At 35.2% G+C, this 228,490-nt stretch overlaps 2 protein-coding genes across 5 annotated transcripts; one reads left to right on the top strand and one right to left on the bottom strand.

Annotated features, from left to right (window-relative positions):
* The first annotated feature begins 2,776 nt into the window (after positions 1-2,776).
* Positions 2,777-104,216, top strand: LOC149787382 (DNA repair-scaffolding protein-like). 2 transcript variants are annotated; one of them, XM_089977971.1, is made up of 20 exons: positions 2,777-3,116; positions 8,149-8,398; positions 13,821-14,104; positions 15,691-15,765; positions 24,466-24,659; positions 27,798-27,892; positions 28,610-28,808; positions 30,949-31,133; positions 36,195-36,262; positions 44,486-44,703; positions 48,448-48,597; positions 50,872-50,986; positions 59,811-59,972; positions 71,886-71,954; positions 79,246-79,441; positions 82,190-82,348; positions 85,619-85,718; positions 96,165-96,276; positions 97,287-97,337; positions 102,496-104,216. In XM_089977971.1, the coding sequence occupies exons 1-20, from the start codon at positions 3,087-3,089 to the stop codon at positions 102,619-102,621; spliced, it is 2,838 nt and encodes a 945-aa protein (XP_089834097.1). In that variant the 5' UTR covers positions 2,777-3,086; the 3' UTR covers positions 102,622-104,216. The 2 variants fall into 2 exon arrangements, with proteins under 2 accessions (XP_089834097.1, XP_089834096.1); XM_089977970.1 differs by having other exon boundaries at positions 97,287-97,379.
* Positions 104,217-106,191: 1,975 nt separating this feature from the next.
* On the bottom strand, positions 106,192-209,954 carry LOC149787381 (serine/threonine-protein phosphatase 4 regulatory subunit 1-like). 3 transcript variants are annotated; one of them, XM_089977967.1, is made up of 21 exons: positions 209,938-209,954; positions 209,809-209,853; positions 196,039-196,147; positions 194,693-194,799; positions 191,109-191,251; positions 189,802-189,862; positions 188,255-188,340; positions 181,250-181,354; positions 179,138-179,203; positions 170,308-170,466; positions 167,571-167,695; positions 161,602-162,911; positions 155,178-155,347; positions 154,413-154,598; positions 142,501-142,662; positions 138,602-138,702; positions 125,165-125,285; positions 122,761-122,876; positions 121,596-121,756; positions 119,832-119,968; positions 106,192-115,313 (listed from the first exon to the last, which is right to left on the bottom strand). In XM_089977967.1, exons 1-21 carry the CDS (start codon positions 209,942-209,944, stop codon positions 115,302-115,304), a joined length of 3,489 nt encoding a protein of 1,162 aa, XP_089834093.1. In that variant the 5' UTR covers positions 209,945-209,954; the 3' UTR covers positions 106,192-115,301. The 3 variants fall into 3 exon arrangements, with proteins under 3 accessions (XP_089834093.1, XP_089834095.1, XP_089834094.1); XM_089977969.1 differs by having other exon boundaries at positions 155,178-155,290; XM_089977968.1 differs by having other exon boundaries at positions 161,611-162,911.
* Positions 209,955-228,490: the final 18,536 nt, after the last annotated feature.

Genomic DNA, 228,490 nt, shown 5'->3' with positions numbered 1-228,490 from the left:
ACACTGTTACGGTGATGCGTTAATTAAGTAATGACGACTTTATTAATGATGGATAAATATTTTCATTTGCAAAGACTATTGACTCTTTTCATGTTTCAATATCGTTAATACATGTGTATGTGTATTTTATTTTTGTTGATTATAATTTAGGCTTTAAATAGACATTTACTCTATTCTGTGTTTTGTATGCACCGTTAATGTATTGTGGCTGCAATGAAGGTAAAGTCAGAATTGGAAGAGAATTAAAGTTTTTTATGATTTTCGGCTATGGTTGAGTCGGCTTTAATCATTTCAGTCTTTATGCTTACGAACACAATTAAATGCATTTATTAGGGGAAATGTATTGATTGCTCTATTGTAAATCATGTAAAAATGGGATACCATATAGTCAAGCAAAAAGATATAGAAGAATTATTTTGGATGACACTACTTTTAAACCATCTTTGACAGAATTGGGTCAGCATTTTTTAAATAAAAATTACCTATTGACATCATTAGTACTGCTTCCCAGAAAGTATCTTCTCTTACATAGCTTGAATCTTTACAATGTAAAATAAAAAAATAGAAATGAAGATCTCATTCCATTTGTTATTGAATATAATCCAAGTCTGCCTAATATAGGTATGATTATCAATAAATATTGGGATTTATTAAAATTATCATGTAAAGCAAGTGTTAAATCGCTATTTGAAAGCAAACCCACACACGCTTATAAAAGGACTTAAAATCTTAAAGATTTCCTTATTCTAAATTAGAAAAAAATTATATAAAAAAGGATCATCAACTAAATGTAATAGACCCAGATGTTCGCACTGTTCTTTTATTAATGAAAATACTTTTTTCGATAGTAATAATATAAAAGGAACATTTAATATGCATTGTGATACTAACTGTGCAACATCATATGTTATTTATTTGATAACATGCAAAAAATATGGCATCCAATATATTGGACAAACCAGTCAAAAAATATCTAAACATATGAACCAACCTAGATCAGACATAAAAAATTATATAGATCAATCATTTGCATCTCATTTTGCCACACATTTTAACAAGAGTTCCCATACTTTGCAAGCTTTCTCCTTTGCAAGCTTTCTCCTTTGAACCTATTGTTATAGCTGATTCTGAGGTGGAGCATCTGCTAAAGGAAACCTATTGGATTCACCATCTTAATACAGTATATCCAAAAGGTCTAAATTCCAAAACTCTATATGACATTTTTAATCAAACTTTTTCAATTATGTCCCCTGTTTAGAATTAGTTAAGAATATTGTTATATTTTTCTAATTTACAGAATAACTTACTAGTGAAAGTATAAACTAATCTCATAAAAATAAGTTTACTAATTCCTTAGAAATGAAAGGTCGTTTTAAAATTAATTCTCAATATATTATGATTAATTATTGATAAAATAATTATTTATTTTATGAAAATAAGTATTATGCACACCATAATTTTTTATTATATAACTTGACTTCTGACAAAATATTAAACATTCGTCAATAATATATCAATGCATAATATAATTTTGTTAAAAATGTGCATTATACATTATAAAAATATTAATAAAACTGTTTATCTCTATTTATTCATACACAGTAACTTTAAATATGTATAATTATCCATGTAGATGTTATTGAAAATATAAGAAAACAGAAAATAAGGAAAGTTCATTAACTTATATATAAAATGAAAAAAGTATAAATGATGATGGATAAAACTTTATGAGTGAAAGGAAGAAAGAGGCACAAGTATCAGTGTCTTAGTAATCGTTACAAGAACTGTTAAAATCGTACGACACATCAAGCTCTGTTGAGACTGGTGGCACGGGAAAGAGTTGTGATTGCAGAGACTTGTATTTGAATCTCATTTGGGATTATGTTTCGTAACATATTAAATAGTTCTGAGATAGAAAACAGGTAAAGGAAGTGTGATCGCTGATTCTTTCATGATGCTGGTAAAGTAGTCAGTATAATCTGCAAATGTCTAATGTTTACTAGGCCGATAAATCAGCACTTCACATGTTATTTTTGTCCCTCAGTATTGACACAGATTTGTGGGGTTGATTTATAGGACTAGATTTTACCATCAGTAGTTTACTAGAATCTCTGTGTTAATCCTCACTGACCAGTGCTTCATTTTTTGCAGCTTAATGTTTTATCAATATATGTAAATAATGCCATTGCCTAAGAAGTGAATAGATATGGGTATAGTTGAAAAACTGTCATAACAGGAAAAGTGCGTGTACTTCTTATTTAACAAATTTTTGAACGGTTCTTTTTAGCCCGGTCCTTTCTGACCTGTTACCAGCCTTTCTAGACCAGCACTTTTTAAACCGGGCCTTGTTCGTACCAGTCCTTCCTGACATGACACCCTGTCGAATTAGTTAATGGGACTCTGGTACTTTATAGGGTACATATTTGCATGGTACCCTGGACTATCATGTACTCTGCACAGCACATCATGGGAGGCTGGTTTACCAGGTTAAGAATTTATTTTTTTATTATTGATTATTATAACCAATTTAAATGAAATAAGAAAAAGACAAATGACAGTAAAAACAAAAATTTATTTACTAATTATACCACATTTAGAACATGGTGCAGTCGTCTCTAAAGATGCGCCACACACCAACCCAGATTACAATGGAAGTCATGGGACCAAGCTAATTTAGCTGGACAAGGTACCAGTCAACAATCTCAAAACACTCCCGCCCCCCCCCCCCCCCAACACCCCCGTGTTTTTGTGTAGCTTGACAGAAAAGGCCAAGGTCGATCCGATTAAAAGAACCCACCTTGCACTGCAAGACACTGTTGTACCTATAATACATTCACCGTCAGATCTGTTGTATCCAAAATGTTTACATGAGAATATGCATTAATGAGACGCTAACACAGTCTGATCCTGCTTTTTTTATGTTTTTTGATCGTCAAAAAATCTGTTTGACGTGAAATCCTCCACCCCCACTAAGATACTGGCGGCAATTTTAAAGCGAGCAGAACTTGACATTTTCATTTACTATGTTGTAGTCGTTGGTTCCAGTAAACACTTAAAGTGTAAATTAGATAGTGACACTACAGGGTATGTCACGGAAACAATATAAGAAAAGAAAAGTAAGTCATTGTAATTTACACGGCAGACGGGTACGGGTATCCAAATTAAAGTTGTGACACCAGAGGCTCATATCGTTGCTTAAAATTTACTGACAAATCATACGTTTACTGTATAATCCCAGGATTTAATTTATTTTCTTCATCTCTTAATCTTTTATTTTACATGATGCACTGGCAGCAACTGCCCATCTGGAAAACTTTTGTTTAGTCTGACTTACTTGGACATGACAAGGCGAATATTTACTGTTGAAGCAAATTTTTACAAATAGGTACTTGATAATTTCACATTGACGCCATCACTGGCATTTAACAAATCAAACACCGCTATCTGACTCATTCGAGTAGGTGATTGACTCAGTGTCTTTTATCCATTTAGATCTTTGTATTTGATAGTGAAAACAAAATACTTCTAGTATTACAACTCTTAAACTAAGCATTGAAAAGAGTGAAAACCAACACATTTAGTAAAATTCAACAAATAATTTATTTACCAAGAATAGAAATTTAAAATTTAAAAAGAACTTTCAGTAATGCAAATTAAATCCCAAATAGTCCAATAACTTGTATCACTGGTCACAATAAATAAAAATTTGAATTCCAGTGGTATTCCAAATAAATTTCAACGCTGAAGTCTAATGTGCCAATGTAACAATGTCCTGAATTGTAATGATGTTCCAAGTCTTTTGTCGAATCATTGTAATATAATCCAAGATTTCCTTGTTTGAATTCACCATAATATGAAGTTAATATTTTTTTCCAAGAATGTTGTAAAGCACTTTGTATTTCCAGATAAGAATAATTTGAATTTAATAATTTCACACAAATCAAATAGTGAACACAACAATGATTTTTGCCCAGATGCTATTGCAGGAATAAATTTTTTTTCCAGTAAACATTATATAAAAAAACTGAGAAGCAAAAGTAGTACCCAGATGAGGGCCAAAAGTTAATTTCTAGAAATATCTTAGATTTTAATTAGAAGGCCTATTACTAAAATTATACTAAAGAACATGAACATAATGTCCTTGGCTCAAAGATAATGATTCTAATATTTAACCAACACTGAAATATATAACTGTATTGTTTACAGAAATTTTAAACAAATTCTGATTCCACTCAGGTAGACAGTGAACTTGATTTGGACAGGGTCAACTACAAAATATGATTTTACATAACCCATTGCATATAATGAATGAAAAAAACAGTAGAAATAAATATACATAACACCAGCCTGCTATTTTTGTTTTCAGACTAAATATTTATAACCAAATGCATGTTGAAATGTTTTTCCAAGATTTTTCCAAGATTCATTTTGAGAAATTGTGTTGACAAAATTAGACACATATAAGGCATGATGAAGGATGAGACCATAGTAAACCAAATGTTTTCATCTACTGGAACCAAGTGTCAAGCCTGTTGTAGCCCTTATGTAGAAATGATAAGTTCTGTCATCCATCTAGGAAACCAGGAATTTTACCACTTTTCTAAATGACTTTGAAAATCCATAAGATATCATCATTGTTTTATTATCATGTTGAAAGATGTTGAAAGATCTCACTTAATCAGTTGGAATCTGGTGCATCGAAACTCCAGAATGTATTGTAAACACAAATGCACTTCATATTTACCATAGTGTATCATTGGTTATGCATGAGTAATTCATAATTTTGATAATTTAATATTATATAATAGAGCTACTGATAACATAATTTAATAAATAATCAAATCATAATTTATAGTACACTACTTCTAGTGTAATTGGGTATAATGACTATGTTTAATTAATCCATTCATTTACAAAATTAAACAGATCCTCTCTCTTCTGACATCAACAGCAAATTTTTTTTAATTACAGTATATTAAAAGTGCAATTATTCTTTCATGTTTTTGGCAAGATAATTTGTTTTTTTAATTATTTAAAAACATCATTGTACAAACTGATTATTATAATTATACAAATGTCTTTATTTCCCTCCTCCCTCAATTAGATGAGTCATTAAAGATTGGTACCTTATGAAGTGCTGATATTGTTTTTCATACCACATTTTAATTACCTTTACCTCGCTGTCTTGTATGATGCTTCTTTACAAATCAATTGATGTAGCTTCATAAAATAATGCTTAAAACTGCACATCTTTGTTCTTCAGTGAATCAGCATAGATGCTTGAATTTTTTGTGGCATGTGTAAATCGGAATGTCAACATTCAGTGTTTAGACTGTGTATTGATATGTCTCAAACAAGAATGTAAATCGTGGTCTTTGAAATTACTGAATTTCTTATGCAAATCCTGAAAGACAGTAAATACACAACAGCAACAGATGGTCAGTCAGAAACTGCATCACCAAAGAGAGACACACAAAAAAACCAGGACAAAGAAAATGAAAAATAAATGAATTGACACTGACAAATGAAAAGACTATGACAAACAAAAAAATAAAAGTTTTAGAAATGGTATATTGCAATGAACACATTTCTTGTGGCATGATTATTTTTATGATGGAGTGTATAAACCTCTATATACTAATCCCAGGCTAATCCTTCAGTAGCATATTAGTCGTCAATTTCACTGCACACAAAGTTTTAAAAAATTTGTTAATGAAAGACTGTCAGTATGCTTGACAGCCATCATACATCTGCCATCCAGCAATGTACTGTTAACTGGTATATTTGTAATATACAAGTGACAGAAATCAATATGGAAAATATAACTACTTGGAATTATGCACAAATAATTTTTGTTGTCATGTAAATACCAAAATAAATGCGCAAATGATTGGACACACCAATCTTGCATGTATCTTTGCATTTAGACCATTAAAATAATTGTCCACACATAATTCTTGATAGGAACGCTTTCACTATAGAGCTGTTTTACTGCTGGTTTGTGTAGATCTCACACATCCCGGAACCTAAAATAATAGGAAAGAAAATTGTTGTTAATAATTATAATATAAACATTAATGTATACATTGCTGGTTTTGGTCAAATCTCACACATCCCAGAACCTTAATTAATAAGAAGAATTTTAAAAAATTAATAATCATAATATGTGTAGAAGCATTAAACCAACATTTACATTGCAAGTGTGCACAAATCTCGCACATCCTGGAACCTAAAAAAAAAGCATTTTTTAAATACTTATTAAAAATCATAAATATACTAATACACTTAATAAATCATTATTAATATTTATTTATTATTAATAGCTTAAACAATAAACTAATATTTACATTGTAATCCATGGTTAATACTAAAATTATTTATCTATGAAACTTGCCAAAATGCAAAATTTTCAGCTTCTGATTAATTTGTTCTCCAGTTCTTCCCAGTATAATTTACAATTGCATCACTTGTTGCCAGCAATGAAAACATGTGACTCTGCTATAAAATCAATATTAAATTATCAAAGCTATGAATTATACATAAGCAACCATTGCTAGAATATGGTATATATTATAAAATTGAAGTGCGTTTTTGTTGTTTTCAGTGCATTCCAGTGCTATTCTAGTTTTTCTGTGCATTTCCCTATTCAGTGGAATCCACACAATTTATTGGCTTATTTGATATCAGTTATCTTTCAGATCCTTTTATTTAGTAGCCATTGTCAAAATGTTCTTTTGACCTTCCATTTTCCATACTGTATCTTTATTAGAAATTAAATTTCCTGCATGCATCACTTTGCACTTTTCATTAACACATTTGTTTTAAGTAAACAAATTGACAAAATGGTAGTCATCACTTACTCTTCTGTAACGCTTACCAAAATTGTATGTTTCAGTTTGGGGTCTACAGCTGACAGTAGACCTTATTTTCAGAACCTCGTCATAGAAAGTATCTACCATTTTTTGTCTGTAACCTGTTTTTTTAAAATAAATAAAGATACCAAACTGTACAAACAGAGTTGATTTCACTTGTCAGAATTACTTTAAACAGAGCTAAAAGGAAAATGTGTATGATAATGACTCTAACACCAAATTACAGGCTTTTATATTTTATTAAAGCCAACTTGCCCAAAGGCAAGCTGACGGGAAAATTGAACTTGCCCTTACTTCCTTCAAAATATACAAGTATAGGATTTTTAAAAGGAAATCAATTTGTATTTATTTTGCAAATATAGAACTTTTTAGTTTTGTTTGCACCATAAAACAATATATTATAGTTATTACAAAGATTATATGAATAGTGTATGTTGCTAGACATGTTGATAAGAAAAAAAGCGGGGCTAGACTACAGAGATAGTTAAAACAGCAAAGACAGACATGTACAGGTATAAAATTAGATGAAATGGCTAGATAGATAAGGGTTAATGGAAATGCAGATTTTTAAGAGAGTGATGTTTAGATGAAAGACTTTAAATTGAATATTAAACAGCCAAGAACAATATTATACTATGGTAACTTAATTTGTATAATTTTTAATATATAACATTTTTCCTTATTTACATTTTCATTAAGTTCAATTGATTCAGATCCAGTAACAAAACTGAGTCTTTTACCAAAACATTCCAGTGTCAAAGAATTTGTTTATTGCTTTTTTAATGGAACAATTGTTAGATATATATACATCCATGTAACACTTGTTAGATATACATCCATGTAACATTTGTTAGGTATATATACATCCATGTAACATTTGTTAGATATATATACATCCATGTAACAATTGTTAAATATATATACATCCATGTAACACTTGTTAGACATACATCCATATAACATTTGTTAGGTACATATACATCCATGTAACATTTGTTAGGTATACATACATCCATGTAACACTTGTTAGGTACATATACATCCATGTAACATTTGTTAGATATACATACATCCATGTAACACTTGTTAGATATACATCCATGTAACACTTGTTAGGTATACATCCATGTAACATTTGTTAGGTATATATACATCCATGTAACATTTGTTAGATATATATCACTCTTTCTCTCTTCCACATGTTTATGTGTCTTTGTGTCACATGTTCCAGTAAGATGAAGGGAAAAAATTTGATCTCAGTTTGTAATTTTTGCAGTTGCATGCTGACATTGAGAGCACAGGACCTGGCCCTCTTGTGTCCCCATACAGAGAAACAGGTTCTTCGTCTGTTAACCAAGGAGACAAATCTTCTGAATGGACAAGATGTCAAGAGGGGTTCACAGATCTTTATACCAAGACCCATTATTCAGCAAGCCAAGTCAAAGGATATGTTCAGACATGGAAATCTTTCCCTCATCATGAGGAAGTCGATTTTTCAGAAGATGAAGGATCAGAAAGTGAAATTGGTACAACAAAATTTTAGTTTGCACTATTTATTTGGTTATGCACTTTGTCAATCTGTTTTTTTCTTCAAGATCTCAAAAACTACAGCGTCAGGCAGCCAGCTTAGATATCTACATACCTGTAATGGACTCAAAGACCTTATTAGTTTTCGCAGCTGATCTTATTTTTCAAATTTATGCAAATTTGTTACACATTTTGGAATGTTTTGACTTAAAAACCATGTAAGCATGGTTATGCAAAACGTACATGAGAAACCTTTTAGGTGTATTTGTATTAATATGTAAATACACAGTCAGCTGTTTTATCAATTATTTAATGTTTTTAAACCATAGGAACACTTTCCTGACAAAACCCATTTTTCCCTTTTAAGAAAAACAATGATGACACTTAACCTTATAAGCATGATATTTAAACAAATGACTGAGTTAAATAAAATTGGATATATAGATACCTTGACCTGATTAGGTTCTGATTGCAAATTAGTTTTAAGTATTTTTAACCTTTTTCAGCTTGTACTTAGAGTTGTTTGTCAAAAGCACAATTAAACACCCCCTAAGGAAAGGAAATTTAATTTTGCAGGCACATTTGTATTGATATGTGAATGATCAGATTGGATTTTCATGCCACTCTTTTTTGCTTTTCAAAGTTTGACAGATTTTTGGACTTTTTCAACTTGTATTTAGAACAAGATCTTTGTATTGTTTAGCAAAAATGACATGAGGTAGGAAGATTAAATTTGGTAGGTCATTACTCTCACTACCAGTTCCATATTACAAATAAGTTAACCCCTCAGGGAGACATTGTAGTCAGTTGACCCCTCAGGGAGCCATTGTAATCAGTTGACCCCTCAGGGAGCCATTGTAATCAGTTGACCCCTCAGGGAGCCACTGTAGATTAACTAGTATAGCTTTAGACTCGTAGTTCAAGGGTCTTATGTTTGATGCCCACCTAGGCCAGCCATGGTTGACTGCCTCAGTATGTCCTTGGAACTTAGGAGTAATTTGCCTAGCAAGGAGATATAGCCAGTAATGTGTTAGTAAGTGTGGTTAAAACCAACAAACCCAGTCAGTTGACCTGTAAGTTGTCAAATCCAGTAGTCCCATTCAAGTATTCAGATTCATTGCTGATGGATTATGTTAACTGTATTAAAGTAATATAGTACCTTATTTTCTTGGGTAGTGGCAAGTTTTCTTTCATGAACATTAGATAATACTTTGTTCAGGCTGTCCAATTTTTAAACTCTAGCTGCTTTTGGTAGTCCTGAACCCATTCAGATCCCTTTCAATTAAAATTTTTGCTAGGGATGATCAAGATAGACTTCTGTTTCCAGTCAGGGGCTTGCATTTCTGATCTTAAACAAAGGTAAAGAATGGTAGGGAATGTCCATAAATGCCAACCATTACACTTTTGGTGTACTCATTACACTTTTTTCACTAAATTACGCCTTACATGTAAATGTATTCGGATTATGCATTTTCGGTATATCCCCCTCCCCAGAATATTAATACTTTGTTTTCTCAGTTTTGTTAACATCAAATTAGTCCCACAGACCATATTCTAGAAAAGATGACTTCTATGTAACTACGAAATAAGTATGCTTGTCTGCATCCTAACAGTATTATGTTCTATTTATAGCAGCTGCCCTATTTCCAAGAAACATGCTGGTTCTACTTTCAAACTTTTGACCTCAGTTTCCATCTATAGCAGCTGTATGGCTTAGGAGAGAACAGACTGATTTTCTAACTTGTATTCTTTGCACCCAGATTCTTTGTTCTAATTCATATCTGGTACAGAATCAGTCTGTAGGTATTTGGCGCTAAAAATCAAGTCAGATTTTTTCTAGTTGATGCATGTGTTAGAGCAAATATGTTTTTCAAATAATTTCACAGATGGATTAGGAAAAGATGAAAAGTCGATTCAGAGATGAATACATGAATTACACAATACAGCGTTCCATTCTAGGGCAGCTTCACACCCCTTGCAGGCTGTGTGGAAAGGATTTTAATATTGGTTATAGTGGTAAAACAAAGAATCTTTGAATTAGCTCGTTTTACTAACTCCAGTACTAAGGTAACTTCTTTTTTACAGCAGAACTAAATTGTGGACACGAATTTTATAAATGCAGAGGCGTTATTTACTGACTTCTTAATAGAACATGGACTACCCCATGCGATAGAAGACTACATTGGTCCTTTGTTCAAACTGATGTTTCCTGATTCCAGAATTGCAGAAAATATGTATGTGCAACAACAAAATCATCTAATAATGTTAGGTGTTTAGCAGAAGATACTTCACTTAAAATTGCAGAAAGTATGAAAATTGGGCCATTTCTTATTGCAACAGACAGGAGTAGTGATTATGATGACAAAAAGTTGTACCCAGTCTGTGTAAGAGACTTTGACAATGAAAAGGGCAAAGTCAAGAGTGCTCTTCTTTTATTACCAGAATCTACAGTAGATTCCACTGGAGAAAACATTTTTTTTATTTGCTTGATAATGCTTTGTATAAACATAAGTTGGCAGAACTGTATGGGGTTTTCAGCTGATACTGCATCAGTGATGACTGGAATTCATGAAGGAGTTGCATTCTTTATTTTGAAAAATGTCTCCATCATTGTTCATCCCAGATTGTCTCTGTCATATAATGCAAGATGCTGCAGGAAAGGCTGCTGATAAATTAGAAGAACTCCTGAAGTATTAAGTTGGCACTCTACCTGACAATGTATTTCATGCGGACAGATTTGGTTTTTTTTCATCTTACTTCCCAGCTAAAAGACCCAGTAAGTGTAAGATATAAATATCCTCTTCTTTGTCAGGTTATGAAAGGAATATTGATTCTTTACCATTCTAATGCTGACTTTGAGAGATTGTTCAGCATTGTTAACAAAAGTAAAACTGAATTCAGATCCAGACTCTGTAACCCAGCACTTAGTGCTCTACCAGTGTGCAAAGCATTTATAGTCTCAGCTGGTACAAAGTGTTTTGAAATGCAATATGAGTCTGTTGATTTTTAAAACTCAGAGTGTTATATACACGAAAACTTGATGCAGTGATTGATGTTAATAGTCCAGAGGGATAAATAAATCATTTTGTACATATGCTTATTGAATTTTTATCATGTTATATGTGGATTACTCTTTTTCTGCTCAGATTACTCTTTTTGTTCACTTGGATTGCACTTTTTTCTCACCAGGGATTGGCATGTATGAATGTCTCTTGATCCCTTGCATGCATGCTTCTGATATCTCAGTAGCCACCATCTCAAGGCATTCTGTCTGTCTCACTGTGAGAGAGGTTTTCTTTAGGAGAATCAAATCAGTGAGGATCCGGCTACTACTTCATCATGGACCTTTCTTAATTATTCCACTTTGGTTTATATGGAAGTTGCCTTTTGTTCTACTTTCTCCTTATTCTACCTCAGTTCAAAAACACACCAGAGTCTCAGCTGGTAGAAAGTGTTTTGAAATGCATGTGTGCATTTAACCCATTTGTGTTCTCTCAACAAATTTTCAACTAGTCCCCTTCTAGTATGCAGTAGCATGAATCTGGGAAGTGGTGGTAAGTGTTTCTTGACACTGTTTGGCAGTACCTTCAGACACTGGGGCAAGAGGCTAAAACTAATTTTAAATGTGCAGTACTTTCCTGCTGTGGTTATTACTGGATACCCTCCCCACACTTATTACCCTTACACATGATCCAAGTCCAAGAAAGGCAGTATTCCAAATGAATGGTGGAATAAACAAAAAATTTAAAAGGCTTACAAATCCTACATGCTTAAGAACCAGCGGTTCTGGCTGTATGTCGGGTAACTCATTTGAGTTGATCAATCTAACACCGTTATAAATATTATTGTGTACATATTCAATGAAACTACCTTAAATTACCCGACTTTATCATAACAGTGATTAAAGGTGGCAAGGCAAGCGGGCAAAATGAGTACTTCACAACTTAAAGTTCTGTTCTCAAGGATGATAAGACATTTCACTGTTACTTGCAATGAAATCACAGCATCAGTATTTCACTAATTGAACAATTCATAACTTGAGTTTCGACACAGATGATTGTCTCACGAATTTTTTTAACTAAATTTGTATAAAAGGAATCTTGTTTGGTAGTGTATCAACAGTTAGTCTGGTTTCCTTCTTCGTAGATTCCTTGTTTTGGATAAACTATTACACACCACACCAGGAACCAAACTAATCAACAGATACAAAAAGACGTGACGTAATATACGAATGTTTTCGCGTACTGTTTTGGTTGTTGAAACCAACTGGAATCATGTTATGAATCTTTTAGATGTTGGACATTTTGAAAATAAATGTGATTTATGCACAATAACAAGCAACTTCATCAGAAAAAGCACATTTTGGACAAATATTCTTGGCGCGGTTATAAAACGAGTATTCCGTCATTAAACAGCCCAGTTCCCCCAACCCCACAGTTCTCTGAATGTCTTTTGTATAGCAGATTTTTGGGAGGTCCCTTGGTAACTTGTGCCCTCGCTTTTAGTGCAGTCTGTGTTTTACAACCCTTATGTGTGCGAGTTATTGAGGGAAAGGTGTATTGCACATTAGGGGTGGCATGGCAATTGTTGCTTTTAAAAAGTTTTATTGTTCCCTTCTGGAATATATCGGGTTTCATCAAAGTTTACAGAGAAAGAAAATGCTGATAAATACAGGATTAGAGGTTGAATATTTCTGGAGCTGCAGGTGAAATGGTAGTCACTGCATTTTAGTTTTAAAGTTTTACCCATCGTAAACAAAGTTTCATATCAGTAAAGCCACCAAACCCTGGCCAAAACATGTATGTTTTATCACATTCGAGTTGAGACATTGTGTCTGAAGATAAATTTTTGTTTAAGTCACTCTTTTTATGTCAACCTATGTATTTATTTTAAATTTAAGGCTTATGGAGGGATCTTTCATATGTCCCTCATTTGTAATGACTGTACATGTGTACATGCAAAATGCCAAAATGTTTGAAACCTCTTATTTCAGAGCCAGAATAACAGTTCACTTCTAGAATTGGACCTCATGCCTAGATTTTACACTTCCTCTTGTACGATCTAAATCTGCTTGGTCAGATTAAACTTTGGACTAGTTTAGGATCAATTTAGGACATGTTTTTCAGAAGTAGGGTCCAGGAGACTGAAATCTTGGACCCCTCCTTTTCCATCTCCCGACCCATGATAAAAAAAATCATTCACACCAAACTTCTTTGGATTTTGATTAGAGAAATGAAGGATTGTTTTTCTCTACTTCCATCTCTGGTGAGAACTCTGAATTTCTCTTGCAGCACATTGCTTATATGTGCTAACATTTGTAGCATAATCTCAATGGTTGTACGTCATGCATCATAATCTCTGTGATTGTACATCCTTAACTCCTGCCTGATTAAACTTGATCAAGTTCTTTTTTTTCTTCAGATAAGAGTATTGCTTGGAGTGAAAGTGATAGCAATGACAGTGCAGAAGAACCATGTGAGCCAACTGTGCTATCAAAAAGAAGAAAAATCTCAAAAGAAAGAGTTTATCAAGTGAGAGGCAGGCAAAAGTTATCAATAGTTTCCCAGCAAAGTGATTGCAACATTGATCACATTAACTCAGACTCAGATGCAGCTGAGGAAAAGGAGGAAAAGGAAGAGGAGGAAAAGAGATTAAATCCTGACCAAGAACAGATCACTTCTGCACTGAAATCAAATATCTATCAGGTTCCTGAATTGTATATCACTGTGACACTGACAGACCTGCCAATATCATTTTGACACTGACGGACCTGCCAACCTTTATAACTTGACTGGAAGTAGTATTAAAGTGATCGTTAAATTATGTACTTACGGAATAATAGTCAAAACATAAAAATATTATCATTGCAGTCAGATCCAGATATTTGCTTGACTGGATTTTAGTCCTGATCAGGGTTTCTTTATTACGTGGAGTTGGTCAGAGAACCAGACTAACATTACAGTGGGACATCAGATGATTTAATTTGCCCATGTTTTTCATAAAGTCTGTGTCTAGGGTACTAGTGAAATATTTCACACAAGGATAAAGTGTATATATTTTTTCAAGAAAGGTTGCCAACTGTATTATCTGGGGCAGGAGACAGAATATGTCCAGAGTTTCTGATTGGTAAAGTAGTAAACCTGTTAATCAAAGGCGTCCTGCTCTGGCAGACTTTCTCTTCCTGTTTGAAGACAGAGAAATGTTCAGCTTTTACTACTAAGAACTATAGGGCAGCCCTGTCTAACACACTTAAGCTCTTTATGGGTCTGGCCCAGTCTAACACACTTAAGTTCTCTATGGGTCTGGCCCTGTCTAACACACTTAAGTTCTCTATGGGTCTGGCCCTGTCTAACACACTTAAGTTCTCTATGGGTCTGGCCCTGTCTAACACACTTAAGTTCTCTATGGGTCTGGCCCTGTCTAACACACTTAAGTTCTCTATGGGTCTGGCCATTAGTTTAGACACTCATCTTTCTGATCTTTCAAAAAATTTGAGCTGCAGAGACTGTGTTATGGGTTTTGCCAAAAAAACCTTAAGAACTGCTAGATGAAACTTTCTTTGAGAATCTTGCCTTAAAACTGTTTTTCTTCTCTTCTGTGTTAGTTCAATGGGACCATTTATTTGTTCATAAAAATTTAAGCACATAAAGTTAGGGCCTTTTGCTACTTCATGGATCTATTTTAATCATTTGTAATTGGAGGATGTTATGAGGGCCGCATTTTGACAGTCACACAACTACTTACTCCTTTGACAGTAACACAACTACTTACTCCTTTGACAGTCACACAACTACTTACTCCTTTGACAGTCACACAACTACTTACTCCTTTGACAGTAACAACTACTTACTCCTTTGACAGTAACACAACTACTTACTCCTTTGACAGTCACACAACTACTTACTCCTTTGACAGTCACACAACTAATTACTCCTTTAACAGTCACACAACTAATTACTCCTCTGACGTTTGGTCTTTGCCTTACCAGAGTGAAATTATTTTTTCTGGACAGCAATAGTTATGGACATAAAATGTCCAGCGTAATTCAGTCCAGTATATTTTTGAACCTATGATTACTTGGATAACCATCTGGTCTAGACATACATTTATTACCTTAATGTTACTTGATAAAGCACATTTAAGAGCACCCCAGTCAGCAAAGTTTATTAAAGTTTGAATTAATCTCTGAGTTGGTTTTGTTCATTGTGTTATAGTTTGTAGATCATTAAAAGATAATGACACCTAGAAAATGTGACTACTGATTTGAATTATATTTACTCTTCATTTTCAGTGTCAAGAAATAGCTGCTATTCATAGCTATGATTCAGGCGATGAAATGGTTACACAGGATTTGGAATCACAAAAGGCAAGTTAAGTAAAGACAGATTGTGGCAGAATTACATACAGGGTTCCCATGTTCCTGGAAAATTAGGAAAAAGTTGGAAGAAATGATAATTTTTTTCCCGACCGTGAAAAGTTCTTGAATTTTGCAAATATTTATGAAAATCAGAGAGAAAAAACCTGGAATTTTCTTCCACAACGTTACTCCCGAAACAATTACATAATTGAGTTGTAATTGAACTGATTGTGATTTAAATTTATCGAGTTCTAACCAGACTATTAGGAGGTTGCAGTATGGATCATTTGGGTGTTTGTCATAAGTATATTTGTTGAGACAATCCAAACGCTCAGTGGATTAGATTTATCTAGTAGACTTTTTGTTTCACAGACAGCTCGATATCTGTATTTTATTTTCATGGAAGGTATGTAAACCAGTCTAGCATCACAAGAGGCCAACATGGTGGCGTTAAAGCATTGCCACTTTGCGGATGGGCTAGCAAACTGAAGCGTTGTTAAATCAAGTCATTTTCTCAGAAATTGCAAGAGTATTAAAATCGGTATGTCTTTAACCTGCTGTAAGACAATGAAACTAATGCATTGATGAAATTTGAGCTGGTACTAGCAATTTCGATAGCATATTGCATGAGCACACATAATCTCAACCGTCATTTTCAAATATTGTAGAAAAAATATTAAATGAAAGTCGTATACTGGTTGTAATAAAAATACAAAAACAAAAGAGATCAAAATTCTCTATATTTATTCTGAGACCAACTTCGGAGTTTTGTTGTATCACATGACTATTACGTTGACATGTGCTCTCTTATGTAGGGAGCATACAGAGCAGGGAAGCAGACTTCTCTGCTTGATGAATCAGACTGGCCAAGTTTTTTGTAGTTGTTCTCGAAATTGTCGTCCCTTTTATTATATCTTAAGAAACGATAAGAGCCCATGTATCAATACAGGTTTGGGGACTGGTTTATTGAACTATAAGAAGACAAGTTGATTTTACAGGAATTTCAGTCCTTGTTTTTACAACAGTATATAATTTTGAAGGTCTTTTGTCAAAATTTAAATCAGCCCTTTTTTAAATGTCTTTAAATGTATATATTTTTAACCAAATCATCTTAAGGAGTTTAGGTTGGTTGAAAAATCTTTTTTGATTTTTTATTGGCACACATAATTTCAGAGTTAAACTTTTTCGTAACAAGATTGTAAAACTTTCCATTTATTGGGGTTTTTTCATAAATAAGATAGGAAATCATTACTTTGTATTATATGCACACATATTGCTCTAGAATTCTTTGGAATTAAAGGTTTGAAAGGAAACAAAATAATTTATGTTGTTTCCATGTAGCAACATAATGCAGGTCAGCAAAGTAAGTTAGAAAATATATTCTGTTCATTTATATGGCTTTAAATGCCAATTTATGGGAATATAGTCAAATTTGTTTCGTGTGACTCATTTTGTGGTTTTGTACATGATCATCTTTTCTGACATATATGTTTTGGAGAGTCTTGAAAGAGAAACATCTTCAGATTTGGAAAATGCATGTTTTATAATCCAAAATGTTCTTTAATTCCATTCAGTAATGGTCATATGTTAACCTTGACAAAATTAATTTCATCCTGGAAAAGACCTGGAAATTTATATTTAGAAAAGTGTGGGAACCATGTACATACATTTATGGTCTGTCCACACAAAAAAATTGCAATCAAGTTTGATTGTTTTTATAAAATACTCACGTTTTCTGCCATTTTTATTTTCTTTTAGCAGAACTTATCCACTTTTAATGAAAATATATGCTTTCTTCCCTTTGTTTTGTCTGCTTTCATAATTGGTCGTGGTTTGCTGATTTCATGAAAATGTGTGCTTTCTTCCTTTGTTTTGCCTGCTTTCTTAATTGGTCTTGGTTTGCTGATTTCATACATTATGTGCCCTCCTTTTATTTATCATCATTCAAATTGCTAGGCTCTACAACATCATTTTCTGTAATTGCACTTTTTCCTGAAAGTGTTATTTTAGTTTCTGTCCAGTGGGAAAAAACTTCATTTAGCGTATGACTTAATGCTAAAAGAAATATTTTCAAACTGTTTGTAGTTCCATTTAGGTTTCAGTATCAGCCTGTTTCAGGTTTTTCCTGGATGCTGAAATCTGCATAAAAATGCTCCTATTTTAAAATTTGGAAGCATGAAAATTACAGCACTTAAGTCCTTGGTATGCACATCTTTTTTCTTTTTACTGAAAGCTCTTTTGTTTGATTTGTTCTTACAGAGTGCTTGTTTAGTGTTTTGGTTATCAAATAGAGTCCATGTGAACATAAAGGGATTAGAACTTTCATCTGATTTTATTAGATAAGAAGATTAAGACACTGATTAATCGATTTCCGGTGCCTTATCATTACTTTGATCAAAACATAAATTCATTCAGCATTCTTTAATCTATAGCACTTTAAATCCTTCCACAATATTTGGAACACCTACATTTTATTGTATACCATATTTAGAAATATAGTGCCTAGATTTTAGGACTTCGTATTTTTCCCTACAGTAATAAGAATTTAATCAATACCATCAAGCAGCTGTATGCCAAGGCTACCAGTACAGTAATTGCCCAAGGTGCTGTGGGGGATTGGTTCCAGACAACAGTGGGAGTGCGTCAAGGCTGTCTCCTGTCACCCACGCTTTTCAACATCTACTTAGAGCGCATCATGAGCGAAGCCCTGGAAAACCACTGTGGGACAGTCAGCACTGGAGGGCGTAACATCACCAACCTCCGCTTTGCAGATGACATTGATGGACTGGCAGGCAGTGAAGATGAGCTAGCCACCTTAGTGAAGAACCTGGATGAAACATCTTCCAGATTGGACATGGAGATAAGCACTGAGAAGACAAAGCTGATGACAAATAGTGGCAAACAAATCTCAGTCAAGATTAAAGTCAGAGGACATGAATTGGAAACAGTAAGCCAGTTCAAATATCTTGGTTCCATAATCACTGAAGAGGGATCAAGAGCAGAAATTTTGTCAAGAGCAGCACAAACAATGGCAGCTATGTCAAAGCTAAGACCCATCTGGAGAGACAAGAATATCTGTCTGAAAACTAAAATCAGACTATTGCAAGCTCTAGTCATCTCAGTCTTTTTGTACTCATGTGAGGCATGGATCCTGACAGCAGAATTACAACGAAGAATCCAGTCACTTGAAATGAGATGCTACAGAACCATCCTTGGCATCTCCTACATGGACCACATCACAAATGAAGAAGTGCGTAACACCATCAGGCGCGAAGTGGGCCAATATGAGGACCTCCTCACCACCGTCAAAAAGAGAAAGCTGAAATGGTATGGCCATGTCACTAGAGCCAACAGTCTATCCACAATAGTCCTGCAGGGCAGCGTCCAGGGTGGCAGAAGGAGAGGTAGACAGAGAAAAAAGTGGACTGACAACATCACAGAATGGACCAGGAAAAGTTTTGCGGAGACACAGGTATTGGCACATGATCGAGACAAGTGGAGGGAACTGGTCAGATGTTCAGCAGCACAGTGCCTCAACGACCACACTAGGTCATGAGATTGATGATGATGATGATGATGATGAATAAGAATTTATTTTGTTTGTCAAAGAAATAAGAAATCCCATCTTAATCATCATAAAATCAATTGCTTTTGCATCATATGTAGAGATATACCTTTGTTTTCGAGCGATCATATGTGCTTTCTGATGAGACCTTTATGCATACTTTTTTTGGTGCCAAAAGCTCGGCTGATACTTAATAGACTGGCCGACTGAAACTAGGTAATATACATATTTCTAGATAATATACATAATTCTAGATAATATACATTATTATAGCTAATATACATTATTATAGATAATATACATAATTATTGATAATATACATAATTATAGATAATATTCATAATTATAGATAATATACATAATTCTAGATAATATACATATTTATAGATAATATACATAATTATAGCTAATATATATAATTCTAGATAATATACATAATTCTGATAAAGAAAACTGAATGACCAATATACTGGAAGATACGTAGAATGAACAGTTAAAAGAGTTAGGTAAAAGTGACAGATTGGAGGATGATTTCTTCCAGTTCAGGGTTGTAGTACAATCATTTGTTAATATGAATCCAGATGAGGTATTCAGACTTTGTTTCCAGACTTTGCTGGTTTCACCTAAATGTATTGGGCTTGTGAACATGTTTCATGTCACATAGTTGTATCAAGGAGAATTAGCTATAAATGTTTAAAACAGGAAACTGTAACAAAATTGATGAGAGTCATGGAGGAAGGTCCAGAGCTTAAGGATTTTGATTATGGGCCTACAGTGGAGAGGTTTGTTAAAGTTTGTTTAATATCATGAAGATAAAAGTGAGTACATTATGTTGTTTTGATTAAAAACGAAATAACAGACTTTGAATACAGTGTGGTCATTTTTTGCATCTGTCAGTGTTTTGGCAAATTTATTAATCTGAAATGGAATTCAGCTTATCAAAAAGATTAATATAGAATAGAAACTTTAATCTCCTCCTTGATTCGTTATAGCTGCACACAAAATTAAAGAGTGGCAAGGTAAATCCACTGAGGATTTTTATAGTTGTAACATCGCAGTAATCGAAGTTTTTGTTTGCCTCAGATTTTCATTTTTTTTAATAATGCTAAATATTTTACAATGAATGAGCATTAGCACTCTGATGACATTTATATTTGTGACACAAAGTATACATACATAATGTCCTGAAGCATTAGCACTCTGATGACATTTATATTGGTGACACACAGTATACATACATAATGTCCTGAAACATTAGCACTCTGATGACATTTATATTGGTGACACACAGTATACATAATGTCCTGAAGCATTAGCACTCTGATGACATTTATATTGGTGACACACAGTATACATACATAATGTCCTGAAGCATTAGCACTCTGATGACATTTATATTGGTGACACACAGTATACATACATAATGTCCTGAAGCATTAGCACTCTGATGACATTTATATTCGTGACACACAGTATACTTACATAATGTCCTGAAGCATTAGCACTCTGATGACATTTATATTGGTGACACAAAGTATGGGGGCCCCGAGTGGCTGAGTGGTCTAAAGCGCTCTCCGTAAAGGATCACTGCCATCTCACCTCTGTCTGCGTGGGTTCGAGTCCAAGGCTCGGCTAACGTTGGTACGTGGGAAAGCCTGCCGGTAGCTTCTCGTGGGTCGATGGTTCTTCCCTGGGTTTTCCAGGGTTCTTCCTCCACCAGTTATACTGGCCGCCATTTATAGCCTATCTTGTGCTGAAAAATGGCGTTAAACCCTAGAACAACAACAACAACAACAACAATACAAAGTATACATACATAATGTCCTGAAGCATTAGCACTCTGATGACATTTATACTGGTGACACACAGTATACATACATAATGTCCTGAAGCATTAGCACTCTGATGACATTTATATTGGTGACACACAGTATACTTACATAATGTCCTGAAGCATTAGCACTCTGATGACATTTATATTGGTGACACACAGTATACATACATAATGTCCTGAAGCTTTAGCACTCTGATGACATTTATATTGGTGACACAAAGTATACATACATAATGTCCTGAAGCTTCAGCACTCTGATGACATTTATATTCCTGACACAAAGTATACATATATAATGTCCTGAAGCATTAGCACTCTGATGACATTTATATTGGTGACACAAAGTATACATACATAATGTCCTGAAGCATTAGCACTCTGATGACATTTATATTGGTGACACACAGTATAGATACATAATGTCCTGAAGCATTAGCACTCTGATGACATTTATATTGGTGACACACAGTATACATACATAATGTCCTGAAGCTTTAGCACTCTGATGACATTTATATTGGTGACACAAAGTATACATACATAATGTCCTGAAGCATTAGCACTCTGATGACATTTATATTGGTGACACACAGTATAGATACATAATGTCCTGAAGCATTAGCACTCTGATGACATTTATATTGGTGACACACAGTATACATACATAATGTCCTGAAGCATTAGCACTCTGATGACATTTATATTGGTGACACACAGTATACTTACATAATGTCCTGAAGCATTAGCACTCTGATGACATTTATATTGGTGACACACAGTATACATACATAATGTCCTGAAGCTTTAGCACTCTGATGACATTTATATTGGTGACACAAAGTATACATACATAATGTCCTGAAGCTTTAGCACTCTGATGACATTTATATTCCTGACACAAAGTATACATACATAATGTCCTGAAGCATTAGCACTCTGATGACATTTATATTGGTGACACACAGTATACTTACATAATGTCCTGAAGCATTAGCACTCTGATGACATTTATATTGGTGACACACAGTATACATACATAATGTCCTGAAGCTTTAGCACTCTGATGACATTTATATTGGTGACACAAAGTATACATACATAATGTCCTGAAGCTTTAGCACTCTGATGACATTTATATTCCTGACACAAAGTATACATACATAATGTCCTGAAGCATTAGCACTCTGATGACATTTATATTGGTGACACACAGTATACATACATAATGTCCTGAAGCATTAGCACTCTGATGACATTTATATTGGTGACACACAGTATACTTACATAATGTCCTGAAGCATTAGCACTCTGATGACATTTATATTGGTGACACACAGTATACATACATAATGTCCTGAAGCTTTAGCACTCTGATGACATTTATATTGGTGACACAAAGTATACATACATAATGTCCTGAAGCTTTAGCACTCTGATGACATTTATATTCCTGACACAAAGTATACATACATAATGTCCTGAAGCATTAGCACTCTGATGACATTTATATTGGTGACACACAGTATAGATACATAATGTCCTGAAACATTAGCACTCTGATGACATTTATATTGGTGACACACAGTATACATACATAATGTCCAGAAGCATTAGCACTCTGATGACATTTATATTCCTGACACAAAGTATACATACATAATGCCCTGAAGCATTAGCACTCTGATGACATTTATGTTGGTGACACAAAGCATACATACATAATGTCCTGAAACATTAGCACTCTGATGACATTTATATTCCTGACACAAAGTATACATACATAATGTCCTGAAGCATTAGCACTCTGATGACATTTATATTGGTGACACACAGTATACATACATAATGTCCTGAAGCTTTAGCACTCTGATGACATTTATATTGGTGACACAAAGCATACATACATAATGTCCTGAAACATTAGCACTCTGATGACATTTATATTCCTGACACAAAGTATACATACATAATGTCCTGAAGCATTAGCACTCTGATGACATTTATATTGGTGACACACAGTATACATACATAATGTCTTGAAGCATTAGCACTCTGATGACATTTATATTGGTGGCACACAGTATACATGCATAATGTCCTGAAGCATTAGCACTCTGATGACATTTATATTGGTGACACAAAGTATACATAGATAATGTCCTAAAGCATTAGCACTCTGATGACATTTATATTGGTGACACAAAGCATACATACATAATGTCCTGAAACATTAGCACTCTGATGACATTTATATTCCTGACACAAAGTATACATACATAATGTCCTGAAGCATTAGCACTCTGATGACATTTATATTGGTGACACACAGTATACATACATAATGTCTTGAAGCATTAGCACTCTGATGACATTTATATTGGTGGCACACAGTATACATGCATAATGTCCTGAAGCATTAGCACTCTGATGACATTTATATTGGTGACACAAAGTATACATAGATAATGTCCTAAAGCATTAGCACTCTGATGACATTTATATTGGTGACACAAAGTATACATACATAATGTCCTGAAGCTTTAGCACTCTGATGACATTTATATTGGTGACACACAGAATACATACATAATGTCCTGAAGCATTAGCACTCTGATGACATTTATATTGGTGACACACAGTATACATACATAATGTCCTGAAGCATTAGCACTCTGATGACATTTATATTGGTAACATACAGTATACATACATAATGTCCTGAATTACTGCAAGTATGAAAAGGTTTCTTTATAGGATTTCAATTTTTTCATGGAAGGAGTCCTGGACTCCTACTTTGGAAAAGAAAATATGGAGAATCCTCACCTTGCTTGCATGGAGATTTTGCCTTTTGGTATTAAAATGGCTGTTAAAATGTTATTGATGCAGTTAACTAGCTCAAGTATTCCATTTTAGCCATGCAGTAGAATATTCAACACTTGGCAGTATTTCACCTTGGTTGAGTTTTTTCAGAGAGATACCTCCGCCCCACTATAATGATCAAGATATGGGGATTGGTTAAATTTGAAGAAAATGTGGGGAGTTTGTGGTGGAGAATGTTGCCTGGGCTCTGACTCATTTGATTCAAACAAACCATGAACAACGCCTTTTTTGAGTTTTTTCTTGTTCAGTTCATATGAAGGCAAAATATTGTAATTGTTTGATAATGAAATAGTTAAAATACTTTTTACATAAAAAGTCTTTTTATCATGGTTTATGTCCTTGTCTTTCATATTTCTGTGTTTGTTCACTATCTCAAGTCACATCTATGTACCAGTACTTGATTTAAAAAAAATTATTTCCTCAATTTCAGATAAATAGCTGTGCTTCTTCAATTGAAGGGTCAGCTTCATCAACCACACCTCCTTCCCAGTTTGGGTCACGGTCAGTGGTCAAGGCCAGTGACTGGGTGAAAACCTTGAACTTGATAAGTCCAGTCAAAACTGAGTCTGATCCAGAACAAATTGCTGGTGGGAACTCTGAAAAGAAAAAGAATAAATTTAAAAAGTAAATACTTCTTTACTCGATGGTTTTATTGCCCAGTTAGATAGGTATTTCTTCTCCAGTGGTGATGTCAGTTGATGTCATTTTCATTCTCACTACTTTTTTAAAAAGCATAATGCATTCAGGTCAACAGTAAGTCTGTTCTTGTGTCATAATAGAGGTTTCAGGTTAACTGGCTAATTATGGTTACCGATCCCTGAACCCCTTCTGTATTCTCCATGACATTTCTGCACTGCTGATTTTTGAATGCTTCCATCCATGATTGTAACTCAGTGGAGCCCACAAGTGAAGTTCCCATGAGTTATCATCGAAGAGGTTTATATATGTTCATCAGAAACATTTTATGAAGAATATTTTATATCTTGATTTTGTTTCAGTTTTCAACTTTGGCCCATTAAATGCTTATTATCAGTGTGTAATTGGTGTGAGTGAAAAAAGATCTTAAAAAGTCACAAGACAATAGCATGGAATAGTCTGTACATTTCTTATGCAAATATGAATTGTAGGTTGTGAACAGGGCAAAATGTGGATATAGTCTGTGGTAGTTGTAGTGGAACAACTGATAGTCTGTGTGGTGGTTGTAATGGAACAACTGATAGTCTGTGTGGTGGTTGTAATGGAACAACTTATAGTCTGTGTGGTGGTTGTAATGGAACAACTGATAGTCTGTGTGGTGGTTGTAATGGAACAACTGATTGTGTGGTGGTTGTAATGGAACAACTGATAGTCTGTGTGGTGGTTATAATGGAACAACTGATTGTGTAGTGGTTATAATGGAACAACTGATAGTCTGTGTAGTGGTTATAATGGAACAACTGATAGTCTGTGTAGTGGTTGTAATGGAACAACTGATTTTCATTAAGATTTGATTGTGATAACAGTTGAAAACACATGTTTAATCCTTAAGCTAATAATTTTAATCCAGGGATTGACAGTGGACCAATATAATAGTCACTAACCATTTTAAGATATTCCATTGGTTCAAATTGTTCAAGTAACACTATGCCAAATGTTGGTGGAACACTAAAGTGAGGATGAAAAGTTGTGCACATCTTTTTGCATTTACATACTTGGATGATTGTTTCCTGTATGCACATTTATTTGCAAGTACATGCTTGGATGATTGTTTCCTGTATGCACATCTATTTGCAAGTACATGCTGGGATGAGTGTTTCCTGTATACACATCTATTTGCAAGAACATGCTGGGATGGTTGTTTCCTTTATGCATATATATTGGCAAGTGAATACTGAGATTGGTGGTTCCTATTTGCTCATTATAGTTGTGATCACATGCTGGGATAAGTGTTTCCTGTATGCACATTTGTTTGCAAGTACATGAAGAAATAAGTGTTTCCTGTATGTGCATCTTGAAAGATATCATATGTCTTTGAGCAATTGTGACCTGTTAGTCTGTGGAGTGATGCTTTCTATGGGTTTCTTACTTAAGAGAAGGCAATTTCCATTACCAATATACAAGGGTGAGCTGTTAGTCATTGGGTTGATACTTATATATTTGGCGTAGGTCTGTTATTTTGGTGAGGCTGTTATTGGATAAAACCTCCATTTTTACAGCAGAAATTACAGCTAGACTAAAATCTTTGAACTTTTTGGAAACCTCCTAACAAACACATTTTATCTTCCTTTACCATGCTGAAAGCATCACAGCACGTTGAATCTGACAACCCATTAATAGCCCAGAAACCTGGTTTGCTCATAGTCTGAAAAATTATTATGGACTGTTTGATAATAAGGGTAATGGAATGGTAGATAAAGCAGCCAAATCTGTCACCAGTTTCTGAGTGGAATATTTCATATACTTGCTTCATATATTATATTATATACATGTTCTTTATACTTGGAAAATTATGTGGAATAAAACTCCACAGACTTGCTTCATATTATCACTGAGCATTTTGTGTAATTGCCACAAATTAGTTTGAAATTGGTATAGTTGCCATCGAAGGAATAAGTTAATGAAGCAAGTGCTATAAGTCATCTGATATTTCCAGTTGAAAAGGAAACAGAGCAAGTTGACTAAGTGAAATGAGAGAAAGAGAAAGTCCCATTATTATTGCTGAGAAATTTGACATGAAAAATACTCAAAATAAAGATTGTGAATTATGTATTCTTCACCAGTGGGTAAATGGAACAGTTTGGAGAATAATAGTCACAGCCAGATCATATTTTTAGCATGCATGTGATTTCTAAATGAAGATATTTCAAAATTAGTTGCATGTGATTTCTAAATGAAGATATTTCAAAATTAGTTGCATGTGATTTCTAAATGAAGATATTTCAAAATTAGTTACATGTGATTTCTAAATGAAGATATTTCAAAATTAATTACACCTTATTTTATGAAAAGTTATTATTCCAAACATCTCTGTGATTCACCTCAAGAAAATTGTATAAATGTCATTCAAGTTGACTTCAATATTTTTTTGTTTTTTATATATATTTCTTTCATTATGCATGAAGCAGTATTAATTTTGAAATTCGCAAAATGTAACACTTTAAATGATTGCTGGTGCAAACAATTGATACAAATTGATAATTTTGACATGATATCATTCCTGGCATTCAAACGATCAAATACTGCTATCTTACTCATTTGAGTAGGTGATTGACTCGGTTTTTATCCTTTGTCTTTGATAGCGAAAAAGTTAGTATAGCCTGCTCTTTTTGTCCAAAAAGTAAAAATTTATAACCAGTAACATGTTGAAATGTATTCCCAAGATTTTCCAAGAATCATTTGTAGAAATTTGATGACAAAATTAGATACTTGCGTAAGGCAAGATGGAGGATAAGACCTGAGTAAACTAAATCTTTTCCTCTACTGGAACCAGGCATCAAGCCTGTTGTAGTGCATACAGAATATTAATGATAGCTTTCACTTCCATAGGCTATGTGGATTTTTTTGTATCCCTTTCAACCTCTTGCAAACTCCACTGGCACTTTTTGTTTATAAAAGCCAGGGGACCATTGAGGTTTTGTTCTTCTTTTAAACAGACGTTTGATGGATAGTGGAGTCTTTGAAAAAGTGCCTTTCAAACCCCACTCCCACCACAGTCTCACTTCCATTTATTTCTGGAACAATCTGATTTTGTTATTAAGGTGGTACACTTCCATTTTTATTTAGAGATGGTATGGCAGAACAGTTGTCACGACTTCATGGTAGAGAAAAATCAGCCAGAAGGATTTGGAGCCATCAGCTGATGTCAGGAAGTATGCAAGGTGAATAGTTTATACTGTGAATCACTATTATGCATGGGGTTTTCATAGTTGCCTCAAACCATGAATTTAAAAATGCAGAGAGCAGTTTTTCATCTGAAGAAACAGTTGGTACCCTTCGCATTTCATTAATTTAAGTACTAATTAAAATGTAATTTTTAGCAAAATCTCAACTGTTCAGTACACAGTGAAGCACTCTTGTTGTATCAGACACATTAATTTGGAATTATGGTGAATTCAGATCAGAATACTTTTAGATTATTGTGATACAAGAAAAGAATCTTCGCACGTCACCAGAATCCAGGCTATTCGCACAATAACATATTCAAAATACAGGCAGATTAACACATTCAGTACTGGAACATATTTGAAATGCCACTGGAATTCATTTGGAACTTTATACTTTTGGACTTGTGATAAAACTTTTAGGAATATTTGGGGTTTAATTCACAATACTGTTAATTCTTTAGAAATTTTCACTTTATATTCTTAGGAAATAAGTTATTTGTTGAATTTTACAAAACTAGTTGGTGTTTACTCTTTTCTGTTTCTTAGTTCAAGACCATGGTCAAAACAGGTAGAATCTTGTTTCTAAAACAAAAATAATAAGTTATAGTATTTGAAATTCTGTCCTTCCTTTTCTTTTTTCTCTTTTTCTTTATATTTATAGCATCCTTATTATATGAAGAATTCCAATGCACATGTTATTTTAATTTCCAGACAGCAAAAGTCCCTTCATTCTAGTGTCCATTGTCGATGTTGGAGTTTTGTTTTCTTTACCACTGGCCGTGTGTAAAATATTGAGCTCTACTGCTGAAAATGGAGACTATGAGATGAACTCCGATCAGCTTGTCCTGTTTTCTTCTGTCCAGAATTTAAATCTTCAGACTGGTTCCCAGATCAAGATAATATCACCATGGTAATTTATTAATTGAAAAATGAGATTAATGAGGATATCGTATGTATTAAATATTTACAAATCATTCTGACAGCTATGTTTTGACTGTGAAGGGATTTTCTGAGGTTGAATTTCTGCCTAAATCCTAGTCACAAAATATATAAATTTTCCCAGTTTGGCCTGCACATTCCCATTTGAGAAGAGCTAGGTTGGAGATTCATTTCTTCCATTAGTGCATTTTGTAAGGAAAAATAAACATATAAATGAAAAATCTGTATTCTTTGTGGTTATTTTATGGAAAAGTAGCAAAATTTGACTACACTGGATTGTAAAACATTACAACTGTTTCAGCAAGGACAGGACATTGCATGATTGGCAGTACAGTATCTTGAATTGCAGCTCCCATAATGTGATGCTCATTATAATATTAAAAATCAAATTATTTTCCATTATTAAAGCATAGATTATCAATTATTTATTCAAAAAGTATATACACTTACTTCATAAGTGAATCTACAAGCCTGTACAGTCACTTCTACTCATATGAAATAACATATCCACAGGACTGTAGAGAAACTCCTACTCATATGAAATGAACATATCCACAGGACTGTACAGTCACTGCTACTCATATGAAATGAACATATCCACAGGACTGTACAGTCACTTCTACTCATATGAAATGAACATATCCACAGGACTGTAGAGAAACTCCTACTCATATGAAATGAACATATCCACAGGACTGTACAGTCACTTCTACTCATATGAAATGAACATATCCACAGGACTGTACAGTCACTGCTACTCATATGAAATAACATATTCACAGGACTGTACAGTCACTGCTACTCATATGAAATCAACATATTCACAGGACTGTACAGTCACTGCTACTCATATGAAATCAACATATTCACAGGACTGTACAGTCACTTCTACTCATATGAAATGAACATATCCACAGGACTGTAGAGAAACTCCTACTCATATGAAATGAACATATCCAGAGGACTGTACAATCACTTCTACTCATATGAAATGAACATATCCACAGGACTGTACAGTCACTTCTACTCATATGAAATGAACATATCCACAGGACTGTACAGTCACTTCTACTCATATGAAATGAACATATTCACAGGACTGTACAGTCACTTCTACTCATATGAAATGAACATATTCACAGGACTGTACAGTCACTGCTACTCATATGAAATCAACATATTCACAGGACTGTACAGTCACTGCTACTCATATGAAATCAACATATTCACAGGACTGTACAGTCACTGCTACTCATATGAAATCAACATATTCACAGGACTGTAGAGAAACTCCTACTCAAGGAAATAAATGAATCAGATTCTACAGGTCTGTAGAATCAGTCCTACTCAAGGAAATGAATGAATCTACAGGTCTGAACATTTAATCATGTTTGCAGAAAATGATTGAATATACAGGTTTGTACAGTTGCTCCTATTCATAGAACATGAGTTCATCTTCACATATGACAAAGTAATGAAATATTCACAAATTTAGACAAAATTGTAATGGATCCTTTTTACAAAAATTATATTAAAGGCATAATTAAAAATTGTTATGCTTGTCATAAAAGAGGTTGTTGTTGTTGTTGGGTTTAACACCATTTTTAATGGTGGAGGAAGAACCTGGGAAAACCCCGGAAAGAACCACCGACCATAAAAGAGGTAGTATTAGTAAGTGAAATATCATTCAGAGGAGACCATTTTCATTTTTTAAAAATTCTAATTTAGCATTTGTTTGACGCTTAAATTATTTCGAAGTCTTATTTCTGTTTAATAAAAAAAATGCATTCACATTGGGTGTCTTTTTAAAAAATACTTTCAGCTATATATGATATGTAATATTTTGCAATAATTATCATCTGATTTATAGGAGCTTTGTCATTAAACCCTACAACAACATAGGAGCCTTGTACTTTCTCGTACTGATGCAGACATTTTCCATTGTGAGGTTTAATTTAAAAGGACCAAAATGTTATGATCAGTGCAGGTATAATGTGTACATTTCAAGTATTCCCATTTGGTATGAACCTAGATAGAAATTATTCAACATTTGTCCTAAACTTAGCATAAAAGAAGTATTTTTTTTTATAGAATTATGTATACCTCTTTAGGCAGGAGCTGGACTTGAAGAGTATTGGACAAAGGGTATTATTGTGTAACCACTACTATGCAGTGGCAGAGGAATTAGAAGTCAAAATGTTCGGTCAGCTGCAAGAGGGTGGCCATCATGAACAGTATCATAATGAGATGAGGAAGTTAACTGTAACAGCTTCATGGAGATGCCCCTGTATTCAAGGTATTTTGGACTTACATATCTGCAGATAGGTTAATCTATCAATATGGAAATATAGCTCCATTGCTTGCAGGGATGTCATGATTTGGGTCTGTCTCTCCTTTTGCCTCAGGAAGATAATTAGCATGATTGCACAGAGACATAAACCATAAATTAAATTTTGTAGGCATGTAAGAATTTTCTTTTACAATTTAATATTCTTACATCACTTTGAGAGATACCATTGTAAAAACTCCTGCAGTCACAAACTGTTCTTCATTTGAATACATTCCCCAATCATATTACGTTTGGAATATTAGCTTTCTACCTCACAAATCCAGCATTACTAAAAGATAAAAATCGTCATTTCTTTTCCATCTCATATAGATGAAAGGTAATAACTATTTGTCCATTATCTCCCTAGAGCCACCGCCAGGTGTTGCTAGTTTTTAGTTTTGCTACTGTACTGGTAACATCATATAGTTTATCCTCCAACAATCCAAGCCATTTGTGTCTTCTAAGCGGCTCATCCAACATTCCTTTTGTGTAAATTAATAATTCTGCCACATTTTGTATACATTCTTTTTTTACAATTTCTGCTCATTTGAGTGATTTTTTTCAACTTTAGGGACTGAGTCCTTTTAAGACCATGTCACCCACATATTATTGACCTTTGCAAGGTTACTATGAGTTAGGACTACTGACTTCTTTTGCATGCTCTATTTTTAACTCAGATGGTTTTAGCGAGTTATTTACTTGATGCATTGCTAGTTTATGCTTTGTTTTTCCCTTCTATGTGTTGTTTCTGAAGAAAGGTCAACTAAATACATGAACGGATAAGCTCTAAGCATAGTCTGTAAATTTCTAATGTGACACTGACTTTTCAATTACTCCGTTAGAATTTGGGAATTATGTTCTCAAGCAACATTGATCACGGGTGTTCCATTCCTGCCCGGACCATCCTTGTCTCCACGATTGTCTGTTATCAGGACAACCTTATGATACAGACAATTTAAACCTGTGGAGAGAATCTTGAGGCACTCCACTCTAAATGCTTATGAGGGAAAGTGGAGTGTTTTTAGGGACTGGTGCCATGCCATGTTCCTGTGAGTATCTCCATCCTTAAACTGTCTCTTTGAGGAGAAACAGTTGGCCCCAATCACTGTCAAAGGCTACCACTCCATGATATTGACGCATTTCACCATCATGGCAAACATGATCTTGGCAAAAAAAACTATTGGATCTTTTAGGCCTTCTTGGTCTCAATTAACCAAAATCCTTCAGTCTGTTTCCAAAGGAAACTATCCAAGGTTCTAGCCCACACTTCACTAAAGCTACTATATACAAGACATGTTTCCTGATAGCCCTAGTTTCTGCATGCAGGGTAAGCAAGTTGCATTTCCTTTTTGTCAACCCAAACTCTCTTCTGTTCAGATCGGTGGATGTGGTGACAAATCAGTTACCATCCCTTGAACACCAAGAGTTGTCACTCTCTCTCTCTTCCATAGTCAGGATAAGAACAGCAGCCATGCAAGAACCTTTTTGCGCTCTCAAGCACTACTTAAAACACATAGACAAGTCATGGCATGCATATATGTGTCCGGTGAGAGTTAGGACACTGGATATCACCCCTCAAGCCCTTGCTTTGTGGCTTAGGTGGTTTGTATGCTTAGCTTCAAGCCATCTCTGTGAGCCTTACGTTCGAAAGTAAAGGTTTGATCCATGATATAATAGAAGCTGTTGGCTGGCATACAGAGTCAACCTTCCTGAATTTTTATCTCAAAGATTTAGCGTCGCAGAGGAAAACCTTACATCTGGCTGGTCTGGTGTTGGCAGCACAGATGGCCACCAGACCTATTTAGATCAATAACACAGCCTGTTAGCTTTGCCGGATTTGCTGGTCTGATGGTGACAGCACAGATGGCCACCAGACCTGTTTAGATCAATAACACAGCCTGTTAGCTTTGCTGGATTTGCTGGTCTGTTGGTGACAGCACAGATGGCCACCAGACCTATTTAGATCAATAACACAGCCTGTTAGCTTTGCTGGATTTGCTGGTGAAATGTACGTAAGAAGATTTCAAAATAATCTTAACCATACGTAAGGGTCAAAGGTCAAGTGATTCCAGGCTGTGCTGTTTATGTAATTGGGAGAACAGGTTATCATTCATATGGGGGAGCCAACTGTCATTCCCTAAAAAGATATGTGTGGTAGAGGTCTGCTTCTCAGTATCATGTGCTCCTATTGCTTAATCTCCTAACCTAATGTGATTGGGGAACATGTTCAAAGAAGGAAGTAAATTTTTAAGTAAATTATGTTTCTCTGAGGAAACTTACCCAATCACATTACTTAAAAACCCTCCCAACCACCCCACCATGCGAGCATCCTCATTAGTATATTGCTGAGCTAAAAACTAGCACCACTTGGCAGTTGTTGTGGGAGGATTTGGGCAAGACTAAATGCCCTTTGTCTATTTGAGATAGACAAGAAAAGATGATTTTCGTCTTTTAGTAGGGCTGGATTTGTGAGATAGGAGTCTAATATTTCTAATTTAATGTGATTGGGCAGGTATTCTCAGAGAAACATAATTTACTTAAAATTTGCTTTCTGTTGAACAGCAAAAGATAAAATGAAAAATTATAATAAAATGGGTGTTATTAGAGATGATAACTGTTTTTAAAGTTACATATGCATTAAACCTTAAAGCTTAGGAGAATGTTGGGTGGGAGCTATAAATGGAAACATCAGTTGCAAACTCTCAGTTCCAAATATTGATCATTTCTTTTTTGGAACAGAGTTGTTTATAGTCCATTAGAAAGATTCTTAATTCATTTTGGATAGATGTTTTTGTTCTTCCTCTCAGAATTATTTAAATTAATTCAGGTGAATTCCCTTGAATACATTTTGCATTTTGCAAACATCTGTATGGTTTAATCCTAGAATTTAAATGAAGGTAAGAGTCTTTTTAAAGAAAATATGGTTTCACAAATGTAGCCTAAATCAACCCCAAAACCTGTACTAATACTTATTGACAGTTTGTGTCTGCTCACACCATTTCATTAAATCATGCAGTTGTGCAGACAAATTTATGTTGCTGTTCAGCCATATGGAATAACGCAATTCCTTCTCCTGTCACCATTTCAAATTTCATGAATACATCCAGCTCCTCATCAGATCCTGCAAGCAGTCAGATTAAACTTTCATTCGTTCACTCATTATAAAGTTTCGGTTGCTTTGATCATGTGACTCAAGTCAAACATCCATGGATTTGTCACATGACTCACGTAGGATCAAACATCTATATATAACAGGTAAAAATTATTCAAATAAACTGTTATATTAGATTTATTAGTTAATTAAATGTGTGATTAGATAAACAGAACAAAAAAAAATGGCAGATAATATTAACAAACATTTCCTTTTTATTCCAATTATCTCTCTCTCTCTCTCTCTCTCTCTTTTATTAGCTTTCCTTTCAACTTACTGTGACACAAATCAGTTGTCTCAAACTGCTTACATTTCTTGTCTTATTGAAAAGTAGTTGAAATGCTGTTCCAATAGTTAATATATTACATTTATGTGTTGCCTACCTTTCTATAGGCATGTACATTTTTATGGCATTGCAGCAGTTTTCCTAGTCTTATGTATTCCATGAATGTGCAAAAGGCATGTAGTTTTACATAGGTAATCTGTGTCCGTCTGTCTGCCTCATCTTGAGTTAGTTTAGGTCAGTTTTTGAAGTATCATTTGCCCCAGGGGCATGTAAGTTTGTGTGTAAGTTGGTTTATATGGGAGCGATGCCATTATACCAAAAGTAGGTCATTGGTACCTATGTTGTTAAGTTTTGCATTTAAGTCAGATTCCCAGAGTCATTAAACTTGTTATTTAGATGTTTCTATGTGAATTGAATTATATCTTACCAAAAGTAGGTCACTATGACCAGTATTTCATGTTTCAGTGACTTCATTTAAGTTTGCTTTTAGATTTTGTCAGCCATTGTTAGCTACCCAGCTATAATTAGATTAGTGTGACCTACTTTTCATGCTTCAGGGGATTTGTAGAATTTTCATTTTTAATAGTTTGGTTTATCAAAAGTATGTCGCTGCTGTTTAATAATAGTAATTCAGACCTCAACCAGGAATTTATTCCCCCGAACAACACATTAAGCTTACAGCTGACATCTATTTATATGTAAGCTACTGACAATGTACATGCCATACCTTGCTCAGCTTGCAATTGCTTAATTTACTGAACATCATATCATGAAAGGATTCTGTTTGTAAGATAAGTTTTTGTTGAATATATCTGACTGTTTAGGTAAAACATCCTTATGTTCGTCATCATACTGTTAATATATATATATACATAATGAACATACAAGTTCATGATGAAAAATGTGATAATGCAAGCAGATGCTGTTTGGACATGTGCACAGGATGCTTGTATAGAATCTTCAGTAACATGGAAACTGCAGCAACTTTCAAACTTTATATAGTGTTTCCATAAAAAAGACATTGCTTACTGAAGGTTCTTTTAATGAGCATGTTTTTTGAAGGTAAATAATGTCTTTTTTTTTAGTCATCATTAAATCAATCTGCTGTATAATGTTGTTGTGTACCATACAATATGACCAGTTATCATCCTTGGCTCTTTCATATTGATGCCACTTTCGATGTGAAAATCTTCTATAATTTAAGAAAAGAATTAACAGAAAAATGCTACAAAACAGTCCTCTTAAGCAGACAGTTTCATTGGAATTGTTTGTTTCAGGATCACTAATATGTACAAGTTTTTTCATGGTTATTGATTTTATAAAAGTTTACAGGCAGTAAACTAAACTTAGCATTTACATGTGTAAACATTGCAGCCTAAACTTTGACCTTTATTTCACACTTAAGTGACTTTACGTTTTGTATTTTGGTCAGTTTCTCATGGACATTTGACAAAAGAATTGTACAAAAAGGGTGGGTGGTGGTGCATTCTTGTTCTTCGAACACATTTCTAGTTTCATGATAACCTTGTTGGCACCATTTTGAAGTATGTTTTACCCAAGGAAAATTATATTTATGCATCTTGTATTTCAGGCTTGACCAACCCAACAGTATGCCCTGCTCACAAATTTCCTGGTGTTCCAGGTCTTTTACTAACAAAGGTGACTCCTCTTTCTTTATGTTTGTCTGTCTGTCTGTCTCTTTTGCTGTTTCACTGTGATAGTTTAAATTGTCCTTGTCTCGTTGCATAAATTCATGTCTACAGATTACAGAGGAGCCGTTGTCCAATCTCCACCATTTGCATTGCACATTTAATATCATGTACATTTGAACAGTCTCACTGCATCTCAACTGTTGTTTCTTTAAGGTTTTCTGCACCAGTTTGAGGTATACTTCATAGCACCTACACATTCTTTGTTAAGTATTTGCATTTATCTCCAGTTCGGACACTGGAATCACTGAACTTGGTACTATGCCATTATCACAAAGTCATGACTTTGGCCCAGATTTTACATTGCAGTGTCTTCAGTTTAATTTCATGTTTTAAGTTTATTTCTAAAGCATTGTTCATGTTAGAATCATAGAACTTGATGATTGTTTGCATCTGTGCTACTGCCAAACTCTTATAAGATAGTCACTGTGACCTACATTTTGCATTTTACTGACTTAGGTTACATTTTTGTATCAGCTTATAACTGTTTTTTGCATCTTATATACATACTATTGCACCTAAAATCACAAAAGTGCATGGATACTGCATCTGCATCACAAAAGTAGGTCACTGCAACACATATTTCACATTTTACTGACTTGTTTTGTATTTTAACTGTTTACACTTGATTTATTTATGTTAGATCAGTGGTTCCCAGCCTTTTCAAATATGAGGACCCTTTATTAACTTCAAAAATCTCGCAGACCTTCACATGCTAATAGTTGTACTTTTTTACTCTGAAGCTGTGTTAATTTGTGGACCCCAGAGTTGTCTTCCCTTATGCTGTTGCTGTAACTATTACAGCTTTCAAGGGTAATTTATACCATTATAATTTTCCTTCTTTCCCTTAAGAATTTCAGTAAAAATTGTTAATTCCATTCCAGGGTTGTTTTTTTTTTTTAATTTGGTATTTGTGTAACTAAATATGGCAATTATTACAATAAAACATGCTGATGAAACTGATTGCAATGATGAGCCACCAAGAAAGATTAAATGAAAACAATGGGCACAGAAGTTCAAACCAGAATATGTGCAACTTTTCCCTGTCATCCAGAGGTCTGCAAAAGGTGTATCCTCTGACTTTTGCAATATGTATAATCAGCATTTCAGCATTGCATATGGAGGGGAGGATGACAGTAAAACATGTTTCCATGAAGAAACACAAGGATTTATCTTCCTTGCAAAGTTCATCAAAGAAGATTGAATCATTCCTTGGGCCTAAATAGGAATTCTCCATTTTAGATGTTGCCATTACAACTGCAGAAACTCTCTTTAGTTAATTCATTGTGGTGCTTAATTTATGTGACTGCGAGGAGAAGTTAAGTTTTGACAGTGGAATTCAAAGTTATTGTATAGCCAGACAAAATGAAAGAATGCAGCATTGATGAAAGAGTGGGCATCTTTTCCATAACAAAGTTACAATAATTAAGGTCTGTCTTTATTTTGTAGTATTTTAGTCACCTTACTATTTTACTATATATCTTGCCCTACCTTACTATTTTTCATTGGAAGGGGTAGGCAACTCTGGACCCCTTGGAATAACCCAAGGATCCACAGCCCACAGGTTGGGAATCACCATGTTACAATGATATTGTACATCTCTGTTAATAAAAAAAGACAGGACTTTACAAATGCACTTGCCCAACTCCAAGGACAAGCTCAAATATGGATTGGGCAAGCTTATGTTTGCAAGGTATTTGCCTGTGGGCAAGTCTGAAGTATTTCGAGAGAGAGAGAGGTCATGCTCAGTTCATAATGCTTTTTGTTCTGCAAGTTTTATACTGTTAGTTTAACCACACAATATACTGACAGGCTGACATTTTCTTGTAGCCAGTGTCAAAGTCAATCTCACATTTTCTTGTCAGACATAATAATGTGAATGTACTACTTAAAGCAAATCTTTTCAAATAAGAAAGAAATGTTTATATTTTAACTTCTCAGTTGTATTTTAATCACAATAATTTATACGGGATTTGCAGACTCAAGTCTTTAAATTTAGCTCATAATCACATACATGTTTTGCATGTTGTGTGCATACTGTCCTACCTAGAATCATGAAAATTGGATGCATCTTAATGAACATTACTCTTTCATTACAGAAGTAGATCATCGTGCTCCATATTTTAAACTTCATAGACCTTGGATAAATGTTGTTTTTGATGTTTATTTCATTTGCACTGTTCATGTGTGAATCATGAAATTGGCATAGATATGCATCTTGATTAATACCACAACCTTACAACATAAGAAGCTCAATATATTCATTTTTTCTGGCTTTCGTTAAGTTTTTTTCTTTTAGCTCATGACTGTGTGAGTGCATCAGAGTTAGTACTATACCATTATAAGTATTAAAAAAAAGGTAGATGTGACCTACATTTTGTATTTTACTTGCGTAGGTTAAATATATGCGTTTAGCTCATGGCCACATTTTTTCCCATGCAGATTAATAGCTCTTTATGACCAGTGCATTTGGATGTGGGACTAATTATGTTTATTCATAACTTTCCATAATATTGACTGGACATTGTATATTGTGATACGCTACCCTCTAGGGGTTAACTTTGTATTGTACATGTGAATGAGTATAGGAAATAGGTGAATGGACTGCATACATTTCATGCGCAGCATCACCTACAATGACTAATCAAGCTAGTTACTGATGCATGAACTATGCTTCTAACATACTGGCCATCACATAAAGGTAACTCAAAGTTTGTGACTTGAAAATTTGGCTTCTAGGAAGGACAATGATAATGGCATTTGAAGCAGATTTTATGAGTAGTTACAAAAATAATAAATGATCGTTGATTTTAATCAACTCATTGTAGTACCTCTGCTTTGATATCATGGAAAAGTATGTTATTTGGTTTGTTTTGTTTTTTATGCCCTGTTACAAGGGTCAACATTTCATTATCAGTGATTTTTTTGGGGGTTTTTGGGAAGGAAGGATAGATAATTTATTGTTTACAGTGACTACTTGAAACTTGAAAAGCATGTTAGAGGTGAGCTTTGTAATCATTGATTACCATATATACTCGTGTATAAGCCTGTTCGCGTATAAGCCTGTTCACGTATAAACTGACCCCCCAAACTGAACAGGTATAAACACTAAAAAGTGCATGACCGGCGTATAAGCCACCTACAACTCTGAGACATCTCAAGATGCACAAGGTAAGTTCTAAATGCATTTACTTAGACAAAGTTATATTTTAAACTTATATACTTATCTTGAGGTTAGTGTGCATGATTATTAAAAAGAAATGGTATAAACTTGTTTGAAAAGTAATTTATTTAACTTTCAGTTTTCTTATTGTTTCTGCCTAATTTAGATTTGTGTATAATTTGATCGAACGATGACAAGAATTTAGGAATCGCGAGTTGCTGTAACACTACCTCTCACTTTTGACTTGATTATTGTTTGTTTATGCATTATTGCATTGGAAATTATATATCAGTGCACCGGTAATTACATTTTTACTTTGCTTTGAAATTGTAAATACCTAACTCATTAAAATGTAATCCCAATATGACAGCACAATGAACAAAAACAATATGGTTCAATGCTAATACCATAAAAGCTGAGTTTTAGTTTGCTTTGATGTAAGCGACCATACAACATACCTGTCAACTTTCATGCTGGAGGGAAAAAAAACTCCAGATTTTTGGGGTTGCTCCACGCCTACCTCCTGATTACATAATATCTTCAGAGTTTTGCTGAGAACTCCCGATTATTACATCATGTCTTCGATTTTCATTTCTTCTAAACCAAAAAGTCCCACATGTTCTCTGTATCATCAGTGAATTATTGTTGTGACGAAATAATTACTTTTCTATAAAGAATTCGCTTCTTCACTAAATAGAATGTTAAAGGAGACCAGAAACCAATGGAAATATAGCATAATAATAAAAGTACTATAGCAGAAAACCTTATTCTGAAGTATCATCTGCGACCATAATGCCAATATTAAAATATTGGCCTATCTTCTAGGAGCTGAATTTCCGTGACCTCATATGCAAAATTTCCGCGCCTATTCGGTTACTTTCGGGATGTGACGTCATAGTAGTGACTCCAGCAGCCCAAGTGGGAGTTGCCAGAGTAAAAGACAATACCTTTTTGCGTTGCTTACTGGTGTAATAGAACATTAAGAAAAGCCTGTGGACAACATTTTTTTCTTTTTCGAAAGATAAAGACATAATGAAAGAATGGATAACATTATTACAAACGAGTCGATTTCAAAGCAACACCATACAGCACTCTGTGCTCGTTACATTTCTCAAAGGACTGTTATGAGAGGGATTCTGAGAAAATGGCAGCTCAAAGATACGCAAATGCTAGGCCTAGACTAAAAGTTGGCACTGTTCCAGACATAACGTTGAATATTTTAAATACTGGGAAAAGTGTTAAACGTGCGAGTTATGAAAATAGACAGAAGGCCGAGTAAGTGACCACAAAATACAACAATCAATTCACAGATCTTTTATCTACACCAGCAGTGCTAAAAATAAATCTGATAGCCCGTAGCCCGACACCCTGGGCCCCTCTGGTTTTAGTTCCGACCCATCCTTTATTCAAAGTGAGGTGCCCATCAGGCTTGTCGAAACAAAAATTGTTTGCCTGAGGAAACTTTTGAAATGAGTAAATGTATTTTCAAGATGTTGACATACATGCCTTAACACGGCACAATCTAAATCAAATCACTACTGTCCAAGGTGAAATTTAGATTTGATTTTGATCAAATGGAGGCTTTGCCAAAAATAAGATTCTATACTTGTCGTGTTTCGAGAAAACACAATTTTCAGTAATCTTATAAAAATTACAAATTTTAAATATACATGTAGTATGTATAAACGGTAATCTGTAATGATTGGAACTGATATAAAACTATTCCTTGGGCAGTTTAAAAAGCAGCGATTAAAAGAAAAGAGGTCAAAGTTTCACATTAAATGGCTGACAATAGAAACTGGGGGGGGGAGACTATTGACCAAACCCCCAACCCCTTGCCCCAATGTGTGAGCGCCCATGGGACATACCTTTTCTCCATGTGATACACCATATTATTCCCCCAGGACAAGCCCATTTTGCATATTCTGGTCAGCTCTGGCTAAATTGCAAAATAGCTAAAGTTTTGATTTAAGTACGCAAACAATAAAGCCGGTGTGACTAATGAACAAACTCCTTATCCTTGCACTGATCTTGTGAAAAGGACTGCCCTTCTAACATACTTCAAAGAAACCATGTTCAAGAGTGTGTGTATGTGTAAGCACCAGCAATTGCTTGCCAAATAAACGATGCCTATTTTGTTGTTACTTACGATGCCATGGACTTCAGGTTTAAGTCTTAATGCATGTAACACTGTTTGCTGAACAAAATATTTATTCAGAATTAGTTCTTTAGGGCCACATATACTGCATGGTATATTTTGTTTTATTCCTTGTAATTTAATCATGGTAATTAAACTTTACATATACGGTAGAGGAATGTCAGGTGTCAACTGGCCGAGTTTCTTTGGCGGAAATGGAGATGCGATTTTGTTTGCAAAGAAAATTTCACAGTGATCATTCATTTAAGCTAATTGGTGACAATTTTATTCTTTTAATTTTTGTATGCTATAGTACTGTTGTAGTTGTTTAAAAACATCTGAAATTTACTTGAATAATGTTTAATTTTCACATTCTATTTACTGAAGAAGAAAAAAAAGAAAAAAAAACTGTTGTGTGATATTAATTATTTCGTCCAGTGCCGGATTTAGACATGTGTGCGTGTGATTTGAATTTTTAACGTAGCTTTAACAATTTTTCAGTCATATCACTACGATGTCTGCAGTGTGGCAGTTTAGACTGTGGATTGCATATGTTATATCTATTTATAAATGTTTTGGGGTTGGGGTTTTTTCTTCTGACAAATGAAAATTGACAGACATAATGTAATAATCGGGACTTCGCTGCGAAAAATTTAGAGATATTACGAGATGGGGATGTAGATGAGGAAATACCCTCAAAATTGGGAGGTTTTTCTCCCACTTGAGAGTTGACAGGTATGAACTGTCCGGGCTTGTGGAATTTTAGTCAGGGCTTGAGTTTATTTAAGTCACCAGCCCGGGGCCTGTGCCTAAAACATTTCTTTTAGCACTGACCAGTACAGTACATAAACTATTATATCAGACTGCAAAATCAAGTTTTCAATGTGCAACCCAAATGTGGTCTCCTTCCATCTGCCTCGCTCACCAATGTTTATGTTTGTATTCGAGGACTGGCTAGTATTGCGTCACGGTACCACGTGATCTGTTGTCTCATCAAAACTCGGAAAAACTCGGCAATTTACGGAATCGTGGTATCTTCCATGCAATAAAATCACTACCCGCTTACGATATTTAATTTACAAACATGACAGTCAAATTAAAATCTGTAGAGAATCACATACGTAAAAGGAAAATTTTGATTTCTAGTCTCCTTTAAGTTTAAACATTATTCACGTAAATTAATGATTTTATATTACCTCTACAATAATACAAAAATTTAAAAAAATAAACCAGAACAAAAAAGTAAACCACAACAATAAAATCGTCCACAATTAATTTCATTCCCAAGAATGATCGCTATGAATGCTGTAACTTAATATCCTATAGCACCATTCCCACGAAAGAAACTTAAACGAGTGAACACCTGGCATTTTTATACCGTATATGCCAATGATAATTACCATTGTTAAAATTATAAAAGAAGGAATGGAAATACATACCACGTAGCAAATGTGTCTTCAAAAAACTAATTCAGAATGCATGTTTTATAACAATCATTTATAACAATCATTACTAAATGCTTTACAAGTTTACAATAAGGGAATATGGTTGGATATACAAAGAAGGGAAAATAGTTGCCACACGTACGGTACCATTAGGCTGGCTATTTTGGTTTGCCTTTTACAAAACTATGGTAATTATGTTAATATTAAGGAAAAAAAGGTAACTACACATCAATGTACTTGTATAGTTACCGGTCAAAATTCCCTGTTTTCACAAGCCAGTTTCAGGGTTTTAATGATTAACTGGCCTGAATTTCTGACACAAAACTTAAGAAATTTGCTGACTATCAACATAGGAGACACCGAAACATCAAGCTTTCCATTGTGTGGAAAGTTATGATGTTTGTTCAGCTAAAACACAAAACTGAAATTGATTGATGATGATCTTAGTTGAACTATATGAGAATTTTAGCTGTTATTATTACCACTCTTCGCAAACATGTAAATTATGATGGTTATGTGCCTTGTACAATTAAATGTATGTACCTTTTTAACAATATTACCTCAATTTTTACGATTGCTTATTTCATTGAAAATGAGTAACTCGTGAGCACATAATTCAACGTAAATGAAACAGCTATTAAGGACTAGCTAAAATGTTAGCTGGAAGAATGCAATTTGGTCGAAACAATGAATAAAGCAAAATCTGCATTTAATATGTTTGGGAATACGTAAGGATTTAAGTGACGCTATGAACGCTTTGAACTGTGTAAGTACTGTTCATTATATAGTTCATTATATATAGTTATTGCGTCACGGTACCACGTGATCTGTTGTCTCATCAAAACTCGGAAAAACTCGGCAATTTACGGAATCGTGGTATCTTCCATGCAATAAAATCACTACCCGCTTACGATATTTAATTTACAAACATGACAGTCAAATTAATGGTCTCCCTGGTAAACTCAACCGGCCCGCGAATTATGAAGTCTGTATTTGTCTTTAATTAACTTCGTGTTGGAGAAATCGGAAAATATGCACATGCAAAATAATAACAAAATTGATCATATTACTGTGTAACAGTTTAATAATTGTCGGGTCACTGAAAGTTAATGTTTTTTTACATGCCCATGTCTTAGGACACAGACAAAATTATTGCTTTGTGTCCCAAGATTTACAGCCATTACAGTAGTCAACAAAAAACCTAAAAATTGTCAAGTTTAAACATTGGCCCGCAGATGAGTCGACCCCCACTTCTTCCAGGCCTTTATTTTTTCCTAAATTATTCGGCTTATACACAAGTATATACGGTACACTGGTTTTTATTCCATGTCTCTTTTGCTATCTGTCTGTTACTCAGTAACACACAAGCACACAAGTGAATTATTAATGCAAATTTTCATTGTTTAATTTTAAAGTATTCACTTTTAGGATAGAGGGAGCTCAGCCAATAAATCATTTATAAAGGGAGATGACTCCAGCAGCTTGTCATCACTTCACACCATCAGTGAGGCATGTAAAGTGCAGTCCACTTGTGACTCCATATTAGAGGGCTTGGAAAGAGCTGGATCAGGTTATAATGGGAATCTCTCATTCATTGGTGTTCTACAGAAGTTAACCATTTGGAGACTGTCTGTGGATGTAAAATGGTAATTTTTTAGTTATTCCAGGTATGAGGGGTATTTTATTATAACCTATCAAAAAATTAATGCTGCTTGATAGATAAAATAATAAAATGATCTGCATGTACAGCACACTGGACATCTACATGTACAACATACTAAACAACTGCATGTGCAACACACTGGACATCTACCTGTGCAGCACACTGGACATCTGCATGTACAACACACTGGACATCTGCATGTACGACACATTAGACTTCTGCATGTACGACACACTGGACATCTGCCTGTGCGACACACTGGACATCTTCATGTCCAACACACTGAACATCTGTATGTACAACACACTGGACATCTGCATGTAAAACACATTAGACTTCTGCATGTACAACACACTGGACATCTGCCTGTGCAACACACTGGACATCTGCATGTGCAACACACTAGACATCTGCATGTACAACACACTGGACATCTACATGTACAGCACACTGGACATCTGCATGTACAACACACTCACACTGGACATCTGCCTGTGCAACACACTGGATGTCTGCATGTACAACACACTGGACATCTGCATGTACAGCACACTGAACATCTGCATGTACAGCACACTGGACATCTGCTTGTACAACACACTGGACATCTGCATGTACAACACACTGGACATTTGCAGGTACATGCATGTCAAATAACGTAGGTAAATGACATCAACAAAAATGTCAGAGAAGGAAAAACAATCCTGCTGCTGGGCATAGAGCATAAAGTCATATCCAGTATAGTACCTCAGATTGACATAAAGACTGACTGGGATAAAGTCAGATCCAGTATAGTACCTCAGACTGACATAAAGGCTGACTGTGATAAAGTTTATTCTCTGTAACTGGGCATTTTTGTATCTCCAAAGTGTTGTCAGAGGTTGTGGATCACCTATGAACAACCCATCTGCACACTGGTACCATCTACTCCAAGGACTGTGCATCAGCACAGTAAGTCTGGCACTGTGACAGACTTCCTGAAGGAGCATAGCATCCAAATATTGCCACATCTTCTGTGCAGCCCCGATTTATGTAGTTTTTGTTATCAAAGAATTACTAAGGGGCAGGCAGTCTCAAAACCACCATGTGGATGGAAGTACAGAATTCCATTGTAAGAACAGCATACCAAAATTTGATTACAAATTTTCATTTAGTAATTGGATAATCAGACTGAGAAAGTGTGTGGAGGTGCATGGAGAGTACAATTGGCTAATAAAGAATGTTCTTGTACTGCACAATATTATTCAGAATATTTTAAATACCCCTAAGATAGTTCTAATGGCCACAGGGATTGATCTTTGATATCTGAAGTGATTATAGTAAAAGTCACACAGGTCATGTAGGTATTCAACACCAACTATTTCAATAATATGTATCACTTCATTTGGATTCTTATACATGTATTCAGCACTGACTATTTCAGTAATTGGTGTCACTTCATTTGGATTCTTATACATGTACATTCCTTTGGAAGTTCATTATTTAAATGCCCTAAGAAGTGCATACAGCAAAATCAGTGTTGAAGTATGTAGACATTTTTTGAAAAAATGAACCTAAAGGTGTGATCCAGTACAATCAGGATTGAATGTCGTGCACTGTGATGCCAGAATTAAAGCTTTGCCTATTGATAAACACATTTGTATTACTCCATATTTTCAAAATTCCACTTGATATGATGTTTTCTTGACCCAAGTCTAGTACATGGCCACCATTGTAAAAGACCATAGAGATTGATACTTTTTGTCAGAAAGTTTCTTGATGACAGTTAAGGTGCAGAGCATTCAATAATCAGGATTGAATAGACTTTGCTTACAGAAAATTGGTGTTAAATTTTAAAAGAACAATTTATATTTAATTTAAAATGAGTAAATGTGCATATAGGACCCATGTGTCTTTTATAATAAAGACTGATGAGATGTGCAGAGAATAGTTTAACTTCATACTGAAACAGGATTTTATACATTTCGAATCATCCAAATTTGTTTACTTCAAATTATTGTGGGCTTTTGGTTTTCCATCTTGGTCCAAAGTCCAAACTCAGAACTTGCCATGATTTTACTAAGTGAGTCTCGAGTGACTTCAATTCAGATTTTGTTTGCATATGATCATGGTGAGCATTAGGGGTATGAACTATCAAAAATAAATACTTATTACCATGTTTCAGGTTCTGATGTAATGCCAGACTGATTAAAATCAAGATGTCCAACATAACAGAGATCCAACAGGCACTGTTTGAGGTCACGTTTTGTTAGTCTTTCATCAAATTACAAGCTTTCACAGAGTTGGTAGTAGAGTCACTTTTCCATCTTTGGGAGAGAACCTTGGCGGACTTGTTCACTACAAGACTGAGCAAAAAGCTCAGTTTATGTGTCTCTCTGGTTCCAGATCAAAGGGCCTAGTTGGTGGACACTTTCAGTCAAAAGCGGGATCATCTGTATCTGTACACCTTTCAAAATAATCCTACAGATGCTTCACCAAGTCAGTATCTGCACTGCTTAGATCATCCTAGCAGTCCCCTGTGGTCCAAATGGTTATGGTCAGACTACCTTCTCGACCTGTTGGTAGATGATCCCCGGAGATTAGCACAGAGGAGAGGACCTGCTGTTGCAGCACAGTGGGTGTCTCCTCCACAATAGCCCATAGATTTTTCACCATCACAATTGACTCATCTCAAGTGACCAGTCTTCCAATACCGGTTGTTGAAGCATGTTTGACAACTGCATTGTCCAGGCTAGGACATAATCTTCTTCCAGGGTTTACAATGCAAAGTGGAGAATCTTCTGTGATTGTTGCAGCAGGAAATGTATTGATCTAGATGCTCCCTTTTGAGTAAAATTTAATATAGTGACAGCAACGACATGTGGCCCAACTTTTTACCAGCTGACGATAGTTGTTGTTGTTGTTGTTAGGGTTTAACGGAAGAACCCAGGAAAGAACCACTGACCCACAAGAAGCTACTGGCAAGCTTTCTCGTTGGCTGAATCCAAGACTCGAACCCACACAGACAGAGGTGAGATGGCAGTGATCCGTAACTGAGAGCGCTTTAGACCACTCGGCCACTTGGGGCCCCACTTACAATAGTGAGCACTATCATAAAGGTTAATACAGTTAATTTTTTTATACCAGATTTGCTGAGAACATCAACCTTCCTTCTAAATTGTAAATTCAGCAATGCGGTAGTAGCAGGTAATGTATTACTGCTATTGAAAGCTATGGTGGGGGGCAAACTAATTTTAGTTATGTAATACTTATCTACTACTGTTCCATAGATTCCCTGTTCCCACCCCACTCTGATATTCTGTACTATAGTTCCAAGTCAAAATAGGATGGCATTTCTGTTGGCCTTTACTAAGGCATCAAACTGGGATTATGTTATTCTCAATTCTGGCCTTCCAATACTAATTGGAGTAGGGAATAATTTGCTTGGACTAGAGTTCTGCAAAAGAAAAGCAATGTAATAGTTGAAAATAAAATTTAAATTAATTGATCAATCCTCAAAAAAGATGTATCCCATGTACATTATTCTACAGGAATTTATATTTCCAAATAGTGCTTAAGATTATTGTTTTCAAAAGTCTTCTCTACAGTTTTAGAATATGCTTCATCTTCCTCACAACAATAGAATTTTAAATCAATTAATTTCAAATTAACTGAATGTTTCTTTTACAACACTATAGCTGGTGATTTTAATGTAGTGTTAACTGGATGTTAAAATTTTTATCTGCAGCTGGAGACTTTTGGTTGAAGATAGACATGGAACCATGTGTCAGATTCTCCTTGCCAAGGAAAAGTCCTTCTCCAAAATTAGCTCCTACAAAGAGGGAACAACTCTTGCATTCCATGGACTCAGAATTCAGACCAGACTCATTCGAGACAGGTACAAATAAAAAAAAGATTCCAACTGAAGTGTTATTTACAAAGATTTTTCAAGATTTAAGTTTGTCTGTCATATGTATTATAAATTTCATCCCCCCCCCCATTAGTAAATTAAAAGACAAAAAGAGTATTTAATAATATTCAGTCACATTATACTATGGTGTGTTCCAACAAGGTTATATCCTGATAGTACATTAAGAGACACAAAAAGAGTGTTTAATAATGGGGAGTCTTATTGTGCTGAGGAATGTTCCAAAAAGGTAATGTTCTAATAGTACATTGAAAGACACAACAAGAGTGTTTAATAATGGACAGATCACATTATAATGGGTTCTTATGAGCCATGACCTAACATACTGTGAAATAAATTTAAGTGACAATTACAAAATGTTTTTGGGCCAATTAAATGGAATCCATGACCACATATGTACATATAGAAAAGTTATTACAGGGGCATATTAACCTGAACAACAGAGTAGTCGGGGGCCCTGAGTGACCGAGTGGTCTAAAGCGTTCTCTGTTACGGATCACTGCCATCTCACCTCTGTCTGCATGGGTTCGAGTCTCAGATTCGGCTAATGTGGGTATGTGAGAAAGCTTGCCAGTAGCTTCTCGTGGGTTGGTGGTTCTTTCAGGGTTTTCCCGGGTTCTTCCTCCACCATTAATACTGGCCGCCATGTATAGCCTATCGTGTGCTGAAAAATGGCATTAAACCCTATAACAACAACAACAACAGAGTAGTCATGCAATAAAGCTGTGGAATATCTTCTGGACTTTAAGAAAAGCTGCCTGAAGGAAAGTGAAAGCATTCCCTCCCATCAGATAGCGTTGTTCAGTCACCTGTGGTCTCTGACCATTTCCATTATCCTTGTAACAACTCATCAGAGGGAAAGTTCAATTTGATGCATTGGTTCAGCTGATCATGTTTCATCCATGCAAGGTTTATATCCTCTCTAGGAGCCATTGCAACTCCTGGTCCATGTGACACATGCACAGCCAGATATAGGCAAAGATATAAAAAAAAACAATGGTTTGCAGTTAGTACACTCAGTTCATATTATATTATTATTTAATGAAACTAGGATTTGAATGTCATTAGTGATGAAAAAAACACAAAATATTGGGGTTGGGGTGGCAAAAAATAAGTGACTAAACAACTCTCTCTATTTATGGAATAATAAAGAATTAATATTGTGTGGACAGTATGCAAGTGTTGACCCAGTGATTGCTGGTGTATATCGTAAATTCCACATATAGCACAATGATAGACCAGTTTTAGGTGGTGTAAACTAACTTGTATGATGCTGTTCTGTTGTAAAGAGCAATGTCAAAGTAAATGGCATGTGTCCTGCAAAGTGAGGTTGATCATAGGAGTAGTATGGCTTTTCCAAAAGAGTTAAAAATTCCAGCAAAAGACAATGGGACTTTGACATTGGAGGAAGACAGTTAACAAAATAAATATAATGCCTGAACTCCCATTTAAATATCTTACCACTTACTCCCCTTGTTACAATGATGCCATGAAAATTTCATCCATATGTGTCTTGTTTTGAAGATAGTTGGCTGCCAGCAACAGTGCAGCTTACAAAGCAAAATAGATAATTGAAATTGTTTGTCTTACCCAGAATTTTGGTATTAACATTGAGCATAAAATATGGAATATTGTTGGATACACCATTAACACCATGTACAGTTCAGATCAGGATTTAAATGCAAGTCTATTTAGAGTTTGGATGTGAGACAGCTCCCATGACTGATATGCCCCCATAGCAAAGAAAGTGGAAAATTGGTAGAATTTCCTATAGAACACAAGCCCTTTATAAGTCAAGGACAGAAATAAACACAATTGGCACAGAAATGATCAGAAGAGTACTACCTCTAAATTATAACTTTATGAAGGGGTACAAAGATGCATTAACCATGTTATGTAGGCCCAATATTTCTACCTATCAAGTTGAGTCCCACTGCAAACAACAAAGATTCTGATCTGACACAGCAAAATGTGCCTGCAGATCAGGGTCTTTGCTGTTTGATTTACTGATCACTCCTAACAAACTGCACAGGCCTAGATCTGCCATTGCATAATGCGCCGGCAGATCTGGTTCTGTGCAGTTTGCAGTTGGACTTGTCTTAAAAGCAAATATATATGGCATATATTTAGGTTTTGAACCAACCTTCTAGATTGTAATGTTTATTATGCCAGTTTCCTGGATAGATCTCCAGAGCTAAATTTTTTGTTACTTCCATGGTATTTATTAATGATCCTTCTGCGCAGGGATCCAGCCCTGTTCAGCATGCTGGATTGTGTCTGGTCTGGTACTGCAGCTAAAACAAATAGCCAGGACAGTAGTCAAGACAGTGGGAAGGACAGTCAACTTGGAGTCAATAAAGTAAGACATTAGACAGTTAATCTCACCTGCTTTACCATTTTTAGACTTTATTATTTTATTCTGTATTCTGATACATATGTATAACTCATGTTGATTTGATCTTATCCCTCTGTAAATACATATGTATAATTCATGTTGATTTGATCCTATCCATCTATAAATACATATGTATAATTCATGTTGATTTGATCCTATCCTTCTGTAAATACATGTGTATAATTCATGTTGGTTTGATCCTATCCATCTGTAAATACATGTGTATAATTCATGTTGGTTTGATCCTATCCATCTGTAAATACATATGTATAATTCATGTTGGTTCGATCCTGTCCATCTGTAAATACATATGTATAATTCATGTTGATTTGATCTTATCCTTCTGTAAATACATATGTATAATTCATGTTGGTTTGATCCTATCCATCTGTAAATACATATGTATAATTCATGTTGGTTTGATCTTATCCTTCTGTAAATACATATGTATAATTCATGTTGGTTTGATCTTATCCTTCTGTAAATACATATGAATAATTCATGTTGGTTTGATCTTATCCTTCTGTAAATACATATGAATAATTCATGTTGGTTTGATCCTATCCATCTGTAAATACATATGTATAATTCATGTTGGTTTGATCTTATCCTTCTGTAAATACATATGAATAATTCATGTTGGTTTGATCCTGTCCATCTGTAAATACATATGAATAATTCATGTTGATTTGATCCTATCCATCTGTAAATACATATGTATAATTCATGTTGGTTTGATCTTATCCTTCTGTAAATACATATGAATAATTCATGTTGATTTGATCCTATCCATCTGTAAATACATGTGTATAATTCATCTTGATTTGATCCCATCCATCTGTAAATACAGATGTATAATTCATGTTGATTTGATCTTATCCATCTGTAAATACATATGAATAATTCATGTTGGTTTGATCCTATCCATCTGTAAATACATATGTATAATTCATGTTGGTTTGATCTTATCCTTCTGTAAATACATATGAATAATTCATGTTGGTTTGATCCTATCCATCTGTAAATACATATGTATAATTCATGTTGATTTGATCTTATCCATCTGTAAATACAAATGTATAATTCATGTTGGTTTGATCCTATCCGTCTGTAAATACATATGTGTAATTCATGCTGATTTGATCTTATCCATCTGTAAATACAAATGTATAATTCATGTTGGTTTGATCCTATCCATCTGTAAATACATATGTGTAATTCATGTTGATTTGATCTTATCCATCTGTAAATACAAATGTGTAATTCATGTTGATTTGATCCTCTCCTTCTGTAAATACAAATGTGTAATTCATGTTGATTTGATCTTATCCATCTGTAAATACATATGTATAATTCATGTTGGTTTGATCCTATCCATCTGTAAATACATATGTATAATTCATGTTGATTTGATCTTATCCCTCGGTAAATACATATGTATAATTCATGTTGATTTGATCTTATCCATCTGTAAATACATGTGTATAATTCATGTTGATTTGATCTTATCCATCTGTAAATACATATGTATAATTCATGTTGATTTGATCCTATCCTTCTGTAAATACATATGTATAATTCATGTTGATTTGATCCTATCCATTTATAAATACATATGTATAATTCATGTTGATTTGATCCTATCCTTCTGTAAATACATATGTATAATTCATGTTGATTTGATCCTATCCTTCTGTAAATACATATGTATAATTCATGTTGGTTTGATCTTATCCTTCTGTAAATACATATGTATAATTCATGTTGATTTGATCCTATCCATCTGTAAATACATGTGTATAATTCATGTTGATTTGATCTTATCCTTCTGTAAATACATGTGTATAATTCATGTTGATTTGATCTTATCCATCTATAAATACATATGTATAATTCATGTTGATTTGATCCTATCCATCTGTAGATACATGTGTATAATTCATGTTGATTTGATCCTATCCATCTGTAAATACATATGTATAATTCATGTTGATTTGATCCTATCCATCTGTAAATACATATGTATAATTCATGCTGATTTGATCCTATCCATCTGTAAATACATATGTATAATTCATGTTGATTTGATCTTATCCCTCTGTAAATACATATGTATAATTCATGTTGATTTGATCTTATCCCTCTGTAAATACATGTGTATAATTCATGTTGATTTGATCCTATCCATCTGTAAATACATATGTATAATTCATGTTGATTTGATCCTATCCTTCTGTAAATACATATGTATAATTCATGTTGATTTGATCCTATCCATCTGTAAATACATATGTATAATTCATGTTGATTTGATCCTATCCATCTGTAAATACATATGTATAATTCATGTTGGTTTGATCCTATCCATCTGTAAATACATATGTATAATTCATGTTGATTTGATCTTATCCCTCTGTAAATACAGAGGTCTTGCTAGGATTTTAAAAATAGGAGTCCAGGACATGAATACCCCATCACTGTGCCTGTTGATGACCTAAATGTACAACTTAACCAAGCTGTGATAGAGGGTCAGTATGCCGTATCACTGTCATAGTGGGATGTACAATTTATATGAATGGACTGTTATATAGATAAACCACATTTTCAAACCGTATCATGTAAGGAAATTTAATTGTTGGAATGTTTATATTTGGAGAAATTAGCTTCTTTGAGCATTAGCCTAGAAACTTCTCTTGCCCTGTGATCATGTCACTCTATGTTTGGAATCACTATCTGAACAAAACTATAAATTTAGAGATGTTTAAACTTTCTGTAATAAGGGCTGTACCAGTAAAACATATACCCCCCAGGGGGAAGGCATGTTCAAATTCAACCAACCCACAACAGAAGCAGTTAAAAAAAATTATGATCCACCGTCAGATATATATTAATCAAAAAACACTGCCCCCTACAGAAGCATATTTTTTTAACATAATTTCTGGTTATGGGTTAGTGGGCAGTAGAAGCGATTTTAATATTGGGTTGGTGACAGATGCGATTTAAATGACAGCTGGCTGGAGGTAATCTACTGAATTCATATACATCATATAATCTGCTGCATATTTGTATTCATTCATTATAATCAGTCTTTTGTCTTTTCATTTGTTTGTCTGTCAGCCATGTATGTCTCTGATACTGTGAAATTTCAAATTTTCATGGTGGCTTATTATTTGTATATGTCACTGATCAGTCCCTTAATACTTACTAATTTAACGTCAATGAATACAGATTTTATGATAGGGATTTATATTCTAATACAGAAATCATGTATTTGTATCCTTACTAAACTGTGTTTACTAAAGTGATCACTATGTTTAGCTATTTTTCTTTGTTCTCAGGCATGCTGCTTTTGATTAGAATAATAGTTAAATCTTGTATTACTTTTAGTGTGTGGTCAGATTCCTTGTTATCATTTTTTTTGCAATAAATGTTTTGGTAAACTTATAATACATGATTTGTCAGAAGAAGAAAAAAACATTAGTGTCTGTGGAAGTGATGTTACATTATTTCTGTCTTTTTTTTTTACACTATACCATTTCTTGTAAGAACATATTTCAGTTACTGATGTCTTACTTTTATGCTTGTTGCAAGACTAATATAAAATTTTAAAAAAAACAAAAGAAATATAGCAAGTCAAACATTTTATATCATTAATAAGATTTGTAAAAATGGATGAAAGTCAAGGAATCATATTTCCCAGAGTACTTGTAAAATCAATGTCATTGCAGTTAACTGTATGGTCTAGCCGTAATATTCTGCACTTCCAATCCAGTTGTCACAGGTTCTTTCTCCCACTTCTAGTCTTTCATATGAGACTTATACCTATGGCCTGAGGGGCTTTCATGGAAGAGTGGTATAAGATGCTTGTCTTGTGATACAGATCTGAGGTGCTTCCATGGCCGAGTGGTACAAGATGCTTGTCATGTGATTACTTGCCTCCAATGTGTAAATGAGAATGTTGTCAGTACTCGTGGAAGGTCATTGGTTCTACATAAGTGGTGTTTGGTGTCTCAGAATTACTTGAATTTTCTTCAGCAGTAAAACTGATTGCCATATATAGATTCTCTTCATCTGAAAATGGTGTAAAGGCCATAATGATCTACCGAAACCCAGGATCTCATGTCTAAATGACTTCGGCTGTTGGAGATAAACATCACATCAACAGAGGCTCCATGTGCCCAAGTGTACTAAGGTGCTTGCTTTTGCATCACTTGCACATCTCACAGAGTGAGTTTTTGTCACAGATCAACCAATTTGGGTTGGTGGTCTTTTAGGGTTCTTCCTCCACCTAATATATTGTTACCCCCCTCAAAAAAAAAAATCCAAACCAAACTAAATCAACCAACTAATCAACTGTGGCAACAACAGCAAAGGTACTAGTCCATCATTTTTGCCACAGCTGTATGGGTTTATCAATTTTGACTCTAGTAATTTTTGTATACCTTTGAATATCGTCAATTATGCCTTTCTGACAGTTACTAAAAAGTCATCATCAATTTATACAAATGGATTTTTCATGGTGAGCTTATGAGATGGAGAAGTCTTAAGCAATCCTGTATCACACGCTGCCGAAAAGTTTACATTTTAGCTCACTTAAAGTTTCTCTAACAATGTCCATTGTTCCAACTAGAACTGTTTTAACTTATTCAAGCTATATAATATTCACCGATATCTGGAGATATGCATCTGTAATAAATATTTGTAACAAAGTATGAGAATTCATCAGTGTTTTTCAATGATGCATTTGAATTGAGCAACAACCAGAATCAACATACCAAGAAATAAAATTATTCACATCTCTCAGGCAGAAGTACAATGTATACTGATAATCATAATCTGCAAAATATGCCAAATTATTTTCCAACCATGCTGATAAAGTGAACATAATCACCAGAATGGACAGAAACAGACCAGAACAGATATGACCAGAAGGTTAAAATTGGTTTTATACATTTTTTAAGTAGCTAAATTCACATTGGTTTAGTTAACTGTACACCCGTTGTCTTCCCTTTGTTACAATTTCTTACTGAAGCTGAGAAAATAATGTTGCACACATAAAAAGAGACACACATCTACTTATTATTGTTTTTATTATACTTCTCCATTCCAGCCTGTTCCTATGATCTTGTCCTCCCACATACTGTTTGTCTTATTTATGATATGCTTCTAAATTTGTCACTTTTCCTACTACTATACTAATTGTCTGTGAATATGCATATCAATGTGAAATGCAACGGGGAGACTAAATCCAAGATTAAAAACCTCTACATTTATGGATTTATACTGCTTGGATTCCATGTTTCTGCACAAAACTCAAGAAATCAGGACTCACTGTACTAATTCAGTTCCCACTGTAAACCTGTGCAAACACCATGATATTAAAATTCAATAACTTAAATTTTCGAGTGCTTATGATCAAATTTGTATCAGTATAGGCACATCTATGATGACAGCTTTTGTGAAAAGAAAACTATAACAGCTGCACCATTTTCTGGGCCAACACAAATTTGAAATGTGTGCTTTCAATACTGTACTGAAGAGTCAGCTGCTGATTTCAGTAACGAGTGTTCCAAACTCAGGTCTGTAAAGGGATGGAAATTATGTTAATAAAACAATGTCCCTCACTTTTTTCAGTCAAATGTAGGACAAGCTCTCAAAAGATTCTTTTTGCTAAAATCTTACTTTCATTATCAACCAATCAGGGACAGTCAAACCCATATATATTCTATTTTATCTTCACTGATTTATAGTATGGTTCTCTTTCTTTCGTATCTGTAGTAATGCGAGTCCTTGAACAACTCTCAATGGTTGTCAACCTTTTTTGACCATGCTGACTGGACACACTGGAAGATAATGTTCAAGTAACAGAAATACCATGGAATAACCAGAGACCAATAAAATCAAATAAAATAGTTTAGTTATCTCCCCTGCAGGGATGCTGCCAGGATTTCAGGATTTACTCTAAGTTTTGTGTGTGTGATCTCCAATGAGGAAGTGGTAGCAGGAGGAATAGCCATTGTTAAATATCTCCCTAACACTTAAATATCTGTCACTCTTTCTTACTGTTCCACTCTGTTATGGCTCTACTGAAATCAAAATACTTAAAGAGATGTCATCTCTACTTGTATAGTGATTATTACTGTGACATCATTGGGCATGGTCACGTGGTTGTGGTGGGGTCTTGGTTGGGATGGCAGAAAGACCATAGGCTTACTCCCTATTTGACAGGTAATTGCGATGTTGTCAAAAGAATTAAAACATTTCTAACAATTCAGTTGGACTCGTTTTATATACTTGATTCATAGTCAGTGAACAAGTTCTAAAATTGATGTTTATATTGGAGCCATGTTTCTCCATCACATTCAAGATTTGAATATACCAAAGGTGACATTAGTACAGTTGCATCCAAAATTACTATCATGGCTACTTCAAATGTTATTTAATGTGAGACTTTAATGCCAGAACTCATAGCTTCAGTAATTTTGGGGTTTGAAAAATGAATTTCTTCTCAAACAACTCAATTTGGTGCAGATTACATTGTTTTTTAATGATACTGGGAGAATTCATGACGTGTAAAAATTGTACAAGAAATGAACAACATGTATGGGGATTCTCTGATATCCCCTATGAGCATTAATCTGTTAATTGTTTCTGAATTTAGTATGATCTGCCTCCTTGTATGAATATTATTCTGTGCTGTCTGAAACGCATATGCATAACTAGCTTGAACAAGTTGCTGTTCTTTATGGTTGTGCAATTTTCAACATCTCACAGGTATTGCCCATGAGTATTCTCTCTTGGATTTCTCTGTTCCAAAAAGAAAAGTTTTCCAGAGGTCTCACATACGGTTTTAAAACTAGGAGTCCAGGACTCCCATTCTGATAAGAATAGGAGTCCCACCAGCAAAAGTTGCAGTCCCCTCCCAAAAAACTATGCAAATTATAAGCCATTGAGTTTGATTTCTACATTCTTTATAACACTGACATAGCTCTTGTTTGTCCATCAGAATGAGTCTGAATTTTGTCAATCCAAGGAAGGTCTTATTCAAAGCACTAAGCTAGGCATCACACACTTTCTTACACTTGGCTACTGTCCCATCTGAACTATCATTTCCCTCTCCTGAATCTCATTACAATCTTCATCAGTTTGCTGTTGAACCCCCAAATACCCATTCAAGTCTAAGTCTCAACGTGTCATTCCGAGGTCATGTGCATGGCTTATTCCGCTACACTCGAAAATGAACACAATAATGAAAGCTAAGTTGTTTATTTTGATGTACTGTTATAAATGACCACATATACATCTCTGGGTCTTTCTGCCTCTGAATTCAAGCACTGTAAATATCAGTAGATTTTCCCACCCAGCTACCATTTAAAGCCTTTGATCTTGCCGCCCAGCTATTGCAGCATGTTCTTTTGATGTATTCTTATAATGGTGACCTGTATGGGGGGAGGGGGGCTTTCTGCCACTAACTTCTGTCATTGTAAGTATCAGCACAGCTAATTGATCGACACATTTTCCCACTAAGCAGGTGACTGAAACATGACTGGCAAGTCTTTGAATTTTGCCGCACACATATTACATGTGTACGGAGGACTCTCGCCTAAGTGATTTTCTGCGTCCCCAATACAAAATTGGCATCCAAATACACGTGATTAAGCATTTCTGAGACCTCTGAGTTTTCACTAATATGAACTCTGTCAAAAATTCACTTCCTTGAATCAGTGCTTTGTTGCCTCTTATGCCAGATTTTTTCTCTTCCATAATGCTGTATTAGGGTTTTTAGTCCCACATTCCCATAGTCTGCTTGTTCAGACATGGCTGTCTTGAATAAATATAATCGGCATATTGTCCATCCAACATGTACGTCAATTTTGGGCTCAAAATCACACACTGGTATTTCTAGTGACATTTTCCCAATGTCCAACAGACCGATATACATGAAATTCATTGTCATCATAGCTATCACCAGCCAGTATTTGCCAACTGAAAACATCATCTGAAGACAAACCCTGTTGTGATTCAGCCATTTTGGTTTCCTGTGTGGCCCTTATTTGAAACATGCATTTGTAAAACTTTCATGATGAAAATAAGGTTAAATCTACCATAAAATGCTTGTTCCATGGCCCTATGAACCAACCAGATTTAATTCAGCAGCCATTCATGTCAAACTGAAGTATATAGTGTCTGGATGTCGCATAAGCGCTGCAAGACCGCTACTGGCAGTGCGAATTACGTTGCAAAATGCACTTTTAAAGTTAAAAGTTTAATAAAAATTGCATACAGTGCAAAGCACATTTTATATCTACGACATTGACGTAATTTGCAGAACGCATATCACTGCTTTAAGAGTATGTGAATTTGTACAAATTACGTGCACTCACGTGTACTGGCATCATTTTGTGACCCAATGTTTTATTCATGTTAGACCACTAGGAGGGGGTTAGATGCGACTTTAAATATTTATTCATTTTATTTTCTGACAATCCCATCATTGATTTCTCATTTTGTGAACAGAACCCGCAATAGAAGTGATTTTCCTAACCAGCTTTCCACTGTCAGAATCAAAATAGTTTGAAACACAACCTCCTACAGAAGTTTTTTTTTGAAGTGCCATCCCCGGGGGGGATATATGTTTTACTGGAACAACCCTAAGTATGTGTTAGTATTGTTAGTTGTGTACAATATTGTAAATTTGAATTTTTTAAAGCTAATAAGTAAAGTTATTCAAGTTTACATCAGTACTTCTCCTAGACAAAACTAATTTTAGTACTATTTTATTTTTTAGCCATCAGCATCTACAAGAACAAATTGTCTGGGGTTTTGTTACATCATGGTCCCAGAGGGTGTGGCAGAAGAAGGTTTCCATGTAGAGCAAAGCCTCAAGAATCCAATTACTATTCATGCCCCACAAATCAAACAGCTTAGTGATCTGCATAATACTGTCAGGGCAAGTATACATCACAATCATGCAAAACAAATATCCAACACAATCATGCAGGGCAAGTATCCATCACAATCATGCAGAACAAATATCCAACACAATCATGCAGGACAAGTATCCATCACAATCATGCAAAACAAATATCCAACACAGTCATGCAGAACAAATATCCAACACAATCATGCAGAATAGTTGAAATTTCAGAAGTTGATTTTTTTTTAGTTTCTGGCCATCCCCATTTTCATATGTTTTTCATATCTTTCTTGATGTATGAAATTTCCCAGCCCTAATGTTTTAACTAGAAGAAAAGAAACTGCATTATTTATTTCCAATTTAAATAATATTTTTGACTTTCATTCATGGTTTCTACTTCCAGTAAATTTTAGTTCTGTTTGTAGGAGCACATCTCCATTGAGTTGTCTTTCACGATGCAATATTTTAGGTATTTACATACTTGCGCCAGGTACAAACTTAGCATTATGGGGAACATGTTCCATTTGAGTTTTCCTTTATCATGCAACATTTACATATATGCTTCAGGTACAAACAGGTACATACCCCCGAGTTGTCCTGCACCAGGTATTTATACATTGATACAAAACTTGGAATGAAAAAAGGATATGTTAAGTAAGATTGGTAGGCACACCAGAAGAATCCATCAGGTAGTCATATCTTTGGAACATACACCTTTAAATAATCACAGAAATTATTGTAATTTCAATATGGTATAGATTGTTGTCCAGTTCTAATTCTTTTTCTTTTCTTTCTGAGTAACCATTCAGAATAAATCCTAAATCAAACATTTATACCAAGTTTGGCTGGCAAAAACAAATATGATACAACATTTCTTGTCATGTTTTACATCAAATCAAAGATATATTTCCACTGTAGCTTATAGGATTCCCTTGGTGCAACCCTTCCTGCATGTGTGCCAATCTTTCGTGCATGTGTGCATCGATCCTCCCTGTTCAGGTTATAATTCCTTTTGCTACTTAAGATAATGACATCAAACTTACACTGTGAGTGTAATGAATGGCATGAATAAGTATTGTACATCTAAATTAGGCTGATATTACTTACGTTCTCAGATGCATTGAAAATTGCTTGGAAATTGTGTTAAGGCTCCATTCCAGTGCCTTTCCACCTCTTACAAGTAAATCTAATGTGATGTTGCATCATGGGATGGATGTGGGTCACCGAGTTAGCAGCAGGAAGGATGAACCATACAAGGTTTAGAAGGGTCCATTTGCGAAAATAAAGCTTACTACAAAAAATGAAATAATACAAGGTCATTAATGCCAAACCAAAGCCTCTAACCGACTGAGATTTTCTCTAATTGGGTTAGCTCATTTTGTTATTTTATTTTTGACATTTGTGTTTTCAGATTTTTATGCACATTTGTTTACCCACCCGGACACTCAGTTTTTGTCATCACCCTCCCAGCTGCTGTCTCTTAACCAAAAATTGTATCAAGACCTACACAATATCGTGACCAAGGATCATGTAAATTTATTGTGATAAATCCATGTGCTTGCACATGTGAAAAGAAGTTTTTGAACTTAATCATATCCATATCTTCTGAACACCAAGTCTGATGAATGTTTCACAGAGTATGTGTATCGACTCCATTAAACACAGCTAAAATATTGCAGTTATCTCTGATCACTTTAGGTATTTCCGTGTATCGCTGAGTAACATGAATCACCTGTGTTTTTGTGCCTGCCTCAAGAAAATATTCTTGCTGGATTTGCTTGTTTGTCCAGCATCACATTATCGTATACCACGAGATTATTAATAAATCCATCGAGGTCATCTACAGATGGGGCTTCATCAATATCGGTGATAAAATCAAAAATATCATTACCATCCTTGTCCAACAATTTTGCATTTTCATTAAAATCTTTAAGCACATTGTAAGCATCACTGATGATCTACAGATGGTACCACTAAATATAACTTATCCCACTTGAACCATCTTATTATCAGATTAAGCACAGTTGCATCTTACCAGACCCAAATAGACCTATGATAATTACTCTGATAGAGTTTGGTAGCGCTGGATGATGCTTGACTGGCTTTTGCTTTCATGTCACTGAGAAATCAATGATATCCATGTTGTACATATATAGTAAATAATATGGATTTATATTGTGTTCGATGCAGAGCCCCCACCCCCACAAGTGGATTAACAACAATAATATATAAAAAATAAAAAGTGTGCACTTACAGGCAAGCGTGTGAAATGTGGTTAAAAAAATACAAATTTATTTTGTCTGATATGAAGACAGGTGTTGATATCGCTGCTTCAATGGGAAAATTACCAGGAGCTCCATGGGCTAAATACCCAGGAAAAAAACAACTTCCTGGATGTAATTATTGTGGTCTTGGAATCCGACTTGATATCCGACTTGACAAACGAGACCAACCAAGACCTGGAGAGTATCCAGTAAATGTGATTGATCATGTATGCCATATTCATGATGTAGAGTATAAAAATAAGGATTTACAACAACTACATAGTTGATTTACTCATTAAATTCCATAAAAAAATAAATCTTTGGAGAATCACTAGCTAATTTTTTGGTAAGATCTGCAATGAAAGGTAAACTAGTGCTAGGGGCTGGTAATTAGTTGGCTAATTATTATGATAATAATGGAATCGATTTATTATAGCCCAAGAGGATATTGGAGGGGTAGAGCAGCAATTAGTTCACTTGCTGATGCAGCAAATGTCACATGTTCTGTTGCTGCAAATTGGTTAGCACAACAGCAATATGGCAAATTTACCACCACTCCCAATGAAGTTCATCCAGCAGATATTTTGTTTTTACCACACAATACCATTCAAACTGGTAGACGTCAATCATGCACACATAAATATGCATTGACATTCACATTGCAAGTAGATATAAAGAAGCAGAACCATTATCAACAAAAACAGCAACTGAAGTTGCATCTGCATTTGAAAAATTTTTTCACTGCGGCAGTCTGTGATGGCCACAGTTGCTACAGGTTGATCCTGGCAAGGAATTTCTTGGTGCAGTATCATCTGTGATGAAAAAACATAACGTCAGTATCAGACAAGGACATACCAAAATTCATCACGATCAGGCAATTGTTGAATGATTTAATCGAACACTTGCTGAGCTATTATTTGAATATCAATATGTGCAGGAAATATCCCTGAACAAAGTTCAGAAAGACAGAGATCTCATGAATAGGTTGCAAGACTACCAAGTGTGATAGCTGCTTTAAATAATGAAATTACTTGTGCAAATTCTATGAAACCTACCAATTCAGTCACAGTAAAACATATACCAGTACAACGACATGATTTTTTCTCAAAACAACCAGTAATAGGTAATGTCACTGAAAGATATTTATATTAACCTGGTGAACTTGAAGGGGTAAAAAAAAAGAGCAACTGATCCTATTTGGAGTGTAACCACACATAAAATGGTAAGATCCACATGTAGATCTGCAATCTACAGTCTAGATTCAGCTGCTCCTCAGCGTGAATTTGTACGTGAACAATTACAAACAATTTCTGAAGAACAATTACCACCAAGTTCACTTTTGTGAAAGCAGTGCACCAGTGCCTCAACGTTGATTCCATTCAAGACAGGTTAAAATCACATTTTCAGGTGTGTGACCAAAACTATTATTAATTCTATCCATGGTGAATTATTTTGGATTTTTTGATTTGCCTCGTGGTAAATCTTAATCATTTTTGTGAATTCCTGATCTGATATTATTCCATCGCTAAGACTTGATGATATCAATGAAGATAATCTGGTGTATGCTAGCATCACTGTATGCAACTTTATTGTGTACTCGTGTAATTTATCAACCATGCACGTGGATATTTTTTTTGCGATGATATTGAGAATACCAGCAATGCCAGTTATAATGATTACACCAATTCCATTGCTGATCCTATCAGGTATGATGCTGACAATGCACTGATAACCATTACTGTTCCAGCAGTAACCGCAGATGCCAAATATACAATTATATCAGTAACAATGACACATCTGCAGTATATTTTTTTATTTTACTGTTTACTCGTTGATGATATTTTTCAGTTTTTATACCACGTATCTGAAAGTTTGAACATCAGTTGGGGAATTCAATTATATTTTAAATAGTACAACATGGAGGTGCCTTTTTTTTATGGTTCCACTACAGATATTACTTTGTCGTTTTGATTTAATAATACCAACAATACAGAAGGTCCAGATTGTTAAAGATGGTGTAAAATGTGGTAAATGCCGTAAATTTTGTATCTCCGATTACTGAGAACTTGTATATGCTGGTAACCTCAGAGCTATGTTTGATTGAGTGGTGACCATAATGCTGATCCAGACACTACTGTATATACTACACTATCAGTGATCTTTCTGTTTTGGAGAATTTAATACCGATAACTGTTGACTTTCCAAAGAAATCATCAATGATTCCATTTATTTTTGTTGCAAAAATTTACAAACACGGTTACATGATAAGCATATTCAGATCTGAACGTGGTCATTAACGATGTCATCATCGGGATGCTGCTATTGTTGACATATTTCTTTGTTGCAGCATCATTGTTTGATTCTGATTCTCCAAGACGTAATCATATTATTAGCCATTTTGAGAGAACCAGTCATTGTATCACCAGTGGTTAATAAACGATCATTGATCTCAGTTCTGATTGTGTTGTTGTTGCTGTCTACATATCTTTTTGTTGCCACATCGTCATCTGATTTTGGTTCTATTCCATTAATAATTGTATTTTTACCCATGTTGAGATCACCATACATAATATCCCCAATTCTTCTGATGCATCCAGTAATCTCTCCCATGAGTGTTAAAATTAATTCCTTAGAGTTTTTAATTTTACAGTTTTGAGTAAATATGGCTAAGCTATCTTCAGTCTCATCTGAAACCTGCAGAATAATAATGGGATGTTGCTCGTCTTTAATTGTCCTTGTTTATCTTGAAAAACAACGACTTCAGTTTGGTCCACATTTGCAAGACTCAAAAGATCAGCGAGTTCATTTTTTGCCTCGTTAAGAGTTGCATATTTGGATATTTCACCTTGGAGCTTGCCATGAGTCTTACTCAGAGTAGATCTTCAGTAAATATCTACCATTATACTTTAAGATCCATTTAAAATGTTGGACACCGTGGTATACTTGTGTTTGACTTTATGATGGACACAGCATTGAATACAGCAATTACTTCATGTCCACATATTGCTGGATCTGTTATTGTGTGTTGGTAATGCTGAATAACAGATTGCAGGAATATTTATTATTCCAGTGCTCACATATTTAAAAATTCTTTTGATGATACCAATCCATAGGAATCAATCACGTATGCAACCCAGTGAGTACCTGGACCAGAACTTTGATTGAGATTAATGATACCAGTTTCAATATTGTTTGGTTGATTTGGTAATTGATCACGCATAAAGACATCTCTTTAATTTTTTATTTTTATTGGCACATCAAGTAAATCAAAATTGGACATAGGAAGAATCAACAAAGTGTTCCAGGAAGTCTTAAACCCTTTCTTAGACCCTTTCCCTTTTCCGTGACCTGTTGCTTTCTTTAATTCCATCCCAGCAGCAGTTCCAACAGCACCAAGTGTAGATGCTTTTGCAGCAGCTGACTGTCTAAACAAATGTAAATGTTCCAGCGAGAAGTAGTAGGATACAATGTTGAGAAATCCTGCTGAAATATTTGCAAACCAGAATCCACATTCTGATCACGCCCTATGAATGTCATCAAATGATGATATGCACGTGCTACATGATTATTTTCAAAATCCAGCAACACTTTTTCAGACGCTTCTTGATGTCCATTTATCCTTAACTCATTCGGCCCCGATCCCATCTGTAGGCGTGATCCGGTTTCTGCATTCATTGGCCAATCCCGCCTGTAGTCGTGAATTGTTTACTGCATTCAATGGCCGATCCCGTCTCCAGGCGTGATGAATGTGTTAGATACAACGTCTCTGATTGGTTAGAAATGGTTTATTCCAAGAACTCAACAACTATTAAACCAATCAGAAACGATTTTACTTTCATTTGTGGAAATTTGAATTGTTCAGAAGCAAAAGGCTAAAGTTTGAGAGCGGTTTAACTACACGTGTTCTGTTCATGAAAAATCGTAAACGATGGCGGAAGGAAGAGTGATTTTTGATGAGAGCAAAAATGTGGAGTTTCTCGGGTTTGATCTTGAAATTATTGAGCAAGCTGAGGAAAGATATGTTCAGCAGTTGAATATTTTGTGAGATTTAGATTTGGACATAGAAGTTTTTCTGAGATTGAATCGTCCGAAGATGATGATGTTGACAGCGATGATGACGGAGTTCTTGTGGATAAATGTTGCACATAAGTTTGTAAATACTGTATAAATAAGTTGTGAAAGACTTCGACAAATATGGAAAAAATTACATCAATGTGTTGACAAATTCATTTGAAATAAATGGTGAAAATTTTGTGGATTTTGTTTGGATATAAGAAGAGAAATTAAGGTAAGAGTGAATGCATGTGCACGATGTTTTCAAACAGGTAAAAACTATGGGGCACAAGCAGCTAGACACAGCTTTGTACTTATGAGGCATATCAGCAGAGATACTGAAAACAGTGCTGGGGCCGAATGAGTTAAAGAAACTTCATTAACCCCAAGTGGGTCAAATACCATATTGTAATAAATATGAAGTATGCGCATTTGGTTATAGCACCCCGTTTTAAGGAATTCTTTGTGATTACTTGTCTGATTATTGGAGTTCAGTGCAATGGAAATATTCCTTAGCCCGAAATAATTAGCCAATTATTAGGAGCAAACATCATGAAGCGAAGTGTTAGTGAGTTTCCATGATGCCATAGTTCCCTAGTATTAAATTTGGGTTAAACTTATGACTTCTAGCAGGATTTGCGCCAGGGTTTGTTACCGCTCAGTCAAGCATTGACCTCTGGCTTATAACAAAGTGATTATGTATTTGAGAATTCCATCGTTGGATATCTTGAAAAGCTATAAATGTATGTCGTGGTGCTGAAACTCCCTGTTGTGATGTGATCTGCTATGCAAATGTACCAACATTTGTACTTGAGATCAAGTCTGTAGTCATTGTCAACCATGATATCGTTTCATTTTCTGCCACTGTCCATAAAAGAGAGCAGCCATTGTTCTTCAGCAAGTGATGGTGACATTATTGGCATCCACAACAAAAATTTCGTCAGTGTCACATTTCCATGAAGTACCACAGTTGCAGCTTGATTAACTTCTTCAGCATGCTAGATAGCATCATCATCTGTGGATTTTCGAATGAGAACAACTGTATGATTTGCCCTGAAGATAACTTTTCTGACATTTCTGCAGAAACCAAAGATATATGACAGTGGTATTGCACAGCTAAATCTTCCCTGAGCATCAATTTGATTTATACGTGCTGCAAATCCCAGATTAAAGTTTGCGTTTGCAAAATGTAAGCTTTCAGCATTGGTGGTGTCAGCTGCAGCAGTAACTTTTTTTGGTCTTCGATGAGTATAAGGTCAGCAATCAGCACGATCAATAGTATCTTTTGCAAACATTGACAGACAAGCAGACCGTGAATAATCATCGCTGTATTGGGATAACCCCAATATCATCGTAGCAACATCAAGATCATTATGACAAACCTCAATTTCCCAGCCATCAATAATATATATGATGCACTGTTAAATAATGCCATAATTCCATTATTAACAAACCCACCCTGCACATCACCATAAGGATTACCATCGGATTTACAAGCCTACTCTGAACTTCAGTGAATGCCTCAGGGGGTAAGAAATTTCTGCTTGTATCCTGAACTTGTAGTTCAATTTGACTATGTTGGTTTGGTTCTCATGCTTCATAATAATAATATTGATAATCACGCACAGACTCATCCTTGAGTACTGGTGCGTTGATGTCAAACGCTGGATCAGATACATGTTTAAACATTATTTATATTTGCTACTATCTAAAATGATGTACCATCACGATCGCTTAATGGTTGCGAAGATATAACCCACTACCAAATTTGCAGTTGTATTTCGAGCTTCTTCACCAGCTAATTCCTTCAACCATTCATTTGCAGCTTGATTTATTATTTTACTAACATTTGCACGCATGACTTCAGTACTGGGTAATTTTACTGAGGTTTTTGTCAGATTAATCGTGTTAGTCTATCCTTGATTGCTGAGAATGCTTTACTAGCAACATCACCAACAACACCAATACCTTTATCATGAACGTCAATAGCTTTCATTCCCAGCTGCTTTGCAATCGGTATTGCTTTTGGGGCTATCCTTCTAAATAGACCCTGAACAACATCACCAAGTCCATCTCTGTAGATTGCTTTATAAGTTGGTAATCACGAATGTATCACCCTGACCATTACAGGTCCAAGCTAAGCATTATGTATGATCATCTTATTTCAGTCACTGTTTCTAATTGCATACCGTAACCACTATGGTAATCATCAACGATTTCATCAATGAGGGACCAGTAAACATTAATGTCCATGATACCGCCTGTAAATAATCTCCGGGGAATGATTGCCAGCTCGTTTTCCAGTGATGAGGATTTCTAGCCTGTCGACGTATGCAAGGAAGTTATTGGGGCATGAGATAATAAGGCCACCACCAGGGGCAGAGCTTGCATCTTCCTCACTTGTTGTTTGGGCTGGTTGTTGATGTTTTTTTGTTGTCATTGTAAAAAAATTTGTTGTTGTTGTAATTGTTGTTGTTGTTGTAATTGTCGCTTTTGTAACTGTAAGATATTTATCTATTCCATGGAAAAATGCAATATATTTTGTATCATTATTTCAGGCCTGATCAACTCCATATTGTAAGCAAAATATCCAATTGTACCAGTTATCACGACTTACAGTATCATTAATGTGCTCGGGTTTCAAAATTCTTTGATAAAAACTGTATGGCATATGCAGACAATGTTTCCACACTGTCAGTTTTTTAATGAAGGCAATACTCTTCGGAAATTTATCATTTATATCAATTTTGGCTCTTGCTTGTTCTGGTTCTGGTATGTGATCCTTTATATCATCTATTTCAGTGTGAGCTTGGTCAATACCTTTAAGTATTTCTTTCATTGGTTGAGCAGCAGCTATTTCACTTGGAAGTTCTCTTAGAATCTTTTTTTTTTTTTTTAGTTCTTTCTGCTATTTTTCCAGTTGCTGCTGCAGTTTGCTCTAACGTTGGAAGAAGGCCTTTGGTAACCTTTGTAACATGTCCAAATAACTGTTCTGCACCCTCTATAAATTCCACCTTAGACTCCTGATGCTCTTGTAGTTACTGCTTGGCAGAATCACGGACGGGGAGATATTTCTCAATCACCTCTAGTTGCTGTTGAGCTAGTTTAGCTGTGTGAGATTCCATGGTTAGTGTTATTATTTATATAATAATTTAATTACACCATACAGCAGGGTGATGGCAAAAATTGAGTGTCCAGGTGGGTAAACGAACATGCATGAAATTTTGAAAATACAATTGTCAAAAATAAAATAACAAAATGAGCTCACCTAATTAGAGAAAATCTCCATCAGTTAGAGGCTTTGGGTTGGCATTATTGACCTTGTGTTATTTCATTTTTCATTGGAAGCTTTATTATCGCAAATCGACCCTTCTAAACCTTGTAGGGTTCACCCTCCCTGCTACTGAGTTACTTAACTTCAATAACTCTATATATCAAACACTTAAATACCACCTGTCTTGCAAAGTTACATGTTAGTCCAGATTTTAAAAATACATATCTGCAGTATAGGGCATCTTTTCAACCTTAGAACAGTAAATAGCTGCTTGGCAATGATAATGTCTCCAGTAATTGTAATTTCTTTTGGATTTCCCTACATCCAGACCCTTCACAAAGTCAAACTTCAAAATCCAGATAATTGGCTTGAGTTTGAGTTTCATATGGGTTTCTTATTACATTTAATGAACTTTTTTGGCCAGATTACCAGACTGACTTTAAAGTAGTACCTCAGACACTTTAAACTGCACATATTATATCATTCATGGGGCCTGCATTATCAAACTGTTGATTACGGAATTTTTCAAAAAAAATGACATCCAGCTACCAATACATGTTAAAGACGAAAAGTAAAAGTAAGTTTCTTAAACAGTTTTAATAATCAATACAGTACAGTAATATTCACATTAGTCTGAACGAAAGCAGGAAGGGACACAATTATCGATTTGAGTATGTTACATGGCAGGAGATACAATTATCATTGTCATGTGCACTGAAGAAAAATTCCAAGTATAATATCCAGTTGAGAGATAGTAACAAGCCATTGAGTCGCATAGGGTTTGGAACTGAAGTTTGTGCACCTGTACTAGCAGTAAATATGGTCTACAAGTACTTTACAAACTTTTCAGATGAACATAATGTGTCATCAATGCATCAGTATCAAATACCGAACTTTTAAAATGCATGTTTTCCAACTTTAGCAATACATGATATTTTGTTACACCTTACTGAAAACTGGTCAGACTTACAGAAAAAAATAAACTTCCTTACTGTGATGATCTTCTTAGCAACCCTGAACAAGTTCTTAAAGTTTACCAAGAGTTGCAACACTCCGCTACGGAATGGATGTTTGGCTTGTGAGCTACTAAGTAAAGTATATTTGTCTTCAGATTTTACTGTGGCAAATTTTATGGCCGTCAGAGTTCCTGTGAACAACAAGCGTGTAATGTGAGATCCTGATAACCGCTAACAAATGACCCTGGTACGAATTTGCTAAACTTGTCACAATCCAGAATATTTTGATATACTTGGAATGTGAGAGTTCTATAAATGTTCTTGCATAACCTACTGTACATGTGAATAATAGCATACATTACCCATGGAAATTTGGCCTCCCAATATCTTTGAAGAGCTCTTTTATACTTATTTGTGCCATATTCTCTTTCATTTTCCTTTCTCTCCTTATCAGTTTTTCTATTTCATGGGATCATGTGGGTTTATTAGATAACTTAATTTAGATTCCTCTTAAATCTACAAACTTGAAGTCTGAGCAACCACCGCAAACTGCATTATTCAATGCCCAATCAGTATCACTACTGGAAAGGCGCACATAAATAGTTAATTTTATCAACGGTCAGGATGTCAACAACTTTTTCCTAAGAGAATCATGGCTAATGAAATCAGGTGATAAGCCAAAGTACAATCAGCCATGAACCACAGACCTGTCAAATGAAGAAGGACATCTTTATTTCCATCATTGCACCTATATGATTAGCTTGAAGTGAAAAGTACATATATTTTATGTACATAAATACTGTTATTGTACATTTTATGTACACAAAAATACTGTCATGTTCTTTTGGATTGGGATTTCCTGTATCAATATAAACCTTTCCCCACTCCTGCCGCATACAAAGGATGCACATGTATGAGATTTCATGTTAAACATCAGTTGGCATGCCAGCTAATGATTTATAACGAGTAAGAGATGTTGTACCATACAATTATGTTGTTTATATTAAGTTCATGGAACATAGATTTGTTTCCAGAGGGAAATTAAAGTTTATGTGATTTCATTTCCATCTTGTTAATCTCAGTCAGGGCCGGCACTACCATATAGGCAAACTAGGCAGCTGCCTAGGGCGCTGATTTCAGGGGGGTGCATTTTTAATTTTTTTTTATTGTTTATAAATTTGGAAATTGATATTTTCCGGTTGGGGGGGGGGGACACCAGAATCTAACCTTGCCTAGGGCGCTAGATAGTCTTGCCGGGTCTGGCGCCGGCCCTGATCTCAGTATCTTATATTTCACACAGATCTGACATGACAGAACATTCAGTTAAAAATATTATCATTGTCACATTATTTTCAGCAGTATAATGTCTAATATGAAGTAATATTCCCTTTGTTTGCAGGATGATGGCAGTGGTTGTAGCAGAAAGACTTTCATTTCAAAGATACTTTATATAGATAGACTTAGTGTGGTAAGTTTTACTTAATAAATTTTTTTTCTTGCATGACAATTTAAAATCTTCTGATAATATATCATAATATGTCACTCAAACTCTAGCAGATACTGACACCTGATATCTGATACTGAGGCTGGCAATTTGATACTGAGGCTGGCAATCTGATACTGAGGCTGGCAATTTGATACTGAGGCTGGCAATCTGATACTGAGGCTGGCAATTTGATACTGAGGCTGGCAATCTTATACTGAGGCTGGCAATCTGATACTCAGGCTGGCAATTTGATACTGAGGCTGGCAATCTGATACAGAGGCTGGCAAAGCTGTGAGCATTGAGTGATTTACAGGCTCTAATTTGTGTCATCTAACAGACTGCCACTCACACACAAATTAAAATACCTGTAACTTCAACTTTTTTCAACTGTGTTTTGTGAATTTTCAGTGTGCACTAAAAATATACATGTACTCATGTTGGGTAAGGGTCAACATAAAATACTTTGATTTATATAATGTGCGATGCTCATGAGTAGAGTGTGCTGATGTCTGCTCTGGTGATAGGTCAGTTAGTGATAGAACAAGTCTTTGATTATTACCAATAGAGCAAATCTTCTGATTATTAGTAATTGAGTAAATCTTCTGTTAATTACAGAGTAAATCTGATGATAATTACTAATAAAGTAAATCTGATGACAGTTTCTTAGTGTAAATCTTATGACATTTTGCAATAGAGTAAATCTGATGATAATAAGTAAGAGTAAATCTTCTGATAATTAGTAATATAGTAAATCATTTGATAATTAATCATAGAATACATTTTCTGACAAGAACTAATAGAGTAAATCTTCTGATAATTAGTAATAGAATAAATCTTCTGTTTGTTTGTAACAGAGTAAATTTTCTCCTGATTAATAATAGAGTAATTCTTCTGATAATTAGTCTTATAGCAAGTCTTCTGACAATTAATCATAGAGTAAATCTAGCAATTACTACTAGGGTTATCTTACCAACAGCTACCTTGCTAGGTGCTCAGCATTAAGAGGTTAGTGTTAGGACTGGTCAGCCTGGCTTCAGAATAATGTGACTGGGTGGGACATCATGCTTCATGTCTGTGGCATGATGTCCCAGTGTAAGACATCACTATAAACTGCCACACTGCAACATCATAGCGATATGACTGAAAATTGTTAAAGCTATGTTAAAAATCCAAATCACACACACACACACACTTACATGGGTTAATCTTGTGATAATTAGTAATAGAGTAAATCTGCTGATGATTAGTAACAGTGAATCTTAAGGCAATTACTTGCAGAGTAAATCTTCTGATAATTAATGATAGAGTAAATCTTCTGATAATTAATGATAGAGTAAATCTGATAATTAATGATAGAGTAAATCTTCTGATAATTAATGATAGAGTAAATCTTCTGATAATTAAAGACAGAGTAAATCTTCTGATAATTAATGATAGAGTAAATCTTCTGAAAGTTAATAGGGTAAATATGCTGATAATTAGAAATAGAGTAAATCTTCTAATAATTAGTAATAGAGTAAATCTTATGACAATTTCTAAAAGAGCAAATCTTTCTGAATGATAGAGTTAATTATAATTATTAACAGAGTAAATCTTCTAATCATTATTGGTTTGAGCAAATCTTTTGTGACCCTGATAGAGTAAATCTTCTGAGGACTGTTCCATTTAAACATACTTGGTGCCAAGGGAAGGCATTTTTTTAAAATATATACAAGGGTACTCAGATTAGAGAGTTTTGATATAAAAACAATACAAAATTCTAAATTGCATCTATAGATGACTACTTCACATTAAAAAGCCTTCCCTGGATCCCAAGAATATTTTACTGGAATGGCCTGGAAAGTTTCAGGGTATATTTTCTGTCAGTGAGTGAAAGAGTATTACATATACTGTTAACTGACTTTTACGTGTGGAGTACCATATTGTGTAGATACTGGTGGTTACTAAAGACCACCAATTGAAATACCCAACATAAAACACTTTACCTAATGAAAAGATGATATCACTGAAAATAAATGAATGCACAGTATAGGATATTGTGATTTTAGGTATTATTGCTCTGTATTGCTTCCAGCACTGTATATATTGTTTCCAACACTGTTGTATTCACATTATATAATATTGTAAATCAGTTTATGACTGCTGTCTGTTGCTTCCCACACTGTTGTATTCACAGGATATGATATTGTGAGTGGTTTTATTACTGCTGTCAGTTGCTTCCCACACTGTTGTATTCACAGTATGTGATCTTGTGAGTTGGTTTATTACTTCTGTCTATTGCTTCCCACACTGTTGTATTCACAGTATATGATATTGTTAATTGGTTTATTACTGCTGTCTGTTGCTTCCCACACTGTTGTATTCACAGTATATGATATTGTTAATTGGTTTATTACTGCTGTCTGTTGCTTTCCATACTGTTGTATTCACAGTATATGATATTGTTAATTGGTTTATTAATGCAGTCTATTGCTTCCCACACTGTTGTATTCACAGTATATGATATTGTTAATTGGTTTATTACTGCTGTCTGTTGCTTCCCACACTGTTGTATTCACAGTAGATATTATTGTGAGTTGGTTTATTACTTCTGTCTATTGCTTCCCACACTGTTGTATTCACAGTAGATAATATTTGAGTTGGTTTATTACTGCTGTCTGTTGCTTCCCACACTGTTGTATTCACAGAAGATAATATTGTGAGTTGGTTTATTACTTCTGTCTATTGCTTCCCACACTGTTGTATTCACAGGATATATTATTGTGAATTGGGGTATTACTGCAGTCTATTGCTTCCCACACTGTTGTATTCACAGGATATGATATGTGAGTGGTTTTATTACTGCTGTCAATTGCTTCCCACACTGTTGTATTCACAGTATATGATATTGTTAATTGGGGTATTAATGCAGTCTATTGCTTCCCACACTGTTGTATTCACAGGATATATTATTGTGAATTGGTTTATTAATGCAGCCTATTGCTTCCACACTGCTGTTTTCTTAACTGCTGTCTATTGCTTCATAGACTGTTGTTTTCACAGTATATGATATTGCGAATTGTGTTATTACGGCAGTCTACTGCTTCCCACACTGTTTTCACAGTAACGGTATATGATATTGTGAATTGGGGTACTACTGCTGTCTGTTGCTTCCCTCACTGTTTTCACAGTATTTGATATTGTGAATTGGTGTATTCCTTCAGTCTATTGCTTCCCACTAAAGCTGTTCCGATCAATTGACCCTACTCATAATCGAGCCAATTATTGGAACAATCGGTATAATCGGTATTGGCAAAAATAATCGGTGCCAATGTAAACAAATTTCCAAAATATAAATTCATTCATAACAGTCACCTTGTCATGGCTTGAATTTTAAATCAGAATTAAATAGTGGAAATTAAGGAATAAAAATTTGATTTGGATCTTAATTTAAAGACAGTATATTCTTAAAAGTAAATACTTTTTAACATACTTGCTGTAAACTACTGCTGATTGTCTGCTCACAACAAATTATCAATGCCATGCATGCACTCATCCCAATCACAGCAGCCAACGAGGCCTCGTGTGCCTGTTGAACTTCCAGCATACACATGACAGGGATGGTCCTGACTTTTAAAAAGTTGTCGCCAAAAAAAAATCACCAATCTCAATATTTTGTTGCCAGTTTTCAAACAGTGTCACCAGAATAAGTAGTGAATATTTTTCCAAGACTATTAATGTAATAGGCAATGAAAATTGAAAAAGATGGGATAGTTATTACTTTATTGACAACAAGCAATACAGCCATAATATTACAAAATAAATCATTACATGATTGTTTTGCACTACTTCCATGGTCTTTGCATTGCGCACCACCGTTAGTGCATAGGTTTAACTGTTGTCACCTGAAATAAATGCATTATCAAATGTAAAATATTTTCTCTCCTACAGTCTCTCTTTTTTCAATAGAAACATCAGGTATTAAGGAAATCTATATTATGTATATTATTTTCCAAATAATAGTTTTTTTAAGGAACTTTAGTTAATGACATTTTAATATTAAAACCCTATGATGATACTTTGCAATGTAAGATAAGTGATGTATAATGCGACCGTCGATTTAATGCATTCAGGAATTAAATCCCCCCCCCCCCATTTTTTTATGGCTTGCTACACAAAGTACATCTCCATCAACCAGGAGTTCAGAAATTTATTTTTGCCGTGCTTTACATGCTTTGCTTGTTATTGAATTGCTTCCTAAATCCCAAGGATGATCACTGAATGCTGTAGATTTTTTCTTGACAAGCAAATTATGATCTCCATTCCCACCAATGAAACTTGCGCGAGTCAACTTGACCTGGCATTACTGTATCGTATATATAAGTATTGACTACCATCATTAAATTAAAAGAAGGAACGTAGAAACATATCACAGAGCATATGTGCCCCCAAAAAACTAATTTGGAATAAATATGTTATTTAGCAAAGAGTTTTATTTGCATATATGAGTTTACAATAAGAAATAAGGTGGGATATAAAATGTGGGAAATAGTTATCACATGTATGGCATTTCAGGTGGTTTACTTGTCAATCAAATGCTAGTGCTTTCACTAACTATAGAACAAGTGGTTTCTTGAAATAATCGGTCTCATAATTGGTATCAGCATTTTTAATAATCGGCTATATGCGGTATCAGCATAATCAGCAAAAAGTGACATCGATACAGCTTTACTTCCCACCCTGTTTTCACAGTATATGATATTGTGAATTGATTTATTACTGCTGTCTGTTGCTTCCCACACTGTTTTCACAGTATATGATATTGTGAATTGGTTTATTACTGCTGTTTGTTACTTCACACACTTTTGTTTTCACATTATATGATATTGTGAATTGATTTATTACTGCTGTCTGTTGCTTCCCACACTGTTTTCACAGTATATGATATTGTGAATTGGTTTATTACTGCTGTCTGTTGCTTCACACATTCTTGTTTTCACATTATATGATATTGTGAATTGGTTTATTACTGCTGTCTGTTGCTTCACACACTTTTGTTTTCACATTATATGATATTGTGAATTGGTTTATTACTGCTGTCTGTTGCTTCACACACTTTTGTTTTCACATTATATGATATTGTGAATTGGTTTATTACTGCTGTCTGTTGCTTTGCACACTTTTGTTTTCACAGTATATGATATTGTGAATTGGTTTATTACTGCTGTCTGTTGCTTCACACACTTTTGTTTTCACAGTATATGATATTGTGAATTGGTTTATTACTGCTGTCTGTTGCTTTGCACACTTTTGTTTTCACAGTATATGATATTGTGAATTGGTTTATTACTACTGTCTGTTGCTTTGCACACTTTTGTTTTCACAGTATATGATATTGTGAATTGGTTTATTACTGCTGTCTGTTGCTTCACACACTTTTGTTTTCACATTATATGATATTGTGAATTGGTTTATTACTGCTGTCTGTTGCTTTGCACACTTTTGTTTTCACATTATATGATATTGTGAATTGGTTTATTACTGCTGTCTGTTGCTTCACACACTTTTGTTTTCACAGTATATGATATTGTGAATTGGTTTATTACTGCTGTCTGTTGCTTTGCACACTTTTGTTTTCACAGTATATGATATTGTGAATTGGTTTATTACTGCTGTCTGTTGCTTCACACACTTTTGTTTTCACATTATATGATATTGTGAATTGGTTTATTACTGCTGTCTGTTGCTTCACACACTTTTGTTTTCACAGTATATGATATTGTGAATTGGTTTATTACTGCTGTCTGTTGCTTTGCACACTTTTGTTTTCACAGTATATGATATTGTGAATTGGTTTATTACTGCTGTCTGTTGCTTCACACACTCTTGTTTTCACAGTATATGATATTGTGAATTGGTTTATTACTGCTGTCTGTTGCTTTGCACACTTTTGTTTTCACAGTATATGATATTGTGAATTGGTTTATTACTGCTGTCTGTTGCTTCACACACTTCTGTTTTCACATTATATGATATTGTGAATTGGTTTATTACTGCTGTCTGTTGCTTCACACACTTTTGTTTTCACAGTATATGATATTGTGAATTGTCACCTGTTCACTTGCATCCTTTAATAAGATTAACAGATCAAAGTGTCACTTACAGAGGCCAAGGTCAGTTTCCACATAAGCACTGGCAGATGACAGTGAGGAATCTGAATCAGATTGATTTTTAAGATGAGTAGATGACAATGGAGGATTTCAAAAGTCTGTTTGCTTGTTCAGACAATGAGGAAGAATTCTTGGGCTTTGCACCAGACAACATTAGACGGTGACATTTATGTGGACTTTCATTGTTTATGTGTAGGACTTGTGGAATTAACATTTTAATGGATATTGTGAATTGGATGTTTCAGGGCTACTATTTTTATGCTGGTATGTGATCTCTAATAGAATTCATGGATTTGTTATATTTAAAATTTCACGTGTTATGGATTTCTGTTGATTTTATGACATGATGATTGACAAAATTTAAGTTGTCATCTATCTACCTGTCTACATATGTATGTACCTGCCTATCTAGTTTGACTTACTTATTTATCCAAAGTGCAACTTTGACTCACTGAGGAGTCACCCCAAAGTAACTTTTACTACAATTTTATTTAAATTAGAATTAAAGAATAAAAGATAACAAGCCTGATCAAAAGGTGGAGGAAATTTTAGTAGATTTAGATTTTAGTATTCACTGTTTTATAAATACCATATGACACTAACTAGTATGATGTCAATATTAACAATGGACCTATAGGAGTTGTTTAAAATGAAATGTCAGTTCACTGTTTTTCATTGGATGTAAGGTTTTTTTCATGGCTGCCACAAACCAGGTACTAAATGGACACACTAAACAGTGATCCTTCTATGAAAATAATAGACACTTCCACATTCCATGAATTTTGCAAAACCTCTAAACTTTATACCCACAACAAAAAATGAATTCATTGTAATATGTTATTTTGTTGTGGGGGCGGGGGCATATTCTGTCATTAGCAATGTAGTTAATAACTTTACTTGTATTAAAATAATATAATCACATTTTATTTCACCTTAGTTTAGATGTTGCTTTTGTTTAGTTTTGTATGAGAAACATGGTATTCTCATAAAGTGAGTGATATTAAAAGGGAATAAATAAATAAATTCCTATCGGGGCCTGGCTTGTCATATTCCTTCAGGTTACATCTCTTTGTCCTGCCAACTTGCATTTAGCTGTTTCTATAAATCCATTGTCTGTCTTGCAGGACTCTGATTCTGGGACAGCAGTTCCTAATACAGGTTCCGACAGTTGCAGGACAAGATTGTATCTAACAGACTTCACTCTGGCTATTCACAATAAGAAGTATGCCGTAATAAATATTAGAGATTCCTGCACTTTGGATGCCAGCATAAATGCAGACAACTGTGTCCTTCTGTTTCAGGATATTTTTGTTGATCAAGGTAAGATTTTTTCCCCTGTTTTAGCAAGTAAGTAGACAATGTTATCACTATTCTGACAACATCAGTCATGTGGTGACTGGCACCCCTCCCCACATGGGTATTGATCTAACCTCAGATGTTGTTACAGTAGCAGCCATCTTGAAAATTTTGTAATTAATCCTCCTAATGGAACGTCTTCTTATGGAGTCTAGTTAGTCTTGAATAAAAATGATGCCAAACTGATGCTCACTTTCACACCTTTTTCCTACTCATTGGTGGGGTTTAACCCTAGTTTACAGTGCTCAGTGGGCTTTAGCCCCTCCACATGACCAGGCATGGTCTTTGGGCCTGCAAGTCCAGATTTGTGTGGTTTGTATGGATCCATTTCACATTACAGCCTTATCATGTCCAGTGTGAGGATGCTTGTTTAGTGAGGATGCTTGGATGGCTGGGAGGGTTTTTAACCCTTTACCTCATAGAGCAAAGTTACCCAGTGCAGCGCGCTATAAATAGAACACCTGTTACCTATTCGACTCCATATGCATAGGCCTGCCTGTTAGCTGTTAAGCGATGTAGTGTATGTTACGTTTAACAGCAATTTTAGCCATTTTACATTTTTGGTACACATCTATTATGTGTGGAAAAATTGAAGAGTAAAGTCTGATTGTTATAGCTGTGTAATTATTTTTCATGGAAGAATTTTTTATGTGCTTTAAAATCTTGAGTGAACTCGTTCACAGTCAAGTCAGTGAGACCACGTGACCAGCCATAGCTGCCACTTCTCACACTCGAAATTTAGAAGATTTTTGTCAGCGTCTACATCATTAAGTAATCTGAATTTGATAATTTATAATAACTAATTGCTGCCTACATCAATATCAGAGCCATTACCTAAGTTTTTGAATCTTTCATAGTTGTGATTCTAATTGTGAAAACTTTGTAAGTACTGAATGAAATCCGCAACCTCCATTTTGGAGAGTGGAGATTATGAACCAGTTACTTTAAATAGCAGATATAAACCAGAGCATAAACAGTGACCACCTGATCTAACGTAATTGTCATTCGCAGAAATGAATGTAGCTTTTAATAGGGGTTTTTCCCTGAAGGTGGCGCTATGAAAACCGGCTTAAAATGGCTGATGTTTACAGCAGACTTCAAAAGGCGCTTTCATGTGAATGGAGTAGAAACATCAAAAGGCGCTTTCATGTGAATGGAGTAGAGGCGTCCAAAGGCGCTTGCATGAAAATGGACTGCTCTGGTGGCCTTGTGGTTACAGCGTCTGCCTTGGATGCGATAGATCATGGGTTCAATCCCCGGCCAAGTCATAGACTTACAAAAATGATTCCAACAGCTGCCTCGCTTGGCGCTCAGCATTAAGAGGTTAGCGTTAGGACTGGTCTGTCTGGTGTCAGGAAAATGTGACTGGGTGGTGCATCATGCTACATGTCTGCGGCATGATACCCCAGTGCTAGACATCACTATAAACTGTCACACTGCAGACATAATAGTGATATGACTGAAAAATTGTTAAAGCTATGTTAAAAATCCAGATCACACACACACACACTAAATGAAAATGGTGCCAATCAGACCTCTGAATTGATTGCAGTGGTGACCATCTTGAAAATTTTGTTGTCGCTACCTCTTCTGAATGGGTGGTTGTATTGACATTGAGTTTCCACTAACAGACTTTTTATGACGCATTGCTATCCAAGGGGCCTTTTATCAGCTAAGTCGCAGTATGCTTTTATTTCAACCCATGATGCTTCAGAACCTGCCAATTTGCTGTTATTTCAACCCATGATGCTTCAGAACCTGCCAATTTGCTTTACTATTTCCTGCTATCCTTTAATAATTAATATGTTAAATAAACTTCTTATTTCAGAGCACTTTACACTGTTCTTACCTCATGATGAGGTAATCAATGATAATTACTCACTCGTTCTTAATGCATATTCTGAAAAATGGACCCCCCCCCAAAAAAAAAAAAAAAAAAATGTAATATGACCCATTGCCTAGCTAGTCCCATGTTGGATTGGATAGGAAGGTCTGAGTTTGGTGTCACCAACAGTGATTTCAATTCAGATGGTGGTATTTTCCCAAAGAAGAAACAAAGGACAAGTTTCAGCACTGAATAGATGACTTCATTTCATTGGGTTTAAAATCAGGAATAGGTAATATATTTTCCATACTACTAAAGTTTGGTTCACAGACAGTATGTTAGAGAATCCCAATACTCCAAGTGTCTGTACTTCGTGGGGGGTGATTCAAGCATTACCTTAAAGATTGTCATTTTATCTAAATAGGCCCATAAGGTGTATTTTGATAGAGGTCTGAGACAAGTTCCATTACCTTGTATTGATTATGTCAGGTTCAAGATCAAAGGACATGGCAAAGAGTTTTTTCCTGCACTTACTGGTATCTTGTGAACATGTTGACTTGGACGTGTAAGAAAATATTTTTGTTACCAAATTTGCTATGTTGGAGTTTCTCAGGAATAACAGTGATGGTTTTAAGAATCATCAATTAAAAGGAATAGATGAAACAGACATATAATAGATTCATGGAGATTGTTTTTGGCAATTAGAGCATCAGTCCATTGGAGGTACTCTTGTTTACTTGCCTAGTATGGACACACTTCAGTAGTTTGATTTTTGTAAAAAAATATGCATGCAGTAGGGATTATATAGCACAAATAATTTATGCAGCATCTCTGATTGTTGTTTATACATGGTTATGAAACCCTCAGCATTTCCTTTATTTTTACAGGTGGACTGTATGCTGATGGTTTTAGTACCATCAGAACCCCTTACTCCAGCGATAAAATGACATTTGGAGATTTTGACATTGCAGAATTAAAGAGACTTGCCATAAGTCTTCCGGTTTTGGAACCTAAACCAGAAGTTGGTTCACTGTACTTAGTGAATGGTAAAACTTTTCACTCTAATAATTCTAAGGCTTTTGGTTAGACTAAAGGTGGATCAACATTATCAAATATATTCACTTTGCAGTGTATTTAGACATTACCGTATTTGCTCACTTAGAAGTTGAGTTTAACTGCAAATAACATTGACCCTGATCTGCCACTAAAATAATGCAACAGCAAATCATGGTCTGTATTGTTTGTTTGTTCTACTGATTACTCTTTACAAGCTGCGTAAAACCATGTCTGCTGGATATTCATTGGCAGATTTGGTTTTGATCTGTTTGAAGGTGGACTATAAGCAAGTATAGATGGTATTATTATCTTATTGTGTCACAGTTTTGAGGTCATCACATATTACGATGACAGAATTTTTCTGTTAAATAACAAGAAGAGTACACAGAACGAAAATCGAAATAAGATACAGTCTATTTCGCTCAGCCAGTTCCTTTTGCAACTCATTCACTGACGGCAGTTTACTTAAACATGTCAAGACCAATTAGAATAAAGTTAAATGTGCATATTATAATACAGGTGTTCTAAGATTTGTACAATTGCTATGGTGGGCATATTATAATACAGGTGTTTTAAGATTTGTACAATTGCTATGGTGGGCATATTATAATACAGATGTTTTAAGATTTTGTATAATTGTTATGCTGTGTATATTATAATACAGATGTTTTAAGATTTTGTATAATTGTTATGCTGTGTATATTATAATACAGATGTTTTAAGATTTTTATAATTGTTATGCTGTGCATATTAAAATACAGATGTATTTGGGTTATGTTATCAGTGTCAGAGTAAATTTGAAGGATCTTAGAAAGGACAACCTTTTATTTCAGAACAAACATAAATATTTTGTTCAATAATTTTAATGGTCATATGATGAATATGGCATGAAAGTCCAGTGTTTGGGTTTGGCAGGGACATTTCATACATATGATGGATTTGGCAGGGACGTCCAGTGTTTGGCTTTGTCCATACATATGACGAAGATTATGGAGACAGCCCGTGTTGATTTCTCCATGTGTTGATTTCTCCATACATATAATGAATATGAATTATAGGGACATCCATTGTTTGGATTTGTCCATACATTTCATACATATGATGGATATGGCAGGGGCATCCATTGTTTGGATTTGTCCATACATTTCATACATATGATGGATTTGGCAGGGACATCCAGTGTTTGGATTTGTCCATACATTTCATACATATGATGGATTTGGCAGGGACATCCAGTGTTTGGATTTGTCCATACATTTCATACATATGGTGGATTTGGCAGGGACATGCAGTGTTTGGATTTGTCCATACATATGATGAAGATTATGGAGACAGCCCATGTTGATTTCTCCATACATATAATGAGTATGAATGATAGGGACAGCCAGTGTTTGGATTTGTCAATACATATCACCCCAATACAAAGGTAACTACAAGTATTTCCATACCTTTTTCTTGAACTGTGTTGAAACTTAATAGATATGTGTAACATTCCCCACTTTTAAAGAGGGGTGGTTAATTGGGGTTTGGCTGCGTTATCCAGAGGATGACCTCCCTCGATATTATAGCCCGGCAGGAGTGAAGAAGAATGGAATTTCAGCAGAGAACTGAGCGAGAATGCTGGTAAGAAATAAACAATACGAGCCCCCTTTGACAAGAAAATAACAAATTTAATCAGAACCAATTAAAACGGTAATTCAAATTCAAGTTAGATTATATAAGTAGAATTTAACAGATGTGTCCAATTTGGATTTATTGCATCATTATAACGAGAGGTCAAAGAGCGCAATATCCACGATTGATTGCATTACCTTCATTCACTTTGACTGTATATCAGCGTTTCCTAGTTCATCCTTCCAAACACTAGGTTCTGCCCCTTCATGGAGTTCATGGTTCCTTTACTCTGACCTCGTCCTTCTTTCTCTCTGTTCCCCGTACTCCTGTCTTCAGACTGTCTTGTCCTTCTCTCCGAAAGCTGTTCCTCGTCACTGTATTTTCAGGACTTGCACATCCTAGCACTAAACATGCCTTTCCTTTTACACAACAACCCACTGATCCCTTTCTTGTTTGATGAGGAAAGCACTAATCTTAGGCTTCCATGGAGGCGAGACAAAGTTTCCTCTTCTAGGAAGTTTCAGACTAAAGAATTTACACTGGGGTCATCACTTTAAAGTCAGATTGCTTTAAAATGTACGCTCTAATTTATTCTACCCAATCGTAGGCAAGGGTCCCTAATCTTTCCCAAAGAAATAATTTCTTTTATCAGATTTAGACAGCTCAGAATCTGTGTACGACAGTGCGTGACAATTTTCCCTTTGAAAATATGATAAGTGGACATAGGTTCCTACCAAGCGGTTAGGATTGGTAGCTCAAATGTTTGCTTCTAAGGACCATTTTAAGATACCCCGGTCAGTTTCACTGGGTCAGAAATGTTGTTCCTTTGAAATTTACGCTGACATGGGTGGAGATGAACGATGAAAGTTCAGAGTGACCATTCACAAAGAATTTCATGGCTTAACTGCGATAACTTTAATTGCTAAATGCATTCAACTTTAAATTTTCTGTACTTCAAAATTTGACACTTCACAATATGATTAAAATGAGATTAATAATCATATTGTTTATTCATCAAAGAAAGCCTCAGTTACACATCAGACTCATAATCTAAGAGTGATAGGATCAATGCCTGCCCAGGTTAATCCGGGTCAGCATTTAGCTCCATTTTGTTTGCATAATATAGCTACTAATGTGTTAAAACTGCTGTTAAAACCAACAAAACAAAATGTGAAGTCTTTTGTCACTCATGTTTTTCTAGAGCTATGCACCTTTGGGTAATAAATATATATAAAATATTTGATAACTCTTGTGCATGGAACTTGTCCAACAGCTTCAGATGAATTGCAAAGAAACTTGTCAGCCATTATTGAAATGAGATCAACAGGTACAAATTATGCCCCTTTTTTACCTTTTTTAAATGCTTTTTCTAAATGTTCACACATATAGACATACCTTCTGCCAAATTCATTGCTGTTTGCTACTTGGACCATTCATTGAAACCGGAAGGGGGCAGGGACATCTATGTTTTTGATACATTTCTAGTTTAAATTTGTCCATACATAGCTGCAAACATTTGTTTTTAATACCTCTGAGTGAATATCATTCTCTCTCTCTCTCTGCACAATCAACACACAAACACACACACACACACAGATATATATATATATATATATATATAAAATCTTGTATGACACTACTTGTAGGTATTGTAGTGGTAGTAGATGAAAGTTCCGCTTATTCCTGGGATGTGTGTGAGCATTGTGGCAGAGATATGATTTTGGACCAAACGGGCACTAATCACAGGTAAATGTAGACATTGATACTTATATATTATTGTCACATATTATTCATAACCTGTAAATTTTGTAAGCAGCGTTTCAGAAGTAGTTAAAAGATAATTTCATTAGTTCATAAGTTTACATGTAACTTTTACAGACTTAAATTCAATCAACTTTGTGGCATGCAAGACCTTTAAGAACCGCTTTATATTCTGTGTTCATAAATCAGCTATTGTCTGAAATTTAATTTGAAATGTTCAGTAACAGGATGGGCAGTCCCAGCATTAACATACCTGTTCATTTCACCTTTAAACCCTTACATCTGATGTACACATCTGGTACCACTGCCTGATTTCCTTAGATACACATCTGGTAGCGCTGCCTGATTTCCTTAGATACACATCTGGTGTCACTGCCTGATTTACTTCAGTACACATCTGGTGTCAGTGCTCCAATACACATATGGCATAACTGCTTGATTTACTCCAGTACACATCTGGTGTCACTGCATGATTTACTCCAATACACATCTGGTGTCACTGTCTGATTTACTCCATTGCACATCTGGTGTTACTGCCTGATTTACTCCAATTCACAGCTGTTGTCACTGCTTGATTTACTCCAATACAAATCTGGTGTCACTGCCTGATTTACTCCAATACACAACTGGTATCTGCCTGATTTACTCCAATACACATCTGGTGTCACAGCTTGATTTACTCCAATACACATCTGGTGTCGCTGCCTGATTTACTCCAATACACATCTGGTGTCACGGCCTGATTTACTCCAGTACACATCTGGTGTCACTACCTAATTTACTCAGATACACATCTGGTATCACTGCTTGATTTACTCCAATACACATCTGGTGTCACTGCCTGATTTACTCCAATACATATCTGGTGTCACTGCCTGATTTACTCCAAAACACAGCTGGTGTCACTACCTAATTTACTCAGATACACATCTGGTATCACTGCTTGATTTACTCCAATACACATCTGGTGTCACTGCCTGATTTACTCCAATACTCATCTGGTATCACTTCCTGATTTACTCCAATACACATCTGGTGTCACTGCTTGATTTACTCGAGTACACATCTAGAGTCACTGCCTGATTTACTCCAATACACATCTGGTATCACTGCTTTATTTACTCCAATACACATATGGTGTCACTACCTGATTTACTCAGATACACATCTGGTATCACTGCTTGATTTTCTCCAATACACATCTGGTGTCTCTACCTGATTTACTTAGATGCATATCTGTTATAAAAAAAAATTATCACCAAAGGTATAAGTTGGAATTTTTAGAAATAAAAATCCGTATAATTTACCCAAACTGAAGACAAAGAAAGACTGCGTGTTAGTCTAAGTAATAGTCAAATTAAAACAAAATCTGGTACCCAGTTTTTAACTTCCTTTATCAATTAAAACTCATTGTTATCCAAATGTAATTTAAAATAGCAGTCTCCATAGTTACATGTGTATTTATAACTCACATGAAAACGATGCAATTGACACATTTATTCTCATTGAGGTCTGGTGACTTTAAAAAAAAAATGTGTTTATTCAGAATAATTAAATATACAAATGACACGGCAACTCCTCTTATAGGAGCTGAAAATGCTGCCAACATCTAGGTCTTGGAATAACCCAGAAAAAGGTGCAGAGACTTTGGTGTCCCTTGTCTATTTTTAGAATCTATGAAGAAGTTCATGTCACATGCTGAATTTCAACATGAACAATTTATGATGATTTTGGCCCAAAACTTAAATTTAAAATCCAGGAACATTCATCAATACTCAGTTTGATCGCTAGAATTAACTAGCATTTCATGTTCCTTTGTATTTATATCTTATTCTGTTACAATTGTAATCAGGTCATATGGTGTGCATAAATGGCCACCTGCATAGTTTCCATATATCAAATATTTTCCTTTTTCTGACAGCTTTCCTCAACGTAATTGTTACTTTGTTATCATAACAGTCTTCTATACTGATTTTATATCTTTCTCCCAAGTTTGTTATCATAGCAGTCTACTGATTTATATCTTTCTCCCAAGTTTGTTATCATAACAGTCTTCTATACTGATTTATATCTTTCTCCCAAGTTTGTTATCATAACAGTCTTCTATACTGATTTATATCTTTCTCCCTAGTTTGTGATCATACCAGTCTTCTATACTGATTTATATCTTTCTCCCAAGTTTGTTATCATAACAGTCTTCTATACTGATTTATATCTTTCTCCCTAGTTTGTGATCATACCAGTCTTCTATACTGATTTATATCTTTCTCCCAAGTTTGTTATCATAACAGTCTTCTATACTGATTTATATCTTTCTCCCAAGTTTGTTATCATAACAGTCTTCCATACTGATTTATATCTTTCTCCAAGTTTGTTATCATAGCAGTCTTCTATACTGATTTATATCTTTCTCCCAAGTTTGTTATCATAACAGTCTTCTATACTGATTTATATCTTTCTCCCTAGTTTGTGATCATACCAGTCTTCTATACTGATTTATATCTTTCTCCCAAGTTTGTTATCATAACAGTCTTCTATACTGATTTATATCTTTCTCCCAAGTTTGTGATCATACCAGTCTTCTATACTGATTTATATCTTTCTCCCAAGTTTGTTATCATAACAGTCTTCCATACTGATTTATATCTTTCTCCAAGTTTGTTATCATAACAGTCTTCTATACTGATTTATATCTTTCTCCCAAGTTTGTGATCATACCAGTCTTCTATACTGATTCATATCTTTCTCCCAAGTTTGTTATCATAACAGTCTTCCATACTGATTTATATCTTTCTCCAAGTTTGTTATCATAACAGTCTTCTATACTGATTTATATCTTTCTCCCAAGTTTGTTATCATAACAGTCTTCTATACTGATTTATATCTTTCTCCCTAGTTTGTGATCATACCAGTCTTCTATACTGATTTATATCTTTCTCCCAAGTTTGTTATCATAACAGTCTTCCATACTGATTTATATCTTTCTCCCAAGTTTGTTATCATAACAGTCTTCTATACTGATTTATATCTTTCTCCCAAGTTTGTTATCATAACAGTCTTCTATACTGATTTATATCTTTCTCCCTAGTTTGTGATCATACCAGTCTTCTATACTGATTTATATCTTTCTCCCAAGTTTGTTATCATAACAGTCTTCTATACTGATTTATATCTTTCTCCCAAGTTTGTTATCATAACAGTCTTCCATACTGATTTATATCTTTCTCCAAGTTTGTTATCATAGCAGTCTTCTATACTGATTTATATCTTTCTCCCAAGTTTGTTATCATAACAGTCTTCTATACTGATTTATATCTTTCTCCCTAGTTTGTGATCATACCAGTCTTCTATACTGATTTATATCTTTCTCCCAAGTTTGTTATCATAACAGTCTTCTATACTGATTTATATCTTTCTCCCAAGTTTGTGATCATACCAGTCTTCTATACTGATTTATATCTTTCTCCCAAGTTTGTTATCATAACAGTCTTCCATACTGATTTATATCTTTCTCCAAGTTTGTTATCATAACAGTCTTCTATACTGATTTATATCTTTCTCCCAAGTTTGTGATCATACCAGTCTTCTATACTGATTCATATCTTTCTCCCAAGTTTGTTATCATAACAGTCTTCCATACTGATTTATATCTTTCTCCAAGTTTGTTATCATAACAGTCTTCTATACTGATTTATATCTTTCTCCCAAGTTTGTTATCATAACAGTCTTCTATACTGATTTATATCTTTCTCCCTAGTTTGTGATCATACCAGTCTTCTATACTGATTTATATCTTTCTCCCAAGTTTGTTATCATAACAGTCTTCCATACTGATTTATATCTTTCTCCCAAGTTTGTTATCATAACAGTCTTCTATACTGATTTCTCCCAAGTTTCAGTTAAATTTCAACTGTACGTGCAGCTGTCATGTAATTAAACAGTAAACGAGTTCAATCATTCACATAGATCCATGTCACATCAAAGCATTTTTAAAAAAATTCTAAGTCTATATGCTATATTATCTCAAACATTTGGAATGCAGAATTTAATTGATGTAATAATGGCATATCACAAGGAGGCAGATCTGTGCACTGACAGATGGGATTTGCGGAATTTGTAAATAATAGCATATCACAAGGAGGCAGATCTGTGCACTGACAGATGGGATTTGCGGAATTTGATTGTAAATAATAGCATATCACAAGGAGGCAGATCTGTGCACTGACAGATGGGATTTGCAGAATTTGATTGTAAATAATAGCATATCACAAGGAGGCAGATCTGTGCACTGACAGATGGGATTTGCAGAATTTGATTGTAAATAATAGCATATCACAAGGTGGCAGATCTGTGCACTGACAGATGGGATTTGCGGAATTTGATTGTAAATAATAGTATATCACAAGGTGGCAGATCTGTGCACTGACAGATGGGATTTGCAGAATTTGATTGTAAATAATAGCATATCACAAGGAGGCAGATCTGTGCACTGACAGATGGGATTTGCAGAATTTGATTGTAAATAATAGCATATCACAAGGAGGCAGATCTGTGCACTGACAGATGGGGTTTGCAGAATTTGATTGTAAATAATAGCATATCACATGGAAGCAGATCTGTATGCCGACAGATGGGACTACCATCACCATTTTCATGTCTTGTAACCATCAGTCAGTTGACTGTGCCATTGGATTACTCTACTCTTAATTTACTTTTGGTATAGAATCCACGTTTAAACACCATCTGATGTTGTCAGCAGCTCTGTATGTATCAGATACAGAAGTCAGTTTAGTAGATGATTGCAGATAAACACATGATCTGCTGCTATTGCATTGCTTTTCGTTTCTGGGACTTATTAGACTTGGAGGGCCAAAAATGAAAAGAACATGATTCCAGTCTGACTCCATAGTTACAGCCAACACACAGGATACTATCCTCTTTTTCCATGTGTACTATACTGCTTATCAAAATTTAACTTCATCATTTGGTGTTTAACTTATTTCTGGCATTTCACCTACCTTATTTTTATTCATTGTTTGTTCCCTAAGTCACTGCTTTATCTTAGTTTTGTTTTTTCTCTTTTGTTGTAAATGTTTTAGAGATTTTATTGTAAAAAAAAGTGCTTATTAAATTTTATCCCCCACTATTGTTCTGGGGCTAGGCATAGTACCCTAATATTTTTTGGGGTTTCAGATTATAAGTTTCATAAATGTCTGTCTTCCAAAGTTCATAATGTCACAGGGTTGGCATGCACATACAGAGGGTTGTGAAACTAACTAACCAGACATTCGGGGGAGGATTTCCTCCTCATCTTCAATGGATGACCCCCATCCATTCCCAGGAGGGGACTAGATCTCTTCCCTTGATGGTGAAGACTACTGCCTCTTTGGATTATGATCATTCTGCGACCTTCGTGGTTCTTCCAAGCTTCTCTGGCCAGGTGGTGGAGGAGGAAGTTTGGACGTTCAGTATGGCAGTAAACCATGTTTACTACCTCCTTCTCCAGACTTGTGTCCTAAGACTTTTTACAGAAAGATTCTCTCCAGTCTGGAGGGAAAGCATTTAGTCCAGACCCTCTATTGCTCCCTCACTCTGCAATGGTTTGGAGGCTTGCACAGAAATCTCTTCGCTCTTTTGTGCTTCAGCCACTGGTTTCTACATCCAGCTATTGAGTCCATTTCCTGAGGAGGCTCCATAAGCTACCAAATCTGTTTTCTGTGACTTCCTTCAGTCTTTAAAAGGAGGAATTATTGTCTCCAGTGGCATTTTTGTGTTAGCAAAAGCTTCATGTCATGTGCTTTCCATGTTGATGGTACTATTTGCATATCTTCCTGGCAGCAGCTCTAAGCCCTTGAAAACTGGCCAAGAAGTTTGCCTACTCTGATTGCCCTTTGGGATCATCTCACATGTTCTTCAAGCAGACACCGCCTCAGCAGACTCACAAATAGCCTCAATTCGAAGCTTCCATCATTTGATAGATGAGATGGTTGGAAAGGCCAAGGGAGAAAGCCTTCATAGTATTCCACATACCTTAAGCAAGGAGGGGGTTGACTCTACAAAGTAGCACCCTCTCCTGCAGTGTCTTTCTTCTCTCAGCATTCTGGTAGAGCTTGTCAAGCATTTTTTTAAGGGGTTTGATTGAGGGCCTAATGGATACATTCCAGCGTAAACACTGGTTAAAGACTTTGTTGCAGGAACATTCTCAATATCATGAACCCCCCATCTTTCTTCACCAGTTGAAACTGGCTCAGTTAAGGTTTAGGTATATACCCTTCAGCAGAAAGGCAAATTCAAGATGAGGGAAATGTCGGTTTTATATTCTCGGATTATTTCTGGTATGAAAAAGGTGTAAAGTTAGTCTCATAATCACCCTTTTCACCTAAAACCGATTTCTTCTGGAGACTGCCACCTCAGTCAGGAATGCCATAAGGCCCATCTCCATTAGACTTTACAACTTCCTTCCACACAGAAAATACCACTGGTTTTATCTCAGTCAGAAGGTATTTCAAATTTTAGCTCTTGCATCTTGCCTCACCTCCACCCTTAAAGCTTTTACCAGGATGTTTGTGATTTATTCAGCCTACTTGAAGTTGCTATTAATCACCATCCTCCAGTACTTTGATGACTGGTTGATTCACAATAACCTCTTAACTTCTCTTACGAAGGATCTCTCTGTCTGTTAATCCACGCTGACCCATCTCTGTCTTATCCTATGCCTAGAGAAATCAGATTTCTTCTCTTCTTAGGACTTCATATATATGATTTCCTCACCAATCTAATGAGGGTTCATGTTCCTCCTGACACGATTTACAAATTCCTGTCCCTCATAATGACTCTTCTAACCAACACCTCATTGGCAGATGGCTTTTACCATTCTCTTGTTGACTTGAACTTAGCTGTGGACTTGTTTCCCCTAGGAAAATTTTACTTGTACCCTCTCCATTTCCTACTTCTTGTAAACTGGATTCTGCACAACTCCACTCAGACCCCACCACCATAACCAATTTTTACCACCACCTGTGTTGGTAGATAAATCAGGACACATATTTGACAGTATTCCCAATTCATACACATGAACCACACTATTCTCACCTCACTGACATCAGATTAGGGAAGGGTTGCTTACCTGTTGCCAGAAGCTGTAGTTCTTCAGCAATTTTGGTTGGGGGGGGGGAGCAATCATTCATATAAACAACTTGGAAATGTGAGCAGTGTTCCTAGCCTTACAAGGGTCATGTGCCAGCCTCATAGGGCATCATTGCAATATGATTGCCTCAGACATGTCACTAGTAGTGTATTTCAAGTATCAGGGAGGTACATATGACTCATAGGGCATCATTGCATTATGATTGCCTCAGACATGTCACTAGTAGTGTATCTCAAGTATCAGGGAGGTACATATGACTCATAGGGCATCATTGCATTATGATTGCCTCAGACATGTCACTAGTACAGTAGTAGTGTATCTCAAGTATCAGGAAAATATATATGCCTCATAGGGCATCATTGCATTATGGTTGCCTCGGACAACATGTCACTAGTAGTGTATCTCAAATATCAGGGAGGTACATATGACTCATAGGGCATCATTGCATTATGATTGCCTCAGACAACATGTCACTAGTAGTGTATCTCAAATATCAGGGAGGTACATATGACTCATAGGGCATCATTGCATTATGATTGCCTCAGACATGTCACTAGTAGTGTATCTCAAGTATCAGGAAAATATATATGCCTCATAGGGCATCATTGCATTATGATTGCCTCAGACATGTCACTAGTAGTGTATCTCAAGTATCAGGAAAATATATATGCCTCATAGGGCATCATTGCATTATGGTTGCCTCGGACAACATGTCACTAGTTGTGTATCTCAAGTAGCAGGGAGGTACATATGCTCCTTCTTTTTTGTGTGGAAGTATGGACCCTCCTTTGTTCAGTAGCCTCAAAGGAGATACCTCAACAATTCTGCCATATTCCATGCAAGAAGAATATCCTAGCAGACAGTCTGTAGGAGAGACCTTTGGTGGATATCTTCACCATGAGACTGAACAACAAGCTTCCATTTTCTGTCATGAGAAGTAAAGCCCATGAAATTAAGGCTTTTGCTATATCTTTGGCCTGTTTGAATCACTCCTCTTTGGATGATGTTACAAGAGCTGCTTCCAGGCAGTCTCTCATTATCTTTTCCTTTTACCTTCTCTCTTTGACTCATCCTAGTAAAGTAATCTTTTCATTATATTGATAGCACAACATCTTGCCCAACTTTCTACCAGTTTACAGTAGTAACACTTCGACCATAAGATTAAGTACATTAATTTTCTACAACAGATTTGTTGAGGCCTTCAGCCTCCCCCTTAACTGGTAAATTCAGAAAATCAATAGTATTAGGTAATGTAATACAGCTATTAAAGTGTAGTGGGAAGAGCATAAATTCTAATTATGTACAATGGCAAAGAATTTTTCCTCCCACCCTGTTCTGATGTTCTGTAGTTTGCATCCAAGTATGTCAAAAGTGAATGATATTTCATATGTTGGCTGCAACTAAGGAATTAGAAAAGAATCATGTTCTTTTCATTTCTGGCCCTCCAGTACTAAATGGAGGAGGGAATAATTAACAGGATAAACTTGGAGTCCAGGGAAAGGAAAACAATGCGGTAGTAGAGGGTATTATATCAGGGATTTACAGAATTTTAAGAGATCTGCTTGCCGAGGGCAACTTGACTGGAAAATTGAACTTGCTTTTGGTGGGGATTTGAGCTTGCCCCAAAATAATACAGTATTGGATATTTGAAAGAAATTGTATTTTATTTGAACAGAGAACTTACACTTTCTTGTTATTTTTGTTTTGCACCTTAAAACAAGATGCTAATAATTAAGTTATCAAAAGAGAATATATAAATAGTACATGTAGATAGAGAAAGAAAGGAAGAGTTGGAATGCAGATATAGTTAGAATAGCAAAGACTAACATATACAGGTATAAAAGTAGACAGTAGAATGGGTAGATGAGGTTTTTGGAAGAGTGTGTGTGATTTGGATTTTGAATGTAGCTTTAACAATTTTTCAGTCATATCGTTATGATTCTGCAGTGTGACATTTTATAGTGATGACTATCACTGGGGCGTCATGTCGTAGACATGTAGCATGATGTCCCACCCAATCACATTATCCTGACACCAGGCCGACCAGTCCTAACACCGTCTTTGGTATAACTTGGCCGGGATTCAAACCCATGCCCTCCTGCATTTAAGATGAATGCTTAAACCACTAGGCCACCAAATCAGTGGTATTTGGAATAGAATAGATTTTTAAAAGAGAGTGGTGTTAGGTAAAAGACAAAAACTGAAAACATCCAAGAATGTAACTGTTAACTTAATTTTTATTATGTTGTAATACATCATAAAGTTTTCTTTATCTGCTTTATCACTTAAAACTCAACTGGTTATACAGATTTTAGTATCAAATCTGTAAGAAAAGAAGGTAAAACAGAGTCCCTCTGTGAAAAAATATATTGCATTGTCATTTAATTCACTCTTTGCTTTTATTGGGAGTGTTGTGTCCACTCACATATCTACTTAAGCTTACACCAGTTTTCACCTTGAGATCAGCAACACGCATCTATATAATCTTTGACAAGCTAACTTTTGAGAATGATTTGATAATACTTATTCATATTCATTTGATTTTTTCCAAACAGTTTGTATTGATCTCCTATAATAACTATGTAAACAACATATGAAAAAAAGAGATTGCACAAGCTAGACTATAAGGTGACTAAACGTTTGAGGTGAGTACCTTTTATTGCCAAACATACCTGTCAGACATCTAACAGATTATATTATTAATCATTATCGCCTAATCACCTTTCAAATCGGTGTTATTGGTCCAAGCTATCTTTGACACCGATTGTTCAGAGTTGGCAATCTGGCCCATTTAGAGCTCATATTCACAAACTGCCCGTAACTAGGTTAGGGCTTCAAAGTTGACAGATCCTGTACATGAACAGATATTATGATTAAAAATATAGGTTAAAATATAAATATAAAAAATAAATATTTATTTCCTGTTTGTTAAAACATGCTTTAAACAGTACATTCACATTAAGTCTGCATGTGAAAATGCAAGACTGACCTTGACATAAACTATAATCAGTTTGTGCACGAGTTTCTGGCATTGGTAATATTGTGCATATTCAAATACACCCACCCCCAGTCCTTTCAAAATTCTTCCTCAAGTCGTCAGATGATGACTTATGTAACAATAAAACACAGAATATATTTTATGGCTTTCTTTAAGGTTTCAAGCTAACCATGAGAAAATATACAAAATGTTTCAGAACCCATTTTTTGAATTAGTTCAATATAAGCTCACCTGTATTATGTTTTGGATATAAATAAACTGATTTTGTGTATGTTTTTTTTTTCAGTGGTCAAGTGTGTGATAAATGTGGTCAGTTGATTAAGAAACCAACCACCAGGATGAAAATGGAGGTATATGTTCAGTGTGAACACCTACATAACTGTCAAGTTAGAGTGGATGTAAGTACACTGTATTAAGGGATCGATCTTAGTTCACAAATTTCAAACTTTTTCTGGAACAAAATGAAAGATGAACATGGCAGAATTATTTCATGAGGGTTTTGATAAATATTCGAACTCATATATACTAAATCACTTTATATTTCAACTTGACAAGAAAATACACACACACAGAACACAATAATTTAATTCAATTTAGTATTCATGCGGTTGATTTTTTAAAAATTACAAATGCACCAAATTAAACTATGCATAGTCAGGTATGAGAGTAAAAGTTTTCTTAACTCCAGCTTTACCTTTAGTTTTCAACTGTTCACTTAGGAGGGTTTTAATGTAACCTTTCAAAAACCACTATTTTCAAGTAGCATGTTTTTTATTTATAATTTCAACCATCTCCTGGCATAACACTGCAATTTATATTCTTTAATTATGAAGAAATAGTGATTTTTCAAGCACATGGAAAGCTTAATTTTGGTTGAAACTATTAAAACAACTCCTAGAATTCTTAGTGTGTCAAGAACATTTACGAGTCATGTGCCAATCAAGAAAACAATATTTGCAGGTTACTGTTCAGTTTTACCTCACATCAGATGACTGTGAACAAGTTTACAACCGCATTTATGTTTCATTAAAAGTATATCTTTACAGTTCACAACAAGCTAGAGAAAGACAATTTTAAAGAAAATGATCTGCAAGTCATTCTCTACATGTAAAAAATATATTAGAACCATAAATATGTTCAGGCCCCTCTGTCCGAAAATTTGTCTCGACTCCAAATCTTGCTTTAAAAATATTATGATCAAATGAAAAAGCTGCATTTATCTTTCTTGAGTAAGATCTCCCAATCTGAAGCAACATTTCACCGTTGAATGAAGTTGTATGACTGGATACAGGTAGATCAGATAAAAGATATGTAATTTATACAAGTTCTGCCAGAATGTTTATATTTAGGTACCTGAGATATGGATGGTATAAATATTCTTCTGAAGACAAATTTTTTTTACTTCCAGCTGTTACAGGAGACTATCATCAGCTTGCTACCTGCAGAAACTGACGAAGAAGTGAGCTTAATCTTTCTTGTGTATTACTTTACAATCACAACAGTAAGCTCTTAATTTATAGACGTCTTGGAACCTGACCTAAACCATTACCATGTCTTCTAATATATGCAGAATCAGTAATCCAAACCATTCTCATTTTCATTGATGAATCATACTGTAGTAACCTCGTCAATCATCCATCATATCTTGATATTTTGTCAGTTCATTCATTGGATAGGATAGTAGTTTTCATGAATTGCTGATCTGGTTTTTTGGCTGCTCTGATACACCATCTTATAGAGATTAAATTTTTTTATTGGAGAAAACGGCATTGATGCATCCTTAAAGACCAGTATAGTGCTGTTTCCCACCATTTGCAGTAGGGGAATAATGATTTTGTCTTGTCCATCTGTGTGTACATCTACCCATCTGTCCATTCCAACAAGCTTGCTAGCATTATTGCACAAAAATCATTTGGTATAGTCAAGTGAAAGTTTGCTGGTATGTATATATAGAGGACCAGATCAGATTTCAACCATTATAGCAATTTTCAATTTTTTTTAATCCATATTAAAACATTTTGAGTTTCAACCTTCTCTGTAAAAAGCTTGTTTGCTTAACTAAACCAAATGGTAAATGCATGAAATTTGATAGGCAGATCTGCATTCATATGTTGATGACCTGGTAAGATTTTCAGCCCATTTACAGCAATATTTTTTTTACATATTTTATAACTTTTTGATGAAAACCTTGTAAGCATAGTTAAGCAGACCACATAGGGTTAATAAATGAAATTCGGTATGTGTGTTTCTATGTACAGTAGTCCCCCTCTTGAACGGCCCCCCTGACCAGCGGCCACCCGCTCCTTACGGCCAGAATCCGTTGGCACCGACGAGTTTGTGTTCAAAAGTACCCCTCGCGAAAGGCCACCCGGCTAATGCGACCAGCGGCCAGTATATTAGTGCAAAATCATAAAATTTACCCCTCACAAGCGGCCGCATTTTATTTGAATATGTATCCAGAATCAGTATTGTATTCATAACGTGTGTTAAGTAATCCGATTTCTGTTTCCCGATGTCAGGTTTTCGTTACTGAAAGAAGTGTTGAGTAAAGTACATTTACCACTAAGGTTAATATTATATCATTTACGCCTCACGAGAAGCCAAATTTATTCCATAAAAACCGAGAAAGACTCAAATTTTAATCCATACAAAAGGGTACGTACATGTAATCCAATTAGCCTTACTGCTGTGTTATCATAAGATGTCCGGTTTAGTCACCCTGATAATTGTTAAGAATACAATTATCGAACAGTAGTACCAGCTGAGAAGTGGCAGTATCGATGTACAATACCCAAGTCAGCAGGAAAATGGTTTAATAGCCTTTGTGGCTTCCCTTAGTAAGATGTTGAGCTTGTTCACTTTGGTAATCAGTGGCTATTACTACTGACAATAATTGTCAAAATTACGAATCCTAGCGGCCGCGAGGTCAAATCTGCGTGATGTTAATGGTACCTATCGAAGCCGTTTTGGCTTCTCTCACCTAGTTTCAAGAAATGTATAAAAACAATAGGGTACCAGACTGCGACTAACGAATCACGTGACAAGATCACTTCCTTTAAAAACACGGCAATTTGTTTAGATGCATACAAAATTGTTTTATCAGTATTGTAGTTGGCAACATGAATAACTTACTGCAAAAAGATCAATATGTCATCGAGGAAAATAAAAATTCTCAGTTTAGAGGAGAACGTGAAAGTAATTCAACTGACGGCGGGGGGTGGGGATGGGTGTCGTCGAGGATTCTTGCAGAAAACTAACGTCGGGAAGACTCAGATAAACAATATCGTGAAAGATAATGAAACAATTCTGCAGAAGTGGAAAGGTGAAATGGACGGAGAAAGGAAGATTGTTTGAGCCAGGAGACGTTTGTATCCTGATTTGAAAGACAAAAAGAAGCAAAAATTTTGTCAGTTGAACTGGGATATGACGACTTAACCGCAAGTAACGGATGGTTGCACATATTTCAAGTACGACACAATTTCAAGTGTTCTGTCATTAGCGGCGAATCAGCTGATGTTAATAATGAAGTTGTCGAAGATTGGAACAAAAGACTAAACGATATATGCAGGGGATATGACAGCAAGGATATTTTTAATGTGATGAGACTGGTTTGTTTTTTAGACTGTTACCAACAAAGTGACGTGATGTGAACTGTAACATACTTATAAAGACAGTTTTAAAACTGTATCAATGGTTATTCATAGCATTCTTTTGCAAATGATGACAAAGTTTGTTTTACATTTATTTCACATCATGCATGTGATTTTTTAATTAAAATATTAAATATTTAAAATTAAATGTTCTTGTGACTTTTTTCATATGTATTTACTATTCGTATTTGTCATCCCCCTCTAGAAAGGCCACTCGCATTATAAGGCCACTTCCCTGCTGCATTAGGGGTGGCCTTATAAGAGGGGGACTACTGTATATGCAAATGACCTGAGGAGATTTTTATATTTTAACAGTTTTCCATTTTAAAAATAGAATTGTTAATTTTATGGACTTAAGAGGTTTTAGTCTGCAGTCTTTCAGGTCTTTATAATATGACGCATCAGAACATTATAATAATCTTTCCAACTGCAGTGACTTAAATGTGACATTATTTTTATTTTGTATTATAATTTCTAAAATTTGGAGTGAAATGATTCACCAATACATCAGTGAATCAATAATTTTGCCATTTTGATGCACATAGTGATACTAAAGTTGGAGAATCGATACAAAGTGATACTAAAGTTGGAGAATCGATACAAAGTAATACTAAAGTTGGAGAATCGATACAAAGTGATACTAAAGTTGGAGAATCGATACAAAGTGATACTAAAGTTGGAGAATCGATACAAAGTTATACCTGCCTTATAAAATTACTTTTAACCATCAACAGCCATGATTATTAATCTTTGGTCTTTTTTTTTGATCGATGTGTATCGTATTAAAGGTTGTGTATTGCACTGTGTATCAAAATATGTCTGGCTGAAATACAGAACAGAATAACTTAATAAATATACTGTTCCTGCAAATATGATTTTTGTTTTACAGTTTAAATGACTATTTTATATCGCATGCACACTGCATGCCAAGATTTACTTTATGCTTTTCTATGTTTATCACAACCTTTTTAATACATGCAAATAAGATTATCTGGGACCTCTTCCCACACCATCCCACTTCCGAGTCATTTTCATGTATACAATCTTGTATCCTGAGCAATAATGTTTTGTCTTCTGAGAGGTATCAGTGAAGTTCCCGAAGAAAATGTCTGCCATAATCATTACTTCATTCAAAACTGCTTTCAACAATATTTTATCTAGTATTTCTTGCGTGTTAAAACCAGAGGGCCAGCCTGAAAAATTTTCTGACATTGGGGGTTGGGGTCAGTTTATCATGAGATAAAGCTTTACTTCAACAGAAATTTTGCTAAAATGATGCAACAGAGATGGACTCATCATCAAATATGGACTTGTCATCTAACTTGGGCTTTATATCATAAAAACATGGACTTGTCAAACGTGGGCTTAATCAGATATGGGCTTATCAACAAACATGCATTTTATCATCAAATATGGACTTGACATCAACATCAGCTAATCATCAAACATGCATTTTATCATCAAATATGGACTTGACATCAACATCAGCTAATCAACAAACATGGATTTTATCATCAAATATGGACTTGACATCAACATCAGCTAATCAACAAACATGCATTTTATCATCAAATATGGACTTGACATCAACATCAGCTAATCAACAAACATGCATTTTATCATCAAATATGGACTTGACATCAACATCAGCTAATCAACAAACATGCATTTTATCATCAAATATGGACTTAACATCAACATCAGCTAATCATCAAACATGCATTTTATCATCAAATATGGACTTGACATCAACATCAGCTAATCAACAAACATGCATTTTATCATCAAATATGGACTTGACATCAACATCAGCTAATCAACAAACATGGATTTTATCATCAAATATGGACTTGACATCAACATCAGCTAATCAACAAACATGCATTTTATCATCAAATATGGACTTGACATCAACATCAGCTAATCATCAAACATGGATTTTATCATCAAATATGGACTTGACATCAACATCAGCTAATCAACAAACATGGATTTTATCATCAAATATGGACTTGACATCAACATCAGCTAATCATCAAACATGCATTTTATCATCAAATATGGACTTGACATCAACATCAGCTAATCAACAAACATGGATTTTATCATCAAATATGGACTTGACATCAACATCAGCTAATCATCAAACATGGATTTTATCATCAAATATGGACTTGACATCAACATCAGCTAATCAACAAACATGGATTTTATCATCAAATATGGACTTGACATCAACATCAGCTAATCATCAAACATGGATTTTATCATCAAATATGGACTTGACATCAACATCAGCTAATCAACAAACATGCATTTTATCATCAAATATGGACTTGACATCAACATCAGCTAATCAACAAACATGCATTTTATCATCAAATATGGACTTAACATCAACATCAGCTAATCATCAAACATGCATTTTATCATCAAATATGGACTTGACATCAACATCAGCTAATCAACAAACATGCATTTTATCATCAAATATGGACTTGACATCAACATCAGCTAATCAACAAACATGGATTTTATCATCAAATATGGACTTGACATCAACATCAGCTAATCAACAAACATGGATTTTATCATCAAATATGGACTTGACATCAACATCAGCTAATCATCAAACATGGATTTTATCATCAAATATGGACTTGACATCAACATCAGCTAATCAACAAACATGCATTTTATCATCAAATATGGACTTGACATCAACATCAGCTAATCATCAAGCATGGACTAATTGTAAAATACTTGTGATACAATGATGGCGGCATATCAGTGATTACAATGCACATCATATTGTTCTTACAGGTCTCTAATACATCATCTGTCATAGCAAAATTTGGACATAATATAATTATTGGGTCCATTGTTTTATGTGAAGTTAACTCTGTTTGTTAATAAATAATTGATGTAAAATAAATAGCCATTTCAAGTACTTTTTTCCTTTTCCAGGGCTACGAGTTGGTGACTGTATTGGGAAGACATGTAGGCCCACTTACTTGCAAGTTTCTTCAAATTGGACGAGATAAGGAGCAAAAAAGACCAGAGTTCTATCTTAAGGAAATTAAGTTGGTTTAAATTTCTATGCACAAATTTCTCAGACAGTTTTTATGCACCAGTGGCAGTGTATAGGAATCCATTTGTATGTCCTTCACCTGTTACACAATCTTGTAGTTTTTGATTGATTGCCTTGAAATTTAGTAAATTATGGCCATCACCTGAAGATGCATACATCAGCAAATCACATTGCACCTGTAATTTTTATAAGAGTTATTGCCCTTCCCGACTTGCAGGTGAAAGCAACACATGACAAAATCTTAATGGAAGCAACTAGTCTCAGTTTTCATTGAATTGCCATGAATCTTGGTAAATGTAGAGATGCACATTATCACAATTTTTTTTTATAGAGTTACTACCCTTTTTGACTTTATCTTAATGCAGTGTGCGATAGAATCTTGTGATGCAAGTAATGTTATGATCCACTTTTGAAGAAGAGTATTTTGGCTGCACGTTGTGCAACAGAATATTTCGAATGCAGATGTCGTTGGTGAGACTGGTTCATCTGGTTTCACAATTCTCGTCTTGGTTTTTCATCTAATGTAATTTTAAAGTCATATGGTTTTGATTATTATATGCATTAATTTGTATACCTGCTACTGAAGCTGTAATGTACCAAAGATGTACAATGTATTTTTAAATCTATGTATTTTTAATTTCAAAATATTCCAGTAAATTTTAGTTTTCGTGTATGGTATTTTCATGTATTGTTTTATCATGTTGAAGAATAAGTTGTACACTGTTATCTCATTGGTTTAAGTTTCCCTTTATGGAAGTATGTATTTTCTAGTGTATTTCTCAACATGCAGTTCACCTCAATGCTATTAATATAATTTATTATGAATTAAATAATATTTTCACACGTGTATATATGTCACTTTTTACATCGTACTCAAATTACTTGACTATAGAAGTAAATCCATAGGAACACTAAAATTATACACCAATATAAAATGGTCCACCCTAATTTTGGGGCACATGTTGCTATAATCCATTCTTTTGTGACTTCATTGAACATATTTGCCACATTTTGTGTATGTGTTGCATTGTAACATATATTATTCTCGCACATCACTAATCGCTATGTTTGAGCATGTAAATAAAGGTGTAGCAAAAAGCCACATACATGTGGAGTACTGTCACATCCTGTATTCTAGGTCAAAAGTAGTTGAGATGTGTCAATAAAGGCCTAGTAAAAAGCCACATACATGTGGAGTACTGTAACATCCTGTATTCTAGGTCAGAAGTAGTTGATGTGTGTCAATAAAGGCCTAGTAAAAAGCCACATACATGTGGAGTACTGTAACATCCTGTATTCTAGGTCACAAGTAGTTGAGATGTGTGTCAATAAAGGCCTAGTAAAAAGCCACATACATGTGGAGTACTGTAACATCCTGTATTCTAGGTCACAAGTAGTTGAGATGTGTCAATAAAGGCCTAGTAAAAAGCCACATACATGTGGAGTACTGTAACATCCTGTATTCTAGGTCACAAGTAGTTGAGATGTGTCAATAAAGGCCTAGTAAAAAGCCACATACATGTGGAGTACTGTAACATCCTGTATTCTAGGTCACAAGTAGTTGAGATGTGCGTCAATAAAAACCTAGTAAAACAAAGCTATGTATCTGTGCTTAGTATTGTACCATATCCTGTCAAAACTAGTTGAGATATACGAGTATGTAAATAACAGTCTGTTAAAAAGTCCTTTATATGTGTAGTATTGTATTGTAACGTGTACTTCAGGTCACTAGTCAAGATGTGTTCGCATGTAAATAAAGGCCTGGTAAAATTTGTTTACAAAATGTTTTTGAGGCAAATCTAAACAGACTCTTGACTTTTCTGATACACCAGCAGAACATCAGGACCAATTGGCACCGAGGTAGCCCATTTGGCTGACAACAGAACATGAGGACCAATTGGCACTGAGGTAGCCCATTTGGCTGACAATGAGGACCAAGTGGCACTGGGGTAGTCCATTTGGCTGACCATGAGGACCAATTGGCACCGAGGTAGCCCATTTGGCTGACCTTGAGGACCAATTGGTACTGAGGTAGCCCATTTGGCTGACCATGAGGACCAATTGGCACTGAGGTAGCACTGAGACACAGCCAAATGTAAGAATCTGCAACAATACAATGCTTTCTGTACAGTTGTTTGCAAGGCTTTTAATGGAATATATTAGGAAAAAGATCATTTCAAGGTTTCTTTAGTATTTGTATCTTGTCCATATCTGATGGCACATCAGTATCATTGCTCCAATAATGAAAGGCCTCTCTGTTGGGATGCTTTCTGTAAAAGTTGGTGAATTTCTGTTTTGCAGTTTTTAGCTCACAATGCTGCAAGGCCAAGAAAGTTTATGGTATGCTTCTTGTGACATCAACAGTTGCAGTTGCCACACTGGGGTAATATTTCAATCCAGTTTTGAAAATGGATTTCCATCATCAAATTTTCAGATGGGATTAATAATGAGATTCACTTGTATTATCAAGGTGATCCTGCATCTGATTGACCTTATAAGCTCACTCAAGAGCATATTTCTGAATTTATTTTTATCCAACTTGGAATATATGTCAATCAGTAATAAGATGCATACAAATGAGGTGATTTTGCATGATCTGAATTATTACCAATCTTGAAACCAGATTTTGATCAAGCTTGAAATATGGGCTTATACTTTCATGGGTTTGATAAAGAAGGAAATCCACACATATTAATCTTACTTACTTAATTTGGGAGGCCAAAAATTTCCTGTCCAATATTGATCCAGCTTGCAATATATGCTTATATGATTGAGTTTTTGGACAAGTTTAATCGTGAGCAAGATTCATTCATTTGCCTGGCTTGTTACCACTCTCTGCAAGTGTCATTTCTGATCCCATATTGATGACTTCAAAATATGGACTTGTATTGTGTTCAATAATGCACAAGATCCACACGTTAACGAGATAATTTTGCATCAGGCTTGCTAATCTTCTTACAACCGCTTCATACCAGGATGCTTTGGTCAAATTCAGAACCTCTTGAGAAGTCAGTAATACCCTTTTTGCCAGGTTTTCAAATAAAATCTGGCTAAATTTTGCTGAGCAGTTTAAGATCATTCTACAGAGTATTTTTAGGGTCATTTTGTTAAATAAACGATTGCAGTATGCAGTGGCAGATGGCCAGTAATTATTCAAAACTGAAAGCCCTTTATGTCAGGATAATATAAAATTGGAGCTAGTGTTGTTTTTTTGGTTGGTTGTTTTTTTTAAAGTCATTTTAAATTTTTCTCTTTTAAAATGGCAGCTTGGTGGATAAGTGTCATTTGCATGAATTTGAAAGTCTCTTTAGGACAGACACATTCTTTCATATGTGGTCAACTTTTTTTTGGCAAGAGAATTTTAAAAGTTTTTCTATTGTTTAAAACAGCAGCCATATAGATGAATCAGAAACAACTTGTACAAACTTGAAAGCCTTCATGATAGAAAAGTCTGGTTGAAATTAGTATAGAAGATGAAAAACGCAAATGCTGACGAATGATGCATGCTTCACACAGGTCTATCCTCCAAGTTCGCTTGGACTTGACGACAAAAAAATTGACAAAGCCATGAGAATATTGTATTTTTTAATTAGCTGACACTCATTTCATAAATAATCCAAATTGATATAAATGGATCAATCATTCTGTCAACACTATTATTACTGTATATCTTTGCTTAGAAGTCGAGTCCAAATGCAAATTGCACGTTTTGCATAATGTGACATCAGATCTGGGTCTGTGCAGTTTGTTAAGAGTGATCAGTTGAACAAGCAACATAGACCCTGATCCACAGGCACATTATACTACAGCAGCTCGAGAGATTTGTTTAGACTTGACTTATAAGTGAGTATATACAGTATTATATACTGTAACGAATCAATATCAATGAAGTGAAAGAACATTTCCTTTAATTTTAGCAAACATAAATATTGTATATACCATTATTATACATGAAAGACTTTCCTATAGGAGGTTTTCATTATCCTTTCGGTAAAGAGTCAGTAATATCACTTATAAAGATCTATTCAACTGAGAAGTTAATCCTACCATATCTGGTTGTGTAGAATGCACATCAAACTAAACAAATGTACCAGCAGATCAAAGTCTTTCCATTATGTGATCTAATCTCTACGTGTCAAATCTCAAGTACCCGGTTCACAAGTTTGTGGAGTATTTTTTAGTTTGAACCTTCTCCATACACTGCACTTGTTAAATGCCAGTGATGCCGTTTATCTACTGAACTTTACATGATTTTTTTTTTTTAAAAATTGCAATCTGTAAAAAAAAAGATGATTCTTAACAGAAAATGAAACATTTAAGTTGTAAATAAAATCCTAGGACTTTTTCAGGATAAAACAATTTTCAAATTCAAGGACATATTGAACTTATATGAACCATGTAAGTACGCCATCGTGTGAATGGATAATATGCGATGGAGAAAGGCCTACACTGTTTGCATGAAATCTCAAGATTGAGGACACTTGTATTATGCAAAAGATCAATATCTACTCTTCTTGCATGGAGTTTCAAGCAGAATGGACACTGCTAACTCTAATCTGTCAGGGCATTCACAAAAGATCTGGCTCAATGGTGTTCACACTTGTGTGCATGTTACACTCTTCCAAATACAGTAGTTATATAAGCATGTCCTTGGGAATGGTCCTTCAAGGCAAAGAACAAGTGTCACATGCTTATATGTGCATAGATAAGGCATAACACTTCTCAACATTCTTCTAAAAGAAAATATGTGCGCTTAATTTATTTCCAATGTTAAAAAAATATCACCTGAGACAAAATCACCACACAACTAAATTTTATTTTTAAACAAAAGAATCATTTACCCATCACCCACCAAGACCAAGATATTTTACTGTTTCTAGAATACTGAATCCACTAATCTTTTTCTGACTTTTCTGGTCTTGCCCCTAGTAGCCTATTAACAAAAAGTCATGGTTAACCACACAGGTAACTATTTTTCCGATTTTATACACACGGAGCTAGGATTTTATACACAAATTGCCATTCCAAAAGTAAAAAACTTAATTTATAAATTTGCCCTTAATTATTCTCAATTCACTGTTCTTCTCGACAAAAAGATACACATGAAGAACAAAAGCAATGCAGTTCCTATTAAAACATTCTGAGTGTATGAGTTTGAGACATGGAACAACAAAAAAAACTTGAAATAAAACAGTTGCACAAGGTTGACGAAAAAGTTAAAGTATAGTAAAATTACTGTTATAACCCCGTTTTCTTTTTTCTTCTTTTTGGGTACAAGTATTGGACTAATTATATTAAAACTTTGCTACAGGTAGATTTTTTTACACAACTACAGAAACCATTTGAATTTTTTCATACACTATTTTTCTATTCTCTGTTGCCTATAACTTAATTGGCAAAAGAAAGTTTTACCTTGTACAAATATTTTCACATGGTACTGTGTGAAGTCTACAAAAACTGATCAAGTTTTACAAACTGTACATTGGTTGCATCAAAAACAAGATTCAGCACAAAAAAATGTTTGCTCCTTGCCTACTATGGCAAGATCACCAAAGTAAACAATGATGAACACTGGCTGTGACCCTTGTGATCAAGCTTTGGAGTTGTTAGGCTTCAAGTTTCTACCTTAAATGACATTATAGTGCAAAACAGGATAAAAATTTTAATGAACTGAACCTTAACGCTTTCATGATGTAAAGTTGAAAAAAGAATCCATCTTTGGCTTTGGTTTATGGGGTTTATTGCCTTTTTTCATTACATGTTGGCAAGTATATTTGGCAGAACCACAGACCCATGGAAAGTAACTTGTAAGTTTTTTCACATACCCAAATTGTTCAAGCCGAAACCTGAGCTCAAACAAAGGCGAGACGTGCAAGTGATATGCAAAAGTGAGCATCTTAGACCACTCAACAATCAATGACCCCTATGATGATGATGATGATGTGATATATATATATATATATATATATATATATATATATATATATATATATATATATATATATATATATCTGTGACCTTGAAGGCAACAGATCTTTTAGTAACAGTATAAAATTGTACCAAATTTCATGCATTTATTTTCAACGACTCCAAAGTTCTGATGGACAACGGTTACTGAAACATAAAATACTTAACCTGTGACAATGACCTTGACAGAATCCCCCATGTGTGGCACATGACAAATTTTTTAAGTTTCATTCCTTAATCTCAAATGGCTTCAATGCACAAAATGGAAAGGAAAGCATGAAGTGAAACAAAATGACCATGATGTTAAAGATGGGATCCCTCATCGTGTTCATGACAAACTTTCAAATGATGATACATAAATATACCAAGTTTCATCCCTTAATCTCAATTGGGCCTGAATGTCTAGAGCCAAATGAAAGTGCAAGGAAAAACATAAAATACTGTCATGACCTTAAAGATATTTTACCCCCAAAGTGGTATGAATCAATGTTATGGTTTAAAGATACGTGAGAAGTTTGACAGAATCCATAAAATATTGTCAAGTGGCCAAGACCTTGAACATGGGACCACCAATGTGGTACACAACACTAATTATATGCAAGTTTACCAAGTTTTATTCCTCAGACTTCAAATGACCTGAAAAGTCATACAGCCAAGTAAAGTGTTGCAGAAAGTTTGAAATATTAAGCAGTGATCTTGACCCTAAAGACAAAAACCCAATGAACCAAGTGACACACATTCAAATGATGTACACTTGTACAAAGTTTCATCCCTTGATCTCAGACACCTTTCAAGTTGCAGAGTGGAAATGAAGGATAGATAGTCAGAACTGTGGAAACCTTGTTCCCATGCTTTTCACAAAAAAGGATGAGGTCAAAAAGAGTATACCAAAAATTTAAGCTTGTTCAATATATTTTCTTCCCATTTATTATCATCCCCAATATATACACAAGTATAGGTTAATGTACAAGCATATTAAAAATTGCATTTCACCACAAGATTTAAAAAAATGTCAATTTCATCTTTTTAAAATATTAATATCATATAAACCCATTTTATACTTGCAAAAAAGGGATAATTTTCTTGAAATAGGAGGAAACTGATGAAACAATTAAAACTAGAATTTGGAAATGTGATGGGAGATTTTCATGCATTTGGGTGATGGGGTGGGTAATTTTGAGAAATCAGAACATACCTTGTATACTTTGATTAACCCTTTAAAGTTTTAGGATGGCCTCTTCAATAAATACCATACTCACCCAAAGAGCACAAACTGTTAAGGTAAAATATGCACCACAAATTAAACACTTCAAAAACAAATAATGAAAAGAAACTACCCCAAAAAATCTTAATTTTTTTATGTCAGTTACATATCCCAACATGCCAAACTAATAAGTTTGAAGGGGGGTTTGCTTAAACCATGGGATTTTGATCAAACTAGACAAAAATCAGAATTTTCAAGGGAATAGAAAGGAATGCCATGTTGATGTGTACAGAGTTGGTTAACAATTTTTTTTTCTTAATAAAAATTTACTAAAATGTACATCAGAGAAAACTTGCAAGTCATAAGGCCCTACATTTTTTAAAAACATTTTTCATTATAAATTTTGCAATATAATATTTTTGGCATAAATCCCCATTATATATCAATGAAAATTTACAAGTTATACCAATATTAAAATCTTGAAATTTCTATGATTCTGATACCATTTGATTTATATCTGTTGGGAAAAAAAAAAAATTCATTTTTGAGTAAAAATTTCTGGCTTATGGCGGTTAATAACCAGATGCTGCTGCCATTCAAAACTCGCCAGCTATTTTGCTTGTGAAAAAAAAAAAACTTCGCAACTTTTCCACAAAATATTCAGTAGACAGCTCTTGTTTTTGATGCTGCATTACCTACCATTGGTACTTTATACAAAATAATTATTGCATTGTGTACTTGTAAATATATTCATAATATAAAAAAGCATAGCTAACTAGTCTGAAGAAATTAGCTGACAGTTTATTTTTTCAAGTACCAACAACAGATATTTAACTTGTATTTACATCCAACATATTTTACAAATAATCTGAATAAAAGTTCTTGTACGAATTAAAAGCACATATATAGAGAGATATATTAATATATGAAAATACAAAATAAAATAATGATACACCGTGTAAATGGAGCAATATTTCATGAATCAAATGAAAGACTTTTGTAGCCCATGTGTAATTCATAAATCAGTTTAAAGCAATTACAGATGATCGTCAACTATTTGTATCCAAAATAAAATGACAAACAATTCCTCATAATCAAATTATTACAAATTACTACATTAAAATATTCCATTTCTATGAACTAGTACCAGCACATGCAAAAAAATTTTAATCATGCATACTATATATTCTGTGATGATGCTACATCTTGTACAATTCACTTCCATCTTCGTTTCAGACAGATATAAAATGGGAATGCATGCCTAGCAATTCAACAGGAATTCACAGTGAAATAGTATGCTCCCATAAAGTTACTCTCAAACTGGCCCTGAAATACTATGCATAATTTTTTTTTAAAAAAATAAATAAATAAAAGACAGGAATCCTACTTGCCAGATTAAGTATATTTGAGGTAACGATTACATGGGTTTTGATGATATACAAGAGTACCGTAAAAGGCATATTATGCATTCACCCCACATTTAATGGTCCTCTATGCTTATTAATTAGGACATGGTTGACTCTGGAGATTAATTATCGGCAAGCCTTGATGACCTGAATTTTTGGTCAAGACATGCCATCTTGTGGCAAACATCCTGAGCAAAAACAATTTCTGCCACAATACCTTGACTTTAAACCCCCAAATCAACAGGCCTCTTTCACACATCAAGTTCTCCACAAACCCTGCTCAAGGTGTGAGGTCTACAACTAGACTACATTTTTAAAAAATTTCAGTCATCAATATTGACCCTGACCGTTTGATAAATAATTAGTAGGGCTGTTCCTTACTTCAAGTCCAAGCACTCAAAAAAAAACAACTGTTCAAGCTTTATTGTCTAAAACAAAAGTTGTGCAGAAACCACATTTCTTCATTCATCCAGTGACCCTGAACTGTTGACAAGTGAAAGTAATCCACCAAGTTTGGCAACTATAGATGGAGAACATATCTATTGTGCAGAAACCCATTTTTCTTCTTTTAGTTAGCGACCTTGACCTTAGACTCCAAAATCGATAGGCTTCTTTACCACATGTGCAAGCCATCCACAAAATTTGCCAACTGTATATGCTGCAAATCTAGATTTATTCTGTGCAGACACCACATCCCCCACCCCCATTTCAGTCAGCTATAACAGACCGTTTGACCTGAAATCGATAGGATTCTTTCCGAGTACAAGCGATCTATAAAGGTTGGTGGAGCTAAATGCTCGTTAAACTGGAAATATCTTCTGGAATAGGAGAAGTTAAACTGATGTACAGGTATGTTCAAAACACAAAAGGCTCTGACAAAATGACAGACACATAAAAACTATGGTAACATCAAATTTTATGGACAGGTTCTCATTATTCGTCAAATTACAAGATCAAAGATAACATTTGCGCGATTTAGCTGTAACATTTAATTAATCTACTCAAATAAGCAAATTCACAGAATTATGCCAAAATAAGTACAAAGAATATATAGCAGACAAAAATATAAACTGCTTTAAGTTTACCAAGACAAAGTATCTGTATTTTTTCATAAAATAAGAAAATTTGCTGATTTATTGAACGATAAACTTCTTAAGGATGCCAAAGTTAACTAATTCTCACCATCTTACACTCCCATGAAGTGTGACAAATCTAAACGAACCATTCATACACTTGTGACACTACCTCAAGATATGGAATAGTCTCATGGAATAAATATTTCTTTGAATACAACCAGAAATTTATCATTCAGTAGACAATACTTCTAAACAGGAAGAGAAATATAAATGATACGTATATATGCATAATGATATTACATACGGAGTTTCCTATGCTTGATTATCACACACACCCATCACATAATGTACTTGAAAGTTACAGTTTTCTGCCATCATTCCACACCCAATTTCAAGAGAACAACACAGATCTAGATGTGCAACTGCATTATGTTATGACAGATTTACGTCTTTGATCTTAACTGCATGCTCAAATACAGCTATTACAGAATTCTGTTCAAGAGCTTCGTAACAAATCCATCATTTGAGTGGCAATCCTTGCATAAAACAAATTGCATAGATACAGTGATACTGTGTTGTTCATGTACAGGACCTGACACATTCATGCTCAATTAATGGTGTACCTTGACCAGCTTCATGCATACTTTGCAAGTGTCCATTAATAGATGAATATTTGTCATGTGTGTTGACCTCCATCCTGCGAAAGTGATGTTATCTAATGTGACTTTAATTAAAAAAACTTTCTCATGATGGAAAACTGGAGAATATCTTGGAATTTTTAAAACAACATTTTCCCCATTACTTCAAGGATTTTATTCATTTTTTTTTACTCTTGTCTTTTATCTTGCAAGACTACATATTTATGTTTATTTGGAAGGAATTATCCTGAAGTTCTGCAACTTTACCTTGATATACTTCAACTTTACTTTTAACTGGCACTATACAGCCACGACTGTGCTGGGATGCCATTACACTACATATATACATACACACTACGGTGATGGTTACTCTTTCCTTTTCTTGTTGCCAATTCCTTATCATATTCTTAGAACAATACTTTTAAATGGCTCTATACAGCCATTATCAAACAAATTTGCATCAAGTCTGTGCATACATACAGAGTGAAGGTGAATTTTCTAGGTACATATTGAGAGTAGTACTGGCCACCTGTACATCCCGAACACATAGATGAACACATGGAAAAATAAAAAGGAAGAACTTTCCAGGCCCTATAAACACCATCTGATCCTAAAATAAACATAAGCATGAGTATATATTGTATCTACTGCTTGGTATGTAGTATATCTAGTATGACATGCAGACAAGTTTGATATTTGTTGGTTCCTTTATTTTATGTACTACAATACAAATCTTGACCAAAGTTGCACCTTTCATATCAATGAGTCTGAATTACAATTTGTTAAGCTTAAAGTACTGCATATATTGCAAGTCTGTAACATACAGACACAGCATCAATGAAAAATGAAGTTTGAGCCTCAAGCATATTGCAACTTTTGTGGAGGGGTGTAATAAGTAGGTACATCATGAAAAATATACAAATTTTGAAACCTCGTGTACAATGGATATGCAACATACAGGTATAGCATCAATGATGACCAATGTTGAAACTATGAGCATATTGCATGTAGTGTGGGTGTGTAACATACGGTGCAGTAGCAACAATAACCATATTTAAAACCTCAAGTATTACAAGTACTGTGTGCACTGTAAATATACGTACAGCATCAATATCAATTATATTACATGTATTGTAAGATTAAATGTAATGACTTGACCCAACTCTACAACACAATATTCCACCAACTCGGAGCTTCAACTTGAATAATACTGTATGATCCAATGACTTTTCCAACCTAACTGTACGTATTTGGATTTCAGGAAACTGGAGGGTTACTAATCTATAATTTTTAACTTATATTTCTGTCAGATTCTGGTTCAATTCCCTGTAATATTACACAAGTCCTTGTTCTTCTTCAAATTCCAAGTAACCTCAATGCGTTTCTACCTACACTTTAACTGAAAGGCTGACATAACTTAAATTTATGCATAAAAGAATTAGATCGAAGTGGAAGCAAATTTAGGAATGAGCTTAACCAGCTTTTGTCAAATAAACTGTTGATGGTGCAGTCTTTTGGCTTTTTTTCTTATGTTCAAAGATTTGTATAAATCAAATGCCTATACACTTTGAGGGTGGGTGGGGCCTTTGTTTAAATGTAAGATACTGAATATCTCAAGAGTAGGACTACTTTTTCCAACTTCTCCAGCTGTTGCTCTAAATGATTTCCAAGTACAACGCAAACTAAGAAATTGACTCCAGGAGCAAAAATGTTCCTTATAATGAATATTAATGTCAATAATATAGCCAGTTTAAAGGATTCATGTAAGTTGTTGTAGGGTTTAACGCCATTTTTCAGCACATGATAGGCTATGCATGGCGACCAGTATTAATGGTGGAGGTAGAACCCGGGAAAACCCCTGGAAGAACCACCGACCCACAAGAAGCTACTGGCATGCTTTCTCACATATGGACTTGAACCCACGCAGACAGAGGTGAGATGGCAGTGATCCGTAATGGAGAGCACTTTAGACCACTCGGCCACTCTGGGCCCCCTTCATGTAAGTTATAGTAGACAAAAATATACCCCGTTTAAAGGACTGATGTAAGTTATAGTAGACAAAAAATATTGCCAGTTTAAAGGATTCATGTAAGTTATAGTAGACAAAAAAAATCATCACAAGGAATCATTTCTTCCATTTTGGCAACTTTATAATGACAATGAAATTAACAACATTTCATTAAAATGTCAATTTTGTATCAAACCAAAAACAGATCACAGATTTTATCTTGCCCTCTTTATCACAATGACAAAATTCTAAAAGCTAGAGTTTGATTTTTCATTATTTACTATTATTAGAAAAGCAAGTATCAATGAAGCAAAGCAGCGAATCTCAGTCATCAGCCAGCCTGGTCCCATATCTTGTCCAGTTCATAACATCTGATCTCTTGCCTATACCCCAAGCTGCAAAGGTAAAAACATAGTATACTGGACACAGATTATAGCATTGTAAATCATTCTATGTTAGTAGTATATCATGCTGTTTATAGTTGTAACTAGAACATTGGTTTATAGCACCATGGTATTACATGTCAATAGTACATCTGACAAATTATCAACTTCTCCCTTGACAACTTGAACACAACAGGGTCCATAAACACTGCACTATAACAAGGGCATGAGTTAATGAAGGAGGGGGGGAGGGGGAGGGGGAGTGAGTAATGTTCAAGTAATCAGATGACATGACTGGGGCTGCTAGCTCTTATGTATTTAAGATTTGAGTGCTTTAACTTTTCTTTAGTTCACCACGTTATTTCATACAAAAGACATAATTAACATGATAATGCAAATGAGGTCAGCTTTTAATTCAGTGCAACAGTACAACAAACACTGCTACCAGCCAGATATCAAAACATTGCCAGCACTTAATTAGGCTCTCGCAGAAATGTTCACGGACATAAATGTTATCACAGATTGGCATATTTCATGTTTGAATACATATGGGCACATTACATTGCATTTATGATAAAACTTTAACCAAAATTAAATTAGATGCTAAAAACACGAATTTTACTCGATAAAATTTATTGAATTGGTATTTATTTATTAAAATGACTATTTCTGTCCATTTCCACAAATATGGGCTTGATAAAAACTATCTCACCCTAATCTATAGGAATGAAGACACAGAATCGCAATGTTAGAAATTAAAATGTCCACTGAACACTACTGTAATCACACATTCTGTTCCAATCAAACCTACAGCTTCAATACAATTCATTCTCTGTCTAGATTCATTTTGTGCCATTAATAAACTTTAGAAAAAAGGGTCACACAAAATGTATGTTTCCAACTGCACTGGTTTTAAAATTAGGGAGGGCAGCTTGATTTTTGTTTGGTTTTTCTTTTTAAATAATATATTATATAAGAGGTGATTTATTTATTACCATGGGGGAAAAAGTTACAAGGTCAGCAATGAGAAACAGGGATGGTTGGCCAACTGGAAACAAGCCTTTCTTTTTCTGCCTTGTATCTAACATTTAACACTTACTATATCAAATCATTTAGACTTTATCAAAAATATTAGCTTTTCATCTTGTTTACCTGCAAAAGTTTCTTTAAGCAAATGGATATATATGTATAATGTAGACATAATTTTGGTCTTCCATAAAAACAAAAGGGCTGAAAAAAATGTCATGGGGGGTCTGGGAGTCCTCCCCCAACAGGGTCTCAAGGGGCAGTGCCCCGAATCTGGCAGTTCAGGAGGCTGAAGGCCCCCGGCCAAAAACACATTTTACACTCATAAAAACTCTCCTGGTACAACTTATGATCATAAAATAAACCAAAATAATCATTTAAAAAACTAATAAACTCACCAAAAATGTTCAACTTGACTTCAATAATTTCACAATATTTATAGTCACATGAATTTGTTCTCCAATACTATTGATGCTGAAGTTGTTTCATGTGCATGTCAATTTTCACATCGTAATTAAGTCACAATAATTTCTCAATTTATGCAGCAAATACATTATACTTCTTTTTTTTTTTTAAATCTGTTAAATAAATACCCACGTACATCAGCTATATACAAATATTCCCATGCATTCACTAGTCTTTTCCTCCAAGGGACACAACCTGTTGATATGCCAGTCAAGCTCTTTTTTCGGCTTTGGGAAGGATTTCTTTAGCCTTCCTTTTTGTCACCAATGACTTTTATGACTCAATGTGCAATCATTTCTGTGAGAGCCTTTTCCTTTCAAGCTGGTGCTTGTCTTAGCGACATGCAATGCGCATATTTAGACAGAGGGCTACATCTGTTGTCTCGTGCAAGAAATCTCTCTTCTTATAACAATTAATTGCACTTTTTCCAGATGCCATCTGAGCTTAAATTTTTCTGTATGCAGCTTCTTTTGTAGGTTCTGTTCCAAACTCTTACAACCGTGATAACCGTAATTCAGATATTTATTGCAGAAGTAAAAAATGACAGTCCTCTAGCGTTCAGTTTTTTAAAAAACTGACCAACTAAATTTCCGTCAACTTTTCGCTTCAGCCACAAACATGCCAACCCCTGGCGAGGTAAAAGTGTAATCCAAGTGGACAAAAAGAGTAATCCAAGCAGAAAAAGTAATCCACATATAACATGATAAAAATTCAATGAGCACATGTACAAAATGATTTATTTATTCCTCTAGACTTTTAACATCAATTACTGCTGCAAGTTTTTGTATATAATGCTTTGAGGTTCAAAAAGCAAGACTCTCATATTGCATTTCAAATCACTTTGTACCAGCTGAGACTATGAATGTTTTGCACACCAGTAGAGCACTAAGTGCTGGGTTATTACAGAGCCTGGGTCTAAATTAAGTTTTACTTTTGTTAACAATACAGAACCATCTCTCAAAGTCAGCATTAGAATGGTAAAGAACCAATATTCCTTTCATAACCTGACAAAGAAGAGGAAATTTATATCTGTCAGTTATTGGGTCTTTTAGCTGGGAAATAAGATGAAAAAAATCAACTCTGTCCACATCAAATACATTGTCAGGTAGAGTGCCAACTTGATACTTCAGGAGTTCTCCTTCTAATGTATCAGCAGCCTTTCCTGTAGCATGGTGCATCATATGACAGAGACAACCTGATATGTACAATGATGTTACAAAATACAGAATGCGACTCCTTTGTGAATTCCAGTCATCACTGATGCAGTGTCAGCTGAAAACCCCATAGTTCTGCCAACTTAGTTTATTCAAAGCATTCTCAAGCAAATAAAAAAAAAATGTTTTCTCCAGTGGAATCTACTGTTGATTCTGGTAATGAAAGAAGAGAACTCTGACTCTGCCCTTTTTGTTGTCTCTTACACAGACTGTGTACAACTTTTTGTCATCATAATCACTACTCCTGTCTGTTGCAATACTAAATGGCCCAATTTTCATGCCTTCTGCAATTTTAAGTGAAGGATCTTCTGCTAAACACCTAACAATATTAGATGATTTTGTTCTTTGCACATGCATATTTTCTGCACTTTTGGAATCAGGTAACATCCATTTGAAGAAAGGACCAATGTAGTCTTCTACTGCTTTTGGTAGTCCATGTTCTATTAAGAACTCAGTACATAATGCCTCTGCATTTATAAAATTCGTGTCCACAATTAAGTTCTGATGTAAAAGAGAAGTTACCTTAGTACTGGAGTTAGTAAAACGAGTTAATTCAAGGTGTTTTTGTTTTACCACCATGACCAGTATTGGTAGCCTGCAAGGGGTGTGAAGCTGCCCTAGAATGGAATGCAGTATTGTGTAATTCATGTATTCATCTCTGAATCGGTTTTTGGTCTTTTCCAAATCCATCTGTGAAATTATTTGAAAAACATTTTTGCTCTAACACATGCATGGACTAGAAAAAATCTTACTTGACTTTTAGCGCCAAATACCTACAGACTGATTCTGTACCAGATATGAATTAGAACAAAGAATCTGTGAGCAAAGATTACAAGTTAAAATACCAGTCTGTTCTATCCCAAGCCATACAACTGCTATGAACAGGAACCGAGGTTAAAAGTATAAACCAGTATATTTCTTGGAAATAGGGCAACTGCTATAAACAGAACATAATACTGTTAGGAACGTGCATGCAAGTCTTCGGACAAGCGTACTCTTATGTCATAATTACACAGAATACGGTCTGTGGGATTATTGGAATGTTAATAAAAATGATAAAACAAATTAATTTTTTTTGGAGTGGGATATACCGAAAATGCGTAATCTGAATACAGTTACGCATAAGGCGTAATTCAGTGGAAAAAAGCGTAATCATTACACCAAAAGCATAATGGTTGGCATGTATGCAGTCAATCTCATTTCCATATGTTTTTAAAAACTTTTATCTAAACTTTTCGTGTCATGGTATCTCAGCAACTCGGGATGCCATGTTTTGCAAGCAAGCTTCTTTCCATTGCCATTAGTTTCCATTACAAAGATTCATTGGAATTCTCTTTACAAGAATCGTGTACTAACTAATATATGGAACGAATAATTTACAAGGGTCGTTGCAGAATGGGGACAGACCATTTTTTAGAAACCGGATCATAAATTATATAGAAAAATGAACTATATCAAGAAAAATCTGATTCAGGTCAGTAAAAAAGCGGAACTCTGCTTTTAAAACAGAGTAAATCATATCTGAAAAAAGACAGTTTGGAGAGAGAGACCATCCTGTCTACTTGCTGAATTTTTACCATCTGAATGAACTGAAACAATCTTTGAATTATGTTCCTAATTTTCTTTTTCTTTTTCTAAATCTCTTGAGAATTATTGACTTAAATTATATCACAGGTTAAATTCAGAGGTCTGGACACTTTAGAAATGAGGGTTTTTTTTATAATTTCCTTTCTTATTGTTCAACATTTTTCATCTTGTTAAAGAATTTCTGTAAATGGTTAATCTAAATACACATCTCTATAAATAAAAGGATTTGTTCACTTACCAATTCTTCTGTAGGTGTTTGGGTTTCTACATGACTTGAGCAAAAGAAGCGAACATCCCTGTCAGAATCAGATTGAAGTGATTGCAAGGTTTTCAACAGCTCTTCGTGAAAAGGGTTCTTTGAGGAAGTAAAATAATCTGGAAGAAAACAAACTTATCATCACTATCATTATTATCCTGTTAACAAATATTCATCACAAACACTCATTCGTATCCACAGATTATCAGCACTGTCCAATAAAGTTATTTTGATCAGAATACTCACAGAACCACAAAATGAACACTGTGTGTTGCATCTGACATCCAGAAATTTACTCCACCTCAGCTCCAGGAGTATGATGACTTACCTGGAGTAAGAGATGGGGCAACAGCCTCATTTGTATCAAGTACCAACATTACTGGGAGGACATTTATCTCTACTCCCTGCTGTCAGTACTTGGCTGAAACAAGTTCAGTTGTCCACTTCATTTAATTAGTCATAAAACGTGATTAGTGTCAGTTACAGCATGTTCTTGTTGTATGCTAACAATTTTAATACCCCTTTACACACAATTACAAATGCATTTGCACTGGCTAATTTTCAGAAAATTCCAGTTCTAAATATAAACTACGGTGAATTGTTCTGATAACATGAACCGATTTCAAAGGTCACAAGTTAATAGTCTGTGCAAATCTGTGGAAGTTCAATTGGGTGCAACATATGGAAACCAATTGTGGCACTTGTCGTTCAATTCAGGTTACAGTGTCATGGGAAATAACACACTAGTTACCTCAAAACACTATAAAAGGGACATAAGTAACCATTTAAATGTATCCTATATGGACAGATATGTTTATATTGAGGTTTAAACAATGAAATCAAGCAGTATATCAACCTGTAACCTTAAATTCACAATGAAAAAGCAAGAATTTTGGAACCATGCCAAAGACAGCAGCACATCAAATTTCGTTCAGTCTGACCACACCATACTGAAGGTACTGCTTGTAAGATAATGTCCATTATTAAACAAAGTCACATTTGACCATCAAAATTAGGTCAGAGTTACCACCACCTGTTCAGGTCTTGAAACTGTGCCAAGTCATGTAAATATTCAAATATGAAATATGCCTGGTGTGGTTCAATATGGTTTTGTCACATGCACACACACACACACACATTTCACTTACACAGCTAGTGTTAGCAGTCACATTCCTTGACAAATATGAAGCTACTTTATGAGCTTCAAAAGTTTTATCAAAGTCACCAGAAGGTCAATAGGTCATAAATACATATCTGCATATCAAATTTTGTTCAGTCAGATAATACTGGACATCTTGTTTACAGTCAGATAATACTGGACATCTTGTTAACCATCAGATAATACTGGACATCTTGTTTACAGTCAGATAATACTGGACATCTTGTTTACAGTCAGATAATACTGGACATCTTGTTTACAAGCTAATGACCTTCACTTACAACAATGTATTGCCATATGATTCTGAAAATAATGTCCTTTACTAGAACCTAATCAGGACATGGGCCCTATTCAAGGTAATCTCAGTATCCAACTGGGTCCTGACTGACTTTTGAAATGTCTTGTTTACATAAAAACAAGTGTGATGGAGGGATAGTTGAAACCAATAACTTCCTTTCTTCGGGAAGTGGAAGACAAAACATAGGTCTTCCACAATTCATGAACTGTATTTCTCCAAGAAATTTATATCACATTAAATAATGATAATGCAATTAGTGACATATTACACTGTCTTGTGAATTGTTTACCTCGGTTCACTATGTAAAAGGACATGCACCTGGCTACAGTTATTCGGACATTGGGCACAGGATCTTGTCCTAGTTTCAGCAAACTTGGCATCAACTCTTTGGCAAACTGTTCACAGCTCAAGGATTCTTCCTTTAATATGGCCTCGCAGAGTTGAACAAAGCTGAAACACACAAGACAAACGAACTTGTTTTTAAATATATAATGTAAATGAAGGTCATTTTCTAACAGGAGTCATCATGATGCAAGTTTTGATTTGGCTAAATCAGGTTTTATTTTTTTTTTTATCCTACTGCATTGTAACATTCCACTACAATGAAACAAATGTAAAAAGAAACAAATGTAAAAAAAAAGGCAGGTATGTAAGTATTGTATGTTTTGTTCTTCCATGGCTCTATTTATGCAGGTTCCTGGTTGAAACTATATGCTATTGTTGTTGTTGTTGTGGGGTTTAACGCCATTTTTCAGCACACGATAGGCTATACATGGCGGCCAGTATTAATGGTGGAGGATGAACATGGGAAAACCCCAGAAAGAACCACCAACCCACGAGAAGCTACTGGCAAGCTTTCTCACATACCCACATTGGCTGAATCCGAGACTCAACCCACGCAGAGGTGAGATGGCAGTGATCCATAACAGAGAGCACTTCAGACCACTCGGCCACTCGGGACCCCATATATGGTATTAAATGACTGCTTACAGAATACCACCTGCAATCCATCAAGTATAAATACACTCTTTAAAATGACCTGAAATAACTATAAATACATTCATGCCAATCCCTCTGTGAGGTATAAGCTTAATTATTGCCATTATTAAGTGGCAAAAAAGTGCCTTTTGGGAATAAAAAGTGTGATCTATATATAAGTGCCATAATTACAGCACATATGAAAAAGATACTGTTATTTTTGCAACTAACCTGGTCCTGCAGCTGGTCAGAAGTCTTGTCTCAATTAAATACACATTACACCAGCATCATGATTTTATGAAACAATCACATTTCTGTAATTTTTGCTATTCCATAAATCAAGATTTTAAGGGTCATTTCTGTAGGACTTGTTGTCAAATCATATGGGCTGACAGGTTTGCACCTGTCATTGCTATATCTCTGACATTTCTCCACTGAAAAAAAAAAATATTTTTCCCTAAAAGGTGTTTACTTACAGCTGCCTCTTGCTCCACTTCTGATTGTGTGCAAATTTGCCCATCAGTTGATTAACAAGGTACCTCATCAGTTTTTCCTCCTGGCTTGAATTCAGCCTTCTCAATATCCCACTTATCTGCAACAGTCGAAATATTGAAAGGTAAAGAAAAAGAACGATCATGGCGTTCTGAAAATATTTTAAGTGGGTAAACGTGTTAAAATTTTCAACTTCACCTGTAGTTACTTTCAAATAATTTTAAACTGAATCTGACAGCTGTTTGTACACTGCTTAAAACCTCAAGGGGCTGAGCATTGGACATTTCTGAATGAAAGCATTTCCTAGTCAGTTTGGCCAGAGCCACACCATGGCCTCGGGCAGATGTTGCTGACCCACAAGTTTTGCACACAAAAAAAATATTAAAAAATGTAGGAATTAGCTTTCTGCATTAAGAGCGCAGCTCATAAAAGGCTTTGCTGTTCTCCAGCCAATTTGAATGTCTATGACAAAGCAGGCTAAGAGCAGAAACCTAGTCACTCAAAGGTACTAATGCTCTACTGTCCAAAAAGAATTTCCAGGAATTCAGTGCAAGACCGTTTCTTCTTTATAAACTACTCAGTGTTGAAACAATCTCCGATAATTTTGTGGGACAATATTTTACAATTAGCTTCTATGGTGGCCATGTTGAATAATAGAGCAGCAAGTTTTTTATTCAGGACCAATCATATACCTTAAGAAGTCTGCTGGTGAAAATCCCATGCTGACATGACTTTCTGCTCAGCAATTGTAGCAAGATTTTCAAGACGGCTGCATAACCCTTTTTATTTACGACAACTATATTCTTCTAATGAAAACACCCTACTGATGTGACTTTCATTCAAGAGGAAAACCGGATTTTCAATATGGCTGCAACCCTGAGTCCGTCTCAGTAAAGCAGTTGATTTTTTTTCTTCATAAGATTGACCCGTTTTCAGTAAGGTGTAACAAAATATCAATAACTGCTATTGTAAAGCTGGAAAACATAATTAAAAGTTCATTCATCGACAATATGTTCAACTGAATATTTGTAAAGTACACACAGACTTTATTTACCACTAGTACAGTTGCAAAAACTCAAGTTCCGAACCCTATGCAACTGAATGGCTTGTTGCCATCTCTCAACTTGACATAATTCTTGGAAATTCTTTTCCATTTCACATGATGACAGCAATTATATCTCCCGCCACAAGTCATACTCAAATTGGCATGTGATGTCCAATAAACATAATTGTGTCCTTTCCAGCTTTTATTCACAAGATTCTTAATACTCCTTTTTATTCTTCTGTGTTGATTATTAAGGCTTTTCTAGAAGCTTATTTTCCCTTTCATCTTAAACATGCCTTGCTTTCTGGACGCCATTTTAAAAAATTCTACAATCAACAGTTTGATCATGCAGACACTTCGCATGAACAAATAGGTGCCGTTTAAAGCAGCTGGGGTGCTGCTGTAAAGTTAGTCTGGTTTCCCAACTAATTTCACTAACTCTAATATGAAACCCGGATAAAAATAAAACACGGATGAACCAATTATCCGGATTTTTCGGCAACAATAATTTTTTTCGGAGTTTTCGCTAGTATGTCGTCTGTATTTTAAGGGTAATTTTCATAAGAATTATGGCAAAATCGTAAGAGCTGGCAGGTCTGTGATACCATCTGTTGAGGAGCAGTGATAAAATTTTCAAGATGGCCGCTATAGTGGTCATATCGGCAGAACCCTTTTCATTTTGGCCAAACTAGACAGCACAAGAAACGTGCTGGTGAAAACCCTAAGGAAACACGACTTTCTGTTCAGGATTGTTACGAGTCTATGCTCCTAAAATAACAGAAAAGGGTGAAAGACAACCAGCTTTGTAAAATTTAACAAATGATTGATTTTCCAAGAATATAAAGTGAAAATCAGAAAAAAAGAACTTGTGGTATTGCAAATTAAATCCCAAAATAATCCAAGAATCATAGACACAAGTCCTAGCAACTTAAAGTCTGAATAAAATTCAGTAAAAAGCCAGGGAAAAAAATCCCAAAACTAAAGTAAACATGTCTGTGGTAGCTATTTAAGTGTTGATGAGTCGTAAGTCTTTTGTTGAATCACAGAAATATAATTCCAGGTTTGAATATATTATAAATTCCAGTGAATGTCTCTATCCAAAAATTTTATCAAAGCACTTTTGTATTTCCAGAGAAAATAATCACTTGAATTCAATAATTTGAAGGAAAAAAACATTCCAGCCCAATATAAATATAAAAACTGGTCACAACAGATAATACAACCTGAAAGTACTAGATGTTAAAGCACAAATAACAACTTATAACTTGTAGCAAGAAGGCAATCCACAAATATTGGCATTCTATTAATAAAAGTGAAATGCACAGTAATTCTATACTACATACCAGTCTCAAGGCTTCGCGTCTGACCTCAGCCACCTTGTCCTCAGCAAGAACCATTCCCAGAGGAAGCAAGTGCTCACAGATCTCCTGTGCCAAGAACAGTTCTGATATGAGCACCAGTTGTCTGGAAATAGAGGAGAACTGAACATTATACCTCATCCGCAAATGACACTGAGATGATGCTACCATCTCCAAATGCAGCAAAGATTTATGCTGCTGTACATATGAATTATGTACTAGGTACACACATTAGGCAACAATTATGCTGTACAGATTAATACTTGTCTACCAGGGTACACACTTTAGGCAACATGATGCTGTACAGAAAACTTTAGATCACAACAAAGGTATACAGAATAATACTATGTACCCGGGTACACACTTTAGGTAATTAGAAGAAATTATCAAGTTATGTCCACCTTTTTTTTGCATACTCACTTAGGGCTGTTCCATTTAAACATACATGGTACCCAGGGAATGCAGTCTTTTTTTTAAATATATGCTAGGGTACTTTGATTCACAGAGCTCATATTAAAATGTTAAGACAATTCTAAATTGCATCTTTAGGTGAGTATCCCACTACAAAAGTGCCTTTCCTGGGTCCCATGTATGTTTTAGTGAACAGCCCTTTAAACATAATAAAATGCATATACTTTTGTATGTACCCTCCCTCTCTCTCTCTACATATACACACGCACACAAAACAGAATCCCCTAATCTCAATATACTCTACTAAATTTGGAAGGAAAGACGAAAAACTTAAAATATCAAACTATGACCTCGATCTTCTAAACAGACCTACCATGGTGTCTGAAATATTTTCTTATGGTGACATTCAAGTTTATACAGTTATATACCTTGATCTCCAATGGTCAAGTTAGAGTAAAGAGATGGACAATAGAAATGTTGAGCTGTGACCAAGACCTTGCATACAAGATCCCTTTTGTGACACATGACGCATCTAGGGATGTATAATTATACAAAGTTTCAGACAATCTTAAAATGGTATTAAAGTTGTAAAGAAAGGAAAGTGTGAAGGAAAAAACATAAAATAGCGAGCCGTGACTATGGCCTGGAAGATAGGAGCCCAATGTGGTACGCGACACCTTTAAGTGATGATGTTGAAGCATACAAAGTTTCATCCCTTGATCTCAAATGGCTTTTAAGCCACAGAGAAAAGCAAAAACAAATGGACAGATGAAAGTAAATGTGGATATGACATTTCCAGCTCTTTTTCTCACTAAGGCGGGCGACAATACATTCTTTTCTTTCACCGACTTCAGTGCCAAAAATTCAGCATCACCATTTCAGGGCTGGAAGAAAGCTTGGAATTTCACCCACTTCAAAGAATTTCACATATCCATATTTGGTATTAAAATGTTGCACACGAACAAGACTGCTCTGGTGACCTAATGGTTAGCGCAACTGCCTTGGATGTGGGAGGTTGCAGGTTTGAACCCTGACCTAGTCATACAAAAGGCTTATAAAAATGGTACCAACAGCTGCCTTGCTAGGCACTCAGCATTAAGAGTGTTAGGACTGGTCAGCCTAGTGTGTGACATGATGCTACATGTATGCGGCATGAAGCCCCAGTGCTAGACATCACTATAAACTGCCACACTGCAGATATCAAAGCAATATGGATGAAAAACTGTTAAAGCTATGTTAAAAATTCAAATCTTACACACACACACACACACATACAAACAGAAGTTGTTTTGCTTGCTGGTGGGGAGGAATAAGGTGCTGAAAAAATGCAGGCTTTAAAGGCAATTTTACATCCAATCTGCCCCTAGTTTAATTTTGGATATGATTTGCTGTTTAATTGAGGCTATACAAATTTTTAAAAGTTTTGAAAATCGTATTTATTTACGTAGCAACATATGAAATATTTAGACTTAATTACAGAAACAAAGTGGCATCTTAACACCTTAGTCAAAATATGAAATATTTACAATGTTGTAGCATGTTCATTCCTGCCAACAGTGGACTTAATTACACAAACAACCTTGAGTGCAAGTTGAGTGCATCTTTTCACCAGCTCAGGTTACATAATTATCGTTACTATACCAAGCACATAGAAGCCCTGGTGGTGAATAAACTCGACTGGCAGCAAGCAGTTAACTCTTTCTTTGAACCTATCGACAGGACATCAAAGACAAAAAGTTATTTTTATTACAAAGCAGGCCGATCTCAGAAGCCGACTTTGGTTACTTTTTTTGTAAAGGATATCAATACAAAAGTTATTTTATTGCAAAGCAAGCCGACATCGGAAGCTGACTATGGATTCTGTGAAGTGAGCCGATTTTTTTTTAATACACAAAGATGCTAGAGCCATTGCCACATCTCTTCCCCTCCATTTTAATTTCAGTCCTAAATGCAGATAGCTATACACAAACATACAACTCCTAGTTTTTTCCTCTGCTATAGTGCAAAGTCATATTTATAAATAAAATCTGAATTAGCACTGGCTCATTTTATTTATTCTTTACTCTCTCTTTCTGAGAATGACTCCAGACAATTATACACAACTGTTCAAATGTTAATCTCAAACACACTGCAGGGCCATTATTTTGATCTATATGACTGTTCAGTTAAAGTAAATTACAAGCTGAGATACAAGATTTTTCATAAACTCACAACACTGTATTGTTGGTAAAAAAAATTCGGACCCTTTGGACATATCAAGCATATGCGAATGTTTCATGAAAAGTTACTTCAAGTGTTTTAGCAAGAAAAAAGTATTAGGATTTGAATGGACCTAACAAAACAATTTCAGAAATTAAGCTGATTTGTGCTAATTTTAGATGGATTTTCCATGATGGATTCAACTGGACTGGCTGGTGACTGGTGAATACATGTATTCTATTTACACTCAAAATTTGCCAGTTTTCATATACATTTATGTGCACCAATGAATGTTTTTCATCACCCACCCCCATTAATATTAAATAGGTAACGAATGATTTAAATAAATCTTATATATATATATATATATATATATATAAAAGTTGACAACTGCATCAATGAAGTCTGTAATTTTGCTACCAGATGCCAGACATGGAACAAAAGGCAATCACATAAACATTTCCAGTCGATGAACAAAAGACCTAATAAACTACAAAAAGTTGCTATTTTGAGCTGAATAATAAAAGGGGTGGGGAGTGAGGGTGGAGATGGGAACAATATTTGCAGGGTCTAATGGCAGCAATTTCAACCAACCGACTCTACTCCCAATTCTTACACAGAATCAACAAACTGTTTTGAAAATCTTTTCCACAGTTATGTGAAAATCTTTTCCACAGTTATGCATATGTCATTATTGACGACTATTGGACATAAAGATCAAATATTTCAGTCTCACCTTAATCAATTAAGCAGGTAACAAAAATTGTGATTGTTTTGCATTACCTCCCAAATAAAAAGGTTCTTACGATTCACAAAGCAAGGTTACAATATCAGCAGAACTCAGGACTCAACAGACATCAAATTTGATCAGAGGCCTGGACACTTTCCATAAATAATTTTATCATCATTGTTCTGCTGTTGGATGGGTTTATTTCCTAGTTTTATGTCTGGAAATTTGTATGAAGATACATCATTAGCATTTGGAGGATGACAAACATGAAATTTAAAAAACGTGCAAGAGCCATAATTTACAGCAACAGAAACTATTTAAATTGGAAAAAACAGTTAATTTTTAAGCATATTTCTACTTATTTATGCCAATATATGCAATTTGCATAACCAATAAACCACATAAAAGTCAATATTTTGAGCAAGTATGGATTTCTAGTAACATTTAACAGCACCTCAGCACAATAATGAACATCTAGCACCAAATAAAAGCAAAGCTCTAAAACTTGCAATAATGAAGATTTGCACACGCAAAATTAACCCTTCTAAATATTGAAAAAATAAGATCAAATATTAAATATTAAAGTGTTTTTAAGCAAATATTGCCAAGTCAAAAGACAGTTATTTCACCCACATCATCCCCTAACTTAATTCCCGACACAGTCTTGCTCTCAACTTGGTGCATGCTCTACAAAAAATGTAAGAAAAGTCAACAGAGCAACATGTAGGATTTTATTACCGTTGATAATGGACATAAACACCAACGACCTGGTATATTTAAAGTCTCATCTTATTCAACATTCAAATCAGGACAGAAAAAATGGCTGTCCTTCATGTTTTCCATGACTCTGTCAAGAAAACTTTGGTCTTGCTTCCCGGAGCAAAGTTACAATATCAGTAGAACTCAGGACTCAACAGACATCAAATTTGATCAGAGGCCTGGACACTTCCATAAATTTTATCATCATTGTTCTGCTGTTGGATGGGTTTCTTTCCTAGCTTTCTGTCTGGACATTTCTATGAAGATACAGCATTAGCATTTGGGGGATGACTAACTTCACTCTTATCCAAGGGGTTCATGCATTCATATTTTGGCAGGAAATTCATCAGAAGATCCATAATTGACAGCGACAGAAGTCATTAAATTTGCAAAAACAGTTTATCTTCAAGCACCAAAAAACCATAAAAAAGTCAATATTTTAAGAAAGTATAGACATAGAGGCATTTAACAGCATCTCAGCACTTTTATGGATATCTGGTGCCATATACAAAGTGCTTAAACTGTAATAATTGAGGCATACAAAAGTTAACCCTTCTAAATAAATGTAAAAATATGATCAAATATTGACGAGTAGGCAGTCTAAAGTATGTTTACATAAATACTGCAAATACTAAAGGCAGCTATTTCACCCAAATAGTCCCCTAGCATAATTCCCAACATTGCCTTGATTTCAGTTGGTGCTGGCTCTATCAATATTTAAGAATGTATTTAAAATCCTATTTGTTAACAGCGCAATATATAGGAGTTTTTTTACTGTTTTTTTACTGTTGATGGACAGCAACATAAATGACCTGGTATCTCTTTAGTCTCATCCTATTCAAACTTCAAAGCAGGACAGAAGTGAGGGTGGTCTTGTATGTTTTCTATCAACTTCTAAAGAAACCGGGCATCTCTTTAGTCTCAGCCTATTCAACATTCAAAGCAGGACAGAAGTGAGGGTGGTCTTGTATGTTTTCTATCAACTTCTAAAGAAATCTGGTATTGCTTCAGAAAGCAAAGTTACAATATCAGCTGAACTCAGGACTCAACAGACATCAAATTTGATCAGAGGCCTGGACACTTTAATAAATAAATTTGTCATCATTGTTCTGCTGTTGGATGGGTTTCTTTCCTAGTTTTCTGTCTGGAAACTTTTATAATGATACTGATTAGCATTTGGGAGATGACAAACATGAAATTTAAGTTACATGCAAGAAGTTCATGTATGCATATTTGGCAGGAAATTTGTTGCAAGAGCCATAATTTACAGCAATAGAAGCTACTTAAATTTGCAAAAACAGTTAATTTTTAACCATATTTCTACTTATTTCTGTATATATACGCAATCTGCACAACCAATAAGCCACATAAAAGTCAACTTGTGCATGCTCTACAAAAATGTGTAAAAAATAAGTCAACACAGCAACATGTAGGATCTTATTACCGTTGATAATGGACACAAACACCAATGACCTGGTATCTTTAAAGTCTTATTCAACATTCAAATCAGGACAGAAAAAATGGTTGTCCTTCATGTTTTCCATCACGCTGTCAAGAAAACTTTGCCAGAGCAAAGTTACAATATCATCAGAACTCAGGACTCAACAGACATCAAATTTGATCAGAGGCCTGGACACTTTCCATAAATAAATTTGTCATCATTGTTCTGCTGTTGGATGGGTTTCTTTCCTAGCTTTCTGTCTGGAAACTTTTATGATGATACAGATTAGCATTTGGGAGATGACAAACATGAAATTTCAGTCACATGCAAGAAGTTCATGTATGCATATTTGGCAGGAAATTTGTTGCAAGAGCCATAATTTACAGCAATAGAAGCTATTTAAATTGAAAAAAACAGTTAATTTTTAAGCATATTTCTACTTATTTATGCCAATATATGCAACTTGCACAACCAATAAACCATATAAAAGTCAATATTTTGAGCAACCCGATGGATTTCTAGTAACATTTAACAGCACTTCAGCACAATAATGAACATCTGGTACCAAACAAAAGCAAAGCTCTAAAACTTGCAATAATGAAGATTTGCACACGCAAAATTAACCCTTCTAAATATTCGTAAAAATAAGATCAAATATTGAGCAGGCAGTTTAAAGTGTTTTTAAGCAAATATTGCCAAGTCAAAAGACAGTTATTTCACCCACATCATCCCCTAACTTAATTCCCGACACAGTCTTGCTCTCAACTTGGTGCATGCTCTACAAAAATGTAAGAAAAGTCAACATAGCAACTTGTAGGATTTTATTACCGTTGATAATGGACATAAACACCAACGACCTGGTATATTTAAAGTCTCATCTTATTCAACATTCAAATCAGGACAGAAAAAATGGTTGTCCTTCATGTTTTCCATGACTCTGTCAAGAAAACTTTGGTCTTGCTTCCCGGAGCAAAGTTACAATATCAGTAGAACTCAGGACTCAACAGACATCAAATTTGATCAGAGGCCTGGACACTTTCCATAAATAAATTTGTCATCATTGTTCTGCTGTTGGATGGGTTTCTTTCCTAGCTTTCTGTCTGGACATTTCTATAAAGATACATCATTAGCATTTGGGGGATGACTAACTTCACTCTTATCCAAGGGGTTCATGCATTCATATTTTGGCAGGAAATTCATCAGAAGATCCATAATTGACAGCGACAGAAGTCATTAAATTTGCAAAAACAGTTTATCTTCAAGCACCAAAAAACCATAAAAAAGTCAATATTTTAAGAAAGTATAGATATAGAGGCATTTAACAGCATCTCAGCACAATCATGGATATCTGGTGAATTTATACAAAGTGCTTAAACTGTAATAATAGAGGCATACAAAAGCTAACCCTTCTAAATATATGTAAATGTAAATATATGATCAAATATTGACAAGTAGGCAGTCTAAAATATGTTTACATAAATATTGCAAATACTAAAGGCAGCTATTTCACCCAAATAGTCCCCTAGCATAATTCCCAACATTGCCTTGATTTCAGCTGGTGCTGGCTCTATCAATATTTAAGAATGTATTTAAAATCCTATTTGTTAACAGCGCAATATATAGGAGTTTATTACTGTTGATGGACAGCAACATAAATGACCTGGTATCTCTTTAGTCTCATCCTATTCAAACTTCAAAGCAGGACAGAAGTGAGGGTGGTCTTGTATGTTTTCTATCAACTTCTGAAGAAACCGGGCATCTCTTTAGTCTCAGCCTATTCAACATTTCAAAGCAGGACAGAAGTGAGGGTGGTCTTGTATGTTTTCTATCAACTTCTAAAGAAACCGGGCATCTCTTTAGTCTCAGCCTATTCAACATTCAAGGCAGGACAGAAGTGAGGGTGGTCTTGTATGTTTTCTATCAACTTCTAAAGAAATCTGGTATTGCTCCAGAAAGTAAAGTTACAATAACAGCTGAACTCAGGACTCAACAGACATCAAATTTGATCAGAGGCCTGGACACTTTCCATAAATAAATTTATCATCATTGTTCTGCTGTTGGATGGGTTTATTTCCTAGCTTTCTGTCTGGAAACTTCTGATGATGATACAGATTAACATTTGGGAGATGACAAACATGAAATTTCAGTCACATGCAAGAAGTTCATGTATGCATATTTGGCAGGAAATTTGTTGCAAGAGCCATAATTTACAGCAATAGAAGCTACTTAAACTGGCGAAAACAGTTAATTTTTAAGCATATTTCTACTTATTTCTGCCAATATACGCAATCTGCACAACCAATAAACCATATAAAAAGTCAACTTGTGCATGCTCTACAAAAATGTAAAAAAAAAAGAGTCAACAGAGCAACATGTAGGATCTTATTACCATTGATAATGGACAATGGCCTGGTATCTTTAAAGTCTTATTCAACATTCAAATCAGGACAGAAAAAATGGTTGTCCTTCATGTTTTCCATCACGCTGTCAAGAAAACTTTGCCAGAGCAAAGTTACAATATCATCAGAACTCAGGACTCAACAGACATCAAATTTGATCAGAGGCCTGGACACTTTCCATAAATAAATTTGTCATCATTGTTCTGCTGTTGGATGGGTTTATTTCCTAGCTTTCTGTCTGGAAATTTCTATTTAGATACAGCATTAGCATTTGGGGGATGACAAACTTCACTTTTATCCAAGGGGTTCATGCATTCATATTTTGGCAGAAAATTCATCAGAAGATCCATAATTGACAGCGACAGAAGTCGTTAAATTCATCAGAAGATCCATAATTGACAGCGACAGAAGTCATTAAATTCATCAGAAGATCCATAATTGACAGCGACAGAAGTCATTAAATTCATCAGAAGATCCATAATTGACAGCGACAGAAGTCATTAAATTCATCAGAAGATCCATAATTGACAGCAACAGAAGTCATTAAATTTGCAAAAACAGTTTATTTTCAAACACATTTTTGCTTATTGAAGCCTATATACACAACCTGCATAAACCAAAAAAAACATTTAAAAAAGTCAATATTTTAAGAAAGTATGGATGTAGAGACATTTAACAGCATCTCAGCACAATCATGGATATCTGGTGCCATATACAAAGTGCTAAAACTGTAATAATAGAGGCATACAAAAATTAACCCTTCTAAATAAATGTAAAAATATGATCAAATATTGATGAGTAGGCAGTCTAAAGTGTGTTTACATAAATATTGCAAATACTAAAAAGGCAGCTATTTCACCCAAGTAGTCCCCTAGCATAATTCCTGACATTACCTTGCTTTCAGCTTGGTGCTGGCTCTACCAGTATTTAAGAATGTTTTTAAAATCCTGTTTGTTAACAGTGCAATATAGAGGAGTTGATTACTGTTGATGGGCAGAAACATAAATGACCTGGTATCTCTTAAGTCTCCCGCTATTTTACATTCAAAGCAGGACAGAAGAGAGGGTGGTCTTGTATGTTTTCTATCAACTTCTAAAGAAATCTGGTATTGCTCCAGAGTGCAAAGTTACAATATCAGCAGAACTCAGGACTCAAGAGACATCAAATTTGATCAGAGGCCTGGACACTTTCCATAAATAAATTTGTCATCATTGTTCTGCTGTTGGTTGGGTTTCTTTCCTAGTTTTCTGTCTGGACATTTCTATGAAGATACATCATTAACATTTGGGAGATGACAAACATGAAATTTCAGCCACATCCAAGAAGTTCATATGTGCATATCTGGCAGAAAATTCAGTATAAGAGCCATAATTTACAGCAAAGTAAGTCATTCAAATTGTAAAAACATTTCATTTCCAAGAATATTTCTATTTATTTATGCCTATATAGAAAACTTACATAACCAATACACCATAAAAAGGTATATATTTTGAGGAAGTATTAGTAGGATTTAATTGTACCCCAGAACAGTAAAGGACATCTGGTGTTAAATAAAAAGCAAAGTTCTAAAACTATAATAATGAAGAATTGCACAAAACCATAACTGTTCCAATTAAATGTAAAAATTAGATCAATATGGAAAAACAGGCAGTGGCAGTGAAGTCTTAGGGGTGTTTAATGCTATGTACATCTATACTGTACATATATTAACTTTTGTCTATTATTGTAGATTGTATAAAGGTCATTAGTAAACATATTACATAGCTAATTTTTGTTGATTCTACTTTAAAATAATGATTATCTGTAAACAATGTTCACTTGGATCTGAGTTCAGGACATTGGTTCTGCCCTTTATGTGATTTTTGTCAGTTTATTTGCTGACCTGCCCCTGTTAATAAATTTGATGGAAATTTCCATTGGAAATGACCCAAGTCCAGGGCATTTTGTTGTCTCACAAGTCTGGTGACAGTTTGCATATAAGGAAGAACAAGTAAACAATTATGCGTTCCTATTTTAATATCAGTCTTTGTGTAATCACTCTTAGTTTTGTTCTGATATAACTGGAGAGATGTTTCTTAAATTATTCACTAGAATAACAAAGTGCTCATCGACATTTTGGACTAAACATTACTTTGGGATTATTGTGAATTCATTCAAAGGACGCTATGGATTATATCACTGTGATACACCAACTCATTCATGGCTACTGGTATAGCAACACATTCATGACTTAGAATTTTTTCAGAACAATAATGGACATCTGGTACCAAGTTAAAATATCAGAAAACTCTGGACTAGGCAAATATCAAATTTTTAAGAAGTGGCCTGGACAATATCCATAAATAATTTTATCAACATAGTTCTGATGTTGGATGAGTTTATTTCCTAGCTTCTGCCCGGAAACTTCCGTGAAGATCCTGCATTAGCATTTGGGGAATGACAAACATGAAATTTAACTTGCATCAAAAAAGTTCATTTTCAAGCGCATGTCTAGAAAATCTGCATAATCGATAAACCACATAAAAGTCAATAATTTTGAGCATAATATTGCTGAGTTGGCGAGTGGCAAGGCAAAGTCAACAGTATGTTGAAGCAAGATCTGCATGGTTCGATGGCATTTATTTCACTTGTATTGTTTCCCAGGCCTACCGAACCTAATATGGCTTTTTAAGTAAATCAGCTGATATTTTTCCCTCAAGTTGTTATCTGCTGGAGGGAGAAATCCATAATAACCCTAGGAAGAATCACAGGAATCTACTGGAAAAAATTTCTCACATACCTGTTAGCTGAGCCCCAGACTTTAACCCAAGCAGGAGGCAAGAATGTCAGTGATATGTAAAAGCAAGCACCTCAAACCACTCAGCCTGCTGGGCACCTTTCTTAGAACGCCAAGTCAAACAAATTTTCAATATTGTGCAATAAAATATTTTGTACACCTACTGTTGACTTGGAAAACATGCCAAATTAAAAGTTCAAAACCATGTTCTGATGTAGTCAAGGCAAACATTATGTACAAGCAAAAATTTTGTAAAGTACAGTTGGAACTTAATTACCTCCAGCAGTTTCAGAACTGCAGTTCCAAACATGAAGCACAATGGCTTCTTCAATCTCTCAACTCGATGAGGTGGGGGGCACATGGTGATGGCAGTAATTTCTACCTCCACAGGACATACTCAACTCAACATGACAATATCCAATAAAAATGACTGTTGCATTTCCTGCTTTTGTTCCAATAATCTGAATATTACGTTTTATACTTCTCTGCTGGTTGTTTTAACTTTTTACAAGTGATAGTTCCTTTGGTCTTCAAGAGGTTTTCACTTGTTAATCGACATTCTGAGAGATACTATAAGTAGCTGCAAGATCGTGTTGGCATTTTGCATGAAAAATATGGGTCGATTCAAATGTTTGGGGTACCCCCGTGAAGTTAGCCTATTTCCCTAATCGATTCCACTGGATCTTGCTTGAAATCTGAAGCAGGATCACTCCTGGGCAAAAGAGTATCTGCATATGATATCCAAGATCAGCCTTTCATATTATTTTGCTATTAAGTCCATAATTTTAAAGGTCATTTTCAGTAAGGCTGACAATCAATTCATTCATACAGGTTAGCAGGTCTGTCTCCTAGTATACTTCCTCATTTAGCTTGCTCTCAGCTAGAGATAGGCTCTACAAAAATTAACAAATGTTTTAAAATCCTCTTTGTTCAAAGTGCAGCACTGAGTTTATTACCACCAATCCACACAATAAAAACAACAACATGGCACATATTTCATCTCACCTTCATCAACATTCAGAGCAGGTCACAGAAAATGTCAATTGTTTAAAGTGTTTTGTTTCAACTTCTACAGAAAAATTGGGTATTACTTTTCAGAGCAATATCTGTAGAAGCAGAACTCTGGACTCTACAGACAGACATCAGATATGCTCAGTAGCATGGACAATTTCCTAAATAATTCTGATTTTGGATGGGTTTTCTTTTTTTCATTTTTACATGACCTTTCCTTAATATATTTTTATGACAATTCTAAAACATCCATAATAAAGTATAGGGTTCAACAGCACATCTGCATATTAATGGTCATTTGGTACCAATTAATTCTAAAACATCCATAATAAAATATAAGGTTTAACAGCACATCAACATATTACTGGTCATTTGGTACCAATTAAAAGGTTGAAAGGACTGATGTTATACTGGCCAAAAGAATTTCCAGGCATAAAGACAAGACCATTTCTTCTTTTTAAGCAGAGTTCTGAAACTATCTCTGAATAGCTATAACACGATTTTAAAAGAGGCCCCCTATAGTGACCTTAAAGCTTGTCAGATGCCATGATTTTCATTTTAGACCAACTGGACATTAGAAGAAGTCTTCGAGCATAAATCCATGTTCATCTGACCATCCTTTCAGGCAGAGTGACATTAATTAGATTTTCAAGACGGCCAGTGTGGCTGCCATATTGGACATCCAAATGGTTCTTTTTTTTTTTAAAGAACTAAATAGACCTTGGAATGAATGCGTGCGTGTTTCACAACAAACTTTCTTTAAGCTTAGAAACAGTGACAACATTCTTGTGTTACTGGAGACAGATGATAGATGGATGGACAACAGGCCATCCCATAAGATTGTGTTATGGAGACAGATGATAGATGGATGGACAACAGGCCATCCCATAAGCTTGTGTTACTGGAGACAGAAGATGGATGGATGGATGGACAACAGGCCATCCCATAAGCTCTTCTGGTTAATGACAAGTAGAGCTAATAATGTAAAGATCCAGCCTTGCAACAACAACTACAACAAAAGTATATGAATCAATCTTATTTTCTTAGCATTCTGTCTCATTGCTCTTAACTACCCTTTTCTAAAAATAAATTTAGGGCAATAAAGAGAATTTTATTTTACTACCTAGTTGAGTACACTGGCATCAGTGTCGGCTATGATTTCTTTCAAACTAAATCTTAGATGGAGGACTATAAAATGAATTGCAGCAGCCAATGCGCTTCAACATAAAACTGCGCATTTTTTTCATCATCTCAAGCATTGTTAGCAAATAACGTTGGCTCTTATGTGTGAACGAGATGCAGTTTTGCATAATGGGCCAGAACATCAATGAATTTGTATTTTATGCAAATAGTAAAGACCCTGATCTGCCGATACATTATTTGAAGGTATATCTTGGTCAATGCTGTTCACATTTGGGTGTACATTGTAAACATAAATACAATAACCAAAAACAAAAAGATGAATCCACTGTGGATCAGTGGTTAGTGTGCCCGTGTTTGCAACTAGAAGGGTGCAGGTTCAAATTCTACCATTGGATCAGCCAGGGTTGGTTACCTGGTGTTCCCAGCACTGGACACTTTACTCCAATTGCTTTGGCACAGTAAAGCCATCATGTGCTCCGGTGCTGCAAAATACTAAACCATACCAAATGAAACTAAATTAACATTATAATACCGTCAGCACTTCAAGACTTACTCTGCAAGCTCTAGTCTAAACCTCCAATTTCTCTGATTGTCAACATTCATGAAGTCTTGCACTTTAATGAGGTATTGCCGCCTTGTGTTGGGTTGTAACAACTGAAAAAAAAATATTTTGATGTATACTGTAGTTGCTACCTTATTTAACAAACTTCCACAACTGGAAAAGAAAATACATCAATCCTTAATTGCATAACGAGACAGATTATCAGGTTATGTTTATGGTGCATTCAATGTCTTTTATTACAATTTGCTAATTATGTCATATTAAACATTCTGCATATATTTGTCCAGTTAAGGAGAATGAACTTTTTACACCATTTCATAACTTGTCTTTGTCATTATAATCTCCAATACAACATCAGATTTTTTTCCTTCTGGTTCTCCAGTCTTTCTAAGCTCTGTTTCTTATGGTCTATAATCTGTATTTCACATGTTGCTAAAGATGTAAACTGCATAATAATTTTAATATCATGTGACTTTTCTGCATTTTTAACATTTCATGATGTACCTCATACTGAATGTGACATTAAGAGGAAGCCCAAGTTAAGTCTGAAATTGCTCATCTCGCACAAATCTGCCTAATAACCATGTGCAAATCACTAGGATACTTTACATTCTCCACCTGGCATTGTAAGCATGGAAGGTAGATGCCTCCAGGCCTGGGTAATGCAGTTGGTTGGCTTGCTCAAAAACCAGTCTTAGCAAATCAATCATTTGATTAGAGACAATCATTAAAGAGAAGAATCTGGGTAGTTAAGTATGAGACACGCATACACCCATGCTACAACTGCAACTCCCTCTTCAATCTCCTGGACTCTTCTATCAAAAAACAGGATATTGCTTAATCACGATCATAGGATCGACATGAAAACCAACAGGATGAACCAAGATGTGGCATTCGTTACACAATGAAAACCTCAAGTGATTATTCTATAAAACCTCAAGTGATTATTCTGTAAAACCTCAAGTGATTATTAATACAGATGTTCCCATTTCAGACTGAATATGTCCACTGCCCAGGTCTTCTAATCTGGCATCAGTTTTGCAACAAACATATCCAAAATTTGGTCTCCATCACAGCTGAAAAAATATCTCTGCTACTGACTGATGCAGAGACCACTTTGTAAGGACCACATGGTCCCAACAGGATATGCTGTGAGGTAGGGCAGTAGTTCACAACCTGTGGGCCGCAGGGTTATTCCAAAGGGTCTGCAAATTCACAGATTCGTTGGACTAAGAACAACTAATAGCATATGGAAGTCAAAAAAATATTTTTAAGTTACTAAGGGGTCCTCATACTCAAAAAGGTTGGGAACAACTGAGCTAGGGTATTTCTCTTGCAAAGATTATATCATAATCTGAGGGTAGTCTCGTCTAAGACTGCCAGTTGGAGGAAGGTTCAGACTACCATGCAAAAAGAAGCATCTGTGTACTGCACCTGAGGTTTATTACAACTAATATGTTTTATGAGGTGATTATGCAACAATACCTTATGCAGGATTGCCTCTAAGATTAAGCAAATTTGAACACTGTCCCCACTTAAAGTTGAAAGGGGGGGGGGGGTGCCAATCTATAAGCAAGATTTCTTTTAAGGGGCTTATTCCAGGAACTCAAAATCATTTCTTCCTTTTCCGTTTAATTGTTCAATGTTGAAACTATCTCAGCAATAAAGAGATTTTCAAATTAGCTGCTATGGTATACATATCAGACATCAGCTGGGTGAACACTCCATCATAATAATCATCCATTCATTGGAGTAGTGACAACGAGATTTTCAAGACATTCACTGTGACAGCCATATTGGATACACAACTGGCAACAGTTTCATTCAGGACCAACCAAGTACAGACCTGCTCCCAATCGAGTGGAATTAAAATCAGAGGCCAAAGTAATTAGTGAATTCTGAAAATAGTTAGTGGGGGAAAAAATATACAACACAAGTCACATCCACTTTGATAGTAGTGTATATGGAAATCCCAAAGTAAACCTAAAACACATTATTTACACTTTACACGTGTACAAACATATCTGCATTCCAATATATTGATATGTACAAACTTTGCTTGTTCTTATGTGCTATTTGTCATGATATGATGCTGTGGCAGACTTGAACTGGTCTGTGCTAAGCAAATATCCATAAAATACGATATATAAATGTTGCCATCATATTAATGCTCAACATTTCCCTCCAATTTATTTGTATAAATATTGATTATCATTAAGACAAGAGACAGTGGTGTACATAGTAGTTTTAGTTTAACGGATTGTAAGCGGTCAGATATGGTAATGTTAGAAACAAATTCTACCTAGTTCACATCTGATACTGATAAAGATTCTGACCCATAGGAGTTGGAGTCTGCATTTGTCATCACTGTTGTTTTCATAAACTATTGCCCTGGTGTAAAACTAAAGAATTGTTCTCTGTAAAGAGCAGTCCTCTTGAGCCCTAGCTTGGGTGAACATTAAAAATTGGCTGGGAATATACTTTGTGTTGGATGTTATTGTTTGCAACTTTTGTACCCCGTAACAATAATCTTTTCAGTATCTCATAAATTCCTACAATAGCCTATTCCAAAAATAGCCACCACTGTTTGATCTTAAAATAGCCTATTATATTTTCTTTCTTTAAAATTCCATACTGGATTGGCTGGCAACTCGTGTGTCTTCAATTAAATGACCTATATGTTCAGCAATTCCACCAAATTTCATCCATGGTTTCAGGCACAATGTTCACGAGTACTTCAAACAACACATATCCATAAAAAATAGTCTATCTTAATCAAATTCTTTGAAAATCTTATTTTGTTGAGTGTTTAAAGAATTTACAGTTGCCGTGTACATATAAAAATATAGAGTGAACTGCTTTAAAATGCCTGCTACTTGGCAAACTGTACCAACTGAATATAGTTCTACCAATATTGTATTTAGCAATATGGGACCGTTATCAGCACCACTGCTGATATCACGACAAGCACTTGATAAGATAAAGATCATTTTATTCCTGATTTAAGCAAAGAATTTGGGAATTAGTTTGGGGGGGGCTTGTTGTTGTTGTTTCCTGCATGTTGAGTAAACCCATGTATCGCTTTTGAAAGCCATGAAATTCAGACAAAAATTCAGGGTTAGAAGTGAACTCCAATTTTAAATTACAGGTTTTTTTTTCTTCTGTTTTTTCATGGCTGTAAAATTTTGTTTACAGTCAAAGACACAAACCAGTTTGAAGATTACCTCCATGGTGAGCACAACATTTATAAATATTTGATAAAGTATGCTTGATTTTGTTTCTAAATAAAATGAAAATGAAGTGAAAATTAATAAAAAACATAAACCTGCAAGTGCTAAGAAATTTGCACAAGTTCTTGCCTGCTAGGCTAGTCAACTGAATAACCATGTCTAAAAAAAGCATTTGTGTGGGGACTCAGGGTAGAGCCATTCAAATTTGTTTCTCCAAACTTCTTTTTTGTTTTTAAATTAGGTTTCCTTGTTTTTAAGGCTTTAAGGTTTCGAAGGTCAAAATTAAATTTTAGATTTTTTTGAGGTTTTAGAGGTCCACTTCTAACCCTGAAAATTGTGACGGCTGGCAGCTATGTTAATATGATCTGTAAGATTTAAGAGTTAATAACATAAATGACAGCAGCATTTTATTTCTTTTTTTTTTAAATACCTGAAAAACATCAATCCATGAACAGGTGACAAGACATGATTCGGTGGGGAAAAAAAGGATTATGTAAAAAGCTTCCCAATAACAAACAACAGAAGTCTGTGCATTGCTGCTTGATAATACACTAGCCAGTCCCTATTAGTAGTGAAACAATTAAATGAGAGATAGATAGATATATATATATATATATGAGTCTTGATTTTTTACAATCGCTGCCATTATATAACATTTACCTTGAGAAAATCAGCCAGATGCCTAAGAATTCCAATTCGGACTTCATCAAGATCTTTAAGAAATCCATCAAAGACAGGTACAAGGTCCCTCCTTGTAATGGCATCCCCAAGGATCACAGCCAGCTCATGGATGGAGAATGCCAAAGTCCGCCTTACTTTCCACTGCAGAAATGAAATCACATTTAGGAATAATTCAAGCAACTCACAATAAAATAAATAAGTAATAACATGCTAACAATCAGGGTCCATACTATGGAGCAATTTGGGTGAAAAAAATGTAATCAAGTCTGACATTTTGTGTAAACATGTCTAAAAAATTCACTTCACCGTGCCTTGATTTCACACCGTTCCAACCATCATCTTTTTTGTTCAATTTTCCATTCAAGAGTAGGTGTAAAATTAAAAAAGCAGTTTTTGATCTGTAGTAATCGGATGATCAATGCAAGAAATTCCAATGATCTCTAAAGAGCTCCCCCTTTAAAAAAAAACACTTGATCATTGGAAGAAAACAAAATCTATTAAAAACTTAATTTTTAAATTTTAATCTTAAGTGAATTTCAACTCAGTGTATGTATCCAGGTCCATTACTAATAAAAGCAATCGTTAATCAGTTTTTCCAACCTACAAGCATAAGAAGACTTGTACAACAGCTGTCAATATTTTTTGTTGTATTGTAACCCATTTTGAGATTGCCAATTTTTTTAGAACATCAACTCAATGCAACTGTGGTGAAACTAATTTCAAAAAGTTTGAATACTTTTACTTACTTTTAATAGCATTTCATCAGTCTTTTAAACAAGAAAACATGCAAAACCAGAAGGATAAGGTAAAAAGCTTGTATATCATAAATTATGGAACTTCCCATACTTCCTTCACCCTATTAGACTAGACCATGAAGTAATTTTGCCCAAGTACTGAAATAAACATGCCAACCCTAACAAGACCTTTTAAGTAATTTTTGATTAAGTTGGACCAATTTGCAATAAGCATACATGCCAACCCCACGAGAGGTGGCAAAAACGCATAATTTGGTGTAAAAAGTATAATCTATATATTAGAAGTACAGCATATATGAAAAAGATATTAAAAAAATTACGAATAACCTGGTTCTGCAGCTGGTCAAAATTCTTGTCACCAAGTGCAAAATCCATATGGAATAGAGCCAGAATACAAACACAAAATATACTGAAAAATTATTTATATTTAGCAATCACTCCAACTACTCTACAAGTGTAACTTTCACTGAATAATCATGAATTGATATTTTGCCATATCATGGGCAGGTTCTCAGAGTGATGTATGACATTACACTCGTATTCTTCTTTTAAACTTTGTAAAGCAGTGTTGATTTGTCGTTTTTCTAATCTGACAGGTTTTGAAGTTTGAAAAGATCCATATGCTCCAACATTTTCCGTCACATAACATCCTCAACTTGCACTGTAAAGCATTTAACGTAATATCTGGCACCAATTTCTTTAAAAAGTATAGATTGCTCTACCAAGTAGCCTATCAATATAATGAATCGGTGAGGCAAAGTCCATATCGGAAGAAACCCATCTGTTTTTTGGGAAATGGGTCATTTCCAATAGCTATAAATAGCAAATAAGTACTCTTGTGCTATTCTTACGCATGCTGTCATCTTTCAAGAATGGTTTTCAAATGTATGTAAGTGGAATTAAAGAGATGGTAATAAAAGTGAAGAAAAAAAACTTTTTATTGTTTTATTTTTATTTCTTAACTCATTCAGCCCCAGAGGTTTTTGTCGTTTTTGCCTGAAATGTGCATAGGAAAGACATTTGGGGGGCTATTTCGGAATACATCGTAATACATCGGCTTTCAACAGATTTTCCATGAGACTAATGCCTAGTTGTATTAGAAACATCATTTTCCATTGGTTATTTTGCTTGCGCATGAGCAGAAGGGTAAAAGTTGTTTTTTTTTGTTTGTTTTTTTTGCTTAATGGACCCATCATTTTTGTATGGAGACCGCAATTTATTCCAAATGCCCACCTTATCCTAGTTTTTGCAAAGGTTCACCTGTCTGTGTGCAGTTAAGACCAGTATGCCTTAGATCTGAGGCCAAAAGGTTTAAAATCCAAACACAAAATCACATTCCGATCTCGAGCGAATTTTGGGTGAAAAAAAAACCAGGTCCAAAACATGAGGTTTTTCTCACTGTATTTTGTAGTACAACTAGAACTTCCAGATTATTTGATATCATTTTAGAGCTGTATCTGTCTGCTTTTTTTTAATACCACCCACGTTGGTGTATCTTAAATGACCTTGATGCTGCAGAGCTTGGAAGTAGGGTACAGCCTCATCACGCCTACAGACAGGATCGGGGCCGCATCGGTTAATGTACTAAAAAGTGTGATCTATATACAGGCTAGCATAAAACCCGATTTGTCAGGGGAAAAAAAAGCCTAATGTTTATGCCAAAAGCACGAGTAAGGTGTAGTAAATTATTTACTGCTATTTTCCACTTGGAAAACATATTTGAGAAGCAGAAGAGTGATCCGAGACCAATGCAGTGAAGGCAAACATTGTGTTCACTTGTACCTTGCATCCCCAATATTGCCACTTACCATAATTTCACTATACTTTCAATTTAACTCAAGTTTCAAAATAAGGAAATGATTTGTTAAAAAAAAAGCCATCTGATGTGTGTGTGTGTATGTGATTTTGATTTTTAACATAGTTTCTGCAATTTTTCAGTCACATTGCTATGATGTCTGCAGTGTGGCAGTTTATAGTGATGTCCAGCACTGGGGCATCATGCCGCAGACATGTAACATGATGTCCCACTCAGTCACATTATCCTGACACCAGGCCGACCAGTCCTAACATTAACCTCTTAATGCTGAGCGCCAAGAGAGGCAGCTGTTAGTACCATTTTTTAAGTCTTTGGTATGACTGCCAGGGATCAAACCATCTGACATAAACTGTTTTTTTTAAAATAATCAATAAGATTAAAATGACGTTAAAATGTTCAATTTAGAATTGAGAGGTGCCACCCCTTAATTCAGTCAACAAAGTCTCGCGTACTTTCATTCTTTTTCGGGAGTGACCCAAAAGAAATGATGTGGTACATTTTGCAAATTCCATTAATAACTGATCTAATAACAATGTTTGCATGTGGCACACAAATTGATTAGAGACAGAATGAAGATATTTAGACTGGCCCACTTTTAAAACCAGGCTGAAGATAAAGCATGCAATAGATACAAATAAGACTATGGTGAATATAGGTGATCAGCTAGGGCACTGGAATGCTTTCAAGAGCTAAATTGTGGTGTGAGCTTCTTATATTTATGACGGTGGCATCATCAAATCTTGTGTTCCATATTTCGGCTGAAAATGGTTCACCCACGGGTGTCACTGATCAAATTCAGATCAATTCATACAGATGAAAAATGGCCCCTTTTTTCAGTTCAAGGGAGAAATTGCATGGCTTGTAATGTGATGAAACGTCTATATTATCTAGTTTTAATGGAACCCAATACCTTTCAAGATTCAGTACTATTCAGATGATCTGTCACATACAACTTTCTGCATTTAATGGCGGCATTAGGGTTTTAAATACCTCTAGTACAGTATCAGAAACTGCAATTCAATAACTCCACAGCTTCTTGCCATGTCACAACTTCTAACTTTTCTTTGGCGTTTTCTCAATTTCACACTACAACAGTAATTAACTCTCCAGCCATTAGATATATTGTTATCAACAGGACATGATGTCAAATGAATGTAAATTGTTGACTTTCCTGCTATTCTATTTTACACTTCTGTGCTGACTGTTGAAGAAACTTTTGCCTTGAACATGTTCTTGTTTGATGCCATTTTCTAGAACATTAGAATCAAGCTTAATTGTGCAGACATTTTGCAAGAAAAATATACAAGTAGTTTAAACTGTCCAAGGTACTCCTGACGGCCTAGTTCCCATATCAACTTTATGGATCTATTGTGAACCCCAGCTCTGGATCAAACTGGGACAAGCCAGTACCCTGAATTGACAGCAATTACATGCACAACATTTTGGTATTATTCCGTGAAAGCCCAAACTTAAAGGTCATTTCAGTAAGATTTATGGTTGACGTGTAAGGGTTGGCAGGTCTGTTCAAGTCCAACATTGATCCTGTAAAAGCAGACAAGAAGTGTGACCAGGAGAAAGATGCTCCCCAAATCTTGAGCATGACTTAAGAAACATGGGTTCAATATGCCAGGGAAATCTCTGAAGTCAAACAGCTGCCACAAGACTGTTTTAACTTGAAAGATAAGGTAAGAAAAGTCCCTCTAAGTGATTGATGTTCTCCAGACCTAAAAGAATTTAAAGGAAATCACACAACTGCTTCTTCCATCCTTTTATCTTTACTTTTCTCTCACAAGTTTTGATATTCCTTTGAAACTCGCATGTACTTTTAATTTGGTTAAAATAAAATATTTTCTTCTGTTTAAGTTGATATGTTCACTAGATACGTGCAATACAAACATCTGCAATAGCCAAGTTTGAATATGGCATCATGGACAGAAAATCATTGAAATTGTCAAGGTATATCTACATATTAAATCTGGTTTATCCTGAAAATAATATTTTTGTGAACAAGAGGGCCAAGTATCACTATATGGTTTGCATAGCATAACAGCTGACCATTTCACTTTGCAGGCTTGTGTAGCATTGCAAGAATTCTATGTTTATGATGTATTGAACTATATATTATATTGATTTTGCCTATTTTACCAAATCCTGATAAAATTTCTTCTAAAGATAAAGGCATACTTGATATGCAGTCTCTTACCTGTAATCAGCCATTCATGATCTTTATCATACAAATCCATTTCTATCAGAAAAAAAAAAAAAAAAAGTCCAGAAACACAAAATCTGGTGCAAAATTAGCTCATTATTATGCCTGGATTTTGAATATAATCATACTTCAAGATCTTGGTGATTTAAGCCTATTTACAAAGTCCGAACAAAACCAGATTAGAAATAGTCTCATGAATTGATAACCAGCACAGCAAATCACATTTAAAATCACCACATTTTCTATGCAACAATCTCACTCAATATCTCAATATAAGATGATGTTCCAATTTTGATTAAAATCATTTAAGAAATCTAGTCCGCAAAGTAGTAACAGGGACAACCATTTAAGTACAACATTACCTCATAACATAGTGATAATACAAGCCTTTATTTCAAGTTTCATCAAAATCAGATCGGAAATAAGACCTCCAGAGTGGTAACAAAGGCATCCAATCCAGTGCAAGATCAACTTGTCAACATCTGCAGATTTGCTTACTATCGAATTCGTCCATGGTTTTGAGATTGACATTGGATCAGAAATATAGACTCCTGAGTGGCAACAAGCAATCGATGACAAATAACCCAAGACAGACAATACAAGCAGGACCATACCATAGCCATACAGCTAGGTGAGGTAAAAAGCCAAATCTACCAAATTGGCATCATTTTTTTTTTCAGATACATCCATAAAACTAGGTTTGATAAATATCCATTTATATTGGTCAGTGTTGTCATGATCACAAGCCATCACAGGTAAAACATCGGCCATGACTTTTTGACCCTGAAACAGCCCTAGTATGTTTTCAACTGGTTTACTGAGAAACAACAAAAAGCAAAATCTGCAAAGATTTAACTGTATATGCCATGTAAATGTACAAGTCACTGTTCCTGAGCACAATCAGGTGCAAAATTAATACATTGACTGATGACCTGCCCCATGATCAATTAGGGCCGGTTTTCAAACTGCTTCACAATAGCACAGACATTGTGGTCAGATCTTTTCCATCTTCATCCAGGACAAATAACACGCACTTCAGCGAAACCCAATGTCAATGACATCATTCTTTCAGGAACAGTAATAACAAATTACTTTACATATTGGATGTCAGATTAACATAATTTTCCTTTAGAACCAACCACATATTATTATATAGTATTAAAAAAATCATGAGACAAACATTGCTGTCAATAAAAAGTGGGTGGGTGGCAATTTTCAAAAGCCAAACTGGTTTTAGAAGGAAAAAAGAAACATATATACTGACCATAATTACTGTACATATATTTTATTAATTATTCATAGTTCCTAAAATATTACATACTCCTTCCCCAACAAAACTACATACAGCAATAAAACAAATTATCTTTTCTGATTTAAAGTTTACATGTAGCATTTCAGTTTCAGGATATGATTTGCAAAAAGAACTATGACAATAAATGAATCTTATACAATTAGCTTTGGATTTCTGTGACAAATTAAACATCACTAAGGCAGTTACCTGGCAACAATCAAGTGTAATAATAAACTTTCTGTCTCATTCTCCCTCACTCCTCTCTCCCTCTGAACCTATCACATTTATTTGACATTCAAATAATTTAGTTATTCATAAAACCATTGTAATTATCACAGTATGAAGGCATATTCAATCAGGTTTGTTTCTGATTTCTCTTACTCCATTGGTGTCATGCTCAAGAAATTTGTTTCATTTATAGATAAATGATCCTTGTGAAGAGTAGAGTACCATGAATTGCTCATTACACACCAACTACATATTTGATAGTCCTGTATGCAGACAAATGAACTTTGTGCACATTACTGTTTTCTTCTTTCAGTCAGACTTGCCCTAAAATCAACAGCCTCCATCATTACCTTAAAGCAAGCTGTCCACAAAGTTTGGGGCAGGAATGTGATGTAGAACTAATGTTACTGTCTGAAAATTATTTATCTTCTTTCAATCTGACACCTTAACCTTCGACTTTTGACCCCCAATCACCAGCATTCTTCCTTACGCGGCATGTCATATAGAAGGAATATAATCTGCAAACAATTTCTATTCTTTCGGTATGTGACCTTGACCTTTGACTCCAAATCCATGTGGGTTCTTCCTTTCACCAAGTTCAAGCCATCCACCAAGTTTGAGAATGTTTGATGATTGAATAAAAATGGTTATTGTAAAGAAATCATGCATCTTATTTCTATCCGAATAAAATACTGGCCTCTGACCATTTAATCATAAATTAGATAGGGTTCTTCCAAACTCTAAGTGTAAGCCATCCACAAAGTTTGGCATTCTGGATGGTGGACAACAAAACTGCAGAAAAAAATTACTTTCAACTGAGGTACAAAACAAACAGATGGGCTGATGGACATTATAACAAAAAGCTCTGCCTTGCGGCAGATATACAAATTTGGGGACAGCAGTGGCCCATATAAGTGAATACCCTTGATAATTGTCCTCTGGATAATTAACATTCGATTGTATCCTCTAATTTATGTTTAACAATTTCAAGAATAGTCCTTATTTTTGTGTTCTCCTGATCTATTCAGTCTTATTTTTATTAACAGTAATCATATCTGATAGACCCTGGACCCATAAAATCAAATGGAAACTTCCCTAGTTTAAACGCAAGCCCAAAACATTATGGCAGGACATAAAATATAAAAAAGATGAATGCACTTGTATATTTGATTCTTTACGGGTTTGAAAACTTAAACAAGACATTTTGAACATTTTAAAAATTAAATTCATACAATAATGGCTATTCTTCAGGTCACAAGAAGTATATTACATTAGTGTTAATGGAATTTTCATACTCGACATCTGACTATTTGCAGGATGGATCAGTTCTCCAAGGTGAACACCCTCATTGTGCAAATGTATGCACTAGGGGTAGGAACGCTGTTCCAACTGTCATCATATCCAAGCAGCAACATGTGCCAAATGCAACTAAATATCCAACTCATATTCACAACATAAACATCAATGTGACCAAAGTATTTAAACTTGATGAAAATAAATTTGCTCAACATCCAATACATACTCGGTTTGACGAATGTTTGTTAGTGAGGCAAAATTCAATGCATATAAATGTTACTCGTGTACCATGGAATAACCACTTTAACTAAGCCTGGATGATATGTGTTCATTAGAAAAGGAAATAGTGATCGCGTCGCATAAGCTATTAGAGAGTATCACTGATCAATTACCTTCAACACATTAAAAACTATTATGCTGTTTCCTGCAAATGTTACATTCTATGATCATAGCTGCCAACCCAACCCCCAGTACAAAAACACTGACTGCTTGCGACAAAAATACTGATTTTTCAAGAACAAATAATGAATATGTAACTATTTACAACATACAAAACCATCAGTACAGTAGAACAGTGCCTTACATAATTATTTAATGTCAGAGATGTACATGTTGCACAGCTGTACCTTCTGGACAGGCTGCATGTTCCATTCGGGTGCCCATTCAGAAGGTGCAAGAGTGCAACACACTCAGACACAGTCTGTTTATAGGAGCCTTTTCCACACCTTGGTTTTTTTTCTGCTTCAATTATTATGGATTCCAATGTACCAACTTTCATTGATATCTCAAGTCTGTGTGATTTTCTTAATGAACTGTTTTCGTTTTAGCATACAAGCAATAATTTGAGATTTTACTGTCTGGAAAACGTGCGCAAAATAAACACTAGTAACTTAAAGAGGAAGGTTCATTTCCAGAAGAAATTTAATAAACCAAATTTCGACTGAATTACATCATGGTTTTCTCTGGTATTTATAAACCTCATAAGTTCAGGCTGATTTGTGTATGCTGAAGCAGCAAGCTGATGTTTATTAGCTTCTCTGTGCTCTTGTATTTCATGGACACTTCCATGCCCATTAGCAAAATCACATGGCACAATTTGCAAAACATAAAGTTTTCTCCTTTACTAGACGGTTTCACAATCTAAACAAGACCGCACAATTGTCCTTCCAGTGCTGTTTTCTTGTCTTTCCTGGAGAAAATTCTGAATATTCTGCTTTCCTATTCAACATGATTAGAAGTTGAATATTACAGAGATGAGATAAGTGACAGCAATAACTGTTTGTGAAATCCAATATGGTGGATACAGACAGGCATGGTAGCCTTGATTTTGAATAAACCAATCATATTGTAGAACTGTATTCTTATAGACATGCAATACATTTCTATTAGAATGGAACTGAGTGCACATTCTAAACAAAAAACTGCAAGGAAATTTTTTATTATTTTTTAAAAATTAAAAAACATTTATTGCACACAAAAAACATACCCGTACACACACATTCAGGTCCAAACAAAAAAAAACATACCGGTACACACACATTCAGGTCCAAACACAAAAAACATACTGGTACACACACATTCAGGTCCAAATACAAAACACATACCAGTACACACACATTCAGGTCCAAATACAAAAAACATACCGGTACACACACATTCAGGTCCAAATACAAAAAACATACCGGTACACACACATTCAGGTCCAAATACAAAAAACATACCGGTACACACACATTCAGGTCCAAATACAAAAAACATACCCGTACTCACACATTCAGGTCCAAATACAAAAACATACCGGTACATACATTCAGGTCCAAATACAAAAACATACCAGTACACACATTCAGGTCCAAATACAAAAAACATACCCGTACACACACATTCAGGTCCAAATACAACAACATACCGGTACACACACATTCAGGTCCAAATACAAAAAAACATACCGGTACACACACATTCAGGTCCAAATACAAAAAACATACAGTACACACACATTCAGGTCCAAATACAAAAAACATACCGGTACACACACATTCAGGTCCAAATACAAAAAAACATACCGGTACACACACATTCAGGTCCAAATACAAAAAACATACTGGTACACACACATTCAGGTCCAAATACAAAAAAAGGGGACACCTGGCAGCTATGCATGATAAACCAGCCTCTTGTATCCCACATTCCCATTCCATATACAGACCTCACAGGGAAAGAGCTGAAGTCTTATACAGAGTAAAACATTAAATATCGGGGATGCCGATTATCCTGTTCATACAGACTATTAGCATGTATCTAATATTTTACTAATTTTTCATCATGACACCAACATGGAACAGAGTAATAGAAATCTGAAAGAAACAATTTCGTACAAATTACAATAACAATGGTTTTATGAATAAGTATATTAGGATGGTGAAAAACTAGTGTCGTTGTGCAAAAACAAGGTTGAGAACATGGATGGATGGTTGATCAGACAGACAAAATATATTTAATAACTTGTGACCTTATTGCAGGAATATAAAAAAATTCATGATGTCATATCTGAATAAAAAGGAAATAAGACACTATATAAACCAGAAATGTGCTCATAGAACATGAATACTCCTGCCACAGTAAAACAAAAAAACCTCAACTCAATGGACAGAGATGAACGACAGAAGCACTATAGATCACTTCCACAATAATACCAGGACATAAAACAATGAATTCACTTGCAGAGTCCTTAACCATTCACAAAATAAGGCATGACACATAACTTTTAAAATTTAATGGCTATTTTCTCAGGTCACAGTAAGTATTCTACATTTAGTGCTATCAAAATTTTCAGATCTGACATCTGGCAGGATGGATCAGTTCTCCAAGGTGAACACCCTCATTGTGCAACTCAAGCACTCGAGGTAGGAACATAGTTCCAATTGTCATCATGTCCAACCCGCATTGCATTCCAGATGCTTCTGAAAGTCCTATTCATATTCATATCACAGAATAAATGAGATCCAAATAATATAAGCAATTTTACCCAATATTTAATACCTACAAAGCAACAATTCCGTCTAACAAATATTTGCTACATAAGCCAAGTATAATGGGTAATCTTTCACATGAATGCTACTTGTGTACCAAGGAACAATCACCTGGATGTATTCTGCACACTATAAAGGAAAAGGTGATAGAGTTCAAGAACAACTTAACTCGAAGACTATGGAAGTCTTAATGATCTACTGAAAGAGTGAAGAACCTGTGTCTGATACGTAACACAGCTGAAACAGCGATTCTATTTTAGGGGGATAATTGTCTACAAAATTTCGTGTGTAAAGCTGGTTGTTCCTTCACAAGCTCACCTATTTAATCTAAAAAAGTATGTTCAAAATGACCAAATGACTAATATCTGCCATGACCAAAAATCTTGCTAAAAATTATTCACAATGGCTTTCATAGGTGGCAGACATCTGCTTCAAGTCATACGTTTTTCTGTTCATTAGCTCTGACACCACATTTGCTACAACAAGCAGAAACAAGCTAGAAACTTGCAGAAATGATTTATCTCAATTTAACTATGATCTAAAAAGTAATTAACCAAAAGAAACATATAACACTGAAAATTTTAACACCTAAGTGTAGCACCATCATTTAAAATTGATCAATCTTTACATAAAATGTGAACTTCCAAATAAAACAAAAACAAATACTCTCAAAATAAGTTGGGGAGGGGTGTTAACAGCAAGTTTAGCACATTACTGATTCTAGAGAAAATGGGAGCCAAGTGCATTTCCCAGGGACACACCGAGGCAGCCAACCAAGCTTGGGTAAGGCAAGTACTGAACCTGAGCTACTGCAGTTCCCTGGTCAAATGATTTGGGCTCACAGTGGTGTTCTTTTATGAACAACAGATTGGCAACAAGTTTCAATCCAATTTAAACAGAAACTCATTAACCTGCTTGAAATAAATGAGCTCTCATTATGTCAAGGTTGGTAGTTATTATATTTTGCTGAATTAGGATATACCTACTTGACCTTGCTTGACTGGACTTCTGATACGTCAACAACTTTACTTTCCTTATTATTTTCTTTATGGTCTCTAAGAATGTTTAGAGAAAGAAAAAAAGTTAACGGAAAATCAGACGTAATATTTATATATTATTTTACAAAATTCTATTCTAATGATTTCATAAATTTCATTTATCTCTCGTGTTTGATGTAAATATTATACTTCATTTCCATTATCAAATACCAACATCAGTGGGAAAAGTCAATTCTGAAGTCAAACAGCATTTGTAAATTACTTACTTGCATATCTGCAGCTAGTGTTTCATACAGGTTTTTGATGCAGTGCCAGTTCTTACGGCCAAGTGTGTAGGCCACTGCGGGCAGATTGTAGGCACAATGCTTGGTGATTTCAGTGTCTACAGTCTGTGCCCGGGAGGGATCAATCATTCCCAGATAGCTCTCCAGCAGACTCTGAGGCACAATATCCTAAAAAATAAGTTTTGTACGACCTCATCAGTTTAAACTGCATCAAAAGCAATCACTAATAACCATTCTGTCGAAAATTGTCCAACTTAAAAATAAAAATTTTAAATAGCAGAAAAGGAAGGCAACAAATTTTCCATGATTAGAGATTCCTGCAGTAATTATAATAATTACAACTGTGCATTTCAAATCTTTTAAGCTCCAGTACAAGTCTAGCCAACAAGTATTCAAAACTACAATAACATTTCAAAGATAAACCCTGAAAAACAAGATCGACTCGCCTATTAAACTCCTGTCAGCTTTATTTCGTACACTCAGAAGTAACTGGCATAAAAACAATATTGAAATAATTGTGAACACAAATGACCAATGTAAACTACATCGTTTAACAGTTAATTATTTAGGACTCTCGACTCTTTTTATGACACTAACAAATTTTTCAGCCATAAAGAAACTGAAACATGCAGAGCCAATTGGAGTTTTCTGGTGTGAAATATCAGTATCATTTACAAGTGGAACTTGAACAAGCATATTTATAAATGCAGACAATACATAACATGGGTTTCTTGCATAAGAATTTACCTGCTGCTTAGCAAGAGTAGCGTCATCAACTATGGGGCAGGAATCCTGGAGGCTGCTATTTGGCGATGTAGAAAAATCAGAATCTATGTAACTCCAATTATTTCCAACGATATCTGCAAGGGGGAGCAAAGACAGCAAAAGGTTACTGTCAATATTGTCCAAAGTTATATCTGCAAGAAATGAATAGTGAAAAGAAAGGGTGTCAGTATGGTTAGTAACAAGAGTAACAGAACATTGCCTGAATGCTTAACCGAAATGTCAAACCAATCATATTAAAGGAAACATTATTCACTCTTTGTCAAACCAATCATTTTAAAGGAAACATTCATTTTATGTCAAACCAATCATATTAAAGGAAACCTTATTCATTCTGTGTTTTTGACTTGAGAAACACTTTTAATCCTGTGGATCATCAAATATTAGTACAAAAGCTTTATCAATTCTAGCCAAGTACAACTGCTTGGTTCAAATCATATCTCACACATGTAAAGCAAACAGTAAATTAGGCTACCACCCAGTGTCTACTAGTCAAGTCTTGAAACTAGCAACACCTGGTCGACTTTGGAGATTACTGACCAATGGGTCACAATGACCTGTACCTTAACTTAATGTGCGTTAAGTTATCATATTAGACTTTACCAAGACAATTGAAAATCATATTTAGGCCACAAGATCTAAAGGTTGCTTTATTATCCTAAGTGCATGCCATCTACAAAGCTTAGTCATTCTTGCTTTGGAATCAAGTTGTTCTAGAATATCCTTTTTTCCCACAGAATGATCTTGACCTCTGAGAGATCTCTATTCCCAAATCAACACAGCCCTTCCATTTCTCTAGTGCAAACCCTCCACACACTTTAATCAAGGTATCTAATTTACAGTTTCAGCTAACGCCCATCCACCCGCAGCTTTCAACCCCCTATAGATTTAAAACAAAAAGCATCTAGTGGGTGGGAGGGGGGAAACAGCAACACATTATAATGCATCCTACCAAAATGGCAGACATAGCAACAAGAACCACGCCTCAAAATGTTACTAACTTTAGCTATAAGCCACTGAATATCACAAATGGGATTTGACAAGGATAAATTCTTGGTCCAGTACTGTTCAAGATTTATCAATGATTCACATTTTAAATAGTTATTAACCAAAGTTTCTTGCTACACTGCCAAAAAATTATTCTTGGTTGCATTTACTTGTATGTCTGTTCTCTTGCACACAAGTTTAAATTTCAAAGTGTCCCTCCTTTTAGGTCTTCAATAAAGGACCGTTTGTTTTAGCAATGCATTTCTCGTATCAAAGATGCAGGTTATATTAAAGATGCATGTCTATGTCAAGTTTGATAGCAATACACATGCAAGTGGTCACGAATGTAAACAAGCAAGCAGGTATATGAACATACATTTAATACTGTAGTTTAGGTATGTGTGATTCATACAGGAATATCTTTAGTTATATTAATTACTCCTCAATTCAAAATTTTTTAATAATGACTTGTACAAGGCCTCAAGGGAGATTTGTACATTAACTGAATGCTGGTTGGTTTTCAATGCCACTTAAATAGTTCAATTAGCCTTTTATCATATTGATGAAATGGGAGCCAACTACCTTTCCCAGACACAAGGAGGCAGCCAATCCAGGATAGCCTGCCAGCAGGTGTCACACCTGCAACCCTTGGAATAAAGTCTGAAGCTCTACCAAATGAGCAACCGTGACTCATTAATGAATAATCGAAAGTAATTTGCTCATGTAAATATACTTCTGCCTCTCACATATCCCACCCTACCTCCATGATGGAGATGAATTTAAAGTCACAAAACGTCCATAACTCTAAAGATCAGTACAAGTACAATCACTAATCTTCCCTAGTATTCTCACACCATCACATTTGTTTGTACCATTATACCAATTCTAAACTCAGAAAGCATAACGGATATGAAAAATGCATAAAACTTAATTATTTCATTCACTGACTTATAACTTCTAACCTAACTGTTGCCGGGGGGTCCCAAACATTGTCAATTTGTTGGTGTTTCAAATCAAAATGGAGTTTCATTACCAACGTGGTTACTATAATTGCTTGGGCCAGTGTTTTTAAGTAACAGCTGTGATGTAGTTCACTATCTTTGAAATTCTGTCAATTTTGAATTTATATCTCTTTGGATACATGTTTACAAGAGTTCCTTCCATTTATTTGTTCAATTTGTTTTAGAAATATTAAAACTAGACATTACATTATTGGATGCAGATGACACACTTTTTACTGAAAAGGCTCTCCATAAATAGTAAGCAGTTTGTTTGCTGATTAACATTGGGATCTTCCATTTGCATTGAAATGCCAATAATTCAACAGTGTAAGGGACCCATTCTAGACAATCAGGTCAGAAATTATAAATCAATAAATGAAAGGACTAAGCTTTGTGCATTTTTTATATCCTTGATGATTATAGTTTTTAAAATTGATGGGGGGGGGTAAAACATATGGAAGGGTGTATGAATACTAGCGATAACCATACGCACCGAGTTTCACAGCAATCCAATAAAAACTGGAAGAGTGGTTGCAATCACAACATTCTATCATACGCTGTATCCAGCAAGTAAACTCGCAAAAAATAAGTGCAAGCACAAAGATGTGTCAACATCTACATCACTGACAACAATAACATGCACCAAGTTTCATGGCAATCCATTCAAATCTGAGACTTGCTGCATTCACAAAAGAACCTATCACACACTAAATCCAGTCCCAAATCTAAACAATTAACAACAATATGGCTGACATCTGCTTAGCTGCCAGAAGACGGTTTCAAGGTTTTTCTTCTTTTTATATCTCATCCATATCTGAGATCACACCAGCATCATTGGTCCAATACCGAGAGGCCTCTATTCCTTAACACATTCTGTCGAAGTTAGTCAAACTCTTTCAAGTGTTCTCTTTCATATAAAGTTGTTTTTAGTAATGGCAGCCATATTTGATTTGGTTTCGTTTGGTGTTATACAACACAGCAGCATAAGTGTATTTATGTGTTGAGGCGATTAGAGTAAAGTGCCTGGCCTACTGTGGCCAAAACCAGACTTATCTGGATTCAAACCCACACCCTTTGGCCATTACAGCTGATGCCCACATCAGTCACCTCTTACAACATATCATAATATATATCCTGCTTTTTCTCATCTACATACATGCCAAACACCCACCCACCCTGAGAGATGTGTACGCGTAATATTTGCTAATATAAGTTGCAAGAAAGCATAATCTGAGCATAAAATGATTAATCTATACATTACCATTACTAACATTATCATCCCTAGTTAGCCAAGTTCATGGCATCATAGCCGATATATTATATACCATAATTAAAGTACACTGTATGAGTGTGTGTGCGTGTGCAAGTGTGATTTGGATTTTTAACGTAGCCTTAACAATTTTTCAGTCATATCGCTATGATGTCTGCAGTGTGGCAGCTTATAGTGATGTCTAGCACTGGGGCATCATGTCGCAGACATGTAGCACAATGTCCCACCCTGTCACATTATCCTGACACCAGGCTGACCAGTCCTAACACTAACCTCTTAATGCCGAGTGCCAAGCGAGGCAGCTTAAGTACCATTTTTGTAAGTCTTTGGTACGACTCAGCCAGGGATCGAACCCACTACCTCCCGCATCCGTACACTGTATGAAAAATGTAATTTAATTTTACTGCTAACCTGGATATACAGGTCAAAATATTTGGCACAAATGTGCAAAATCCAAGTGAATTTGAACCAGATTACAAACCTACAAAACCTACGGAAAAATTAGTCAACTCACTTTAACTAGTCTACAGATCTATAACTTTTGCTGAATGGTCATTAAGTCCACATATTCTGTCCTCAATTCGATTGCCGTATTGCGTCACTCTCATATTCTCCTTTACAAATTTCTAAAGCAGTGTTGAATTTTTCTTTTCTTGATCAGATACGTTTTGAAGTTTAAAACGATCCATCTGCCCTAAGAATTTTCACCCATAAGCCAATCCGTAAAAGTGACGTGATGTGATTTGGATTTTTAACGCAGCTTTAACAATTTTTCAGTCATATCACTACAATGTCTGCAGTGTGGCAGTTTAAAGTGATGTCTAGCACTGGGGCATGTAGCATGATTTCCAACCAAGTCACATTATCCTGACACCAGGCTGACCAGTCCTAACACTAACCTCTTAAAGCTGAGCGCCTAGCGAGGCAGCTGTTAGTACCATTTTTTAAGTCTTTGGTATGACACAGCCAGGGTTCGAACCCACGACCTCCCACATCCGAGGCAGACGCTCTAACCACTAGGTCACTGGAGCGGTCACCAACCCATAAAAGTCCATTTTGCTTAATATCTGATGCCATTTTCTTCTAGAGTAAGGACTGGTCAACTACCTAAGTTTATCATCAATATAATGAATCTACATGGCAAAGTTTCAAATTAAAGACACCAGCCTGTTTTCTTGGAAACGGGTCATGTAACTGTGTTTCGTTTTAGAACATTCTGTTTTTTTATGAGTGAGTGGAGTTAAAGAGATGAAAATATAAATTACAAACACCAATTTTATTGCTAAATCTTTATTTTTAATGTATCGGAAAAGCGTTATCCATAAACAGATGAGCGCAAGAAATAATGCAGTGGGGAAAAAAAACTAATGATTACATCAAAAGCATAATGGTTGGCATGTATGCATCTGGATTTTTTTATTTATTTATTCAGCATCCAGTTTAAATATGGACTAAAAATACTGAAGATTCCTCAGAGCAGACAAGGCAGATGTGCAGTTTTGAGTTAGACACAGGTAATGTGCCAATTATGCTTCTTCTTTTATTCAGTGTAGATTAACATAAAGTTTGTGTAACAGTGTGAAGATAAACAACAAGCTTGTGTGACGACTAGATACCTTCACATCTAAAATACTGAACAAGCAAGATGAAAATAATATCAGTAACAGTACAAATGACATTGGTTTCTTGTATCCGTATGGCATATTTGTAATAATAACCATCTACTTCAGGTATAAAAACTGCCTGAAGCAATTTCATCCTGTACATCTCTTTCTCTCCCCCATTAAAAAAAAGTCATAAAATGTAAATGGGGAGTGTTGAAGACTGTGATACTTCATGGTAAAAATGAGTTTGCAATGACCAACTGCTTAGGGATGTTGGAAGCGTCGCACTAGCTGGGGACAGCTCATGTAGGAAATGCACAAGCCAAGTTGCAACAATGTTCATTTCAGAGGCAGCTTTCATCGGAAGGAGAGTAACTTCTAAGCAGACTATCTGAGCAACTGTTCTGAAAAAATTCAAAAGATTTCTTTCTCCCATGTGCAGCCAATCCAGAAAGTTTGGTCAATATACATGTTCTAGAAGTAAACTTACCGAGTTGAAACCATGCTATTTTATCTAACTTGCCATGTCCCTGAATTTTTACCTTCTGACCCATACAACAGTACCTTCCTTATCCAACGTGCATGTGTAGATGGATGCAATGACATGAGCTGAGTTTATTAGCATATCCACACAAACCTGGCTATAGTGCCCTGTATTTTAAAAAAAGCATACAAAAATACAAAACATAGATATTAGAGAAGAATCCTAAAGATGCAAAGTCAAACTTTGTAAATAAAAAGCAGTTCTACAAAGTCCCTTACCTTCTAAACTGGAATGTCCTGAATGGGCATATCCTTGGTCAAAAAAGTTTACACTATAAATTGTCTCGACAATGTACATCCTCACTTTTCTTCTGTAAGTCATGGTAACATTAACATTTGACCTTTTTACCCCAAAATCTACTACTGCCTTCCTTACCCAAGTGCAAGCAATCCAAGTTTCATTAAAGGCATGTGGTCTGGGACCATTTTTGTTCTTCCGGTCACAGTGAACTTGATCTTTGGAATTCTGATCCCGAAATAATATGCATCTCTTCACCCTCTTCAGTTTAAGTTATAAATAAAGTTTGGTAATTTACTTTGTTCACTGACAGTAAACTGATCTTTTGGGCCCAAAGTCAATAGGCTTCTTCCTTATCCCAAGTACAAGCTACTGACCAAGTTTGATCATGGGTTATATTCAAGAACTAAAATTAGCACCTGAAACTAAAAATCACTCAAGAAAGACATCATAACAGTAAATCCTCCACTTTATGCTGGCATATAAAAAAATTATTCAATATCCTAGTGTGTTCAGTTTGTCCACTTCCTTTAAATATACTTTAGTAGTTTCTTGGGTACATGATATATGTACAAGTCCCAAGGACACTTTAAGTCTGATATACAAGTTCAAGCATGACTTTTTTCAAGAACACAATATCTGATGCCACAATGTCTTGAGAGGCAGCATTGTGATGAGAACTATTTTTTCAGTAAGGTAAGTTCTGAAACCCAAACATAACAGGTTACTCCCTCAAATACTCTACCTTGCATACCTCCTTCCAACATGTTCATTGAGCCTTCACCTTGCTGCTGGCCTTGCATATGGGTTCTGCCCAAATTTTCCAAAGTTTCTTCAGCATCTCTGACATTGCGAATTGAAGCTGTGTGAACCTTGACCCCTGAATCCTCAACAACTGACTCTGAGGTACACGATGGTGATGGATGATTTGTACTGCTGATTTTGCTACTTCCCGATTCACTAGTATCACAGATATGAATTGAAGATGTCATGCCATCCAATATGGCATTGATTTGGTCCTGCTGAGTTGCTTTTGTCTCCTTCACGTTCATCTCAACTGCATAGATTTTGTGAAGACTATTATCTTTTACTTTAGCAGTATCGAGAATATTTTTTGGCTGACCATTTATTAAATCTAAGTCTAAATTTAATACCGGTAAAGGAGTTCGCCAGTATTGAAAAGAGTTAAAAGAAGATAAATTATCTGAATGTATATGAACATTTCCAGACTGCTCATTCAATTTTTCATCACTGACTGATGTTTCTTCATCAGCTTCAGCTGTCAATAGCTTTTCATCACTAGTTGATGATTCCTCATCACTAATAACTGTTGATGACTCTTCATCAGTAGCTGACGATTTTTCGTTCAGCTGATTTGACTTATTGGCATTTTCATCAATCAAGATTAAAGAATCTGTCTGTAAATCTGCATTATTATTCTCTTCATCCGATGATTTTTTCCACTCTTTTGACTTGTCAGATTCATCAATATTATTGCCATCTTCATCTACAGCTTCATTTGAGCTTTCCTTATTATCATTATCACAGACTTGACTATCTACAAAACTAAAACCCTGACAATTGTCGACAACATACAGACTATTACTATTAGTTACATATGAACTCGGTTCACTTCCTGCTGCATCTACATTATTCTGAGGAGTTGTATGTTCAGATTTTTGTAAGTAGTGCTCCGCTCTCCTTTCTTCAATGGATTTCTCTTCTCTAGACTCTTTGAAATGAGAAGGAATTCCATTTGGAGTCTGTTCTGTAGTGAGTACTAAAGCAGAGCCTTCTGATGAAACTTCGGGCAAATCTATTTCCATTACTTCCTCTTTCTCAGACACACTATGTTCATCGGTATCACAGACTTGTCTGGGGTGCGGTGCATGGCAAGCATCAGAGGCACTACTTGTTGCATTATGGCCATTTACCTTGTCTGCCGACTCATTAACTGGAGATTCGGTGGCAACTAATTTTTCATCAGAACCAATACAAGAGCTATCACAGGAACTAGATTTAACTGGGGAAGATTCGCCACTTTTGGATTTCGAGCTGAAAGTACATTTTAACAAATTAGCAAGACACTCAAATAAATCATGATCAAACAGAATTCTGTCAATAAAGGTCAATGAATTGAGCGAACTGTAAAACTATAAAGAAAAACAATTCATGTTGAGTTTCATGTAAACAAGTTTCATAAAAACTGAAGAAAGCTGTTTTCTTCCAATTTTCAAAAGTCTAATGGGGAAGTTTTTGTCAAATTTTACAAGGTAACATTTGCAATAAAATATATTTAAAAATACATTATTCAATGCATTTAACTGATCATTTGGTTTATTAAAAATAAAATAGCTTCATTACAATTTTAAAGAAATACCTACAACATGGTGAAAAATGCAACACAGTTAAGTTAAATGCATGATGTCACTGGTGACAATTATCACTGCTAACTAAAGCATGATGTCGTTGGTGCCAATTATTGCTGTTAACTAAAGCATGATGTTGTTGGTGACAAGTATCACTGCTAATTAAAGCATGATGTAAATGGTTCCAATTATTGCTTTTAACTAAAGCATGATATCGTTGGTGCCAATTATTGCTGTTAACTAAAGCATGATGTCGTTGGTGCAAATTATTGCTGTTAACTAAAGCATGATGTAAATTGTTCCAATTATTGCTGTTAACTAAAGCATAATGTCATTAGTGCCAATTATTGCTGTTAACTAAAGCATGATGTCGTTGGTGCCAATTATTGCTGTTAACTAAAGCATGATGTCGTTGGTGACAAGTATCACTGCAAACTAAAGCATGATGTAAATGGTTCCAATTATTGCTGTTACCTAAAGCATAATGTCATTAGTGCCAATTATTGCTTTTAACTAAAGCATGATATCGTTGGTGCCAATTATTGCTGTTAACTAAAGCATGATGTCCTTGGTGCCAATTATTGCTGTTAACTAAAGCATGATGTCGTTGGTGACAAGTATCACTGCAAACTAAAGCATGATGTAAATGGTTCCAATTATCACTGCTAAATAAAAAACCTATATCCCAAGACACAGCAATATAATGATGATCATCAACATAACAAAACAATGCTGGAGGAAAGGATTCAGCATAAACGTTGGTAATAGTGAGTCAACTGAAACATTTGTGGAGTCAAAATTGATGTTTAAAAAAAATCATAGCATGCTTTGTTCCATTTTAGAGCAACTATAATAACTTTTACACACGCACACACACACATGTATCTAACAGTCTGATAATTACACTAAAATAACCAACACATGACTTGACATTTTTATGTAACTAATTTAAACAATTCTGAAGTTCTGCATGGAAAGATGATTTTTTTTGTAAGATTTGGCTAAATTCTGATATTTGAGAAAGTCATTTAAAGGATTATTATTTTTTATAATGACAGCAAATGTTTATGGTAAACTTGCAGGATTGGTACAGAGCTGATAATATCTTTTACTCTATTTTTAAAAAAAATAGTAGTCATTATTTGATATCTGCCCAACATCACTGATAAAAATGGAAAGGTCTAAAGTTATTATGCCACAATTTTTGGGGGTTAAATTTCATCCTAATCTTTAGTGGGTTTTTAAATATCATTTACAGCATCTTATGAGGACATTGCACATCACATAATCTGTATAAAATCAAAATCTTTCAGCCAGGATACTATCTTTAAAAGTATGTCAATTGCTGTTGTGCAGTTTTTGAGAAGCTGTTGTTGACAGATTTTCCTTTTTTGTAACTGCTGCCATATCTAATGGAAGATCAGCATCATCTGCACAAAACCATGAGTCTTATCTTTTAAATTTTTCAAATACTATTGTGTTTATGAAGCAATGTTTCCGGTAAAATACCATTCAATGTCCCTGTTGATAAATACATTAAAATACCTTAAGTAAACAGACAATAGTAGCTCAATTATATTTATAAACAGTGACTGCCTACCATGTGAGGAACTGACAAGCAAGTTCAGTAAAGACAAGCAAAGGTATAATTATAAGCGTGATATCAATGGTGCCACTCTTCATTCGGCAAGTAACACTTCTCATGCCAGCTGGTAACTTACATTTAGGACATCTGGCATAAAGAGAAGACCCACATTTTGCATACTTTCAAATCCATTTTGCCTTTACCTTATAATCCTATTTAATTTATTTATCTACTTATTTATTTAGGCACAGCTTCCTGAAATTTACATATAATTACCGTTTTTCACTTCCTGGTTTCACTATAATTAAAATGTCAACATGTAAAACTAAGTGTCACTATCTGAACGAAAGTTATTAAGTTTTCTATTGGTCTTGTAATCTTACTCTTGTAATGTTGATTACTTTATCCTCTAATTTAACCTCATTTACTTGTGCTTTCATTTATTTATTTATTTTTCCATTTCTTTTCTTGTCCATTCATTCGTTCTAGCACTTACCATCACACTTTTCCATGAGGTGCTTCTTTATTTCTTTGTACATTCTTTTATTTTAAACTCAAGATTTATTTAAAGTATGTCTGGTGAATTCCCAAACTAAATCGATCAAATCATCAATACCTGTTAAACTTAAAATTATTCCAAAAGTCAAATTTCTGCACACTGACAGTTAAATCAAAACATCTTCTGTGTAAAAGGAACTGCTGAAGCATTTTTTCAAGAAAGGAAATATGTTCAGAGAGGATAAAATTTCTAGCTGTCTTGTTATCTCTCTCTTTATGTACACAAAAGAATGTTTATCCTGACCAATCGGGTCAGTTCATATGGGTCTCTAATAAAATGACACAAGTTTTCTTAAAAATTATCAATTTCTCTAAGAATTGTACACTGTGAAATAAGAGGTATTCAAGATTAAAGATCACAGAATTTTAGGAACAGTCGACCAGGTCCCTGTTGATCCTAATGATTGGTTACCTGGGTACCCGATCAAACAGAAATTATATTAAATGTGAACCTGAACTGGTTTTAAGTTCAAACATGCCAACAAATATTCTCTACTAATCCACATGGATTTAGCCAATGTGTGACAATTTTAACTAACTGCATATCCTGGTGAGTAACAAAAATATATAAACATTCTTCATACGGTTTTCTGTAATTATGGCATGTAATAAATACTCTTTTTATGCTCAGACTGCACATTTTTGCCACTTATATTAGTAATAATTATGTTTATACCTCTCTAGGGGTTGGTATATATGTTAAACATTTAATTTAATACAATTTCCCACTGATCAAGGAATCAGGTAACCAACCACTAGGAATGACGGATACACAGTAGAAGTTTTCTAAAAAATGTTCACAGCTTTATGCCAAACCAAAAACCCAAAGGCCAGTCGATCTAAAAACATCCTCATTCAGCTCTATCATTCAGCGAATCAAACGACATCATACAAACTGAATATTTACAGTAAAAGAAGCCAAATTACACCTTCAAACACTGTTTTGATCAGGATAATATTTGGTCTTCTCACACCAGTCAGAGTTGTCACAGAAGAAAATATGCATTCATCTTTTGTATGAAAAGAGCTATAACTCTATCAAGGTACAACAAATGATGTAACACGTTAAAACTGCTTTGTAGAGGACTGAAATGTACTAATCACCAGCCCATTAATAGATATCGAGACTGAAATGTACTAATCACCAGTTCATTAAAAGATATTGAGACTGAAATGTACTAATCACCAGTCCACTAAAGGATCTCGAAACTGAAAAGTGCTAATCACGAGTCCACTAAAGGATCTCAAGACTGGAATGTATTAATCACCAGTCCATTAACAGATATCGAGACTGAAATGTACTAATCACCAGTCCATTAAAAGATATCGAGACTGAAATGTACTAATCACCAGTCCACTAAAGGATCTCAAGACTGAAATGTATTAATCACCAGTCCATTAATAGATATCGAGACTGAAATGTACTAATCACCAGTCCACTAAAGGATCTCAAGACTGAAATGTATTAATCACCAGTCCATTAAAAGATATCAAGACTGAAATGTATTAATCACCTGTCCACTAAAGGATCTCGAAACTGAGAAGTGCTAATCACTAGTCCATTAAAGAATCTCGAGACTGAAATGTACTAATCACCAGACCATTAAAGGAAATCGAGACTAAGCTTTAAGCATTACTTACTAGTAGTCTCACGCATGACAAACAGTTCATATCTACCACACTTATGTACAGAAACTGCAAACCCAAATTAACAATTTTAAAATTTAATGTATCGTTATGTTGTTCCTTTTTTGTGATAAATGATGTGTATGAATTGGTATTGCTAACAATTCCACAGACAGGAACAGTCATTTCTCTTGGACTTTAAATTGTTCACACAATTCAAAAGAAATAATACAGTACAACAGTTATAATTCTGAAATCTTTATTAAAAACAAAAATAATAGTAATTCTAACTACCTACAAAGAAACTCTTGCCATTTAAAAAAACCAATAATGGAGGGGTCCTTCAACCTTATATATATTGTTCAAAAATCCAATTGGTGGGCATGACACATGTATTATTTGATCAAATTGACTAGATCAGCTTTTTTAAAATGAGCAACCAACTAAAAACAGAAAAGATCACAAACACATCTGCATAGTTCATCCATCAGCAAGATCTATGCTGTTTGTTCAACAGTTAGCAAGATCTTATTTACTGAACACGAAAAGACATGTAAGCAGAAAGTGTGAACATACCTTCCCTCTAGCAACTTTGTATCCTTCACTGACAAAAATCCATCTTCATTTACATATAGTCCTGTCCCAGCATTTGCAAATGTGGAGATGAAGGGTCCTAGCTGTTGGAAAGCAGCCATGCGCACCTGAAAAGCAGTATATAAATTCATTCAAGTCAGCACAATTTCTGCAAAATGTTATGTGCAATCTATTTCATGCAAGGCCACGATACAACAATTTTCCCCCTAAAATGTTATTACACATTTATAAAGTTATTTGTGTTTGAAAAGTGCTGGTACAAGACCTGGTTTTTGTCACTGCAAAAGCAAGCTGTATAGATTGTTTCTTTTAGTTTGGTGTTGTCATTTATACAAATAATGGATATTCTTCTTTCATACCAGAGTCTTATAAAAGACGCTCAGGATTAACAGGTTAGTGTTAGGACTGGTCAGACTGGTGTCAGGATAATGTGACTGGGTGGAACATCATGTCACATGTCTGTCGCACTGCAGATATCATAGCGGTATGACTGATTTTTTTTAAAAGTTATGTTAAAAATCAAAATCACACACACACGGATACTTCATTTTTTTTCCCTTTCCACATATCATGAAATCTAATATGGTTTCCACCTGTATTTGTTCCCTGCCTATTGCAGTCATTAAATTCAGTCTGTTTCCTCAAAATGGATTTACCTGCTGCAAATAAACTACTAAGCAACCATTAATGACACCAAATGCACTAGCCTTCACTCTTTTCTTTACTGCACCTATCAACATCTGTCAATTTAAAACACATCAATGCAGCTTTGTTGGCCAACTAAAGCCAAGTCTCAGCAGACATCCTGTTGTGTACTATCCCAACAAAGATGCTTTCTTATCGTTCTGACATCCAGCAAAATTTTGCATTACAAATTCAAAATGTACAGTAACATGAACTCAGTCCTAGCTTAAAGCTGCACATTTAAGCATGGCAGACAACAATTTCAGTTACATGTAATGCAAGTAATAAAAATCATGAATTAAATGACGAATTTTATATTTACATAAATTTAGTCACTGGAGTCGACCTAAATAATTAAATCTTTCTTGCCAGAGAGGTGATTTTAACCTTGAAAATACATTCCACTAAAACATATTAAACACTTTACACTGCAAATTGGCAGACATATCAAATATTTGCATTGCAAATTGGCAGACTATCACAAACTTTGAATGTTTGAATTGTCAGACACATTGTTACCTTAGTTTTTTCACCTTTTGTGACTCTACACATTGTGTCAACAGAAACATGGGTGGACATCTACTAATGACAAGCTGTACATTTGTTTTTTTCCACATGAAAAAGAATGCATAAACAGAGTGCTCAGGGTCAAGATTTGTGGGACAGGGGACAAAAAAATACTAGGGGGAAACAGACCAGCCCATGATTTATTTGCACAGGAATGGGGGAGTACACAAAAGATTTTGGCTCTTAAGCAGCCCACCAGGAATTTAAATTTAAGAAAAACAGCATAATGTAACAAATGTGAAATGAACTATTCAATTGTGTACACCAGATTCCAAGGCATAACAAATTATTGTATAACAATTTAATCTAATAAATTTGCCCTTTGTTTAAGAAATCTTGAAGAGTTTAATGCCATTTTTCAGCACAAGATAGGCTATACATGGCGGCCAGTATAATTGGTGGAAGAAGAACCCTGGAAAACCATGGGAAGAACCACCGACCCACAAGAAGCTACTGGCAGGCTTTCTCACGTACCCACCTTAGCTGAGCCTGAGACTTGAACCCATGCAGAAAGAAGTGAGATAGCAGTGATCCGGAATGGTAAAGCACTTGACCACCTGGGGTAACTAGCATGAATAAATACCACCTCTTTTGAAGGTAATATCCCCTGCCACCATCAATTTTCAGTTCTAGGACAGACCCTGTTTAACACACATATGAAATTCAAATGCTTATCTCTCCTACCAGCAATACACCTAAAACATTTTCCCATAAATTGCCAAAAATATCAGTAAAACAGAAAACATATCAACATAAATATTATGCATCTGCCCAGTGTTTCACAGTCCTCTATGAAGATTGTTGAAGTCGTGCAGTTTATCAGGTGGAGGAAGAAGAGCCACCAACCCACAGGAAGCTACTGCCAAGCTTTCTCACATACTCACACTGGATGGACCGAAAACTCCAACACATAGGTAAGATGTCAGTGATTTGTAAAGGCAAGCTCAGAAGAAAAATGATTGACAAATTTACTGACCAATGGGTCTCAATGCATGCAATCTTCAACTAAACATGCTCTGCAGAATCCACGTATTTCTTACACTTGCCAAATCTCCAACATTTACACTCCAAAATCAATTAGGTTTCCTTATGACCGTAAGTGGAATATACCCACAAGCTTCATCTGGAATCTAAGACAAACATTTTTTCTGCAAAATCTGTTTACTTTTAGCCAAAATAATCTGGACCTTTCACCTTTGACACCAAAACCTACACTAGGAAATGCCAAAGCGCCCTCTCTCATGGGAGGTGACAAATTCCCACCCCATGAAACAATGTGCATAGTGGCTCTGAAGGTGCTCTGTTGGAAGATATTTTTTCCCTCAGGTTTGTGAGATTTCTAGCTCATAGCCATCCTGAATCTTTGGTACTCTTGAAGGCCATTATTACACAGGCTCCACTATGCATGTATTAATGTATATCAGGCTCTTCTCCATCTCCTTGTCCTATATCCAAAGTGATGACTTACCCATCGGGACTGATCACAAAGTAAGTTGACAAAGAGACCAGCTAACTCCTTTTTCCTCATTTCTACTGAGCAGGCACAAGAGACAGCCATGAAGCACTCTGCACATGCCTTCCGCACTCCCCACACACCATCCTCACACAGATAGTAAAACTCGGGTAACTGAAATTAAAAATTACTTATTTCAACAAACATTAAAATAAACACTGCTTTCAATAATTTATAACTTAAATCATCAACATGTGTGTATACGTGTGTGTCTCTCTCTCTCTCTCTCTCTCTATATATATACAGATACACACCAACACTTCCAATGACTCTTTTATAACTATGGCAACAGATCTTTCTGCCTGGTGAAGAATCTGATGATTTTTGTTGTTATTGTTGTCATTTTGTAGGCAAGTCTTGCAAGTTCTAATTCATATCACGAACATAAAACGACTTTTTTCTTTCTTTAGATATACTGACTTGAGTGTGTAGCTTTAAAAAATGTTCAGTCATATCGCTATAATGTATGCAGTATGGCAGTTTATAGTGATGTCTAGCACTGAGGCATCATGCCACAGACGTGTAGCTTCATGTCCCACCCAGTCACATTATCCTGACACCAACCCAGTCCTAACACTAACCGCTTAATACTGAGCACCTAGCAAAGCAGCTATTCCATTTTCATAAGTCTTTAGTATGACTTGGACAGATTCTAACCTGCAACCTACAGCATCCAAGGCTGACTCTAACCACTAGACCACCTGAGCAGACCAAAATGCTGCTTTGAAAATATATGAAATGAATGGGCATGTACATGTTCATGAAAACACCAGTCCAGAAATTGTATACAAGAAAAAATGTATTCTTGCATTATATTCAGACCTGCCAACCCTGACGAGCCATTCTAAGTAAGGCAAGTGATTTTTTCTCTCCAAGTTTGATCAGTTTTCAGTAAGGTGTAAACAAAATATCAAACTGCTATTGTAAAGCTCAAAAAGTAATTAAAAGTTTGGTATTAGAAACACTTAACGAAAATAAACATTATGTTGAACTGAAAAGTTTGTGAAGTATGTGTACACTTTATTTACCACTAGTACAGTTGTACAAACTCAATTTCCAAATCCTAAGCAGCTCAATGGTTTGTTGCTATCTCTAAAACTGACCTAATTCTTATCATTTTCCATTTCACATGACGATGGCAATCATATCTCCTGCCATGAGTAATACTCAAATTGGCTCGTGATGTCCAATGAACATAATTGTGTCCCTTCAAGCTTTTATTCACAAGAATCTGAATATTCCTTTGAATTCTTCAGTGTTGATTATTAACACTTTTCAAGAGGCTTATTTGCCCTATCATCTTAAACATGAATCTCTTGCTGGATGCCATTTTTTAAAATAATTTTTCCCTTTGATAATAAACAGTTTGATCATGCAGATGCTTCACATGAACAAATAGGAGCAGTTTAAAGCATCTGAGGTGCTGCTGTCAAGTTAGTCTGGTTCCCTGTCTAATTTCACTAATTCTAATATAAAACCTGGATCCAAATCAAACACGGATGAACAAATTTTCCGGATTTTTCAGCAATGAGTATTTTCCCCTAGTTTCTGCCTATATGCTTAAGTCCAGATTTTAAGGGTAATTTTCATAAGACTTGAGGCAAAATCATAAGGGTCGGCAGGTCTGTAGTCAGAAAATAAACTGACCAAGAAACCATCACATAAACAAGAGGACATTTATTTTTTCAATTGTAACATATTAATGGCTACATCATGCAGTGGAAATAACAGTTACGGACTCTCTTACCCTTAAATTACGAGTCCATCACTCTACCAACCGAGCTACCACAGCTCCCAACAAATGGAACATGACGTAGCAGCCATCTTTTAACATTTCTAGTGATATGACTTTAAATTTGATCTATTTTGTGAAGCAAATCATAATCATAATCTAAATCCACATCAAGTTCCACCAAAATATTTTCAATTACAGTTCTCAAAGTTACAAACCAGACAATGGAAACAGGTTCCAAGGTTGTTTTTTAACCCTGACCATGCAGATGTACGTCTGACTAGGGCACAATCTACATATTGTCATGATGCATACAAGATGTCTCATCAAAATATCAACATTTGTTCAGCAGGTAAAGATTGGGCATTGAAATTGTGAAGACAAATGCCGTAAATCCAGTTACATTCTCTCCTATGACCTTGAACTGTGAGTTAAAACTCTTAATTATATCTATGGCGCAAGTTTAAGTCGCTATTATATGAAGACATCTTCATTATAGCAAAAAAAATTTGACAGAAAAAATGTACCCACTGTGACCTTGACTTTTAAGAAAGGAATCCAACAACGATATCTGACACTTCTAGTCAGGATTTATACTCAATAAGGTCCAGTAAAATATTAAGCAGTTCAAATGTTAGTCTGGATGTGAAAATGGTTCGTATATGCTTATTTTATTTCCTCTGACTCCATGAGCTGGGAATTGGTTATGGTATGCAAAACTTTCAACAAGCAACTCAAAACAAGGGTACAGTGCCATCAAAATGTTTCCAACTCAAAACAAGGGTAGTGTCAGCAAAAATGTTCCCAAACGTTTCCAACTCAAAACAAGGATACAGTGTCAAGAAAAATGTTTCCAAAAGTTTCCAACTCAAAACAAGGGTACAGTGTCAAGAAAAATGTTTCAAAAAAGTTTCCAACTCAAAACAAGGGTACAGTGTCAAGAAAAATGTTTCAAAAAGTTTACAACTCAAAACAAGGGTACAGTGTCAACAAAATGTTTCCAACTCAAAACATGGGTACAGTGTCAAGAAAAATGTTTAAAAAGTTTACAACTCAAAACACAAGAAGCAAATGTGGGCCTGATATTGCTCACCTAGCTCACACAAGTTGACCATTTCACTTAGACACTTATGTAATGTAACTATAAGAATACAAGCAATGCCAACTATCAACCAACATTAATATATCGTGTTAATTTCACCTATTTTACAACATCCTGATAAAATTTAGTTGGTGCAGTCTTTTGCTCATGATATCAACCCATTTATACTGAATGGAACCTGGATACGAAAATATTTTAGAGCTTGACAGGTACCTAACTCGGCCAATCCAATTGAAAGTATCGCAAAAATATGCACAGGCTGTTACAAAATCTGTCTAGATTGATGGTAATATAAACTAAGGTTGAACCATTGTCACTCATTGGTTAGAATGCCATAGTGAATACTTTGTTCATGGGCAAGACACTTTACTCCAATTACCTCAGTACTAAATAACGCACTGGTGTTACCATCCCATATAACACATCAAAACAATCCAACAGGAATTGGTCTCCAGGAGGGAAACAAGCTTAGTCAATCATATACAACATTATTTAATAATATGTGTAGATCTTACTAGTAACTGAATCCATCTAATATCATAATACAAGACTATTTAACAAGATGAAAATTGGATCATAAAGGTTAAATTGTTGACAAGCTCTGCCAATCAGATGCAAAATAACATCAAACAGATGCAGAGTTTTATATGTAATCCTACTCAGCCAAACCTATGATGATGTACACCAATCTGACGTACATCCATTTAAAGAGTTTTATATGTAATCCTACTCAGCCAAGCCTATGATGATGTACACCAATCTGACGTACATCCATTTAAACAGCTAAGCCTACGATGATGTACACCAATCTGACATACATCCATTTAAAGAGTTTTATATGTAATCATACTCAGCCAAGCCTATGATGATGTACACCAATCTGACGTACATCCATTTAAAGAGTTTGATATGTAATCCTACTCAGCCAAGCCTATGATGATGTACACCAATCTGATGTACATCCATTTAAAGAGTTTTATATGTAATCCTACTCAGCCAAGCCTATGATGATGTACACCAATCTGACGTACATCCATTTAAACAGCTAAGCCTACGATGATGTACACCAATCTGACATACATCCATTTAAAGAGTTTTATATGTAATCATACTCAGCCAAGCCTATGATGATGTACACCAATCTGACGTACATCCATTTAAAGAGTTTTATATGTAATCATACTCAGCCAAGCCTATGATGATGTACACCAATCTGACGTACATCCATTTAAAGAGTTTTATATGTAATCCTACTCAGCCAAGCCTATGATGTACACCAATCTGACGTACATCCATTTAAAGCGCCAAGCCTACGATGATGTACACCAATCTGACGTACATTCATTTAAAGAGCCAAGCCTACGATGATGTACACCACTCTGACGTACATCCATTTAAAGAGTTTTATATGTAATCCTACTCAGCCAAGCCTATGATGACGTACACCAATCTGATGTACATCCATTTAAAGAGCCAAGCCTACGATGATGTACACCAATCTGACGTACATCCATTTAAAGAGCCAAGCCTACGATGATGTACACCAATCTGACATACACCCATTTAAAGAGTTTTATATGTAATCCTACTCAGCCAAGCCTATGATGATGTACACCAATCTGACGTACATCCATTTAAAGAGTTTTATATGTAATCCTACTCAGCCAAGCCTATGATGTACACCAATCTGACGTACATCCATTTAAAGCGCCAAGCCTACGATGATGTACACCAATCTGACGTACATTTATTTAAAGAGCCAAGCCTACGATGATGTACACCACTCTGACGTACATCCATTTAAAGAGTTTTATATGTAATCCTACTCAGCCAAGCCTATGATGACGTACACCAATCTGATGTACATCCATTTAAAGAGCCAAGCCTACGATGATGTACACCAATCTGACGTACATCCATTTAAAGAGCCAAGCCTACGATGATGTACACCAATCTGACATACACCCATTTAAAGAGTTTTATATGTAATCATACTCAGCCAAGCCTATGATGATGTACGCCAATCTGACGTACATCCATTTAAAGAGTTTTATATGTAATCCTACTCAGCCAAGCCTATGATGATGCACACCAATCTGACGTACATCCAATTGAAGAGTTTTATATGTAATCCTACTCAGCCAAGCCTATGATGATGTAATCCAATCTGACGAACATCTCTTTAAAGAGTTTGATATGTAATCCTACTCAGCCAAGCCTATGATGATGTACACCAATCTGACGAACATCCATTTAAAGAGTTTTATATGTAATCCTACTCAGCCAAGCCTATGATGATGTAATCCAATCTGACGTACATCCCTTTAAAGAGTTTTATATGTAATCCTACTCAGCCAAGCCTATGATGATGTACACCAATCTGACGTACATCCCTTTAAAGAGTTTTATATGTAATCCTACTCAGCCAAGCCTATGATGATGTACACCAATCTGACGAACATCCATTTAAAGAGTTTTATATGTAATCATACTCAGCCAAGCCTATGATGATGTAATCCAATCTGACGTACATCCCTTTAAAGAGTTTTATATGTAATCCTACTCAGCCAAGCCTATGATGATGTACACCAATCTGACGTACATCCATTTAAAGAGTTTGATATGTAATCATACTCAGCCAAGCCTATGATGATGTACACCAATCTGACGAACATCCATTTAAAGAGTTTGATATGTAATCCTACTCAGCCAAGCCTATGATGATGTACACCAATCTGACGAACATCCATTTAAAGAGTTTTATATGTAATCCTACTCAACCAAGCCTATGATGATGTACACCAATCTGACGAACATCCATTTAAAGAGTCTGATATGTAATCCTACTCAGCCAAGCCTATGATGATGTAATCCAATTTGACGAACATCCATTTAAAGAGTTTTATATGTAATCCTACTCAGCCAAGCCTATGATGATGTATACCAATCTGACGAACATCCATTTAAAGAGTTTGATATGTAATCCTACTCAGCCAAGATTATGATGATGTACACCAATCTGACGAACATCCATTTAAAGAGTTTTATATGTAATCCTACTCAGCCAAGCCTATGATGATGTAATCCAATCTGACGTACATCCATTTAAAGAGTTTTATATGTAATCCTACTCAGCCAAGCCTATGATGATGTACACCAATCTGACGAACATCCATTTAAAGAGTTTTATATGTAATCCTACTCAGCCAAGCCTATGATGATGTAATCCAATCTGACGTACATCCCTTTAAAGAGTTTGATATGTAATCCTACTCAGCCAAGCCTATGATGATGTACACCAATCTGACGAACATCCATTTAAAGAGTTTTATATGTAATCCTACTCAGCCAAGCCTATGATGATGTAATCCAATCTGACGTACATCCATTTAAAGAGTTTTATATGTAATCCTACTCAGCCAAGCCTATGATGATGTCCACCAATCTGACGAACATCCATTTAAAGAGTTTTATATGTAATCCTACTCAGCCAAGCCTATGATGATGTAATCCAATCTGACGTACATCCATTTAAAGAGTTTTATATGTAATCCTACTCAGCCAAGCCTACGATGATGTACACCAATCTGACGTACATCCCTTTAAAGAGCCAAGCCTATGATGATGTCCACCAATCTGACGTACATCCATTTAAAGAGCCAAGCCTACGATGATGTACACCAATCTGACGTACATCCATTTAAAGAGTTTAATCATAATCCTATTAATCACCAGTATGGTTAGAAAAAACTTCGCCAATCAGATGCAAGATCAAATCACACAGATACCTAGGTCTTGCTCATGTTAACATTTTTGCAACATCTTTAAAACATTAGCCTATTTACCAAGTATAAATCAATTTGGTCCAAAGTATAGACTCTAAAAAGGTAACAAGCTTGACCAATCAAATGCAAATGCACCCCATAATATACAAAGCCTCCCTGCAAGGCTACGCATCTACTTGGCAGGGATGAGTGAGTACGTATCAAGTTCTTCCTTTGCAATCAATTACACAGTCAGATTGAGTCAGGACAAGTGGTCTTTCCTGTGCCTAACTTATGGCTTGTTGTATTCTGATATTTCGGCCTGTACTAACAATATCCAAAAGTTTTTGGGCCTGATCTCACCTATTCATTAAATTGTGCGAATTCAAGCAGACAAACATGTCCACAACACATCAGTGTACATTTTTGGCACTTGCTGATATTTCTCATGACTCTTGAGTCATGGTCAGTTGAAGGGTCATTTTGGTGATTTGTACAGAAAATGTCCAAATCACATCTTACATCTGACAACTTGACATGGGCCACAAACTGTCCCTCTGTATAGGCTTCAGGACAGATATACTGGACTAGTCTGGTTAGTACCATATCATCTACATTCAATTTAATCCCACTTTGGGCTGTATACTGAATTCAGTCATTGTGAAGGACACCTAGAACAAGAGATCCTGCACTTAAAGTGGCAAAAAAAGTAGATTTCTACATACTATGCAAGGTCTGATGACAAAATTCATTAAAAGGTGAGTTGGTCATGACAATAATCATGCATAACACGTTCCCGGTGTGGACTAGCAAACAACAGGCAAAGATTTATCACAATATATTTTTGTTAACTTTAAGTATCAAAACAGGAACAGGAACAAGGGAAGATGAGCTTTATTTTTCTCTAACATTTACCATCTCAAATGAAGCACATGTGCTGGCATAATGTGATGTCAGACTAGTCTTCTTGTGTCCCACATACATAAAGTAAAACACAGATACAGAGCAGACCAAGGGGTAAAGAGACTACTTGACTATCACCTAAGCACCTGAAATTACTTTACAGCCATCACATCATCTGAATAGAACCATAACCTAAACAAATTCTGGGATGAAATGGATCAAGTTAGGCCGTGATTACATCAATTACAACCTGATGCATTTTTCTGTCGTGAAGAGGTGGCTAAAAATTAACATTTTTTTCACTACTTTGATCATCATTTGCAAAATTAAAGGACCTTTCCTGGTCTGAAACAGATCTATTCCTTCTCCCAACATTTTCCAAGATTTCAATTAGGAAAAACTATTTATCATAAGGAGTGTTTTAGTGAATATCCCAAGTCAATATTATCATTAATTTAAGAAGTACAGAAGTAACACGATTGTCATAACAACCATGATAGTAGTCAGATCAACATCATACAATGTACAAAGTGTTTTAGTGAAACTCCCATATTGCCAAGATGATCACTTGAGCTGAAGAAACTATAAATTATTAAGCCGTATTGGATGCTAGAAGGGCATCAATGTTATTAAACATCAGAATGAAAGTATGAGACCTGTTTCATGACCTTATTCCATGAAGAACAATTTTAAAAAAAAAATACAATAGATGCTGACAGCATAAACTATTCTGGTTTTCAACCAGTACAACTAATGTTGCTCAAGAAAGTCACTTTAGAATGAAAGATAAGCTATAGTGACAAACACTTAGAATAGAATCATATTTTACAACATGCCTCCACCAAGATTCAAGATTCTTCTATGAACTATGCCGAGCAAACTCTGCTGCAAACCCAACTTTACTTATAACAAAAGTTGTCCCAAAACTTTTTCATGTCGACTGATGGAATCTTCATTAACTGCTAATGATGTTCAAAAGAACCAGATAATCCAAGAGGATAACCTATAATTACAATAAACAGATAATGCAAGCATATTAAGTATCCAAAACCGAAAGAAACTCACATCTTCAAACAGTAGTGCTAATCATAAACTATCGCTATTAGAAAGAAACAAATTCCACAAAATTTTAGTCAAACTGGAAATTATTTTTCTTGAATTGCAGTAGCTTTTGTTGCAGTTATATTGACCAATCTGCAAACTTTTCAATTTTAGCCTTCTAACTTATCGATCATGAATGGGAAATTTGGACAATACTCAAACAACACACTAATGCGGACTTACCAACTGTGACTCAGTGCTGCCTTGCCCAACAACTGTACACATATCACCAAAGTTAGCGGCACACACCTGCAAGTTAACATCAAGAAATATTATTTTAAGTTAGCCTGCTGTGGAATAAGGGTGCTTTTCAATGTACAAAATGGAGCCAAGTTCTTACTTGTGAATAATATACTAGGAAAACATGAATGTATTCATATGAAGAAACAAACTGTCGACTTCAGATGATTAAACTGCAATTTTGGCAAGCAAATCTTTATAGAAAAGAAAGCGTGTCATTACACTGCAAGTACATGTACTACTTTGCGAATTAAAATTCTGTGGTTTCACCAATTTTTGTGTGGTAACAATTTTCAATTTCACTGTTATCTAAATGCAGATATAAAGACTCAATGAAAAATTAGCAGCATGTGATGCTGAAGCACCAAAATTCGTTATCTTATTAAAAAATTTCTAGAGACCAAAGATTTTTAAAAAATCACTCTTATTGTGATCTTGGAATACAATATTAGCTTTTATAAATGCTTAATGTTAACCTTTTTTGAAAGAAAAAAAAAACAGCATTTTATATTGTTTCAATGCACATGTATGTCTACAATAGCTGTAATTTCCACTCAATGCCTTAAACTGGTATGTTGTGGGATCAGTATCACATGATATTCAAGCAACACTAGTACTGAAAATGAAAGATTAATAAATGACATCAGTATATTCAAATCAATCCTCCATTCAAGAGAACCTGTTGAAATCTTTCTGAAAGTGGCCATTTATATAGATTGTACAGAAAGGACGTACTCCATCCCCACTCTAAGCATACAGTACGTACCAATTTATGTTCATTGTGCTAACAGGATCTACCCCCCCTCCACCTCTGAGTATGTGATCCAATTATACATACAGGCAGGATCTACCCCACACTCAATGTAAAATGCTAACAGATGCAAGTTAAAATTTCTGACAGGCATCTATTATTTTGTTGTTGTTGTTGTTTTAGGGTTTAATGCCATTTTTCAGCACAAGATAGGCTATACATGGCAGCCAGTATAACTGGTGGAGGAAGAACCCTGGAAAACCCAGGAAAGAACCACCGACCCACAAGAAGCTACTGGCAGGCTTTCCCACATACCCACGCTAGCCGAGCCTTGGACTCGAACCCACGCAGACAGGGGTGAGATGGCAGTGATCCGTAACGGTGAGCGCTTTAGACCACTCGGCCACTCGGGGCCCCTTAGGCATCTATTAAAGACCCCACATCCAATAAACGTCTGACATCATGCAGGCCTGCCAACCCTGAGGAGTCCGTCTTAGTGAGGCAGTTGATTTTTTTTCCATAAGATTGACCAGTTTTCAGTAAGGTGTAACAAAATATCAACAACTGCTATTGCAAAGCTGGAAAATGTAATTAAAAGTTGAATGCATCGACAATAAACATTATGTTCAACTGAAAAGTTTGTAAAGTATGTGTATACTTTTATTTACCATTAGTACAGTTACACAAACTTTAGTTCTAAACCCATGCAACTCAACGGCTTGCTGATATCTCTCAACTTAACATAATTCTTAGAAATTCTTTTCTATTTCACATGATGACGGCTATCATATGTCCCGCCATGAGAAATACTCAAATTGGCATGTGATGTCCAATAAACATAATCATGTCCTTTGCAGCACTGATTCACAAGAATATGAATATTCCTTTCATTTTTTTGTGTTGACTATTAACACTTCACTATAAGCTTATTTTCGTGTTCGTCTTAAACATGCATCGCTTTCTGGACACTATTTTTTAAAAATTATATAATCAACAGTTTGATCGTGCAGACACCTGCTGCTGTAAAGTTAGTCTGGTTCCCTGACTAAATTCACTAATTCTAAGATGAAGCCTGGATCCAAATAAAACATGGATGAACCAATTATCTGTATTTGTTGGCAAGATCATTTTCTGTAGTTTTTGCTTGTATGCCGCAAGTCCGTATTTTAAGGTTAATTTTCAAAAGACTTGTGGCAAAATTATGAGTTGGTAGGTCTGCATCCTGTCTGCAAACAATTGTGGAATGATTGTTGACTCGATTCTGAGAAATTAGCTCTAATCCACTTACTTTATCTACAGCCTACCTTTCGTACGTGAAAAAGAGGATCACTACACATCTCACAGAAACGACTCAAGAAGAACTTTTCAGTCATCTCTTTACCAATTAGAGGGGCCATCTTGCTCATCAGCTACAAAAAATAAATGCATCAATATTGTCATGTTTGTATGCAATATTAAAAATCACATCCTTTTTTACACGTATCATTATAAAACAAACCTATCTGCCAACTGCAAAAAAAAATGATGAAAAATAGTCTCTTGGCAGGTAACTAACTCGGAGATTCATATGCAAGATGACCTCAGGAATGATTCAACATATTATAGAACCTGTTCAACACCATGACATAAGCTTGTATACCAGATCTGAGTAAAGTCTGATCAAAAGTTGGCTTCCAGATCGGTAAAAAGCTCAACCAACCTGTCACAAAATACAAGTGTAACCCACTCGTTATCAAACTTGCACAATTTCTTGATAGGACAAGTCTATATTCCAAGCTGATCAAAACTAGATCAGAAATATGACCTCCCAAGAGATACCAATCAGCTGCTGACAGATGATGCGACAGATGCAGGGCCAAACCTATCATGAGCTCACCGAGCCATATGACCAGTTCAACGAGAAAGCAACATGAATAATGTGACCAGCTCATTTTATGCCCACTCCATGTTTAATAGTCTTTAGCAGAGCATGGGCAACTTTGGAGATTTTTGATCAACGGATCTCAATGACCTGGGACCTTTATTCAAGGTACTCAGTCTAAAATAACTTGTTGTGCAGAAACTATCATTTTCTTCCTACACTTAACGTGAACACAACTCACTAATCTACCTTTCTTCATTACCCAATATGGAAGCCACTCAAAAAGTTTGGTCAAGAAACTTGCTCGTATTCAAAAGTCTTTTGGAAAAATTAATTTTCTTTGAGCCACAATAACCCTTACCGTTCACATTTGACTTTGATATCAACATTCCTCTTCCACATATCAAGCGCAAGCTCTCTACAACCTTTGGTCAAGGTACATAGTCTAAATCTGAAGATCTTAACATTCCTCTTCCACATATCAAGCGCAAGCTCTCTACAACCTTTGGTCAAGGTACATAGTCTAAATATGAAGATATTAACATTCCTCTTCCACATATCAAGCGCAAGCTCTCTACAACCTTTGGTCAAGGTACACAGTCTAAATCTGAAGATATGCAGAAAACTATTTTTCTTCTTTCATTCTATGTCTTGACTTTGGTTAAATAATTGGTTGCTATGCAGAAACCATTTTTAAATTGTGACCTTGACCTCTGAACATCTGAGTCCAAAATAAACAGGTTTCTTATCAGACTTGCCAATCCTAACAAGACTTGTCTCAGTAAGGCAGTTGATTTTTCCATAGTTTTTACTTTTATTTCCCCCTAGTCTGTATTTTAAGGGTAATTTTGGTAACCAAGCAAAATCATAAGGGTTCGCATGTCTGCCTTATTGTAAGTGCAAGCCATCTACAAATGCGGGGAACTACATTGCAGAGAACTTGTTATTTTACAGAAATGAAATTGACAACAGCCAGATGGACAATATTAATACCCTCTGCCTTGTAACAGGCAATTATAAACAGAATCAACTGACAATGGTGTAAAGTAGTAGTCCAGGATACACACTGGGAAGGTGATTCAGGCAGAAATGTTCTACTGATTATAATTCTGCCTAAATACACTGAGAAAACAAAGCTGCTTTTTTCTCACATATGTTTTCACCTTCTCCCACTTTTTGGCCAATGAATGCTTGAATGATTATTTAAGTGTACAAGATTCCACCAAAATTTCACACAGGAAGTTTGAATTAGTTAAATTCCAAGACTCTGCAACTCAAGTGCAAGTGAACAGTCATTGATTGCTAATAAAAATTTCAAGTTTATTTCACATTTCATCCGAAGCAGTTGTCAAAGGATTCCATGTCATCAAAGCTGGCTGTGATATGAGATAAAACGACACATCACAACCTCTTTGACTACACAGTTTCCCCCCACATAGAAACCTATCATATCCATCATCATTCACTGAAATAAACATAATGACAGTTTACCTACATATTTAATTTATGTCACTGGGTTTCAATTTACTTGTATGAATTATGGCTTAATGGACCTTCTATGGCAACCATTAAATGCCCATCAGAAGTTAACTATGGGTATGCTACAAAAGATTTCTGCAATTAGTGTGATTTCAATGTATTAATACTCTTAGTCCAAATGTCAAGTTCTTGTGATCCCAATTAAGGCAATACCAGCATAAATTTCAGTTTAGTTTGGTTTTAACTGCACTTGTAACATATGAATGCCTATATCATGCCGAAGAAATGGGAGCCATGTGGCTTTCCTCATGGACACCTCAAGGCTATCACCCAAGCATGCCTTTGCAGGTATCAAACGACTCTGGGATTAATAGTCTCATGCTCTGTCATCAAAGCAACCCGAGCTACACAAGTTCAGGAAAATTTAAGTCATAACAAATATGAAATGTTTCTCCTCCTGCTGTAAAGAACACCCAAAGCTCATCAAAGCTGGCTGTGATATGATACTTTACAGGCACATCACAGTCACTGTGATGTCTTTGGTATATCCAAGTCCACCATTTCAAAGCAATACATTTTCAATATGAAGCCATTAATCAAATGCTCTTCTGTCAGTAGATCATAGTAAAAGTAGAAGGGTCAAATTGAAGTGAATTTCTATGATGTCAGTATATCAGCCCACACCAATCATCCATTCCAAGCTTCCTTTTAACTAATAAATAAGGATCTTCAAACATTATAGGATATGTTCTTTTTTATCAAGTTCACCTTTTATCAAGAATTTTTTTTAAACAGAGTCTTGTTTACTCTGTGGACAGATTAACATGTGGACATGAACACGGATGCCAAAGTAATCATAATGTTAGTCATCAGCAAAGTTGGCCCTGTCAACTAGACACCTCTGAATATGCCAGTATTTGTGTCACAAAAGAACCATCTAGAACTCACGAAAACTGTTGATGCTGTTTTGCAAGAATGAAATGTAGTGAAGCCCAATTTATCATGGACTTGACGACTCTAATTTTGAATCATCGAATCCAAAGAATGTTCTATTTCAGTGACAGGGAGATAATCCAAGTCAGACTAAAATTTAGCTTCCCCACACCTCCCCCAAGAGAAACATTACCTTCCTTAAGCCCATCAACAACACTGTGTATGTTTTGGAAGAACCTCCAGATAAACATATATATCAGAACATTTTAACTTTTGTGATAGTCTTTTCCTTAAATTATAAATTCCTACTCAACAGTCTAAACATAATTTCTGGTCCCAATGGTATTTGGATCCTATACAGGTTCACTGAGATACAGCAGAATAATGCTGAATGCAAGCATCTTTTAATAATCAAAATGATGTGCGACAGCTGTACTACTACCCAGAGGCTCATCAAAGCTGGCTGTGATATGGGATGGTGGCAGCACATCACTACCACTTTGACCACCCCTGAATATTCCAGAAAATTAAATGAAGCTTCCCATATTTCACAGATATATCTCCCAAGATACACTCAAAATAAACACTGCTTTCCTTACTCCTACATACAAGCTTGTAGCAAAAGGTTGGCCTAAGTATCTGATGTAGAATTGTTGTTTTGGTGTGCACAAACCATTTTTCTTCTTTTAGTTGCAGTGACCTCAAGATGTGATTCACCAAAAATTCAACAGGCTTTTCTGTTAGTCCAAGGGCAAGTCATCCACAACATCTAGTAACTGTAGATGGTGGCAAACTCAAGTTATCATGTAGAAATGAAATTGATATCTGACAGAACGACATCAGAACACAATCACATTAAAAAAAAGAAACATCTTGCCAATTTTTGTCACTTCTTTTTACACTTTACTTTATTTTAATTCTATATCATATTTTGCTCCACAAAATGGAAGAATACTTAATTCAAATGAGGTGGATAAGGATGTCTGTGGATGTTACAATGTATATAAAAAAATATTTATGAGCTACAAGGGATAAAAGTACAAAAACACAACCGATGGTGATGACATTTCAAGGCTCCCATTCAACGGGGGTTATAAATAGTGTGCATAAAGAATAATTAGATAATAAAAGATAAATTAGAGTGATTAACAGTAGATATGTTGGTTAAAAATACAGAAAGGAAATGGGCGTGCACACAAGCTACATTTTAGAATAAATGTTAATTACCTTCAAGAAATGTAAAATATAAGACAAATTTACCAAATCAAAAAAATTACTTCATCTACTGAACACTGTAGTAACCATCGCATTTAGGTTGAAGATCCAAGTAATCATAAAAGGGCTTAATATTCAAGAATTCATAGCAAGAAACTCTGTATGTAGGAGGGGGTTATACAACTAAGACCCATTCTAATTTTTGCAATATGGCAAATAAAGTTGTGTCACAATATCACAATACTATCAAATGTTTAAAGCATTTCTAATCCATAAAGTCATTCTCTACAAAACACATTGAAGACAGTTGCCTAGCCATGGACCAAAGTATAGGTTATAGGTCAAGTTGAATTCCAACACTTTTCCTAAGACTCTTGCCTACAGACACAATTCGTATCAGACAAACAGGTTATCTGCGATGTATTAATAATGTTCAACCCACAACCAATTAAGTTAAACATCAAAGTGGTGCAATGCAGTAAACTGGAAATGTATTAACATTGGTCTGCATAAAAAAGTGGTGCACATCTCTCAAACATGTAACTTTTTTCCATTATTGTCAAACCAAATCACATGCTACAACAGATATAGAAAGAAAAAAAGTACTTATCAAGAAAAATTGCCATAAATTACCATCCTGTCTAATACGCATACAATTAGATTGTCAACCATTTAGACACAGGGTCACTCTGAAAACCATGATGGGGCATGTTTCGGCACCATGATCAGAAAACTGTTTCTCTTTAAACTAATGCTTGTTAGTGCCACCAGAATTCATGTCTGGCATGCATCTGAAACAAAGTCACTAAAACATGTGACTGGTGCTACAGGACAAACAATATTTCTGGTCACAGGTGCCAAAACAGACCCCATTTGACCTATTCAATATCACCGACAGATCTTCTACGCATATGTTGCTGATAAAAGGTCTGGTCTATGGTATCTTGTTAGAATATATTATGATCACAACTCCAAGGATTTTTGTCAATAAAATGCATATTGTGCAGAGTGTGTACATTAGTCTTTTTATGATTCAAAAGTCACTTGTTAAATTCAACATTTTCCATCCTGTTCATAATCTGCAACTTTTCTTTTATAAATACTGTGCATCCAGAAAGTTTGTGTATTGTGCAGCTGTTTATTTCCCCACACTGAACAGTCAGATCTTGTATCAAGAAAGTATCCAGTTTTGTCAAACTTTTACTTCAGCTATGTCTTTATGACATACTTGCTCCATCCATCCCCCAGATGAGAGGTACAAATAAACTGCATGATACAAGTCTCAAATGAGGATTTTGTTCTGAGAGATTTCAATCCTAATTACAACTTCAAGAAATGAGTCAACTTTGTTCTCCCTATTAGTCATTCCCAGAGCACAGTATAGAAAACTCCTCTTGTGTTGTTATTCACATTGTTCAAGCTCATCAAAGCTGGCTGTGATATGATTCAATCAACATGTCACAACCACTCTGATGCCCTGAGCAGTGGTGCTTCAGCCTGGTGAACAAAGCAGGAAGTGCCCATTTCGTACCCAAAATTCCTTATCTCGGGATAATACTCAAATTTAAAGACAGTTGAATTTAGCCACAATTTCAAGTGTATCCACAGCATATTGAAAACCTACGAGTATCATAAATTTCTGAATTTGCCATCACCCATTAACACCAAGAATACATCACATTTCCGTGCCTAATGGAAGATTTTATATTTCTGGAGATGAATTACAATGTGCCATACTGATCCAAGCAGGCTGTGATATGTTCATGTTTCCAAATCACAGTCACCTGGTCAGTACAGACATCCATGTGCTGATGGTAGTAACATGTAATGATTAGAAGAATCATTTTCCCAACAGATTTTCACCATTAAACATGGATAGGCCTTAGATGAACAGTGTACAAGAAATCAACCTCTATACACAACCTGTCCAAGACGGAGAGACCACAGAAGCACTCAGTCTAATGTATATACTCATTGACATGTTTGATTCAACTGCAAATGCATACCCTGGTCTGCTGTCACATAATGCACCAGCAGATCATGGACTTTGTTTTATAGATTGTTCCTAACAAACTGTACAGACCCAGATCTGTCAATGCATTATTCCGGGTCTGTGCAGTTTGCAGACAGATCTGACTTATAAGCAGGTATGTACAACATTTATGGAAAGGCAAAAGATTCATCATCTAATCTATTAGGATTAATGTTTGACTTGACCACCTCCTATCAATATTGACCATCTTTCTAGTTTTCCCTATCATTCCAACACCCTCTATTCTGTTAAACAACCAACTCTTAAGGGCAGCTTTAATATTTCATCCTTCACACTTTGAATAATTGACATTTCTTGCAGAATTCTTTCTTTAGGTCCTTCCAAGATAGGTATAGTCGTCTTACAAGTGTGGTAGTTCACACACTCAGTAGAAAAGACAGAGTAGCAAGATGAGCAATAAAAACATCTCACTACCCATGTCTTTCAAACTGAATGTAGACGATGTACACATTGTTGAGCTCTGAACTGACAGTGAAGGAACAAGTATTAAGGACCAAGAACCACCCAATGAAATTGATTTTCCATGAACCCTGTTATGCAGAAATAAGTGAACAAAATCTAAACTCCCAAAAACAGTCAGCTCTGACCAGGAACCTTTTATAATCAGTGCTGGATTTTCTCCACACTATTTTACCTCATGTAACCAGTCAACTCCCACAAACAGTTACCAGTGCTCCATCCATGAGCAACTTAAGAAATCTGACTACATTTGCCAGTTATTTTCAAGCTCACAACTGTCAAGTCAATGACAATTGTACAAGTTCTTACAGCTGCAGCTTCTGTCCTGTAGTCATCCAGGCTGTCGGGGCTGGACAGTTCCAGGATCACATTTACTACCTGCTCCTCCACATCACCTGAATCAAGAAACAGAGGGAGAAATAAAAGATCTGTGAGATGATGTAAACAGATTACCTAACCTACATCCACTAAGTTGTACTGTGATCAAGTTTATTATTTTACCATGAATTTACAAGTTATACCGTTTCTGGATACATACTTCAGACCTATAGTAATACTATCACAAAGTACAGACACTTGTATACCCATGATTTTCACAAATGGACGTGATAATAAATTTCATCCATGACAATGGTGTTGCCGACATCTCAATATTCACAGGATGGATAATACTATTACATAACTATAGTTTCGGCCCATATAAACTTAAAAAATGAAAAGCATCATCAATATAGAATAGAAGAATGCACAAAATCATTTCCTTGCGATTTACAATTTCCACATCAATTGTAACCAAGCAGTCCCTAACACAGTCATCTTTGCATTTCTAACCAAACAAAAGTTTTCAGTTTAAAGAAGGAGCATGATCAATGTCATTTTCCAATTGCTGGAAGAGTCCATTTTCAGTGAACAGGTAGATGCAAGGCCTACACATCACAGAAGCTAAACAGTGTTGTCTGCATCAAATGTATGTACTATCTGATTCTAATATTGTAAAACAAATTTTTTTAATTAAAAAAAGGGGGGCAGCGGGGGGATTTACTCTTATATCTCAACTTTACAGTAATTTACAAAATCATCCAGGTATTATGGAACACTATTTATTACAAAACACCTGTTTTGTGAAATACAAATTCACTCAGGCAAACATGGACACCATGTTAATGAAGAGGTTCTGTTGCGTTTTAAATGCACTAAAGGTGACAATATTAGGAACTACTTCATGGAAATAGAGTTAGAAAATATAAATCAATGAATGAAAGGAGCAACATTATTTTCATATTCTTGATGCCTTTTGTTTGTGATGGATGAGGGGCAAAATGGATATTAGTGACAATTTCTTCAGACTATAACAAGTTAGATATCTGGTCAGTTATACAGAGGCAGGGTTTAGATCACATCCCCTATTAAAAAGTTGGATTTCACGAAGACTGCATGGCAGTGACACATGGTTCTATTTGCTACTGGCCCTATCAAATTTAAGTGGCCTTACATATATTCCAACCTACATGAAATTAGTAAAGATGATTTATTTGAAATTGTTGCACCAACAGGCGTCAAACACTTAACACTGCAAACCTTGATTTGCAAGCACATTTTTCATTTTCTTATGAGCACAGCATCAAGATTTGGGAAACATAGGGGAATAAATTGTTGATTCCATGCTCAATGTGTAACATAAAAGCTTTTGAATAATTTTGATTACAATCTTTTGGGGACAACAGGCAATTTTCCAGGCAACCAGAAAAATCTGCTGGGCAACCAAATTTTTCAAAGTGGATTACCAAAAGGACAACCATGGATTTTCAACATTTTTCTGCCCCATGGTGCCCATCTAAAGAATTTGTACTAAATACCTTTGTCCATCAAGTCTTGTTCCAGCAAGACAAGTAAAGCCGCTTGACTTGTTTTCCTGACCTGAAACATAAAGCAAAAGTTTAACTGATATTGTTCGAACACAAACCTAACATCAATATTCAATGTAAGTAATTCTCACAGGGTGGGGAGGAGTCAATCTTTACTGCCCCTCCTTCATAGACTATTTTGCATTGATTTATTTGTATAAGAAGTACCGACTCCATATAAGGAGATGTGGTAGGTTGGTGGAACATCAGTCCACGAGTTGATGGTTTGAAACACACACAGGCCAGCCTGGGCCAGCTGCTGCAGTATGTCTTTGGGAAAGATTGTCTCAGCATGATATAGCAATTTGTTACAAATGGATATCAGATCTGCACCATATTCAGTCAAGAAAAATTGAACAGCAAAAGAAGTCTTCTAGCAAAAATATTACTTTTTGTTTTGTTCAGTTAGATCAGAAGATTTTTTAGAGGGCCGTAATTCAGATGTCAGAGTTAGCTACATGCCAGAACTGTCAACCCATACAAAATAAATAACAGTCATCCTGTTTTCAAGTATGGTGTAACAAAATAATATGCACTGCTATTGTAATGTTGGAAATCAGGCATTTAAAAAGTTCTTAAGTTATATTTGAGACTGATGCAGTGAAAGTAAATATTCTTTTTAATTAAAAAGTTTGTTAGCAACATGCAGACCATACCTTTCTAAAGTACAGTTGCAAAAACCTGCAGTTGAAAACTTTATGGAACTCAAAGGCTTCTTGCCATCTCTCAATTTGATTTAATTCTTGGACTTTTTTCTTCTAAATGACAATTGCAGTCTTATGTCATCAGATATGCTTAAATCAACTCATGTTCAATAAACCTAACTGTTGCCTTTCCTGCCTACCCTCCACCAAATATGACTGTTCCTTTTTATTCTTCCGTATCAACTAGGCTTATTTTCCCTGTAGTCTTGAACACAATGGGTAGATCAAGTGGTTTATAACCTTTCTATTACTCAGTTAACACAATAAACAGATCAGTTGACAATACAAAAAGCAATGATGATTCTCAACCACTTCTCAAATGTTATGACAGGAGACCAACCAATATGTCATTCAATTTATGCTAACATGAGCAGTGGGAGTTAACAAGGAATGTAAAATTATTGTAGCAAGATACAATCATCAGAATATCACGCTGAAAGTGGCTGATAATCGATTCCTATACTATCAATATGTCCCTAAATAAAGTCGTACATCTGTTTTGAATCCCATCCCTACCCCATGATAAAAAAAAAAAGTCTTTGAAACAAAATCGACCTGATTGTTGGAGTCGTTGAGAAATCTAACCACCATAGGAAGAACATACATGGGCACTGCATTCTGGAAGGTATCATGGTGTTCTTGGCAGTAAACTGCGATATGAGGCACTTGTTCCATCAACTCCGACCGCACAATAGGATCTATAAATTTAAATTTTACATTCAACTAGAAACAGTTAAACTTTGAAGTACATACAAAAAGCTAACAACACTACAAAAACTAGTCTTAATAAAACAGTAATATATCTTCTAAAAACTGACTGGCAGACATCATGAAAATGGGACCATTAAGGAAATGTGTTTGCTTGAGAAAGGTAAATTTTAGGACAGGATGGAGTATTTTCACCTTGATCAAATCAAAATACATGACCTTATCAGGCAGAACAATAAAAATATGGTAGTCATCATTTACAATTTGCAAATAGCACAGCAAAGATGATCTACTTTAACATGGACATGATTAGTGGCCACTGACCAGCCGTTTCTTACTGACACAACCTATATGCCCACCTCCAGCCCCATTTTAAACCCTTGATCCATACTTGCATCCTGCCTCTTTCTGGTTGAACATTTGAGCAAGGTTAAAATAATTATGTGAACCAAAAATATACAGACTTCAAAAACTATCCTCACAATTATTAATGATAAAATAGATAGAACGCTGCACATAATTGTTATTAAAATGTCAGGTCATGGTCAAATGTACTTTGGGGAGAAGGTTCACATGTTTCAATAATATAACGCTTATTAATCTTGTCTTATGCAAGCCCGTAATTCCAACCACCCATTAGAAGAGAAATCTTGAGCAGGGAGAGAAAATCTGACACATACAAGAGATGCTTCTTAATGTGAATATAATTCATACCAATCATAAATACAACTGTGACTGGGCATATCTACAGGGGTGAGTCTACTGAAGAAAGCTTTTTCACCAAAGTAGCCGCTGTTATGTGTTTGATGCCATTTTTCAGAACCAGATAGGCTAACACGACAGCCAGTATATTTCATGAAGGTAGAACCAGGAAACGCTCCAAGAAAAACCAGATACACAGGTAGCTATTGACAAACTTTCTCACATACCCACATTGGCCAAGCCCGAGATTCAAAACCCGAAGACTGGTGTCATATGATTCATGTGGTTTTTTTAATCAAGCCCTCAACATTCCAAAGAGATTTAAAAGAAGCATCATTAAGGGAGGTACCGGACTATGCAGCTCACTGTGGACCAGCAGCAAAATAAATCTTGTCAAAGGGTCTCTTCAACAATGCCATTGTCCTGTTGTCAAAATAATGGAGGATGGAAGATTTCCAAAGCACTCAAGTGGATAGCAACTACTCCTGTCACTCAAGTAAAAGCTCTGGGGGGATAGGATGAACAGCAGAGCTCAAAACTGGAAAACATCCCAAGCCAGGTCATACGGGAGATAATACCAGTGTGAAGTGAAGTTCTGGGAGTGCAGATATGCATTTTAAAATCGATGGAGCTTAAATGAAGAAACAAGTTTATAGCAGAAAAATCAATGACAGGCCAAAACATTTTTTAGGAGACCATGACATCCTAGAGCAGAAGGCTGGATCATTTGCCACTCTCTGCTGTGCTTTTCTACAGCAGTGTGTGTACTTTTCACTTAAATGATGTAGCTCTGACTACTTAAAAAAAAAGGAAAGGTCACTGTAAGAAACATTCCCAGGAACAACACTGGTATCCTTACTGTATAATGGAGAGGACCCATGTAATTTCCAATGTGCCTGCTCTAAAAATAACACCAGCTGAGCAACCACAGGATCTACAAAAGGGAATACATGCCAGAGTCCCCTCCTCTTCCCTGTCTCTCCCCTGCAGGCAGCCCTCAGACCTCCTTGCTTTAACCTTTTGGATGCTTGATCTAAGTCACGATAGGCCAGAGGGAGGCTTAAATTGGTGTTGCTTTCTGGACTACCTAGGCTGAAATCCCTATAAAGAACATTGAGGAAAGACCTGATGGGTGATCAGGGTGAAGACACTTCCTGGTTGGTTGCAAAAGAAAGTCTACCAGTCCTGGGGAACATCCCATAGAAAGTTATTCTTGTGATTAGTAAAAAAAAAAAAAAAATTTTTATGCCCGGAGCATTATACCTGTGAATGTTAAGCATCTCCAATAATAGCTTCATGAACATTAAGAATGCATACCTCAAATTTTGGCAACCATCTGCAACAAATGTTGATGCAAAAATGAGGCAAAGAATCCTCCATCAGAAGACGTAAAAGGTAACCAAAATTAAAAGAGTCACACAAGGCTATTGTGACAAGGATACAGCCTTTAAACTCCATACATCTGAACTTGGAGGCAGGCTTGGGTCCCAAAAAACCCAACCCTTTTGTGACACTCCAGTAAGTGGTAAGGTAGCAGGGGAGAGACAAGGAGGAACCATCTCATACAAGATCCTCTGTTAACTTGCTAGAACTGAAAGAATGCCATGATCCTACTGTCATTTCATGGTTAGGAAGGACTGCCCCAGGTAGCAAGTTTATTAGGACAGGAAAGGCTTCTCATCCTCCAATATGGATATTAGTTTTCTCTCAACTGCTCACGGCGAGAGGAGGTACTGCACTTACATATAGACTTTTAATGGGAGAGGATTGGGGGGTGAGTAGAGCAGTGCCCCCCTCATTGTTGTTTGGCTCCAACTAAGCAAAGGCTGGTCAGGCAACACTGACCTGATAGAGAACCCCAACTCAAATCTTATCGAGCTAGATTGCTGATCTCCCTTTACTGGGAGGTGTGATCTGCCCAACACATTCTCCAAAAGAATGGTATTGACTATCTGGACAACTAAGACTTAATTTGGCAAACCATTTTGACTTTTTTGTCAATAATTAAATTGAAATAAATAAAACCAGTATGCATTGGGTATCACAAATTGTAACAACTAATTGGCATGACACTTCCCACATTGGCTTTTATAAGTTGCGTGAATGACATTTTTAACCAAGAATCCAGCAATCTCACAGTCTGGCAGCATCTACACACTACGTGGACATTGGCAGGGTACATACTCCGGCCGATGTTAATCCTTCAGGAGGGTTACAGGAGTAGGGTATGTGGCTGACATGCAATCAGCACAATGTCCCACACCCTCTCTCCAAAACAGACGAACATGTCAATTTATATAATATCTGAAGTCAGTATATGGAATCTTCCATTTGGAAACGGGTGACTGCAGGCAGCTTAAGCTACTGTATCTATCTATCCATTAAGTTTTATGCTAATGTGGCTAGGCAGAAACCAGTACAGAATAATTTTGTACGAGATGTTTCTATATTTGGGACATGAATGGGTTATCAGATTTAAGACTGCATGGAATTCAATGTAGAAATGAAACCCCAAATGACGAAGTTCCATCGTTGCTCAAAGCTTTATGACTAATTTGTGCAATAAAAACTGCAACTTTATCTGACAGCTGGTTCGAGAAAAAAGTTTGGCTGGGGGAAAACTTTAATATTACTGGCAACACAAGGATATACCAAACTATAAAATCTAAACTGTTTTTCCTAAAATTCCACTCAGATTATGTCCAAGAAAGAAATTACGGGAAACATACCAGAGTCCTGGGATAGCCTGACCATGGCACTAAGCACAGCAGAGGTCTGTTCCTCAGAATCACCTACTGCCCGTAGTGTGTCCAGCAGCCCACGGGCAACCATCTGTCTAAAAGTACACAGAAAAGTACTTCAAAATGCAGAAAGTGAATTGTGTGTAAATTAAACAAAGCATCGCCATGGACCAAAAAAATTGTTTTACTGTTGATCCACTGACTGAATTAGAGATCTGAGCAAAAAACAAGACAACATTAAAAATTTGTTTCTACAGTGACTGTGAATGGACCTGGAACCAATCTCTCGGGGTAAAGTTGCAACAGACTGGGAAAGCAACTGTCTGGAAGGAATTGCTAAGTAGGGAATCTGCACAGTTCAGACAGCATTATGAAAACATGAATCCAATTTTCAGCCTTTACGACATCAAATACATTCCCCAACATATCTAGCAAAAACGTGTTATCTCTTATCAAAAGTTGGTTACAGCGGAGTTGTCTCGTTAACTATGGATGTTTCAAACGATTTCACATGTTATTACATCAACCTGTTCTACTTGGGGCAAAAGCATTAATATGCAGTTTCAAATGCAACATATATTAACCACAAACATCAGTTAAGATTATTTTCAATTCTCTCGATTTCATTCAAAATTAATAATCAAGTTATCAAATATTTAATAATAATTTTACTCTAAAGCACTAGCATAAATTGAAATCTTTGCATAGATCAATACTGACATTCCCAATAAATACATGAATATATCTGCGTGCGCACACAAACAAAAGGATAATTTTAAAAAAGCACCTTAGGGGCCGTCCATTTAGCATGTATGCATGGAGGAGGGTAACCCAAATGTATAGACTTACATATTGGGGGGATCTACCGACACTGTACGCACACATTGGAAATGGGGTGGGATGTGTGAAACCTTGATAATAGTTCGTCTAATACATAACCTGTTCAACTGGGTTCAGTCGACATTTGAATTTTAGCAGACACTCAACAAACTGCTTAAACTTAAACAGTTTATTTCTTTGATGCAGCCAGACCTTCAACATCGGTGGACTAACTGTTTTATTAAACACATTAATATTATTAATCCTTTATGGTTTCTGTGTGGATTAAATATAGGCTGTTCATTAGAATTCAAGCATACATACGCACGGGGGTGGGTGGGTGGGTGGAGTATGCATGTGTACGGTGGTAGGTGGAGGGGTCAAGCTCTGCCAGATTTTTTTGCGTATATACTAAATGGATGACCCCATCTCGCTAAACCACATGGAATTATAAATACAAGTTCAGCATCAAATTACTGGTCTGATGAAGGTGATTAGAAATACTATTTATTTACCTTGTGAAGACATTATCACTTTCCATATACTTTTCCAACTTTTGAAGGGCGGTCAAACTATCATCTGTTCCAAATGCATCATCACCTCCCATTTCATCCATGCCGTCACCTTAAGAAAAAAAATTTGAAAAATATTTCAGTTGTATCAAATGTTACAAGCAACACCACATAACTATTGTTTATTACTTAATTTCATGAAATAATTAATTTGACCATTGCTTTTTTTCTTTATAAAAAAAAAAATGCATCATGTAACTGCCAAAATCAAGATGCCCAAGTCTCAAATTACTCACATGTCTACCCAGAAACTCAAGTTAGTGGAATTGGGTCTTTGTACAACTTTGATCCTGTGATGTTGGGTGCATGTTTTGAAAACAATTTCAAATGTTTTTTTTTAGGTATCACCATGCCTACACATTTCAGGTTTGGAGTCAAGGTATGTTTTGTGGCAAAAACATCAATGTTGAAACTCATTTTTAATTAATTGCTTCATTACTGAAATACTCTTGCTATGATTACATTACAAGTAATAGTGAAATTTTTGCTCATCCCTGAGCAAATGTACAAGTTCCAATTCAGTAACTACAAATTCCTCCATAATGAAGCTTATCAAATAAAAGCTTTAAATTCACTGGGTACTCCTTTCACTTGGTAGTCTTGCTATCTCTGATTACATTTATGAATGACTAGGATAATTTAATGTAGCTTAGTTACTTACACAATAATATTTATAACAATGTCTGAGTGGTCAATTGAAATGATTTAACCTGACATAGAACAATGACCACTATTTCTTACGCAGGTAGCATTTGCATGCCTTCTAACACATTAACCCCTGGAGGTTTTTGCCACTTTTACCTGAAAATAGAGTAGAAAACACATTTTGAAAGCTATTTCTGAATAGACTTGAAAACACCAAATCCCCGGTAATCTTTCAATAACATATTGCCTAGTTGTGTTAGAAACAGTTTTTCATTGGCTATTTGACTCGCGCATGAGCATAAGGATGAAAGTTGGTTTTGTTTTGTGTTTTTTTGCTAAACGGAACCATTATTTTTGTATGGAGACCACTCTTTATTCCAAATACCCAGCTTATCCTACTTTTTGCAAAGGTTCATCTGTCTGTTTGCAGTTCATACTGGTTTTGCCTTAGATCTGAGACCAAAAAGTCGGGTCCAAAAATTGAGGTTTTTCTATCTGTATTTTGTAGTGCAACTAGATATTCCAGATTATTTGGCATCATTGTAGAGCTACATCTGTCTACCTTTCTATAATACCATCCACTTTAGTGTATCATGCATGACCATGACACTACAGAGCTCGGCAGTAGGCTACTACCTCCTGCCCCATAAAGTCGTTGCTAGGGGTTAATGTGTTAACTTTTATTTTCCATTTCCTTTATTTAAAATAAAAGACTTAAGTGACATGACAAAACAAGCTGAGTGCAACAATATGTCTGCAAATCTGAGATCAACACAGTTGACAGTTAACCTGGTTCTCACCAAAATGCCCATGAAGAGGTGTTGGTGGACTGACATTTCTCACATTTTGTTCAACATACCAGGCCTAGGACTCTATGCCTGGGACTCTAAACAGCATGTAAAATTATCAAACCACATTTTCGATTCAAAATCACCCATGAACATCTGCCCTTGTAACCATGCAAATAAAGGTCGCAAGATAATCAAGTCTTACCTAGCTGCAAAAAGCACAGAATCTGATTTGTCACTACTGATTAATCCTAAGAGCATTGACCCAGCCTGCCAACAAATGTCAGAGGTACAAACCATAAACATCATGTTCAACTGAGAAAGTTTGTACAGTATGCATAGACTTTATTTACCACTAGTACAGTTGCACAAACTTTAATTCCATCCCTATGCAACTCAATGGCTTTTTGCCATCTCTCAACTTGACATAGTTCTTGGAAAATTCTTTAACCATTTCACATGACGGCAATCATATATCTCACCATGAGACATACTCAAATTTGCACATGATGTCCAATAAACATACTTGTGTCCCATCTAGCTTTTATTCACAAGAATCTGAATACCCCATTTTATTCTTCTGTTTTGATTATTAACACTTTTTTAGAAGCTTCTTTTCCCTTTTATCTTAACAGATTAACCCCTAGTAGTAGCCTACTGCCGAGCTCTGTAGTGTCATGGTCATACACTAAAGTGGGTGGTATGATAGAAAGGTAAACAGATGTAGCTCTACAATGACACCAAATAATCTGGAATTTCCAGTTGCACTACAAAATAGAGGGAAAAACCTCAATTTTTGGAATTTTAGCACACAAAAAATAAAAAACAAAACTTTTACCCTTCTGTTCAGGCGTGAGAAAAATAGCCAATGAAAAACAATGTTTCTAACACAACTAGGCAGTATGTTTTTGAAAGATCACCTTGGATTTGGTGTTTTCGTACACATTCAGAAATAGCTTTCAAAATGTGTTTCCTACTTGAATTTCAGGCGAAAATGACAAAAACCTCTAGGGGTTAATGTGTTAAGCATGCATAGCTTTTTAAATGCCATTTTTTTAAATTTCTATAATCTCTAGTTTGATCATGCAGATGCTTTGCATGAACAAACAAGTGCAGTTTTAAGCATCTGGGGTGCTATTGTAAATAAAGTTAGTCTGGTTCCTTAATTCTAATACAAAATCTGGATCCAAATCAAACTGAGGAACCAAGTATCTGATTTTTTTGGTTACAATCATTTTCCCATAGTTTTTGCTTGTATGTCATAAATCCGTATTTATGGAGTAATTTTCACAAGACTTGTGGTAAAATCATAAGGGATGGCAGGTCTGAAGGTATATCAGGGTCTATCATGTTTCAAAGGCCTAACAACTGCATACAGTTCTGTGAGCACATTATGTTGTGGCAGATCTGTGTATGTTATCTGTTCTCCTGATTATGACCAAAAGCACAGACCCAGATCTGCCTGTACATGATCAGGCCTAATAAGCAGCATTAGCGACCCACAAATGACAATTTGTGCACAAGTATATTAGTATATGGATTTTATGCCTTGCTAAACAAGGCAGCTCTAGTGAACGTACTGCCTCTGATAGGAGCTGTGTCACTAGCACACCAAAAATAGTTCATTCAGCACCTAATGAGATTAAACTGGCTGATTTTCTCTGAATCAACAGCCATATTAAGCATAATCAATACTTTTTCTCACAACACTGCTTTCATGCTTGTAATACAATTTGTGTTGGAACTACTCATTTGCACCATGTGACCTACTCTGAACCATGAGTCAAATGCATTGTCATGGCTACCAGTTGATAAACAGTGAGTCACAACTGACTGAATTCCCAACAATGAGATAACTGCACACTTATTAGCATATCGGTTTCTTTAAAATCATAGATGTTCCTTTCAAAGTTTATAATTTTATAAAAATGCCATTTTCAGTTTATTGTGAAAATCTTTAAATCTTTTGAAAAATTAAGTTAGAGTTCCATTTATTTAGAGTTCACAGCATATATTGCTTTGCTTTTCTGCCTTCAGTTGAACAGTGCATGTGTATGTGATTTGCATTTTTAACACAGCTTTAAAAAATGTTGTCCATCATATCTTTATAATAAGGCAGCTTATGGTGAATGTCTAGCACTGGACCATCATGCTGCAGACATGTAGCATCATGTCCCACCCAGTCACATTATCAGGCCATCCAGCCCAAACACTAAACTCTTAATGTTGAGCACTTAGCAAAGCAGCTGTCAATACCATTTTTTAAAAGTTTTTGGTATGACTCCGAGTTCAAACCAGCAACCTCCCACATAGGCAGACGCTCTAATCACATAGGATGCCGGAGCGGTACTCAGATAAACAAGTGGCAGCAGCACGTGTCAACCTTTTCTGCCTAGGGCACAAGCTACACAATACCCAATATATTTGTTCAATGACTGCTGGAGGTAGTTAGGTGGAGGATGGGATTTGTCAAATTAATCAACTCTGTCAATGGTATGGTTTGGTTTTAATCCATATGGCACAGGAACACAAGCAGGTTATGTGAGGAGGCAATTGGAGCAAAGTACCTCACACAATGACATGCCTCAGTTGCCCAAGTTGGTCCAAGGATTCAAAACCACGCCCTTTACAATAAGCCACCACAGTTCCCCCATCAAAGGTACAAATACTGCAAACAAAATCTTGCTGAGTACCTTGACAATTTGCAATATTATATAGCATGTATGGAAATTGTATACTTTTACAGCAGGAATAAAGAGCAAAATTTTAACCATTGATTACAAAATGAATTCCATGGAATTTGCTTTGACATATTCCAAAATTTGAACACTTGCAAAAGCAGTAAAGTTTAACACATTAACCCCTGCTGCCTTGATAACTCGTCATACTTTACTTCCCTCACCTCCCGAGTGCCTCAATAACATGGCAGAGTTTACCTAGCTTGTATCCCGGGCACCAAGTTTGAGTGGCAGTATTTGTCTAGGCCTGTATCCTGCACGACGAGTTAAATCGACGCAAGCCATTGGTTGATTTCAAGCCATTTCCTAATTATGCAGGCAGTTTAACCAATAAAATGTTAGCTTAGAGAGATAGAGGGAACATTGCTGAACAGACGCTGATGCAAACTGACGAGAATCAGCCACCGGAAGCAGACTTTTACTTGACAGACAGACAGAGAATTTTCAGGATTTTAATCAGACGAGATTGATAGTGACAATGATAAAGCTACTGGAGATAACAGCAGTAGTGATGAGAATGAGAATGTTGAAGAGGATGGAAAAGAAGAAAATGAAAGAAGAGCTGATCGATGGAACATAAATGATAAAACACACATTGACAAGAGGCTATACACAGGACCAACAACGGATTTAGACCCTGATGAAAAATTTATTTATTTGGAGCTTTTTTTCTTTTGAAGAATCGTTAAATAAATGTTTGGGAACAAACTGTTGTTAGCATGAGTGTTCATAATTCATGGTTTGTTAAGTGTTCAATTAGTTTTTAAATTTTCAGTGAGAATTCTAAGGAAGAAAGGTAAGTAAAGAGCAAGGAAAATATGCCCAGTTGTGTACAGTATTCACAGGATATTAAGTTTGCAAGAGAGATGACAAGTGAAATTTCTGTATACATAAAATAGAATTATTTCATGTGCTGATGGTGTTAATAATTCTGTGTGAATTCACAATGGATTTTATGGATTATTCATGGCAAGAGAAGCAAATTGGCAAGTACATCATTTGTTTTCACCTTCATGCATGAGTTTTATTTCTGCATGTAGCATGGAATCTATACAATTATGTAATCTTGAGAACTGTTGTACCAAATTTCAGCTTAATTAAATGAATACAAATTTAAATTTTTTTTTTTAACAAGTAGCCCCCTCTATAAAAATCTGCAAGCCAAGTGCTGTCAGCAAGTCTCAAGGATACAGGCACTGGTTAGACTAGCACTGCTCTAGGTGATCTCTGTCGGTATGCTGTAAGGGACTGCCTAGCTGTTTGGCTCAGGGTTTAATGTGTTAACATGACCTACTTTTCTTGTGGTGAGAAGTAATCCATCAGGACTTATGACAGTCTATACAACTGTGAACAGAAAGTTTTTTTTAAAAAAGCAGAAAAACAATGTAATCCATGGAGTGTTAATATAGTTCCTTGTGACATACTTTATTCAGTGGTCATTAGAACAATCAGGTTTCATGTGAAAACTGTATAATCACTGAAACATTAAAAACTAGGACATGTAATTTTGCTTGTGGTGGGTAGTATCCTCCGATATGAATATATCATAGCTTTGTCAATGCAAATACAAGTGTCAGAGGAAAATAAAAATACTTCATTTTTATGATGACACAGCTGACAGAAATGTTTATACTGTCTCTAATTTGTTTTATTTTTTATTACAAGTGCCTGTTCTTCCTGGAACTGCTGATAATGCAGAGATACCCATTGCCAACCAGGGAAATTAAGGACAAAACGGTAACAATTTGACATTTTATTGAATAAAACTGACACTTGTTGCAGCAAATAAAAACTCCACATGGAAGCCAGAGAATGATAAAATCATTTAAAAACATTACAAAGCATATTATATGTGCAGTTATATATCACTATTTACAGTACCTAGCTCAGTGTAATTTTTCTTGTCCTTCTAACTTCAGTGTTCTGATCATAATGGCACTTTATATGCCAGAAACTGGTCATGTGAAGCAAATTACCATAAAAATTTGAAAGGACCGAAAACAATCTAGTTGTATGCCAGCAACTGATGCTACAAAATTACTGGAAAAGACTTGGAAAGACAGAAAATACTCGCATATGGCCTCATCTTCCGCCAAATTTTCCTTTATTATTTTAAATGAATAATAGAGATTCTCTTATACGGTAGTGTGAGTTTTAACAGGTTCAGCAACTCGCGACATTCATGCCAAATTCGGGGTGTTGGTCATCTCTGGATAATGTAGGCAATTTAGCTGATTTACCTCCTCATAATGCCAGTGTACACCTAGTTTTAACATGCAGATCAAAACATGACCTCTTCCCTACTAAAACCTTTGACCTCTGAATTTGTTACCAAATTATTTTGCGAGTCAGTTTTTGAATTGCAGATTATATAGTAGGTTTCATGTCATTCCTTATAAACAAATTCAACACCGCATAGTTTACATTCTGATTTGTTTGTTTCCTTTACAAAGTGCTATGGCCAGCACAATCAACTACCAAGCCTGACTTCAAGCATTACCAAAGATGATACGATGTCAATTTTTCTGTCTGAATTTTCAGTTATTTTTGTTTCAGCTCAGCTTTACAGTGATACTATGAATTTTTTTTTTTACCTCAAGACTTTCCATGCTTACAGCCAATATAGCAGAAATTTAGAGATCTGATTTTTCAAACTGCTGGTCACAGCTGAATTAAATCTGAATTTGAACTTCCCCTTCTCAAAGATAAATCAGTCTGATCAAATTAAGAGGCCAACATACAAAACTTTGGGAATATGACATCTGTTGTAAAATAGGACCAGATGGCTAAAAAAATTTATCTTAAAAAAAAAAAAAATATACCAATCTTCATGCTACATGCAGATAAAATAACAAACCAAAAGACAACATCTATACTGCCTTTTCTGGGCTGTAAGAGTGCACTTCTTGTGCCAAAATGATCTTGAGAAATAAAGAACCAAATGCATGGCTTTTCAAAACATGCCTTTAAAATCCCTTCTACATTCTGAAATTTTCCTTTTTTCAAATGGTGGGGGAAGGGGTGGTTTTAACAATTTTCAGATCAGAAAACGAATTTTCTTCACATAGGAAACCAACATGCAACACATTCACTGTTCGACTTTGTCATCACTTTCGAATAACAATAGAAACTTATAAAATCATTGTGCATTTATGTGGTTAACTGCTCATCTCAAATTTATGTTCAATTTTCTGGGGATATGAAGAGAAGAAAAAAAAAGGGGGGGGTAAAGAAATATTCAAACTTCATAATAAAAAAAAACTTCTGTCAAAATTCAACCTACAGCACATTACTACATTTGTAATGGGAATATATGTATACATCAGCGAAGACCAGGCCACGATGTGATGGGCAAAAGCTGGGTAGCAAAGATGTTACAGTCAAACAAGTTGACAAGTCCAACACTGCCAAAATTCCTCGGGAAAACAAACCCTTCAAGCCTGAACTAAATATTTACCATTAGAAAATCCTTAAAATAAAATGTTTTTTTTCCTATTCATAATCTTTTAAATACTCAAGACCTACTCAGTCAGTACACCTTTTACGAATCAAGTACAGTGAACAATTTTATCCTTGTACAAAGAATACCCATATTTATGTTGCATTTTTATGTCGAGACAAGATTAAACCATTTCAGAAATAAAATTCTATCCATGTTCATCTCATGCTTTAAACAGCAAAAATTAAAACTTCTATCACCGCAGATGAATAAAATCCAGTGTTGCACCTTGGATCAAATGGGCATGGGATAGGAAAACAAATTTAAAACAAAGCAAAATACCGTACGTACAGTCAAAACCACTCAGCTTGACTTAGGTCAAGGAAATCTTTACAGGTTGTTATAATTCCTGATATCCTGGGAGCCAGCTAAGTCAACATTTTTATTTACACCCATGACATAATCAACATGGTTTCCATGCTTTTCTAAATATAAATTTCCAGGACTTTTCCAGGATGAAATTCATTTTTTCAAGGTTAACATAAGACCAATACTGAATGGAATTAAAGAACATTTTGGATTATAAAACATGCATTTTCCAAATCTGAAGATGTTACTCTTTCAAGACTCTCCAAAACGTTTATCAGAAAAGATAATCTGTACAAAACCACAAAATGAGTCACACAAAACAAATCTGACCATATTGCTATAAATTGGCATTTAAAGCCATTTCAATGTACAGAATACAAATTCTAACTTTACATTGCTGACCTGCATTATGTTGCTACGTGGAAACAACATAATGAACATAAATTATTGTGTTCCCTTTCAAACCTTTAGTTCAAAAGAATTGTAGAGCAATATATGTGCATGTTATGCAAAGTAAACATTTCCTATCACAATATGAAGAAAAAAAAAGAAAAAAAAACAATAAATGCAAAGTATTAGAATCTTGTCTTGTCACAAAAGAAGTTTAACCCTGAATTTATGTGTGCCAATAAAATATCAAGATTTTTCAACGAAACTAAACTCTGTACGATGAATTGGGTAAAAAAATTCCATCATTTAAAGACAAGTACAAAAGGGTTGATTTAAATTTTAACAAAAGACCTTTAAAGTTATATATTGTTGTATAAACAAGGACTGAATTTTCTGTAAAATCAACTTGTCTTCTTGTACTTCAATAAACCAGGCCCAAAACCTTTATTGGCACATGGGCTCTTATTGTTTCTTATATATAATAAAAGGGACAACAATTTCCCATTTCACCTGCGTTCTATTTAAGATCTGAAATGAATGCTTCAAGCTACATGTCACTGTTAATAGTTTCACATCAAAGTTAAGCTCAGAGATTCAGAATGTTTTTAATCCATGTTTCCTCCGAATATTCCAAAACCATTTTTCACATTTGGGCCTAGCAAATTTAAAGCACGTTATATCTACTTACACCTGCATGAAATCGACAGAAAATTTATTTATTTTCTCAAAAATGGCAAGTATTATAATCGTTGTCTTTAATCTGCTGACAGACTAGACGAAACCTAACCCGGTACTGGCCATTTGCGTTAACAGTCACATGATTTCATAATTCTTAAACAATGACATCGAAGTCCAATAGTCACGCATATAAAAAAACTCCTTTTAAATGTTGTTATCCAAAATTTCAATTATATTAAATGAAAGTCTGATACCTTTTGTAAAAACCAGAAAGAATATATAATTCTCAACATAGTTATTTCGAGAACAAGAAGAAACATGGCCAGTCTGATTCATCAAGCAGAGTAGTCCAGTTCTCTGCATGAGAGCATATGTCAACATGGTAGTCATATGATACAACAAAACTCGGGAAGTTGGTCTCAGAATAAATATAGATAATTTTGTGCTCTTTCGTTTTTGTATTTTTATTACAACCAGTATACAAACTTTCATTTAATATATTGTTTCTACAATATCTGAAAATGATGGTTGTGAGATTCTGTGTGCTCGTGCAACTATCAATCAAAATCGCTAGTACCAGCTCAAATTTCATCAACGCATTTGTTTTATCGTCTTTCAGCAGATTAAAGACAATGATTTTAATACTCACAATATCTGAGAAAATGAATAATTTTCATATCGATTGCAAGCAAGTATATCACTACGATATCTGCAGTGTGGCAGTTTATAGTGATGTCTAGCACTGGGGCATCATGCTGCAGACATGAAGCATGATGTCCCACCCAGGCACATTATCCCGACACAAGGTCGACCAGTCCTAACACTAACCTCTTAATGCTGAGCGCCAAGCAAGGCAGATGTTAGTACCATTTTTGTAAGTCTTTGGTATGACTCAGCCGGGATAGAACCCATGACCTCCAGCATCCGAGACAGGTGCTCTAACCATTAGGCCACTGTAGCGGTCCCCCTTGGCTTGTGAAGGCATCCTTACCAATTTACAAGTAACTATTTTCGTTTTCAGCCTCATATTTTTCATGTGCTAGTTATAGTTAGCAAAGAAAATAACATTGCACCCTTATTTGGAAACGAAAACATATTGTAGTAAATATGTGATTCACTGAATAATGTATCAGCGAAAATCCAATCATAGTAAAGCAGGCTTTATTTGGAAAATGAATTACCTTGAGTTATCTCATGTTATCTGTCATGGCAGGCAAAGTATGTTTGGAATAAACATACCAATACATGTTACCTTTCATAAACTCTATAACTTTATCATTAGCCAATTGTCCTCAAAAACATTATTCTACTTAGGTTGTAGATTTAAAATCCAGAAACCCTTTTTGTCTTGGACAATGGACCTATTTGCACCGTTGCATTGCATGGTACAAGAACACTTCATGCCATTGTAGCTAGAGTCAACCAGACATGGAAATTTGCGTACAGAAAAATAACTTTATAAATATTGTCCCCCGATGAAAAACGCAAACTTGGAATGAAAGGAATCAAGAATTATGGGGACACTGACAAAAAGCAGCAAGAAACCCACAATCCCCTAAATATGTCTACACAGATCTGTGGGTGGCCAATCTATGCAAGGTGCTTGAAAATAAGCCTCCATGAACAGGGACTTTTAATCTAACATATTACGGCAGAAGCTGAATGGTCACAAGAGAGCACCATTATATCAAGCTCTAAAAGAGATGCGCAATCTACACCAAGTCTGATAAAGTTGTTTTTTCAACTTCATCTTCCTGACAAATGAGGAAAGCAGTTCTTTGTCTCAAGTCTACATATATAGCCTTTTTCACTTACAACAAAGGACGATACAAAATTAGATGACAGACATGTAAAATAATGATTAATCTTTTAGAAAATGTGTGTGACTTGGATTTTTAATGTAGCTTTAAAAATATTTCAGCCATATCGCTACAGTGTCTGCAATTTATGGTGATGTCTAGCACTCGGGCATCACACGGCAGATGTGTAACATCTTGTCCCACCCAGTAACATTATTCTGAAACCAGGCCAACCAGTCTCAACACTAACCTCTTAATTCTGAGCGCCAAGCGAGGCAGATGTTAGTATCATTTTTGAAAGTCTTTGGTATGACTCAGCCAGGGATCAAACCAATGACCTCCCACATCTGAGGCAGATGCTATAACCAATAGGCTCTTTTGGAAAATGAGGGAATCACGAGTTTATACAAAGATGTCCATTGCCAACCTTGGAAATTAGGGACAAGAGGGAAAAAATTGAAGATTCTATTGAAAAATCTGTGACTGAAACTGCAGCAATGAAAACATGGAACCCAGAATAATAATAAAATCATTTTAAAATATCACAAAATATGTCTATGTACAGTTTTACACAAGTTATTTGTCAGCTGACAATTTCACACACTTGTGCTTTGACACCCTGCTGTAATAAGCATTAGCACTTTTTGAATCAACCTTAAATTAAATCCTTCCATTATGTTTTAAATACTTTCACTTTACCAAAAATTGCATTTGGAAAATAGTGACAAGATTTTGTTACTTAATTTGTCATGAGAATAAAAAGCATTATAAAAACAGCCATTTTTGTATGACATGGATAGGAATACCTTTGTTTTGAGTGATTATCATATATATTTTTCCAGTGTCAACTTTACATAATTTACTAGATGCCCAACGCAAGGCTAAGACGAGCCAGATTCTCCCAAAAATGACTGACAAAGTTCTTAATGCATCCAATTTTTAAAGATAAAGACAATGAGAAAGATTTGTGAAAGAATAGGAAAGTTTCATGGATTGCAAAACGGGACATAGTTATCTTTATGCACTTAAGACTTGAGGTAAATCAATAAGGAACACCTTAACAGGTGTCTTCAAACTATAGTGTTCATGTCATCAAATTATAGAGGACAATGTTCAATGTTAGTAACCTTGCCTTAACAACTAAATGTTTATAGGTTGATTCCAGAGAAAATATGGATCTTTTAGTGTCTGGTGAATTTCAAAATCTACATCAAAATACAACATTTGTTCTACTGGTAGTTAAGATTTATACCAGTTTCTAACTGTAATACAGTGAACTAGGGACTGTTAGAATTAATCATAATTTATAGTTTCTGCTGTGCTGATGAATCAATATAGCCAAAATACATAGTGTAATGATTAAGGGAACATAACTATTAAAGTTGATGTATTATGCTGTGCCATGTTGTTTAACAGTGCAATGGAAGAAAATGTCTCAAACATGGTCATTTTTTTCTTTTAGCACAAGCACAAATTTACTGATCTGAAATGGGGCTGTGCAAATTAAATTAATGTAATTACTTCTCTAATTCCTTCTAGCTGCACACAAAAATAAAGAACGGAAATGGTAGAGCAACAGAATATTGTTATAATGTCACAAGTATCACCATTCTCAACTGCCTCAAGTTTTCATTTAATAACTATAATACTAAATTGTTTACAATGAATGAGCATCAGCAACCTGATTTATATAATGGTAACCCTACAAGACATGCATAATGTTGTAAATCATCTTTTTATAGGATTTACTGCATTTTGTATTCAAGGAGGGTCTCCTGGACTGCAACTTTCAAAATACTATGGAAAATCTGAGTGCACTAAAATCACTGAATATGTATGTATTTAGAACATACACAAGATGCTAAATGATAAACAAATTACATCACTTTAGCAATTTTAAATTTGTCATTGCACCCCACCAAGCCCCCCTTTTTTCCTCTGCACAATATAAAAAAAAAATAAATGCATTATTAATTTTATTTGCAACATTTTGCAACCTTCAAGATATGGAAACCCACACTCGTATACAACATGACAGATCTGTCCGCCTGCCAGCTGCCTTCAGTGCTGATCAAAACAACCAATGTCAAAGTGAATCTAATTATCATAATTTGAAGCATGTGCACTAGACCCATGTTTTGAAAACACTGTCAACAGAACAGCATGGAACAAAGCCTTTGTTCTCGCTAGATAACTATTTACTTCAATCCACTTTGTATGGCTGCGCAAATGCACAGCTAACGCAAATTACTATAAAGTACTAATTGTATTATTCAATTAAACGCTTCAGCAACAACTCTGTGCTATATTTTTTATGCAAGAATGCGCTTCTATTCGACTCTATATGAAACCCCACGAGTGACCTACTTTTCAATATCAACACAGCCAGCGTAATCCTTGGGTATGCAGTCACTCATTCGTGACACAATCCACATATCTCACCATGGCTCGAATTGTTTTAAGAAATTATGAACTAAGGTTATGCAATTCTAAAATACCTATTGTTTTAATCCTGGATGCGCGGGAACGCTACGAGTTCAAAAGGTCGTTAGGAAACCCCTCGGTCACATGACCGAAAACTATCATGGTATCAAATTCACGTCAAGCCTTGGCGTCATGTTTGAATTCCAACTTAAAATTACACGTGGTTGGAACAGTTTAGATGTCAACAAAGATTGCAGGCACATTTGTTACACAGTTAGAAAGGATAAATAATACTATCTGCAATGGCTAGACAGTTTACTGCTCTAAATTATTAATCACACCTAAATAACATCAAATCCCCTGGAACTTGACACATTTTCGTTTCTCCGCAGCATCTTCAAGGGTGACACAATGGATAGTTATTAAATTAAGTCAATACTTACCATCATCTGGTGTGTCGTCTACATTATCTTGATAAAAATCGATATCTGAAAGGCAAAAAAGGCTCGTTAGTAAGAGTACAAAGTTTGAAATTGGAGCGACAAAAATACATTAATGTGAGGTGGACTCACCCGCCATGTTGGAAAAGACCACGAGGTGTGTTAGGTTAACAGTGATTGGAGAATACGAATGTTATGCTATCATCTCATTGGTCATTTTTACGGAGGCAGTCCGCTTTGGGTCGGAAAGAACCGAAAATGTCCGATGACTCAATTATTTGAATAATCCTACGCTAGCGTCATTCATGGTTGTCTCAGTCGTTTACTTAGTTTTGTATAAATTATAGCCAATTTTCGCTTTCTTTAAATAATAACTTTTAATAATTTGAAACAACAACATAACTGTTTAAGATACAAATGAATTATCGTACTACGTTCTCACTTTTACCGTGGGATATTCTTTACAATTTACTTAGCGTGCCCATTTCTGGGCTATGCGGTTGTGACATTCCGCGTTGGAATATAAACCATGTGTGAAAAGACAACTCGTGTTTCCTATGGATATTTGTTTCAATATGCGAACACATTAGGGAAATATTATTATAGTCAAACCTTCAGATTTCAAGAGCAGTCTTTGGCGAGAGAAACAAATATTTAAATGCAGTTACAGTATAATCACATGTAATATGTGTACATTATAACATTTTAAGGGGGAGAGGGGAGGGCTAACATTCCATTGTAAACTACGATAAACAGCTTTGGCTTCACAATCCAGTATCGTTCACCACAGTCTTTCAGATATCTAAGAAAAAAAGTTCAGTGCATAAATTTATGCACATGCATGTCTGTATACATACATACATACATACATACATACATACATACTCTTATTTATATGTATGTATCTTGCTTCTTGACTCATTTTTCGCAACTTAAATGGACCCAACAAGGGGATCATACTGTAAGGTCTAAAAATGGACCACCTCGATCAGAATCCTTTCGTCTGATACAGTGAATATGTTATACTGTAAGGTCTAAAAATGGACCACATCGATCAGAATCCTTTCGTCTGATACAGTGAATATATTATACTATGGGTGAATATAAAATACACTTCACAATTAAATCAAAATCCTTTTAAAGAAAAATAAATGGGATCAAAAATCATAATTCATATCCAAGTTTTCCATTTTATTGTATACATGCATTGGGTACATAAACACTATCCTGGCTATATAGGCATTCAAAAAAGGCATGCAAACATAAAGACAAAAAAGGTTTTTAAAAAAATTCAAATTCGCAGAAACTTTAAATATAAACTGCACAATTAACAAACAAAAACTTTGTCGGGGGTGTATCTTAGGGCGAAACGGTTTCATCAATTTAGTCGCCTATTAGGAAATGTAATATGGTGCACTGGGCTATTCTATATCCACAGGAACGCAGACTATGGCTAAGAATTTAATTTTTACCTTTTCCAATTCAACTGTATTTTTTTAAATAAAATATCGGATTTACAGTGCTTTGTTTCAGACAATATCATTCCACACTAAATGAGTAAATTGCAGTCATTTAGGCTTAAGTTTAATTTCGAACAAGAACAATTTATACTTATTAATTATACACGTATTTTCGCAGAATAATACAATGAAAACAGGTAGATAATTTCAGACAAGTTTTTCCAGTAGTTGACGGGATATTTTTTCCTAAAACAGGAAGGAAACACTGGTGTAAGGACTGAATATAACACTTTCTTTCATAATTAAGGCCACATGCAAGAAATGTCGATGTTGATAACACTTTAACACCAATATATAAGTTCAGCCTTATAAATGTTATTACAAAGAGTTTTCGAATTTAAGTTCAGCAGTAGAAATACATAAGTTTTGTCCGATTTACTTTTTAATGCAATTCATGAGTTAGTTGTGCTACCCCACATGCTTTGCATGCACTTACTGGCAACTGCCATTTATAGATACACTGAACCAAATTAGACAATACAATCTTGATCGGGCTACAAAACTACAAGGATTTATGATTATTTGCATAACACCAATTATATGTTCAACATTCTTGATGACTGCATCAGTCGAGTGCAGTTCATGAGTTGAACAATTTTGTGTTTTGCCTTAGCGAAAGAAAAAAAATGAAATTATGTATCGAGTTTCATACAATTTATTTGAAATGACAACAAGTGTGAGATTTTATTTTTCACATTACGAAACATAATGATTGTATTAAATAAAACTGCAGTATAATGAAATGCCACTATCAAAATACATTCCGATTTCTTTCCCATCATAGCATGATTTAATAAACCTTCTCCCCAATGAGTATATATATATAGAGAGAGAGAGAGAGAGAGAGAGTTGTTGTTGTTGTGGGGTTTAACGCCATTTTGCAGCACATGATAGGCTATACATGGCGGCCAGTATTAATGGTGGAGGAAGAACCAGAGAAAACCCCGGAAAGAACCACCGACCCACGAGAAGCTGCTGGCAAGCTTTCTCACATACCCACATTGGCTGAATCTTAGACTCGAACCGCCGCAGACAGAGGTGAGATGGCAGTGATCCGTAACGAAGAGCGCTTTAGACCACTCGGCCACTCGGGGCCCCCGAGAGAGAGAGAGAGATTGCTTTTGTAGACCTTCATAATACAGAAATCTTGTGGTAAACTGAAGATTGAAAATCCATATATTTTTGTCTTTCACAACCACAAGAATAATGTACTTTTTTACGATGCAGAGATATCTTCTTTTATATTTGGTAACAATATTTTGTAATGTTAGAGATTTAGGCATCATGCAAATTCAATTAAAATACAATGTTTGTTCTTTGTTGAACTGCACGCTGAGAAATTGTTAAAATTTTAGTTTATTGTGTTTTTCTATTTTTTATTTTGTATTTTTTATAGGCATTTTCGCTCATCGAGACCAACGCTTAAAACTATTTCTAGAACAGTCAATTGGAATATCAGATTAAAACATTGATATGATTATTTATGTAAAAGTTCAAACTTTTCTCTATAAAATGATATCAAACTTACCTGTCTGTACGCATTTTCGAGAAGAAGAAAAACAGCTTCTTGCCTGGACGAAAAATCGTCCTTATAGTAGGCATGCATTCTCCTTTAGAATATTCACATCTTTCGTTAAAAGCACTTTAATGCCACATTTCAAACTGATGTGTACCGCGTTGAAAAAAATCAGAAGTAAAAATAAATGGGACTGGTGGGTTTTCCCCTAAAAATGAATAGTTATTGGTTGTCCTTATGCAAAATTACCTTATTTCCTATTTTTAGTCAACGCTTTGGTGGGGAACCTACAGATTTTTAATATTTGAATGTTTATATAAAAAAGCTAGAGATACAGGCATTATATATATTTTATCGAGACTTGATATTTGTTTACGATTTAAACGGCTAGAGTAGCCTTGAATGTTCCAATTTTGTCTGAAGCAGGAATTTTTGGCCGACCCTGACCCACTTTTGAAAACTATTTATAGCCCGCTAAATTTCAAAGAGTAGTATGTATGTATCGTGCTTGGACCACTCAATCGCTTGAAACAGGTGTTCACAATTTTTCAAAAGAAGCCCTAGACCTTTGTGATGAAAGTTCCATTTAATATGGCGAGTATTTAGATTTCATCTGTTGAATTTCACAGCAACGAGAAGCAGCCTACTTGTTTAAAAATAACGCGGTCCGTTCGTGAGAGCACATGAGTCTGACGTTTTATCAATAAAGTACGGCGAAATCTCTGACAACATGAAATCACCTTATCAGTAATATATTACCGAGAAGGTGATTTCATGTTGTCAGATATTTAGACGTACTTTATTGATAAAACGTCAGATTCCTGTGATGAGAGCGACCTCTAGCGAAGAAATTCATACTAATTCTCGACCTGTGCTTGGTAACTTTCAAACTGTAAATGCATGAAATGTAATGGTGCATCATAACTGAATACACGAATGATGTCTCTTAATACTTGATATTATTTTGAATTGTTAAAGCGGATATTGTGTAATGTTACTTTTAACACCAACACATCATTTCACCATATAAAAAATAGCAATTCTGACAAGCACAATGAAATGTCAGTACTGTTTAACAGATACAATCTAAAATCTCGACCTAGAAAATGGAATTTTAAGGAGAAGCATTTTTGATACAACACGTGAAATTTGAATTCTGGGCATATGACATTAAAATTTCAACGGCAACGTTTTGACTGGACTAGCTTTTTTCCGCTACGGCGCCTCATAGATGGTAACATTTTACTGGAATCCTAGTACAATCTAAAATCTCGACCTAGAAAATGGAATTTTAAGGACAAGTATTTTTGATACAACACGTGAAATTTGAATTCTGGGCATATGACATTAAAATTTCAATGGCAACGTTTTGATTGGACTAGCTTTTTTTTTTGCTACGGCGCCTCATAGATGGTAACATTTTACTGGAATCCTAGTGATAGTCCTACTGCAGAAGAAGGATGGCACTCATCGGTTTTATGTCGACTACCGGAAGCTGAATCATTTGACGAAATTTCAAGTCGAAATGCTACATGACCCAGAACATATTTTCGCTTCTGTCTCGAAAGCGAAATACTTTTCGAAGTTGAATTTGTCCAAGGACTATTGGCAACTTCCTGTAAAGGAGGAGGATAGGACAAAGCTCGCTTTTGATACTCCCGACGGGACCTATCAGTGGAGTCCAGAATATGCCCAGAGTCTTCACTAGAATGATGCGAAAGTTGTTGGAACCCTTGCGCGGTAGGGGTGTTCACAACTTCATGGATGATCTCTTGCTAGCCACAGAGACGTGGGATGAGAACCTCACTCTGCTTGCAGACGTTTTGGAACGGCTACGTCAAGCGGGATTGACGGATCGCCCTTCCAAATGTCACCTTGGGTTCCGGACGTTGGACTATTTGGGACACACGCTTAGTCAAGGCACGCTGTCCCCAGAGAAGTCGAAGGTGGATCAGCTAAGAAACGCTGCACGACCCACCACGAAAACTGAGGGGATGTCATTCTTGGGATTGGCCGGGTATTACCGGAGGTACGTGGCCTATTTCAGTGTGACTGCGGGTCCATTGTCTGACCTGACCAGGAAACGGTCCCCAAGTAAAGCTATTTGGACGGATGCTTGTGAGCACGCTTTCCTAATGCTTAAGGATAGGCTGACACCCGACTCTGTTGTATGTCTACCAGATCTGTCCAAAGACTTCGTGCTCTGCACTGACGTGTGTGATATGGGGCTGGAGCAGCACTACTGCAAGAGCACGAGGTGACGCTTTTTCCCCTCGCGTACGGCAGTCGGAAACTGACTGCTGCCGAGAAGAACTACTCCGTATCGGAGAGGGAATGCCTCGTAATCGTGGTCGGGGTATCATGGTTCGAGCGGTACTTGTACGGGCTGAGGTTCGTATTGGAGACCGATCACCAGCCCCTCGCGTATCTCGCGCGGAGTTGTCGAATGGACGCTTGATGCGATGGTCGCTGTTCTTACAACAGTACCAGATCCAGATCAGGTACTGAAAGTAACCGAGAACGTAGACGCCGATTTTATGACCAGAAGCACGGAGACGGCATAGATCGCTCAGTAGATAACCGTATGTTGTGTGTATATTCGTGTCCTTAGTGAGGCTGTAGCGTCGTTATGATTATGTTTCTTTTACTGCGTGTAGTAACGCACATTTGCATTTAGAGCAATTTGGGGCAATATAAACCCGATTTTATTTTCAAGCGAAAGGAGTGTCCCGTTTGCTAAGCAACAGCTATAAGATCATGTATAAGCTATAATCTACTGCTTAGAAATATTACTGCGGCTATGTGTTTGATGTCTAAAGATTTACGCAGGCTAGTGTTAAACTCTTACGTAATGTTACCGTGACCGGCCAGAGACTGGAAACTTGAGCTGGCGAAGGCAACCGCTCGCATCATTTGACAAAGGCTTGCCGTATCACACCTATGTGTTACATCTTAGTCCTAAGATCAGAGGGGAGCCCACGGGGTGAACGAGGCGTGTTCTTATTTGTACCCACGTTGACAGAGTGTGAGAGGGACATTGTCCGCTAAGTTTGATTGGATCGGTTCACATCGATATCCAATCGGAATTGAGATAGAGGGTGTGACTACAATTCCGAACCTAAGAATAACTTTCTGAGCTGGCAAATGAAAAGTTAGTATTCGCCTGGGAAGATTGATAAGCAATAGGGTTACTCAAAGAAAGCCACTCGTAATCTGGCGGCAAAACTTAGAGGTAGATTCTAAGGAAAGAAAAGCTTCGAAAAGGTCAGTAAGTTATTTGCTCCATTTTTGCAGAATATTACGTCATCATAATTGTAATTATTTGTTGTATGTATACTTAGTTACTAGCATCGTTTAGTATGTAGAATTACCTTTGTAGTGTTTGATTTACATGCGTATTTGATTTCAAAAATGTGTTTGAGTCTACGTAGAGAATTATTAGATGCGATGCGGAATTATGTAAATGTTAGCTTGTGGTCAGAACTAATTTTTTAATTCGCAATTAGGTTACTTCGTAGTAAACTAGTGCATTTATTAATGCGTTATATTAGAATTTACACATGTTTGAATTGTGAATTTGGAAACTGGGTGAAGTATGTAAGATTAGTTAATACGGATGTATGCATATATCAGAGCATAGATATTTGAATATTTGCATACTTTGTATTAGTTGTAAGATAAAGAAATGTATCTGATTATGATGATATTGTTTAGTATAACAGAATCAGGAATATGTATTGATATGACAGAATTTATCAATGTGTGTATAAGAAGTAAGTGCTGTGTTATAACGGTTGTTTTACCATACAAGAACGTATGGGTATCTCGATGTGACTGAATGCGTGACCGAGGCAATTTAACAGGCGTTATCTGATGATAGGCGCTGTGTAGTATGAGATGAGAGGGTTAAGGGAAAAGATTGTACCGTCCTTGTGTTTTCACGGGAAGCTTTTTAGGCGACTCAGAAATTTGGTTTGGATTGAGTCCCGAGTCTTCAAGAGTTGGAGACGGAAGTGAGACTAGCTAAAAAAAAAGTCGAAGTCGACGGAAGTCTAGTCGGTGGAGAGAAGGTGGAGGGGAAGGAAGAGGAGTCTGGAGGAGAAAGTGGAGGAGGAGGAGAAGGAGTATAGAGAAGTCGAGGAGGAGAAGGAATTTGGAGATAGTCGGGGAGAAAGAGGAGAAGGAGTTGGGAGAAATATGAGAGAAGAATACGACAGATGAGTAGAATACAAGGACGGGTGGATATCGATTCACACTGCTAGTCAAGTGATGCAATAGGCCAATAAAGGGTCGAGGTTGAGCGGAAGGAGTGTAATTGGGAATTTGAATCAGTTGATTAGTGAATTGTTATTAAATTGTTATTCACTGAATCTCAACCCTTTTTGTATATTTAACCATCCAACCGTTGGCATTGTTGACTTGGGGCTCGGAGCTCTACATCCATTTTTCACTAATTTAACTTCCAACCAAAATCGAGCCTTTGTGGGACTTCTATAACTGTTTACTTAAATATTGGGTGCAACCCACCCCAACCATAGCAACCCTCACAGAGTGCAAAGTTCACAAGTTCGAGGATGCAGATAATATGTGTAAAGACATAAAACAAAATCTCTAGCTTTTATCGTAAGAAGACCAATAAACAGTCTTTTATAATTATTTATGTTTTAAATAGGGTTAGATATTACTCTATCATTTTATATTCTTTTACTGCTTTTTGAATTTATTTTTATTTCTTGTTGTTGTTTCTATACCTTTGGTCAAAATTACAAACAGGAAAGCAATTAGTGAAGTCGTAAGATAAATTGCATGTTCAGATGTGACAGAAAACATTTTAATTTAAAAGTTATTGTATTATACTGACTTTTGTGACAGAAGATACTGATGTTACTTTTTTTTAATCCGCAGATTCAAACAAATAGTGTGCAATAACTATCGAATCATCTTAAGATATCCCCCCCCCCTCCGCCTCTAAATTGGTTTGGCCCCCTTTTAAACTTGGAAGACAATTAGGTATCGATAAAGTAAGAGTTGCTGTGATCATAAATAGAGCTGTAAAATTTGGAGCAATTGTTAAATTTTGTCCTTAAATAGCTGTGTTAACCTTTTGCCTAAAGTTCCATGTAGAATGGAAGACAAATTATACCACATTCACATGAATATTAAAAACACAAAAGCCGTAACGTTAGAAACGGACAAAGCAGATAAGAAACTACTTTAGAAACTAAAAACAAAATATTATTTTAACATTCGTGCGTTTGCTGGATAATTGTTGTTTCGGAATAATTTATGTAATTCGTTCAGAGTTGTTTTAAGACTTCTAAAAAAAGAGAATTGAAGTTAGAGAAGAAGTTCGAGTCAGGGCCGGCGCTACCATGTAGGCAAACTAGGCATCCGCCTAGTGCGCTGATTTCAGGGGGCGCATATTTAAAAAACATTATTGTTTATAAAGTTTGAAATTTATATTTTCCGGGGGGGGGGGCGCCAGAATCTAACTTTGCCTAGGGCGCCAGATAGTCGGCCGGGTATGGCGCCGGCCCTGGTTCGAGTCATTTCAATGACGCAAGTTTAAATGAACCAACCAGAAATGCCATGATCAATGCAAATTGTAAGTTCTTATTCTTATTTTAGATAATGGCACGTTGTGAGACACAGAGACATGAGTAATAATTAACATTATTTCTCGTACAACATTAAATTCGTCTCATATTTTAAAGACGTTATTTATATGTCAATATGTTCATCATCAAACATGAGTTTGGAAGAGATCAAAACGCTGATTATTTCAGTTTTGATAAGTCAATTTTTAATGACTACCTCAAATAATACGGTTTGTTACGAGATAAAATAATCAAGTAAATAAATGTGTCAAAGGCCCTAAAACAAGAATAGTCGTGTTAAAAAATTAGGAGAAAGAATCGTGACAGCAATTAAAAAGAGCGAAAAAGCGCAAAGCGATCAAAATGTATATTTTAGTTAGCAAGGCATACCATTTCATGAAAGAATAACGAGTTACAATCCAATAATAAAGAGATAGAAGTTTCAATAAGCAATGTTACAGAACCGAAGCAAGCTAAAATTAAAGGTATACTTAAGGTATTTAACTTGAGGAAGAGGGTGTAGCTAACAAGTTTTACATTGTACAGTAAGCCGCATGTTCACAAATTGTAACAGACAATGGTAATAAGTTCATGTTGCAAACAATATATGACATTAAGATATTTTGATTAGAGGGATAACACATTACAGAGGTGTTAGATGAACTGAAAGCTTATAGTCTGTTTTTTAATTGGGCAGAGGTTAGAATGGCAACAGCTTCAAGTCATACGGGAGGTGAGAGTTGCAAGCTGAGGCCTTGCAAGAATAGAAACTTAGTGTTTTCTTCTTGCAGTTTTTGGTCGGTTTAGTGCCGCTCTACTAAGGTTTCTTGCTGAAGCTGAAGTTTTATGATGTGGTGATATGTAGCCACAATGATTCCGTATAATGAAGTTGGATAGCCTTCATGATGTAGTTAGTAATTTATATAGCTCACGACAACTTGATGATTCCGTATAATGAATTTGGATAGTCTTCATGATGTAGTTAGTAATTTATATAGCTCACGACAACTTTTATTGGATAATGATACAGCTCATGATTACTTTGACTTGATATTTGCCACAATGATACAGCTCATGATTACTTTGACTTGATAATTGCCACAGTGATACAGTTCATGATTACTTTGACTTGATAATTGCCACAGTGATACAGCTCATGATTAATTTGACTTCATAATTACCATAATGATATAGCTCAGATTACTTTGACTTGATAATTGCCACAGTGATACAGCTCATGATTAATTTGACTTCATAATTACCATAATGATATGCTCAGATTACTTTGACTTGATAATTGCCACAATGATATAGCTCATGATTACTTTGACTTGATAATTGCCACAATGATATAGCTCATGATTACTTTGACTTGATAATTGCCACAATGACTTGATAATTGCCACAATGATATAGCTCATGATTACTTTGACTTGATAATTGCCACAATGATATAGCTCATGATTACTTTGACTTGATAATTGCCACAATGATATAGCTCATGATTACTTTGACTTGATAATTGCCACAATGACTTGATAATTGCCACAATGATATAGCTCATGATTACTTTGACTTGATAATTGCCACAATGATATAGCTCTTGATTACTTTGACTTGATACAGTTCATGATTAATTTGACTTGATAATTACCATAATTATATAGCTCAGATTACTTTGACTTGATAATTGCCACAGTGATACAGCTCATGATTAATTTGACTTCATAATTACCATAATGATATAGCTCAGATTACTTTGACTTGATAATTGCCACAATGATATAGCTCATGATTACTTTGACTTGATAATTGCCACAATGACTTGATAATTGCCACAATGATATAGCTCATGATTACTTTGACTTGATAATTGCCACAATGATATAGCTCATGATTACTTTGACTTGATAATTGCCACAATGATATAGCTCATGATTACTTTGACTTGATAATTGCCACAATGATATAGCTCATGATTACTTTCACTTGATAATTGCCACAATGATATAGCTCATATATTACTTTGACTTGATAATTGCCACAATGATATAGCTCATGATTACTTTGACTTGATAATTGCCACAGTGATACAGCTCATGATTACTTTGACTTGATAATTGCCACAATGATATAGCTCTTGAGTACTTTGACTTGATACAGTTCATGATTAATTTGACTTGATAATTACCATAATTATATAGCTCAGATTACTTTGACTTAATAATTGCCACAATGATATAGCTCATGATTACTTTGACTTGATAATTATCATAATGATATAGCTCAGATTACTTTGACTTAATAATTGCCACAGTGATACAGCTCATGATTACTTTGACTTGATAATTACCACAATGATATAGCACATGATTACTTTGACTTGATAATTGCCACAATGATATAGCTCATGATTACTTTGACTTGATAGTTGCCACAATGATATAGCTCATGATTACTTTGACTTGATAATTGCCACAATGATATAGCTCATGCTTATTTTGACTTGATAACTGCCACAATGATACAGCTCATGGTGACGTTTTCTTCATAATTGGTGAGTATAACATATACAATGATATGAAAAATGCCATCATGACAAAAGTAAGCAATACTGAAATTATAAATACTTATCAACATAATTGTTTGCCTTTAGACGAGGGTATGAAACCTTGAGGGAAATATATTGTAGTAAACGCTTCACAGCACAACCGATAATTATCTGACATTAATGGAGGAGAGAGCAAGAAATTGTCCTCTTTTATTGGCATATTAATTCTTGTCAAATAACTACATAAATAACAGTACAGATAAATCTGAGAGCAAGATTTTCTCATCCCACTGTAGCAGATACTGTAAATTATCTATTTTATTATAGAAAATATATGTTGTGGTCAGTTCAGTCTGATTAAAGTCAGATATCCACTGTCCCACGTATAGATCTGAGAGCGACTGCTTAGGGGTCATCTTTTGGTGACATGTTATTATCATAACCGCTAATTTGATCAGGGAATTAGATGATGTCTTTCTACATTTGAGTTTGGGACACACTGTGCAGTGCGGATGAAGTGCATCAATGAGTTCCAAACGATTGATTCACTTTCAGATTTGTGAAAGCTGTATTTCCATTAGCTAATTTAAAGGTCACCAGAACATGACCCCTAAGCTGTCGCTGTCAGATCTTTACCTAGGACGGTGGAGATCTGATTTTCATCACATTGGTGTTCAGTTATCACAATATGTAAAAAAATTTAAAGTGCAAAACACAAAGGTAATCAATTATATTAGTGATACACAATGAACGATAAACAGTTTCAATTCTTGGTGTATTATTTAATCTTGAAATGTTCATGAAAAACGACGAAATGGGAATGACTAATAAGAAGAATAAGGAAGAAAATCTTGATAGTAAGCGTTTAAAACAAGCTTCCAAAAGTATGATAACTGTGAGAAATAATTACACATTGTATATTAAATATTACAACTATATATTACTTAGATTTAATAGACAAAATATATACAAACAACTATTAAGAATGATACAATCTAGAAACCTTAATTCATATATATTCCAAGACCAGATAAATACTTTTTGAAATTGCTTAATGGCAGTTACTCTACTCTTCCCAATCGAAAAATACTTTCACGGTGATTTTGTTTCAATTAATGTTGATGGAAAGTACAAGCAGTTAAAATGAGGTGCAACAAATATATTCAAGTATCAGTGTTAGAGATGAAAACCTGAAAGTAATAGATTTTCACGGAATTCCTGGAACGTTATGTTTTCAAGTAATTGTATTGTCACTTAGATCTTCTAGGGATTCCAGCTACAAGAAGTATATTGATCAATCAATCAATCAATAGACAATGAGCAGAACTCGAACATCTGCCAAACTACAATATTAGGTAATCCTTTAAAATTAACTGATGCATCTAATAGCTTTCTTGTATATAAAGAAAAACGTGCTGGTTCGCAAAAATGTAAAACTTTACAGGAGAATAACATGGAGAGAATTCTCAACTGTTGACCAGAAGACGAAAACAAAATCTATTAAACTGGACGAGTTACAGAATCTGATTAATGAGAAGAAAGAATATATATATATATATATATATATATATATATATATATATATATATATATATATATATATATATATATATATATATATGCCAAATTCCATCAACTCATTTTTTCAATGTAATTTGCCAGAATACTTCTATAGATTAAACATGGTGACCAGTTTTGCATCTCCAATTTTAATCAATGCAGGCATCAGTTCTTGGCAATGCAAATGAATCTGTTTTGGTCACACTGTTCACTTTCCTATAGTCAGAGCACATGCGGAAAGTATTATCTGGTTTCGGTACAAGAAGAAATGGTGAACTCGGTTCACTTTTACTCGGTTCTATGATATATTTTTCCAACAAATACAGAACTTATTTCTTCAAACATTTCCGTTGGAGAGGGTTCATCCTGTACGGATGTTATTTCACAGAAGTGGAATATATAAATTCATCGTCATGGTATTTGTTCGTATAGGAAAATAAATGCTCATACGCATGTATTCCTCTTTTGGTTCATTCTTTGCTTGTGGCTGTAGATGTGAAAGTTTCTGGTCCAGATTATTCAATATGTATGAATTCCGAGGACTGGTTACACCAAAAGTCACTACAGTTAGACTGCATTCCATCGTTTCAGCCCTCACTGTTTGTGAAGGTACAACTAAACTGAATGCATAATTGAGATGGCTATCTCTATCAACATACTCCATTAACTTATACATGGCAAAGTTGTCTTTGTTTTCGCCTCCCAGGAGTATTTACGATATAGTTTAAATCACTCACTTTCTTTTTAACTGTATTTTCAACTGTGCAAGGACCATAGTACCCAACCTGGAGAGGATTTTGTGGTATGGGCAAGGCAGCCAGAACTCTATCACTAGGCTGAAAACTCATTTCCTTTCTAATTTTGCCATACCTTACTTTCATTTCTGACTGAGTAGAGTGCAGGTTAGTTCTTACAAATTCACAAGCCTTTGACTACTAATATTTAAAATTAGAAACAGAGTCGAGAAGATTAATTTCTGTATCTTCATGTGAAAGAGGTTTCTCTTTTAATAACTTCATTAGTCCACGCACAGTATGTCCAATAACTATTTCAAAGAGACTAAATCCTAATAAGTTTCTTAAACCGAATCCCCAACGGCAAACAACAGTAAATAATCTTCTCTGGTATCAAAACAATATGACAGAATACTATTTGTCAAAGTTTGATGAAATTTTTCCAAAGCTCCTTGGCTTTCAGATCATATATTACTTACTGGAAAATTTGAGACATAAAATTTTACCCAGATGGACAGATATGGCCAACTTGAGTACAAAAAATTTAACAAAGCTTTTACTATAGTTTTAGTTTGAATGTTCCTCAAAAAAGTGTCCTCTGGGAATCTTGTAAACGAAAACATTATGGTCAACATGTATTGGTTTCCTTTGACTTGTGCCATTATTCTTCAAATACAGGCATCAGTTGCAGATGAGCCTGATTGGGTTTTCCTACCACTTGACAAGCATGACAAGATCTACAATATTTATAAACATCACTTTTAATTTTTAGACTATAAAAATTATTCAAAATCTTGTGATAATTCTTATTTATCCGTAAAGGAGTTTCATGTGCTAGACTAAGAATATCCTATCTATACAACTTAGGAACAACAATTTGATAGCACACCGTCAACATCGTGTACCTCAAGTGGTCTCCAATTTCTCATTAGAACCACATTTTTTTAACAAGAAGCAAACAGAGAGGCACTTCTGTTGCTTTAGCTTGGCTACTAGCCTCTGAAACAAATAGGAGATCTCAGGATCTTGTTTTTGTTCGACGACAAGTGATTGCAGTTTGTAATCCAGTTAGAATAAAAATAATGAGTAGTAAAGAGAGGATCACTGTGATCAATACCTGTTGATTAATCAATATGATGAGCAAAGGTGACCACATCAAAAACCTGACCAATGCTTGTGTCAGCTAAAGCAATACTTTCGTAATCAGCATCATTCTCAAGAGCTTTACTTACCATATATCTAGTAACTGCACAAGCTGGGTATCAATCAGGGATTTCTTTTTCAATACAATCTACTTTGTGATCCAAACAAAACTGTCAGTTACAAGAGGATTAATCACAACCTTATCTCCAGCTAGGTCATAACCTAGTAATAAATATTGTCACGGGTCCTGAGACTAATTCTAATAACAAATTTACACGAAGGAGAGGAACATTAACAAAACCGCACTATATTCCCTGAATAAGAACACTCTCATTAGAAGAAGACTTCTCAGAAAAAGGCAAAGTACCTAATAATAAAAGACTAAGAGAAGCTCCTGTGTCCCTTAAAATTTTAATAGGGATATGATTGGCAGTATCAGCTATGAGTAAATATTACCTTTCGACATGAACGGTTCACAATTAAATATGATAAAATCAGAGTGGAGCTTGTTTGACAATTATATTGATTTCAATACATGACCAAGACCTTGACTTCTTAGAAATAAGAGCATTTGGAATAGGTCTGTCTTGATTCTATTGCTTATTTATTCGTAGCTATCAGAAATAATGTGCCCTTTCTTACTTGCAGTAGGCACACATGGAAAAGATAAGGACTTCAAAACAGTCTTATTAGGTTGAACCGGATTTAGATTTTGAAGTGCTCGTATTAGACTGAAACAGTTTTTTTTACTAGAAGTCTGCTCAGTGGAAGACGTACTGAAGAAAGAAAATTTATGAGCTAAGGAATATTCGTCAGTTGTACGAGCAGCATCTTCTAAAGTTGCGACCTTGTGCTCATCAAGGTAAGTCTCAACGTCACTATGGATGCAATTCTTGAACTCTTCAACTAAAATGAGCTGTCTGAGATTTCCGTAATCTTGATCGTTTGATTGGCTAAGCACACCTACCGAATGATTCTTTATCTCTTGCAAATTCGACATAGGTTTGTTCTGTTCTTTTTTATGGTGCCTAAACTTTTGTTGATAAGCCGCAGGTACGAACTCATAACACTTTTGTTGATAAGCCGCAGGTACCAACTCATAACACTTCAAGATCCATTCCTTGACTAGACCATTAGCAGCACGTTGCTGACATGGAATTGTGGATTCACGAGCTTTGCCACCCAAAAAGATGCACTTTGTAATAACAGAGTCCAGTGCTCTCTTGGCCATTTCAAATTTTCAACAATTTTTTTTCAAATGAGAGAAATATTTATCTACTTCCTTTTGCTTAAAATGGGTTACTAACCTTATATTTTAGCAACATCAAAACCTGAATTTGTGCAGAATTTAATTTCTAATTTCTTTAATTTTATTTTGTTGGATCACAATAATACAATTCAAGAATATATCCTTGTTTGAATTTCATTATAAATCCAAGTCTCTAACTCCAAGAATATTATTTTAGAGCATTTTGTATTTCCAGAGAAGAAAAATTTTAATTAACGAATTCCACCCAAATCAAAATACTTCACAACAATAATACAACTTGATATCAGATGTTATCGCACGAATGATTAATTTTCTAGTAAACAAGATTTATATAAATAAAACTAAGACAAAAATAAGAAAAACAAGATAATGGTCAAAATTTTTGTTCTAGAATAGTTAGAAGGTCTATGACAATAAAGTTTGTGAAACCCATCCTGTACACAAGATCTAGCTTTATGAAGAAATTAAAATGTCCCTGACTTAGCTTAAGATAATATTCCTAATCTTTATCCACTGATTTTGGACAAGGTCAGCAGTGAGATACAATTTTATATTACCCATAGCATATAATGAAAGTAAAACAAACAAACAGTTGACGGCGTCCTCTCTCTAAATGAAAGAAATGAAACTTATAACTTGCTAATGACACTACATTTGGACTCGTGGCAAACCATTTTTAACAACTGACAAATAGAATCACCAAAATTAAAAGATTCCAGAGCATGTTTCCAAAATGTCTCATTCTGTAGAGTCAGATGCCTTTACAAATTTAATTAACGAGAACGCCAGATTAATCTGTTCCCCCCCCCCAAAATCGTAAAATTCTAGTATTTTCGACAATAAGCATCCCTTCATAAACCGTTCTAATTATTATTTATGATAGACAGATGTACCTTCTTAAGCTTATTTGTAGGTGAATCTGATGCTAATTTAAAGTCCAGAATAAGCAATGAATTTGTTATACAGTTAAGCGACGTGTTCCTTATAAACGATATTGTCCAGAGTAATGGACACTTTCTTTCAAGGCTAAAAGTAAATGAAATATATAACGTTGGAACTAACTTTCTACAATATGGGGGGGGGGGGGGGGCGCCTTCATTCCGTGAAATTATATATGAATAGATTATCTTTCAAATCCCAACCAGATTTTGCGGAAGTATTTATAGTATCTTGGTAAAAGACACAGACATGTTACAAACCAAAGTCTAATTAAATAGAAAATGCAACTTAATCTACCAAATCAAATAGATTAGACAAGGCGTTTTGCCTTAACATACAAGATTCTAATCTAATTTGGTTTCAGTATAAATTACTGCATGGAGTTCTTGCAACAATCAGTTTTCTGGAAACAATTTAAATATCAAGTAATAAATATTCTTTTTGTATGGATTCACCGGAAACATTAATTCACCTTTTTGGGGACTGCAGCTGTAAAGCATTATTGAAATGATTTAAGCCAGTGGATGAAAAACAACACTAATTCTGTGCATACATTTTCAGTTCCAGGAATAATTATCGGTACGTTGGAAGCAGGCAATGTAATTAATTTTATATTGCTGATATCTAACAAAATAAATATATAATGTACGCCATGAAAGAAAGCCTCCATCCCTAACTTTATTGAATATTTTTTTAAAACGATACTGCACATGTGAGATTAAATTAGCCAAAAGAAACAATACACTGGAATGTTGTGATCTTGAATTTAGTTGTTTAGTAGTCATTTTCTGTCTTTTGTTTGAAATGTTTTTGGATATATTTATGAAAATCTGTTGATGCATCTACAATCTTGTTTTATCTCAAGGATATATTCGTGTACATATTATCATGAACTAGTTTTGTAATATTTATTTGTAAACCTGTTATAGATTTATACTATTACAATACTCCCGTTTCTTAATTTCTTCTGCTCCACACTTCCTTCTTTTATCTTTCTTACATCTTTGAGTGTTTTCTTTCTTCTGGGTATCCTCTTGTTTTCTTGAACCTTTTCTCCGTTTTAATAGCTCAAAAACTAGCTGTTTGAAGCCCTTAATCACAATACAAGACTTACATAGAAAAAAAAAACCATAAGGTAATCCTAGGGATGGATCCCCGACCCATAGCTGTACTAACTTTATTATTTTTAAAAAATGGTTAAGTTTTCCAAGGTCAACCAGACATTTTGAAGGAGGTTATAGACACAAAATAAATCCTCTGTTTGTAACGTATGTTCATAAATACAAAATGTTGTGACCCCTCCATCGTTTTTATACAGAATTCCGATAATCCATGAAAATATTGCTACGTTTTCACCATGGCAAATCCATTTACTTTAAGTGCATCAGTTTTGCGAAAAGATTATGTTTGTTTTGTTGATACAGATGTCTGTTTTGATTTCCCTTTCCCTTTCTGACCGCTGGCATCGGAATAAAATCTCTTATATCAACACAACAATAAGCTCGTCAGGAGTGCCAACGGTAACAATGTTCATCCTTATTCTGATTACCCTTAGACATGGTAAGCAGTGCTCTCTCAAGTAGTAAAACGGATACTTATTAATGTCTCATCTTGGCCTACATAAGCATTTCAAGTTTTAACAAAATAGTGAATAAGAAACGAGCGTAGTTACGGAAATTAGCTAAACAATTTCACTGCCCTTTTCTAGCCCCATTTAGCCAGCTAACTGTGAGTAATATAGCCTTGAAGCAGTTTAACTTGAACAAGCTTGGTTGTTGACATTCTACTGCTTACCCGAGAAAGCAACAAAGGCTAAACTTGAACTAGTTACCTCTAAATTAAGTTACTCGACGAC

Source organism: Sinohyriopsis cumingii, chromosome 12 (assembly GCF_028554795.1).
Source record: "Sinohyriopsis cumingii isolate HCF-2022 chromosome 12, ASM2855479v2, whole genome shotgun sequence".
NCBI lineage: Eukaryota > Metazoa > Mollusca > Bivalvia > Unionida > Unionidae > Sinohyriopsis > Sinohyriopsis cumingii.
The sequence above is the reverse complement of the archived record's forward strand: the minus strand, read 5'-3'. Positions and strand labels throughout refer to the sequence as shown.

Bases quoted from the DNA above. Each gene is read 5' to 3' on its own strand.
- LOC149787382 (XM_089977970.1), top strand. From the start codon at position 3,087: ATGTCACGGAAACAATATAAGAAAAGAAAA. The intron at 8,399-13,820 runs GTACAACAAAAT...TTTTTTCTTCAG, and splicing joins AGGATCAGAAAGTGAAATTG to ATAAGAGTATTGCTTGGAGT. The intron at 48,598-50,871 runs GTACAAATAAAA...CCTTCTGCGCAG, and splicing joins ACCAGACTCATTCGAGACAG to GGATCCAGCCCTGTTCAGCA.
- LOC149787381 (XM_089977967.1), bottom strand. The intron at 181,355-188,254 runs GTAAGAACTTGT...TATTTTTTGTAG, and splicing joins ACAGGACAGAAGCTGCAGCT to CTGATGAGCAAGATGGCCCC. The intron at 154,599-155,177 runs GTAAATTCTTAT...CTTATTTTTTAG, and splicing joins CTACTCTTGCTAAGCAGCAG to GATATTGTGCCTCAGAGTCT.